The 288,358-nt window shown below is 40.0% G+C and overlaps 1 protein-coding gene and 1 pseudogene across 1 annotated transcript; one reads left to right on the top strand and one right to left on the bottom strand.

The window, feature by feature from the left end:
• Nucleotides 1-40,300: 40,300 nt before the first annotated feature.
• Nucleotides 40,301-154,102, bottom strand: LOC148028780 (uncharacterized; annotated as a pseudogene).
• A 64,529-nt stretch (nt 154,103-218,631) lies between these two features.
• LOC148028781 (uncharacterized) lies at nt 218,632-228,013 on the top strand. The gene is made up of 2 exons (XM_087687570.1): nt 218,632-219,288; nt 226,628-228,013. Exons 1-2 carry the CDS (start codon nt 219,052-219,054, stop codon nt 227,795-227,797), a joined length of 1,407 nt encoding a protein of 468 aa, XP_087543696.1. The 5' UTR covers nt 218,632-219,051; the 3' UTR covers nt 227,798-228,013.
• The last annotated feature ends 60,345 nt before the right edge of the window (nt 228,014-288,358 follow it).

The raw sequence follows: 288,358 nt of genomic DNA on the forward strand, positions 1-288,358 counted from the left end.
AGAGTGCTTCTACTACAAGAAGAAAGGGCATGCAATTGTAGATTATCATGTCAAGAAGGCAGATGAAAAGAATGGCACTATGAAGACTAAAGGAAGGAGACAACTAATACGGCTTAAGAGGAGTTGGAGTTATTCATTGGGAACCATTGAGAAAGTGTGTTCCTCACTGCAAGAAATATCTAACACTGACTAATGGGTATTAGATAGTGGCACCTCCCATCACATGACTAACAAGAAAGCTCTATATAGTTCTATGAAGCCTTTGTAAGAATCTATCAATCTGATGGTTGGGAACAATTCAAAATGCTCTACTGAGGGCACATGTACTATCTCTTTTGCTACTGCAAATAGTGAACTCAAGAATCTTTGTAATGTGCTGTATGTTCCAAAGATTAAGAGAAATATGCTATCACTTGCTTGTATAACTGATCTTGGCCATGAGGTGAGGTTCACTAAGACAGCACAAAAATTAACGATAGTGCTAGCAAAGTTCTCAGCAAAGGAGAAAGAAGGAACAACCCATATGAGCTAAGTGCTCTTACAGCCAACACTGGTATGGGCACAAGTAAATTTTGGCCAAAAGATTAAGGAACCATGTAAAGCTTGTATAATGGGCAAGCAACAGAGAACGGAATTTCCATAAGAAAACAAGAATAGAGAGAAGGCTCCTCTAGAGTTAGTGCATGCTTCAAGACTACAGTAGGAAGATGTGGGTGTACCTCCTTCATGATAAGGCTCAAGATTTTGGTAAGTTTAAAGAATGGCTAGGACTTATTGAGAATGAAACATGGAAAAGTATGAAGAATTTTAGAATAGATGGTGATGGTGAGTTCAACTCAAAGGATTTTGAAGTCTTTCCATCACGAGTGAGAAACCATTAACCGCACTTGCACCAAACGAGTACATGGCCCTCTTGGCCTTATGAAATCAACTAATACACTACAAAATAAACAACCCTCTTGGCCTAAGAAAATAAAGCTTTAAAGCACACCATTCAATAACCTATTGCTAAAAATAGACCCTTGGGTCCCACAAAAATTCTACTGAAATACAACACTAGACCAAGGGAATGGGCCGCTTAGGCCCACCCTACACTAAATGCATCAAATTATTGACTAGGCCTCTTGTATAAATGGCAAGGGGTGTCTAATGAATATGTCATTGAATGATCATATGTGTCCATGAAAGAATAGGAAGATGGTCAACCACTACTTGACTCATCACCCATACTAACCATCAGTGGCCATAACAAGATGTATTAACAAGTAGCCCCCATAGTAGTCCAGGGCTAATGAGATGAGGAAATTCTAATAACCCCTCAGGACCATAGTTGAGAATTACATCCTCAACAAGAGTATAATTTTTCAACAAATCCTCAAAGCGGTTCCACCAACGAGGAACCATCTGACAAGTCACTGTCTTAAAAATATGAAGCAGATCCAAAGCTATATGATGATATATCTGCAGAATGGAATCCCTCACATTGTAAATCCTATTCAATTGGTTGATCACTAAGTGTGAGATGCCTTTCACTAATAACCAGTGATGAATACCACCATGTCGAGCTATATTCAGCCCCATGATTAAGGCCTTGTACTCTGCCATATTCATACTTATGGTAGTCAAAGTTGAGTCGAGAGAGAGGATATACAATAGGTACAATCCCTCCTTCCTCAGTAAACTCAATATGGATGCTAATAAGAACCCTATGATAATGGTAGTAGTAGACCTTAATATCCCAAGTAAAAGATCTCCCTTGCCACTCAGTAATATGATAACTCTTACTCCACTAGATCACTTAACCTTGGTGATAACACTACTCTAAATATGGATGTTCAAGATAAGGAATGATTCTACCCATTCAATTGCCTTGGTACCCATTGCAAGTTTTAGTTGGATCCTAGAAGACTTGCAAAGGTACCAAGTCAAATGTCAGTCCTACACATAATAGGGCTTCAACTGATTAAAGTTTACTTTATTTTTTAACTCTATCCCTTGCAAATCCATTAAAAGGATTGTAGAGCCATACTTTCCTATATAGATGATCTTATAAGGGCCATCCCATTTGGGTTGTATTTGGGGTGCCTTGTGGTTTGCTATTGGGTCATGTTGTGAGTGCACTTGTGGTATTGCCACTGACCCTAAAAGGATGGTTATTATTGTGGTCCTAAGCCCGCCCACTTGCCCTCGGTAATTTCACAGTTTTATTTCATCAGTGGGGTACTATCATTGATTCATTAATGCATTGGTTGAATATTTGTTACCCTTGTTGAAAAATCTTTTATCTCATAGCCATACATTTGAATGGACAAAAGCATGCAAAGTGGCATTTGAAGATGTTAAAATTGAATTATCTAAAGAACCAATTTTAAAAGATCCAAAAAGGGGGTGATGTTTTCTATATATTCATGAATACGACAAGGTGCATTATTAGTTCTTGCCTATCCCAAATTTGAGAGGCATAGCTTTATCATCCTATATAATTTGCAAGACAAAAGTTTGGAATTTCACACCTTCATTACAGCTCTTTGGAGAAGGTTTTCTTGGCTATGGTGCTCGCGACCAAGAATTTCAAACACTATATTCTTTATGAAAAGGTGATATTCTTCACCAAGGCAGAGAGGATTGCTCTTATTATTGAACAAGCTTCAATCCCTTGATTGCCTAGCCAAGTGGTTGATCTCTTTGCAGGAGTTTGACTATGATATTAGGAGCATGCCACCAAAGTTGCAGGGTATTGTAGAGTGTCTAGTAGATTTTGATGAGCCTAGGAAGAGTGGGCTGATATTAGTGACTATTGCAAGGACTTATGAAAAATTAATGCAGACACTATTCCATCATGGTATGTGTCTATCACATATTATCTATCAATAGGGAATCCAACAGAAACTCTTTCTAAATTTGAGAAGAGAATGATTATGCAACAAGCACTTTGCTTTTCAATAATAGCAAGCATCTTATATAGGAAAGGTATGAATGAGATTTAACCTCATTGTGTGGTACTTGATAAGGTACCCTTTATTCTAGAGTAATGTCATGATTTAGTATATGGAGGCCATTTTGCTGGATAGCTCACCATTCAGAAAGCTTTACATGCTAGCTATTGGTGACCAATGGTTTTCCAATATGCTTTTGCATATGTTAAGCATTGTGATGTTTGTCATCCTATTCTTGTAAGTTTTCCCTTTAAGAAATGGGGCATCAATTTTGTTAGACTTGTGCATCCTTTATCTACTATGCGAAAGCGTTATATCATTTTGGCAATGGAATACTTTACAAAATGTTCTAAAGCTCGAGCTATCATAAATGACAATACAAAGGAGATAACTAGTTTTATTATTGAATAAATTCTCTATCATTTTGGTCCACCTAAAGATTTGGTATTCGACCGTGGGACACACATTCTAAATAAGGTCATAGAAGCCTTGATTAAAGCTATTAAAATTAAACATAATAAAATCACCCCATATAATCCCCAAGTGAATGGACAAGTAGAGAGTACCAACAACAAGGAGCTTATAAGGATTTTATCCAAAAATGTATCTAAGGGTAAGCGTGATTGGGACAAGAAACTTCATGCAATTGTCTGGGCTTATAATGCTATATTCAAGAGAGCAACATGCCACATCCTATTTAAGTTTGGTATATGGGAAAGAGTGTGTCTTGCCCTTGGAAATTGAGTTACCCACTATGAGGTTTGCATTGAACCATTATTTGGGTGAGATGAAGCATTGCAAGAAAGGTTGACCTCCCTAGCACATCTTGATGAGATCTGATTGCAGGCTTTATTACATCAAGAGGTAGGGAAGAAGAGGATGAAAGCGTTTCATGACCTTCATGTTAAAATATACAAATTTGTGAAGGGTCAGTTGGTCCTATATTATTGTGCATGTCATGAGTTATTTCCTAGCAAGTTAGAACCCAAATAGGATGGCCCTTATAAGTTTGTTCGCATAGGAAAGAATGGCTCTATAGTTCTTTAAGTGGATTTACAAGGGGTAGAGTTAAAAAATTTAGTAAACTTTAATAATTTGAAGCCTTATTATGTTGAGATATCGAGCTCCACTCGTGATATGCCAGGGTGACCGTTGTGCATTTATGTCACCGACTTGTCAGTTGCAGATGCGGTTGGTATACTGCCCATGAATAATAGCTAGATGACAACTATCCTTATCTACTCTAGTTCGTGGCTCAGTTAGTATGCCACCTTAGTTAGTTGAGTTTAGTTTGAGACCCATATATAGGGTTCTTCTATTTCTATGTACTTGAGTTCTTTTGGCTTACACAAACTAAGAAGAGGAAAATTGTTTTTCAGCCTTCACCTTTGTGTGTATTCCCCCATTGTGCAAGCAAGAAAGCTACAAGTGAGACTCCTTCCTTCTCTCCCACAATCTTGACATGGTATCAGAGCCTTGTTCGTGGTAAGGAGCTCAAGAAAGCAAGCCAAGTTCGCGGTGTTCTGGTAAGAGGACCAGTGTTGCTTTCATTTTTGTGTTTTGGGAGCAAGTCTCTACAGGTAGCACAGCCGGAAAGTGCAAGAGTGCATTGTCTCAGATTGAGACGCCCTTCACAGTGTAGCAAGAGGGCAGTATATGCTGTGGGAGAGGGCAGTATATTTCAGGGCCTATTTTGGAGGCGGAAGTTTTCTGCACGCACTCAGGAAAAGGCCCTGTTTTATGCTGTGCGACCACTGTTCTACAGGTCGGTGAAAAGTTAATGTAGAAATTGCATCGTATGCATGTGCACAGAGACATTGGGAGTTATAGAATCATCCTTGTTGCCTGTTGATGCAAAATCGTCACTAGGAAGTGACTTGTGGTCAAATACCAATTTCGTCAGTTTTGCAGATTTGCCCTTGTGAGGCTGAAGCTGTGTTCTTTGCAGTGACAGAATTTTTTTGCAGTGTTCTGTAATGGCGTCTGATTCTCTTTCACAGATTGTCACTGAAAAGCTTGACAAGAACAACTTCCAAGCATGGAAGTTTAGAATGACGAATTTTCTTATGGGAAAATGATATTGGGAATTCGTTGCAGGAAATGAAGAAGAACCAGTTCTTCCTGATGTTCCCAATCAACAGCAAATGCAGGCATTTAAAGCATGGCATGAAAGAGCCAGGAAAGTTATGTACTAGCTATCTATCAACATTTCAGACTCTATGATTGTGCATATTCAAGATGCAAGTACGCCAAAGGAGGCATGGGATACTTTGTCAAAAATGTATAGCACAAATACGCAAGCCAGGAAAATGCAGCTCAAGCAAGAGTTGCACAATGTGCAAAGAGAAAGTATGAGCATCAATGACTATCACATGAAGGTGAAGAAGATTGCAGATGCACTTGCTTCCATTGGGTTGCCAGTGGAAGATGATGATTTAGTTTCTGTGACCTTGAATGGTCTAGGAAAGGATTATGCACAGTTCCGAACATCCATTTCCGTCCGTGAAAGATTTCTTGATTTTGAGGAGTTGATTGCTCTTCTAATTTTTGAGGAGCAGAGAAATGGTGGTGCATCTTCTTCAGGAGGAACTTCAAAAGAAGCTGTCTTCTACTCAAATGCTGGAAGAGGTAGAGGCAGAGGTAGAGGAGGCCGATCTGGAGGCCGTGATAGAAATTAGAATATGCAGCAAACTCAAGAAAACCAGTCCTATGGAGGAGGATGTGGTAACTCTAGAGGCACGGGAGCCAAAGAGGTCGTGGTGGATGGCAAAGAGGCTAAAATGCAAACAACAATGTTGAATGCTACTACTGTGGTAAAATGGGTCATATGGCTAAAGATTGCTATAAAAAGCAGAATGACATCATGAATGGAAAATTGCAACAAGGGAATTATGCATCTTCTAGTAGACAGGGTGATGACAGAAATGAGCATTTGTTTATGGTGCAGCACATGACCAATTCTGTGACAAGTGCAGAAGAAAGAAACAATGTGTGGTATGTTGACTCAGGTGCATCAAACCACATGACAGGTCATGCAGAATGGATGCAGGATGCAAGGAAAATGGAAAAACCAAGATTTGTGGAGACTGGTGATGATACTGCACATCCTATTGTGCAGATTGGAAAAATTTCTTTGTCTAAGGGAAAAAGAAATACCTGTTGGATGCATTTCATGTCCCGAATATCACCAAGAACCTAGTTTCTGTTGGTCAAATGGTTGAGCAGGGCTTGCAGGTCAGATTTAATTCTCATGGATGCTTTGTTGAGGATATGAAAAATAAAGGTCGCTTGATAGCAAAAGGAAAGAAGAAGGGCAGAATGTTTACGTTGAATGCAGACATGCCTGAATTGAGTGTAGCAATGTTTGCACTTGGGACTGGTGTAGTTGCAGATATTGATATCTGGCATAAACGTATTGGTCATGTTAATATACAGCGACTTAAATCAATGCAAGCCCAAAATATTGTTGCAGGATTGCCTAAATTCAAGGTTGCAGAAATGCATAAGGTATGTGAAGCCTGTCAATTTGGAAAATAGGCAAGGAAACCATTTCCTAGACATGTTCAAGAGAGTAAGAAGCCATTTGGAATTAATCCACTCTGATGTGTGGACTACTAAAGCTGCATCTCTTGGAGGCTGTCATTATTTTGTCACTTTTATTGATGACTATAGCAGAAAAGTTTGGGTGTATTTTATGAAAAAGAAAAGTGAAGTTTTTGGGCATTTCAAAACTCTTAAAGCTATGGTTGAAAAAGAAATAGGTCTGCAAATAAAATGCCTAAGGTCAGATGGAGGGGGAGAGTACCTCTCAAATGAGTTTGCAAGGTTCCTGCAGGAGAATGGCATAAAGTAGCAATATTCATGCAGTCATACCCCACAACAAAATGGAATTGCAGAAAGAAAAAATAGGCATATTGGAGAGGTATCTCGTGCCATGCTCCATGAAAAAGACATGCCAAATTTTTACTGGGCTGAGGCAGTTGCTACAGCATTCTACATAATGAACAGGACTCCCACTGCAGCAATACATGGCATGACTCCAGAGGAGAGTTATACTGGTAGGAAACCAGATATTTCTCATTTGAAAATTTTTGGTTGCATTACCTATGTTCATGTGCCAGATGAGTTGAGATCCAAGTTGGATGCAAAAGCTGAGAAGTGCATCTTTATTGGTTATTCTTTGTAGCAAAAAGGGTATAGATGCTATAACCCTTCTACTCATAAGTTTACAGTGAGCAGAGATGTTGTTTTTTATGAGATGAGTAGCTGGTATAAACCAGTAAATGTGATTGATAATGTAGATGCACAAAATGGTAATGCTGCACAGAATTCACAACAGCAGTCACAAGATATTAGTGGACCTGGAGCGTCCTCTAGCAGTGGTTCACATTCTTCACCATGGACAGGTAGATTGAGATCAGGAGAATCTTCTCAAACCAATGCAGATAGTGGTATGCAGGTATCACGAAAAGGAAAAGAGAAGGTAGATCAGCCCATGTTTGATGTGAATGCAAGTCACTCTTATGTGGATGGTGAATCCAGTGGCTCAGAACAGAGCATTGATGATGAGTTGGGTATTCCTTCTATTGTTACACCTGGAGTAAGGAAGACCAGGGATGTTTTGAGAGTTCCTGGGAGTGAACCTACTTTATGCAGGTCTACCAGAGCTAGGTATCCTGTGGATAGGTTGAAATATGATGGATTTATAGCCATTCACTATGCATATATGGTCAAAGTGATACAGGAACCAGAACCCACTTCTTTTGAGTAAGCCATGGGAAAAAAAAAATGGGAGAAAGCTATGGATGAAGAAATGGATGCCTTGGAAGAAAATGTTACATGGGAATTGGTACCTTTGCCTAAAGATAAGAATGCAATTGGTTGTAAGTGGGTTTATAAGGTGAAGCAAAATGCAGATGGTTCTGTGAATAGATACAAGGCAAGATTAGTAGTCAAGGGGTATGCACAAACATATGGCATTGATTATGAAGAAACATTCAGTCCGGTTGCAAGGATGGCAACCGTAAGAGCAGTCATTGCTATGGCTGCATCAAAGGGATGGTCTTTACATCAGATGGATGTAAAGAATGCTTTCTTGCATGGTGATTTGCAAGAAGAGGTCTATATGGAGCAGCCACCAGGTTATGTGCATGCTGTTCATCCTGAGTTTGTTTGCAGGTTGAAGAAAGTCTTGTATGGCTTGAAGCAAGCACCTAGAGCATGGTCTGACAAGTTAGGAAAGTATCTTGTCACTATTGGCTTTCAGATTTCCAAGGCAGATTTCTCACTTTATGTGAGAAAAACAAAGAAATGTTTTATGCTGCTTGTCATTTATGTTGATGATTTGATTATCACAGGTGATAGTGATGAAGATATCCTTCATGTGAAAATTCTATTGAAGCAGAAGTTTGAGATGAAGGATTTGGGAGAACTGCGTTATTTCTCGAGCGTTGAGGTGATTAGATCACCAAGTGGGATACGGCTCTTGCAGAGGCAGTATGGATTGGACATGCTATCCAAATATGGGATGACAGGCTGTAAGCCTATTTCAGTTCCTTTGGAGCAGAATGTGAAGCTGAGTGCAGATGCATATGAGCTTTTGGAAGACCCTACTATGTACAAACGCATAGTAGGAAGTTTGATTTAAATGACTATTACCAGGTCAGATTTGAGCTATGCTGTTGGATTGCTAAGTCAGTTTATGCAAGCTCCAAGGAAACCACATTTGGATGCGGCTAGACGCATACTCAGGTATGTGAAGTCCACATTGTAGTATGGACTATTTTATGAGACTGGGGTTCAGATACAGTTGCATGGATACACTGATGCTGATTGGGCTGGTAGTATTTCTGATAGACGATCTACCAGTGGATATGTGTTCTCTTTTGGGAGTGCTACAGTCACTTGGAGCAGCAAGAAATAACCTACAGCTACCTTGTCGAGCATAGAGGCTGAGTACAGGGGTGTAGCAATGACTGCATGTGAGGTAGCTTGGTTGCATAAGCTACTTTATGATATGCATTAGTCTACAGATGGCCCAGTTGTCATTTATTGTGACAACATGAGTAGTATACACTTGGCAAATAACCCAGTCTATCATGCTAGAACAAAGCACATTGAGGTGCATTATCACTATGTGCAGGAGAGGGTTTTACTAGGTCTTATTGATCTAGTTTATGTCAGCACAGAGGATCAGGTAGTTGACATATTCACGAAGGCATTGGGCGCAGAGAAGCTGCGCAAGTTCAGAGACCTGCTTGGTATGCAGGAATTGGGATTGAGCTTGAGGGGGAGTGTTGAGATATCGAGCTCCACTCGTGATATGCCAGGGTGACCGTTGTGCATTTATGTCACCGACTTGTCAGTTGCAGATGCGGTTGGTACACCCCCCATGAATAATAGCTAGATGACAACTATCATTATCTACTCTAGTTCGTGGCTCAGTTAGTATGCCACCTTAGTTAGTTGAGGTGGTTTGAGACCCATATATAGGGTTCTTCTATTTCTATGTACTTGAGTTCTTTTGGCTTACACAAACTAAGAAGAGGAAAATTGTTTTTCAGCCTCCACCTTTGTGTGTATTCCCCCATTGTGCAAGCAAGAAAGCTACAAGTGAGACTCCTTCCTTCTCTCCCACAATCTTGACATATTATGTGTAGGTCTTCTAGGATCTAGCTTAAACTTGCAGTTATGGTGCCAAGGTAATCAGATGGGTAGAATCATTTCTTATCTTGAACATCTGTATTTACAGCTATGTTACTAGGAAGGTTGGTGATTTGGTGAAGTAATGGCTATCATATTATTGAGTGGCAAGATAGATCTCTCACGTGGGATATTAAGGTTAACTACCACCATTGTCATAGGGTTCTTACTACTAGTGTCCCTAGTGAGGATGGAGGGATCGTACCTCTCATACATCCTCTCTCTCGATTTGACTTTGACTACCATAAGTACAAGTAGGCTAATCGGTATGGCTTGGCTTATTAATGAAGAATGGATCTATAATTTGTATTTTGACAGAGCTTCATGAGGGGCCGCTAAGCATGAAAGTGTTGGTATGGTTATTAAAAACCCTTGACGTAGAGCCGTCATGAAAATGAGAGTTTATTTAGGCACCCTTTTACTAATAACATGGCAGAATACAAGGACTTAATCATGGGCCTCAATATAATCTGATGTGGTGGTATCCTCCAATTACTGGTGAAAGGCGACTTGCAACTACTACTAGTAATTAACCAATTGAACGGAACCTATAGTATGAGGGATCCCATTTTGTGGATGTATCATTGTGCAGACTTGGATATATTTTAGATTTTGGAGATAATGACTTATTAGCTGGTTCCTCATTAGTGGAATTGCTTTGTTAATTGGTTGGTAAATTATGCCTTTGTTGAGGATGTATCTCTCAATTGTGGTCCTAAGGGGTTATTTGAATTATCCCATCTTATTAGCCTTGAATGACTATGGGTGTTCCTTTGCTGACATGTCTTGTTATGGTCATTGATGGTTAATATGGGTGATGGTGGCCAAGCAATGATTGACCATCTTCCTATTCTTTCATGGACGCATAGGATCATTCAACAACATATTCACCAAACACCCCCATTGCTATTTATGCAAGGAGCCTAGCTAATAATTTGATGCATTTAGTGTAGGGCTTGAGCAACCCATCCCTTGGTCTAGTTTTGTACTCGAGTAGAGTTTATGAGGGGACCAAGTTTGTTTTTAGCAGTAGGATACTGAATGGTGTGCTATATGGTTGTATTTCATAAGGCCAAGAGGGTCATTCTTGTTGGATAATATGTTTGATTTCATTAGGCCAAGAGGGCCATTTATTTTGCAGTGACCTGGGTTATCTCATTAGGCCAAGAGGGCCATTTTTTTATTTGGTGTGGGTGCGGTTAATGGTTACTTGTCTTGGTGATGTACTAAGCAAATTCAATAGAGTACCTAGAGAGAGCCTCTTACTACAATAGCTTCTTGTGGCCAAGTCCAAGTGATTTTCTTCCTTTACAAGTCCTTTTCCTTTGTGCTATATATGCATATGTTTGTGGAAATTTTTCTTCTTTTAGGGACTGACAAGTCAAGGCATGAAGTCCTATAGTTTGGTTCAATATATTTGAGGGAGGTCTAAGAATTTTGGCTCCTCTTGTAAAGACATTATCAAGCACTCTAAGAGCTATTTGTTTGAGTAGCTCTAGTGACTCTATCTTGCTAGCTTGCTAGGTAGCCATTTTTAGGAGCTTCTATTAGTTGTGAGGCAAATAGAGAAGCCTTCCAAATTAAAAAAAGAGGAGAAAAATGGATATATCTATAAATATATGATACAGAGGTGTGTAAAAAGGGATTCTAACCCCTAAAATAAGAAAATAAAGAAAGAAAATTCCAAGAGCAAATGATCATTGCCTCTTGTAGAGGACTGGTAGGTTTGTGGAGATGAGTCAACCGAGGCCCATGCCTTGTCTTCCTAGGGGTGGCATTTAGTCAGAAAAAGAAATAAGGATGGTTGAAGTGAAAACTTTTAGAAGAAAAAGATTTAGTGTCGCCTCATGAGGGCTTGGTAAATCCTTGGGTGTTGAGACAAGACCCGAGACCAATGCCCTATTCTCCTTGGATCATACTATGCTCAGCTTCCTCCTTTTTATACGTTCAAGTATAAAATACTGAAGAGAGATGTGGTCAAATGGAAAATATATCAACCAAGCTATAAGAGTCCTCACCTAGTAGGAGTTCTTGGTCCAGTTTCCTAGGTCAGCCTACCAGATCGTCAAACCATCACTTAGGATGACTCCTTTGATTTTATTTTTTTTTGCCGACTTGTGTTGGAGCAGTTGTTCAATGACTAGCTCTAGATCTCTATGAGATTATGCTTAGCCTATCCCTCATGGACTTCATGCTTTGATTTTATTAGGGGGTAGGGCGAGAGCTATGTTTGTATTTTATTGTGTATTGTCTTTGTAGTAGCTTGATGCTCCTTATTGTTTCTGAATATGTAGATCACTTTGTGGATTTGACTAATTGAGTCACCCTGTCCCATGGTCACCCAATGAGAGTGGGATTTTAAGCCCAAAAAATAGCTAGAAATGTGAAAAGTTTTGTAAGTTTGAGGCAAAAATAGAAGCTCACTAGAAGCGGTGGGTCAGATTTCATGATTTTAAGTAGCCATGGAAGGAGGAATTTAAAAGCTCTTTTGAAGACATATCTTGCAATAATCTCAAAATTTTACTAATTTTTTCAAGTGCCAAAATGGAGTGGAAATTGGTCCAAGTTGTGTGGGACTCCGAGATGGTCATGCATAAAATTTTAGACTTCGATTCAGTTGCCAAAAACCGGAGTTGCAGGTGCCTGAGCAAAGGGGGTTAAAAAGAAGAATGTAAAGAAACTTTGGGGGGGGGGGGGGGGGTGACCCTTCGGGGCTCTCTAACCCTAATTTTTCATGCAATAGGGGGGCCATTTTTTTTCATGACGAAAAAAAACAAAGGTCCTTCTATACACAATGATGAGAAATGGAAGGGGGGGACTAGAGAGCCAAAGAACAATCATACTAACCAAATGCATTAGCCTTCTCTTGCATTTTTTTCTTCCAATTGCCACCTCTGCCTTTGCAAATGATGGACTAATCATGGAGATCCAAAATCAATATTTCTCTCTTCTCCCTCTCTCACCTCTTTCTAGGCTATTTTTGTGGGAGTTCTTATGAGAAGATCAGGATGGAGATTGGTTGTCCAACTTGAACTGGGTTGATGTGGGACCATGTTCATGCTGAGTAGTGATGACTAGTGCTATTTGTAGACCAATGGTTGGTTTGATTGTTGTTCATAAAATCAATTCTTGAGACCCAAAATATGAAAATGATAGTAAGCCTTTTTTTAAATGGAAATTTGGATTTTTTTTGTGATATATTAAAGGATTGTAAACCATAAATATAGAACCCGTGTCCATGCTTTTAAGTTATTAAATTTTAAAACCTCGAAATGTGTGTTCTAAGAGAAAAAATGATATTTTTATTGGTTTCGAGTGATCAAACCATATTCATATGGAATGATATTAAATGTGATGATAAAACAAGATTTGAATTAAATTTTGAATGTGAAAAAACAAAAAATAATGATATTCTATATAAAAAATAAAAAATACCAAAAAGGGATATTGGGACAAAGAAAATAAAGAACTATTTTTTATGTGCGAGAAAATTATGAAAAATTAGGATTATGTTTGTGCAAGTATAATGGAGGTAAGTCATGATAATTTGGCTTAGTTTATCTCCATTTTTATTTTTTAGTGTATATTTATTTTTTACATTATGAAGAAACATACATGAAAACATCTCTTAATCTACTCATCGCAAGCAAAAGCCTAAATAGTAGGGAGAGGGGGGTTTTATGTGTTGAATATGTTTTGAAATTTGATTTGATTGCTGCAATCTTCATATGGGTTTCAATCCTGCTTTAATTTTTAAGAGGTATAGTGTCATGGAGTAGTCCAACACTACCCTAACATCTCACTATGAAGTCGTTAGTGAAAGAAAAATATGAAAAGAATGTTTGAGCACATTCACAATGCTGATTTTTCTTAGTAAAATGGATGTGCAATCAAAGTCATCCACTTTGCATTGCAATTCATTGACATGGTATAAAGAGAACTATCTCCTAGATGCATAGCACTTGATTTCAAACTATTGGCCCACGATGAGTGTGAGGCTCCCTATGTTGTAGATTTAGTATAATCATTTCCTTCGGGACTAATTTGGTGAGTAATATACTATCTCTTAGAACAAATAATGTAAAGATTGGACTTTATGCATACGTGTTATATGTTGAGATAGTGCATCTTGGGGCCAATCCTTGGAATCTAGGAGAGCCATCCATAGTGGGGCAATAGCAATAAGTAGGGGGTGCTCCCTTTGTTGTGTTACAAGGTTCTAGCCACCTATATGTTTAGGTACTCCCTCTGCTTGGAGTTGAGGAAGGGCATCATGTTGGACTATAGACTAGAGATTGTATCTACAAACACATTCTTTTGATAAATTATTTCATAGTGTCTATATGCTCTTGGCCGCGAGGCCGTGGGGTTGTTTGGGTGAGTTTAGGAGGCCTTGCTAGAGCCCTAGAATGAGTATTGCGCATTTTTGGTCTCCATAGTATTAAAACCAAGGTTCAAAGTCATTAAAACTAGAGCCCTAGAACGAGTATTGGGCCCATTTTCGGTCCCCATAGTATTGAAACTAAGGTTCAAAGTCATTGAAATTCAATCAAAGATAAAATTTTTCAACTTCTATTTTCAACAAAGAAAAACCCAGAAATAGGGGATTGAGGAACAAGGGCCTTGAGAAGTTGTGACCTTTTGAGTTGCAAAGCATTTTTTCTTTTCACTTCACTTTCTCTTTTGGATCTTTACTTTTTTGCATTTTCACTTTTGTGGTTTTGCAAGCACTAGTGGATTGGAAAAGCACAAACACAAGGCAAGGTAGGCAAAGTGAAGCTGTGGATTAAAATCTTGTGTTAAGAAGGGAGGTAATAGAGATGGAAGGAATTGGATTGCAATACGGATTGAACTTACTCAATCTTCAATAGTTACAAATGTATGACCTTCAAGACCATGAGTAATTGATTGTTTTTCTCATTTCTTCGATAGTTGATTGCCAATTAACTTATTGACCACTTCATGAAAGTCCATACTTTGCAAGAGCTCAAGCCTTATCTCACCACCACACGGCTCACACACACACACACACACACTCACTCACACACACACAGAGCAAGTCGGACATTATTCTTTAATTGATTTTAAGAACAAAAAAATTAAATTGAAGCTGTGAAAGTCCTTTGGCTATGGTTTGTGCAATCTAATGAATGCCTAGGCCTTTAGGCCCCAAAGAATCAAGCAGGCCTTCATTGGTTGTGGATTTCCTTTAAGGCCCATAGGCCTTGATTGAATGGAAAAAAGCATTTAGGGTAATAAGCCTTGGGCACAATGATTGTCCATTCAATCACTTGGCTTCACCCTTACTCTCCCATGCTAATTTGGTTGCTAAGGCTTTGTATGTTTGGGCGAGTATTTACCATGTCATTTACTTGCATCAAACAACATATTCATGATTCAAATGCCAAGGCTATAATTCAAGTGTTTCCAGGTGACCAAGTGGCACCTACACGAGGAGATGAGCACCTTGAATGGTTCTCCCTTGTATGTAGGTTGACACGTTGAGTGCCTTAAATGATTCTCCATTAGCACAAGGCACCTTCCTAAGAGAAAATTACTTTTTATCTTGGGCAAAAGGTTGATGGGGACACCTATCCTTTTCGGACATGAGACTTGCAAGTGTGAACGTGGGTGATGCCAAAATATTTATATGTCAAGTGTTAATATCTATGTGATTTGATTATTTAATGAAATTCCAATGATAACTTGATTTCTTATGGCTAGCCATATTTATTTAGCTAATTATTTTTCTAACATGTTCTTTTGAATTTTTGATAGCTGATGTGTAGAGAGTAAGATGAATTGGATATATGTAGCACAAGTGTAATTTGTCAAGATTGTGGGAGAGAAGGAAGGAGTCTCACTTGTAGCTTTCTCACTTGCACAATGGGGGAATACACACACAGGTGGAGGCTGAAAACAGTTTTCCTATTCTTAGTTGTGTAAGCCAAAAAGAACTCCTCTTTGCCATCCACCATGACCTCTTTGGCTCCCCTTGCCTCTAGAGTTACCACGTCCTCCTCCATAGGACTGGTTTTCTTGAGTTTGTTGCATATTCTGATTTCTACCACGGCCTCCAGATCGGCCTCCTCTAGCTCTGCCTCTACCTCTTCCAGCATTTGAGTAGAAGACAGTTTCTTTTGAAGTTCCTCTTGAAGAAGATGCACCACCATTTCTCTGCTCCTCAAAAATTAGAAGAGCAATCAACTCCTCAAAATCAAGAAATCTTTCACAGACGGAAATGGATGTTCGGAATTGTGCATAATCCTTTCCTAGACCATTCAAGGTCACAGAAACTAAATCATCATCTTCCACTGGCGACCCAATGGAAGTAAGTGCATCTGCAATCTTCTTCACCTTCATGTGGTAGTCATTGATGCTCATACTTTCTCTTTGCACATTGTGCAACTCTTGCTTGAGCTGCATTTTCCTGGCTTGCGTATTTGTGCTATACATTTTTGACAAAGTATCCCATGCCTCCTTTGGCGTACTTGCATCCTGAATATGCACAATCATAGAGTTTGAAATACTGATAGACAGCTAGTACATAACTTTTTTGGCTCTCTCATGCCATCCTTTAAATGCCTGCATTTGTTGTTGATTGGGAACATAAGGAAGAACTGGTTATTCTTCATTTCCTGCAACAAATTCCCAATATCCTTTTTCCATAAGGAAATTCGTCATTCTAAACTTCCATGCTTGAAAGTTGTTCTTGTCAAGCTTTTCAGTGACAATCTGTGAAAGAGAATCAGACGCCATTACAGAACACTGCAAAAAATTTTGTCACTGCAAAAAACACAGCTTCAGCCTCACAAGGGCAAATCTACAAAACTGACGAAAGTGGTATTTGACCACACAGTCACTTCCTAGTGACGATTTTGCATTAACAGGCAACAAGGATGATTCTGTAACTCCCAATGTCTCTACACACAGGCATATGATGCAATTTCTATGGTAACTTTTCGCCGACCTGTAGAACAGTGGTCCCACAATAAAAAACAGGGCCTTTTCTTGAGTGCGTGCGGAAAACTTCCGCCTCCAAAACAAGCCCCGAAATGGCCTCGAATCAAAAAAATAGGGCAACCAAGGGCTAAATCCCTATCCCACAGCATATACTGCCCTCTTGCTACACCGCGAAGGGCGTCTCAATCTGAGACAATGTACTCTTGTACTTTTCGGCTGTGCTACCTGTAGAGACTTGCTCCCAAACTCGAAAAATGAAAGCAACACTGGTCCTCTTACCAGAACACCGCGAACTTGGTTTGCTTCCTTGAGTTCCTTATCACGAACCAGGCTCTGATTCCATGTCAAGATTGTGGGAGAGAAGGAAGGAGTCTCACTTGTAGCTTTCTCACTTGCACAATGGGGAAATACATACACAGGTGGAGGCTAAAAACAATTTTCCTCTTCTTAGTTGTGTAAGCCAAAAAGAACTCTTGTACAGAGAAATAGAAGAACCCTATATATGGGTCTCAAAAACCAAACTCAACTAACTAAGGTGGCATACAAACTGAGCCATGAACTAGAGTAGATAAGGATAGCTGTCATCTAGCTATTATTCTTGGGCGGTGTACCAACCGCATCTGCAGCTAACAAGTCGGTGACATAAATGCACAACGGTCACCCTGGCATATCACGAGTGAAGCTTGATATCTCAACATAATTTACTCCAAAGACTTCTTTATTCGATTGTTTAAATAAATGCACCACTCTTTATCCTAAGGTGTGCGCCCATCATCTTTGTAAATATTTATTGATACTTGATATTTTTTGAAGATATAATGAATATATTTTAGAAATATTTTATGGCTCTCAACAATTCTGAGTTGTGCAACTAATTGTAACTATTGATTTAGTTAACTCAAAATCTTTTGTGATAAGAGTGATTGTAAAGGGCTTATCTTTATCAAAGGAGAGAACTAAGAGGTGAGAGAAATAAGAGTAGAGAAGAGAGAAATAAGTGACGAGGAGAGAGAAAAATAAGAAAGAAGAGAGAGGAGCCATAGAAGCTATAAACAAGAAGGTAAGGTAAAAGACAGTAATGTATTAATGTTCCAAAAGATTTGAAAAATTACATGTCCCTCCCATTATTTATATATGCGTCAATATAACAAGGTATTATTATTAATTCTACACTAAACATATCTTTTTTCCAACTTCTTACAATCCATCTCGTTCCAAAGGTTTTTTCCCATTAAAAAAACTTACAAGAGTTGGAAAGGATGAATGAAACAAAGTATTACTCTATTTTGAGCTATACAAGTATGAAAATAAATGAAAGATTGAAGACATATGGACTAAAATGAAGACATGAAAGTAAGCCTCAGCTATATACATGGTTATGAGTGCTTCAAAAAAGTTTGGTGCCTTTAAGTATTCAAGAAATAGACTCAACCCTACTAAACCAAAATTTCCATAACTTCTAGTAGAAGTGTCCAAACAAAGCGTGCCACATATCAAAATATAGCTCAGAGTATTTGACCCTATGTAGATGGTATATTTTTGAAATTTTGGCAAAATAAAACTATTCTAAAATAGATTGATGTGAAAACCCTATCTACACACCATAATTGGCTTCATAGTAATAATGCTTCAACCACCAATGTATCTCGTAGATAAGGAAACTCATCTAATATAGATTCGGGCCTTCAAGGAGCTTCTTCAAGTGGTAAACCTCTCCATCTAATCAAATATTCAATAATAGAGTGAGAGTGAAGATTCTTCTTATGCTAACCTATGATAGTCTCAGGGATGTACTAAATAAGACCTTCTTCATCTATAGGTGGTAGTTCATCAACTGTATCTATAAGAGCATATATATTTTTGCATTAAATATCCTTCAAATTAGCTCATCCTCTAAGATGGGACCACCACTCTTCCAAAAGTGCCACATTAGCAACTCAAGATGGGTAGTTGGGACACTGTAGAGGTATTAGAATCGGTGCAAAAAGTGACTTTTTCTCTCCCCCTCAAACATGGTCTTTTCTATATATAATGGTCCATAACCATATTATATATGCATCAAAGAAGTTTTCATGCTTTCTTTTACTCTCTAGTACTTCTAGATCAATATTATATTAAAATATTAATCCACTTCATTTTCTCTCTTGCCTTGCATTTTCAAATGGAGCCACTTAGAGACATAAGCAATCATAAGAGGAAGGTGGCTTTGCATGTTTGTGTAGATGAAGAGTATGCTATTACAAAGTACCCTTATAGCAAGTATGGCCTAGTTGTAATAACTACTTCCTAATTGCATTTAGAGGGAAAGAAAAAGGTTGATACTTGGGTAGGTGATTCCCTGTATTTGTAAGAAGTTGGAACAAGATATTATTTTTAGATGGTTTATTAATAATAGTATGTCACATTGGCATAGCTATATAAGGTACCAAGACTTATCATTTCACACCAATTCATTAAGACAATTATATACTCTTTATCTTACATTCTCTCATAACTTTCATAGCTTCTTTCATCTTTTAGTCCACTTCTTAATAAGTGGTATCAGAGCATCGATGTTTGATCCATTTGGTCACAATCTAACTCAAGATTTCTCTCTTAGATAAGTTAAATTCCAATTACTCAAGGAAAAATGTCTAGCTCTTGAAGTGGATAGGTACAAAGACCAAGGAGCTTTCATGTGAAGAGAATTCTCAGGGTATGGAAACCAAGTTAAAGGCACAATGAACAAGATAATAGATCATCACTAAGAAACGAGGCATTTTGGAGATAATTTGGTCAAAGAAAGGGTCATAGGAGTTAGTCAGGGCTAGAACTTTAGTTACTTTTTGTGAAAGGGGCTTTCTTTCTCTTCTCCCTTTGAGAACTTTTGAAGGTTTCATGGTCATCAAAAAAAGAAACCTTCTTCTTAATTAGTAATCACTCCTTCTCTTCATCAAACTTTGGGGCAAATTATCCTTACATATTTCTCAATCTTTAGTACGCTTTGTCAAAGAGAGGAACTGGGAGAGAGAAAGAGGAGAGATAAGATTGCAAAGAAGAAGAAGAAGAAGAGAAGAAGAGAGAGAAAGACAATTACAAGGGGAGAGAAAGACTAGAAATAGAGAGAGAAAGACTAGAAGATAGGGAAGGAAGACATGGAAGCTTGGAGAGCAAGGTGAAGGAGAAAGAAGACTTGTATATTTATCTGATGATAAAAAATTAAGTCTCTCTCACCTTATATACCAGCCACCAGTGTAGCTCATATTTCCCCGTTATTAAATCCCCCTCTCTTACATTCCATCCCCACCCAAAGGTTTTTGTCCTCAAAAACAATTTGGGCATGTGTGGTAACTAGGAGGGGCCGATTAGAGTACTACTCTACAGCATTATTACAAGGGTATACTGATGAATGAAGATGTATTATTGTGTACAATGGGCCACAGGGTATGTATGATACATGGACCTTATTGGGGAGTTATAAACATGAGTCTTTGACCCAAATATCTGGAGAAAATGCGGGCTGCAGATAGTGGACAGCATGCTGTTTACTACAGGACCCTGCTATAGTAAATCTGTCATAACTTTCTGTGGGAGGCTCCAAATGGGGTGTGCTATACATCAAAACAGAGCTCTCGAGAAGTACTTTCAGCCCATGTATGGTGTGCATTGCTGTTCATAGTGCAGAATAAAATATGCTTTAAAACAGCGTGCTGTCTGCAGTCTGCTGTCTGGGGAAAAACAGGGCCATAGTTAGCTAGATTTCAGCCAAATTTGCTTCTAAAAGGTATGGGAACTCTTCCAAGTCTGAAGCTGGCCTCCAAGAAGCTTCCTCAAGTGGTAAACCTTGCCACTTAATCAATTATTCCATGATTGAGCGAGAGCGAAGCCTTTTTTCCCTTTGTCCTATGACTTTTTCGCGTATGTATTGTATGATGCCTTCTTCGTCTATCGGTGGGAGTTCCTCAACATAGTCCACTGCTGAGCCAATGAAGGGCTTCAAGTGACTCACATGGAAGACATTATGGATCTTCGTAGATGGGGGTAATGCCAATCGATATGCCAAGTCTCCTACTCTCTTGATAATGCGGTATGGTCCATAGAACCTGTGTGCCAACTTATTGTTGGACCCATCTTTAAGGGAGGCATATCTAGACTTAGGCACTTTCAAGAGCACCAAATCCCCTTCTTGGAACTCCACATCCTATCTTTTGTCATCAGCATAAAGTGTCATTTGATCTTGGGCTCTCTTCAAGTTAGCTTTACACTGGTAAAGTAAGGCCTGCATTCTCTCCAATTCTTCCTTGCTTTATGAATTTATTTTATCATTGAAGATAACCACAGGAAGAGTCACCTTGTAGCCATACAAGGCCTCGAAAGGTGAAACTCCAATGCTAGCATGTGTAGAGTTATTATAGGTAAACTCGGCCAAGTGCAACCATGAGTCCCAAGCATGCTGCACATCATGACAGAAATGCCTCAAGTAAGTTTCCAAAGATTTGTTAACCCTTTTTGTTTGACCATCTGTCTGTGGATGGTAAGCAGTGGAAGGGGCTAACTGAGTGTCCATAGAGCTAAAAACTGCCCGCCAAAAGTTACTCATAAACTTAGCATCTCGGTCATGCACAATGACCTGTGGTAAGCCATGTAATTTGAAAACATATTCCATGAATTGACTGGCTACTTGAGAAGCATTATACTGAGTCTTTGTGGGAATGAAATGGGCTGCCTTTGTGAGTCTGTCCACCACTATATAGATGCTATCTCAACCTTTCTTGGTCACCGGTAGGCCGGTAATGAAGTCCATAGTGATGTGTGTCCACTTGCCTTAAGGCATAGGCAATGGCTGAAGTAAACTAGCTAGTTTTAAGGTGCTGTCCTTGTTTTTCTGACAAGGCACGTAGCCCAAGACAAAGTCTTTCACATCTTTCCAAAGGCCCTTCCAGTAAAAGCTTTTAGTAATTTTGTCATAGGTCTTAAAGACTCCCAAATGACCAACTATAGGGACTGAATGCATCTCCTGCATGATTTTCTGCTTGAATGGGAAGGTATGAGGGATGGCAATTTGGCCATTATACCATAAAAGCCCATTTTTCAGCTGATACGAAGAGTTTTCCACACATTGTCCTTGCTGTAATTTCTGAAATACATTGCTGAAATCAGCATCTAGCAGGTAAGCCTCCTGAAGCTCATGTATCCAATCAATGTGTAACTCCATGATAGCAGAGACTTTACATGCCCACATCCTAGACATGGAATCAGCCACTACATTGTCCTTCCCACGAGTGTGGGTGATGTCAAAGTCATAGTTCTGTAAGGTGGCTACCCATCTCCTCTGCTTCGGAGTCAGATTGGATTGAGACAAGAAGTATTTCAGTACTCTATGGTCACTTTTCACTCTAAATTGGTTGTCATACAAATAGTGATGCCATTTCTTGATGGCATGAAGGATGGCCAGCATTTCTTGATCATAGACATTCATAACCCTCTCATTTTCAGCCAGCTTTCGGCTCTCAAAAGCTATGACCCCATGTTCTTGCAACAAGACTGCACCAATTCCTCTCCCACTAGCATCACACTGAATGGTGAATTCCCTAGAAAAATTAGGACATATCAAGATAGGGGCTAGAATAAGCAAATCTTTCAGGCAGCTGATTAAAGCTTCTATCTGCCAATGCAACCCAGAAAAATGCGTCTTTCTTCAGCCTATCAGTGAGAGGGGCTACAATAGTGGCATAGTGCCAAATGAATCTGCGATAAAATGAGGAGAGACCCAAGAATCCTCTCAAAGAGGTAGTATTTGCAGGTGTGGTCCAATCTCTGACACACTGCACTTTCTTTGGGTCAACTCTAATGCCTGCCTCACTGACAATGTGCCCCAAGTACTCAACCTTAGTCTGCATGAACAAACACTTTCTCTCCTTAGCAAAGAGTCTATGATGTCTAAGTATATCAAATATCTGCCTCATGTGCATAAGGTGAGCTTCCTTTGATCGACTATAAATGAGGATGTCATCGAAAAATACCAATACAAATTTGAATAAGTAAGGTTGAAGTATTTTGTTCATGAGGCTCTGAAACGTGGCTGGTGCATTAGTCAAGCCAAAGGGCGTGACTAAGAAGTGATAGAGCCCATGATCAGTCCTGAATGCAGTCTTTATCTCATCCCCTTTATACATGCATATCTGATGGTAGCCGGATCTCAAATCAATCTTTGTGAAATACTTAGCTCCCTTCAACTCATCTAACAGGTCATCCACCCTAGGAATAGGGTATCTATTCTTGATAGTGATCTTATTCAGATCTCTGTAATCAATGCACATCCTAAAAGTGCCATCTTTCTTTTTGACCAGCAAGACATGTGATGCAAAAGGGGATGAGCTAGGCTCAATGAATCCCATATCTACTAAATCTTTAACTTGCTTGGCCACTTCTTCTCTTTCACATTTGGACAACCTGTAAGGGGGTTTATTGAACGGCTTGGAATGGGGCTCCAAATCAATGGGATGATCAACCGCTCTCTTGGGAGGTAATGCTGTAGGTAACTGAAACAAGTCACCATACTCCGCAAGTAGAGGCTTAAGGGCTGAATTATCATGCATTTTTCGGGACTGATCTGCATTTTCCTTGTTTAATTGCAGCACAAAAATCTGGGAGCATTTCTTGAACTCTTTCTTGAGTTGTTTGGCTGTAATAAGCTGAAATTCACTGCTGTTTTTAATTCCTTGTAGGTGAACAAGCTATCTAGCCCTGAAAAACTACATGTACAACAATAAAAAATCCATGGAAATGATGCCCAAAGTTTTCAACCAATCGCAGCCCAACACAATGTCTATCGGCCCCATATTGAGTGCAATCAAATCCATTTCTGCTCATAATTTTCAGCAAGCTTAATAGGTACAGATGGGCATACATGAGTACTAATTTCCTCACTCCCATTGGCCACTTGCACCCTCATTGGTTGCTGTAAATCAGAGACAAAACATTTCAACCTGTCCATGACTGCTCTATTTATGAAATTGTGTATGCTACCACTATCTACCAAGACAAATGCATCTTTCCCGTGAATCTTGCCTTGAAGACGAAGAGTGTTGCGGCTCTTGGATCCTGTCCAAGCATCCAGGGAGATAGTACAAACAGTGGCAGAAGCATGTGAATCATTCTTATCACCCATATTTACATCTGCATAACCACCGGGGTCAAATGGGAAGGTGTCAGCCGAGTCAAAGAATTCTTCTTGCCCACATTTCTCTTCAACCTCATCATTTTCGGCCGTGATTGCAAAGGCACTAGCATCCACATGATCCTCATCAGATTCATCAAAGACTAACATGCTATGTACCCTTGCTTTTGCATTCCTATAAGCACATTTAGATGCATGCTCGGTTGTATACTTTTCCCCACATTTAAAGCAAAGTCCTTTTTCTTTCCTCTCTTTGTAGAGGTCCATCAGGATAGAGCGTTGACCACCAAAAACTGAAGCATTTTTCCCCTTGCTGTCCCCTTGCCTCTTTTCAGCTCTTCCTTGGTTTGCAGTCCTGAAATTACTGTTTTGCCTAGAGGCATTAAAGGTGGGGTATGTGGGGATCTTCGGGGTGCTGAATGACATATTTCCACAACCATAACTTGCTCCCAACTACCTAGGTCTTACAACACTTCTTTGCTGCCCAAAATGTGACTGCGTAGGTCCTCTTTGCTGCCCAAACAATGGCTGAGATGCCCCTCTTTGTTGTCCATGCTGAAATGAAGCGTTTCGGCAGTACTTATGAGATTACCTCTCAGCCAACTCAATAGCTTTGAATAAATCTAATGGGATTTGGGCTGAAACATCAACCGAGAGTTGGGGATCCAAACCATAAATGTACTTGTGGAGCTTTGCATCATCACTAATGGACTCAACATGCATTGTGAGATTGAGGAATTGGTTTGTGTAGTCACGCATCATCATCCCACGTTACTCTAATCCATACCATTGCCTTGCAAGATTCTCCTTCTCAATTGAAGATACAAAGACTTGAATCATAAGGGCTTTGAATGCATCCCAAGTTTCAACATGCTACTGATTTTCCCTCTTTATGTACCACCACCATGTGTAGGCAAAGCCCTCCAAGTGTATTGTGGCAAAGTGTATCTTTTGATCGTCATTTCTTGGCATTATGTCAAAGTAGTCTTCAAGCTTCGAGAGCCATTCTTCTAATTCAGCCGGGGAGGACGACTGGCCATTGAACTTTGAGAAAATGATATTGTCTCTCAACTCCCTTTCATGGTTGGGGGGCTACCCCATATACCCAAAGTGGGGCTGATCCATTGGGTTGCCAAGAAATGGCCCATTGTTTGAGTGATTCCTTCCAAAAGATGGCTGAGCACGCAAAGGTGGCATGGGTGTGGTTGGTGACTGAGAGTTACTTCTTATCCCATTATTTGTAGGATCCTCATGCCTTTGTGAGGACTCTCCTTGCTCAAAGCTAATGTTGGAAATGCCCATTCTTCCCAAAATACCTTGGGTACTTGCATAGGCTGTATTCACGGATGGGATGGTCACTCTTTTAGCTTGCATACTTAGTCTATCCTCTTTTTCCTTGCCTTTCATTTGGGACTCCATTGACATTGAGAACTTGGCTGCAAGTTCTTCCATGGTAGAGGTTGTTTGGCGCATCTTCGTCACCATTTGAGCTTGACCTTCCATTATTTCCCTATGCCTCTCCGCATGTCTAGTCTCGTGTGAATTGAGGATATGAGTGAGTGCACTAAGACTTCCCATGGAGTAAGAGAGGTTTTCCTCTTCAACCTCAAAGTTGGTGTCATCCCTTAGGGTGTGCGTATCCCTTATCTGTTTCTGAACATCTTCATTTGCTTTGTTTTTCCCCTTGTTACCTGCCATGTCTAGGTGCAGTCCCGTGAGACCACCTGTCACTGTTTTGGCTATAACTAGAGCTAGACAACTCCGATTGACTTAATTTTTTGTTCAAAACGGAGGCAGTGATACCCTCTTTAAGATGAGCATATGCACACATTCCCAGCTTTTATATATAAATTTTTGTAATCAGAAATGTGGGACTGTTCTGTGCAGTCCAGTACCTTGTCCACACCTAGGAAAGGCATGTTTTGGGCTGTAGGTATTTGGTATGCTCCAAGTGGGTATCCAAAACTAAACGAGGTTCTTGGCAAGGACTGAAGGTAATCTCCAAGGTCAGCACCTCAATTCTTGGGAGTGACAACACCTCTGCAAATGCAAGCAATTTCTCCAGCACTCTGAAACAGTCACAAGAGGGCTAAAATAGGATTCTCCTTCTATTGCACTGTGGGATTCATTGCTTACTTGGTATCATGCATCACTTGAGCACCCCTTAGCATGTTTGGCATCACTTCAGTATTACTGAGCACAAGAATAAGCATTCCCATGACCATATCAACAAGATAGGCTCTCATACATGTATAATCACTACCATTACTGCATATATGACTGCATAGGTGTATCCAATGATACATACATCCATCTTCAACCCAAGTAAGGCAATGCATTCCCATACGTCACTGCATACATAGCTGCATGTGTATCTAAAGATACATTTTCTTGGGTACATCCATACATCCCATGCACACAAGAGTGTGTCATATCATAGTCTTCAAAATTCCATCATGCCAAGTCAATTTCTCAATTTCCCAAGAAGTACCTACACCTGCAAACGAGTTTTGGGCTCCGGATCACTGGGAGGTGTGCAAAGTTCCCCCCAAGCCGGGTTGTGCATCCCTTCAAGGTTTTTGATGGCAAGGGGGGTTACCCCTCTTTTGTCTTGCCACCTCGCCTGGCATCAGGCTTTTCCTCACCTGGAGTATACATGGCAAACATTTATTAATTAAACACCCAGTATCAGATGCATTTTAGGAATGGAAATTTTGGGCTTTTCATGAAGTGCATGGAATTGGAATGGGGAATAGGGATAGAGAGCTTACCGGAAGTGGCCCACTGCCTACTCACCCTTATACAATGGATTTCTTAATCAATTCTTGGCTCAACCAATTCACAAGAAGCCAAACGGGCTATGGGTAAGCAAAATATAATCTCAATGAAGCTTCAGCATGAATAAAATCCATTCCAATGCCATAAGATCAAATGAGAATGGCTGAGATTAATATTCAGCATGCATACAATGTTTGGGACTCCTATTACCTACTTGGACTCATGCATCCTCTCAAACAAGTGGATAGGATTCAACAAGAGGCTTAATGGGAGAGAATGAGAGCCAAGAATCGGTTACCTTGAGTTGTTTGATGAAGAAGGCAGCCACTAATGCCACTTCAGTCCTTCATGAGAGCTCTAATTTGATCCTGCATGCTCCATAGCTCCAAAATGTTGTGCTCCGTCAAGAAAGGATGAAGTCAAGCTTGGGGAAGAAGGATTCTTCCATGGGGAAAGGGCATTGGTTGTATAGACTGATCAAGGGGAGGATTCCTTCCAAATGGGCACTCCATAATGCCTTCTTGCTTCCAAGAAGCCTTCAAATCTTGAGGATGAGCTCCAATGTGTTCAATGATCCAAGTACAACAGATGTTTTGCTCTTCCTGCATCCACAATCGGTTTCTTCTGCTACCATGAAGGAGTCTGGTGAGTTGGAGGCAGAGTCACTCTTGACAAGCACTGAAGTATACCTTCATGCCCGTGTATTGGAGCAATGCAGGTATTTTGCAACTGCCTTGTCAGAGTGCTGGCAGGAGTCCAAACAAATTTTTGAAGGCCCAAATCATGAGAAATGCATCCATATCAATATGACAATTCCTGCTTCCCGTGGAGCAGAACCCTACCTTCTGGTCTTGGAGCTATTTTGTTCAGAGGAACTTCTGAAATACAATAACTTATGGTGAGAAATTTTGGGGCTGCAATTGCACTGGCACCCCTGTCGACTGAGGAAGGCTATTGTTTTGGTGTGATTCTCAAGAGGATTCAACAAGAAACCACACTGTTAACAGGGTATGGCAGAGGGATTTTCCGAGAGGGTGCTTGGATTAATTATGCAAGATTTTGTTGTGATAACTCAAGGCAAAGCTTATGGAGTCGACTTCTCTTGCATTACATACAGATTTTTGGGGCCAGTCTTCAACAATTGGTGTCTCGTCAGCCAAGCAAGTAGATATTTCCTCTTCCCTTCCACCAAAGCAAGGAGGCCATTTCTACCCTCAAGGACAGAATAGGATCCAGCCATTAGTTTAGATCCAAGAGGGAAAGCTGAAGCAATTGTGGAAAGAGGAGCTCAAAAGGGCTTCAAATCTTTGAGATCTTCAACTCCAAGAATAGTAGGGTTTCCAAGAGAGATGGAAGGCTTGTAAGTGAAGAGGGGAACTTCACTGAGTGGCTAAATGTAGCCTAGTATCATGTGCAAAGCATAGAGGCTATGTGGCATCTTGGCACGGCTGAAATTTCGTGGGCAAAGAGGACTAGAAACCTGGCACAGGTCGCATGAGAGCATACTCCCGGCTTGCTACTCCATGAGAGGTCAAAGCCATCAAGTATGGCAGTCAGCCACTCCCCATGGCAAGTAGTGTTAGGGTAGAGATGCCTTTGGAGCCATAGAAGTGGGGGAGAAGAGATTCCTCCATAGATCTACCATGAATGCTCCATGGAAAGCTTGAAAGAGGGAGGGGAAAGACTCCTCCTAAAAAGTAATTGGGACTTAAGCCTTCTCCAACTCCTATGACTCTATTTTAAGAAAATTACCTTCAAAAATGGCTTGAAATGAGCAATGAGCTGCTAAATTTAGCCTTCCTTCCTCCACACTCTCCACGAAAGGCTGCCATGGTCTGTGTGGTCTTCAAGAAAGTTGCCATTAATGCTCCTGCCTGCAGTCCTTGTGGTCTAGAGATCTTTGGAAACTCCCCTACTGCTCCCTATACCTGTGTACCTGTGACTCAAAATTCCATGTAACTAGAAAGTTGTAACTGGGTAAAAATGAGGGACTAACTGGGACCAAGAACCTAGGCTCTGATGCCAATTGCCAAAGAGAGGAATTGGGAGAGAGAAAGAGGAGAGAGAATACTGCAGAGAAGAAGAAGAAGAGCAGAAGAGAGAGAAAGATAATTATGAGGAGAGAGAAAGACTAGAAGACAGGGACGGAAGACATGGAAGCTTGGAGAGCAAGGTGAAGGAGAAAGAAGACTTGTACATTTATCTGATGATGAAAAATTAAGTCTCTCTCACCTTATATACTAGCCAGTGTAGCTAGTATTTCCCCGTTATTAAATCCCCCTCTCTTACACGCTTGAGCTAGGATTAATAAGCCATTGTGACCAGCATCATTAGTGTTTTTTTGAAGCAAAGCACTAAATATTGTAGGCTTAATGTTCATCTGCAATAGTTATTAATCATTCTCATGCTTCTCAATGGCAATGTTAGTCATGAATGGAAAGTAGGGAAGCTTTTCCTTCAACCTCTGAGCATTCTCTTTCATCTCCACAAACATTGACCATGGAAAAAATAGAGCAGCAGCTTCTTTTATGAAAATTCATGAAGATTATGAAGGGATTTATCATCTTCTTGCTCTTTTGGCTTGCTTACTAGTCACAGGCTTCCATTTTTGCCAAGTATTGGGACCAAAAACATACCCAACACTCACCCAGCATTGGCTCTAGGGCTTTAGCCGAGCCTCCTAAACTCACTTAAACAACCCCACAATCTCGTGGCTAGGAGTGTATAGACACTATGAACTGATTTATCCAAAGAACATGTTTGTAGATACCACCTCTAAATTGTAGTCCAACGTGATGCCCTTCCCAACTCCAAACAGAGGGAGTATCCAAACAAATAGGTGGCTAGCACCTTGTAACACAAACAAAAGGAGTACCCCTCAGCTTATCGTTGTGGCCCCACAACGACGCTCTCCTAAACCCTAGGGATTGGCCCTAGGATGCACCGTCTCAACATATAATACATACATAATATAGTCCTCTCTTTTGATAAAACGTTCTAGGAGATAATATAATCCTTACCAAGTCAGTCCCCCAAGGAAACAATTAAAATATACCTACAACATCAGGAACCTCTCACTCATCTCATGGGTCAATAGTTCAAAATCTAGTGCTATGCATCCAAGAGATAGTATTCTTGATACCATGTATGAAAATAAGGATAAAAAGTGAATGGCATATATGCTTAAACAAGTAACCTGCAGTATTGCTTCGTTGCTAAGGTAGCACAAGAGTAACCCGTGTTACTACCCTTTTTAAGACTTAAATCAAACAAATTCTCTCTTTTCTATTCATCCTCTCTATACATATAGTTCACTATATGTATACCCTCTATATTATGTGCATTTAAGGCCTATTTATAAATATCCTTATCTTTGAATTTTTTCTTAACAAAACATAACCCTTTTCTATTCATCTTGTAAGTAATCCCTTTATATGAGACTCTTTTGTATGTAAAAAATGTGTAAAAATAGTATTTTAAAAATCCCTTATGTTGAACCCACGTGATACATACACATAATTATGACTGATCTCCTCGAAAAAATTCTATATGTTAGAATATGTATAAAATAAAAATTTGAATTATACTTAATTTCCACAATCCCCTTCCCCTTGCTATTTAGGATTTTGCAATCGATGAGTAGGTTAAAATGATATTTCATGTATGTTTTTTTATAGTAAAAATAATAAATATATAAATATAAATGGGGATAAACTAAGGTCTCTATCCTCATGTTTCCTCACCTCTATTATACTTGTATGAACATAATCCTTATTTCTTATAATTTTTTAAGAAAAAACTCTACTTTTTTCCATATTTTTTGTCCCAAAAAGGTATTTAAAAATATTTTTTTATATTTTCTCTATATAAAATGCTAAATTTCTTGATTTTTCGATTCAAGAAATCAATTCAAACTCTAATCCATCATTACATTTGATTTTATCCCATATGAACGTGATTTGATCACTCAAAACCAAGAAAAACATCATTTTCGCACTTAAAACATGCATTTTGAGGTTTCAAAAATTAATAACTCACATGCACAAATACGAGTTTTACATTTTATCATTCACAAACCTCAAACACATCACAACCAAGATTCAAACAATTTTTCATTGCATATCAATAGGATTTGCACCATGAAATGTAAAAAGAATCCAAATTTTGATTAAAAACGAGAGTTGCCACCATTTTTCGAGTTTCAAGTCTCAAGAATTGATTTTATGGACAATGATTGGACCTGCTATTTGTCTCCAAATAGTGCTCATCATCACTATTCAACATTGGCATGATCCCACATCAATTTGGTTTAAGCCCAATCGATCTCCATCTAGATCTTCTTTAAATAATTCCCGCATGAATCGCCCTCAAGATGAGAGAGAGGGAGGAGAGAGAAAGACTGAAATTGCATCTTTCTATTCAAACCATCAATGTGGAGCCAAGACTGGTAATATGAAGCAAAACATTTGAGCATCAAGCTGGAGCAATCGGATTATAGGCTTCTTTGTTGGCTCCATAGCCCCACCCTCAAATCCCTTTCCCTACAAGTCACTTTATACTTCATTTTGACCCTCCATGCTACCTCGCCTTTGGCAATTCTAGTTTTTGGCATTCGATTTAAAGTTCAAAAAATTTTGCACAATCATCGTGGAGTCCTACAATGCGTGGAGATTATAGCACTTCATTTTGGCACTTAGAAAAATTATTAAAAATTCAAGACCATTGCAATACCCATCTTCAGAAGTGATCTTTAATCCTACCTTCCACGATTGCTTAAAATTGTCAAAACTCCATCCGTTGCTTCAAAATTTTGGCTCGTTTCGTGTTGTAAGATCCTACTCTCATTGATGACCAATGGGATAGGGTGACTCATCCCATTGAATCCATGAACTAATTTTCATATACAAAAACCAAAGAGAGCATCAAGCTGCTTCAAAGGAGAATACACAACAAAATACGTACACAACACTCACCTTATTTCCTAATAAAATCACGGCATGAAGATCCACAAGGGATAGGCCAAGTATAGTCTAATGGAGATCTAAAGTCAATCCACCTACTCCAACACAAACTGGCTAAAAAGAACTATTAAAAAAGTCATCCTAAGTGGTGGTTTGACCTGCTGGCCAACAGACCTAGGACAACTAGACCAAGGACTCCTACTAAGCAAGGACTCTTATAGCCTGGTTTATTATTGTTAGATACTTTTGATTTATTACTTGTTCATACTTCAATATTTAATACTGAGGCATGTAAAAAGGAGGAAACTAAGCATATTGTGACCCAAAGAGAACATGGCATCGGCCTTAGGTCATGTCTCACCATCCAAGAATCTACCACGATCTTGTAGCTACACTAAATACTTTTCTTCTTTTACTTGCTTTTATTTTCACTCCAGTCATTCTTATTTATTTTTCCTTTTTGACTAAATATCACCCCTAGGAAGAGAAGGCATTAGCTCACCCTGGGTCTTGACTCGTGTCCCTAAGAACCTACTAGGTCTTTGGAAGGAAATGATTATCTACTCATAGTATGTTTCTTTCTTGATTTTCTTATTCGACGAGTTAAAACCCCCTTTTTACATACCTCTGTATACTAGATCTCCAAATATATTTATCATTTTCTATCTTTATTTTCGATAGGCTTCCCTAGCTACCTCAAAACTAACAAAAGCTCTTAAAAATAGCTACCTAATAGGCTAGCAGAATAGGGTCACTAGGACTACTCTCAAAACCAACTCTTAGAGTGCCTGATAATGCTTTTATAGGAGGTAGACAATTGATTAGACCTCCCCTAGATATACCGAACCAAACCTTGGGACTTCATCCCTTGACCTGTCGATCCCCAAAAGAAGAAAATTTCCCACAAACACATATACATTTAGATCAAGGGGTAAAAATCTTGAAAATGAAGAATGACACTTAGACTTGGCCATAAAAAGCTTATGTCTTGCTTCAAACTTCTCTGGTGCAACACTAAAACAGAAAACCATCAAACGTACCCTCACTAAAGTGACATCTGACCCTCTTGGCCTAAAGAGAATGGGTCATTTTAATTCATCAAACATATGGTTTACTTGGCATATACATTGCATCCTATATCAGACTAACCAAGATAAACAAAAAAGGACACAAAATGCAAGGGACTAGCCTCATGCCACATATGCAAGCTAGCTCACTACAATTTGATCATCAAAGTTTGAACTCGGGATTTTGTATATCCATAGGTTCAAACCTTCCCACTAATATAACCTCAATATGACTATCCCTTCTTAGGTATTATTAACTAAATGATTGAACTCATTGGTGTTAGAATATAGGCATGGGAATTCACCCTAAGCAAGGGTCTATGAGGGCAGATGGATGTGAATGACCTTAAGGGGCAGCGAAAACCCTAACCCTAGCTTGGCAGAGGCTATATAAATAGCCTATGGGTCACTATCAAGTTAGAGAGAGTGTACCCAAGTTGTACTCTAAGCAACTTAGTAAGCAAGATTTTGTTCTTGTACTTTGAGCTCTCTTCTCCCTCTCTTGTGCACATTCTTCTTGCTGCAAACTCTGATTTTCCACATGGTATCAGTGCCTCCTTTGATCCTTTTAGCTTCCTGTATCCTTAGCTTTACTAAGTGCACATGATTTTCCATCATCTTCATCTTTTTCTTCTTACCTCCATAGCCAAACCTTGACCCCCTGATTTTGGAGGACCTGGGGAAGCCAAACGAGGCCTCCTGACTTCTACTGAAGACTTCTTCCTCAACACAAGGCGACCTGGTGTGGCACATTAGAGGGCAAAATAATATGTTGCGGAAGCAGGGTCGAGCAAAAATCTCAGGTTGCTCTAAGATCTAGTGTGTGAGTAGATCATTGTATATTCTGCAGATTAGCCCTTCAGGGCTTTCCCTGTTCGCTTGCGGGACACGTCTTGGTAGCCCATCGGGAGGAGGGTCTAGAAGGCTCCACCTGACACTCGTAGGGAATGACACAGGATTTGCGATCTAGGTCTTCCTGAGTCTGCCCCGAGTGGAAGTGTCCAGCCGTTTCCACTTGGGTCAGGGTTCCTTTCCTACCAGCAAAGTCTCAACCTTTCTGCCGAATGGTATAGACCCATTCCTTTGCCCTAAAACAGAATAAACTAAAGATTCTACATCCACTGATACTAGGTTTTTATTATCTCAACATTTGAGAAAAGTTCCCAGCTAACCGGAACCACCCTTCCGTAGGACGGACCTAAGTCATGTTCATCGCACTTTCCTTAATTTGCTTTAGTCGTCTAATTACCTAATACATTACATTTTGACATGCAAATTCAGCTTTCTTAATTAAACAAATTAATCACGATTTCCTTCACGTAACTTAGGCACTGACACAAAAACAATGCCAAGCAAGTTCATTTTTCTTGAATAACTGCTCATTATTAAAAAGAAAAATCCTGGAGTACATCCAATATAATGCCCAAAGGCTAGCCCAGCAATCTATAGGATTGCTGCTCCAAGTTCCGCCCATTTGTACACATGCCTCGAGATCCCATCTCGAGTCACGTCGGCCTCTTGTATGGGATCCGAAGGCAAGGGATTTACAGCCAGAGCCTCCCGTGGCACCCAAGCGTCCTCCCGCTCCAAGCAGTACCCATAGAGAGACCTCTCACGGTGGGTTAGGTTCATATACCCGGCGCGGCTAACAACCCCCTTGGATAGGGCTAGGCAGACAGTCGGAGGTAACTATTCTCGCCTCTCCCTCTAGGCTTTCAACCTGAAGCATTAAGTGTTTTTCCTTGAATTAGTTCCTTGAGCAAAGAGATCTAATAATGCACCTAAGTACAAGCACGAACATTTCAGAAGTCGCTTAAGCGACCGACTGCTAAGGTGTGACTTTATTTTTTTCCCGAATGCTCCCAGCACCCCATCTTGGGTCTTTTCGCGACTTGGCGAGATTCCAATAATTTCAACAAGATTAAATGGTCTTGGTAAGTTGACTTATACTTGCCCTTTTCCTTGGGTTTTACCTTAGGGTATCTTAGTCCCTAACTCAAGCATTAGCTGATCGGTCAAGGCAACGGACATGCCTTATTCCCAACCCAACCTAGGGTCTTTTAATCTCTAATTCTAGCCAAGCTCAGTTAACACACATGGCAACACATGATTTCTTATTTAAACTTTCAAGATGCGGTTTAGATCCATGTGATCCTTCCAATTCTCTTAGTGCGGTTCTATGCAGGATTTCCCAACCATAATGCACGTTGTGTGTTTAGTATAGTTGTCCCCTAAACGGCTTTTATCTCTCTTTATTCCTGGTAATGAGTACTTATCTCTAATGCACCGGATCCTCTCCTTCTTCTACTTCTTATCCTCTCCTCCTTCTACTTCTCTCCTCCTTCTCCTTCACTTCTACTCCTTCACTCCTCCTTCTCTTCTCCCTCTCCCTCCTTCTTGCTCTTCCATCTCCTCCTTCTTTTCTCTCTTCTTCTCTTCTCTCTCTCTCACCTTCTTTCTCTTCTCCCACCCTCTTCTTCTTATCCTCTCCCTCTACTTTTTCTCTTCACGACCTAAACAAGGAGGTCGTTTATTTTGGAGGGCCCAGGGAGGGTCCCGCGTTGTCAAAGAGTTTATTATTCATAATATAAATCATGGGATTCTTATGAACACAGAAGAAATTCACTCGAAGTTATATAAGGAATTTGCATACAAAATTCAGTCTTTGTTACCCAATAACCAACTTAGTTACATAAGTTCTTTTGTATTTAGCATATAATTTTCAGTTGTACCATGTATATTGATGAAAAATAAGTCTATGGGAACCTACAACTTGGTCAGCTGGAAGTAATTAATAGTCTGCAGGATAAATCACATTGATTTAAGTGCAAAAATATGGTTAGAACTCAAGAAAAATGCCAAAATCCCACTAGGTTCACGGGGGACCTGAAGTAACAAACTAATGTGACCAGCAAGTGACCTGAGTAGGTCAAAAAGTGACCTGGGCTTGAGCAGGAAGCAGCCCGCATTTTTCGGTGCAAAATGTAGGCGGCACATCCTGACTACAACTGGAGAGAACTGAAGCCATGGTGCATGCTTTGGAGCATGCAAACTGGAGATTAACAGGAGCTGAAGATGAAGATGCAAACACAGTGAGATCTCTACTTATCTGTCCATTTGGTCTGATGAAAATGCATGGTATGACAGTCTATAAAAGGGGGAAATCTGAGAGAAAAGCACTCAGCCTGCTCTTATGTACGTCTTCTCTCATTTTGTCTACCTTATTCATGGTCCAATGAAGCCCAACTTGTACCACTTGTACCCAAGTACTTGAGTGACTTTGGGGCAAGCAAAGGGTGAGGATTTTGAAGGTGTATGGGCTGTTATGGGCTGAAATAACCAGTCATAAATAGGGCAGCCCACTGTTCTTGTCCTTTTTTATGAGCAAACAAGAGATTTATGTGGTTGTAATAGAAGAAAATGGCCTCCTTTCATCAGGACTTTACTCATTAATGATTAGAGGAGCTTATTCATGAGTTTATGTACTCTTTTTGAGCTTGATTAAGGGCTGGAATTTTCTGTTTTAAAACAGGACTGAAGTAAAGATTATGCTTCTTCAATGCATTTCATGTACCATTGGCCCAAATCTTGAATGTATTTGAAGTCTACCAACATAATACTTGTTCCCTAGAGTTCAAATCCATCAATGTACTTGAAATAAAAGCCATTAGAGCTTGTATTTGATAGTCATATTTGGATTAAGAATTTGAGTATATCCTTTATGTTATGGATTATGTATCCAAAGGCATTTGATGTAATCAAGATAGAGTTATTTATTCCATTCATGTATGCTTAATACATAGAAAAAGCTTGAATTCTTCTTCCACATCTAAATCATTTCTAAAACCCGGATCTTGTTAAACCCCAATCTTTTTCCCTTTCCTGAACTTTGAATCCCATAATCCTCTTCTGCACTATGCCCCGATGGTAGACCTTCAACCCTTTACACGACGACAGTGGTGAACCCGACATGAAGGTCCCCTGCGAAAGAAGAAGTCCAATGGGAGAGTCATCAAGTTCGGGAGGAGATGCCTTGCAACAGTTGGTTCATATGATGCAAGAAAGCCAACAACAACAATTGCAATTTCAGCAGCAGTTGCAATTGCAACAACAACGGAGACAAGAAGAAGAGCGGATTGATGCTGCTGCCATTAAAGCTTTGGAAGCAGTTGGGCAAGAGCTCAAGCAATTTAATGGGAAAAATGTGTTCTCTTTTATCCGCCTCTATACTGACAAGATGGTCTTCTTTGGAGTTCCTCAACGTGCCTGGAGCCATTATTTTGCCCGTCTGACTGTGCATGGTCTCCAGGACCGAATTCATGGTCTTTTCCAAAAAGACGCGGGATGGTCCGTGTTCAAGAAGGCTCTTCAAGAAGAATTTTTTCTTGAAGATTCTGGCCTTATGACAAAGAAAGTTTTCATTGAATGGGTCGAAAGGCCCAACAAGGGTCTAACTGCCACTACTCTTCATCGAGAATTTGAAAGCAAATTTGCTTAACTAGATCCTAATGATCAACAAGGTATGGAAAGCCAGAAGATTGAATTATTTCTAAAGGCTGCAGATCCTTTCCTTCAAGAGAAGCTAACTGATCGACTTGAAGATCCTAACTTTGAGACGGGATTGAAGACTGCTTGGAGTGATGTCACTGAAGCAATTAATATGATTGCTCGAAGAGAGCGGTTGCGCCTAAGATGGGGATCAACCCCCGCAATAACTGAATCCATGAAGGAGCCAATTCCTGTTTCTCGACCTCATGTCTCTATGGCCGAGCAACCAAGAAATTCTGTTGTTCTGTCTCTAAAGAAGGATGTCATGGATGAGTTAATTAAAAGTATGCGGGATCTCCATCTTAATCTAACAAAGATTAATTCCAAAGTGGAAAAGCTTGATGTGAAAGTGGAAGAAAGGGGACGGTCAACTGCCCAAAGGCCTGTACGAGAAGGCTTCAAAAGATGCTATATCTGGTGTGATGGCCTGCAGCATGACAACAGGGAGTGCGGTGCATTTCGTGAAGCTGAAGCACAAAAATTAGTCTTTTGGAAGGATGGTAAAATTCATGCAATTGAAACCGGGCTTCCTCTAGAGCCAAACTTTGGCAACGGTGGCATGAAGAAAAGATTGGAGGACTTGGCAACAAGAATAGCCTATGCAGTTGTTCATGCAGCAACCTATGGGCTGCAAATTGAGCCAACTAATGAAACTGTTAAAGCATGTAAAACTAATGCAAAATCTAAAGTGTGGATGCAGGCCTTGGATCGCATTGACTGGCCAAAGACCAAGCCACTTTTGACCACGTCGGCAAGCCAACTCCTAAAAGTTGTTGCACTAAATAGGTGATTTTTGCTACTAATTATACTAATTCAGTTTAACCTTCCATAATATTTACGACGTTTGTTTGTAGTATTCCAACTATAGATATCTAAACTCCAGTAAACATACTTAATCTCACACTTCATTGTTTTTAAACTTTTTAAGTTAGGTCTTTATATTGGGCACTAAAACGCTAAACCTAGGATAACTACAATTTCCCTCCATCTTTCAAGAGCGGCTCCTCATAAATTTCTCCTGCCATACTAGTGGTGGTTTATCCAGGAAGTTTTGATGTTTAACTTTAAGAAATTTGTTTCAAGGTATAGATCCCTTGGATCTATTCGAATATCTCCATTTAAATTCCTTTTTATATTTCTCTTCTCCAACTGATTAAAATTAATCCTTTTTATTTATTTAAGTGAAAGTAAACATTTAAAATACACTTTCTAACGTACCATAAACCCATAATTTTAATTCCTTGCAACATTTTCCCTCTCCGTATTGCAATTCGTCGTTGCTTTTTAGTGTTTAGATAATTAATTTGTTTTGCGAGAGTAACGTCCTTTCTTTCTTCTTCTTTACTAAATACCAATCAGGATAAAAACAGATACTCTCTACACTCCAGCGTAAACACATACATAGTTTATTTTAAATCCCCATATTTTCCTTTAATTTATTAGTTAGTCCTAGTGGCCCTCCACTCATAATTCTTGCAATCATCAGATTTTTGTAAATGTAAATAAAATATAGACATTTAATATAGACGTTGAGACTTCATCCCATGCCATCTAATCATTAAATTGTTAAATTTTATGTTGCTTATAATTTAAACCAAATATTGTAGCTGCAACCTGACATTATTAATTATTACAAAGTATTATTAAGCTTCTTATTCTTACCCTCCCATATTTCATAAATTTCCACACCACGGATAATCTCTATTTATCAAAACCAAAACACCATATCTTAACGCAAGCATTTCTTTAAGGAAAACATTATTAAATTGTTGTTTATTTTCTTTTAATCCTTACAAAAATTCACTAACAACTCAAAAACCATCTTTTCAGCCTTTCACTAGGAATCCATAATTTTCATTGATAAATAACACATTTTATTTAAATGAAAACTATGATTTTTCTTTAAAATATCAACTTTTGAATTTTTAAATATATTAAATAAGATTTAAATACTATGTAAAATTTTCAATAAAATTGTAAAAACATAGCCTTTGTTAAAAATAACGCTTACGTGTTAAACCACGAGTCGTCGTCACGTCCTTTGAGACCACATCCTTATGTTGTCCAATGTCTATCTTCTAGCTAGTCATATCAAATGCGAGCTCATCATTTTTTTTTGCTTCCCCACAGTTTCCCCAGATGCTATTCCCTTTATAGCAATAGGAATGATCCTTATAAACTATAGATTAAGCTTTTAGTTGAGAGCTTTAATACCATAGCTTCTCCCTTGAAGTAATGGCGACGTATGAAGAGGGAGGATACTATGCAATATCCCATCAATTTGGGCACCAAATTGTGCATGAGATGGAGCGAATGAAAGTCGAAGATACCTTCTACCAGCCTGTAGTCTCATTTTGGGTGGGTACATTGAAGCTCTGATTTGATGTTGAGGGGGAAAGCATAGCGACAATCTTCAATGACAAGAATTGGCTTCAATTTTCTTCTCTCACTATTCTTAATTTAATTTATTTGATCAATTTCTTGGCTCTATTAGTGTTTTGCAAACCTCCTCTCTCTCTCCTCCATGGCACACAGTAAGAGGATGTTTCCTCTCTTTCCATTCCTTGTAGACAAGATGATGGTGATAATAATTAGGAAGAGGAACCAATTTGTGGCCAACTGGTGACTAGTACAACTCTCAATACGACGGACTGTGCCTGGTGAGACATGGCTACATGCAGGATCAACCAATTTTGGTGAGGTTGGACGAATCTAGTAGCCATGGCATCAGAATTTCGGTGTAGCCGCTGTTGTGAAGGTCAACTCCTTCCTCCACTAGGGGCATGTGCGTCTCCTCTCTCTCCCTTCGCTGATAGCCTTCTTCCCCATCTCCCTCATCAATCAGCACCTCCTCTCTCTCTATAGACAATGGCCACCTTTTCTCTCCTTCTCTCGTGCGGATGATCTCATCTCTTCCCTCCTCTCGGCAGTTTGCATCCCCCCATTCCCACGCATAACTACCACTACCATATGAATAGTCCAATGCATTTAACTCTTCAAGTAAAATGAGATCTCCTTTGTGCATTTTAACTTGCAAAAGGTTGTGGTACACGGTAGTTGTGGCTATGCAATTGCTTTCCAAGCCATTTGCTAATCCCTCATGCATGGCTTACAAATACAATGGCCTGAGTTTGAAGCTTTGGAAGAAATTTGTTGACTTGATCCCCTTTGCCATGGGATGTAAACTCATGTTGCTAAAGAACCAACTGGCCTCCGCAAATCAATGTTTGAGTCCCATGACCTTGCTGCCCACTGTACTTCATGTGCAATTGCAGCTACGTCTCTGGATATATCCATTCCACTTGATGAATTCCCAATGACTACCACCACCACATTCACCACCTCGATCTCCTCCATGACCTTGACCATAACCTAAGCATTGCCCTAACAAGCAATGTAAAATCTATTCCAACTAATTGTTCCCACTTCGTGTGTCCATTTCCTGTCACTATATCCTTTTCACTTCATATGTTGTTTTCTAGCTATCCTTGACAGTACCTAGTTGGCATAAAGGCCCTTTGTAAATACTAGGTGGCTTGGTTGATATTGCCAGCTAGTGCTGCTACTATGCTTCATATAGTTGGCACACTTCGAGTTTTAGTGAGTTCTCTCTAGTTCTTCTAGGTTCTCTTGCCGTTATTCATATCCTTGGAAGCTAAGGGGATGGTCAGACATCTTATGAGTGGGAATCCACAATGATGGATCATCTTTGTGTAATGCTCTTGTACCTTTAGTGCCATCTCAATTTTCAATTGAGGGCTTTGACACAATTCTCCTTTGTTGTAACCTAGGCTCATCAAACTCAAAGGGAATTGCATAATCTTCCATGGATGACATGATTTCTAGTGGCTCTAAGGATGTGAATTGCATAAGCTCAAAGGACTTCATTTTGCAAAGTCCTATAGTCTCTAATTCTTGGTCTCCATAGCCTATGCCTTACAAATGAGATATAAGAGCTTTTCTTGTTTGTACACTAGCCAAAGGTTGAGTTTTGTACTGACATTTCCTGGCCGAACTTCAAGGACACGACCTCCAAAGACAGCAACAACGAACACCGCATCTGTAGTAAATTAAGATAAAAAGTTGGTAATAGGGTGTCACTTATATACAAATTTACCAAAAAATTATTGCAATAGATGGTATGTTTTTAGTTGTTGTCATTCTCCCCCACTTAATTGCGAAGTGTCCTCACGAGCACAGCTACATCAGGAACATTCAGCATCACGAACACAACTACCACGAGCATTGCTACGCAACTTCGAAAGAAAAAATATACTCTCCCCCAATTAATTGCGAAGTGTCCTCATGAGCACAACTACAAGATCTGCAAAACCACACATGGACAACGAGTAGACACTGGAAAAGTAGAAAAATACTTATGTGTGCCATATTGTAATGCAAACAATACAAATGTGTCAAGGAAATTATGTAAAACTTGTGCAAACTAACATTCCCCTTACTCACTCTGCCCATTAAAATGCATAATAGAGGTTCATCCATTGCATAGAATATATCAACTAGGAAGTTGTCTAGAGCCGCTAAACAACAATAATCCCTCTAGGCAATAAATTGCCACACTACTATCCTACTAGAAATATCGCTTCTGAAATAGCCTCACTAATAAGATCTTTACTTAACAAAGAACCCAAACAAGGCAAGCTAATACTACAACACCAAATAGGACTCCTAGGGTTTAGCTGCTAACCCTCCATGTTCTACTAGAACAACCAGCCAATGATCCTTTGCTTCCAAGTGTCCAAAGTTTTTCTTTTAATTTTAAGTTTTAATAGCATTCTTTTCAGTGTCAAAAGAGTATATACATTTATTCTCCTTCCAAAAGGTCCCACCCCAAAGAGATGCAAGGCATCGGACGCAAGGCACCCGTCAAGGAAATCCCTGCAGCCTACCAGGACCTTAGAGGTGATGGTTATCTTCTTTTGGTTTTTACTTTTTTTTTCCAAACCCTACAGTCTCAGGGCATTTTTTTTTCTTTTCTTTCATTTTTTAAAATTTTAAAAGAATAAATGTATAGACTCTTCTGAACTTTTAATATTTGGATTGGGTGTTAAGTAGGTTTTTTTATTATTTAAAAGATCAACTAGAGGGCTAAGAATACATCACTTAATTGAACGGTCAAACATTTCAGCTCAACAACTTTGCTCGAGGAATCTAATCTAGCGCATAATACTAGTCACTCTGCTTGGGCAAATGATAAGCAAAGAATACTCACCAGTTCAGCATCTCTCTTCCATGCTACTCCTAGTCAAAATTTTGTGGAGAGAACCTTGTTGCATAGCTACCCTACATATTGCTAGAAAAGAGACTAAAATATAGGGGAAAACTCTATAGGATTCCTAATCAGATATCCATACAATGAAATTCACTATGTTATACACACACAATCACCCCCTTTTTAATCTCATCCTAGTGCTAAGTCCCATCCCTTGTGTGAGTGGACTTCATATATACGGAATTAGATATGTGTCATTCATATTTGTTTGAAATATTTACTTATATTTCTTCTATAATTACTTATACTATTTAAATCTCCGAGTTAGCTCAATCAATTTCTATTGTTGTACTTTGCCTTTCAAATGAATGAATATAGATAAAGAGTATAGGTATGAAACAACCTGATTTGTACGTGGATATTGCAACTCTGAGAATCATCAATAGAAGCATGCAACAGTATATAACTCAAAATCATAGTCAAATCTGCACATGAAACATACACTAGCCAGTACAATGTTAAAGGGTTAGATAAATAAATAATAAAACTTTCCCCCAGACAAAAGAATTGTCATATGCTCATGTCACAATTTTGATCAACTAGGCTATCGTAATGCTCCCACTGCTTAGTTATTTAGAGTAGTATAGTTCTCCACTTGATAACCATTATTGCATATAGATCTGTCCATCTCGCTAACTTAAGTATCCCAAACTCCAGCACTGAAAGGAATACCCTAACCGTGCGTGCAAGCTAACTACCTAACTATGTGAAGAATGAAACTAGAGTGTACTAAAACCTAAAAAAGACATGAACTCGAAAAGTTTTTTTTAAAGATTATTTATTATTTATTTGTTTTTTCTCTTATTTTATAAATGTAGAATAGAGTAGAAACCTAAAAGACTAAGAAAACAAAAGATCTAAACTAAAATCTTCAAACTCCCTAAGATCTTCTAGTGCAAATAATAACCCTAATCCGAAATCAGCATCACTATCTAAGTCAAACCTATCAACTAAACTATCAGCTACAGGATGCTTAGGAATAACCTCTAGTATAGGCACATCAGAGGTCACAGATCCACTATCAGGTGCATCGCTAAGAACCTCCATCGCATCATGGAGCGGAGCCGAAGCTTCATCATCATAGTAGGGCATAGGGGCCACTGGTAAAGCATCTAAAGAATGCCCCTCGGTCGCATCCATATACCAACATATATAATCCCAACATGGACATGGAACTCTAGTCTGCAAATCATGGTAAGATGGAGTAAGGTGGTAGACAATGGAACGATATCTCACAAATTCTGCCTGCTCTCTACCTACCCTAGACTGACCAGCGCCATGCTCAGGAGAAAAAACACTAGTATAATTATGACCCTGGTAGGTATAACCAATCATATCCTGCATGGCAGTGGTACCATAGCGTCGAAAGTATGTGCGACACTGCCAACACAAGAGCTGATCATGCAGAAATAAATGCTGCTGACAAGACCTACAACCAAATGGTGGATGGTACTGTAAACAAAAAATAATCACAAAAGAAGAACCACAACAGGCCTCTCCCCTCCGTGCATATAAAAACCTATCATGTGTCTGAAAACGTGGAATATCGTAAGGCTCGGCATGAATAGGATCAGAACTATTAGCATCAAGACGAGGGTAAAGTGCATCCATCCACAAAAAAGCCATACCTGCATCCCATTTAAAAACCCTCCAAGAAAGAAAAGAAATCCAAAGATAGATTAGTCAAAATATTATTTTAACTACTAACCTAACTATACCTAGCTATCCTAAGTCACAAAATGTTTAAGGCGCAGGCCATTGACCCTAAATATCTCAGTTTCAACATTAATATCCTGCACATCAAGAGAACCATTATCATAAACCTAAACAACCTTAAAAGGTCCTAACCAATGAATTTTAAGCTTCCAAGGAAACTTGTAATAACGACTATCATAAAGTAAAACTAAATCATCTTCCTTAAACTCCCGTACTTTAATATTCTGGTCATGCCATGCTTTACGACGTTTTTGCATTGCTTCTAAACTTTGTAGAGCTAATAATCTCTCCTCATCCAACTTTACCAATTGTAAAACCCGTTGTTTCAAAGATTCAACCTCACCTAGTCGTAATGATAGAGCTACTCGTAAAGTGGGCAACTCTTGCTCAATAGGCAATATAACATTGGTTCCATAAACTAAATTGAAGGGTGTATTTTGCACTGTCACTTTATAAGTAGTTCTATAGGCCCATAACGCTTCATATAAACGTTCATCCCAATCTCGCTTGTGAGAAGCAATCGTTTTAGTTAAAATTCCACAAATAATGCGATTGGTTACTTCAACCTGACCGTTAGCTCTGGGATAATAAGGCGTTGATTTGCGATGCTTAATTTTGTAGATTTCCATTAGGTCGCTGATAAGACCATTCAAGAAATGGGAACCTCGGTCACTTACTAATTCTAGTGGGCAACCAAAACATGTAATAATATTCTCATACATAAACTTAGCCAAGTCAATGGCTTTATCTGTCTTCAGCACTTTCGCTTCCACCCACTTTGTAATATAGTCAGTACAGACCAAAATATAACGATTTGATTGATATCTTGTAGGCGGATCAATTGGGCCCACAAAATCAATTCCCCACTTCTCAAAAGGTGCTAATGCTAATATGGGTGTCAAAGGCATTGCAAAACTTTTAGAAGGACGACCAGTAACCTGACATATATCAAATTTTGGCAGTAATAATAAGCATATTTAAATAGGGTAGGCCACCAATAACCAACTAATAGAACTTTCCTTGCAGTCAATTCACCGGCAAAATGACCACCACACTACTCATCATGCAATGCCTTAAGAACCACTGGAACTTCATCTTTCCTTGCACATTGTCGATAGATACTCTCGCATGGAAAAAATTTATAAAGGTAACCCCCCAATAATCCATAGAAGCGTGCTTGCATTAATATCTGACGTTTTTGATGCTTATTAGCACCAGGTGGATATCGAGCAATACTCAAAAAATTTGCAATATCAGCATACCATGGAACTTGTGTCTCCACAGTAAAAAATGATGCATCCGACAAATCATCTTCCACTCCTTCCTCCTTGTCTGATATTAATAATCGTGAGAGATGATCTGCTAAGACATGAGCTCTACCAGGACGAGTACCTATTTGAAAATCAAATTCTTGGAATAACAACATCCAATGAATCACACGTCTTAAAAGTTTTGCTTTATTAAGCAAATACTTTAATGCCTCATGATCAACATATATGGTAAATTTATTCCCTAATAAATAATGACGAAAATTTTTCACCGCAAATACCATTGATAGGCATTCTTTCTCAATGGTGGTATAATTCCTTTCTGCATCACTTAAATTCCGACTCGCATAATAAATTGGATGATCCACCTTATTATCATCTGCTTGGCACAAAACAGCCCCTACAGCATACATAGATGCATTAGCATGAATATGAAATTCTTTTGTCCAATGTGGGGGTGCTAATACTGGTCCTTCAATTAACTTCTCTTTAAGAAATTCAAATGCTTTCTGGCAGACATCATCCCAAGTAAAAGGAGTATCCTTTCATAGCAGATTTGTCAAAGGTGATGCCACCTTAGCTAAATCTGAAATAAATCTCCGATAATAATTTAGATGTCCTAAAAAAACATGCAATTGCTTAAGATTTGTTGGAGGTGGAAGTGCAGAAATCTTTGCAATTTTAGCTGGATCCATAGCAATGCCCTCCTTAGAAACGATATGCCCCAATAAGGTTCCTTTTGGCACTCCAAAAACACATTTATCCGGGTTCAAGGAGATACCTATGTTGTCGCTACGCTCAAACACTTGCGTTAGTAACTCAGGCATTTCTTTTGCCGTCCCATAGACACAAAAATCGTCTAGAAAGACTTCCATCCATTGACGCAGAAAATCTTGATAAGCTGCAATCATAACCCTTTGTAATGTTGTAGGTGCATTGCACAAACCAAAAGGCATTACTTTATAAGAAAATGTACCCCATTCAGTAGTAAAGGTAGTTTTGGATTGATATTCAGGATGAAATAGTACTTGGTTGTAACCACTAAACCCATCCATGAAAGAATACAGCTCATGAATAACAACCTTATCAAGTACCTGATCAGTAAATGGCAGAGGAAAATGATCCTTACGTGTTTTTCTATTCAGCTTTCTATAATCGACACAAATACGAATCTTCTTACTATTCTTCTTGGGTACTACCACAATAGGAGACACCCATTCACTGTATACAACATGATATATAAACCCAACATCTAAAAGTTTAGTGATTTCAGCCTTCACTAACTCTGCATATACAGGGTTTGTCCGTCTTTGACGTTGACATACAGGTTTCGTGCCTGGCTCCAGATCAATATAATGCTGACATAATTCAGCTTTAATACCCTTAAGGTCCTTATATGACCAAGCAAAAGCATCAACATGAGCTCGTAAGACTTCTTCAAATCTTTCATGATGTGGCGATTCCAATTGGTCTCCTAAATTTAAATATTTTCCTTCTGCCATTTTAAGTTTAACTACTTCAATTTTAGGCTCTTCAATAAATAGAGAAGCTATTCTTCGTGGCTTAATTGTAGGCACATCTTCGAATATCTGCATCGATACATTTTCAAGCAGACTATGCCTAGTACTTGATTCTAGTGCTTCTTCCCTCACATTCACATAATGCACTAAGGGTAAAGCCCTATAAGGAATAATAGCAAGATTATCTTGAGTAGCACCATCAACTTCTACTTCGTAGACATTTGCTATCCCAGGAAAGGATTTTTCAGTATATCCCTTCCAATATTTATCTAAATAGCCATTATTGGCATTTAAGTCTTTATGAGATTTCATGATAACTGAGGTTTTTACAGAGTCAATTACGCTGGGTATCTGCTCTAAATTACGTGGATATTGAGCATGTAACCTACGGTGATATCGACGTAAGATTTTGTTATTCTTTTCTAAACATTCTTGATCATCTACACTCCAAGACCATTGATTATCTTTAAGCTTGAGAATAAACGAATGTAGATTCTCATCCTCCTCGTCCTGAATTCGACAACCCAAATAGTGTATGACTTGTTTCAGTTCCACAAAATTCCTAGGTGTTGTAGGTTCAAACCATCTAAGTTGTGGCTCCTGGCCAGCCCCATAGATAGTAAAATCCATTATGCTTTCTTTTGGATGAGGCAACACCACCTCTTGTATATTTTGCAATTTGACCTTGGTGGGTTCAGATTGGACTCGTTGATAACCAACTAGTGGTCCCCTAGAATGGCGATACATCTTCTACATAATTCCATTGGAAAGCTTAAAAGAATGCCACAACCAGGGAACACTCGTAGGGTTTTTCTCTTGAGTCTTTGGCTCAAAAGTACCCTTAGATTTATCTTTTTTCAAAAATCTATTAGTTTTTTCATATTCTTCCCAATAATTCATATCCATAGGTAAAGCTTGTTCCATCTGTAACTCCCTGCCACTGAATTTAGACTTCTGTTCTTCTAAATAAAATTCTAAAAGCGAGATTTCATCTAGATATCGCCTTTCTCTATACTCAAACTCTGCCTTTTCCTTTTGCAACTCAGTCATCTTCTTCATTGCTTCATTTACAGCAGTTAATGCTGCCTCACGCTCTACTTCCAATGCCTCGTTCAATTCTCTAATAATCCTAACGTAATTACCATGATGTTCATGAGAAGTCTGTGAAAACCTACTAAAAGCCAAAGATGAATCATCCTCATCCTCACGAGATAGTGGTCTTTGTAAGGGTTTGCACCCATGCCTACTTCTCCTTTCACTTTCCTTTCTTTCTAGTTGGTAATAATAAATCCTTTTGGCTCTATCTGGCAGTTGTCCAAATCCAAAGGGTAAAGCATTTTCCCCATAAGGAAGAGCTGCTAAAATCCTACTCTCAGGCATACTATTATTATTATCAGTAACATCATCTTCGTCCATACTTTTTGAAGAGGTTAATGAGATGTCAGCCACATTAGATGTCATTAACTCAGGCATCTCTTCCTCCTCTAATTCATCCATAGAAACCTCTTCTGACCTGCTGGATGCAAAAAATGCATTTTCTTGATTATTCTCTTCTTGATCCGTGGATAACTGAAAATGTGTTTCAAGCGAATCATCAAAGTATTCTGCTTCCTCTGCAGAAAGCATTAAGCAGTCTAGGGTTGTATCTTCGGATGTAGACAACCAGTGAGTAATATCACTATCTGAATCATTGTCAGATGAAAACGTTACAGCATATTCACCAATACCCATCTGTTTTACCTTGTGAGGCTGATATACTATGTTGACCTCTACTTTCTCTGCTCCTGCTAGGTGTGGTGTTTTAAATAACGAGGCATAAGGCCCTTCATGATCATCCTCTCCATTTCTAAATCATAAAACTCACTGTTGGATCCCTCATCCATTTCACTAATTGCCTCATCTCCTGACTCTTTCAAAAATCCTCTTGAAATAACTTGTATTTTAACCCTATCATTTCTAGGACCAATCACAATTGAACCTTTATACCAGTCTTGAATGCATCTTGCTTGGTATAACCAGGGTCTTCCCAGCAACATAGAATATGATGAAATGTTTGTTTGCAAACGAACGATCAAATAGTTCACATGAAATTCTAATCCAGCTACTACAGATTTCACATTTCGCAGTAGCCCCAAAGGAGTTACTTTTCTCTGATCAGCCACCCGTAAAACAATATGAGTAGGTTCTAGATCCTTCAACCCTAATTCTTGCATTGCTTGTTTTGTCATCAAATTAACTACTGAGCCACCATCCAACTGCACTTCATGTAGCAAGTGGCCATTAATAGTAGTATCGATGATTGGAGCTCCTGGATCCACAAACAAATCTACTATTTTTACATCCTTAGTTGTTTTTCTTTTAGAAGAATTTTCGCGTACTTTGGAAGCATTAATCTCAATCCTCTTCCTTCGACGCCGAACTAATTTACGATAAAGTTGCTTCCGACAAACAGGCGCTATTTCTAGTAATTGCCGAAGGTTAATGGTCAATGATATCTCTTCTAATGCAGCCCAAAGGTCATAGGTCTTATTTCCTACTTCTGATTGCTCTTTACTTTCTTCCTTAGGAGGAATTAATCTTTCAGGAAAAGGAGCTACTCCCACTTGAATCTTAGGATTTGCTAAGGGCACAGGTAATAATGGGTGGTCAGAGGAATGCTGTGGAGAATCCGATTCAGGTAGTTCTACATTAGGATCTATGTCCTTAGATTTATCCTTCACTGCTCCGTTTAATTGTGGACTCTCTTCCTCTAAACCTTGCTCCTTTTGTTGTTGCTTTTGTGTCCTAGTAATGACACCAATCATAGGGTCAGCCTTAAAGGTCACTTTACGAGGTATAAATTTTGACTTAACTCTAGTATCTTTCCTTATTGTTTCTACTTCAACTAAATTTGCAGCAGACGTTGAAGGTTCATTAAAGGCTTGTTTACCTTTGTCAATAATTTTGTTATCCTCTCTCTTAGGGCAATTCTCCTCATAATGTCCTTCACCACTGCACTTCCTGCAAAGAGGAGTATAGTCTTGATTTTTACATGCATTTGGACAATACGTAGCTACGTGACCTTCTTGTTGGCATCGATAACAAATTATTGGTCCCCTAGGCCGCTGTTGTCCACCCTGCCCCATTGGATTACAAAAATTTCCATTGTTTCTTCTAAAAGGAGAATTTCTCCCTTGATTGGTATCACTATTATAATTGTTTCGGGGTACTGGAGGTGTACCCTGGGTTGGCAATCCTCGTGGCCTAAAAGGTTGATTGGGTGGTCCAATCTCATAGTTGTATTATTACGATCCATATAATTATAATTCATTTGCATTGAACGAGCTTATTGTTGCTCTTGCCCTATCTTATGCCATCAATTGGTATCCAAATGCCCTGTCTTAAGGCAAAAAGTACAGAATGGTGGATGATCAGGCATTAATCTTGAAGGTGTTGGGCACTCTATAGCCACATGGCCATAACCATGACACTTACCACACCATATATTTGATCTAGGTGGGTTTGAAGTTGAATTTCCCGATGATTGTTGTGCATTAGGAACTTATGTTGTTACTGAATAAATTTTCTTCAAACGTGCTTGTATTGCACTCATAATTTCCTCCTTCAATTTTCCTAGGGATTTCGCAATAATATCTGCTACTTTTGCTTCATCAAGAGGAGACTGAGGTTGAGGCATAGAAGGCATTCCTGTCTGCATCATGTAGGCTAGAATCAAAGTGTACGGATTTAAAGGTACACTTGACACATTTGAATTTGTAGTTATCGATGGATTTAAAGGAACGGTTACATAAGACACATTCTTAGATAACCCACCTGAAGTGCTGGCAGGGTATTCCATCTGAGGTTCCTTGAATAGATCCCTCTGTCGTTGTTGACTAAGCTACACTTCTTCCCACCATCTAGCATGCGTTTTAGCATCTGCTAGCGTAGCTGGTCGTTGTAAACTAACATGCTGATAAACTTCAGGATTAAGCCCATCAATAAACTTACGTTTTTGCGTGGAATCATCAAGAGTGGGATTCATCTTTCGAATAATCGTCTCCATACACTCAATGTAATGTTCAACGCTTTCAGTTGCTCCTTGAGATAAATAATCTAGTTGAAGAGCTAATCTATCTTGAAAACCTGCTCTTGATAAGGCAGCATAGGTTCCTTTATGTTGAGCATCCAGGTCCCCATACCACCTCGCTGCCTCATCTTTTAATGTTGCAGGGAAGATATGAAGCTTTTGGATCTCGTCTATTATCTCGTTGGTGACACAGGTAACCTCAAATCGTTGCGAATGGGCATCGGGATCTTCATCCCACAGTCCCCCAAATTGCGTAAAGTCAACTGATCTGACTGGGTTTCGAGCCATTGTTTCCTTAAATAGTGTTCCTAGTCCAAAATCTGAAGTAGAGTCAGACCACACGGGTTCCTTGGATTCTCTGAATAAGGATCTTAATCCAAAGTCATATACGGCTCTTGATTGCTCTCTTTGATGGGGAATACGAAACAAAGAATGTAATCCCAAATCTGTCACTCGATCTATCCACAAGGGTTCTTTTGGTGCTTTAAATAAGTAGTTTAATCCAAAAGTAGATTCTAAATTCGAACTAAATGTAGATTCATTACTCCCTATTGTGGCATTAGCTTCACTCTCCATGCTCTTGCATACTCTTTACCTCAGTAGGACTATCAGTGCTGCTTGAAACCACTCGATCCCACTGGTATGAAGCCGCTTCACTTTGCTTTGATGGTGTTTTATCAAATGAGACATTAGGCTCTAAGGATTCTATGTTTGAGTTAGACACAGAGCCTATCCCCAAGTTCAGTAATGCGTTGACCCTCTCAAGCCTTTCTAATAACCAAGCCTCCTGTCGCGCCGCTCGTTCTGTAGCTCGTTGATCTCTAGCTTCGTTTTGCTGCCTCCGTCTCTCTTCTGAATTCATCCACGATTACTAAACTAGCTCTTACTGTCATACTCCAAAATTACGCACGTTTTATTTGAAGCTATAAAATTAGGTTTTTGCTTGTATGAGCGCTTAGAAGGTTCAAAATAGTCGGCAACTCTAGGTCTATTTCCCCATAAGGCAACTTTTCTTCTTGCTCAGGGATTAAGCCTAAGATTTCAGCAAGCTCTCTAACGTCTTTTGTGTCAAAAGTAATTTTTAGACCTTTGGATACACGTATCCAGGGCAGCACATCATCCCAGACCACTCTTCTAAAGGTTCGGTAAGAGCTACGATAATACCAATCAAAGTGGTACGATACACTAATTGTATTTATCTCTACTGCGTCTATTAGCCCAAAGTGTGTTGCTAGTAGAACTATGGTTTGCGCACAATCGTTATAACCCCAACTCCAAGAGGATAATTGCTCTACGTCCACAGTCAATTTAGGGCCAAAATATTCGCCTCCCTCTACTAATTCTGTGTCTCTTACCCAATCTAGCACTCTTCTTTGGCACTCTTGGGGCAAATTAGGAAAATAGTCCCTTAGAAAAGAAACTGCGTATTCACTCATAAATAACACCTAGGATTTAAATACCCTAGGAAAATTGATCACTCGTTCGAGCGCACTTGGCTCCCGGCAGACGCACCAAAAAATGACCTGGCCAAAGACCAAGCCACTTTTAACCAGGTCGGCAAGCCAACTCCTAAAAGTTGTTGCACTAAACAGGTGATTTTTGCTACTAATGATACTAATTCAGTTTAACCTTCCATAATATTTACGATGTTTGTTTGTAGTATTCCAACTATAGATATCTAAACTCCAGTAAATATACTTAATCTCACACTTCGTTGCTTTTAAACTTTTAAAGTTAGGTCTTTATATTGGGCACTAAAACGCTAAACCTAGGATAACTACAGTTTCCCTCCATCTTTCAAGAGCGGCTCCTCATAAATTTCTCCTTCCATACTAGTGGCGGTTTATCCAGGAAGTTTTGATATTTAACTTTAAGAAATTTGTTTCAAGGTATAGATCCCTTGGATCTATTCGAATATCTCCATTTAAGTTCCTTTTTATATTTCTCTTCTCCAACTGATTAAAATTAATTCTTTTTATTTATTTAAGTGATAGCAAACATTCAAAATACATTTTCTAACAAACCATAAACCCATAATTTTAATTCCTTGTAACATTTCCCCTCTCCGTATTGCAATTCGTCGTTGCTTTTTAGTGTTTAGATAATTAATTTGTTTTGCGAGAGTAACGTCATTTCTTTCTTCTTCTTTACTAAATACCAATCAGGATAAAAATAGATACTCTCTACACTCCAGCGTAAACACATACATAGTTTATTTTAAATCCCCATATTTTCCTTTAATTTATTAGTTAGTCCTAGTGGCCCTCGACTCATAATTCTTGCAATCATTAGATTTCTATAAATGTAAATAAAATGTAGACATTTAATATAGATGCTGAGACTTCATCCCATGCCATCTAATTATTAAATTGTTAATTTTTATGTTGCTTATAATTTAAACCAAATATTATAGCTGCAAACTGACATTATTAATTATTATAAAGTATTATTAAGCTTCTTATTCTTACCCTCCCATATTTCATAAATTTCCACACCACGGATAATCTCTATTTATCAAAACCAAAACACCATATCTTAACGCAAGTATTTCTTTAAGGAAAACATTATTAAATTGTTGTTTCTTTTCTTTTAATCCTTACAAAACTTCATTAACAACTCAGAAACTATCTTTTCAGCCTTTCACTAGGAATCCATAATTTTCATTGATAAATAACACATTTTATTTAAATGAAAACTATGATTTCTCTTTAAAAATAACCATTTTTGAATTTTTTAAATATATTAAATAACCTTTAAATATTATGAATTTTTTAGTAAATTAAAGACATAATATTTCTCAAAAAAATATCATAAGTCATATTGGATCAACCAAAAATTTTGTAAAAATTCATATATGTCAATTTTGAACCATTTTAGAGCATTTTTCACTATTTTTGATTTTTAGAAAATTATTTCAAGTGCACATAAATACAGAAAATCATTTAGCACAAGAAAACTAGTTTGAAGGCATTTTCTAAAAATATTAAACTAAACATTTACTCGTACTATATCATTTATTTTAGATAAATGAATTAAAACGCTTACGTGTTAAACCACAGGTCGTCGTCATGTCCTTGGAGACCGCATCCTTATGTTGTCCAGCCAATGTCTATCTTCTAGCCAGTCGTATCAAACGCGAGCTCATCATTTTTTTTTGCTTCCCCATAGTTTCCCCAGATGCTATTCCCTTTATAGCAATAGGAATGATCCTTATAAACTATAGATTAAGCTTTTAGTTGAGAGCTTTAATACCATAGCTTCTCCCTTGAAGTAATGGCGACGTATGAAGAGGGAGGATACTAATGCAATATCCTATCAATCTGGGCATCAAATTGCGCTTGAGATGGAGTGAATGAAAGTCGAAGATACCTTCTACCAGCCTGTAGTCTCATTTTGGGTGGGTACATTGAAGCTCTAATTTGATGTTGAGGAGGAAAGCATAGCGACAATCTTCAATGACAAGAATTGGCTTCAATTTTCTTCTCTCACTCTTCTTAATTTAATTTATTTGATCAATTTCTTGGCTCTATTAGTGTTTTGCAAACCTCCTCTCTCTCTCTCCTCCATGGCACACAACAAGAGGACGTTTCCTCTCTTTCCATGTAGACAAGATGATGGTGATAATAATTAGGAAGAGAAACCAATTTGTGGCCAACTGGTGACTAGTACTACTCTCAATACAACGGACTGTGCCTGGCGAGACATGGCTACATGCAGGATCAACCAATTTTGGTGAGGCTGGACGAATCTGGTAGCCATGGTATCAGAATTTCACTGCGGCCGCTGTTGTGAAGGTCAACTCCTTCCTCCACCAGGGGCATGCACGTCTCCTCTCTCTCCCTTTGCTGATAGCCTTCTTCCCCATCTCCCTCATCAATCGGCACCTCCTCTCTCTCTACAGACAATGACTGCCTTTTCTCTCCTTCTCTCGTGCGGATGATGGCATCTCTTCCCTCCTCTCGGCAGTTCGCATCCCCCCTTTCCCACGCATAACTACCACTACCATATGAATAGTCCAATGCATTTAACTCTTCAAGTAAAATGAGATCTCCTTTGTGCATTTTAACTTGCAAAAGGTTGTGGTACACAGTAGTTGTGGCTGTGCAATTGCTTTCCAAGCCATTTGCTAATCCCTCATGCATGGCTTACAAATACAATGGCCTGAGTTTGAAGCTTTGGAAGAAATTTGTTGACTTGATCCCCTTTTCCATGGGATGTAAACTCATGTTGCCTAAAGAACCAACTGGCCTCCGCAAATCAATGTTTGAGTCCCATGACCTTGCTGCCAGTGTACTTCATGTGCAACTGCAGCTACGTCTCTGGATATATCCATTCCACTTGATGAATTCCCAATGACTACCACCACCACATTCACCACCTCGATCTCCTCCATGACCTTGACCATAACCTAAGCATTGCCCTAACAAGCAATGTAAAATCTATTCCAACTAATTGTTCCCACTTCGTGTGTCCATTTCCTGTCACTATATCCTTTTCACTTCATATGTTGTTTTCTAGCTATCCTTGACACTACCTAGTTGGCAAAAAGGCCCTTTGTAAATACTAGGTGGCTTGGTTGATATTGCCAGCTAGTGCTGCTACTATGCTTCATATAGTTGGCACACTTTGAGTTTTAGTGAGTTTTCTCTAGTTCTTCTAGGTTCTCTTGCCGTTATTCATATCCTTGGAAGCTAAGGGGGTGGTCAGACATCTTATGAGTGGGAATCCACAATGATGGATCATCTTTGTGTGTAATGCTCTTGTACCTTTAGTGCCATCTCAATTTTCTATTGAGGGCTTTGACACAATTCTCCTTTGTTGTAACCTAGGCTCATCAAACTCAAAGGGAACTGCATAATCTTCCATGGATGACATGATTTCTAGTGGCTCTAAGGATGTGAATTGCATAAGCTCAAAGGACTTCATTTTGCAAAGTCCTATAGTCTCTAATTCTTAGTCTCCATAGCCTATGCCTTGCAAATGAGATATAAGAGTTTTTCTTGTTTGTACACAGGCCAAAGGTTGAGTTTTGTACCGACATTTCCTGGCCGAACTGCAAGGACATGGCCTCCAAAGACAGCAACAACGAACACCGCATCTATAGTAAATTAAGATAAAAAGTTGGTAATAGGGTGTCACTTATATACAAATTTGCCAAAAAATTGTTGCAATAGATGGCATGTTTTTAGGTGTTCACGCATGGAGCAAGGCAAGGCAACCAAAGATGATTTAACCACAGCCAGTCAATGCATCCGAGGAAGAACTGATTGGACCAAGCCTATTGATTCATTTTCAGCTTTTGCCCGATTAGCTGAAATTAATAATCATGAAGCCATGATAGAAGAAAAGAGAAGAAGAGATGAAGATGTTGCCGGTCCTTCTTCTTCAGAGCCAACTAAATGCGTGACAAGAAGTAAACCGGACCCGCAGAAGGCTACTAAAAATCCATCACCGCCGGAGCTTGATATGGGAGATGCTCCTCAAGCAAAGAAGACAGAAGGAAAAAGAAAAAGCAAACATCCCAGTTACAAGTTGCAGTCAAACATAGAGACCGCAATGGATCTAGAAGAAAGGATTCTTGGAAGTAGAATTGAATTTACATTAGGTGAAATTCTTGGAATTGCAAAACGAGGATTTCATGATGTAATAATTGATGTAATTAAATGAAAAAGACAATATGTTGGTGAGGAAACTCAAGAAGCTGTGCAAACTTTTTTGCAAGCACTTCATGTGTATTTGCAGGATGAAGAGAAGCTGAAAACTCAAGGGATTCGATTGGAGGCAATCAAAAAATTGATTGCACCCATAGAAGCCAAAGATGATGACATCTATGAAGCTGAAACTAAAGAAGCCATTATGGTGGGGACTTCTCAATCTAAAGTGCAGCCCATGCTTAAGAAAGAAGCTCATCTTCACAACATGCAAGAAGAAAGTGATGCTTAGTTTATTCCTAGTAGTCACTACTCCTGTACCCATTGGGCAAGGGCAAATACTGAAACTGTTGTTAAAATCGGTGAAAAAGAGACTCCATGCATTGCCCTTATAGACCATGGTTTGGAGATTAATGTTATGTCAAGAAGTCTCTATGAGAATGGCGGATGGCCCATTGATGTGGACCCAGGATGGCGCATGAAGGCAGCCAATAACTCTTCTGTCCATCTTTATGTAGCATGTCCTTATGTACAAGTTACTATTGGTAATGTAAAAGATGAATTTCATTTCTTTGTTCAAGATTCCTGTAGCTATCCTATCATTCTTGGACAACCGTTTATTTCTGAGTCTCGTTTAGAGACAAAGGCCCTTGATGATGGTTCATCATATGCTCGGATAAGAAGTAAGGATAATGACAAAGCTGTCCAATTATTGACTATATGTGTAAATCATCACCGGAATAGGGATTGGTTGAGAGATCATCCTATTCCTCCTAATGCCCGAGAATTTAAGGGTTTTCGGGTAGAGCTGCTATAAGTGGAGGATGGCAGTGCATCATGTCATAAAAATTTACCTCCACATATAAAGGAGGCAAGGCCAAAATCTAACTTGCAGATTTTTACAGCCAATAGTGTGGGCTATTATAAACAGTTTTCAGCCACCATGAATAGGGCTGAAAGAAAGTATTTGTGTCATATGGAACAAGAGCTGAAGCAAATTGATGTTTTATCTAAAGATGAAGAAATTTCAGGGCTATTTTATGGGCTGCTATTTTATGGGCTGAATTATAATGATACAATGGCTGAAATTTATACAGTCATTCATGCAGAAAACCAAGCTGAAAATTAGTCCATACAGGTATGTACATTGGATATGTATGATATAATCCAAGAATTTGCAGATTATGAAGCTTTTGGACAGCCAAACAAGGATGAAGTAAGAGTAGAAACAAAGTATAAAACAATTGACAAAAAGGTTAAGCCGGTGGCTACTCCTCTACCACCTGAAAGCGAAGGACTGGCAGAAAGGGTATCTAAACAGCCAAGCCTTTGAGATCCTAAAGATATTGGTCACCAATTTACAGCAGAAAGTCTACAAAAGCTGAAAATTGGTGAAGACTCTTTTCTCTTGCCAGCTGAAAAGCAAATTTTCATGCAGATGTTAAAAAATCATGGCAAATCTTTTTTATTTCAGCCACATGAAATTGGCTGTGTGGATCCAAGCATTGTGGCACCAATGGTGATTTTTACGGTCCCACATGTTCCTTGGAATCTTAAACCAATTCCGGTACCAAGGGCTCATTTGCCTAAGTTATTGGAACTTCTAAATGAAAAGATAAAAATGCAAATATTGGAGCCATCCTCAGCTCCATATTCCAACCGATGGTTTACCGTGCTTAAGAAGAATGGATCTTTGCAATTCATTCAAGATTTACAGCCTGTCAATAAAGTCACTATTAGAAATGTTGGATCAGGGCCAATTGTTGATGAATTTGCTGAAGCTTTTGCAGGTAGAGCAATCTATTCCATGGGAGATTTATATTCAGGCTATGACCAATTTCAGCTTGCTTTGGAAAGCTGAGACATTACCACAATGAAGACGCCTCTTGGCTTAGTCCGCATGTGTACTCTACCTCAAGGGGCTATGAATTTAGTAGCTCACATGATGAATGCCATGCATAAAGTATTGAGTGATTATATTCCTCAATTAACTCTTCCTTTCCTTGATGATGTTCCAATCAAAGGATGTGAAGTTCCTGAGAAGAATGAAGAACTCAATGAACTTGGATGTCACAAGTTTGTTTCCGATCATATTAATGATTGTGCTCAAATCTTGTCTAAATTAGAAGAAGTCCATCTTACTCTTTCAGGTGCAAAGTCTGTTTTTGGAGTTGAAGAAGTTCTTGTGGTAGGGCATATGTGTGGTCCATATGGCTGAAAGCCTTCTCCATCCAAGATTGATGCTATCAGCAAAATGCAGGAAATATGTACAAATGTTTTAGAGGTGAGAAGATTTCTTGGTGCATGTGCCTTCTACCATATTTGGATCCCACATTTTGCTCATGTTGCTGAAAATCTTTATCAACTGCTAAGAAAAGGCCAAAGGTTTATATGGACAAAAGAACATACTCAAGCTATTCGAAAACTGAAGAAGTTGCTGATTTCAGCCCCCACCTTAAAAAGGGCTAATTACTCTAATGGACAGCCTATTATACTCACAGTGGACACAAGTCCTATTGGTATAGGATGGGCAGTTGGTCAAGACGACCTTGAAGGCAACAGATATGCAATCCGCTTTGGAGTGAAGGTTCTTAATGAACAACAAAGAAGGTATGCTCAAATTAAAAGACAACTTTGGGGAGTAGTAACTGCATTGAAATGTGATAGGGAGTACTTCATGGGCGCACACGTAATAGTTGAAACAGATTGCCTTCCACTCTCGGGCATGATTGCCAACTATTCCACTCCCGATATAGCTATGCTAAGATGGATAGCCTATATTAAATCTTTAAATCCTGATTTGAAACATATTGTAGGAAGAGATAATCCAGTTGCTGACATGCTTTCGTGTGCCAGATATAAGGATGAAGAAGAATCAGAGTCTATAAATGATGCTGTAAATGTAGGTACAAATCTATAAACAGCAAGTACAACTGAATCTAATGATGATTTAGCAGTCAAAAATGCAGGTACAATAATAATTACAGCAAGTACAACAGGTTCAGCTGCTAAAACCAATTTTACATCAGCAAGGAAGGATGAAACAACCAAAGAAGGACAGTGGGCAGCTAGTAGACAGCATGCTCAATGTTTTGTTATGGTTTGTTCACACTTTAAAGAAGAATATTATGCAAATGATTGGCTAAAAATTGGCCAATTTTTAAGCACTATGACAAAGAAGGAAGATTGGTCTAATGAAGAGTTCAAGAGCATTAAGAGAAAAGCCTATGGCTTTTTTCTTAAAGATGGTTACCTTTGGAGGCATGCGAAAAAGAAAGGAAGGGCGTTTGTTCGTGTCTTAGGAGACAAAAAGACTCAAAGACAGGTCATGCAAGAATTTCATGAAAGCCTATTGGCTGGTCATAGAGGCATATGGGGCACTTTTACCAAAATAAAAGAGAAATTTTGGTGGCAAAACATGTATAAAGACATTGAGCATTTTGTTGAGTCTTGTCATGTTTGTCAAATGTACTCTATGGTTAAGCATAGAGATGGACTTCAGCCTACCTATCCTTTATCCATTCACTATAGATGGATTATTGATTTAGTAACCATGCCTACAGGAATTTGGTACATGAGATATCTAGTACTTGCTAGAGAAGATCTCACAAATCAAGTGGAAGGAAAAGTCTTGACAACAAAGTCTACTCACGCTGTTTGTAGATTTTTACTTGAAGAAGTCTTTTGCAAGCGTGGCTGTGTTGCCAAAGTAACTGCTGATAGAGGAGAATTGGATGCTGATGCGGCTCGCCATTTCTTTGCTCAATTGGGAATTAAGCTATCTCTTACTTCAGCATACAACCCTGAAGGCAATGGTAAGAGCGAAAGAGGACATCAACCAATTCTTAAAGCTTTAGCAAAATCTTGCAAAGGAAAGATAAGGGAATGACCTAGAATGCTACCATTCGCATTATGGGCTGATAGAACTACCCATAGTGCAGTAACAGGTTATATGCCGGCTGAACTAATATATGGATAGCCACCTATTATGCCTATTGAGGAGTCCATTGTCAGATGGAGTATCTTACCTTGGGATGAAGGCATGAATAGAGAAGAATTGCTGACTCTGTGCATAAGGCAACTTGAAAGAAGGCCAGAAGATGTCAAGACAGCCATTGAAAGGCTGAAAACAACAAGATTAAAGAATAAGAAGAGGTTTGAAAAGCATCATCGACTCCGTCCAAGAGCTATTCAAGAGAATGATTGGGTAGTTGTCTATGATAGCAGCCTGGACAATCAATATAGTGCTCATAGAAAGTTAGCCAAGTGATGGTTTGGACCATATGTTATAAAAGTAGTACATAATAATGTTACTTACTCTTTGGCTGAAATGGATGGGACCATGATAAAAATACCAATAGCCAAGAAATGAATCAAGCTCTTCAAACGAAGATAATCTTCAACTTATGAGCTTGATGACTTAGATATGAGCCCTCTACTTGAAGACAAGTAGGAAGAAAAAGACTTAGAGGATGAAGATGAAGATATATTAGAAGAAGACCCTCCTTAACCTGTAATCTTATGAAATGGCACATGCCAGAGGATGTGCAGGTTAGGAGGGGGTGAATGCCAAAGAGTTTATTGTTCATAATATAAATCATGGGATTCTTATGAACACAGAAGAACTTCACTGGAAGTTAGATAAGGAATTTGCATACAAAATTCAGTCATTGTTACCCAATAACCAACTTAGTTACATACGTTCTTTTGTATTTAGCATATAATTTTCAGTTGTACCATGTATATTGATGAAAAATAGGTCTATGGGAACCTACAACTTGGTTAGTTGGAAGTAATTGATAGTCTGCAAGATAAATCACATTGATTCAAGTGCAAAAATATGGTTAGAACTCAATAAAAATGCCAAAAGTCCACTAGGTTCATGGGGGACCTGAAGTAACAAACTAATGTGACCAACAAGTGACCTAAGTAGGTCAAAAAGCGACCTGGGCCTGAGTAGGAAGTAGCCTGCATTTTTCAGCGCAAAATGCAGGCTGCACAGCCTGACTAACTGGAGAGAAATGAAGCCATGGTGCATGCTTTGGAGCATGCAAACTGGAGATTAACAAGAGCTGAAGATGAAGATGCATACACGGTGAGAGCTCCACTTATCTGTCCATTTGGTCTGACGAAAATGCATGGTATGACAGTCTATAAAAGGGGAAAATTTGAGAGAAAAGCATTCAACCTGCTCTTATGTACATCTTCTCTCATTTTGTCTACCTTATTCATGGTCCAATGAAGCCTGACTTGTACCCAAGTACTTGAGTGACTTTGGGGCTAGCAAAGGGTGAGGATTTTGAAGGTGTATGGGCTGTTATGGGCTGAAATAACCAGTCATAAATAGGGCAGCCCACTGTTCTTGTCCTTTTTTATGAGCAAACAAGAGATTTATGTGGTTGTAATAGAAGAAAATGGCCTCCTTTCATCAGGACTTTACTCATTAATGATTAGAGGAGCTTATTCATGAGTTTATGCACTCTTTTTGAGCTTGATTAAGGGCTGGAATTTTCTGTTTTAAAACAGGACTGAAGTAAAGATTATGCTTCTTCAATGCATTTCATGTACCATCGGCCCAAATCTTGAATGTATTTGAAGTCTACCAACATAATACTTGTTCCCTAGAGTTGAAATCCATTAATGTACTTGAAATAAAAGCCATTAGAGCTTGCATTTGATATTCATATTTGGATTAAGAATTTGAGCATATCCTTTATGTTATGGATTATGTATCCAAAGGCATTTGATGTAATCAAGATAGAGTTATTTATTCCATTCATGTATGCTTAATACATAGAAAAAGCTTGAGTTCTTCTTCCACATCTAAATCATTTCTAAAACCCGGATCTTGTTAAACCCCAATCGTTTTCCTTTTCCTAAACTTTGAATCCCATACTCCTCTTCTGCACTAAGCCCCGGTGGGTAGACCTTCAACCCTTTACACGACGACAGTGTCTTCAGTCAAAAAGGGGGGTGATGTAAGGAGGGCCGTAGCCTCCGTCGGCCGCTAGCTGACATGGGGGGGGGGGGGGGGGGTTTGGCTATCATCGTTGGCCCCAGGGCCATTTTCGCAGACAGGGGAAAAAAGTGTCACGTGGGAAGCTTGGTGGCGGAGCGACCGTCGACAGAGGTTGCTGTTGTAGTCAATCGTGGGGGGGGGGGGGGGGGGGGGAGAGGCCTCATTTGGTAAGGCCCAGGGAGGTGGCACAGCACCTATTGTCCAGGCGATGGGGGTGGCTATGGACGAGGGCCCAGGGAGGTTGGGGCAGTCACTGCTAGACGGGAAGGGGGGGAACGGCTTTTAGCAGAGGCCCAAGGGCCCTGTACGGCAGCTGGGGAGAAAGGTTGGCGTTGTCTCGACGGGCATAGCTTCTCTGTATCCTCTTTCACCCCCATCTCGAGAGGGGAGAAGCCTCCCCTTAAATAGGGGACGGGAGGAGGTAGGTGGCATGGCCACCCCTCCACCTGGAGACTGCATGCCTCCCCTCCCAATCCACCAGTCCCACTCTCTCCCCCCTTCCCTCGACTACTGTCGGCAGGGAGAGAGGGGGGGTAAAAAAATTTGAGCTTAATGAAAGAAAAAAATTTCATTTTCTTTTAATTTTTTAGGGGAGGGTTCCTATGGCCCATTACATTCTCTCCCCCTTAGAGGAATCGAGATGTCCTCATCTCGAGAGGACCTGGGGGTATTGTTGGTTGTCCATCAAGGTGACATCCTCTTTGGGATAATCTTTCCATTGGAGGAGGTATTCTTTCAAGGTCCTTGACCTCAAATGCCTCTCCTTGACATCTAGGACTCTATCAGGCCGTAGGTCAAGGACTCCTTGGCTAGGCATTACAACTTGCTGATCATCAAGTACATGATTTGGATTAGGTAGATACTTTTTCAATAGGCTAACATGGAATACATTATGAACCTTTAGGGTTGCGTGTAGCTGTAGTTTGTAAGCATTAGGTCCTAGGCACTTAGTGATCTTATAAGGTCCATAATACCTTGGACTTAGCTTCTTGAACTCTCCCAAGGATAGTGAACTCTTTTTGGGGTATACGCAGATGAAGACCATATCACCTTCAACGAAGGATCTGTCTTGCCTTTTCAAGTCCGCGTAAGCCTTCTGTCTATCCTTGGCGGCTTGGATGTCTTGTCTTATTCATTTGATTTGATCATCCATGTCTTCCAACATCTGCCTTGAAGCTTCTAGCCTCATGGTTGGATCCGAGAAGCTTAAAGGAGTACGACAATCGTGTCCATACTATGCTTGAAAAGGGGTCATCTGAATGGTAAGAAGCATTGTAGGCAAACTCAACCAGTGGCAAATATTGAATCCACCTTTTGGGTTCGTGACAGCAGTATGCCCTAAGCATATCTTCAATGACTTGGTTGGCTCGTTTCGTTTGACCATCAGTTTGGGGATGGTAAGCTGTACTGAAACAGAGTTGAGTCCCAATGGCCTCAAAGATAGCCCTCCAGAAGTGTGATGTGAAGAGAGAGTCACGATCACTAATGATTCTTCTGGGTAACCCATGTAGTTTGAATATTTCCTTGATGAATAATCTTGCGATGTCTGAGGCTTTATAGTTTGTTTTGACAGGGATGAGATGTGCAACCTTGGTGAGCATATCTACTACAACCATAATAGAGTTGTATCCTCCCTCAACTTGAGGTAGGCCAATAACAAAGTCCATACTAATGAATTCCCATTTCATTTGGGAAATGTCAAGTGGTTGCAATTTCCCTGGCATTTTGACATGTTCTGCCTTAATGCGTTGACAAGACAAACATTCCCTGACATATTTGAGAACGTCACCCTTGAGCCTATCCCAATAATAGCTCTTCCTGATCACATTAAGGGTCTTGGCATAGCCAGGATGTCCTGAGAAAGGGGAGTCATGGCCTTCCCAAAGTATCTTCTGCTTGAGAGATTGGCTTGCGGGGATACATAATCTTGTCCTAAAGTAGACAAGTCCACTACTAACAGAGAATTATTGATACTTCATCTTTAACTTTGATTCTTGATTCTTGACGGGGATCTCCCTTAGCAATTTCTGGTAGATTAGGTCATGACATGCCTCTTCTCTAGCTAGCTCAAGAATTGGGTTGTTTGGCATTGATACCTTTGTGGCTAGAGATCTTGCTGTTGATGTTAGAGAATTTAGAAATGCCTTGCGACTGAGTGCATCGGCAACTACATTCTCTTTTCCAGGCCTATATTTGATTTCAAAATCATATTCTTCCAGCACTTTGATCCATTGACGTTGCCTCATATTGAGCTCATTCTGGGTGAAAATCCATTTAAGACTCTTGTGGTCCGTCACTAAGGCAAATTTGTTACCCAGCAAGTAATGTCTCCAAAGTTTGAGAGCATGGATGACAGCCAACAACTCCATATCGTGGGTAGCATAATTCCTTTCATGGCTCTTCAATTTCCTTGAAGAATATGCTACAGGATGATCTTCTTGGCATCAGCATCCATCCTGAAACTTCCTAATCTTAGTAAGGAGTTTGAAGTGGTAACTGATGCTAGCACACTTGCCTTAGGAAGAAGGAGGGAAGAAAAAGGAGGGAGAGAAGAGGAAAGAAGAAGTGGGTAGAGAATAAGAAGGAGGTAGAAGAGCAAGAAGGAGGGAGAGAGAGAAGAGAAGTAGAAGGAGTGAAGGAGAAGGAGTGAAGGAGAAGGAGGGAGGAAAAGAAGGTAGAGGAAGAGGGAAGTAGAGGGAGAGTAGTAGAAGAAGAGAAGGAGTAGGAGGGAAGTAGAGGAAGAGAAAAAAAAAGGAGAGAAGGAGGAGAGGAGAAGAAGAAGGAAAATGAGAGAAGTAGAGGAAGAAGAATAAGAGGTAGAAGAAGAGAGGTGAGAAGTGGTAGAGGAAGGAGCAGAAGGAGAAAGAAGTGGGAGAAGGACAAGAAGAGAGGTAGAGGAAGAAGAGAGAAAAAGGGGGTAACCGCTATGAGTCACCCAAACCACTCTCCTGGCAACGAACCACATCCGATGGTCTTCCCAACCGATCGTGTCTAATCGAAACTGTTAAGGTCCGAACTGCCCAATCTCCGCAAGGCAAATGGCTCCCAAGAAGAAAGTTGTGGGAAGCATAGGCGCCCAAGCCATCAGTAATGCTGGAGGCACAAGCGGAAGAACCAACCCAGCACACACGAATCAAGACCAGGTTCTAAGTGTTAAAAAAATTAATTTAGGACTTACTTCTCATGGAAGGGATAATGTCATGCATAAGGTTTTGTTTATTCTAAGAACTAAGTTGCAAGCGCGAAACGGTAAAGGTTGATTTCCCATAAGATTTTACGCACGTAAAATGATAAGGTTAATGCCTTATCTCACAAGAAATGATAGCTTTTACTCACATAAAATGACAAGGTTATCGCCTTATTTCACATAAAATGATAGCTTTTTAACAAGTTCAGTGCATGAATAGTCATTTAGAATTCACGTTTCGCAATCATGGTTAAAAGAAACACATGAAATGTTAATTTCTGTTCATAAGATACACTTGTATCGTTAGGAAAAAAAAAAAAACCTAAACTTCCATAGACGCAAGTCACATGTGATCCGGTGCATTAGAGATAAGTACTCATTACCAGGAATAAAGAGAGATAAAAGCCGTTTAGGGGACAACTATACTAAATGCACAATGTGCATTATGGTTGGGAAATTCTACATAGAACCGCACTAAGAGAATTGGAAGGATTGCATGCATCTAAACCACATCTTGAAAGTCTAAATGAGAAATCATGTGTTGCCATGTTTGTTAATTGAGCTTGGCTAGAATGAGAGATTAAAATACCATAGGTTGGGTTGCGAATAAGGAATGTCCATTGCCTTTATTGACTAGCTAATTCTTGAGTTAGAGACTAAGATACCCTAAAAAAAAAACAAGGAAAAGGGCAACTATAAGTCAACTTACCAAGACCATTTGATCTTATTGAAATTATTGGAATCTTGCCAAGTTGCAAAAAGACCCAAGATCAGGTGTTGGGAGCATTCGGGAAAAAAAGAGAATCACACCTTAGCAGTCGGTCACTCAAGCGACTTCTGAAATGTTCGTGTTTGTACTTAGGTGCATTATTTGATCTCTTTGCTCAAGGAACTAATTCAAGGAAAAAAACTTAATGCTTCAGGTTGAAAGCCTGGAGGGAGAGGCAGGAACAGTTACCTCTGACTGTCTGCCTGGCCTTATCCAAGGGGGTTGTTAGCTGCGCAGGGTATACGGACCTAACCCGCCGCAAGAGGTCTCTCCCTGGGTACTGCTTGGAGCGAGAGGACGCTTGGGTGCCAGGGGAGGCTCTGGCTATAAATCCCTTACCTCCGGATCCCATACAAGAGGCCGACATGACTTGAGATGGGATCTCAAGGCCCGTGTACTAGTCAAACAGGCAGAACTTGGAGCAGCAATCCTGTAGATTATTGGGCTAGCCTTCGGGCATTATATTAGATGTACTCCAAGATTTTTCTTTTTAATAAAGAGAAGTTATTCAAGAAAAAGAAACTTTATTGGCATTGTTTTTGTGTCAGTGCCTAAGTTACGTGAAGGAAATCGTGATTAATTTGTTTAATTAAGGAAGCTGATTTTGCATGTCAAAACGTAATGTATTAGGTAACTAGACAACTAAAGCAAATTGAGGAAAGTGTGGCGGAAGTGACTTAGGTCTGTCCTACAGAAGGGTGGTCTCGGTTAGCTGGGAACTTTTCTCAAATCTTGAGATAATAAAGACCTAGTATCAGTGGATGTAGAATCTTTGATTTATTCTGTTTTAGGGCAAAGGAATGGGTCTATGCCATTCGGCAGAAAGGTTGAGACTTTGCTGGTAGAAAAGGAACCCTGACCTCAAGTCAATCCCAAGTGGAAATAGTTGGACACTTTCGCTTGGGGCAGACTGAGAAAGACCTAGATCGCAAATCATGTGTCATTCCCTGCAAGTGCTTGGCAGAGCGTTCTAGATCCTCCTTCCAATGGGCTGTATTGACCAAAAGTGGGCGCACAAGTTACAGATTACGAATCTGTAATTTTTGAGGTGTTTGCGGTGTTTGCGAGAAGCAAACATAAGGTTTATCTGCAAACAGGTTGCAAATTACATCATATACTATTGAGCAATTAGTGAAAAAGATTTCTTGGTGTATTGTTACACACATGTTATGAAAGATTGCAGAAGACTAGCTTGCTGTGTTATATCCTTGTTTGTGATAATGGTAGAGAATAGTGGAAATCCCATTATTGAGAAGCTCGACAAGAACAACTATCCTTCATGGAAGTTCTGTGTGACAAACTTCCTCATTGGAAAGGGCCTTTATGAATTTGTTTCAGGTGAAGAAAAGGAGCCAGAGCTGGGTATCCCTCCAACTGCAGATGAGTTAAAAGCATGGAAAGAGTGGAATGCGAAAGACAAAAAGGTGATGTATTGGCTATTTGCAATCATTGATAATACTATGCTGGGACATATCAGGAATGCAGAAACTTCACATGCAACTTGGACAATTTTTGAGAGCATGTTTTCAGTAACTACGAAGGCATGAAAGATTCAACTCAAGAAAGAGTTGAATGCCTTGAAGAAAGGGAAAATGTCTATCAATGAGTACGTGTTGAAGGTGAGGAGCATTGCAGATGCTTTAGCAGTGATTGATGCGATGCCGGATGATGATGATTTGGTTTCATCCACTCTGAGTGGCCTTAATAATGAGAAGGCATGGAAATCATTTGTTACTTCAGTATATGTAGGGAAGCCATTTCCAGATTTTGATGAGCTGATCTCTCTCATGATTACTAAAGAGATCAATATGCAGGGTGATTCGTCTGAAAGAAATGGTGAACAGGTCCAGGCATTTTACTCGAGTTCAGGAAGGGGACGTGGTAGATCTTCTTTGAGAGGCCATGGTATGGGACGTGCTGGCGATAACCAGCAAAACAGGTTCAATCAGCAATTTGATGAAATGCAGGTTTCAAGAGGCTAAGGAAACTTTAGAGGCAAGGGGAGCTCTAGAGAAAGAGGTGGATGGTAGAATAGAGGTTCTGCTATTGTTTGCCATTATTGTGGAAAAACAAGCCATATTACTGTCCATTGCTATGCAAAGAAGGATGATATTCGTAGTGGTAAATTGCAGCAAGGAAACTATGCATCAGCTTCACGGTAGAATCAAGACAAAAATGAGTGTCTATTTGCTATGCACCATATGATGAATGCAATTACAGGAAAGGGAACACATGATGATGTATGGTATGTTGATTCAGGTGCATCTAATTACATGGCCAGTCATGTTGAATGGTTTGGAGGGATGCAAGACTTACAAAATCAAGGTTATATGTAGACGGGTGATGATTCATGCCACCCAATTTCACACATTGGAAAGGTTCCCTTGTCCTTGTATGATGGCCAAACAAAGAGTCTGACAGATGTATTACATGTGCCATCAATCACAAAGAATCTAGTGTCTGTTAGTCAAATGGTAGAGCAAGGGTTGCAGGTCCGATTCAATGCAAAAGGTTGTTTTGTAGAAGACTTTAATGATAAGTGTAGATTGGTCGCAAAATGAAGTAGAGTTGGCGGCATGTGCACTTTAGATGTTGGAATTCCTGCAATGGATGTTGCTATGTATGCTAAAGGAAAAGGAGTAGTTGCAGATATTGAAATATGGCATAAACGTATTGGACATGCAAATGTGCAAAGGTTGAAATTAATGCAGTCCAGAGGATTGGTTACAGGGTTGCCTTCATTTAGAGTTACAGAATTGCATAAAGTCTGTGAAGCATGCCAGTTTGGTAAGCAAGCAAGACAATCCTTCAAGCATGACAGAGAAGTGAGTAGAAAAATACTTGATGTAGTGCATACAGATGTTTGGGGGCCTACAGAGAATGTATCTCTTGGTGGCAGCAAATACTTTGTCACATTTATTGATGACTGTTCAAGGAAGCTATGGATATACTTCATGAAGGAAAAGAGTGATGTGTTTGAGAACTTCAAATATTTTAAGGTAGTTGTTGAAACAGAAACAGGCTTAAAAGTGAAGTGCTTGAGATTAGATGTAGGGGGAGAGTACCTCTCTAATTATTTCAGTGGCTTCTTGAGGACTCATTGGACAAAGAGGCAATTTACTTGCAGGTATACCCCACAGCAAAATGGTGTTGTAGAAAGAAAAAACAGGCATATTGCAGAAGTTGCACGGGCATTAATGGTTGAAAATAATATGGCCAAACATTTTTGGTCTAAGGTTGTCCATACTGTTGTCTACATTATGAACAGAACTCCCACAACTGCAGTTCATGGGATGACTCCTGAAGAATTCTTTACCGGCAAGAAGCCTGATGTATCACATTTGAAAGTCTTTGGCTGTGTTGCATACGTTCATGTGCCAGATGAGCTACAGAAGAAGCTTGATCCAAAGGCAGTAAAATCTATTTTTATTGGATACTCTTTAGAGTAGAAAGGGTATCTCTATTATAACCTTGTCACAGGTGAGTTCAGAGTAATCAGGAATGTTATCTTTGATGAGATGGAAAGTTGGTATATACATGCTGGTGATGTTTTGGATAATGATAATGATCAGGACAGCTATGTGCAAAAAGATAAACAAGAATCACGGAGTCTTATTGGACTAGAAACATCATCTGGTGTGTACTACACCTACAGTGAGCCCTTGGTTTAGAGACTAAGGAGTAGCCCCACATCTTCAAGTGGATCTATAAGTGTTGCAGGGAAGGAAAAAGGAAAGAAGAAAGTGTTGGATGGTAATGATGCATCTACTAGTCATTTGGGATTTGATGGAGATTCTAGTGGTTTGGAGAGTTTGGATAATGAGCTTGGCATTCCTTCAGTCAGGACGCCAAGTGTACAGAGAGCTCATAGTAATGTAAAGGCTCCATTGAGTGATCCGGTGGTACACAGATCTAGCAGGGTTAGATACCCTATTAAAGGATTTGGTTTTGAAGGTTATGCAGCTCACCATTATGCTTATATGGTGAAACTAGTTGAGGATGCTGAGCCCACTTGTTTTGAGGATGCTGTTGGTCATGCTCATTGGGATGCAACAATGGATGAGGAGATGGCTGCATTGGAAGCCAATAAGACTTGGGATTTGGTACCCTTACCTAAGGGTAAGAAAGCTATTGGTTGTAAGTGGGTTTACAAAGTAAAGCATAATGTAGATGGTTCAGTTAGTAGGTATAAGTCTAGGCTAGTTGCAAAAGGCTATTCTCAAACATATGGCATAGATTATGAAGAGACATTCAGTCCAGTTGCTAGGATGGAAACTGTTAGATATGTGATTGCCTTGGTAGCAACCAAAGGTTAGAGTTTGCAGCAAATGGATGCTAAGAATGCCTTTTGGCATGGTGAATTGCAAGAAGAAGTGTATATGGAGTAGCCAACAGGTTATGAGGATTTAGAGCATCCCACATATGTGTGTAGGTTAAAGAAGGCACTCTATGGCTTGAAGCAAACACCTAGAGCATGGTCTGACAAGATTGGAGAGTATCTTGTCAATATTGGATTTTGTATTTCTGATGTTGATCACTCACTTTATGTGAGAAAGGGAGATGCAAGTTTGGTCATCATAGTCATCTATGTGGATGACTTGATTATTATAGGTGACAGTGACAATGGGATTATTGAAGTTAAGGACTTCTTGAAGAAGAAGTTTGAGATGAAAGATTTGGGTGAGCTAAGATACTTTCTTGGTATTGAGGTGATAAGATGTGATGATGGTATATGGCTGTCCCAAAGGCAGCATGGCTTGGATATGTTATCCAAGTATGGTATTGTTGAGAACCAGCAATCACACTCACTCAAACAGCCTCTTTGTATGGAGCTTCAGGGTCAAGGATATGCAGGCTAACTTATCCCATATGCACAATGGTGCCTACTGCAGTTTCCTACTTTCCTATAAAGCATTGTACTTACTTCCTTTTCTTAATGCAATGATAGTACTCTTTTCTTTTCAGTGAAGTGTCAATGTCATTGTCCACATACACAAGATTGTGTTTATGAGTCCAAGTCTCAATCTTGGAACCTAATTCACTTGTGTAACAAACAATGTCTTTTCCATCATGAGTCCACACTTCTCCTTCCATCCTCCATAGCTTCCGCCTTTGCCATGCTCTAGATCCCGCATTTCTCACATGGTATCAGAGCCCAGTTGGGCATGGCATTGCTTCTTCAGCCTCTCTTGATTCCTCTCAACCTCAATCTAGCTCAATGTCAGCTCATGACTTCATCTCCCAACTCTACTCTCACTGAAGCTTCCATGGCAGCCATAGCCAGCAGTACCCTATCAGATTGAGCTGCTTATATCTCATTCCACAGGTCAAATCTCTTGGAGCTTCCTTCTGGAAAAGTATTCCCCAACTCACAAAGCTTCCCTGTATCACCATCAATCCAGGAGATTTGACCATCTATAGCTCAGCATTGCTTAAACTGTCAATCTCTGCTCTGTGTCTGCCATAGCCAGACAGGACATACAACACTTGGAGCTTCTATATCTTACTTTACAGGCCATCTTAGCCCACGATTTCTTCTAGGGAGTTGTTCCTCTACTCAAGGCGCTTCATCCTGGCATGAAAATCGACTACATTACTGTGCCCTAACTCCAGCATTGCGGAAATCGCGAAAATCTGTCCTGAACTGCGCCGAATTCGTTCGAGCTGCCTGCGTGCTGCATACAGTCCACGATCTTAACGATTATCATGGGGCTTTGATAGCCCATGAAGTCATCTTCCTAGGCATGTAAATTTTTTTGAAAATGATCAAGTATAGCTCTTGCAATGTTGAAAAAACCAGGCCCCTGTCTCAGAAACCCTAATTCCACCATAGCCAAAATTTCTCAAGTTTTTTTTTCTCAATATTTTCTTTCTCCTGACACTCAACCCAAGTCTCTGTCACTCTAATCCATTGACCCAGCATCAAATCAAGGAGGGGAAGGATCTGAGAAGATTGAAGAACGACCAAAAGAATCCCGAACAAGAAGAATCAAGCTCAACATCAACACTGACATAGTGTGTTTTCACACTGTCACTAACTGTGTCTCTTGACACACTGCATTCTACTCTTCTACTGATAAAATCTCAGAATTCTAGTGTTGATTTGCTACTGATCTTGCAACCTCAACATGGGAAAAGACTCTCCAAATGCTCGATTCAAAGGAGTCGGGTTTCACACCTGGCAAACCCGCATCAAGCTCATCTTGATGAAAAAGGGTCTCTGGGCCATCACAAATGGCAAAGAGAAGAAACCTCGGGACGCGGACCTTGCAACTACTTGGCAAAAGAATGATGACAGAGCCCAGGCCATTATCAAACTGGAGCTACACGACAGTTATATCCACCATGTGGATAACTGTGAGACCTCACAGGATACATGGAAAAGACTTGACACCCTGTTCGGTGCACAATCTAAATCATCAAACTATGGCCTCCCAATTGAGTTCTTCAGGCTTGAAATGAAGTCCAGCACATCACTTGCCACACATCTCAATTACATGAAAGGACTCCTAACCCAACTTGCAGGAATCAACATTAAAATGGATGAAGATGTTTGTATCGGTGTTCTACTTAAGAGTTTGCCTCCTGAATATAGTAATGTATCAACAACTTTAATCAACATGCCAAATCCTGAACTTGTTGATATCCAGGCATCATTGTTAGAAGAAGAAAAGAAACTTAAAAGCAAAGAAGAGCCCAGCACTTCAAAGGATGAACAAATGCTATATGTAAACAACATGTACAAAGGCAAGAAGGATCAGCTCTTCTGTGACTTCTGCAAAAGGACCGGACACACCGAGAAGTTCTGCCACGCAAGGAAGAGGTCCCAAAAGGCATATCTTGCAGCTGTAAAAGAAGAAGAAGACCATGGACCAAAAGATGAAGATGAAGATGAAGATGAAGACCACCAGGATCGGAAGGACAAGACTCATCAGTCCTTCTACTCTCATAACTCTGATAGACTATTTTAAAAGCCTTGTATTTCCTTGCCCTAATGCTTCCTTCCATAAGCTTTGTAAACTCCTTATGTAACTTGGCATTACAGTCCTTGTACACTTTGTGAGGCCCTTGCTACAGCCTCTGGATGTCCATCATGTTTTGGTGCCCACACTTAGCCTTTTCTGCGACAGCCTCTGGTGTCTACCATGTTTGTGGTGTGCCCACACTTTGCAGGTGGTTCTCATTACAGCCTCTACACACTTTGTGCCTTTCTAGTTGTGATTGAGGAGGGGTGTTGAGAATCAGCAATCACACTCACTCAAACAGTCTCTTTGGATGGAGCTTCAGGGTCAAGGATATGTAGGCTAACTTATCCCATATGCACAATGGTGCCTACTGCAGTTTCCTACTTTCCTATAAAGTATTGTACTTGCTTCCTTTTCTTAATGCAATGATAGTACTCTTTTCTTTTTAGTGAAGTGTCAATGTCATTGTCCACATACACAAGATTGTGTTTATGAGTCCAAGTCTCAATCTTGGAACCTAATTCACTTGTATAACAAACAATGTCTTTTCCATCATGAGTCCACACTTCTCCTTCCATCCTCCATAGCTTCCGCCTTTGCCATGCTCTAGATCCCGCATTTCTCACAGGTATGACAACATGTAAGCCTCTTTCAGTACCATTGGAGCAAAATGTGAAGTTGAGTGCCAATGTTGGGGATGAGATAGAAGACCCTACTATGTTTAGGAGGATAGTAGGGAGTTTGATTTACATGACTATCACAAGGCCAGACTTGAGCTATGCTATTGGCCTTGTCAGTCAGTTTATGTAGATGCCTAGAAAGCCTCATTTGGATGCAGTTAGACGTATATTGAGGTATGTGAAGTCCACTTTACATTATCGACTTTTTTATGAGGCAGGTAAGGACATACAGGTTTTTGGATACATAGATGCAGATTGGGTTGGTAGCATATCAGATAGAAGATCTACAAGCGGATTCATATTTTCCCTTGGTAGTGCAGTAGTTACATGAAGCAGCAAAAAGCAACCTATAGTTGCTTTATCGAGTACAGAGGTTGAGTATAGAGGTGTTGCTATGGCAGCATGTGAGGTGGTATGGCTGCAAAAGTTATTAGGTGATTTGGATGTGCAGGGACATGGTCCAGTTGTCATTCATTGTGACAACATGAGCAGCATATAGCTAGCTTGGAATCCACTGTTCCATGCTAGGACAAAACACATTGAGGTGCACTGTCACTTTGTGAGAGAGAAGGTACTTGCAAGAGAGATTGACTTGGTATATGTTAGCACGCAAGATCAGATAGTTGACATTTTCACAAAGGCATTAGGTGCAGAGAAGCTTCGAAAGTTCCGAAGCTTACTTGGAGTTGCAGAGATAGAATTGAGCTTGAGGGGGAGTGTTGAGATGGCAAGCTCAACACGTGCGGACATTGATGATGGACCGCCTGGCTAGATGAGTCCGCACGTCTACACTTAGAACATTGGTGGTCATTATGATACTCACATGGCCACTGACTTATCACTTATTATATTTAGTTTGTTACACCTACCTACAGCTGGCAAAGATATAACGCCAGTCGATTAGTGTAGTCAGTTATACATTGTTTGACTTAGAAGGCCACTTTCCTTTATGTTGTATCTTATCTATACTTTGTGTACATTGTATAGTGTGTGGAAGAAGAAGAAAAATCAGCAAGAAAACGTTTTGGCCTCCATCTCTCTTCTTGTGCTCTTGAGTGAGCTTCCTCTTGTGTATACAGTGTGTGTTTGGCTCGGCAGCTCAAGCAAATCCCCCCATCACGCGATTCTTGACACACGTCGTTGAAACCTAGGAAAACAGTAAAGCTTAAATCAAGAGTTGTTTGAAGAACTAGACCTCCTAAATCCTATCTTGAGATATTGCATATGTATGATTTCCAACCATTTTCAACTCTACAACTTTAAAAGTTGGCTATCAATTCTGCTATTTGGCTATACTTGGCCACTTGTAAAGGACTAGACACTACCATTTCTTAAGGCAATAGGTAAGAAATTCTTATAATGGCCATGGCCTATATAGATGTAAGGCCTCAAATTCGCAAGTTCAATGGAAAAGATTTCCATCCTTGGAAAGTCCTAGTAAAATACAAAATGATGGAAAGAGGCTACTAGTCCTTCATAAAAGGGACGAAAGTTATTGATCCAATCCCCTTGGTGCAGAAGATGATGAAAGGGCTCAAGCCATCATCATGCTTCATTTAGATGAATCTTTAATTCATCATATTGACCAACTCTCCACTACTAAGGAGAAGTGGGATGAGCTTAAAAGGCTGGTGCTGCAAGGAAGAACTCCAATATATTTCTCAAGATTGAGTTTTTTAGCCTGGAGTACAAACAGGGAGAAGATCTAAGCAAGTTTATTTCACATATGAAGGGGCTTATGGCACAGGTTGCCTCTGTTCAAGCACCCATCCATGATAAAGATGCCATTGCCATCCTTCTGAAGTTTGCAAAGAAGGTTTTTCCAACCCTTGTGACTACCCTAACTAATATCCCGAACCCAACCTTGGCAAGTACCATCTAGTCTTGCCTGGATGAAGAGAAGAGAAACCATACTGAAGGGATTTTAGCATTTACTTCTCGCGAGCAAGTGTTAGTCCATACTACTTCTACTAAGTGCTCCTTCTATCACAAAAAGGACAGATTGTAAGCAATTGCTGGAAGAAATATCCTAACAAAATGAAGTGCAATAAATGCAAAAAGATCAGGCATTTCACCAGTAAGTGTTCCAGTGTTCCACAAGTACCTAAGGAATTGGAAGCCAACTTTGCCTCCCCCCAATCCACAGATGACCAACTCTTTTGAGTTTTGTAGCATCCTCTACCTATGAATATCCTTGTAGCCTGATTTATAAAGGCATCCCATTTGATTGAGGGGGGAACTTTAACATGTCTTGTGATGCAATGCCACCCTGGCATTGAGGGGGGATGTTAGAATACATGCATGGGAATTCACCCTAAGAAAGGGTCTATGAGGGCAGATGGATGTGAATGACCTTAAGGGGTAGGGGAAACCCTAACTCTAGCTTGGGAGAGGCTATATAAACAACCTCTATGGGTCATTATCAAGTTAGAGAGAGTGTACCCAAGTTGTACTCTAAACAACTTAGTAAGCAAGATTTTGTTCTTGTAATTTGAGCTCTCTTCTCCCTCTTGTGCACATTCTTCTTGCTGCAAACTTTGGTTTTCCACAATTGGGTGCAAGTGTCTTTATCATTTAAATAGACTAGTTGTTCGAGCTTCCCAAAGACCCCTTCTATAGAGAGATCCATGGATCTAGGCTCATTCAAACCTTCCCTATTTGGATTATTGCATGTGTCATTGTTACAACCCAAATTAGGTACCATTTTAATCCTAGGCCAATCACCTAGATGCATCCTAGAGTGTTGCGCATTGCTATATGTATCATTATGACCTTTGGTCACATCCACTTGGGAATTGACCACGGTATTTCGACTTGTAACTCTTTCCCTTTCATCTAATCCACTAGTGTCAAGGCGAGGACTTGGAGGGAGAAAGAGGAGAGAGAAGACTGAAAAAGAGAGAGAAGAAGAGAAGTAGAAGAGAGAGAAAGAGAGTGACAAGGAGAGAGAAATACTAGAAGAAGAGAGAGAAACATTAAAAAGAAAGAAAGGAATACATGAAAGCTGGAGAGAGGGAGAGAACATGAAGGAGACTTGTTATTATAATTTGATGAAAAAAATGTCAAGTCCCTTACATCTTATATACCCATGAGTGTAGTAGGTAGGTTTCCTCCATTATTTTATTCTCATATTTTCCCTTGTATTACCCATCTCTTACATTTCATTCCCACCCAAAGGTTTTTTCCCTAAAAAACAAAATGGTGACTTATTACAAAATAGGGCAAGGAGGGCAATCTAGAGTACTACTGCACTCCATGATTACAAGGGGTTATTCAATAAATCATGTGGGGGTTATGTATGTATGTTGGGTCATACATACAATATGATGTATGGGCATGATTGGGAAATAAGAAAAATCCAATTTTGACCCATATTAAGTGAGGAATTGAGTGCTGTAGATAGTGGACAACATGTTGTCTACTATAGGACCATGCTGTAGTAAATCTATAATAACTTTTGATAGGTAACTCCGATTGGAGAGTTTGCTATATAGAAATAGAGATTACTTTGAATAATTTCAGGCCATGTATGGCAAAAAACACTATCCATAATTCAGAATCAAATCTAGTTGAAAACAGAGAGTTGTCTGCAAAGCTATCTAAACTGGGACAAGCTACTTGTTGACTACATTTCAACCAAGTTAGTATATAAGATGAGGGAACTCTTTCATGATTGAATCTGGTCATCACCAAGAGGGCTCCAAGGGGCAATCCTTTCCATTTGATCAAGTATTCCATGATTGCTCTTGTGAGTGCAACTTCTTTTCCCTTTGACCTATGACCACCTCTTGAATGTATTGGATGATACTCTCTTCATCCATAGGAGAAAGCTCTTTGAAGTAATCCACTGATGATCCAATGAAAGGTTTGAGTTAAATCACATGAAAAACATTGTACATTTTGGTGGAAGGGGGTAATTCCAATTGATAAGCCAAGTTACCCACCTACTTGATAACTCAATGGGACCCATAGAACCTATGAGCTAACTTGTTGTTGGATCCATTCTTAAGAGTGGCATGCCTAGACTTAGGTACTTTCAGCAAAACCAAATCTCCTTCTTGGAACTCAATGTCTCGTCTTTTCTCATCAGCATAAAGCTTCATTTGATCTTGAGCTCTATTTAAGTTCAACTTACATTGCTGAAGTAGGGCTTGCATCTTGTCTAATTCTTTCTTACTTTGAGGATTGATCTTGTCATTGAAGATGAGCGTCGGGAGAGGAACCTTATATACCCATATAGAGCCTTGAAAGGTGAGACTCCAATGCTAGCATGGGTGGAGTTATTGTAGGCAAACTTAGCCAAATGTAACCATGCATTGCAAGCATACTAAACATCATGACAAAAGTGTCTCAAATAAGTTTCCAACCATTTGTTGACCCTCTCTGTTTGACCATCATTTTGGGGGTGATAAGCTATAGAGGGAGCCAACTTAGTGCCCATAGAATTGAATACCACTTGCAAAAAAGTGCTCATAAATTTTGTATCCCGATCATGCACAATGATCTGTAGTAAATCATGCAATTTGAATACATGTTCCATGAATTGGTTGGCTACTTGTGATGTAGTAAATTGGGCTTTAGTGGGGATAGAATGAGTTGAATTTGTGAGCCTATCCACCATTACATAGATGCTATTCCACCCTTTCTTGCTGAGAGGCAGACCTATAATAAAATACATGGTTATATGAGTCCCCTTGCCCTCAGGAATAGGCAATGGCTGTAGCAACCCACCCAGATTTAATGTGTTGTCCTTGTTTTGCCGACAAGGCACACAGCTCAAGACAAATTCTTTAACATCTCTCCAAAGAACCCTTCTAATGAAAACTCTAAGAAATTTTGTCATAGGTTTTGAACACTCCCATATGACCACCTACAGGTGTTGAATGCATTTCCTCCATGATCTTCTGCTTGAATGGGGAAGTGTGAGGGATAGCAATCCGCCATTAAGCCATAAAAGCCCATTTTTTAGCTGAAATGAAAAGTTTTCTATACATTGACCTTGTTGTAATTTTTGAAATATATTGCTGAAATTAGCATCCAATAGGTAGGCCTCCTAAAGCTCGTGTATCCAATCACTATGCAGTTCCATGATGGCAGAGACTTTGCATACCCACATTCTAGACAAGGAATCAACCACTACATTGTCTTTTCCATGAGTATGAGTAACGTCAAAGTAATAAATTTGCAATGTGGCCACCCATCTACATTGCTTAGGAGTAAGGTTGGACTAAGATAAGAAATATTTGAGGACTCTATGGTCACTCTTGACTCTAAACCTATTGCCATACAAGTAATGGTGCCATTTCTATTTTGCCAATTCTAAACATTTCTTGTTTAAGGTTTCCACCTCCCACCATCCATTGAGGATGCATACTCTTTGGCCACCATGGTTCATTGGGTTGCATACCATGCCCCTCCCATAAATACTTTGGCTATGGATTTCTTGGCATTATTGTGTATTTCTTGTATTTTTAATATTTTAGTCTCATGTGGAAATTAGCTTCTTTATAATGGTACTAAAGCCTTGAATTTGATTCTTGGCAAGGTCGTGTTCAAGTCTAGATCTATTTACTAGTACCACCCAAGGTAACTGGAGTTCAAGATTTGTTTACAAGACTTTATACAATTCAAATTATGACTAGTCGGGGCTTCCTACAATTAGTATTGACCAATTTTAGAGCTCATGGAGAAGATTTGAAGAAGATATGGTAGGTTCTTGGTCATTTAGCATCTCGTCAAGAAGAGGCCCATTTTGGAGGTTATTGGTGTGATTGGGATTAGGGAAGATTAGAAAGGAATTAAATAGAATTACTTTCTACAAATTAAGAGTTTTACTCTTCTCTCTCAACCTGTCCCAAGCTTCCATAGCTCAAATCTTGCTAAGATCTTTCATTCCTATCATAATCTTCATCAATTGAGTACACCATCTCATTCTTCACTTCATCTAAAGCATTTGGAGCAGCCTGTTAATTAGTTGTGGAGTAGTTCAACCATGGATTTGGGAGCAACAAATTTAGCATGAATTCCATCGAAAATTTCACACAGCCTTATGCTTATCTTCTATAGCTCTAATCTTATCCCTAGTGACTAATGATTGTCCTCTAGCACTTCTTGAAGCTTCTTTGACACAGGTAGATGAGATTTTTCCATGAATTCTTCAAGATTCAAGGTTAGTCATGGATTCTATCTCCTATTCTTGCTAAGTATTTAGGACAATAATGAATTTCTTTAATATTCCATAGATCTTTCACTTCTTAAAGCTCTTGGAAGCATTCTCGTGCTTAATCCTTCAAAGATTGAATCATTTTCTTCTCTTTAAGCTTCTTCCAAATCCTAGCTATGGTAGATTTCGGACAATAAGAAAATCTTGGCAATTTCTTGAATATGCCAGTGGATTTTGGTACTCCTTGGCTTCAAGAAGGAGAAGACAAGCATCTCCATTCATCATGACTTGACATTGGAGCTTCTTAGCATGATATGAGGCAATTTCTTCATTCAAATTTCCAAAAAAAAAGGACAACCATGAATTTCTTTAAATTTTTTCTTAAATGAGGCTCAAATAATGGAGGCTTATGATGTATATAGCTCAAGGAAGGTGAGACTAAAGTTACACCACCAAGATTTGGCTAATATTGAGGCATATCATCAAGAGCGTTTGGAATTTTCACTCTCTTGCTTGAATGTATGGAATCTTCATACATTCTTGATATCTATAAAAAATTAGTATTTTTTCATTGCTTATAGGCTCTTCACCAATTGTGATTGAAGACTTTTACTCAAGCATGGAGCTCTCATGATCCATTGGAGCATTCTTGATTGCTAGAAGGTGAAGCTATGTTGGGGCAAGCATTATGGGACTAATTTTTCCTTGAAGCTCAAACCTATGGCACTCAATCTTTATTGGCTTGGAAATGGATTATGTGGAGGATTGATCACTTGAAGTCCACATTCATTACTCTTCATCAACAACAAGAGGTATTCCTATCACTTAATGCTTTTAATCTGTCTTATTATCCTATTGTTGAGTTAATATCATTGTTGAGAAAGGGAGATTAGGAGTAATCGATCATCAAACTTGATAGTAAAATACGTATAGAGCCTAACATCGGGTTGATTATGATTGTTTCATATTTCTCTATCCCATCCACTCATGATTACTGTCAAAATTGATTGCAAAGCATCGATTCATTACCTACAATTTGTACCTAACATAGAATTTGATTTGTTGGCTGATCATTGATGCTACATGACTAAAAACATTAGGAAATGGGATCCATGTAATGCTGTGACTTACTGTAAAGGGTAATACCCCTATCCTTATCTCATTCTAATTTAGTCAATTTCTATTTGCTACTTGCATTTCACTAAAGGATTCAAATATTTTTTTAGTCAATGCATAGCATCACTATTTTTTTAACCAAGTAGCATGTACTTGCCATGTTCATTCTTGCAAGGATAAAGCAGATGCCATTTGAGTCAGAATGACAATAAAGAGGTGACCCTTCCTGATTATGACCTTGAAGGGGTGCACCAACCTACTGACTTAAGAAAGGACTTGACACACCCCTTAAGTTTCAAAACCCACACAAATTTTAAGTTTAGGAGCATGTATATCATCTTTGGCAATGGTCGACAATGGTATAATAGTATCTTAGCCCATTTAGAGAGTTATAGGTGCTTGAAGTTTCATTGGAACAAATAGTGGAAGAGGTGTAGGGTATTTTTTGTTTTATTGATACCTATAAGTTGCTATAGGTCTCATAGGTTTTTACACTAGGTGCCCAATATTTTATAAGTCCACCTTGAGCCCCATAGGTACCCAATAACCCTTTAATACCATATTAGAGAATTTGGGAATCTCGTAAGTCTCACTTTCAAATAATAGATAAAGATTTGGTCATGTTGCTAAATCTTAACCCATGCTTCAAAGTGGGACTTGGAAAGACAACTGATATAATAATTAGGGAAAACTCCACTTTCAAGGGGACAAGATTTTATCATGTGACCAAATATTAACTATATTGGGAATTCCCAAACTATATGAGAATTTCCAAATTCCCTAATATAGTGTTCTTTCCAAGTTCCTATTGGTATAGGGTTTTTTGCTACTCATAGAACTCTTACATCTCTAAATAGGCCATCTAGAGGTAGTAAACAAGGTGTAGTAAACTTTTGTATAGCAATAAAAATCTTATTACAAAAAATTATATATTAATCCATAATTGGAGCTTAATAGCTCAATACGTAGAGAGGATACAAAGATCCATTTTGAATAAAAAGTCTCATCGATATAATATTGAGAGCTCAAGATATTTTAGTTTTACTAATAGTGAGTATAACTAAACAATACCTAGATAACATATCAGGGTAACATTGTTTGTCATTATTTCACCTAAAGCCTCCATTTCAACTTGAAACCTCTTTAAATTTAGTATATTCTCACCTCATTAGCTTCATATTGTGCTATAGAGCACTTTTATTAGAGCTATTTCCAATTATTAGAGCCTAATCTAACTTTAACTATAATTATCACTAATTCATTCTTTTTAAAAAATAATTATCATTCGATAAAGAAAAAAATCACCAAAATGCTAATATTAAAAATCAATTTTGATCATTAATTTATTGAGATTTTCTACTTTTAAGTAATAATCTAATACATGCTTTCAAAAATAAAATGACTTTTATTATTTTTAAATAAAATAAATTTTTTAAAATTTATTTTAGAACCTAGTTTTGGCTAGGATTATTCGTAGCGCCCCGCATTAAGTGTCGATGTTGGCGGCGTAGCCACATTTGGGGGTAATGCCACACCTTGTCTTCTTCATGGCATGATGATGATATTTTTGGATTTTAGAGAAAGAAGAAAATTAGGAGAAGATTTTGATAGCCTAAGGGTGTTGTTGTCACTTCTTTGATCGCCCTTCCTCATAGTAGAGTTTGTTTAGCTCCACACTCATCCTCTCACAATGGATGGGAGGGGTCTTATTTATAGGAGAGGGAGGGGGGGGGGGATGTGGGATGCTGCCTGCATAAGTAGCATCTGAGGTGTCACATGGTGGCACAATGAAAATGATGGGTGATGGGTTGATTAACTGGGTGTCAGATTGTTAAAAATTTATAAATTCTTTTTAACATGAAAATGCCATGTGTAGGATATTTCTAGTGAGGTGGCAGCTTTAGATTTTTTTTAAGAAAAACTCATTTTTTGATTTTAAGAGAAATTTAGAAAGAGAGTATGAGGTGTCTTGATGAGGTTGAAAGTTGCTACAAATATTCTAATTTTTTAAAATGAAAATTGGGAAAATTGGAGGAGTACTAATGTGGCAACTTAGAAATTTTGAATTAATAAAAAAGAATCTCGTTTTTAATTTTTTCATAAAAAATAAGGATATGATAAATGAGGTGTCTTGTGGAGGTTACAAAGTACTAGGATTTTTCTAAAAAAATTTATATGATAATTGGAAAATAAGGAAATGAGTACTTATGTGGCAAGAGATGGGAGGAAAAGTACACACTCTTTCTAATCATTGCTTATCTCTCTCTCACCATGTGTCATTCTCTTGTAAAGTTCTGCTTACAATTGAACTCTTTCTCTCTTTTAGTTAACTACTCTTTGGCTTTTAGTTAGAATTAGACTAACTGGATGATTTTTCTTTTCTTCCCATTTTTCCTTTTCATGCATGCATAATTTCTTACATGTTTTCTCAACAACTAAGGTGGAGTTTTCATGATAAGGAATAACATACATACATTATTGAAAATAATTAGCCCGTGTTTGAATTGCAAAAACTATTCGTTTTGCACGTGTTCGCGTGCTTTTAAGTAAATGCACATAACCATACATCAAGAATGAGTTCACAAGCGTAAATTATATCTTTATTTATGAAATATGCATGTGCGTGTTCATGTGTATACATGTGCAAATGTGCTTAAGGAGAAGTTCACATGGATAACTTATCCCCACCAATTCGGTACTTTTAAGGCTTAAGTCCTTTGGCTAGTGGGAGGGGGGGGGGGGGTTCATACAAGGATCAACGATTTTGCTCCTGTATATGATGAAGAAAATTTCCATGGGAGATTTCTTAATTTTTTTCTGTGTACATTTTGTGTTGTCAAGGCGGTTTGTTACATCCTCTTCCCCTTAGAGAAATCGAGATGTCGTCATCTCGAGAGAAACACTGGGTGGTTTTATTCAGAGAATGGACCCCTCGATCCATGTGGCATCTTCTTCAAGGAAGTCCTTCCATTGTACAAGGTACTCACGAAGAGTACAATTTCTGAGAGGCTTCTCTATAACGTCTAGAATTCTCTCAGGTTGGACTTTTAAGATTCCATGAGTTGGCATTACAATCTGTCCATCATCTAAGATGTGACTAGGACTTGGGACATATTGTTTTAGAATATTTACATGGAAAGCATTATGAACTTTGAGATGAGGGGGAAGTTCTAATTTGTAGGCATCCCTACCAAGACATTTGATAATTTTGTAGGGGCTGCAATATCTAGGGCTTAGCTTCTTGAATTTTCCAAGAGATAGAGAACTTTTCTTAGGTCAAACCCTTAAGAAGACCATCTCGCCCTCCTTTAATGTGCGAGAAGTTTTCTTGGTGTCTGCATAAGTCTTTTTCCTGTCTTAAGTAGCCTTAATGTCTTGGCAGACCGCTTTGGTCTGCTCTTCCATTTCTTCCAGCATTTTCCTAGATGCTTCAACTCTTAAGATCGGATCTAAAAAAATTAGAGGAGACAAGCACTCTTGCCCATATAATGCCTGAAAGGGAGTCATACCAATGCTTTGCTAGTATGAGGCATTATAGGTGAATTCCACTAAGGAAAGATATTGGATCCACTTCTTAAGCTCTCTGCTACAGTAAGCCCTTAAAATATCCTCCAACACTTGATTGACCCATTCAGTTTGCCCATATGTTTGTGGATGATAGGCAGTATTGAAGCACAATTGGGTTCCAATATCCTAGAAGAGACAAGCCCAGAATTTGGACGTGATCAGTGAGTCTCTATCATACTGACTATCCTCTTTGGCAGTCCGTGTAGTCGAAAGATCTCCTTGAGAAACAACCTAGCAATGTCAAATGCTCTGAAGGTAGTCTTTACTAAGATGATATAAGTAACCTTTGTCAGCAAATCCACAACTATTAGGATAGAATCATAACCTCCCTGCACTGTAGGAAAGCCAACCACAAAGTCCATATTGATACATTCACATTTCATTTGTGGAATGTCAAGTAGATGTAACTCTCTAGGAAGTTTGATCCTTTCTATCTTGATTCGTTGGCAACTCAAGAATTGAGTCATGTACCTCAGAACATCAGCTTTTATTCCTACCCAGTGATAGCTTTTCCTAACAATGTTGACAGTCTTAGCATAGCCGAGGTATCTAGCTACAGGACTATCATGGGCCTCCTAGAGAACCTTATTTTTGAGGTCCCAATTGTTAGGCACACATAGCCTATGCTGATAGTACAACAGCTTGTTGAGATATCGAGCTCCACTCGTGATACGCCAGGGTGACCGTTGAGTATTTATGTCACCGACTTGTCAGTTGCAGACGCGGTTGGTACACCGCCGACAAATAATAGCTACATGATAGCTATCCTTATCTACTCTAGTTCGTGGCTCAGTTAGTATGCCACCTTAGTTAGTTGAGTTTGGTTTGAGACCCATATATAGGGTTCTTCTATTTCTTTGTACTAGAGTTCTTTTTGGCTTATACAACTAAGAAGAGGAAAACTGTTTTCAGCCTCCACCCTTGTGTGTATTCCCCCATTGTGCAAGCAAGAAAGCTTCAAGTGAGACTCCTTCCTTCTCTCCCACAATCTTGACATGGTATCAGAGCCTTGTTCGTGGTAAGGAGCTCAAGAAAGCAAGCCAAGCTCGCGGTGTTCTGGTAAGAGGAGCAGTGTTGCTTTCATTTTCTGTTTTGGAAGCACATCTCTACAGGTAGCACAGCCGGAAAGTGCAGGAGTGCATTGTCTCAGGTTGAGACGCCCTTCGCGGTGAAGCAAGAGGGAAGTATATGCTGCGGGGCCATTTCGGGGCCTGTTTTGGAGGCGGAAGTTTTGTGCACGTACTCAGGAAAAAGCCCTGTTTTATGCTGTGCGACCACTGTTCTACAGATCGGTGAAAAGTTACCACAGAAATTGCATCGTATGCTTGTGTGCAGAGACATAAGGAGTTTCAGAATCATCCTTGGTTCTTGTTTATGCAAAATCGTCACTAGGAAGTGACTGTGTGGTCAAATACCACTTTCGCCAGTTTTGCAGATTTGCCCTTGTGAGGGTGAAGCTGTGTTTTTTGCAGTGACAGAATTTTTTGCAGTATTCTGTAATGGCGTCTGATTCTCTTTCACAGATTGTCACTGAAAAGCTTGACAAGAACAACTTCCAGGCATGGAAGTTTAGAATGATGAATTTCCTTATGGGAAAAGGATATTGGGAATTTGTTGCAGGAAATGAAGAAGAACTAGTTCTTCCTAATGTTCCCAATCAACAATAAATGCAGGCATTTAAATCATGGCATGAGAGAGCCAGAAAAGTTATGTACTGGCTATCTATCAGCATTTCAGACTCTATGATTGTGCATATTCAGGATGCAAGTACGCCAAAGGAGGCATGGGATACTTTGTCAAAAATGTATAGCACAAATACTCAAGCCAGCAAAATGCAGCTCAAGCAAGAGTTGCACAATGTGCAAAGAGAAAGTATGAGCATCAATGACTACCACATGAAGGTGAAGAAGATTGCAGATGCACTTGCTTCCATTGGGTCGCCAGTGGAAGATGATGATTTAGTTTTTGTGACCTTGAATGGTCTAGGAAAGGATTATGCACAGTTCCGAACATCCATTTCCGTCCGTGAAAGATTTCCTGATTTTGAGGAGTTGATTGCTCTTCTAATTTCTGAGGAGCAGAGAAATGGTGGTGCATCTTCTTCAGGAGGAACTTCAAAAGAAGCTGTCTTCTACTCAAATACTGGAAGAGGTAGAGGCAGAGGTAGAGGAGGCCGATTTGGAGGCCGTGGTAGAAATCAAAATATGCAGCAGACTCAAGAAAACCAGTCCTATGGAGGAGGACGTGGTAAATCTAGAGGCAGGGGGAGCCAAAGAGGTCGTGGTGGATGGCAAAGAGGCCAAAATGCAAACAGTAATGTTGAATGCTACTACTGTGGGAAAATGGGTCATATGGCTAAAGACTGCTATAAAAAGCAGAATGACATCATGAATGAAAAACTGCAACAAGGAAATTATGCATCTTCTAGTAGACAGGGTGATGACAGAAATGAGCATTTGTTTATGGTGCAGCACATGAGCAATTCTGTAACAAGTGCAGAAGAAAGAAACGATGTATGGTATGTTGACTCAGGTGCATCAAACCACATGACAGGTCATGCAGAATGGATGGAGGATGCAAGGAAAATGGAAAAACCAGGATTTGTGGAGACTGGTGATGATACTGCACATCCTATTGTGCAGATTGGAAAAATTCCTTTGTCTATGCAGGATGGGAAAAAGAAATACCTGTCCGATGTATTTCATGTCCCGAATATCACCAAGAATATAGTTTCTGTTGGTCAAATGGTTGAACAGGGCTTGCAGGTTAGATTTAATCCTCATGGATGCTTTGTTGAGGATATGAAAAATAAAGGTCGCTTGATAGCAAAAGGAAAGAAGAAGGGCAGAATGTTTACATTTGATGCAGACATGTGTGAATTGAGTGCAGCAATGTTTGCACATGGGACCGGTGTAGTTGTAGATATTGATATCTGGCATAAATGCATTGGTCATGTTAATGTACAGCGACTTAAATCAATGCAGGCCCAAAATATTGTTGCAGGTTTGCCTAAATTCAAGGTTGCAGAAATGCATAAGGTATGTGAAGCCTGTCAGTTTGGAAAACAGGCAAGGAAATCATTTCCTAGACATGTTCAAGAGAGTGAGAAGCCATTGGAATTAATCCACTCTGATGTGTGGACTACTAAAGCTGCATCTCTTGGAGGCTGTCATTATTTTGTCGCTTTTATTGATGACTATAACAGAAAAGTATGGGTGTATTTTATGAAAAAGAAAAGTGAAGTTTTTGGGCATTTCAAAACTCTTAAAGCTATGGTTGAAAAAGAAACAGGCCTGCAGATAAAATGCCTAAGGTCAGATGGAGGGGGAGAGTACCTCTCAAATGAGTTTGCAGGGTTCCTGCAGGAGCATGGCATAAAGCAGCAATATTCATGCAGTCATACCCCACAACAAAATGGAATTGCAGAAAGGAAAAACAGGCATATTGGAGAGGTATCTCGTGCCATGCTCAATGAAAAAGACTTGCCAGATTTTTATTGGGCTGAAGCAGTTGCTACAGCAGTCTACATAATGAACAGGACTCCCACTGCAGCAATACATGGAATGACTCCAGAGGAGAGGTATACTGGTAGGAAACCAGATATTTCTCATTTGAAAATTTTTGGTTGCATTGCCTATGTACATGTGCCAGATGAGTTGAGATCCAAGTTGGATCCAAAAGTTGAGAAGTGCATCTTTATTGGTTACTCTCTGCAGCAAAAAAGGTATAGATGCTATAACCCTTCTACTCGTAAGTTTACAGTGAGCAGAGATGTTGTTTTTGATGAGATGAGTAGCTGGTATAAACCAGTAAATGTGATTGATGATGTAGATGCACAAAATGGTAATGCTGCACAGAATTCACAGCAGCAGTCACAAAATATTAGTGGACCTGGAGCGTCCTCTAGCAGTGGTTCACATTCTTCGCCATGGACAGGCAGATTGAGATCAGGAGAATCTTCTCAAAGCAATGCAGATAGTGGTATGCAGGTATCACGAAAAGGAAAAGAGAAGGTTGATCAGCCCATGTTTGATGTGAATGCAGGTCACTCTTATGTGGATGGTGAATCTAGTGGCTCAAAACAGAGCATTGATGATGAGTTGGGTATTCCTTCTATTGTTACACCTGGAGTAAGGAAGACCAGGGATGTTTTGAGAGTACCTGGGAGTGAACCTACTTTGCGCAGGTCTACGAGAGCTAGGTATCCTGTGGATAGGCTGAAATATGATGGATTTACAGCCATTCACTATGCATATATGGTCAAAGTGATACAGGAACCAGAACCCACTTCTTTTGAGCAAGCCATGGGAAAAGAAAAATGGGAGAAAGCCATGGATGAAGAAATGGATGCCTTGGAAGCAAATGCTACATGGGAATTGGTACCTTTGCCTAAAGGTAAGAATGCAATTGGCTGTAAGTGGGTTTATAAGGTGAAGCACAATGCTGATGGTTCTGTGAACAGATACAAGGCAAGATTAGTAGTCAAGGGGTATGCACAAACATATGGCATTGACTATGAAGAAACATTCAGTCTGGTTGCAAGGATGGCAACCGTAAGAGCAGTCATTGCTATGGCTGCATCAAAGGGATGGTCTTTACATCAGATGGATGTAAAGAATGCCTTCTTGCATGGTGATTTGCAAGAAGAGGTCTATATGGAGCAGCCACTAGGTTATGTGCATGTTGTTCATCCTGAGTTTGTTTGCAGGTTGAAGAAAGCCTTGTATGGCTTGAAGCAAGCACCTAGAGCATGGTCTGACAAGATAGGACAGTATCTTGTCACTATTGGCTTTCAGATTTCCAAGGCGGATTTCTCACTTTATGTGAGAAAAACAGAGAAAGGTATTATGCTACTTGTCATTTATGTTGATGATTTGATTATGACAGGTGACAGTGATGAAGATATCCTTCATGTAAAAATGCTATTGAAGCAGAAGTTTGAGATGAAGGATTTGGGAGAGCTGCGTTATTTCTTGGGCATTGAGGTGATTAGATCACCAAGTGGGATACAGCTCTTGCAAAGGTAGTATGGATTGGACATGCTGTCCAAATATGGGATGACAGGCTGTAAGCCTATTTCAGTTCCTTTGGAGCAGAATGTGAAGCTGAGCGTAGATGCAGGTGAGCTTCTAGAAGACCCTACTATGTACAGACGCATAGTAGGAAGTTTGATTTATATGACTATTACCAGGCCAGATTTGAGCTATGCTGTTGGATTGGTAAGTCAGTTTATGCAGGCTCCAAGGAAACCACATTTGGATGCGGCTAGATGCATACTCAGGTATGTGAAGTCCACATTGCAGTATGAACTATTTTATGAGACTAGGGTTCAGATACAGCTGCATGGATACACTGATGCTGATTGGGCTAGTAGTATTTCTGACAGACGATCTACCAGTGGATATGTGTTCTCTTTTGGGAGTGCTGCAGTCACTTGGAGCAGCAAGAAACAGCCTACAGTTGCCTTGTCGAGCACAGAGGCCGAGTACAGGGGTGCAGCAATGGCTGCATGTGAGGTAGCTTGGTTGCATAAGCTACTTTATGATATGCATCAGCCTACAGATGGGCCGGTTGTCATTTATTGTGACAACATGAGCAGTATACACTTGGCAAATAACCCAGTCTATCATGCTAGAACAAAGCACATTGAGGTGCATTATCACTATGTGCGGGAGAGGGTTTTACTAGGTCTTATTGATCTAGTTTATGTCAGCACAGAGGATCAGGTAGCTGATATATTCACGAAGGCATTGGGCACAGAGAAGCTGCGCAAGTTCAGAGACCTGCTTGGTGTGCAGGAATTGGGATTGAGCTCGAGGGGGAGTGTTGAGATATCGAGCTCCACTCGTGATACGCCAGGGTGACCGTTGAGTATTTATGTCACCAACTTGTCAGTTGCAGATGCGGTTGGTACACCGCCAATGAATAATAGCTACATGATAGCTATCCTTATCTACTCTAGTTCGTGGCTCAGTTAGTATGCCACCTTAGTTAGTTGAGTTTGGTTTGAGACCCATATATAGGGTTCTTCTATTTCTTTGTACTAGAGTTCTTTTTGGCTTACACAACTAAGAAGAGGAAAACTGTTTTCAGCCTCCACCCTTGTGTGTATTCCCCCATTGTGCAAGCAAGAAAGCTTCAAGTGAGACTCCTTCCTTCTCTCCCACAATCTTGACACAGCTCTCCTTCAAGGTGATAATATTTGTATATGGGTTCTAATTTTGAACCATCACCTCCTACTTTGATGGTCTCTCTTAACTCTAGATAATCTGTGCCATTGGGAATCTCAGCAGCCACTGCTTCCAAGATGGGATTTCTTGGCATGGAAATTAGGCTAGCGAGAAATCCTTTGTTGCTAGGATATTCTAAGAATAAACCATTAAGGAATGATTTCCTGCTCAAGGCATTAGCTACCAGATTTTCATTTCCAGGGCGGAACTTGATCTCAAAATATAATTCCTGAAGTGTAAACTTTTTGCCCACTAGATAATTGTGCCAAAGTTTCACTGCATGGATGGCCTTCTTGCCAGTGGTTCAGCTCCAAGCATTAATTTTATTTCATGGTATACTTCCCACTCAGGAGGTAGTTTAGTTAACTCCTCAGGGAAGACATCGGCCCATTTTCCCATCAACCATGAAGGTTCTTCTTCATCTTTGTTATCCTCCACTTTGTTTAATTTTATCATATAAATAGGGAGTCCTTTCCTAATACCCTTTAGGATCCGACTGGCTTTAGCTAGCTAGATTTTGGCTTGCATGACTGTCCTTGTGCTTAGAATGTTTCACCTAGGAGATTCCTAAATGTACCTCATCCTTCTCCACAATGAATATTTTCCTGATTGGGACTCAATCAATCCATTCATACAGATAGTTATATACCCCTAAAGGCATAACTCGAAAATTTGTTTTTGTGGTTTCCCCATCTAACTCAAACTGTATGTTGTTTGGCATGAGTTGAGACTATTTCTCTACCATTTTCTAGCTCTACCATCAGTTTTCTAGCATGCTCAAGATTTAACTTCAGCCTCTTAGCACATTTTGGGGAAATAAAGGAATGAATTACACCACAATCAATGAGGATTTTAAAAGGAATACCTTGATATTTTGCCGATGTTTGGATGACAAAAAATTTCCGTCTAGCACCCTGATTATTCATGGACACATGAATGGATCCTCTCTCGACTTCTTCCATAGTTGGATCCACTTCTTCAAGTGTGGTGGCACATGCAAGGATTCTAGCTCCAAGACCTGCTCCTTGCCCCATTCCACGACCAACTCCTCACCCTGGTCCTCGCCTAGGTATGTTTGTCCACGTCCTCTATTATTCAAATTCTCATTTCTTTGAGGACATTGCGAGACGTTGGCATTGGCGTTGGTCCCTTATTTGGGAATTCATAGCAAAAATGACTTGGCCGTGTGGCTCATTATTCCAATTTCTATGTGTGTTGTTATCTTCGCTACAATTTTGAGGAGCACTAGTTGCATTAGCTTGTCCTTCATTGTAACACCTTTGTTGTTGATATCCTACATGTGTTGTTTTGGAGTAGGGAGATCTATTATTGAACCTATTATTTGACTTAGAGTAAGCCTTCACCAAAGGATGTGCCCTTAGTAGTACATCTTCCAAGTTCGTATGCCTCATTGCTTCCAGCTATTCATTAAGGGGAAAATTTAGACCTTGGCAGAAACACGCTACTTGTTGCTTCATTGACAAGTGAGGAGCGTACTTTTGCAGGGTCATAAACTAAGAATAGTACCCTTCCAAGGTCATTCCTAGCTGCTTGAGGTCAAAGAACTCGTTCATCTTGAGTGTTTGATAGGCAGGGGGTAAGTAGCAATTTTGGATAGCCTCCTTAATCTGAATCTAGGTAAGAGTAGGCTAAGAGACTGACTTGTCTCGACGCCACTATTTCCACCACAGTTTGGCTTCACCTGTAAGCCTCAACCTTACTATCATTGCCTGATTAGCAACACTTGCGCCAACAATGAAGAAATAATCCTCCATCTTCTCTATCCAGGTTTCGGCATTAATGGTGACTTTTGCTCCTTTGCCATTAAATTTTGGCAGCTTTACTTGTTTGCAAGAAATTTCTTTCTTTCTCCTTAGCACACTGATTCCGTGAGACTGGAAAAACAACCACCATTGGTGTAGGATTGGAAGGAACCTGAAATTTGATAATTTCTTAGCATTGAGAAATTCACGATTTATAATCCTTAGGGATGATAAGTCTTCTTTATCTCAAACCAAGATGTTTTTTCAACCATAACAGAATCTTTAAAAAAAAGAGAGAGTATATTATATATTTTTAACAAGCACCATAGGCTTTACAATTTTTTTTGTTTTCATGGGCTTAACTTGCGAACTACTAAAGCTCCATACATATTTTTCGACTTCTTGTATTTAAGAAAATTTACAAATTTGTCCATGGAGTCTGGATAAAGACAAGGAGTAATAAGTAGGAGGTTCTTTGGACGTATCCAACACCAAATAGCTATTGGAAAGATTTGGCAGTTCCTCCACCTCATAATTATCTTAATGAGTACGATAGGCTACCATCACTCGATTTGATTGGATGATATTGAAAATGGAACCACATATTGAGTCTCAAGGCCGATCGGATCGCGATTTGTAATGGAGTACTGCAAAGAAAACAAAATACTAACTGTTAGAAACATGATTGTCAGTACAAAGGATATTGCAAAAAAGTAAGCAAGCAAAACAAAAGAAAAACTTACAAAGTCCTCCAGATAGTCCTGTGGTCGCCACTCCCAAGATGATGGACCACTTTGGCCTCTAGTCGTGCCCTTGCCACCTCGTGCTGCTGACTCCAACGTCTTGGAGAATCTATAGCATCCTCCCTCAGTCAGTGCCAGTCGTCCACGTTTAGCCACTCAGGCTTTGTAGCCCCACTCTTGAGTGCCTTGCTTGCATCCAATTGTCTATGTGACATATATATACGCATGCAGTCCATCATTTAGCCCCCGTAGAAAATCTATCTACTGTGGTTGGAACCGGAAACTCCTCATGAAAGGATGCTACTATGTAGTCCTTGCTCCCCTCTGGTATGTTTTTCCAATGATCTAAGACGTTGTGCCGAAAAACTTGTTGGCACAACTCTCTCATGTGAGCCATCATCCTCCTCCCCTCATCATTCATGATGATGGCTCCTGACCTATCATCGACAAGATAGGCATATCCCTCTAGGGTCCCTCTAGGGTATGCCTAAGATGGGTCCTCTCCTACTTGCGACTATGCTCCTGGACATATCCAAGAGACCCCTGTATATTTGGTATACTGACCGGGATAGTATCTATCGGTGTAGCACCCATAGAGGTGCCACCTGCTGCAAAAGGCTGAGCAAAAGCCAGAGTCACTGGAGTAGACATCTCCACAGGTGTGACAAATCCTGGAGGTGATACAACTCTAGTAGAACGACGAGACGAAGACACCGCATCCGTGCCTCCACAGCAACCACCCGAGCCACGCTCCCTAGAACTGCCACGAGAGTGAGGAGTAGCACCTAAATCCCGTGCCGACCACGAGCTCACTGTCTCTGTATCTCTACAGCATCCCCCTGACCTTGAAGCACTCCTTCCCCTCTGGCCCAAGTCTGGAGCGTCGACCTCATCTACTCGAAGAGTTGAAGCATCTGATCGCGTGGAAGTAGATCTAATACAGCAGCCTGACGATGTCTGAGACAGCTCTTGATCCGCCATGTCTCTGAATCTTGCCATCTGATCTGGAGACATGCACGTGAAGATATCCTACAACTCCTCATCACTCATCCCTCGACTCATCTTGATGATCTAAGTATCCAAAAAGGTTAGGTGCACAGATAAAAAATGATGTTAGCATAATCAATTTAAATCATACAAAGCATGGTAATATAAATTCTTAAAAAATGATCTCACTTAAAATGCATATCTTATGTACCTTATAAGCGATTAGTCAATAAATTGAGTAAGTGGATGTTCCAAGTATGAAATATCCTATGGTCCCATGTCAATCTCCTAATACAACTCCGCATACACTGAAAGGTCGATAGACATGTCACCACAAAAGGATGAGTCCACCTCGTTCTCAACTCCTATATTTCCATCATTGTTAGCCGATGTTGGCTCCTCTACATGCTCCAAGCTTTCGGTGGCCTCCACCCCTTGCAATATCGACCCCTCTATTTGCATATTGTCCTCATCTATGCTCGAAACATCTCTTTGATCATATACTCTCGCACTTCGAGGAGCTGAAGGTATAACATACCACCATCGAGGTTGTCGGGGGTTTGGATAGAAGATTACATGTTCACAAACACGTACAAGAGAGATTAAACTATTGTGACATGTACCATGTCATAATACAATTAACAAAAAAATGAGTTCATGCACTTGTTCACAACGGGCTGTCAACACAAAGGTGTCGTGCAAATCCATCTATTTTTTTTTGAAATCTATTTCGAGAAATCTAGATGGACCTCATTGAACTGTTGCTCCAACTCCTTCAAGTACCACTTTGAACCACTGCACATCTAATAGTATCACGGAGGAGCTACCGTAATCCACCGTAACAATACTTTGCAAGTTCCTAAAATACTCTATCTCATCTATAACCGTGTTTGGATCCATTGCTCGTTGTCGGCTCTCTTGCTCGAACCTTGCCATGATACCACAGTCCATTGTGGAGCGCATTTTGTCAATACGCTCCACGTGAAAATGCAATCCACGTGACTAGCTGCACTACATATTTTGTACTGTACATTGAAACACTCAATTTAGTTGTCGCATATAAAATATAGATACGACAAATCCTAAACACGCCATCACCTTTGGACTACATCCGCTCGAAAATTCTCACTCCTTAATTGAGACCTCTGCCCCTTCGCGAGATGCTGTGGTCAAAGCTCCATGCAACCATCGCGTTGACATGAACCACGACATCTCCTCCATGCCCTCAGGATATCAAATTGGTTGATGGGGCGTACTATGTCAAAATTTAGACCACGCTTCCTCTCAATCTTGCCTAGCTTGCTGGTACCTAGCAAGCCACGTCTCCATAGAGGCATGGTGCAACTTACAAAAGCGATTCACCTTCTCCTCCATTACAGTATCCATTCTTTTTTCTACCCCATTTCTAACCACCACATCTCCAGTCAGTCTATCATCGTCCTTCAACGACCATAGCATTTTGTTGTCTGGATCCACTGTTGGTAGCCATTGTGAAATATGCACTAGCGTCTCAGACACCAACCAACCTTCAGCCATGCTACCTTCTAGCTGAGCTCGTTGTCGCACAAAGCCTTTTAGGGTTTTCATGAAGCACTCCAAGAAGAACATCCATCGCATATGGACAGATCCAACAATCTCCACTTCACCTACAAGATGCATAAGAAGGTGGATTTGTATCGTGAGCATGCTGGTAGGCAGAAAGAGACAGACTCTCTTTTCTGATCCCCGCCTCATGGATTCAATAGAGGACGTCTTAATCTCCTTCTACGAGATCCATTGTACTAAAGTTGACAAATTGTAAATGGCCCTGCGTATTTCTGGAGTAAGGCATCCTACGATCACGATCGGTAGTAGAAACTGCCACAAATGAGAAAGCATTATGAACAATGGCTACACTCCAAATAGCAAAATGTGCACGCCAATTACAATCCATTCGTATTACAAACCTGACATATATTATGCCAGTCATGGGATTTTAGCCTTGATAATTGGTCATCTTTAGAAAATGCAGACATGAGAGAATGCATCATACCCATCGGAGTGTGGAAAGACTTGACTATTTACTTCACAATGCACTCTTCTTTAGAGGACAAAACCCAAGGAGCGCGACGTAGCTGCATGTGACCATTAGCACTCAACTACGGCCAAAGCGCCTCCATCTTGCCTACCTCCTTCGAATCCATTTGTGTGCCTATAGTGTCTCTCTTTACTGTGATGTGGTCCCATAGCAAGCTGCCCACATTCTTGAAAATATGCATGAGATCCAACAAGTGGTTGATCTGTAAGTGGGTCCAATATGGCAACTCGTAGAAAACTGAGAATTGTCGCATTCCGTTTGGATATAACTCCGCATGGACCATTTTCAACTCGTACCAGCTTGTGGTATTCATACGTGTTGGAGGTCGTTCAAGAAAACCTTCCCTGAGTTCATGACCCTCTGGCAAGAAGACGGCGTGTCCTTGATATACCATCTTCTTCATGGTTCGTGACCTTTGGGAGTCTAACTATGGCCCGCACAATGGACAATATGCATGATAACCTGAGGTAACTAGACCTATTCCAATACCTCTATCCAGTAAATACAAACTTGAATAAGATAAAATATAGATATTACCAACGAGAAAGGAAGCCTATTTACCTGAGCACTCTTTGAATCTCGGAAAGTCATGAATCATCCACATGAGAATGGCTCAAATATTGGCAGACCATTGCGCTTGCTCATATCTTGCACGGTGACCCCCTCCTCCCAGTAAATCTTAAGCTCATCGACTGATGGACGAAGATACACGTCTATATTTTTGACTTTGTAGCAGTCGAGGACGAGTAAGCTAAGGATGAGATATCCTTTCTTCGTAGAAAGCCATGGAGGGATATTGTAGTTGACAAGGACTATAGGCCACACACTGTAAGAAGTTGAGCACTGACCGAATGGGTTCACTCCTTCCTTTGCAAGATTGAGCCAAAGATTCCCTAGCTTTCAGGCAAAGCTTGCGAAGGTAGAGTCAATGTGGCTTCATGCACGTGAATCCATTGATATTCGTTGAACTCCATCTGTGGACCTATTCTGCGCATGCCACGTTGTCAAGCTCGCCATGCCGGACATACAAAACATGTGGGTTATGGGGGGGATAAGTGAAAAGTGTCTAAGAACTTTTTGAGGGATGGTTTGCCCTTGCAAGTCCTGTCGATACGTGTGAGCACCACACTTTGGACATGTCTCCATAGTCTCATATTCTCCTTGAAACAGTATGCAATTGTTGATACATGCATGGATACTATTGTAGTCCATGCCAAGCTTTCATAAAATATGTCGTGCATCATCACAAGACTTGCAATGGGAGTCGTGTTCAAGATATACATGGCTATCATAACAGCCTCAACCCAATAATAGAGCGGCATCTTCTTCTCATTCATCATTGCACATGTAGCTTCCATTAACACCATGTTCTTCCATTTAGCTATCCCATTGTGCTACGGAGTATAGTGGTATCATAAGTTTGATGCCTTTATGCAGTCATAGGGCTACAGCAAGAGTGTTATGGATCCGTGTCTTTACACGAAGAAAGCCCGTGATGGTTCTTTATTGATTTTGGTACTCTATGTGGATGATATGCTAATAGCAAGGAAAGCTCATGATGAGCTAGATGCTCTTAAGGCTCAACTCAAGAAGAGCTTTGAGATGAAAGATCTGGGATAGGCCGCTCATATACTTGGTATGCACATTAGACATGACAGGCATCAAGGACTCCTCTACTTATCACAGAGGGAGTACATTCATAAAGTCCTTGAGCGCTTCCGCATGCAAGACGTAAAGCCTATTGGCTATCCATTGCCTTCTTATGTGAAGGTAACATAGGCTAATTGTCCAAACAGATGAGCAGAGGGCCAAGATGGCCAATATTCCCTATGCATCTGCAGTGGGCAGTCTTATGTATGTCATGATAGCCACTCGTCCAGATATTGCCTTTGCAGTTGGTGTTGTGGCATGCTATATGGCTACACCTGGCAAGAAGCATTGGGATGCCGTGAAGGGTATCATGAGGTACCTGAAGGGCACTGCAGATATGTGCATATGCTATGGCAGCCAGGATACAGGAGTCATGGGGTACACTGACTCTGATTATACAGGACATGCAGATAGTAGAAAGTCCACTTCCGGCTATGTATTCACATATGCTGGAGGTGCTGTTTCTTGGATGTCCAGGGTGTAGAAATGCATGGCCCTTTCTACTACAGAGGCTAAGTATATTACAGCCTCTAAGGCTTGCAAGGAGGCCATTTGGTTGGGTCGTTTGGTTACTGACCTTGGTATTGATGCTATCCCTACACTGCATTCGAATTCTATGAGTGCTCTTCAATTTCGGTCTTCCATGCGAAGACAAAACACATTGAGGTAAGGTATCAGTTCATACGTGGGGTTGTTGAGGACAAGTCTGTTGATCTTGTCAAGATCTCGATTGACCAAAATCTTGCAGATATGCTCACGAAGAGCCTCTCTACAGAGCGTTTTGCCTTCCTCAGGAGGTTGATGGGCGTGGGATGAGATAACGTCTTTCCTCATCCTGTTGTACATGTGTACATGTTGTACTGTCTTTTTCTTTTTCTTTTCACTCCTCACTAGGGAAGATTTGCCTTTAAGTGGGAGGTTGTTGGGGGTTAAGGCACCTCCGCCTAGCCGCCCGTCTATTACTACACTGACAGTCACTGCCACTGCACACTGCAGGTGGTGGGCGTCCATCATCGTCACTTTATTATTTATTCTTTTACTAATAGTTTGAATAAAGGAAGACCCAGCCACACATTCTAATGGTTGGAGTTTCCATTTCTTGCCTCTCTCTTTCTTGCTCTTGCTTTCCTGCCATAGCTATCAAGTGCAAGCTTCGATCCTTCTCACCTTTCAAAATCACATTATCAAGCAATAACAAAATACTTTAGACACACAAGACATGGAGGTGGAAGATACAAAGAAAATAGTTTATTAGAGGTCTTTCAATGGTTCTACATACAAATTTGGCACAAATTCAAGCTCAAAGACACAATCACATCATGTAATACATCATCTTTGGCAAGGACTATATCCACTATTACCCAAAGAAGAAAAGAGGGATATTTAAACTCTTGTGCAAAGCAAAGATATTCTGAATGGTTACAAACTAGACAAAGAGATGGAAAAAGATGGGTTTCAAAAAACCGTTAACATCTTTTAGTCTCACTCTATCGAGAAGAGTCTTTAATTACAAGGAATTCACTGGGTCCTCTAAGGGAATATTTTGTTTCATCCTACTCGATGAGACCTCTACATTTTAGGAACTCTTGTTTCCTATAGCTTGGAAGGAGCTTCAAATTCTTGGCATCTCTTACATGGGAGAGCAAATAAGAGGCAAGAACTCCAAAGTATCCTGCCCTATATCCACTGTATCTAGGCATGAAGACAAAAACTCTTACAGCTTCTTCCTTCACCACCAAAATTATATTGTCTGAACCTCTATTGAAAGCTTGGGATCTAATCACCTTGGAGATAGCTTTCAAAGCCATTATTGGTAAGCAACCTACTATGATAAATTGCAATTGTTTGATTATTTAAGCTTCCAATATAATGACCAAGGCCTTGACTTTTGCCAAGCTTTAATGGCCTTAAGCTCTTGTCTCTTCCAAGAAAGTTGTATACATCTTCAATTTCTATATGCACAATAAACCACAATAGTATAAGATGTCAATAGATAATTATCCAAAAATATTTGTGTATAATGCATAATATACTCTAATATAAATCACAATGGATATCTTAAAATTATCTTTCATACCTTAGGGTCTTCATCTTCTTCAAGAATACTATCATCATATAGATTTATTGAACTTTTTGGTTTCTCCTCTAATGGAGACTTCAGTTTCTCTTCATACCCCATGTTATCAATACCAAGTCTCTATTAAATTTGTAAGTACTCTTCCTCTGAAGGTATCCCCGCTTTTTCATATTCCAGGATTTGATAAATACAATAATACAAGTCTACAGAGCTATCTTGAAAATTCTCTCCCTCAATATCAAGAGTTGCTAGCAATTCCTCTTCATAACCTATAAAATTCTTATCATTTTGACCCCATGCAGTAAGGATTGCCAAGCAGTAATCTTCTCTAAGATCAAAAAAGTGTTGAATATCATTTACCAATACATATCTCTTTTTGTTGATGAGATAATTGGGAAATGTTGGGACACATTCAAGAGGACCTGTTTCAATCTCTACACTCAACTCTATCTCCTTTTCTTGCACTTTTGTAATGTTCTCACTTTTAAACAAAGCAACATCAAATCCCTGCATTAACTGGTTCTCAATATCCTCTTGAAAATTTCACCCTTCTCTTCAACTTCTTTGTCGTTGCATGCAATATCCTCCATCTTCTTCTCTTGTATTGTATCTGAAGAACAACTATCAATATATTGAAGATATACAAGAAATGCAACATCCTTCTATACAAGAAGACATTGTTGCTGATTCTGATGGAAAGGGCAATATGCTTTCCACTTCTTGAATTCTTCATCAATAAGGCTAAACCTTGTTTGCAAAGTTGATCTAGCAACATTAAAAGCTTCCATTACATCACTATAATGAACAAATCCCTCAATCTCTAGGCCTTCCACATGTCTATCATAAAACACCTTAAAATCCTTCAATTTATCTTCAAGATCCTTCAAAAGCTCTTGCAAATCAAAGGGAACATTGAGCATATCTCTGATGTAAATAAATCTAGATGAATTTCCAATTGCATGAAGAAAATCAAATAGCCTTTCATCACAGGTGACCTCCATATCCTCCTCCTCCATTCCCTCTAATGAAAACTTCCTTTTACTCACAAAAGAAAATATTGCGTTTTACTTTTGCTTCACCCTCGATTTTTCTACATTCAAATTAAATGAAACTACTAATAACTAAATCTACAAACTACTAAATGTTACTAAAATTACTTTTGAGACTCAAAAAATCTCAAATTATTCTACTAAAATTTCTACTTTAAAATCACACACTACAGTCACCCACACACACACACACACACACCTACCACTCAAACCACCCACACTCAATCCACACACACACACAATCACCAATCATCATCAATCTCAATCATCAACACCAAATTTTACACATCCAAAAAATTTGAACAAAACAATGCCTCAAGAAAGCAAAACCCCATTGTTTTACATGTTTGCCAAACCAAGATGAAAGAAATGAATTAAAACTTTATGCAGTAGAGAAAGCATGAAATTCCAAGTCTCATCGATCAAACTTTGTTTAACATTTTTTACTCATAAAACGCGAAAACAATGATTCAGACTGCCTCACAGTTCACAAAATCGTGTTTCACATGTCACTTATAAAAAAAACTTGACAAATTCGTGTTTTATACATTTGGAAAATTTGAACAAAACAATGCCTCAAGAACATCAAAACCCCATCATTTTACATGTTTATTAGACCAATATTTCTAGAAAAATAAAGTAAAACCAATACAAAATTTCTAAGTCCCTGATATATCTTTCTCCTTTTAAACCAACTAACATATTCAATGTCTCAAAATTCAAGATTGTAGAGAAAAATATTAAGAAAAGTGTGATACCTAATATTTGCAAGCCTTGCTCCTAAGAATAAATGGTTTCTTGTAAGCATATACTTGGTTTGGCTTGTGATGCTTACGAGATAAAAAGATGGTTGAAGACAAGACAAGATACGTGAGAGAAATAGTAACCAAGATCTGAACCTAAGTGTTCATATATATATGCCAACGGTCACTGCACATTTGATCAAAAAGTACGTTGCACTAATTTGAAGGATTTCCACTTTAAATGAAAAAGAAAAAGGAAAAAACTTAAAAATCGAAGCTATAAAAGTGCTATCATGCCGAAATAGTAAGTGACATATGGCACAACTTCCCAGGCAAAATAGTCTTCAGCTACACGTGTGAAATTAACTACGCATTACAGCAGCCACACGTGTGCCAAGATTGTGGGAGAGAAGGAAGGAGTCTCACTTGTAGCTTTCTTGCTTGCACAATGGGGGAATACACACAAGGGTGGAGGCTGAAAACAGTTTTCCTCTTCTTTGTTGTGGAAGCCAAAAGAACTCTAGTACAAAGAAATAGAAGAACCCTATATATGGGTCTCAAACCAAACTCAACTAAGTAAGGTGGCATACTAACTAAGCCACGAACTAGAGTAGATAAGGATAGCTATTCATGGGCGGTGTACCAACCGCGTCTGCAACTGACAAGTCGGTGACAAAAATACACAACGGTCACCCTGGCGTATCACGAGTGGAGCTCGATATCTCAACACTCCCCCTCGAGCTCAATCCCAATTCCTGCACACCAAGCAGGTCTCTGAACTTGCGCAGCTTCTTTGCGCCCAATGCCTTCGTGAATATGTCAGCTACCTGATCCTCTGTGCTGACATAAACTAGATCAATAAGACCTAGTAAAACCCTCTCTCGCACATAGTGATAATGCACCTCAATGTGCTTTGTTCTAGCATGATAGACTGGGTTATTTGCCAAGTGTATACTACTCATGTTGTCACAATAAATGACAACTGGCCCATCTGTAGACTGATGCATATCATAAAGTAGCTTATACAACCAAGCTACCTCACATGCAGCCATTGCTGCACCCCTGTACTCAGCCTCTGTGCTCGACAAGGCAACTGTAGGCTGTTTCTTGCTGCTCCAAGTGACTGCAGCACTCCCAAAAGAGAACACATATCCACTGGTAGATCGTCTATCAGAAATACTACTAGCCCAATCAGCATCAGTGTATCCATGCAGCTGTATCTGAATCCCAGTCTCATAAAATAGTCCATACTGCAATGTGGACTTCACATACCTGAGTATGCGTCTAGCCGCATCCAAATGTGGTTTCCTTGGAGCCTGCATAAACTGACTTACCAATCCAACAGCATAGCTCAAATTTGGCCTGGTAATAGTCATATAAATCAAACTTCCTACTATGCGTCTGTACATAGTAGGATCTTCTAGAAGCTCACCTGTATCTGTGCTCAGCTTCACATTCTGCTCCAAAGGAACTGAAATAGGCTTACAGCCTGTCATCCCATATTTGGACAGCATGTCCAATCCACACTGCCTCTGCAAGAGCTGTATCCCACTTGGTGATCTAATCACCTCAATGCCCAAGAAATATCGCAACTCTCCCAAATCCTTCATCTCAAACTTCTGCTTCAATAGCATTTTCACATGAAGGATATCTTCATCACTGTCACCTGTCATAATCAAATCATCAACATAAATGACAAGTAGCATAATACCTTTCTCTGTTTTTCTCACATAAAGTGAGAAATCTGCCTTGGAAATCTGAAAGCCAATAGTGACAAGATACTGTCCTATCTTGTTAGACCATGCTCTAGGTGCTTGCTTCAAGCCATACAAAGCTTTCTTCAACCTGCAAACAAACTCAGGATGAACATCATGCACATAACCTGGTGGCTGCTCCATATAGACCTCTTCTTCCAAATCACCATGCAAGAAGGCATTCTTTACATCCATCTGATGTAAAGACCATCCCTTTGACGCAGCCATAGCAATGACTGCTCTTACGGTTGCCATCCTTGCAACCGGACTGAATGTTTCTTCATAGTCAATGCCATATGTTTGTGCATACCCCTTGACTACTAATCTTGCCTTGTATCTGTTCACAGAACCATCAGCATTGTGCTTCACCTTATAAACCCACTTACAGCCAATTGCATTCTTACCTTTAGGCAAAGGTACCAATTCCCATGTAGCATTTGCTTCCAAGGCATCCATTTCTTCATCCATGACTTTCTCCCATTTTTCTTTTCCCATGGCTTCCTAAAAAGAAGTGGGTTCTGGTTCCTGTATCACTTTAACCATATATGCATAGTGAATGGCTGTAAATCCATCATATTTCAGCCTATCCACAGGATACCTAGCTCTCGTAGACCTGCGCAAAGTAGGTTCACTCCCAGGTGCTCTCAAAACATCTCTGGTCTTCCTTACTCCAGGTGTAACAATAGAAGGAATGCCCAACTCATCATCAATGCTCTGTTCTGAGCCACTGGATTCACCATCCACATAAGAGTGACCTGCATTCACATCAAACATGGGCTGATCAACCTTCTCTTTTCCTTTTCATGATACTTGCATACCACTATCTACATTGCTTTGAGAAGATTCTCCTGATCTCAATCTGCCTGTCCATGGCGAAGAATGTGAACCACTGCTAGAGGATGCTCCAGGTCCACTAATATTTTGTGACTGCTGCTGTGAATTCTGTGCAGCATTACCATTTTGTGCATCTACATCATCAATCACATTTACTGGTTTATACCAGCTACTCATCTCATCAAAAACAACATCTCTGCTCATTGTAAACTTACGAGTAGAAGGGTTATAGCATCTATACCCTTTTTGCTGCAGAGAGTAACCAATAAAGATGCACTTCTCAGCTTTTGGATCCAACTTGGATCTCAGCTCATCTGGCACATGTACATAGGCAATGCAACCAAAAATTTTCAAATGAGAAATATCTGGTTTCCTACCAGTATACCTCTCCTCTGGAGTCATTCCATGTATTGCTGCAGTGGGAGTCCTGTTCATTATGTAGACTGCTGTAGCAACTGCTTCAGCCCAATAAAAATCTGGCAAGTCTTTTTCATTGAGCATGGCACGAGATACCTCTCCAATATGCCTGTTTTTCCTTTCTGCAATTCCATTTTGTTGTGGGGTATAACTGCATGAATATTGCTGCTTTATGCCATGCTCCTGCAAGAACTTTGCAAACTCATTTGAGAGTGTCAAGATTGTGGGAGAGAAGGAAGGAGTCTCGCTTGAAGCTTTCTTGCTTGCACAATGGGGGAAGACACACAAGGGTGGAGGCTGAAAACAGTTTTCCTCTTCTTAGTTGTGTAAGCCAAAAGAACTCAAGTACAAAGAAATAGAAGAACCCTAGATATGGGTCTCAAACCAAACTCCACTAATTAAGGTGGCATACTAACTGAGCCACAAACTAGAGTAGATAAGGATAGCTATCATGTAGCTATTATTCATGGGCGGTGTACCAACCGCATCTGCAACTAACACGTCGGTGACATAAATGCACAACGGTCACCCTGGCGTATCACGAGTGGAGCTCGATATCTCAACACTTCCCCTCGAGCTCAATCCCAATTCCTGCACACCAAGTAGGTCTCTGAACTTGCGCAGCTTCTCTGCGCCCAATGCCTTCGTGAATATGTCAGCTACCTGATCCTCTGTGCTGACATAAACTAGATCAATAAGACCTAGTAAAACCCTCTCTCGCACATAGTGATAATGCACCTCAATGTGCTTTGTTCTAGCATGATAGACTGGGTTATTTCCCAAGTGTATACTACTCATGTTGTCACAATAAATGACAATTGGCCCATCTGTAGACTGATGCATATCATAAAGTAGCTTATGCAACCAAGCTACCTCACATGCAGCCATTGCTGCACCCCTGTACTCAGCCTCTGTGCTCGACAAGGCAACTGTAGGCTGTTTCTTGCTGCTCCAAGTGACTGTAGCACTCCCAAAAGAGAACACATATCCACTGGTAGATCGTCTATCAGAAATACTACCAGCCCAATCAGCATCAGTGTATCCATGCAACTGTATCTGAACCCCAGTCTCATAAAATAGTCCATACTGCAATGTGGACTTCACATACCTGAGTATGCATCTAGCCGCATCCAAATGTGGTTTCCTTGGAGCCTGCATAAACTGACTTACCAATCCAACAGCATAGCTCAAATCTGGCCTGGTAATAGTCATATAAATCAAACTTCCTACTATGCATCTGTACATAGTAGGGTCTTCCAGAAGCTCACCTGCATCTGCGCTCAGCTTCACATTCTGCTCCAAAGGAACTGAAATAGGCTTACAGCCTGTCATCCCATATTTGGACAGCATGTCCAATCCATACTGCCTCTGCAAGAGCTGTATCCCACTTGGTGATCTAATCACCTCAATGCCCAAGAAATAACGCAGCTCTCCCAAATCCTTCATCTCAAACTTCTGCTTCAATAGCATTTTCACATGAAGGATATCTTCATCACTGTCACCTGTCATAATCAAATCATCAACATAAATGACAAGTAGCATAATACCTTTCTCTGTTTTTCTCACATAAAGTGAGAAATCTGCCTTGGAAATCTGAAAGCCAATAGTGACAAGATACTGTCCTATCTTGTCAGACCATGCTCTAGGTGCTTGCTTCAAGCCATACAATGCTTTCTTCAACCTACAAACAAACTCAGGATGAACAGCATGCACATAACCTGGTGGCTGCTCCATATAGACCTCTTCTTGCAAATCACCATGCAAGAAGGCATTCTTTACATCCATTTGATGTAAAGACCATCCCTTTGATGCAGCCATAGCAATGACTGCTCTTACGGTTGCCATCCTTGCAACCGGACTGAATGTTTCTTCATAGTCAATGCCATATGTTTGTGCATACCCCTTGACTACTAATCTTGCCTTGTATCTGTTCACAGAACCATCTGCATTGTGCTTCACCTTATAAACCCACTTACAGCCAATTGCATTCTTACCTTTAGGCAAAGGTACTAACTCCCATGTAGCATTTTCTTCCAAGGCACCCATTTCTTCATCCATGGCTTTCTCCCATTTTTCTTTTCCCATGGCTTGCTCAAAAGATGTGGGTTCTGGTTCCTGTATCACTTTGACCATATATGCATAGTGAATGGCTGTAAATCCATCATATTTCAGCCTATCCACAGGATACCTAGCTCTGGTAGACCTGCGCAAAGTAGGTTCACTCCCAGGTGCTCTCAAAACATCCGTGGTCTTCCTTACTCCAGGTGTAACAATAGAAGGAATACCCAACTCATCATCAATGCTCTGTTCTGAGCCACTGGATTCACCATCCACATAAGAGTGACCTGCATTCACATCAAACATGGGCTGATCAACCTTCTCTTTTCCTTTTCGTGATACCTGCATACCACTATCTGCATTGCTTTGAGAAGAATCTCCTGATCTCAATCTGCCTGTCCATGGCGAAGAATGTGAACCAGTGCCGGCATTTTATTTGCAGACCTGTTTCTTTTTGAGCCATAGCTTTAAGGGTTTTGAAATGCCCAAAAACTTCACTTTTCTTTTTCATAAAATACACCCAAACTTTTCTGCTATAGTCATCAATAAAAGTGACAAAATAATGACAGCCTCCAAGAGATGCAGCTTTAGTAGTCCACACATCAGAGTGGATTAATTCCAATGGCTTCTCACTCTCTTGAACATGTCTAGGAAATGGTTTCCTTGCCTGTTTTCCAAACTGACAGGCTTCAGATACCTTATGCATTTCTGCAACCTTGAATTTTGGCAATCCTGCAACAATATTTTGGGCCTGCATTGATTTAAGTCGCTGTACATTAACATGACCAATGCGTTTATGCCAGATATCAATATCTGCAACTACACCGGTCCCATGTGCAAACATTGCTGCACTCAATTCAGACATGTCTGCATCCAACGTAAAAATTCTGCCCTTCTTCTTTCCTTTTGCTATCAAGCGACCTTTATTTTTCATATCCTCAACGAAGCATCCATGAGGATTAAATCTGACCTGCAAGCCCTGCTCAACCATTTGACCGACAGAAACCAGATTCTTGGTGATATTCGGGACATGAAATACATCGGACAGGTATTTCTTTTTCCCATCCTGCATAGACAAGGGAATTTTTCCAATCTGCACAATAGGATGTGCAGTATCATCACCAGTCTCCACAAATCCTGGTTTTTCCATTTTCCTTGCATCCTCCATCCATTCTGCATGACCTGTCATGTGGTTTGATGCACCTGAGTCAACATACCATACATCATTGCTTTCTTCTGCACTTGTCATAGAATTGTTCATGTGCTGCACCATGAACAAATGCTCATTTCTGTCATCACCCTGTCTGTTAGAAGATGCATAATTCCCTTGTTGCAGTTTTCCATTCATGATATCATTCTGCTTTTTATAGCAGTCTTTAGCCATATGACCCATTTTACCACAATAGTAGCATTCAACATTATTGTTTGCATTTTGGCCTCTTTGCCATCCACCACGACCTCTTTGGCTCCCCCTGCCTCTAGAGTTACCACGTCCTCCTCCATAGGACTGGTTTTCTTGAGTTTGCTGCATATTCTGATTTCTACCACGGCCTCCAAATCGACCTCCTCTACCTCTGCCTCTACCTCTTCCAGCATTTGAGTAGAAGACAGCTTCTTTTGAAGTTCCTCCTGAAGAAGATGCACCACCATTTCTCTGCTCCTCAGAAATTAGAAGAGCAATCAACTCCTCAAAGTCAAGAAATCTTTTACGAACGGAAATGGATGTTCGAAACTGTGCATAATCCTTTCCTAGACCATTCAAGGTCACGGAAACTAAATCATCATCTTCCACTGGCGACCCAATGGAAGCAAGTGCATCTGCAATCTTCTTCACCTTCATGTGGTAGTCATTGATGCTCATATTTTCTCTTTGCACATTATGCAACTCTTGCTTGAGCTGCATTTTCCTGGCTTGAGTATTTGTGCTGTACATTTTTGACAAAGTATCCCATGCCTCCTTTGGCGTACTTGCATCCTGAATATGCACAATCATAGAGTCTGAAATACTGATAGACAGCCAGTACATAACTTTCCTGGCTCTCTCATGCCATGCTTTGAATGCCTGCATTTGCTGTTGATTGGGAACATCAGGAAGAACTGGTTCTTCTTCATTTCCTGCAACAAATTCCCAATATCCTTTTCCCATAAGGAAATTCGTCATTCTAAACTTCCATGCCTGGAAGTTGTTCTTGTCAAGCTTTTCAATGACAATCTGTGAAAGAGAGTCAGACGCCATTACAGAATACTGCAAAAAATTCTGTCACTGCAAAAACACAGCTTCACCCTCACAAGGGCAAATCTGCAAAACTGGCAAAAGTGGTATTTGACCACACAGTCACTTCCTAGTGACGATTTTGCATAAACAGGAATCAAGGATGATTCTGTAACTCCCAATGTCTCTGCACATAAGTATACGATGCAATTTCTGTGGTAACTTTTCACCGACCTGTAGAACAGAGGCTGAACAGCATAAAACTGAGCCTTTTCCTGAGTGCGTGCAGAAAACTTCCGCCTCCAAAACAGGCCCCGAAATGGCCTCAAATCAAAAAAACAGGGTCGCCCTCTTGCTTCACCGCGAAGGGCGTCTCAACCTGAGACAATGCACTCCTGCAATTTCCGGCTGTGCTACCTGCAGAGATCTGCTCCCAAAACAGAAAATGAAAGCAACACTGCTCCTCTTACCAGAACACCGCGAGCTTGGCTTGCTTTCTTGAGCTCCTTACCACGAACAAGGCTCTGATACCATGTCAAGATTGTGGGAGAGAAGGAAGGAGTCTCGCTTGAAGCTTTCTTGCTTGCACAATGGGGGAAGACACACAAGGGTGGAGGCTGAAAACAGTTTTCCTCTTCTTAGTTGTGTAAGCCAAAAGAACTCAAGTACAAAGAAATAGAAGAACCCTAGATATGGGTCTCAAACCAAACTCCACTAATTAAGGTGGCATACTAACTGAGCCATGAACTAGAGTAGATAAGGATAGCTATCATGTAGCTATTATTCATGGGCGGTGTACCAACCGCATCTGCAACTAACACGTCGGTGACATAAATGCACAATGGTCACCCTGGCGTATCACGAGTGGAGCTCGATATCTCAACAGAGAGGTACTCTCCCCCTTCATCTGACCTTAGGCATTTTATTTGCAGGCCTGTTTCTTTTTCAACCATCGCTTTAAGAGTTTTGAAATGCCCAAAAACTTCACTTTTCTTTTTCATAAAGTACACCCAAACTTTTCTGCTATAGTCATCAATAAAACTGACAAAATAATGATAGCCTCCAAGAGATGCAGCTTTAGTTGTCCACACATCAGAGTGGATTAATTCCAATGGCTTCTCACTCTCTTGAACATGTCTAGGAAATGGTTTCCTTGTCTGTTTTCCAAACTGACAGGCTTCACATACCTTATGCATTTCTGCAACCTTGAATTTTGACAATCCTGCAACAATATTTTGGGCATGCATTGATTTAAGTCGTTGTACATTAACATGACCAATGCGTTTATGCCAGATATCAATATCTGCAACTACACCAGTCCCATGTGCAAACATTGCTGCACTCAATTCAGACATGTCTGCATCCAACATAAACATTATGCCCTTCTTCTTTCCTTTTGCTATCAAGCGACCTTTATTTTTCATATCCTCAACAAAGCATCCATGAGGATTAAATCTGACCTGCAAGCCCTGTTCAACCATTTGACCAACAGAAACCAGATTCTTGGTGATATTCGGGACATGAAATACATCGGACAGGTATTTCTTTTTCCCATCCTGCATAGACAAGGGAATTTTTCCAATCTGCACAATAGGATGTGCAGTATCATCACCAGTCTCCACAAATCCTGGTTTTTCCATTTTCCTTGCATCCTCCATCCATTCTGCATGACCTGTCATGTGGTTTGATGCACCTGAGTCAACATACCATACATCATTGATTTCTTCTGCACTTGTCACAGAATTGTTCATGTGCTGCACCATGAACAAATTCTCATTTCTGTCATCACCCTGTCTGCTAGAAGATGCATAATTCCCTTGTTGCAGTTTTCCATTCATGATGTCATTCTGCTTTTTATAGCAGTCTTTAGCCATATGACCCATTTTACCACAGTAGTAGCATTCAATATTACTGTTTGCATTTTGACCTCTTTGCCATCCACCACGACCTCTTTGGCTCCCCCTGCCTCTAGAGTTACCACGTCCTCCTCCATAGGACTGGTTTTCTTGAGTTTGCTGCATATTCTGATTTCTGCCACGGCCTCCAAATCGGCCTCCTCTACCTCTGCCTCTACCTCTTCCAGCATTTGAGTAGAAGACAGCTTCTTTTGAAGTTCCTCCTGAAGAAGATGCACCACCATTTCTCTGCTCCTCAGAAATTAGAAGAGCAATCAACTCCTCAAAATCAGAAAATCTTTCACGGACGGAAATGGATGTTCGGAACTGTGCATAATCCTTTCCTAGACCATTCAAGGTCACGGAAACTAAATCATCATCTTCCACTGGCGACCCAATGGAAGCAAGTGCATCTGCAATCTTCTTCACCTTCATGTGGTAGTCGTTGATGCTCATACTTTCTCTTTGCACATTATGCAACTCTTGCTTGAGCTGCATTTTCCTGGCTTGCGTATTTGTGCTATACATTTTTGACAAAGTATCCCATGCCTTCTTTGGCGTACTTGCATCCTGAATATGCACAATCATAGAGTCTGAAATACTGATAGACAGCCAATACATAACTTTCCTGGCTCTCTCATGCCATGTTTTGAATGCCTGCATTTGCTGTTGATTGGGAACATCAGGAAGAACTGGTTCTTCTTCATTTCCTGCAACAAATTCCCAATATCCTTTTTCCATAAGAAAATTTGTCATTCTAAACTTCCATGCTTGGAAGTTGTTCTTGTCAAGCTTTTCAGTGACAATCTGTGAAAGAGAATCAGATGCCATTACAGAAGACTGGAAAAAATTCTGTCATTGCAAAAACCACAGCTTCACCCTCACACGGGAAAATCTGCAAAACTGGTGAAAGTGGTATTTGACCACACAGTCACTTCCTAGTGACGATTTTGCATCAACAGGCAACAGGGATGATTCTGTAACTCCCAATGTCTCTGCGCACAAGCATATAATCCAATTTTTACAGTAATTTTTCACCGACCTGTAGAACAATGGCTGCCCTGCATAAAACTGGGCCTTTTCCTGTGTGCGTGCAGAAAACTTCCGCTTCCAAAACAGGAAATGAAAGCAACACTGCTCCTCTTACCAGACCACCGCGAGCTTGGCTTGCTTTCTTGAGCTCCTTACCACGAACAAGGCTCTGATACCATGTCAAGATTGTGGGCGAGAAGGAAGGAGTCTCACTTGTAGCTTTCTTGCTTGCACAATGGGGGAATACACACAAGGGTGGAGGCTGAAAACAGTTTTCCTCTTCTTTGTTGTGGAAGCCAAAAGAACTCTAGTACAAAGAAATAGAAGAACCCTATATATGGGTCTCAAACCAAACTCAACTAACTAAGGTGGCATACTAACTAAGCCACGAACTAGAGTAGATAAGGATAGCTATTCATGGGCGGTGTACCAACCGCGTCTGCAACTGACAAGTCGGTGACATAAATACACAACGGTCACCCTGGCGTATCACGAGTGGAGCTCGATATCTCAACAACGTGTAAACCAACATCGTTATAAACCCAATTTCTGAACTGCAAAAGAGTTTTTTCAATGACAAAATGCTCTCTATGCTTAACCACACCAACACAACGCTAATTTGATCACAGTACAAAATTATTATTCCACGCAAGGGTACCGAAGAAGGTTTCATTGACAGCATATGCACTCAGCACTCAAGAATGTAAGTTTTTTTTCTAAAATATGAGTAAGTTCTGAATCACTTGAACACTCCTACTAAATCATCCCCAAAAATGCCAAACATATGAAACGCAATGGGTGCTAAGTTTCTCTTGTCCACATGAGGCTTCCTTGCATTTGATACGGCTAAGGCCTACAAGGTTATGTTGTAACATGGGTGCTAGGTTTCTTTTGTCCATTAAAAGCCATACTCGTGTTTCATGCATTTAACTTGATGCAGGTTATAGAACTTTGAAGGATAAATTTTGACTATGTAGTAAATTGAAAGCATAGAATGTGCCTATTGAAAGCTATGAATGAGAAAAAGGAGGTGGATCCCCTAAATGGCTATGGATATGCCTATTAAGAGCTGTGAATGAGAATAGGCGGTAGATCCCATAATTAGCTATGGCTATGCATGCTAGGGTTTGAGTTGCAATGGAGGAGAGATTGATGATAATCAGAGGCAAGGATATTCTAATGGCTCTAAATGCAATGATAATAGAATTCTTCATTCTTCATTAATGTCATGCCTCTTAAATAGCCATATACATGATAGGTAGGATCATTAGCATGTCTTAATGGACAACCCTAGGGCATGGATACCTTTCTCTAAAAGTGGGGAGTGACTTCATGAACTACTCCACCTCCTTAACACTTCCACAATCCCAATGGACTAGGGATCTTTAGTTTACATCAATAATCCTATCCAAAGATGATATCTAGAAACAATGATTGGGATTAATTTAATAATAGATTATGATGCTAATATAATGCACTATACCGTTGCTTCTCAATCTACAAAATTGTAAATTCCATACCAAGAAAAAGATCCAACTCACCTTCATGAATCAAGTTTGTTTCATTGTATACTAATGAGTAAGAGTGCATAGCCAAACAATATCTAATGTTAGCTTGAGTTAAGGATAAATTTTGACTGATGTGCAATGGTAGATGAGTTGAACACGACTAGGATTGCCATGTTCATCATGTGATGTATGAAACACGAATGGTGTTATGTTCTTTTTTTTGAGTAAGGCCATATCGTGTTTCATCCATTTTGAGCCTGCATTGTTCCACTTGTGCGTGTGAAACACAATATGATGTTGAGTTCTCTCTGTCTTCAAGGCCTACTCGCGTTTCATATGTCTTCGTGCCATTTTATTGAGATTGTATTTAGACTTTGTGATTTTTTTTGCATGCTGCTTCGTGATTGAAGATATATTGATATGAGAGATTAGAAGATCTTTCCTAATTTGTTAGTATTATTTGTTTTTTCGGATGTTCTAGATGGCTAGAACTAAGTCCACTGCAAGGAAGCAAAAAGTTAATCCTAGAGATCTTGCTTCAAAGATACATCAGTTCTCCAAGCCTTCCAAACTTTCAAGGAAATCAAAGCCAAGAAGAAGGTTCTCACAACATGTGAGGTGCCTTAAGGAGATTAGAAGTGCAATGAAGGCTCTCAATAATGCAATTCCAAAGCTGTCTTTTCAGAGGCTTGTCAGAGAAATCTGTGACAAGCATAGTTTATAGAGTTTTAGATGGACTAGGGCGGAAAGTCCCAACTATATTCAAGAGGCTACATAGGATTTTTTGATTGAGTTTTCCAAGATTCTTATATCTATGTGGCTCATGCACATAGGCTTATGCTTATGGATAAAGACATGATTATTCTCAGGAGATTGAGATACAGGTTTTCAAAGGTCCTTGAGCCAGTCCCTCTTTCTGATGTTAAGGCTTTCAATCTTCTAAATGTGCCTCCATATAGAAAGAACAAAAATGATACTGGTTTGAAGGTTGAAGATGTTACGCATGGAAAGGACACAAGATAGTATGAGAAAGAGGAAAAGGCCACAGTAGAGCAGGGCGATAAATCGAGGGAGTTTAAAAGAAAGAAGGAAGAAGAAAAGAAAGCAGCAAAACTCCCATCTTTTGAAGAGGAGTTATCTACCCTTCTTGAAAGGTTTGACCCTAAGGGCTTCAATGTTTCTTGCATTTTACCTGATGTTATTAACAAGAGATTTGATATGATATTTTTGGACTCTGATTGTGTTCAAATTATCCAAAATAAAGTGAGAAGTAAATGACTCAATTCTTCTTGCTGGGATGAGGTACAGTTTACCAAAATTTGTTTAAACTCACCATATTTTTATAGAAATAGACTTCCATGTTGATTCTTACTATCTCCATTCCTTTGCTAGGTGTGTAATGCATGAGCTCCCCTTCGATATACAACAAAAGATTGAGGTTCTCGATCCATCCATCTCATACTATATGAGGAGTGAGCTTGATACAAATGCTTTTGACCATTGATTCAATTCAATTGACTTTGAATCTTTGGAGCTTCTTCTAATTCCATACAATGAAAAGCAAGTAATTTGATATTTTTTAAGATTGATAAGAAATTTTTTTGCTAGATTATTGAAATATTTTTGTTTTCAGTTCTCATTGGAGCCTAATTGGAATAGACTGTGTGGAGAGGAAATGTTTCCTCATCAATTCTATAAAAGGAGGCAATGTTTCCTCATCAATTTTACAAATGCATGACTATTTACAAGGGATTACTATACAAGTGATCACGTTTGGTATATAAGAGCAAAGCTCTTGAAGTACATAATGACCAATTGTATACAATCGACAAGAAGTTGGGGCTTGGACATTGAGGAAGGAGAGGAGGTGCATGTAGCTATAACAAGTGAAGCTATGCCTTCAAAAACCAAAGCATCAAAGATAGGCAAAAGGACTCCAGAAAGGATGTTCCTTCTCAAAAAAAGTAGTTTTGCCTCAGATTGTAAGCCCTTGTGTATAAGTCATGGAGATGGCTAACAAAAATTTATACATGTATTTTATATTGATAGTAGTAAAGAGATCTTTTCTTCAATATCCTTGCATTGTATATTCTTCTCTCTCCTCGTTGATATCTGTAAAAAAAGATATATTACAAATGTTTATTAATCAGGAAGTGAAATCAGATATACACCTGAATTAATATAATATGAAATAAAAACTTACTCATTTGTTATTAAGTTAGAACACAAATGAGTATGGTAGTTCAATATCTTCATTCTGTAAATCCATCCTCACTTGATGTAGCGTACATGATGATCTAACCTTTAGGATTGCAATAATGTCCTCATTGTACAAAACATCAACATCCACTATAGGATCTTTGCTAAAATTATCAAGATTTTGGTCTAAAGCAACCAAACTACTACCAACATAATGCCATCTACTGTAAAAAAAGATAAAGATGAAATTTTGAGTAGCAATCATGTATTTACAAGCTATAGAGTCTTGATCTATCTTACATATAATTTTCCATTTTGTCCTAGTGTCCCATCCCTCATCAACAAATTGTATAACATGATCATGTGTTAGTCTCTTCACTGAAAGCATAGCCTTTGATTTTCTTATCTCAGCATGAGAAAATAATTCAAAAAATATATTAATAAGCATGAACAAAGTAACTTTTCTTAGCCAACTTGAGATACTAAGGTTTAATGCTCTCTGTATCTCAGAAAATAGTTTACATCTATAGTCCTCACTAGTAGCTGGACTTGGCAAAGGCCACTCAAAGCTTGAAAAATCTAGCAAAGAAAGGGGGAATATTGATCCCCATTGGCTACGCTGCATGGGGACAATATAAGAAAGGTCATAGAAGAATATTCCATTCTTTGCAAGCTATGTCTTCTTTCTACCTTTGTACATCTCTTCTCCAATCAAGCCATACATCAAATCAATCACATCAACAATAGACTCAATCGGTTGCCATTCCTCAAGATTAGAGGGATAGACATCTACAAGACAAATGAACAAATATTATAATGGAACCCCATTGGCTACGCTGCATGGGGACAATATAAGAAAGGTCATAGAAGAATATTCCATTCTTTGCAAGCTATGTCTTCTTTCTACCTTTGTACATCTCTTCTCCAATCAAGCCATACATCAAATCAATCACATCAACAATAGACTCAATCGGTTTCCATTCCTCAAGATTAGAGGGATAGACATCTACAAGACAAATGAACAAATGTTATAATGGAAAACCTTAAACCAAGTTCAAGAAAAGAAATAATTTAAGAATTAAATCCTTACAATTTGGTTTATGCATTGGAAGATTTGAACTTCCATGTTCCAAATGTAGCTCTCTATGCATAGACACATGTTGCACCAAAACCTCTTTTATGCTATTCTTATTTACTCCAAGCTTAAAAACCTAGATTCTACCCTTCCAAGCAGAGATGAACGAGCTCTCATATCTTCACATTTTCCCACATTTTTCCTGTTGCATGGTAATCCAACTGCCTTTGCTAATGATTGTAGAAATCTATCTTCCATATTTTTTGAATGAGTTAAATACTAATATGCATGTGATTTGGGAGCTTGGATGCCAAGGTCAAATTTCGGTATCCATAGTAGAGAGAGAGAGAGAGAGAGAGAGAGAGAGAGAGAGAGAGAGAGAGAGAGAGAGAGAGAGAGAGAGAGAGAGAGAGAAGACTAGGCTACCACAAGAAGAACAAAAGAAAGGAGGGAAAAACATGAGAGGGACAAAAGAAAGGAGGGAAAAAAATATGTGCCTAGCTTTTTACTAATTTTAATTTAGAGTAAACATGTCATTATCCTTAATTAAGACATATCGTTAAATAAAAGAGGCTGGGATTGTATATCATTAATGCAAAGAATGTCATAATCATGAATATAAGAGGCTAAAAATAGATATTGATAATACAAATTTGTAATATTATTATATATGTATCTTTTTGTAAAATAATTTTTTATATTTTTTAAAATAGAAGTTCCGTTATGGAGGCTTTGCTCCTATTGTTCTAGATCACTTTCTTTCTATCTCCTAAAATGCATTTTCGAGACCTAAAAACTCCCCTAATGTCTTGAAATCTGCTCCTACATTGAGAAACATTGATTATTCACATGGAAAGTCTATCATTATTACTGTTGATACAAGCCTAATTGGGATTGGATGGGAAATTGGGCAAGATGATGAGGAAGGGCAAAGATATGTAATTCTCTTTGGTGCTAAAGTATTGATGAAGGACAAAGAAGGTATCCACAAGTAAAAAGAGAATTATGGGAAATTGTGACAGCCCTTAAATATGATAATGAGTATTTTATGGGTGATCATGTAGTCATTGAAATTGATTTTTTGCCAGTATTGAGTATGATTACTAGTTGTACTACCCCAAACATTGCTATGCTGTGGTGGATTGCATACATAAAATCTTTGAACCTTGATTTTCAGCATATTGCAAGAGATAACTCAATGGTGTGGCAGACATGTCATCTTAGGTACACTATGAGAATGAAGATGGGATAATGGATGAGGAAGAATATGACTTTCTTGCAACTGAAAATGTTGTAAGAGTGAATTTAGCAATGCAAGGAGTTGCTACAACACTAATAGAAGCTTGGACAACAAAGAGAAGACACTTTAGATGTTATACATCTTGTGTAGAAGTGTTTTTAGAAGACAAATATGCAAGAGAGTGGCTAAGAATTGTTCAATGCCTCAGTATATTAACAAAGAGAGATGAGTGGTCAGATGAGGAGTTTAAGAAGATCAAGAGAAAAGCCTATGGTTTTTTGTTAAAAAATGGATACTTGTGGAAACAGGCTAAAAAGAAACATGGCATGCCATTGTGAGTTTTGGGTAACAGAGCTTCACAAGTAAACGTTATGCAAGAATTTCATGAAAGCTTAAGGGCTGGCCATAAAGGTGTTTGGGGTACTTTTACAAAGATCAATGAAAGACATTGGTGGGCAAGGTATGTATAAGGATGTTTCTTACTTTGTGGAAACATGTACGACATGCCAAATGTATTCATCTGTGAGAGATCGGGATGGATTGCAGTCCACATATCCATTGTCTCTTTATTTTAATTGGGTGGTGGATTTAGCCATGATGCCTACGTGTTTTTGGAAAATGAGATATCTTGTACTTGCTCGTGAAGACTTGACTAAACAAGTGGAATGGAGAGCTCTACAAACTAAGACAACAAATGCAGTGGGTACTTTTCTCTTAGAAGAGATCTTTTGTCAGTATGGCTGTGTGGGAAAAATTACAGCAGATAGGGTTGAGCTAGATGCAGATGAAGCTCATGATTTCTTTGCATGGTTGGGGATAAAGCTTACTTTAAATTCAGCTTATAACCCTAAAGGAAATGACAAAAGTGAAAGAGGTTATCCACCTATTGTGAAGGCATTAGCAAAAGCATGTGGAGAGAAGGTAAAAGAGTGGCCAGGATTGCTCCCTTATGCTTTGTGGGTTGAAAGAACAACTCATAGTGCTGTTACAAGATATATGCCTACTGAATTGATGTATGGTCAAAAATTTATCATGTCAATAGCAGAGATGATAGTCACATGGATTGTGCCACATTGGGAAGAGGAGTTGAATCGAGAGGAATTGTTAGCCTTACGTATTAGACAGTTGGAAAGAAAGTCAGAAGACATAGAGGCAACTTGCAAAGTTAAGGGCGGCAAGGATAATGAACAAGAAATGGTTTGACAAAAGGCATGGATTGAGACCAAGAACCATACAAGATGGGGATGGGGTATTGGTTTATGATAGCAGTTTAGACAACCAGCATAGTGCCATGTGTAAAGTTTCCAAAAGATGGTTTGGAGTCTATGTGGTAAGAGAGGTGTTTGATAATGCTACTTATGCATTAAATGAGCGGGATTGGATATCCATAAAACTTCCGGTAGTAAGAAAAAGAATCAAATTATTCAAGAGGTGGGAATCTACTGCCTGTGAGTTGCCAGAATTGGAAGAAAGTAGTGGCCATGATACAAGGGCTAGCCAGGAAGATATGGAAGATCAAGAAGCAAAGGATATGGTCGTAGAGATGAGGAGGACTCAGAATCTGGTGACAACTAGGACTTTGGCACATATTCGAGGATGTGCAAGTTCAGAGGGGTGGATATCATGTCACTATGTGGACACAGTGTGAAAAACTCTAGAGTGCATCCTCAGCTGGCTTTCTTATTGATCTAGAGAGAGTCAATGTCATCTTAGTCATTAGTGCTAGTGTCCATGGTATGGACTGTTCAAAAATACTAGATTTTTGGACAAATTTAGCCTATTTTGGATATTATTTCTTTTAAATATCTTATAAAACTATGAAAACTTCTAGAATAGGATGGCACACAAGAATTAAGTTACTTTTTCAGCTAGTTTTGAAGATTTTGTTAAAAAAGAAGGATTGGCGAAATTGCGCACGTCGCGATTGCAGTTTACAAGCAACAAATAATACTTTGAACTGGGAGAAAGAGTGATCTAGAAGAATTCTGACCAGCGTCTTAAGGTTTTACCCCCCTTTCAGAGCCAATGGAACCATCAGATTGGGGGTCTAAGCAGTAGAGAAGAAGCTATTGTTTGATGCATGTTTTTGGTCTACAAGGGAACTCCATGAGATCTAATGCTTGGAGATTTCTTCTGAGTAGTGCTAGACAAGGAATTTCAGGTTCCATCAATACATAGTGCTTTGATTCATTAAGCTTTGTCTTTATCGTGTGTACCTCTTGTTTATTCTTTTTCTTATCTTCCATCTCCTATTCTCTACTTCCTTCTATCTTTGATCCCTGGTGGATACGACCTTTCGACTAAAATCCCTTTGACACTGTGCATTTGTATTTACTGAAAACATGTTCTCAAAGACAATCCAAGCTATATGTGAAGTTTTTGCATTTTCGATACTCCCCAATATAGCATTATCAATGATTGCAAATAGCCAATAAGTCATCTTTTTGTCTTTTGCATTCCATTCTTTCCACACCTTTAATTCATCTGTAGTTGCAAGGTCACTAAGCTTTGGCTTTGTTTCTTTACATGAAACAAACTTGAAGAGGTATTTACCAATAAGGAAGTTCATCACATGAAACTTCCATGACGTTCATCACACAGAACTTCCATGATAGATAGTTATTCTTGTCTAGCTTCTTAATGATGGGGTTTTCACTATTCTCTGCCATTACTACAAAATTGATACAAAATGGCAAGCAAGTATTCTATAACATTTCACAAAAAGTGCACAATAATACACTAAGTAGACTTTTTCAATGATTGTTCAATATAGTACATGTAATTTGTAACCTATTTACAAATAAAACTTTGGGTTTCTTCCTGGCAAACACCTCATAACTTAGAGATTCAAAATTTGTAACCTATGAATCTACTTTTGGTCAACATAATCAAAATTGCAATATACCCTAAAACTATTGTCTGCAACCTTGTGGGTTTAAAACGGGCCCCAAAATAGTCTTAGATGACCAAAAAAGCAATGGCAATTCCTAAAGGGTATTTTTGTAGAATATACAATGCTCTACTTGTACACCAAATCTCATAGCAATCTAAGATTTTTGTTCTACTTGCTTTTAGTGCCTCCACAAGCTTTATCCAAGAGAAAGAGTGGTAGCATAGGAGAGCTTCTTACCCATTGTTTACTTTCTCAAATCCTTACTTATTCTCATTGGTTTACTTGTTAAGCTTTTTCACCCAGACCTCACAATGGCATACCCTGTTTCTTCCTAGCATGTTTTCACAAGTACCCATCTTTTAAGAAAAACCCATAGGCTTTCCTCTTGATCTTCTTAAACTCCTCATCTGACTACTCTTCTCCCTTTGTTGCTATGTTGAGGTATTGACCAATTCTTAGCCACTTCCCTATATTTTTTTTTTCCAAAAACACTTCTGCAAAAGATATGTAGCATCTAAAGTGTTTTCTCTTTGTTTTCTAAGCTTCTATTAGTGCTATAGAAACTCCTTACATTGTTGAATTCATTATTACACCATTTGAACTTGACAAACTAGCTACTATACTCAATGCATTTAATATTGTCATTGCATTACTGAGAGTTATACATATAGTTACAAAAGCTACTAATTCTGTTTCACCAATCAAAACATCATATTTAGTAGCAAGAAAGTCATCTTCTTCCTCCTCATCCATCATCCCATCTTCATTCTCATAGCGTGCCTAAGATGACATGTCTACCACTGGGTTATCTATTCTTGCAATATGCTAAAATTTAGGGTTCAAAGATTTGATGTATGTAATGCTTGGGGTAGCACAACTAGTAATCATACCCAATACTGGCAAACAATCAGTCTCAATGACTACACAAGCACCCATAAAATACTCCTTATCACATTTAAGGGCTAATGCAATTCCCCATAGTTCTCTTTTCACCTATGGATGCCTTCTCTGTCGTTTGGTTAATACTTTAGCACCAAACCAAATTTCATATATTTGCCCTTCCTCATCATCTTGCTTGATTTCCCATACAATCTCGATTGGGCTAGTGTTTGTAGTAATAATGATAGTCTTTCCATGTGAATAATCAACCTTTCTCAATTTAGGAGCAGATTTCTAGAGCCACTTCAATTTCTTATTGTTTTATTATGTTTCCTTTGCCAGTGAAACCTCTTATCTTTCCTCCAGAGCTAATATAGAGCATTAGCTACATGTGCAAAGTGAGAGATCCATATCAAATAGAACACACATGCACCCAAGAATCTATGCACCTCAGATACATTTGTACATACATCTTCCATTTTATCAATCCCATCTATTTTTGTTGGTGATTATATTCTCACATAGGGCACACACATCATGAGAGGATAGTTCTACTCAAATTTCCTGCTAATCATCTAGTGTTTTTGTTTTTCTAATTGGCATCCTAGGTATCCACAAGAATCTAGACTACCTAGTAGCCTATGATTTTATTTACATTACCTTAACAAGATTTTCTTCTTACTATATTTTTAACAAGACCACTGCAAAAATATGAAGGAATAGATTGGACTTGGGGTTGCACAATGGGTGCATTTCTTTCACGTGCTACTTTGTATCTAGCTCTCATACTTCTTCACTTAGGGGCCATCTTTGTTAACTCATTCCTTGATTTTTTTCTTTGGCCTTTTTTAGGACTTCAGCCTTAAAGCAAGGTTCGCCAAAGTGGGAGAATAAGTACAAAGGAAGTATAGGTAGGGTTTAAGTAGCAAGAAATTTACCTTAAAGAGTAGGCTTGGTTATGAGGTTATGATGGATTTTTGGAAGGGTTTTAGATGTATTCCTCAAATAGAGAATAAGGAAAAAAACAAGAGGAAGATGAAGATGATAGGAAATGGAGAGGATAACAATATCAGTTGGCTTTCAGAGTAGGCAGATGGGGGAATGAAGAGAGTCAAAAGGATATCTTGTAGGAGAAGAGTCTAGGCAAAGCTAATGACATTGGTCCTTCTCCTCTTTATCAATTTCTCTCTATCTCTTTCTCTCTCACTATCCCTATCTCTAGTTCTCTCTCTCTCTTACTCCCTCTCCTCTTCTCCCACTATCCTTCTCATCATCATCATCATCTCCTCCTCCTCCTCCGCCTCCTCCTCCCTCCCTCCCTCCCTCTCTCCCTCTCTCTCTCTCTCTCTCTCTCTCTCTCTCTCTCTCTCTCTCTCTCTCTCTCTCTCTCTCTCTCTGTGTTTACCCAAAGAGCAACACTCAAAAAATAATAGAAAATAGTAAAGTAGCCCCTATGGCATATGGAGGACTAAGGCTTTTATAGCACATGATATACTCAACAATCCACCTGTTGAGTATGGAAATGATATGCTTTTTGGCTGATTTTTGTTGTTTTTGAGAGCTAAATGGTTGATTTTATGAGATAATTGATTGGTTTGGAAGTGGTTTTAGAGTGTTTTGGATGATATTGATTATGTTTTGGAAGTTCATGATGATTATTAGTGGAGATATGAAGTTCTGATAAGTTCTAATAAGTTCTGATAGGTTTTGATTGGTTTTGTATACCTTCTGTTTTGTTCTGATTGTTTTCTGTATGAGGGATGAATTGAGGATTAATGAAGATTGAGATATTGTAAAAGCTTATTGAATATTTTTTGAGAGTTTGGAATGGTTTGAGTATGAGTTATGTGGTTTTGATGACCTTCTGTAACCTTCTGTAGGTCTTCTGTAGAGCTTCTGTCTCTGTACTGTAGCTGTTTTGGTACTGTACTGTGACTATTCTGTATGCTTCTGTATGTGTTCTGTTGAATGAGAGTGTAGCTTGGGAAAGTTTTCTAGCCTTGGAAAGAGGTGAATACAAGTGCAAAAGAGCTAAAATAAGTGAAAGAAGTAGCTGCTGAAGACTCAAGTAAAGACTGGAGTGAAGTGACAGTAGTGAGCTATGAAAGGACACTGTAGTGGCTCTGGTGACTCTTCATATCAGACATACCTCTTGGGAGGGGTATCCACGACCTAAGAAGGATTATTGTGAGTAATTATGAGAGATTTTAGTGAGGATATGATGTATTATTGATAGAGAGAGAGAGAGAGAGAGAGAGAGTCAGAGATAGCCAATTCTATTGAAACAGAGTGATTGTATATGAGAGAATGAGAGAGAAGACTATGAAGATATTGAAGATGAACACTATGTGATGTATTTCCATTCAAAGATGGTGTATTCCTTTGCTTTCTTTGTTATATTGATGGATTTTGTGAAGATATTGAAGAATATGGTTGATTCTATCAAATCCGTGGGAGATCTACATGATGCTGCATGAAGATTTGTTGTGCCTGGTGTTCTTTTCTTCATTATGATTATATAAACCCTAATAGAAAATCTTGTCGATGTTACAAGATAGATTTTCTTGCAAGAGAAGTCCCTTTTCCTTGGTGTTCCTCTTGGGGCTCCATGTTTTTGGTGCGCAGCTGGGGAAACTTGCCATCAACAAGTGCCAGAAGAGGCTGAAAAGGAAGAAAATGGCATTGCCAAGAAAAGAAAAATTCAATGGATGTTTGTAAAGTTCCTTCTTCCACTGAAGAGTTGGAATTTCTCATAATCAAAGCCACTTTCCACAAGAAGTTCATCCCACAATGGCGGAAACACATCACCATCATGATGCATGCTCTATGTGATGGACAGTGTCCTCTTTCTGTTGAAGCAACAGAAACTTGCATCTTGGTGGCAAACTATTTGGGAACAAACTAAAGAGTAGAAACAGAGAGAATGACCATCTATGGAAGATTTGGATTTCATTGAGAAGTTTCCAGACATCATCAAGTGGGAGATTGTGAAGAAGCTTCAGGAGTCTTGGTCTATGGAGGTTCACAGAGACAAGAAGGAAAAGAGTTGGAATTTGTTCGTGGATGCTCAACAGCAAGATACGTAGAATGCTTGGTGTACTGATAATCTTCTATTTGTTCAATTGGCAACTCATTGGAAGTTGGTAGACAGAGTGTTCTTTACAACATACACTGTTGAAACCATCAGAAGCTGGCATTACTATGATGATGGCACCACCACAATGCTTAGACGTATGCATTTTGACACCTTCAGAACCGAATACCTTCCTCTGTGTAGTGGCATGAAAGCAGAATTCAGAGACGTTGAAAAGGAAGAAGTAGAAGAAATGTTAGCAAGATAGTCCTCCAGAGACTGAAGCCTTCTGTTAACCCTCTGTGCAGTGGCATGAAAGCAGAATTCAGAGACGTTGAAAAGGAAAAAGTAGAAGAAATGTTAGCAAGATAGTCCTCCAGAGACTGAAGCCTTCTGTTAACCCTCTATGGAGCACTAATACCATAGTGGAGCCAACCCCTTGATGAATGACGCAATAAAGAGGCAAGCGTTAGAATGAGTCCAGAGGTACGTGAGAAGAGAGAAAGCAAAAATCAAAGCTGAGAACGAGCTCGCAGCAGAAGCCGCCTTTGACGCCCTTGCGGAACTCTTTACAGAAGTCCCAATGGCACATCAAGCCCTTTCTCCTCCTGCTGGAGGTCCACTTCCAAGCCAGATCCGTCCTGGAAATATTGATGACAGGCCAGCGAATGTAGTCCCGTTGCCAGTTTTTAAGGGAGAGTACAATGAAGACCCCGATCTTCATGTAGCAGAGTTTATGGTAGCATGTGTGGCTAACAATGCTAGAACCCCTGAGCATTGGTTAGCAATATTCCCTGCCACTTTCAAGGGCGCGGCGTTTCCGTGGTATGAGAGACAAGCAGCAGGAACTTTTGGCACATGGGACGACCTGAAGTTGGCCTTCCTCACTAAATTCAGGCGTGAAGGTTTTGAAGAGCAGATGCGAGAGGTATTTATGAACCTAAGTCAGTCCTCTGGAGAAAGAGTAAAAGCTTATGTCTCACGAATGGAATCCATCCTAAAGAGATGGACTAACCATAATCTAGATGATGGCATTCAGAAGGGGGTGTTTCTCAGAGGATTACAACTCGAAGTCCGTAAGTTTGTGGAGCTGCAAAGACCAGCCACACTGCAAGCTGCAACTGAAGGTGCAAGTCTATACGATGAAGTGGAAACTAGATTGGCGATGAATCCAGGAAGAGGAGTCCTACCTCCTCTGATGCCAGGAATGATGTACCCAACAAATGCCCTACCCCTACCCCTACCCATAGATGCCCCCAGTATCACAGTACAGTGCACCAAATCCACAGTTTTGGCCACAATCCATGCCTCAAATGATGGTTCAACCACAACAACAATGGTCCCAACCAATTTCCCCAATGCCAAATCAGCAGCAACAGTGGAACCCTACCAACTGGAGCCAACAGCCAATAGTTCAAACAGGAGCTCTGAATCAGAACCAGAACAGAGATCCCTCTGCGCCAGCCCAACTTATTTATGCAGTAATTACAGAGACTCCTCAAAACCCTACAGCCAGTACCTCAAGAGGAGAAAGCTTGAAGGATTATTTATCCAACTCAGTTGCAAATATCAAGAAGGAGTTGATGGATGTGATTACAGAGCAGCTACAAACGCTAAAAGTGAATACCGCTAGCATATCCAATGTTGCAGGAGCAGGAAGAGATGTGATGCGGTCAAATACTTGGTGTGGTAAGTGTCATCAAGCAGGCAATTTAGCCACTGAATGTACACGAAAACCAACCATTCCTAGAGCCTTCTGTTCCTACTGTTTGCGGAAGAACCATACAGAGGATATTTGCTCTCTGAAGGAGATGCATGATAGGAGAAGAAAGGAAGAAGACGCAAGATTCAACTTGTTGGAATCCAAAATGACAACACAGGATATTGGACCCAAGCCTAGAAAGTTTGGTCCTAATTTCGGACCCAGGAGGTTTCCCTCTCAAAGTTACAGAGGAAGACAGTCTGGCGATGGTCAGAGATCAGAAGTGGAGTGTTACAGATGCGGAGAAAAGGGACACATTTCACCAAATTACCCAAATCCCAGAAGGTCAATGGATTACAAGCCCTTATGCAGTCGATGCAAAGGAGAAGGCCACACTGCAAAAGATTGTCCAAGCCCAGCCCCAGTGAAAAATAGTGCTACTGATAATCCGGCCAAGGCCCAAGAGCCTACCTCCAATTTAGTGGAATTGGAAGTTGCTGCCATCACGCATGCAAAGAAGAAGGAACCACCTATCCAGAAAGAAAATAATCCTCCTGCCGGAACAGTGAAGTTCAATCTTCCACCAGAAGAACAGAACAGAACAGAGCCTGACAGTGCCGTACAGAGCACTACAGTGCCACAGAGAGTTACAGAGACAATTCCAAAGACAGGACCAGAGGTCCAGGAGATAGAAGAGGAGGAGGTGCCACAAGGGGCAGAAGAAGTTCCCATGATTCCCTTGTTGGAAGAAACAAGGAAAATGAAAATGGGTGTTACCCCATTCCCTAACCGGTTAGAGAAGCCAGTGGATCCTATTAAGAAATACGATCTGGTCAGAGATCTAGATACCTTTAAACCAAACCTCACATTCTGACAATTATTGATGTTGTCTTCCAGTTACCGAAAAAGGTTCAAAAGTATACTGACAAGAAGACGTGGATTACGGATTTCTCTCTCAATAGCAACAAAGTCCAACAAAGCTCTAGAGTCTATAAAAGAAGTGGATGTGGCTAACGCCTTCCTAGATCCGGGTACCCCAGAGACTGGCATGTGGATTGAAGGCTGCTTCATTGCAAATGCACTGATTGATGGTGGTTCATTAGTGAACATTATGACGGATGTCACAATGAAGGATCTAGGCCTACAAGGTGTGCAACCCATCCAATGGCTCATTAGGCTGGCGGATTAGAGTAGAATCAAGCCTTTGGGCATTCTCCCATATGTGAAGACTACAGTTGCCGGAAAAGAGTATTGGCTAACCTATCCGGTGGTGAAGCCAAACTCTTATGGTACATCCTTTACTGGGCAGACCATGGCTTTTTGAAGCTAGCAGAGCAAGGACGGATTGGTTCAAAGGAACCTTGACCTTGGGTAGAGGACCCAACAAAGTGGTGCTGAAGCTATATGGTGCTAAAAAAGGGCATGGATCCACCTCCTTGGAGTTATTTTCTGACTCCCCTAATGAGGCTACAGATGGAACATCAGTAGACGAAGATGCTGTCAAACAGATCCTTCCCAAGAAAATAGTGGCACATTCCTTAACAGTGGATACTGTAAGCCAACTCCCAAAAGATGCAAAGCCATTATCAATGGGTGAATACTTCCTGCCTGAACCAAGAATGATTTTCGAAATCACTTCTGACAGTGAGATAGAAGCATGGATGTACTGCTCTCCCTGTTACATGGCCATATCAGAGCCAGAGACAGAGGCTGAAGATGAAACAAAGAACCTGTTCTTCTCTTACAGAGCTCCTACAGAGACTGAGACAGAGACAGAGATAGAGACAGAGACAGAAGAGGATGGAGATAATATGGAAGAAGAAGGTTATGAAAGCGAGACAGAAGAGTCTATCCCACCTGAAGAGGATATATATGAAGAAGAAGTTCCAGAAGCATCAGAAGCAGACGAGCTCATGTTGTGGGACAGAATGGTGATGGTACCATTTGGTCTGGTAAATGGATCTTCTCATATGCAAAATCTTTATAAGAAATGGATTAAGAAGACTAAGCCGTCTTTCAGCAGTGGCTCTTGCCGTCCTCACCCATCCTTGCCAAGAAAAGATAATGATGATGCACCGTGCCAACAAGCACCAGTCTCATGATTCCAACAGGCATCAGAGGGTCCATGTTCCCTTAGAAAAGTTTCGCCACTATCTCCTGTCTACCCACTTTAAATTTTATGTGGATCATGAGGCCTGTCCTTCCTGATGAACAAAGCAGATGTGAAAGGACGAATGATGAGATGGCTCCTTCTATTTTAGGAGTTCGACTTTGAGGTAATTACTAAACCTGGTCATTCCCATGTTCTGGCTGATCATCTATCGCGTATCCCACAAACTGCAGACGAGGAGCAGGATAATCCAGACCTCCGATTTCTTACATGCTCGACAAATGGCAACCTTGATTGTTTACCAAATTGACAAGCATCATAAACATGACCAATATCCATGTAAGCAAACTTGAAGCTATTTTTTTGCATCATTTGCAGCCGTTGAAGATTAACATGCCCCACTCTTTTATGCCATATTTCTAAATCTCTAACTGTGCCAAAGCCATGGGCAAACATGGCTGATTTCAACTATGGAAAAATGGTATCAAGAGTAAACATCTTGCCATTCCTATGACCACAAGCAATCAATTTGTAGCCATTACTAAACTCCTCAATGAAACAACCAGGCTTATTAAACCTAACTTGCAAATTCTGCTCAATCATTTGGCCCACAGACAATAGATTTTTAGTAATTGACAGGACATGCAGTACATCATGTAAGTTTTTCTTCTTTCCATCATGGATTACCAAAGGCACTTTGCCTTTATGTTCAATGCTATGTTGCGTGTCATCCCCGGTGCATACATAGCCATTCCTCTCAGGCACCATGTCAATAAACCAATCACCATGAGGCGTCATATGATTTGATGCCCCCAAATCAATATACCAAACAACATCCTAAGTAGACTTCTCAGCAGCCTTGTCTTTCACATGGCAAACAATCTATCCCCAAAAGCATCATCTGTTTGATTGGATGATGCATAATGTCCATGCTGCTTGCCCTTTTGATTGCTCTACTTCTTCTAGTAGTCCTTGGCAATATGACCATACTTTCCACAATAATGACAATCCTTATCCTTATTAGGATTGTCAGATGAATGCTACTGCTACACCAGGAGCCTCTTCCTCTAGGGCTAGATCTCCCCCTGCCTCTGAAATTTCCACATCCTCTTGCATTGGAACCTTGCTTGTTATTATTTCCATAAGATACATTTTGCTGGCCTCCTTTGCTAGAACCATAACCTCTACCATGGTTGCCATGGCTGCATTGATTTGAGTAGAAGAAATCATTCTTGCTCTTGGAACTGCTAGAGCCTGTAGCCAATCCCTGTTTAACCTCTCCATGCATGAGCAATGTAGCAAGCTCATTGAAGTCCAGCATTTTAGCCTGCACAGAGATGGAAGTATCAAATGGCTTATATTTAGATCCCAAACCATTTAATGTCACTAGAACCATGTCTTCATCCTCAACCTGTGTGCCAATGGATGCCAGTTGATCCGCAATAGTCTTAATCTTTGTGACATAATCATGTATAGATCTGCCTTTTCTCTCCATGTTGTTGAATTTCTACTTTAACTATATCTTTTTGGCACTGGTAGTTGTGCCACAATACCTTATCAATATGTTTCATGCATCTGTTGGGGTGACTTGCAGTTCATGATTTGCATTACCATAGCATCCAAGATACACAAAGATAACCAGTGTAGCACCCTATGAGCTCTTTCCAACCAAGATCGGTGAACCCATCTTTGATCAGATGTAGGATACCTCTTTGGGATTTCAAGTTCAGCTTCAACACCTATCACCAAGTCCCAATATCTTTTACCTATCAAGATTCCTTGCGGAACTTCCATATGGCATAATTATTGCTATCAAGCTTTTCCCCAACTATTTGGGTTATGTTATTGGTTCTATCTACATTTGCCATGTTGCAAACAATGCCTACTTCCTGCAAGCCAACAAGTCTAATTGACCAAATATAGTCTTTGACTATTTATGACAGTTTTCAGCAACAAAATGTCTATTGTAATTAGGGTATTTCAGCCCATTAACATCTCAAAACCATCCACAAACATGTGTCATAACCTATAGATACATCAGTCAAACACATAGACCACGTAGTTGGTTGAAACTCTGTACCATGCAACCTTATTGCAGTCAACCAAACATGCAGTCTAAAATCTACAGACTCTCAATTACCAGTACCTCTTCAAAGGCTAAAACTGAGATGTATACATGTTATACATGCCCCAAAAACTCTCAGACATCTGCTAGTACATGTAGGAATCCATACATGATCATGCGGGCATAGTTCAGTGCATATACATCACGTGCAAGTGTTAAATACCTTGCTTGCAGGTTGCAATCAGCCAATACTCTATCAAACTAGATATATCCAACTCCAAAATGTCCTCAAATTACTTCATACATGTTCTATCAAATGTAGGGGTCAATACATGACCATACAGACAACCATAGACACTCTGTCTTTGATAGAAAATGTCATAGAATGCATTCCTTATTTGTAACCAGTCAAAACAATGTCAATGCATTTATTTCTAGCTTCAATCTTTAGCTTTCATGAGCATTCAATACTCATCTCAGTCCTCCAGACATTTAGTAGACATATTCCATGTCATACATTTGACAAAAGCTAACCAATGTTACGTAATGCTCCAGGACCAATGAGTGCTTACTTGTCCACAGTTTTATGAAAGTTTTTAGCCTATCATATACTTCTAGATCTAAGTATTTTCTTCAAGAATTGCAACTCAAATGCATAAGCCACAATACATATGTCTTCCAGGATATATCTACACTTCAATGGAGACAAGAATGCATGTCAAATAGCTTCAATGCTTCAACCAAGATCCAGTGTATGCTATATATTCAATGTTTACAATAGTTCATTCTTTGTTCTAGGTCTGTGTACCTATAGATCAGTTCATATCTCATCTCCAAGTCAAGCATTTTCATATCAAAACCTTCAAGTATCTTCCAAAGTGTGTATGCAAGATGTAGATCACTTCAGCAGTGATTACTTTATTGATTTGCAGTCATGGGGAATAGTTTAGACAGCAAGCACGATCGTGTGATGTATTCTGGGGATGTATTCAGCAAATATTCAACACACTAATGATCAGTGCTCTCTCTAGTATGCTCATTGAAGCCTCCAAATTCTCCAGACATGACCAAACAACCTCTCCTTCAAGCAAGATGAAATACCTTCAGCACATACCTTGTAAAACAACAATGGCAGGCAGCTTCCTATTCACAAAAATCCTTGGCCTTCAGTCTTCAAGTCTTCTTCCAAAATGCTATCCACCATAGAGCCCATTCATGGCTCTAATACCATGTTGAGAGAGAGAGACAAAAGGATTGGAGATAATAGAGAGAAGTCATATGCTCACAATCCTCATTTCTTTTCTATTATTCCATATCACATATATCTAAAGTGAACACAACACTCTAAGGTCTATCAAACCATTCACACATAGTCTAAAGTCATTGACTTATTTAATGTCCCACACTTGTTGATACAGCTTGACAGAGCTCTAAGACATTGTTGGTCACACAAAAGAGATTGAATTCTCAACACTGGAAGAGACCCTTTACTTCTCTTTTCATCATATCTACCTTCATAAAAAACATGGTGCAATTACATCCTCAGGAATAGATGCTCTATAGCTTATCACAACGTATCAACCTCTCTTATGAAATAGTACAATTTCTCCTTAGCACAATGATAGACTACTTCTCTTCTTGGCGTTCTCAAAGAGTTTATTGTTCATAATATAAATCATGGGATTCTTATGAACACAGAAGAACTTTACTAGGATTTATATGAGGAATCTGCATACATAATTCAGTCACTGTTACCCAACAACCAACTTAGTTACATAAGTTATTTTGTATTTATCATACAATTTTCAGTTGTACCATGTATATTGATAAAAAAATAAGTCTATGGGAACCTAGAACTTGGTCAGCTAGAAGTAATTGACAGTCTGCAAGATAAATCACATTCATTCAAGTGGAAAATATGGTTAGAAATCATGAAAAATGCCAAAAGTCCACTAGGTTCATGGGGGACTTGAAGTAATGAACCAAAGTGACCTGTAAGTGACCTAAGTAGGTCAAAAAGTAAAGTGGAGCTGAGCAAGATGCAGCCTGCATTTTTCGACGCAAAATGCGGGCCTGCACAACCTACAGCATCTGGAGAAAACTGGAAGCTATGGTGCATGCTTTGGAGCATGCAAATTGAAGATAAACTAGAGCTGAAGATGAAGATACAAACAAGGAAGGTGAGAGCTCCTCTTACTCGTCTATTTGGTCTGATGAAAATGCATGGTATGACAGTCTATAAAAGGGGAAAATCTGAGAGAAAAGTATTCAGCCTGCTCTTATGTACGTCTTCTCTCATTTTATTTACCTCATTCATGGTCCAATGAAGCCCGACTTGTACTCAAGTACTTGAATGACTTTGGGGAAAGCAAAGGGGGAGGATTTTGAAGGTGTATGGGCTGTTATGGGCTGAAAAAACCAGTCATAAATAGGGCAGCCCACTGTTCTTGTCCATTTTGATGAGCAAACAAGTTATTCATGTGATTGAAATAGAAGAAATTGACCTCGTAACATCAGGGCTTTACCCATTAATGATTAGAGGAGCTTATTCTTGAATTTATGTACACTTTTTGAGCATGATTATGGGCTGTAAATTTCTATTTTAAAACAGGGCTGAAGTTAAATTTATGCTCCATCAATGCACTTCTTGTACTATTGTTCCATGTCTTGAATGTACTTGAGTCTACCGTCAAAATACTTGTTTCTTGGAGTTGTAATCCGTCTATGTACATGAGATAAAAGCCATTTGAGCTTGCATTTGGTATATGCATTTGGATTAAAAATTTGAGAATATCCTTTTATGTAATGGCTTATTTTTCCAAATGCATTTGATGTAATCAATATAGTGACATTCATTCCATTCATGTATGCTAAATACATAGAAAAAGCTTGATATCTTCTTCTTCAACTAAGTCTTTTCTAAAAACCGAATCTTGTCAAACTCCATTCTTTTTCCCTTCTCCAAACCTTGAATCCCACACTCTTCTTTAGCTCTAAGCCCCGGTGGTAGACCTTCAACCCCTAACACGACGAGAGTGGTGAACCCGACATGAAGGTCCGCTGCAGAAGAGAAAGTACAATGGGAGAATCATCAAGTTCAGGAGGTGATGCCTTGCAATAGTTGGTTCGTCTGATACAAGAAATCCAACAATAACAATTGCAATTTCAATAGCAGTTGCAATTGCAACAACAACGGAGACAAGAAGAAGAGCGGAATGATGTCGCCGCCATTAAAGCTTTGGAAGCAGTTGGGCAAGAGCTCAAGCAATTTAATGGACAAAATGTGTCCTCTTTTATCCGCCTCTATACTAACAAGATGGTTTTCTTTGGAGTTCCTCATCATGCCTGGAGCCGCCGTTTGGGCGTGCATGGTCTCCAAGACCGAATTCATGGTCTTTTCCAAAAAGACGCAGGATGGTCCACGTTCAAGAAGGCTCTTCGAGAAGAATTTTTTCTTGAAGATTTTGGCCTTATGATAAAGAAAGTTTTCATTGAATGGGTCGAAAGGCCCAATAAGGGTCTAATCGCCACTGCTCTTCATTGTGAATTTGAAAGCAAATTTTCTCAACTAGATCCTGACGATCAGTAAGGTATGGAAAGCCAGAAGATTGAATTATTTCTAAAGGCTGTAGATCCTTTCCTTCAAGAAAAGCTAACTAATCGACTTGAAGATCCTAACTCTGAGACGAGATTGAAGATTTCTTGGAGTGATGTCACTGAAGCAGTTAATATGATTGCTCGAAGAGAGCGGTTGCGCCTAATATGGGGATCAACCCCTGCACCAACTGAATCCATGAAGGAGCCTGTTCCTATTTCTCGACCTCCTATCTCTATGGCCGAGCAACCAAGAAATTCTACTGTTCCATCTCCAAAGAAGGATGTCATGGACGAGTTAATTAAAAGCATGTGGGATCTCCATCTTAATCTAACAGAGATTAATTCCAAAGTGGAAAGGCTTGATGTGAAAGTGGAAGAAAGGGGACGGTCAATTGCCCAAAGACCTGTATGAGAAGGCTTCAAAAGACGCTGTATCTAGTGTGATAGCCTACAGCATGATAAGAGGGAGTGTGGTGAATTCCATGAAGCTGAAGCACAAAATTGAGTCTTTTGGAAGGATGGTAAAATTCATGCAACCGAAACCAGGCTTCCTCTTGAGCCAAATTTCGGCAACAGTGGCATGAAGAAAAGATTGGAGGATTTGGCAACAAGAACAGCCTATGGAGCTGTTGATGCAGCAACCTATGGGTTGCAAATTGAGCCAACTAATGAAATTGTTAAAGCATGTAAACCTAATGCAAAATCTAAAGTTTGGATGCAGGCCTTAGATCGCATGGAGCAAGGCAACCAAAGATGATTTAACTACTGCCAGTCAATGCATCCGAGGAAGAACTGGATGGGCCAAGCCAATTGATTCATTTTCAGCTTTTGCTCGGTTAGCTGAAATTAATAATCATGAAGCTATGATAGAAGAAAAGAGAAGAAGAGATGAAGATGTTGCCGGTCCTTCTTCTTCAGGACCAACTAAACGCGTGACAAGAAGTAAACCAGACCAGCAGAAGGCTGCTGAAAATCCATCACCGCCAAAGCTTGATATGGGAGATGCCCCTCAAGCAAAGAAGACAGAAGGAAAAAGAAAAAGCAAACATCCCAGTTACAAGTTGCAGTCTGACATAGAGACCGCAACGGATCTTAAGCAGATCCTAGAAGAAAGGATTCTTGGAAGTAGAATTGAATTTACATTAGGTGAAATTCTCGGAATTGCAAAATGAGGATTTCATGATGTAATAATTGATGTAATTAAACGAAAAAGACAATATGTTGGTGAGAAAACTGAAGAATCTGTGCATGCTTTTTTGTAAGCACTTCATGTGTATTTGCAGGATGAAGAGAAGCTAAAAACTCAAGGTATTTGATTGGAGGCAATCAAAGAATTGATTGTAGCCATAGAAGCCAAAGATGAAGACATCTATGAAGCAGAAACTAAAGAAGCTATTATGGTGGGGACTTCTCAATCTAAAGTGCAGCCCATGATTAAGAAAGAAGCTCATCTTCACAACATGCAAGAAGAAAGTGATGCTCACTTTATTCCTAGTAGTCACTACTCCCGTATCGATTGGGCAAGGGCGACCACTGAAACAGTTGTTAAGATTGGAGAAAAAGAAACTCCATGCATTGCCCTTATAGACCATGGCTCGGAGATTAATGTCATGCCAGCAAGTCTCTATGAGAATGGCGGATGGCCCATTGATGTGGACCCAAGATGGTGCATGAAAGCAGCCAATAACTCCTCTGGTGATCTTTATGCAGCATGCCCTTATGTACAAGTTACTATTGGTAATGTAAAAGATGAATTTCATTTCTTTGTTCAAGATTCCTACAGCTATCCTATCATTCTTGGACAATCTTTTATTTATGAGTCTCGTTTAGAGACAAAGGCCCTTGATGATGATGGTTCATCATATGCTCGGATAAGAAGTAAGGATAATGACAAAGCTGTCCAATTCTTGACTGTATGTGTAAATCATCACCGGAATAAATATCGATTGAGAGATCATCCTGTTCCTCCTAATGCCTAAGAATTTAAGGGTTTTCAAGTAGCACTGCTATAAGTGGAGGCTATGGCAGTGCATCATGTTATAAAAAATTGCCTTCATATATAAAGGGGGCAAGGCCAAAAGCTGACTTGCAGGTTTTTATGGCCAATAGTGTGGGCTATTATAAACAATTTTCAGCCATGAATAGGGCTAAAAGAAAGCATCTATGTCATGTGGAACAAGGACTGAAGCAAATGGATGTTTTTCCTAAAGATGAAAAAATTTTAGGGCTATTTTATGGGCTGATTTATAATGATACAATGGCTGAAATATATGCAGCTGTTCATGCAGAAAAGCAAGCTGAAAATCAATCCATACAGGTATGCACATTGGATATGTATGACATAATTCAAGAATTTGCAGATCATGAAGCTTTTGGACATCCAAACAAGGAAGAGGTAAGAGTAGAAATAAAGTATAAGACTGTTGATAAAAAGGTCAAGCCAGTGGCTACTCCTCTACCACCCGAAAGTGAAGGACTAGCAGAAAGGGTATCCAAACATCCAAGCCTTTGTGATCCCAAAGATATTGGTCACCAATTTATAGTAGACAGTTTACAAGAGCTGAAAATTAGTGAAGACTCTTTTCTCTTGCCAACTGAAAAGCAAATCTTCATGCAGATGTTAAAGAATCATGGTAAAGCTTTTTCATTTCAGCCACATGAAATTGGCTGTGTGGATCCAAGCGTTGTGGCACCAATGGTGATTTTTACGATCCCACACATTCCTTGGAATCTTAAACCAGTTCTGGTACCAAGGGCTCATTTGCCTAAGTTATTGGAGCTTCTAAATGAAAAGATAAAAATGCGAATATTGGAGCCATCTTCAGCTCCATATTCCAACCGATGGTTTACCATGCCTAAGAAGAATGGATCTTTGCAATTCATTCAAGATTTACATCCTGTCAATAAAGTCACTATTAGAAATGTTGGTTCGGGGCCAATTGTTGATGAATTTGCTGAAGCTTTTGTAGGCAGAGCAATTTTTTCCATGGGAGATTTATATTCAGGCTATGACCAAATTCAGCTTGCTTTGGAAAGCCAAGACATTACCACAATGAAGATGCCTCTTGGCTTAGTCTGCATGTGTACTCTACCTCAAGGGGCTACGAATTCAGTAGCTCACATGATGAATGCCATGCATAAAGTGTTGAGAGATTATATTCCTCAATTAACCCTTCCTTTCCTTGATGATGTACCAATCAAAGGATGTGAAGTTTATGAGAAGAATGATGAACTCAATGAACTTGGATGCCGCAATTTTGTTTTTGATCATATTAATGATTGTGCTCAAATCTTGTCTAAATTAGAAGAAGTCCATCTTACTCTTTCAAGTGCTAAATCTGTTTTTGGAGCCGAAGAAGTTCTTGTGGCAGGGCATATATATGGTCCATATGGTCGAAAGCCTTCTCCATCCAAGATTGATGCTATCAGCAAAATGCAGGAAATATGCACAAATGTTTCAGAGGTGAGAAGATTTCTTGGTGCATGTGTCTTCTACCTTATTTGGATCCCACATTTTGCTCATGTTGCTGAAAATCTTTATCAACTGCTAAGGAAAGGCCAAAGCTTTATATGGGAAAAAGAACATACTCAAGCTATTCGGAAACTAAAGAAATTGCTGATTTCAGCCCCCACCTTAAAGAGGGCTAATTACTCTAATGGACAGCCTATTATACTCACAATAGACACAAGTCCTATTGGAATAGGATGGGCAGTCGGTCAAGACGACCTTGAATGCAACAGATATGCAATTCGCTTTGGAGCGAAGGTTCTTAATGAACGACAAAGAAGGTATGCTCAAATTAAAAGAGAACTTTGGGGAGTAGTAACTGCATTGAAATGTGACCGGGAGTACTTCATGGGCACACATATAATAGTTGAAACAGATTGCCTTCCACTCTTGGGCATGATTGCCAACTGTTCCACTCCCGACATAGCTATGCTTAGGTGGATAGACTATATTAAATCCTTAAATCCTGATTTGAAACATATTGCAAGAAGAGATAATCCAGTTACTGACATGCTTTCGCATGCCAGATATAAGGATGAAGAAGAAATGATGGATGAGGAAGAATCAGAGTCTATATTTGCTAAAAATGATGCTGTAAATGTAGGTTCAAATCTGAAAACAGCAAGTACAGCTATACCTAATGATGGTTCAGCTGAAAAAAATGTAAATACGATAATAATTACAGCAACTACAACAGGTTCAGCTGCTAAAACAAATTTTACATTAGCAAGGAAGGTAGAACAACCAAAGAAGGAGAGTGGGCAGCTGATAGACAGCATGCTCAAAGTTTTGTTATGGTTTGTTCATACTTTAAAGAAGAATATTATGCAGATGATTGGCTAAAAATTGGCTAATTTTTGAGCACTATGACAAAGAAGGAAGATTGGACTAATGAAGAGTTCAAGAGAATCAAGAGAAAAGTTTATGGCTTTTTTCTTAAAGATGGCTACCTTTGGAGGCATGCGAAAAAGAAAGGAAGGCCATCTGTTCGTGTCTTAGGAAACAAAAAGACTCAAAGACAGGTCATGCAAGAATTTCATGAAAGCCTATTGGCTAGCAATAGAGGCATATGGGGCACTTTTGCCAAAATAAAAGAGAAATTTTGGTGGCAAAACATGTATAAAGACATTGAGCATTTTGTTGAATCTTGTCATGTTTGTCAAATGCGCTCTATGGTTAAGCATAGACATGGGCTTCAGCCTACCTTTCCTTTATCCATTCACTATAGATGGGTTATTGATTTAGTAACCATGCCTACAGGAATTTGGAACATGAGATATCTAGTACTTGCTAGGGAAGATCTCACAAATCAAGTGGAAGGAAAAGCCTTGACAACAAAGTCTACTCAAGTTGTTTGTAGATTTTTACTTGAAGAAGTATTTTGCAGGTATGGCCGTGTTGCCAAAGTAACTATTGATAGAGGAGAATTAGATGCTAATGAGGCTCGCCATTTCTTTGCTCAATTGGGAATCAAGCTATCTCTTACATCAGCCTACAACCCTGAAGGCAATGGTAAGAGCGAAAGAGGTCATCAACCAATTCTTAAAGCTTTAGCAAAATCTTGCAAAGGAAAGATGAGGGAATGGCCTAGAATGCTACCATTTGCATTATGGGCCGATAAAACTACCCATAGTGCAATAACAGGTTATATGCCGGCTGAACTAATATATGGACAGCCACCTATTATGCCTATTGAAGAGTCCATTGTCACATGGAGTATCTTACCTTGGGATCAAGGCATGAATAGAGAAGAATTGCTGACTTTGTGCATAAGACAACTTGAAAGAAGGCTAGAAGATATCAAGATAGCCATTGAAAGGCTGAAAACAGCAAGATTAAAGAATAAGAAGAGGTTTGACAAGCATCATCGACTCTGTCCAAGAGCTATTCAAGAGAATGATTGGGTACTTGTCTATGATAGCATCCTGGACAATCAATATAGTGCTCATAGAAAGTTAGCCAAGCGACCATATGTAGTAAAAGTAGTACATAATAATGCTACTTACTCTTTGGCTGAAATGGATGGAACCATGGTAAAAGTACCAATAGCCGGGAAATGTATCAAGCTCTTCAAACGAAAAGAATCTTCAACTTATGAACTTGATGACTTGGATATGAGCCATCTGCTTGAAGACAAGCCGGAAGAAAAAGACTTAGAAGATGAAGATGAAGATATATCAGAAGAAGACCCTCCTTAAACCTGAAATCTTGTGAAATGGCACATGCCGGAGGATGTGCAGGTTAGGAGGGGGTGAATGTCAAAGAGTTTATTGCTCATAATATAAATAATGGGATTCTTATGAACACAGAAAAACTTGACTAGGATTTATATGAGGAATTTGCATACATAATTCAGTCACTATTACCCAACCAACTTAGTTACATAAGTTCTTTTGTATTTAGCATACAATTTTCAGTTGTACCATGTATATTGATAAAAAAATAAGTCTATGGGAACCTACAACTTGGTCAGCTCTGGAAGTAATTGACAGTCTGCAGGATAAATCACATTGATTCAAGTGGAAAATATGGTTAGAAATCATGAGAAATGCCAAAAGTCCACTAGGTTCATGGGGGACCTGAAGTAATGAACCAAAGTGACCTGTAAGTGACCTAAGTAGGTCAAAAAGTAAAGTGAACCTGAGCAAGATGCAACCCGCATTTTTCGACGCAAAATGCAGGCCTGCACAACCTGCAGCATCTGGAGAAAACTGGAAGCTATGGTGCATGCTTTGGAGCATGAAAACTGAAGATAATCTAGAGCTGAAGATAAAGATACAAACAAGGAAGGTGAGAGCTCCTCTTACCCGTCTATTTGGTCTGACGAAAATGCATGGTATGACAGTCTATAAAAGGGGGAAATCTGAGAGAAAAGTATTCAGCCTGCTCTTATGTACGTCTTCTCTCATTTTATTTACCTCATTCATGGTCCAATGAAGCTCGATTTGTACCCAAGTACTTGAGTGACTTTGGGGCAAGCAAAGGGGGAGGATTTTGAAGGTGTATGGGCTGTTATGGGCTGAAAAAACTAGTCGTAAACAGGGCAGCCCACTGTTCTTGTCCATTTTGATGAGCAAACAAGTGATTCATGTGATTGAAATAGAAGAAATTGACCTCTTAACATCAGGGCTTTACCCATTAATGATTAAAGGAGCTTATTCTTGAATTTATATACACTTTTTGAGCATGATTATGGGCTGAAAATTTATGTTTTAAAACAGAGCTGAAGTTAAATTTATGCTCCATCAATGCATTTCTTGTACTATTGTTCCATGTCTTGAATGTACTTGAGTTTACCATCAAAATACTTATTTCTTGGAGTTGTAATCCGTCTATGTACATGAGATAAAAGCCATTTGAGCTTGCATTTGGTTTAAAAATCTAAGGATATCCTTTTATGTATGGCTTATTTTTCCATATGCATTTGATGTAATCAAGATAGTGACATTCATTCCATTCACGTATGCTAAATACACAGAAAAAGCTTGATATCTTCTTCTTCAACTAAGTCTTTTCTAAAAACTGAATCTTGTCAAACTCCATTCTTTTTCCCTTCTCCAAACCTTGAATCCCACACTCTTCTTCAACTCTAAGCCCTGGTGGTAGACCTTCAACCCCTAACACGACGACAGCGTATTGGCTCTTTCTTGGTCCCTAGTCAAATATTTTTTGCTTGCTATTCCTATCATTTTTTACCAGGTGCATTGATGGCAAGGACAAAGTAGATATTAAGGAAAGTTTACATAGAGAGCAAGGATAGTGGATAAGAGGCTAGGCTATTAGAGGTTTTAGAAGCTGTTACTCCATAGATCCCTCCTACCTTGGTTTTCTCAAGTCTCCTATTATGAAATCAAAGCAATCAAATGTAAATACTATGTCGTCTTCTCCTCTCAAGGTCAGGTCCATGTCATTAATGATCAAACATTTGATCTTGGTGGACAATCCTCTCCAATTGCCAAGGTTTTAACCCGCCCTAAAGCATCTAATCAGTCAATAGATCAAGGTAGACCCTCTTCTACTCAAGGAAGTGAGCCTTCCAAGCTAAGGAGAAAGAGAAGGTCTAGGTTTTACTATATGCAAAAGTGTTTTAGTGACATAAGGAAGGCCCAGAGAGCCACATAGTATGTCATTCCAAAGATAGCTTTTATTAGAGTTGTCAAGGATATTTCTAATAAATTGTCAAGAGTGTCCTCTCAATCTAGCTTTGTCTTTAGGAGGTGGTTGAAGATTTTTTAATTGACTTTATGAATGATTCTTACATTGATGTTGCTCATACTCATGGATCACCTTGATGAACAAAGGTTTTAGCATGGTCAATAAAATCACGTACATGTTTGATAAGGTATTGAGGCCCTTACGTACTATTGATTAAAATCCTTTGAGATGCTTAACATTCCCCCAAAATGGTCCAAGCAAGATAAGGGGACAAAGATTAATGATGTGATACACCGATATATAGTAAGAAACACATCACAACAGGAGCTTGTCCAAGAAGAAAAAACACAAGGTCATAGAAACCGAGGATGAGGTTTGCAAGAGAAAAATCACATTGCTTGGCTTTGTTAATAATAAGAGGATGGGTGAGGTGTATGGCCAAATTGTTGTCAATGTTTCTTGCACATTTGAAGAAAAAAACTATCTAAGCATATCTCTTGAGGACAAGTCCATGCTAGTGAAAAAGAATATTTAATTATCAAGCTCTATAGTTTATTGTTGCATAAGGTAAGGCATTTTGATTCTCAAAATTTAACTATTTAGAATGACTATGCTATTGGTTGCAAATAACACTCATTTTTTCTATTGTCTTTAGAGAATTGATTGCTTCTATTAGCCAATATATCTCTAAAAGTATATTTATTTTTGATCCACTATTATCAATGGAATTGTTTTTGAGATCTGGTTCAAACATACCAATGTTCTTTAAATCTTTTGATTCCATCACAAACTACCATATATTTTTTCCTAATGTTGAAAGGTATGCAATTTTCCAAAGGGCTAACGTATGCTTCTTTATTGTTGTATTTATTTCTTACTAACGTGTTGCTTTGTAGAGGACATTGGAGTCATATATATCAATGTACACCACACAATTTATCCTCATGAAATCTCTAACTGGTATTCATGGCCAAGCAAAAATCTATGTTGAATGAAATGTTTCTTGATTTTCAGTTAATTGTTTATTTTATTTGATTTTGTATTTCAATTACAAGTTTCCATTTGTAGTGTTGGAAAGCTTGTGACTACCTTCTTGGACACCATATATGAGAATATTGCTAATCCTGGAAAACCATACAATTTTTCTCCAACAAGAAGTATCGTTGCAAAGTGATGCCCATATTAGTGGATGGAGTGTGATTTAAAATGTGAGCAGGACAATAGGTTCAAATATACTTAACATAGATGGGGTGAATGTAAGTCTCTTTTAGATTGTTCATTTTTAGAGGGACCCTTACAAGTATACTAGCTTGTTGCATTTATTTTTGCAGTGCCGATATTACCTTGACTCATATATGTCGTGAACAAGGGAGCGGTGTATCAAGTTGATTCTAGATAGGGCAATCATACCAATAGATCCTGACTTCCCTCCATAGAAATCTTCAACTAAGGACAAGTGGAATGGTAAGGAAAAGTCATCTACAAAGACTAGTAATGTAAACTCCAAAAAGAAAGGAATGCCAACACTTTCTCATATTAAGTTTCATCCATCTCCTCTTAAGCTTGAAGAAAAGAGAGTACCTATCAAAGTGAAATTATTTTAGCAACAACCAAAGAAAAAAGCCCATGTGATAAGACTAAATATCTTTACAGAAAGTGATGAAGAAGTTACAATTCCAAAGAATGAGAAGGTGTCGGTCGGAGAGACAAAAGAAACATAGATGAAAACAAGAACTTGGAGGATACTTTATTATTTTGCATCCTTATACATTTTCACTTCCATTTGGTAACTCATGATGAAATGAAAAGCTTTTTATCTTATGTAGATGTAATAATTTTATTTTTATAGATTAAGAAACCAATTACTTGCTTCTCTATGGCTTATACGTTTGTATTGAATGATATCTTTTTAACAATTTCACCCAACAAGATGAGATATCGCAATGTTTTCATTTTTATGGCTTAAAACTTAAAATTATAGGAGAAAAATAACCCATACAAGAGATACTGAGGATGTATTGTCTAGCAGCTCTCAAAGGTATCCCTTATATCCTTTAGACTCCAATTGGAAGTAGCATTTACCTCCTCTTCTTTTTCATGTGCTATAACTTGCACCTTAAGTTTAAAAGGCATGCAATTTGTATCACAATCTAAGGGAATTCAATTTATTAGTTTAAGGTTGTATCTCCTATAATCAAAGACCAAAGTAAGATTTTATTGAATGATATTTTAAGACCAAGCCAGGGAGCATACAATATATCTCACAATATCGCCCTTATGGTAATACTCTTTAGATTTTCAAAGCCTTCCTATAATGTTGTCTAGTTTCTCTCTGCAAAATTTCTACTTAGCTAAGATACCTTTGTCCTTTGTAAATTTTCTATTTTGAAGCACGTCACAAAGATATATAGGGGTGTAAACCATGATAGGCATATTCTTCTTGAGATTCTTCCAACTATCGTGGACTTTTGAATATCCTGACATATTTTGAATTTTAAAATTGTGCATATGTACCTACACTAGAGGGAACCACATACTACGCGTAATATATAAAAACCTTACCCTCACTAAAAAAATCCACAGTTTGATCAGCATGGATAATGTCTGCGAGCACCTTATGAATCACATGGAAAGTTCCACTTATACTTTCCATAGGTTCTCATTCACTACTTGTTAACAGAAATATGTCTATAACTAGGAATTCATTATTAATACCTGCTTAAATGAAAAAACTATTATGTACATTATCAGCCCTACTAGAGACTTACAATGTGTTTTTTTGGGAAATATGTTTATTCGGAGCAAGCACTACAAGGATATGAGGGTATAGCGATAACCATTTGCGATGAGAAATAGCGGCATTGCTATTAGCGTCGCATTTGCAACGCTAATAGGGGCGCAAATAGCGACACAAATAGCGACGGTACTCAGATGAAAAAAACGCAGGCCGAAACCCGAGCATCATTTTGCACGCATTCACGAAAGAGAGCGAAAGGGAGAGCGAGAAGGAGAGCGAACATCTTGCATTTGAGAGGGAGAGGAAGAGAGAAAGAGGGAGAAAGAAGGCTTCTCACCGCCACTGCCGCCGCCGCTCGCGAAGAAGAGGAGGAGGTGTACAGAGGGCAAAGAGGAGCCGCCGTCGTGAAGAGGAGCCGCCAACTCTTCTTCAAGCCTTTACGATGAGTGCATTGTCCATTCTTGCTTTGCTTTTGTGTTTTTTCTCTCTCTTTTACTTGTTTTTTGTATAATTCGTGTGTATTGAAAGAGGGAGAGGAAATGAGAGAGAAAGAGAGGGAGAGGGAGAGGGAGGGAGAGAGGGAGGGAGAGGGAGAGGGAGAGAGAGGAAATGAGAGAGGGAGAGGAAGAGGGAGAGGGAGGGAGAGGAAAGTGAGGGAAACATTCAACATAATAGGGAAAGAGAGAGGGAGAGAAAGAGAGAAAAAACATTAAACATAATAGGGAAAGAGAGAAAGAGAGGGAGAGGGAGGGAGAAGAAATGAGAGAGGGAGAGGAAGAGAGAAAAGGAAATGAGAGAGGGAGAGGAGAGAGAAAAAAACATTAAACATAATAGGGAAAGAGAGAAAGAGAGGGAGAGAGCGAGGGAGGGAGAGGAAATGGAAGAGGGGAAGGAGAGAGAAAAAACATTAAACATAATAGGGAAAGAGAAAAAGAGAGGGAGAGGAAATGAGAGAGGAAAAGGAAGAGAGAAAATGAAATGAGAGAGAGAGAGGAGAGAGAAAAATCATTAAACATAATAGGGAAAGAGAGAAAGAGAGGGTGAGGGTGAGGGAGGGAGAGGAAGAGAACAAAAGGAAATGAGAGAGGGAGAGGAGAGAGAAAAAAATGAGAGAAGGAGAGGAGAGAGAAAAAGAGAGAAAAAACATTAAACATAATAGGGAAAGAGAGAAAGAGAGGATGAGGGTGAGGGAGGGAGAAGAAATGAGAGAGGGAGAGGAAGAGAGCAAAAGGAAATGAGAGAGGGAGATGAGATAGAAAAAAATGAGAGAATGAGAGGAGAGAGAAAAAGAGAGAAAATACATTAAACATAATAGGAAAAGAGAGAAAGAGAGGGTGAGGGTGAGGGTGAGGGAGGAAGAGAAAATGAGAGAGGGAGAGGAAGAGAGAAAAGGAAATGAGAGAGAGAGAGGAGAGAGAAAAAACATTAAACCTAATAGGGAAAGAGAGAAAGAGAGGGAGAGGGTGAGGGAGGGAGAGGAAATGAGAGAGGGGGAGAAAAAGAGAAAAGAAAATGAGATAGGGAGAGGAGAGAGAAAAAAATAAGAGAGGGAGAGGAGAGAGAAAAAACATTAAACCTAATAGGGAAAGAGAGAAAGAGAGGGTGACCGTGAGGGAGGGAGGGAGAGGAAATGAGAGAGGGAGAGAAAGAGAGAAAAGAAAATGGGAGAGGAGAGAGGAGAGAGAAAAAATAGGAGAGAGAGAGGAGAGAGAAAAAGAGAAAAAATATTAAACTTGATAGGGAAAGAGAGAAAGAGGGGGAGAGAGTGAGGGAGGGAGAGGAAACGAGAGAGAGAGAGAGAGAGAGAGAAAGAGAGAAAAGAAAATGAGAGCGGGAGAGGAGAGAGAAAAAGAGAGGGAGAGGGTGAGGGAGGGAGAGGAAATGAGAGAGGGAGAGAAAGAGAGAAAAGGAAATGAGGGAGGGAGGAGAGAGAAAAAATGAGAGGGAGAGGAGAGAGAAAAAGAGAGAAAAAACATTAAACCTAATAGAGAAAGAGAGGGAGAGGGTGAGGTAGGGAGACGAAATGAGAGAGGGAGAGGAAGAGAGAAAAAGAAATGAGAGAGGGAGAGGAGAGAGCAAAAACATTAAACATAATAGGGAAAGAGAGAAAGACAGGGAGAGGGTAAGGGAGGGAGAGGAAATGAGAGAGGGAGAGGAGAGAGAAAAAGATAGAAAAAACATTAAACCTGATAGGCAAAGAGAGAAAGAGAGGGAGAGGATGAGGGAGGGAGAGGAAGAGAGAAAAGGAAATTAATTGTTGTTGTTTGTTGTTGTAGAAGTAGTAGTAGTAGTATTTTCTTTTCTTTTCTTATTTATTGTTGTTTAGTTTTCTTATTTTTTTAGTAGTAGTAGTAGTAGTAGTAGTAGTAGTAGTAGTAGTTTTTTCTTCTTTTTTTATTTATTATTGTTGTAGTAGTAGTAGTTGTTGTTGTTTTTTTTTTTTCCCTTCTTTTCTTGTTTATAATGGTAGTGGTAGTGGTAGTCATAGTCGTGGTTGTGGTTGTGGTCATGGTCATTGTTTTTTCTTCTTTTCAACGCTTTATTATAGTGGTAGTGGTAATGGTAGTGGTAGTCGTGGTCGTGGTCGTGGTCGTGGTCATGGTCATGGTCGTAGTCATAGTCGTAGTCGTAGTCTTGGTTGTCGTCGTCATCATCATCGTAGTCGTGGTCGTGGTCGTGGTCGTGATCGTGGTCGTGGTCGTGGTCGTGGTCATAGTCATAGTCGTAGTCGTAGTTGTAGTCGTGGTCGTGGTCGTGGTCATGGTCATGGTAGTCATAGTCGTAGTCATAGTGGTAGACATAGTCGTGGTTATGGTCGTGGTCATTGTTTTGTCTTCTTTCCTTGTTTATTATATTGGTAGTGGTAGTGGTAGTGGTAGTGGTGGTCGTGGTCGTGGTCATGGTTGTAGTTGTAGTCTGGTCATCATCGTGGTAGTGGTAGTGGTAGTGGTAGTGGTAGTGGTAGTGGTAGTGGTAGTGGTAGTGGTAGTGGTCATAGTCATGGTCATAGTCGTGGTAGTGGTAGTGGTAGTGGTAGTGGTAGTGGTAGTGGTAGTGGTAGTGGTAGTGGTAGTGGTAGTGGTAGTGGTAGTGGTAGTGGTGGTGATAGTGGTAGTGGTTGTGGTAGTGGTAGTGGTAGTCGTGGTTGTGGTCGTGGTCATAGTTGTGGTCCTGGTCGTCGTAATCGTAGTCGTAGTCGTAGTTGTAGTCGTGGTCATGGTCATAGTCGTAGTCGTGGCCATGGTCTTCATCGTAGTCGTGATCGTTAAAGAAAATGAGAGAGGGGGAGGAAGAGAAAAAAGAAGAAGGAATGAGAGAGAAGGAATAAACATACAACATAATAAAGAAAGAGAAAAAGAGAGAGAGATGGAAGGAGAGGAGATAATGAATGGAACAAAGAGAGAGTGGTGGTGAGGTCTGGTACAATACCACAAGATGGGAAACACTCCGACATATATACATTAATTTATGGGTGGGTGGGTGGAGACTTTACATACGTTAATTTTTGCTGAGCTATAAGAGAAGAAATCCCTTCTCAAACAATTTAAGAAAGAAAAAAAGAATGATCACAAAAACAAATTGTTTGTCATAACATAGATAAAATGGAAAACGATGAAGGTCTTGTTGTTCAAGATCACGAAGCGTATCTTAATCAGCGTGTCCCATGTCCTTACTCTCAATGCAAGGTGGAAATTAGACGAAAACGTCGATTGTCTATAGAACACGTACAACGCTTCGGCGAGTTTCAATCTAAGATCATTGATTAGGTGATCTTGGACTTTTAGCAAACGGTAAGAAAAGTTAATATCAATCATGCATTGTACTCACAAGCTAATTGAATACCATATACAAGAAGGTTGGGTGTGGCTGGAAAATTTTCTATCCAAGAGGTGATGTCTCATCCCAAGGAGGAGTGCACCCTTTGCAGCCAATTAGAAGATTTTCTGGGCATACGATGGATGGAGTGCCTGAGCCAATCTACCACTTGGAAGGTACTACCCAATCTATATCGTCAATACCAGAGGAGACAGGCAGCCTTCCAGACCTACCTACAATCTTGGAGCCTGAGATGGAGGCAATGATCGATGCATTGATTCCCACGGATGTCGAGACTTCTGATCCGCTTAGAGAGGAAGCATCCATGCCATTATATGATGGGTGCCGAGTATCTCACCTAAAGACACTGCTTGTACTCCTAAGTGTGCAAGAAAAATACGGGTGGAGCAATACGAGTGTGATCGAGTTGTTCAGGTACCTTGTACATACGCTTCGTTGATTTCATTTTGGCACTATCATTAAAAACATTTGTGATTTTTCAAGGTGTTTTATGATTTTTTTCAGATTACTGAAATATTATATATTACCACCTACACTATTCACAGGAGAAGAAGGCATATAAATGCTATGATCCCTCTACTTGGGAGACACTAGTTACCAGAGATGTTATATTTGATGAGATGGCATATCGGTATGCATCATCGACTGCATTACCATCGGATATGCCTTCTACACATGTTTCTATAGTTGATTCATAGAGTAGAGTACTATATTGATAGGCCCTAGTGGTATGATGGTATCTCCATGGACATGGAGATTGCGGAGCTCTGGTTCACCATCCACTGACACCACTATGTTAGTGAGGGGGAGGTATGATGTGATGGATAGCAAAGGGAAAGAAAAAGTCCTTGAGGATACATCTAGTGTGATGACACCTGGCAGGATGACTTCAGGCTATGACTCAACTGACAGTCTAGACAGTGAGCTTGGTATTCTGACTATGTATACACCTAGCACTAGGTAGAATAGGTACATTCTGCCTCATGAGAGAGGGGAATCTAGTAGTGCACCACAGCTTGGACACTCTAGAGATTCAGGTACCCTGTGGATAGGTATAAAGCCATGCTGGTTGCTAAGGGTTATACCCATTAGTATGGGTTAGACTATGAGAAAACATTCAGCCTTGTTGCCAAGATGGAAACCATATGAATAGTGATCACATTGGCTACTACTAAAGGCTGGAAATTGGACTAGATGGATGTTATGAATGCATTTCTCAATGGTGATTTAGCATAGGATGTTTATATGGATTAGCTTGAAGGGTATGTACACCCTAATTTTCAGCATTATGTATGCAAACTGAAAAAATCATTGTATGAGTTGAAGAAGGCTCTGAGAACCTAGCATGCAAGGATCAATAATTACTTGGAGAGTTTGGGATTCACTGTTGGCAGGGCTAATCATAGTTTGTTTACGAAAAGACTTCGTAGTACTTGTTATCTATGTTGATGATTTGATAATCACAGGTGATGATGACTTGGGGATACAACATATTATGCGGATGTTGAAATCTGAATTTGATATGAAGGACTTAGGTCAGCTAAAGTACTTCTTGGGTATTGAGGTGATTAAGGCTAAAAATGGTTTATGGCTGATGCAGAAACACTATGCCATGGAAATGCTAAAGAAATATGGCATGATTGAATGTAAACCACTGGATACACCTCTTGATCAGAATGTCAAGTTGGACATTAGTATTGTAGCTGAAATTGATGATGTGACTATGTATAGGCAGATGGTTGGAAGTATGATCTACTTGACCATCAGCAGGCCTGACTTGAGTTATGTTGTCAAGATCATGAGTCAATTCATGCAAAATCCCAAAAAGTCACACTTAGATGATGTTAGCCATATTATGAGATATGTAAAGTCCACTGTTAGATTATGGGCTCTTTTTTGTAAAAGATAAGCCCTTGACACTAGTTGGATACACGGATGCGCATTGGGTAAGATACTCATATGATCGTCGATCTACAAGTGGTCATGCCTTTGGATTTGGAAGTGGGATGATCAGTTGGAGTAGCAAGAAGCAACCTACGGTTGCATTGTCTAGCACTGAGGCAGAGTATAGGGGTGTTGCATTGGTAGCATGTGAGATTGCATGGTTGCTCAAGCTTATGGCTGATTTGGACATATAGGTGGATACTCCATTGACACTGTTATGTAACAACCTCAGTAGTGTACTATTGGCAACAAATCTAGTTTATCATGCTAGGACTAAACACATTGAGGTACACTACCATTTTATCAGAGAGATGGTTCTTGCAAGGAAAGTAGATCTTATGCATGTGAAGACTGATGAACAGGTTGCAAATATCTTTACCAAGTATTTTAAAAAATATTAGTGAGTTTGAAAATCTCCCAATTCCCATGTTTTAAATACTAAAAATGTGGCACCCATATAACATGCCCATAAGTTTCTCAAAACCATATGATGTGACCTATCATTGGAAAGTGCTTAAAAAATGGAATCTATTGAGCTATAGAGCGCTTGATTTGGAGTTATAGTGTTTAAGTTATGACAAATTCAAAGATTTGACCACGTGTCCCAAACTTATGGGAAATTCCCATATTCCCCAATATGGTGTTATCTCGGTAAAGATAAGTTTAGTCAATTCCGACAACTACTTGGTGTACAGGTTTTATCTTGAGCTTGAGGGGGAGTGTTGAGACTTTAAGGTCTTGTGTGTGACTGATAGTGTCTTAGAGCTGTGTCCAGCTATATCAACAAGTGTGGAACATTAAATAAGTCGTTGAATTTAGATTGTGTGTGAATGGTCTGATAGACCTTAGAGTGTTGTGTTCACTTTCGATATATGTGATATGAAAAGAAGATACATGATGCCAAAGGTCCACTTGTGCTTGATGGAAGTCATAAGAATGTGAGGCTATTCGGTTATAACAATAAGCCCACATTGAGTCCATTAGACTAATGTGGAAAATCGAGAATGTATAAGCATATAAAGAGAAATTTAAGATGGGTTCGGAGGCCAAAAACCCCTAAAAACACTATTGGTGCATTAGGTTCTACCATTAATGCATGTAATGATCCAAATAAGGAAGGGTTGAACGATCATAAATCTATGATTATCCTTGTAGGTAGAGTTTCTAGAAAGTTGGGACGACCGATGCGTTTTAATGATGACCAAGGTGGGATATCTCGGCCCAATGAGTTCATTCATTCAATTCATAGTACCCAAGAAGGGATGAACTCCATATTTGGGATTTTGGGAATTTCCCATCAATATGGGAAACCAAATCAAAATAGATTTCATGAATTTTGGAAATTTCATTAATTTGGAACTTGGTGGAATAAAACATATTACTACTTATGGTTGTTTCCAAGAGATTGAAAAAAACTCAAAAAGGTGGTGTTAATAAACACCTTATTTTTAATATCCTTGAAAATATTGAAGGAAAATCTTCAATTGATGGATTCTTGTAGACTTTCTTTAGCCTTCAATACAACCTTTGGGGGAATTTTAAAAATTTTGGGAGATTTTGTACCTTTCTTCATCCAAGAGAAGACAATGCTATCTATTGTTTCCCATCTTTCAAGATCTTTTTTGTTGTACATCTCCAATATTTATCCCAACAATTAAAATATACCTCTGCATCTATATCATTTTGACGACTACAAACTGGTGCCCAATATTGTATACGTACCTTGTTGAAGTTTTTGGAATTTCTATTTGTATCGACATCACTTTGTGCAACACCAAGCCACATCGGATATATTGGATTTGAAGGTCTAAGCACAAAGTCATCTTTCTTGACATCAAGCATTGGTTCAAATGCATGTTTGGGTCATTTGCTCAGAGGACCACAATAGTGATCATTCAACTCTTCCAATCCAATGAAGTCATCTGCATTATCTATATCTATATTGGTTACATCACTTTGTGTTCTTGGCCAAAATCTATGAAAAATAAATCTTCTTGGACATTTGGAGTTTGAAGAGCGTAGATCATATGTTCGCAATAATCAATCACTGGAGTTAAAAACTTTGTGAACTCTACTTCAGGTCCTTGTACATTTGACCATCTTTCCCAATACTTCAAATAATCTTTAACTCTACTTACTACTTCTTGATGATCCTTAACGTACTCAAACATGGGCAGCAACATTGGAACACCCTTTGGAAGAGTAGGCTTTCCTGCAAGGTCTCTCTTCCATAATTCAATGCCACCTTCTCTTGGTAACCAGTCTGGGGACTTTGGATGCATCTTGTATTGCATGACAGGTATATCTCCTTGCATATAAAACCAAAATTGAAGAGGTTTTGAGTGACCAACAAGTGTATCTTTCAAATCACACAAGTATCCCTTAATGTATCTCTTAAAGTCAGGCACATGTGTCAATAAGAAAGGTGTAGGACTTGTCATCTGGCATGATTGAAAATGTTGCATAAGATGAGGAAAAGTGAAGGCCATGCTCATCCTTAACTTCTCTGAAAATTTTCTGAACATTGCATCGATGTCTTCATGTTTATGACCTACCATGAGAAACCCAAGCTGGATCATCTTGAATGTTCATCGTGCAACAAGCAATGATAGATATGCAAAGAGATAGCGATTTTTGTTTTCTGATCCACAATTATCAAGTTGAAGTAGTAAGTTCTCTAGCAATCGTTTGAAATGATGATGGTCATCCTATGGTGTATTATCTTCCATGCATGATTTATTTTGGGCAACACCTTGATGGTGGTCTAGTGATTTTTTCGAGTTGAGGGCATTTAGTAGCACAGAGGTTGATCTTGGCATTCCATCTACTTGTAGATCACCATTTGCATGCATGTGTAGTTGCTCCAAGTTCCTAAAGCACAATGAAAATGAGGCAATTGTGAAGTTAGGATCATGAGGCCATAGATTGAGTGAGAAATATCCATATCTACCTTCTCCATGTCCATGTGTAATCATGCCTATTAAAGAAATTGGTAGTTGAGTAGATCTTTCAGTCTCTTTTGATCAAAGCCTTAACCTAGGGGTAGCTGTCTTTTGTTGGTCCATTTTATCATGTATGATGCACAAGTTTTTATCTGGATCTAATGTTGAGGCCAACCGCCAACTATAGTATATGTTCTGACAACTTTGTTGCTATAGCATGTGACATTGACGCTCCTTTAGAAGCACATTTCGCTCTTGAAGACACTTTGTTGCTGCAAGTTGCTCTTTGATCTCTGAGCAAATACTACATTTGGAGAACTCACTTGTCTTTGCTAAGGTTACATGCTTGAACTCTGTGTTCCAAATACGATTGAAGGTGGACAAGAACATTTGCTTACATCCAATACCACTAAATGTTGTATTTACTTCTGCCCATATATCTACCTACTTGTAAACATCTAGGATGACCAATTGTATCTCCCTTGATACATCTTGCATTGCTTTACTCTTGTATGGCATTTGCTCTGCATTCTTCTTAACAAAGTCTCTAAGGATGGCTCTTCCCATCTCTATGTGACCCCAAGTTGCTCTTACTACCCCCTTGTTTCCATGCATTGCCCTCCTCACGCCATGCTCAAATTGTATTTCGTACCTGTAAAAAGATGTCTTTGGGATTCCATGAATCTCATACCATGCCCTTTCATATACCACTTGTCCATTGAAGATAAAGATGTACTTCCTTGTTCCCAAGTAATCAATCCTGCATGATGATTCAAACTTATCATAAATATAGTTTGTGCAGTCTTCAAATTGCAATCCCCAAAAGTATTTACGTAATTGTTGCATTACTTCTCTATCAGCAAACTAACAACACTTTTCTTGGCAACAATCAATCATGGAAACCTGTGAAATGGAGTTCATAGAAGTCCTCAAGTTTGCACCTTTAGGGGCAGTAATTTGAGGCTTTCTATTGACCATACAATATGATCTCTTCTGAACAAAAATTGATTTTTGTGCAAAAACATAATCTTCATTGGTATCTTCCGTGTTTTTGGCACAAGCATTTGTAGAGACAAATTACATGTATGATTATTGTTGTAGCATTGATGTTCCAGCATCAAAGGTGACTTGTTTAATAGGCCATCTTTCCAAAGTGACACAGTGGAGGTTGTCATCTATGTATGTTCCTGTGGTTTGATCAAGGGCTTTATCTACCACTAGAGAGAAGAAATATCTTCTTTGAAAATTCAATTAGCAGAGGCTCAGTCAGAGGTCACTATAGTTTCATAAGAGAAAGAGACAATGTCCAAAGAAGCTCAAGAGTTTAAGACTCTTTTAGATACGAAACTCTCAACTTTGCAGACTGCTCACCATACATTGGAATCCCAAGCTTCCCAAATTAAGCAGTTGCTGCAGGACCAACTGGCCCAGTCACGGTCCATTCCTCCAAGTCCCAATGTTCCTATGATTCCTTCTATATCTTAGCAGGACTTGGCAGTTCTCCAAAGACATGCCACATTATGTCTGTTGTTTCAAGATAAAGTGGAAAGATTGCAGTTCAAGATGGATTTATTATGGTCTACATTTGAGCAATTTCAGGAGTATGTTCCTCTCGACCATTCCTTTTTTTTCCACTATCAGCTGGCAGAAGTTGGCCTTCTATATTAATCTCTCAATGATCGATCTTCCTCTTCCAGAGGATGGTTAGGGTGGGGCTTGGTCTTTTGATTTTCTAACAGAAGTTGTCCGTATGGTCTTTGAAGATTCTGTAACGACGGAAACCATGTTGCTGTCTTATATGTATCTACAAGGTGATTTGTTAATTTCAGATAATGTAGATCTAGTTTGGTATGTGGGGGATGTGGTCTTACAAGCTCCCGTATATGTCAATCATTTAAAGTTGAGGATAGATGACATGTTCTAGTGCTATTCTTCTAAAGTAGCTACTTGCCCTGACACTTCATGGCATTCAATGATTGATTTTGTAGTCCTCAACCAACGCCAGAATACATCTTCTACTTATGTGCAAAGCACTAACAACTAAGGGCAGATCTCTTAGCTTATCTTTCTAAGAACCATCCATTTGATTCATCCTTCTTTGATGCCTACCATCGACGATCTGTTTTAGGTCCCTCTGTTCCTAGCTTATTGTACTATCTACAAATGGCCCATTGCTATGATGCTTATTTTTTCCTTTATAAATCCAACTCAGTAGCTATCTTACCTCTCCTTTTCCAACCTCAGGGCTTTCCTCAAATCCCAATCTTTACCTATTGTTCTTTCATTGAAGATTGATTCTTTTCCCCTTCTCTGCCATACCCTTCTCCATCTATCCATATACCTTTTACTTTTCTTGCTTATCAATTGACACCTTTCCTAACTAATTCGCTTAAATTTTCAGCCACTCCTTCTTTAGCTTATTCCTCATTTTATTATTTTTCCTACCCATCTCTTCATCCTCTTTTAGTTATTCCACTTCCATCTCCTGCCACTTTTATTTCTCAATCCCCTCAGTTGGTTAGTGGGTACAAAGGATTTGATCAGTAGATTTCGGCCGAGAAGAAGAGGATGGTCGAGCTCAACTGATTCTCTCATGGGACCACAGATTAATTGGCCATTAATTCTAGGGGACTGGACAACTGCTAGTCAAGGATACCAAAATTACCTCCATTTTTCTCAATAATATTCACAATCTCTAGATCCTTCAGTGAGATTGACAACCCATTTTTCTTGGTACTTAGCACATATGCATAGGCATTCCCATAATGATCAAAATGCCATTCTAAATCTTTGTATGAATGTCAATGTGAACATTGATTCCCAACAGTTGGATGTCCTATATTTTCATGCCCTTTGTCTACCTAGTAGATAGCTTGTTTTGCTAGAACGAATGTGTTGCCTTCAATTCTTTCAGAATCCTCCAAAATCTTTTGTAGATGTGTCTTTATCCCTAGATCGCTTTCGAAATCATCAAGCCTTCAAGAGGGATCATCTTCATTGATACCCCTGGATGTATCTTTTGTGCTTCTTAATGAGACATTTTTTGGAGGTGCCATTTAGATGGTTGTGTTTGTGTGTGTATTGTAATAATTTGTATGTGATGAGCTCGTGCTAGTTGAATAATTTTGTTCGAGAGCTCTCTTTTCAAATATTGATGGTGATGGTGGATGGAAAGCTGAAGAACCTCTTATATCCTTTACAAATTTGTTATGACTTTTTATTGTTTATCAGATGTGTTAATGAATAACGAAGTTTTCCTTTAGTAGTATTCTTTTCTAGAGATACAAGTGATAAGTTGGGGTCGTGGTGGAGTGATTATTGAAGAAACTAAAGAAGATCAAATTGAGATCTTTAGTGAAATTAAATTCTTCTTTTCCTTAGGTCGCGAGGACGCTTCCTTTCTTAGTGTGGAGATATGTTGAGAGTGAAAAAAGACTGAATTTTTAATTGATTTTTGTTGTTTTTTAGGTCTGAGTGATTGATTTTTGATGGATTTTAGAGTGATGTATGATTGTTAATGGAAGTTTTTGAGAGTGTTTTGGATTATATTGATTATATTTTGGAAGTTCATAATGATTCTTAGTAGAAATATGAAGCTCTGTGATGTTCTGATAGGTTCTGTTGAGGTTCTGATTGGTTATGATACCTTCTGTATAGCTTCTGTTTTGTTCTGATATTCTTCTGTAAGAAGCATGGATTGATGATTGATGAAGGTTGAAATATTTTGAAAGCTTATTGAATAGTTTTTTTATCGTTTGGAATGGTTTTAGTATGAGTTATGAGGATTTGATGTTCTCTGATAACCTTCTGTAACCCTCTCTAAACCTTCTGTAGAGCCTTTGTCTCTGTTCTGTCTCTGCTCTATTCATGTTCTGTTCTGTTATGTTCTATAGATCTTTTGTAAGTGTTTTATAGAATGTATGTGTGACTTTGGAAAATTTTTCTAACTTTTGGAAAGGATGAATCTAAGTTCAAAAGAGCTAAAACAAATGGAAGAAGCAGCTACTGAAGAATGAAGAGAAGACTGGAGAGACAGTGACAATAGTGAGCTATGAAGAGACACTGTAGTGGCTCTGGTGCCTCTTCGCATCAGACATACCTCTTGGGAGGTTTATCCATGACCTAAGAAGGGTTATTGAGAGTCATTATGGAGTATTGTAGTGAGGAGATGATATACTATTGAGAGAGAGAGAGAGAGAGAGAGAGAGAGAGCTAGAGATAGCCAATTCTATCAAAATAGTGTATCTGTATATGAGAGATTGAGAAAGAGAACTATGAAGACATTGAAGATGAATACTATGTGATTGATTTCCATTCAAAAATGTTGTATTATTTTTATTTCATTGTTCTATTGATGGATTTTATGGAGATGTTGAAGATTATGGTTGATTCTATCAAATCCGTGGGAGATATCTACTATGATGTTGCGTGAAGAATTGTTGTTTTCTTTGTTGTAGTTATCAAAACAATGAAATAAAAGCTTGTTGATGTTACAAGATATATTTTCTTACAGTAGAATCCCCTTTTCCTTGGTGTTCCTCTTGGGGCTCCATGGTTTATCTATATAGGGATGCTACTAATCAGTAGACAGCAACATGTGAAAAAGAGAATAAAGTGGTTAAAAATGTGTTGTCTTGTAGCAATATGCATGGTGGAGTAAGGAAGATGCAAAAATATGGGGAAGAGACTCTAGGATTTATTCCTCAAATTCATTGCACAAGAAATGAATGGGGTAGAGCTACCACTGAAACAGTAGTTAAAATAGGGGAGTGTGAAACTCCTTGTGCTGCTTTGCTTGACTATGGGTCTGAGATTAATGTCATTGAGCATGGATTGTATGAGAATGGTGCATGGCCTATGGACACTAATCATGGTTGGCATATGAAGGCTACAAATAATTCTTCCGGGGAGCTCTATATTGCATGCCATAATGTAAAAGTGATGATTGGTTATGTACAAGACGAGCAACACCTCTTTGTGCAAGATAGTTCCTCATATGCAATGATTTTGGAATAGCCCTATATTACAAGAGTGCATATAGAAAAAAAGGTGCCTGATGATGGTTCTGCTTATGTAAGAGTCAGAAGTAAAGATGGGAGGAAAGCAGTCTAATTTCTTACTATTTGTGTTAATCATCCTAGGAATCAGGATACGCTTGGAGACTCTCCTTTGCCTCCAAATGCAAGGGAATTCAAAGACCTAAATTTTCATTAAGCAATGCTGTAATGGTAGGGCTACAGTAGTGCTATTTAGAGGATGTACTTGCCTCTTGATGAAATGAAGCATATATTTACTATTGATTATTCTTAGTTTATAGCAAACAACTCATGTTGGTTTAAGCCTATGGAAGCTATGTGCAAGGCTAAACACATATCTATGAAATTGGCTACTAAGGAACTGAGAGCACTAGGATTGTTATCTGAAAATGAAGGCATTTTAGGCATCGTTTATGGGCTGAATATTAATGATACTATGGCTGAAATTTCTACAATTATACATGAAAAAAATCAAGCTAAAAATAGAGTGTTGTCCGTATGTTCTTTGGATATGTATGATGTTATAGCATTGTTTGTTCAACAAGAAGGATTACAATGGGCTGAAGCACTTGTGGAGACAAAGTATAAGACAATTGATGAAAAGGTGAAACCAGTTGCTTTGTTGCTTCCACCAAAAAGTGAGGGTTTGTCTGAAAAAGTGTCAATGCAACCAAACTTATGGAATCCTAAAGATATAGGTCATCAGTTTACAACTGATACATTACAGGAATTGAAAGTTGGTGTAAAAGGGTTTCTTTTGCCTTCTGAAAGAGACTATTTTATGAAGATTTGGCTAGGCATGGAAAAGCATTTGCATTTCAGCCAACTAAAATAGGTTGTGTGGATCCGAATGTTGTCTCTCCTATGATAATATTTATCGTGCTACACGTACCATGGAACTTGAGGCCTATTCCAGTGCCTAAAGCTTACTTTGCCAAAGCTAATGGATTTGCTAAATGAAAAGATTCACATGAAGATCTTGCAGCTCTCTTTAACCCCATACTCAAAATTTTGATTTACTATGCCATAAAATAATGGGGCTTTGAGATTTATTCAAGACATGCAACCTGTCAATAAAGTGACCATAAGAAATGTGGGTGCAAGTCCTGTGGTTGATGAATTTGAAAAGGCTTTTGTAGGCACAATGATCTATTCTTTGGGTGATCTTTATTTGAGGTATGATCAATTTCAGCTTGCAATTGAGAGTAGGGATATCACAACCATGAAGACTCCCTTGGGGTTAGTACAGATGTGTACTCTACTGTAGGGTGCAACAAAATCAATGGCACACATGACAAATGCTATGAATAGAGTACTCATGGATTTTATACCACGATTGAAAATGCCCTTCTTGGATGATGTTCCAATCAAAGGGTGTGTAGTGGATAAAAAGAACAAAGAGATGGATGCTCATGGGTGCAGACGGTTTGTTGCAGACCATATTGTTGATTATGAAAGGATTTTGATGCATCTAGAAGAGGTGCATTTAACTCTTTCTTGAAAAAATTCAATCTTTGGAGTTAAAGATGTTTTGATTGTTGGGCATATGTGTGGGCCCTATGGGCGAAGACCATCATCACAAAAAATAGATGGGATTGATAGAATGCAAGATGTATGCATGAATGTATCAAATGTGCATAGATTTTTCAATGTATGTGTGCTCTATTTGATATGGATTCCTCACTTTGTACATGTAGCTAATGCTCTATATCAACTCTTGAGGAAAGGTCAGAGATTTCATTGGGAAATGAAGCATCATAAAGCAATGAAGAAATTGAAGCAGCCATTAGGGGAGATTTGAGGTTTCGAAAATGCCCTGTAAGCGATCCTAGAGAGAAAAAATATTTTAGGAAATAAAATCATTCTTTTAATTTTTTAAAACTTTTATATTTTCGTAAGTAAATATATCACAAACTTTTAATAAGTCATTGTCGTGATATTCTTGTGGCCACATCAGACCTAGAAATCTAGGCTGCCATAAAGGTGACAAAGATTGTCATAATCAAGATCTTACTCATCCTCATTAAAGTGAAAACTAATATTCAATTTGACTTTTTTTCGATGTTTTATTACTTCCCTCCATTCTCACTCTCTTCTTTCTTTCCCATCCTTACTAGATTCTTCTTCATTTTCCTTCTTGTTTCTAATTCTCATACTTTTTCAATCCAATCTTCTAATCACATCCTTAGCTATGGATCAGTCATCCAATTATCTTTGCAGCTCTAGTAAAAGGCCTCTCTATCATCTTCACATTGAGTTGGATAGTGATTATGAACCAATAAGGAAGAGAACAAAACCCATTACCGTTATAGAGTCTATGAAACATATACTCAGGTTTGAAGGAAAGAAGAATCTTGATCTTTGGCTAGATGGCATGTTATATCCCAAAGATCCTAGCAAAAATAGCACTCCGCCTTTCTATAATATCTCTTCATTGTTGAGGTTCATTGGTGATGGTTATAATGGGTTCTAGGCTATACTCTTAACTTGGTTGCAGAAAAGGATGTCCTCAAATTGGAGAACCATCTTTTATCAAAATATAACAACGAGTTACTGCAGATGCTAGAAGGCTATCAACAGAGGATTCATTTGTTGGAGAAACACATCAAATCTTACCAATGAAAGCAAACTATTTTAGGACTTCGAAATCGACAAAAGGCTCTTAGAAATATTGAGAGTCTCATATCAGGAGAAGGTGGTTGTAGTAAAAGAATCCAAGCAGCAAGGTACATTTTTGTTCCACCTTAAAAATATGAAATATGACTTTGTTTATAATTATTATATTGATTTGTGATGTTGATTTTGTTTAGGTCTCTTCTTCAACCAAATGCAAGCGAAAGAGATTCTTTCAAAGCATCTCAATTTTATTATAATCTTCTTCCTTCAATAGTTTCAAAAGATAAAAAATTTTAAAAGGAAAAGAAACAATGCTTGGAGTCATTTATAAAGGATCTCTCTTTGGATGCTAAGTTAGTATAAAAGACACTAGATAATATTGGTATCAGTCAAGATGCTTATATACAACTTTTCCAGATTTTACAGACAAATATGGAGCAAGGAAAAGTACGTAATTGCATACTTCCAAGGCCATCTGTGATTAGAACTATTAGACAGAGAGTGAATAACAAGGTAATGGAGATTTTGGGTGAGCCTTTCTATATCAAGGATGTCTTCAAGGGCAAGAAAAAGGAAGTTGTATTCAATGAATTTAACAATATTTTCCTTTACTTGCCCACCCTACAATGCTTAATGATTAGATTCTATGACTTGTCACTAGAAGAGGCACAAGGAGTGGTTAGATTTGTGGTTAAACTTGATGAAAGTGAGATTCTAAAATGTACAAAACTAGAGAGGGTCTCTATTACCTTGATGAATAGAGCATTTTCATCAGATCATTACAATCACTCAATGTCATTTAGTGTTCAATCGGAACACAACATCTGGTGGCTAGGAGCATTTGAAGTAGATACAGAGGATTTTGATATATTGTATTTGGTTTTTCATCGAACATCAATACTTGATATTATTAAGAGACAACAAGCAGGAGAAGAGTTATTTGTTGAAGGATTTGGAAACTATAAGATTGAGTGGCACATAGCTGGTGACTTAAAGACACTTAAATGTATATACAATGTATCCAAGGGATCCAACGCTAGATCTCCTTGCCTATATTGCATGTCCCCAGCTAGAGAGTTGAACTCAAGCAATTGGAATAGAGCTCCCTCTAGGCACAACAAGGATCCACAATTTAAGCCAGTCCTAGATATTCCTTTAGTGAATGTCCATATATGTACACTTCATGTACTTTGTAGGATAACTGAAAAGCTTGTTCACCTTTATATAGGATTTACATGGAAGCTGAAGCCATTATCAGCTAGCACAAATGCTATAACAAAGATTGAAAAAGTCTTATCTGCAATTGGTTTGCATGGTGGTAATGTTATTATTGAACCAGATCTTTGAATGTTTAAGGATGGAAATTGTGTCCCCAAAAAGCCATCTACTGGTGAAGTGAAGGCTAGAAGGTTCCTAGACTTTCATGGGAGATTTGGTAAGATAAACTCTAGGAATGGTGGCTCAACTATTGGATACAATCAATGGAAGTGCCTATATAATGCAGTTAAGGATCATACTAATAATGGACAAGCTCAGAATAGAGAAGCCAATGTTTGGGAAACACCAGACAAAGTATTCTTTTATTGTGATAAAACAGAGTGGAATGATGATGATCTCAAAGACTTCAAAAACCAATTGAACCTTTTTAAAAAGGCAATGATAGAATCTTGGGGTAATCAACACTTCACTCACTATATGGTAAGAAGTTTGCATATGTATGTCTATTTATTGTTTGACTCATATAGGGTTTTCTAATTGAATTTCTTTATTTGTTAACTATGCAACATATTTAATACAACCATGCTCTATATTTTATCAAGAAATATGGATCTCTATCTATTTGGTCAACCCAAGGTATGGAAAAATCTGTTGGGGGTGAAGGCGCCTCCACCTAGCCGCCCGTGTATTACTACACTGACAGTCACCGCCACTACACACTGCAAGTGGCGGGCGCCCATCACCATCACTTTATTCTTTATTCTTTTAGTGATAGTTTGAATAAAGGATGGCCTGATCACACATTGTGATGGTTGGAGTTCCCATTTCTTGCCTCTCTCTTTCTTGGTCTTGCTCTCCCGCCAAAGCGCTCGAGTGCAAGCTTCGATCCTTCTCACCTTTCAATTGGTATCAGAGCTTGGCTTCCCGACTCTTGAGCTTGGTTCGTGGCATTCTCAACTTCCCATTGACTCCCCACTCGCATTGGGCCTCCTTCCCGGCAGCCATATCCGACTCCTTCGAGCTCCCGTCACTCCCCAGCTTCTCAAGCACCTTCTCGGCCCCTTTGGGCACCCTCAAGGCGTTCACACAAAGGTATAGCTTCACTCTTTACAGGGTTTACCTCAGTTTTCAGCCCTCTTGAAATAGGGCAGCTATTACACTCCCAGCTCTCATTTCATATGTGGGCTGCTCTCCCCTTGCTAGAGCTTGTTTGAGGCCTTCCTTGGCTTTAACCGGACCCCTTTGAAGCTTGGCCACCATTTTTTGCAGCCCCAGGACCAGCATTTACAGTTGGTGCAATCACGCAGCCCTCCCATATGTGTCTTTAGCATTGACAGTCACAACAGCAGCTCTCCCCCTTCATTGGCACTTGGAAAGGCTCCATTTTGGGCATATGAACATGCTTTGATTCTTGGTTTTGATGGTTGATGTGTTAGCATAGCATTTGGACTGATTTAACACTATTTTGGGACTGTCATAACGGTCCACAGGCAGTTTATGACTGTGCTACACTGACATTTGATGCTACAGCTTGTTTGGCATTGTCATTTGATGCCCGGTTGGTCCCGTTTGATGCCCGAATGTTAGGGGAATGTATGCCTATTGTATGAAAACCATTTGGAGCTGATTTTGGTGCTGAAATTCTTAGTTTTGAATAGTCAATCACTACTGTACACAGTTGGGCTGAAGTCATTTTACTCATTATGCTTATGCCTATGCTTTTCGGGCTATGTTTCGGGCATATATGGTGATGTATTGACACTTGGGACTCAACATAGAGCTTGGTTTTGATTTGGGATCGTTGGTTGGGCTTGAGCTCGCTTTGCAAAGCATTTGGATGCTCCGTCTTGGATGTACTTATGGCACGTATGTTGCTTATGTCTGACCGGTCTTGACATGCTTAGCCTATGCCATTACTATATGCTACTTACATTGTTTGGAGCCTATTTCTACTGGAGCTCGGTCTTGGCTTGACCTTGGATTCCTAAAGCTTACTTGAGCTATTTATTGGCTTGCCAAAGTTGTATCTTGGGATGTACTTGATGTCTTACATGCTTATGGATGCTACATACGGATGCACTACCGCCTATGTACCATTGATGCTTGATCTTGGACACTTGTCACTGGTGCTTGTACATGCTTTGTTCGAGCTTTGTTGCTTGATCTTTACAGCTTTTGTGCTAGTGGGGAGCATCTTTGGAAGCTTGACAACCATTGAGCAGGCGGTCTATGCTCTTTGAGCTTTTGAGACTATTTGGGATCTTTTACCCTTCAGGATGATGCATGGTTCATATGTCTTGGTTCCTCTGATGCTTATGAGCCGACTCTTTGCTTTGGGTCCCTCTCTTTGTGAGCTGACACCTACTTGTGTCAAGTCTTGGTAGTGGCAGTAACACTTTGCCCCATTGAGTAGGGGGTGTGCCTACTCATCACTGGCAGATGTTTGTATGACATGTTTGGGTGTTGGATTCATGCTTATCGACAGTCATATGCCTATGTTATGCCCGCATGATACCGGCTTTGGTCTTGGCAGTATCTGATTGACTTGGGATCCGATTTTGGCACTGTTAGCTCTCATTTATTGAAATCTGTAATTTATTATAGCAAGCATATATGTATGGACTGACATGGATTTTTCATTTTAAAATGTTCTAAAATGATGTACTTTCACTATTACTTGGTGGGAAGTAGCTTTGGTTACACTTTTCTCGCCATTTTCTCTCGATTTTGGTGATTTTTTTGTAATTTTCTACAGTAAACAGCAAGCAATTTTGAACTGTCTACAGTCTTCCAGCCTGCATTATGGCAAGTTTGTCCACTAAACATGCTATTTTCAACATCACTAAGCTTGATGGTACGAATTACTCTTATTAGAAGAGCCAAATTTGGCAGGTTTGGCAGGTGTTGGTGCAGAAATCGCAGATCAAACCTTTGAGGTTGAGCGGGCATCTGCCTACAACTATGCCAGATGAGAAATGGCTTGATCTTGATGAGTTGTGCAAGTCCACTATTGTATTATCTCTCACAGAATAGGTTCATTACAATTTCTTTGAGGAAGAACAGAGTGCATGGCAGTTGTGGGATAAAATCAAGAATCTTTATGACAATAAAAGTCCAGTGAGTCAGATGTATTGGCTGAAGCAGCTTATGGATCTGCGCATGAAGGAGAATGTGACTATATATGCTCACTTGAGCCAGTTCCATGTACTTTTGCAGAGGATGTCACTCCTCTTTTCTTGCTTGGTACTCTTAATGAGTCATGGGATGTATTCCGCACTGCATTATGTGCCTCTACTACTACCTTGAAATTATCTGATGTTGAGAGTACTCTTCTGCAAGAAGAGGTTAACCGTAAGAATTTGGATGCCTCTCGTATGTCGCATGCTATCACAGTTAGAGGCAGGAATGATGGATATGGAAATCATGGCAGTGGTAGTGGCAGTGGCCATGGATAGGATTCTCAGAAATCTTGGTCCAAGTCTCGTGGGAAGCCACATAGCAAATCCTGTGGCAGGAATGCAGATGTTACTTGTCACCATTGTGGGAAAAAGGGCCATATTAGGTCACAATGCCATGAACTGCACAATGAAAGACCCAAAGATAAGGAGAAAGACAAAGTGCAAGATAAGTCTTCTGATCGTAGCATAGAGCTTGCAAAGTCCAGTGTTAAAATTGAAGAGATCAATGTTATGCAGCCTGAGGATGTTGATGATGATGATTATATCCTTGCGGCTTCTTCTAATGCTTCCCAGATGACAGAGATACACTCTATGTATGCACAGTGTTGGCTCTTGGACTCAGGTGCATCCTTTCATGTGACACCTTGCTGAGAGTGGTTTCATTCATACCGTACTGTTTCGGGCTCTGTACGCTTGGGTAATGATAGCTCTCTTGATATTGTGGGCATTGGTGTTGTTAGGCTGTAGTTTCTTTTGGCAGCAGTTTTGTTATGTAAGATGTACGTCATGTACCTTCTTTGACATGCAATCTCATGTCAGTTGGACAACTTGATGACGCAGGTTATCATGTATCTTTTGGAGACTCTGTATGGAAGATCACTTGTGGTAGACTTGTGATTGCGAGAGGTGCCAAGGCGCTGGAAGCCTCTATCCCTTGATTATATTAGCTTCTTCCCTTGATTATGTTTTGACTGTGGGTTCTATCCCACATGTATCTCTTTGGCATGCCCGTTTGGGCCATATGTCTTTGAAGGGAATGAAAATGCTTTCTGGTTTGTAGTACACTTACCGCCCCTTGATTATGCATGTTTTGATTCATGTGAGCATTGTCTTTATGGCACGTAGTTTAGGTCTATGCATAAAAGTTCTGGTAGGCCACGCATGAGTGAGCCCTTGGCATTGGTACATTCAAATGTCTGTGGTCCCTTGCCTTGTCAGTCTATGGGTGGTGCCAAGTATTTTGTTACTTTCATAGATGATTTTTCACGGAAAGTTTGGGCTAATCCCATTAAGCTGAAATCTAATGTCTTGGCTGTATTTCAAAGATGGCTTGCATTGGTTGAGAATCAGTTTGGGTATAGGCTAAAATGCCTAAGGACAAATAATGGGGGTGAGTATGTCTCACATGCTTTTGAGCAGTTCTATGATGAGAGGGGTATTAAGCGTCAATTGACCACCCCCTACACTCCCCCTAGAATGGTTTGGCTGAGCAAATGAATAGAACCATCCAGGAGCGTGTACGTAGTATGCTTAGCCACACAGGCCTACCACAGAGCTTTTGGGCTGAGGCAGTTAGTACAGCTATGCATGTCATAAACTGATCACCTTCTAGTGGCTTGGATTTCCAGGTTGTAGAGGAGGTATGGACTGAAAAACCTCCATCTTATGCACATCTCTGTCTCTTTGGATGTGAGGCATTTTTCCATGTGCCTAGGGACAAGAGAAGTAAGCTGGATCCTAAGAGTATTAGATGCATTTCCTTGGTTATGGGGATGCAAGCAAGATGGGTTACTGTCTCTGTGATCTGCAGGCACGGAAAGTCATCCGCAGTCATGATGTAGTCTTCCATGAAGACAAGATGCATAGGCAACTTGAGAGAGTTGTTGAGATCTGCTGGGTCATATTTCAAGAGGATCCGAGAGCTCCCACACAACCAGTTGGACAGGCTACAGTTGCAACAGATGCTCATGGTCTCAGGGTGTTGGATAGGCAGCTAGGTAGGCAGCAGAGCCTGCCGTGAGATGGTCTACTAGAGACAGACGGTTTTTAAGCAGGAGCATGGTGTGGACTTTGATGAGGTCTTTTCTCCTGTGGTCAAGATGACCACCTTGCGCTTAGTCTTGGCTTTGGTTTCTCAACTTGACTTGGATTTATACCAGATGGATGTCAAGACGGCTTTCTTACATGGGGACTTGCATGATGAGATTTATATGGAGCAGCCTAAGGGCTTTGCAGAACCTGGCAGGGAGCACCTAGTGTGCAAATTGAAGAAAAGTATTTATGGCTTGAAATAGGCACCTAGGGCTTCCCTATTCTTGGTAGAAACTGTAACTCCCTGGTATGCAGACATTGCCAATCTGCTAGCATCCCAGCAATACCCTCCTGGTATTTCTAGTCAAGAAAGGAAGAAGCTTATGTTGGAATTAGCCCCCTACACCCTGCTAGGTGGCGCACTGTACAAGAAAGGCAAAGATGAAGTGCTCAGAAGATGTATTGCAGGAGATGAGATTGGGATTGTTCTGAAGGCTTGCCATGACAAGCCATGTGGACGTCACTTTGCAGGAGAAGCTACAGCCAGGAAGGCTCTGCTAGTAGGATACTGGTGGGGCCAACCCTCTATAAGGATGCTTATGATTACTGTAAAATTTGTGATGCTTGTCAGAGAATGGGGAAACCCACGAAGACAAGTGCCATGCCACTAAAACATATCCTTCCTTTAAAGCCGTTTGAGAAGTGGGGCATCGACTTCATAGGTCCAATCGATCCTCCCACCAGAAGGAAACAGAACAGATACATCTTGGTATGTACGGATTATGTCACAAAGTGGTGTGAAGCTAAAGCCCTAAAGTGGGACATGTTGAGATATCGAGCTCCACTCGTGATATGCCAGGGTGACCGTTGTCCATTTATGTCACCGACGTGTTAGTTGCAGATGCGGTTGATACACTGCCCATGAATAATAGCTAAATGACAGCTATCCTTATCTACTCTAGTTCGTGGCTCAGTTAGTATGCCACCTTAGTTAGTTGAGTTTGGTTTGAGACCCATATATAGGGTTCTTCTATTTCTTTGTATTAGAGTTCTTTTGGCTTACACAACTAAGAAGAGAAAAATTGTTTTTAGCCTCCACCTTTGTGTGTATTCCCCCATTGTGCAAGCAAGAAAGCTACAAGTGAGACTCCTTCCTTCTCTCCCACAATCTTGACATGGTATTAGAGCCTTGTTCGTGGTAAGGAGCTCAAGAAAGCAAGCCAAGCTCGCGGTGTTCTTGTAAGAGGAGCAGTGTTGCTTTCATTTTCTGTTTTGTGAGCAGATCTCTGCAGGTAGCACAGCCGGAAATTGCAAGAGTGCATTGTCTCAGGTTGAGATGCCCTTTGCAGTGAAGCAAGAGGGTAGTATATCCTGCGGGAAAAGGCCTTTAGCCCTTGGTGACCTTGTTTTTTTTATTTGAGGCCATTTAGGGCCCTGTTTTGGAGGCGGAAGTTTTCTGTACACACTCAGGAAAAGGCCCAGTTTTATGCTGTGCAGCCACTGTTCTAGAGGTCGGTGAAAAGTTACTGTATAAATTGCATCGTATGCCTGTGCACAGAGACATTGGGAGTTACAAAATCATCCTTGTTGCTTGTTGATGCAAAATCGTCACTAGGAAGTGTCTGTGTGGTCAAATACCACTTTCATCAGTTTTGCAGATTTGCCCTTGTGAGGCTGAAGCTGTGTTCTTTGCAGTGACAGAATTTTTTGCAGTGTTCTGTAATGGCATCTGATTCTCTCTCACAGATTGTCACTGAAAAGCTTGACAAGAACAACTTCCAAGCATGGAAGTTTAGAATGACGAATTTCCTTATGGGAAAAGGATATTGGGAATTTGTTGCAGGAAATGAAGGAGAACCAGATCTTCCTGATGTTCCCAATCAACAGCAAATGCAGGCATTTAAAGCATGGCATGAGAGAGCTAGGAAAGTTATATACTGGCTGTCTATCAGCATTTCAGACTCTATGATTGTGCATATTCAGGATGCAAGTACGCCAAAGGAGGCATGGGATACTCTGTCAAAAATGTATAGCACAAATACACAAGCCAGGAAAATGCAGCTCAAGCAAGAGTTGCACAATGTGCAAAGAGAAAATATGAGCATCAATGACTACCACATGAAGGTGAAGAAGATTGCAGATACACTTGCTTCCATTGGGTCGCCAGTGGAAGATGATGATTTAGTTTCTGTGACCTTGAATGGTCTAGGAAAGGATTATGCACAGTTCCGAACATCCATTTCCATCCATGAAAGATTTCCTGATTTTGAGGAGTTGATTGCTCTTCTAATTTCTGAAGAGCAGAGAAATGGTGGTGCATCTTCTTCAGGAGGAACTTCAAAAGAAGCTGTCTTCTACTCAAATGCTGGAAGAGGTAGAGGCAGAGGTAGAGGAGGCCGATCTGGAGGCCGTGGTAGAAATCAGAATATGCAGCAAACTCAAAAAAACTAGTCCTATGGAGGAGGACGTGGTAACTCTAGAGGCAGGGGGAGCCAAAGAGGTCGTGGTGGATGGCAAAGAGGCCAAAATGCAAACAGTAATGTTGAATGCTACTACTGTGGTAAAATGGGTCATATGGCTAAAGACTGCTATAAAAAGCAGAATGACATAATGAATGGAAAACTGCAACAAGGGAATTATGCATCTTCTAGTAGACAGGGTGATGACAGAAATGAGCATTTGTTTATGGTGCAGCACATAAACAATTCTGTGACAAGTGTAGAAGAAAGCAACGATGTATGGTATGTTGACTCAGGTGCATCAAACCACATGACAGGTCATGCAGAATGGATGGAGGATGCATGGAAAATGGAAAAACCAGGATTTGTGGAGACTGGTGATGATACTGCACATCCTATTGTGCAGATTGGAAAAATTCATTTGTCTATGCAGGATGGGAAAAACAAATACATGTCCGATGTATTTCATGTCCCGAATATCACCAAGAATCTGGTTTCTGTTGGTCAAATGGTTGAACAGGGCTTGCAGGTCAGATTTAATCCTCATGGATGCTTTGTTAAGGATATGAAAAATAAAGGTCGCTTGATAGTAAAAGGAAAGAAGAAGGGCAGAATGTTTACATTGGATGCAGACATGTCTGAATTGAGTGCAGCAATGTTTGCACATGGGACCAGTGTAGTTGCAGATATTGATATCTGGCATAAACACATTGGTCATGTTAATGTACAGCGACTTAAATCAATGCAGGCCCAAAGTATTGTTGCAGGATTGCTAAATTTAAGGTTGTAGAAATGCATAAGGTATGTGAAGCCTGCCAATTTGGAAAACAGGCAAGGAAACCATTTCCTAGACATGTTCAAGAGAGTGAGAAGCCATTGGAATTAATCCACTCTGATGTGTGGACTACTAAAGCTGCATCTGTTGGAGGCTATCATTATTTTGTCACTTTTATTGATGACTATAGCAGAAAAGTTTGGGTGTATTTTATGAAAAAGAAAAGTGAAGTTTTTGGGCATTTCAAAACTCTTAAAGCTATGGTTGAAAAAGAAACAGGCCTGCAAATAAAATGCCTAAGGTCAGATGGAGGGGGAGAGTACCTCTCAAATGAGTTTGCAAGGTTCTTGCAGGAGCATGGCATAAAGCAACAATATTCATGTAGTCATACCCCACAACAAAATGGAATTGTAGAAAGGAAAAACAGGCATATTGGAGAGGTATCTCGTGCCATGCTCAACGAAAAAGACTTGCCATATTTTTACTGGGCTGAAGCAGTTGCTACAGCAGTCTACATAATGAACAAGACTCCCACTGCAGCAATACATGGGATGACTCCAGAGGAGAGGTATACTGGTAGGAAACCAGATATTTCTCATTTGAAGATTTTTGGTTGCATTACCTATGTTCATGTGCTAGATGAGTTGAGATCCAAGTTGGATCCAAAAGTTGAGAAGTGCATCTTTATTGGTTACTCTCTGCAGTAGAAAGGGTATAGATGCTATAACCCTTCTACTCGTAAGTTTACAGTGAGCAGAGATGTTGTTTTTTATTAGATGAGTAGCTGGTATAAACCAGTAAATGTGATTGATGATGCAGATGCACAAAATGGTAATGCTGCACAGAATTCACAGCAGCAGTCACAAAATATTAGTGGACCTGGAGTGTCCTCTAGCAGTGGTTCATATTCTTCGCCATGGACAGGCAGATTGAGATCAGGAGAATCTCCTCAAAACAATGAAGATAGTGGTATGCAGGTTTCACGAAAAGGAAAAGAGAAGGTAGATCAGTCCATGTTTGATGTGAATGCAGGTCACTCTTATGTGGATGGTGAATCCAGTGGCTCAGAACAGAGCATTGATGATGAGTTGGGTATTCCTTCTATTGTTACACCTGGAGTAAGGAAGACCAGGGATGTTTTGAGAGCACCTGGGAGTGAATCTACTTTGCGCAGGTCTACCAGAGCTAGGTATCCTGTGGATAGGCTGAAATATGATGGATTTACAGCCATTCACTATGCATATATGGTCAAAGTGATACAGGAACCAGAACCCACTTCTTTTGAGCAAGCCATGGGAAAAGAAAAATGGGAGAAAGCCATGGATGAAGAAATGGATGCCTTGGAAGAAAATGCTACATGGGAGTTGGTACCTTTGCCTAAAGGTAAGAATGCAATTGGCTGTAAGTGGGTTTATAAGGTGAAGCACAATGCAGATGGTTCTGTGAACAGATACAAGGCAAGATTAGTAGTCAAGGGGTATGCACAAACATATGGCATTGACTATGAAGAAACATTCAGTCCGGTTGCAAGGATGGCAACCGTAAGAGCAATCATTGCTATGGCTGCATCAAAGGGATGGTCTTTACATCAGATGGATGTAAAGAATACCTTCTTGCATGGTGATTTGCAAGAAGAGGTCTATATGGAGCAGCCACCAGGTTATGTGCATGCTGTTCATCCTGAGTTTGTTTGCAGGTTGAAGAAAGCCTTGTATGGCTTGAAGCAAGCACCTAGAGCATGGTCTGACAAGATAGGACAGTATCTTGTCACCATTGGCTTTCAGATTTCCAAGGCAGATTTCTCACTTTATGTAAGAAAAACAGAGAAAGGTATTATGCTACTTGTCATTTATGTTGATGATTTGATTGTGACAGGTGACAGTGATGAAGATATCCTTCATGTGAAAATGCTATTGAAGCACAAGTTTGAGATGAAGGATTTGGGAGAGCTGCCTTATTTCTTGGGCATTGAGGTGATTAGATCAGCAAGTGGGATACAGCTCTTGCAGAGACAGTATGGATTGGACATGCTTTCCAAATATGGGATGATAGACTGTAAGCCTATTTCAGTTCCTTTGGAGCAGAATGTGAAGCTGAGCGCAGATGCAGGTGAGCTTCTGGAAGACCCTACTATGTACAGACGCATAGTAGGAAGCTTGATTTATATGACTATTACCAGGCCAGATTTGAGCTATGTTGTTGGATTGGTAAGTTAGTTTATGCAAGCTCCAAGGAAACCGCATTTGGATGCGGCTAGACGCATACTCAGGTATGTGAAGTCCACATTGCAGTATAGACTATTTTATGAGACTGGGGTTCAGATACAGTTGCATGGATACACTGATGCTGATTGGGTTGGTAGCATTTCTGATAGACGATCTACCAGTGGATATGTGTTCTCTTTTGGGAGCGCTGCAGTCACTTGGAGCAGCAAGAAACAGCCTACAGTTGCCTTATCCAGCACAGAGGCTGAGTACAGGGGCACAGCAATGGCTACATGTGAGGTAGCTTGGTTGCATAAGCTACTTTATGATATGCATCAACCTATAGATGGGCCAGTTGTCATTTATTGTGACAACATGAGTAGTATACACTTGGCAAATAACCCAGTCTATCATGCTAGAACAAAGCACATTGAGGTGCATTATCACTATGTGCGGGAGAGGGTTTTACTAGGTCTTATTGATCTAGTTTATTTCAGCACAGAGGATCAGGTAGCTGACATATTTACGAAGGCATTGGGCGCAGAGAAGCTGCGCAAGTTCAGAGACCTGCTTGGTGTGCAGGAATTGGGATTGAGCTCGAGGGGGAGTGTTGAGATATCGAGCTCCACTCGTGATATGCCAAGGTGACCGTTGTCCATTTATGTCACCGATGTGTCAGTTGCAGATGCGGTTGGTACACCGCCCATGAATAATAGCTAGATGATAGCTATCCTTATCTACTCTAGTTTGTGGCTCAATTAGTATGCCACCTTAGTTAGTTGAGTTTGGTTTGAGACCCATATATACGGTTCTTCTATTTCTTTGTATTAGAGTTCTTTTGGCTTACACAACTAAGAAGAGAAAAACTGTTTTTAGCCTCCACCTTTGTGTGTATTCCCCCATTGTGCAAGCAAGAAAGCTACAAGTGAGACTCCTTCCTTCTCTCCCACAATCTTGACAGGACGATGGTAACAGCGTGGCCCTGTTCATGTACGAGAATATCATCACCCGTTTTGGCAATCCCTTAGAGTTGGTAAGTGACAGAGGCACTCATTTCATTAATAAAGGCATGGAAGAGTTGACAGAGCTGTATAAGATCCGCCATCGCAAGTCCACTCCTTATTACCCCAAAGCCAACGGCCAAGTCGAAGTAACCAATCGCATCCTCTGCTCGATCCTGACAAGGACGATTGCCGCACATCGTCATGACTGGGATGATCGACTTACAAAGGCCCTCTGGGCGTACAGAACCTCCCATAAAGCAGCAACAGGACAGACACCCTTCCAGCTGGTGTATGGTACAGGAGCAGTTTTCCCTGTTGAATTGGAATTACCCTCTTTGAGAGTGGCCATCAAAGAGCGTTTGGGGGACGATGATTCACTGCAACACCGTCTCCTGCACCTGGAATGTTTGGACAAAACTCGCAGGAAGGCTCTACAATGCATGGAAGCCATGCAAGCTCGACGCAAGGCTTACCATGACAGCTTCATCAAGCACAAGGAGTTCAAAGAAGGTGATTTGGTCCTAGCCTATGATTCACAATTTGGCAAGTTTCCTAGCAAGCTCCAACAGCGGTGGATGGGCCCATATAAGGTACTTGCCGTCAACCCTAATGGCTCTGTCCAAGTGCAGACCGTTGATGCCTCTGATGATCCCTTCCTGATCAATGGATATAGCCTGAAGAAGTACTTCCCTCCTTAGGGATCTTGACAATCATGGTCACCTGATCCTTTCCCTCGTTGGCGTGGCACTATCATTCTTATGATGCTACTTCTGATAGCCGTTCTTCAACCACTCCTGATGAGGTGGACGCAACCCTCTGTCCCCTCAACCCCACCTTCCCGCCGTGATCTCTTATCCTCTATTTTCCACCTGCGACAGTGGCGAGGTGGGTTTTGACAAATGGTATTTCTAACATTCCCTTGCTTAATTCGCAAAAACAAAAAGAAAAAAATATACATATCGGTCATGGGAGAAAAGGACTTAGGTCCCTGTCATGCCGACCTATTCTTCGAGAAAAGGTGGAAACACCCTCGGGAATAGGGGAAAACAAGAAAAAAAAGAAAAAAACCAAAACAAGATAAGAAAAATGAAAAAAAAAAATCTGTTATGGGAGAAAAGGAAGCAATTCCCTGTCATAGCAGGCCTCGCTCGAAGAAAAGGTGGTAAACACCCTTGGGCGAGAAGCTGGCTGTGGAAAATGTGGCAACACCCAGCAGTCCAGAAAGTGGATTCATCAATTGATAATCCCCAGGATCCAATTCCGAAGCTGCCTCCCTTGGTATGCTGTGTCCTAGATCTCTCTGCAGAGTGTCTAGCTATCCTCTAGCAGACGCCATGTTCCTATCCAACACAACGTTCGATTTGTTGGTTGCCTCCCTGGGTATGCCTCTTCAACAAACTAACGATGCGATCTTCATCGACAAACAATTGAGTGATGTGAGCTTTCATCCTAACCGGATGGGGAAGTGAGTATGGTTGCCCTCTGTAACTATCAAACGAGTGTGAGACAGAGGGTGGGGCGAGAAACCAGTCTTTTCTCTTCAAATCAAATGAGAGGTGAGCAGTGTGAATGGAGTGTTGCACGCACGGGATGGGCCTCTCAATGCACAAAGCACGATCTATTTCTGTGCACTGCACCATAAGGCTCCGTGGCCTTCCTTCTCGCACCATATGCCAGCACAGGGCGGGATGCACAGTTGCACCATCAAATGCGTACAAGGCATACAACCTTTGCACAAGTGACCATGAGGATTACATCAATGGATTTCAGGAAATGGTTGCCCTCCTGTGTCTATCAACAGAGTGTGGGACAGAGGGTGGGTTGAGTGTGACTGGAGTTTCTTCAATCAATTACCGAGAGGTGAGATTGAGGGACGTTACGACACTTGGAGTCAGGTATGTTCATGTTTCCCTATGCACCCACGGGGTGGGTCTTTACCGTCATCACGGGACACGTCACCCTATTCTGTACACTGCACTGTAAGGCTCCCTTGCCTTCCTCCTTGCACTTATGCCAGATGGGTTGGACGCACTGATGCACCATCAACTGTGCACCTTGGCATACTCCCTCTGCACCATCCCCCTGTCAATTCCTAAACCGGGTATGAGATATGGGTTTCAATCATTCTTCCTTGAGTGATATTAGTCATGGGGCGAGTGACAGTTCTTTCATTCCATATGAGTGACAGTGAGTTGAGTGCAATATTCCTCGACATCGACTCGATGTGATTCCTTCAACCAGCTACCTCCCTAGGTGTTGCCGCGTGGTCCCTACCACAATGGACGTGTGATGTAAAGATGCCTTGGTACCTCCTACAGCCGACAATAACACAGGACCTGCCATCGACAATCAACCTTGATTCTCAACAACATGGGCCAAGTTTTTCTAACCCTACACCTTCTGTTTCTCAGTGACGTTCATGTTTTAAGTGTGGGGATGTTAGCGTTTAGTCTATTGCGTGGTCCTAGGTCCCTGTTGCTCGGTTCACCCTGTCCATTAAGGTCTTAAGTGTGGGGATGCGTCCCCGCGCGTCTACATTGCATACCCCTCTGCATATGCCTCCACCTGCTCATGCATCTATGCCATGCCTTTCTTTTACCCTGATGGGGTCCCTTTCCACCCACCTATTTATGTTCCACCCACCCTTGGGGCTGTTCCCTTGCAGTTTTCCTTCATTCCCTGATTTTGTTGTCCTGCCATGTGAGCACATCCTACGTTCACCGAAGTCCACATCCAACCTTATCCCCCTGTTCATCCCTTTGAACTGACTATTTTTCCTTTTTACCTACCCCTGTTCCGATGCACCGTTTTCGAGTTATTAATTTTTAAAGCATTTTGCGCACATTAGCCGGTTTTCCATGTGAACGCACTTTGCTTGCTTCAGAACCGTGATCTGACATTATAGCCCTGACAAATACTTTCTCCCTGACATTTTTCCTTTTTACTCCGTGTCATTTCGATGCACAGTTTGTCCAATATTAATTTTCCGGTTTTTCAAGACTTTTTCGTGCATCTTTTTGACATTTTTCCATGTGAACCTATCCTGTTTGCATCGAAATTCACATTTGATTTGACAGTCCTGTCCCCCGTGGTTTCCCCCACCTTTTTCCTTTTTCCTCCACCCTCTTTCGACTTTCAAATTTTTAATTATTAATTTTTAAATGTGTTATCGGGTGTATTTTTGGTGTTTTTTGCATGTGAACCCTCCTACTTCCACCGGAACTACATTTTAACATGACAACCCTGTGCCACCCCTTCCTGCAGACATTTTTCCTTCTTACTGCCTACCATTCCGGCGAGCGGTTCATCCAATATTAATTTTTGATTTTTTTTGGTCTATTTTTTGAATTTTTCCCATGTGCACACATCTTATCTCAGTCGAAACCATGTTTTGGTGTGATAGGATTGGCGGGCACGTCTTTCTGCACATTTTTCCTTTTTCCTGCACCTCATTTCGATGCACGGATCTTCCGATATTAATTTTTAATTGTGTTTTTTGATCCGTTTTTGGGGTTTTTTGCATGTGAACGCCCTGTCTTTCCCCCGGGACCCCCGTTGCACATTTTCCCTGTCTTCCCCCTATCGTCTTGCCCACTTTTTGTTTTTACGACATTTCATTTTGACGATCGGATTGTGAGATATTAATTTTTCTTTATTTTTATGTGTTTTCGCACGCCTCATCCCACGCGTGAACGCGCCCGTTTTCGATTTTACGCGTCTTAACGCGCCCCGGTCGCGTCCGCGTGCTCCGTCCCGACGTTTCGGCGCTCTGTCAATCCCGTCACGGCAAATTTTTTTACCTCGCCCCGCACACGGGTGCGGGACGGGGGTACGCCTTTTTCTCATGGGCCCCCCGTCCATTCTTTCCCCTGGACTCACCCTGGGCACCTCTAGGTACCCTACCCCTACCCTTTCCCCTTGGGCCCCTCCCGCCCATTACCCCACCCCCACCTTTCCCTATCTCCCCCCCTACCCCGACCCCTCCCCACCCTAACCGCCTCCCTCCCTTCCTCTTTCCCTCTCCCTGCGTGTACCCCCCTCCCCTCCTTCTCCATTCCCTCCTCCTCCCCTACTCCTCCTCTGCTCCCCTCCTCTCCTTCCCTTCCTTCCCCTCCCTCTCCTTCCTCCTCACTGCAGGTCGCCCCCTCCTCGCCGTTGTGGCCCCCGCTGGCCGCCTCGACAGCGCCTGCACGTCGTCGCGCCGCCTCGATAGCGCCCCGCCTCCAGGCCCGTGGTCACCCTGGCCGCCGACGATGCCCTATGGCGCGTGCGTCCCGCCTCCCTCCTCGCCAAGCTCCCCGCCGCCCTCCTCTGCAGCACCTTCGCCTGCGCCCTCTACAGCCCCGCCACGTTGCACCCGCCATGTGCCCTCAAACGACGCCCCTACCTTGCCTGACGCCCGGTTGCGCCCTCTTGCGCTGCTTCGCCATGCACCTTCGTCGCCGACGCCCGCTCGTGCGGTCCTTCAACCTCCCTGCGCCTCCTGCGGCTGCTAATTTCGACTGTACGCCGCCTCGACAGCGCCCTCTGCCCGCCTCCCTGCCCGGCAGCCGTTGACCTTCCTCTTCTCCCCTCTACCACGTGTGCCTGCACACCTAACCCACCTCCTACACCCCCCTCTCAGCCCCCAGTCACACACACACTTACCCCCACCTAAACCCCCCTTCCCCCCACACACACACTTACCCCCACCTAAACCCCTCTTCCCCCCACACACACACTTACCCCCCCCTACGCACTCCTTCACCCTAAACACACACACTTAACCCATCTAAAACCCCCTTCCCACCCTCAACACACATTGCCCCATCTAACCCCCCTTTCCTCCCCCAAGGCCCCACCACACGCTACCCCCCCACAGGCACACCCGCAGCTCACACACACACCACCCCCTGTAAGCCCCCTGTCTTACGCTGCAGACCCGCAGCAGCTCACCACACCCCCTCCATCAACCCCCGTCCCACCCGCAGACACCCTCGAGACGCAGACACACGCGCAGGTGTGTATGTGCGTGTGGGTGGTTGCGATTATTCGTGCGAGTGTGATTGCTCGTGTGCGGGATCGGGTGCAGGTGATTGTTCGTTGGTTGCTGCCACGCAGCTGCCCCACAGCCTATTTCTGGGTATTTTCCCAGATTTTTAATTCAAACCCCCCAAACCTTTTTTTTTTTAAATCATTGAAAATTAACAAAAAAACATTCAACAACCCTTAACATTCTGAAAAAAATTCCAAAAAAAACTAGAAAATTTCCTACTATTTCTGCAACAAATTGCTTATTTTTTCTAACTTGTAAATTTCAAGAAAATAATTCAAACCATTTTAAAAAAATTAAAATTCTTTTAAAAATACTCCAAAAAAAGAAAAATTCATTAAAAATGCTTAAAAAATTCCAAATTAATTTCCAAAAATTTCCTAAAAATTCTATTCACATTTTTACTTATTGTGGAATACTTTCTAAGCTATAAAAAATACTTCATGAAACACCTAACTTCATCAAAAATAACAAAAAAAAAATCTTTTTTCATTCAAACCACAACCTTAAAAATATCGAAAAAAATCCAGATATTTTTGGATTGAGGAGAGCGCATTCTTTGCATTCACATACATCCACTACCAGGTATTTTCCCTTTTATTTATTCTTTTTTTTCAACTCTCCCAAAACTCACGCTTAATTTCTTTTATAAAAAAAATGAACCCTAAACACCACCATGGCACGCGCATTCGCGCTAAACACACCACTTTTTTAATAAAAATAAACCTGACGTTCACTTAGCACGCGCTATGTGCGCTTACGAGGCACTTTAATCTTTTTAATTAAAATGAACCAACCATCACAAAAGCACGCACTGGCAAAAAAGCGCTCCACATCACCTTAATTTGTAATAAATGAACTTGCATTTAGAGACCCAGTCTGGGTATCGAAGTTCGGGTTGTGTTAATGCACCGCTTTAACCTAATAATTGGTAATTAAAATTTTAAAAAGGAATCGCCGTTTTCTTGATAAGGTTTATCACTTAATAAAAATTCACCCATTTTTTAATAATTTATTAAAATGCACCCTTCATTAACTTAATTCCCCCTCGCTGCACTTAATTCCCCCTTTTTCATGAACCCGGTTTCGTAGGATGGGTATGCGAAGTTTTTGGAGTTATCTCCATGGTCAAACACCGGTTTATCAAAGTTGTGGTCTTGATATGTGTGGGTTGTGGTGATGTTTTGGTTCAGTGTCTTTGTTGCGGTTCAGGGTACGGTGTGTAGTTTTTTTTTCTTTATTGCATGATACGGGGATTTGGGTGTTTGCATGTTGCATAGCATGAAGCTTTCGGTCGCATATGCCTAGAGGTCATGTCGAATTTTTTCTAGGCTGTGGTTTGCTTGGGGATAGTTGGTTGAGTCACGTTTTACCGTTTTGGTTGATATCTTATCCTTGTTTTTTTTTGTCTGTTGCTTTGTAGGCATTCTTCTTGATTGTCTGTGTTTGTGGTGTGTGTGTAACCATCTGAATGGCGCCTTCTCACGCTCCTTCCCCTATCCAGTATGTCCCACTAGTCAGTAGGGATTACTCTTCCCTACTCACTTTTGAGCCTCTCACGAAGGCTGGACTCGTTGCTTTTGTGGCTGCCTCCTTTCCATTGCTTCCAGAGGATCCATCGATGTGTGATGAGTTTCTGGCCTCCTACAGCAAGAAGTCGGGACTGGTCTAGGGTATTTCTATGACTTTGATACCTCGAGGCCTAGAGAAGGCTCTGTCTCTTCCCTCCAAAGGTGAACCCTTTGTTACCACTCGCCAGCTTTTCTCTAATGAAGAGATTTTGAAGCTGTTACAAAAACAGACAAGGGAAATGCTGGATGTTAAGAAGGTGATCAACTCTTCAGGAGTTTCCTTTTCCATGATCACTAATCCTGTGTGGAAGTTGGTCTGTCAGTTTCTCCAAGACAGGTTTATGCCTGCAAAAACGCCATTCCATTACTTGTCCAAAGAGCTTTTTACAGCTTCAAGGATGGTGTTGAAAGGAGTAGCTATTGATGGGAGCACTTACCTACTCACCAAGATGGATCAACATTTCGTCAAAGTCACCAGGGGCAATGTTGCCAATGTCACCTATGGCTCGTACTTGTTTGCCTTCTTGACCTACTCAGGTTTACAAAAGAGTGTGCCTCCACCTCCTCCATCTGATCCAGTACCTCCTCCTCCACCTTCCAATAAGTCAAAACCCATTGATATAGAGGATGATGATTCTCCGCCTCCCCTAGTCATATAGCGCAAACGCTTGAAGCAGGTAGCGGATAAAGCTCCTTCAATTCTTCCTTCAATGCCCATTCCTACTACCTCTGGCAGTGATCTCCCTGGTTATCTCACATGTAATAACCTGTTCAGAGCACATCGAGAAGGTTCGTTGGATATATCAATCCCCTCACTGAACAGTCTAGTCTCGGGAGATGCTATTCCTTTCCTCTGTAAAGACATTCAAAGTTCCATTGAATTGTCAGTGACAGCCTGTGTTCAACAGCTGTACGCTTCCTTTTATGAAGAACTGATGTAGTCTAAGGACTAGTTGCATAAGGCAACATCCGAGTTAGCCTCTGCTAAGGATACCCTAGCATATTTGTTTAAGCAGATGGAGCAACAAACCCAACTGGTTGCAACCCAACGAGATGAGCTATCTTCTTTGAAGATTCACTTACTAGAGGCTCAATCAACGGTTACTAGCCTTTCAGAGGAGAAGGAGAGGATGTCCAAAGAAGCGCAGGAGTTCCAAACTCTTTTAGATGTCAAACTTTCAGCCTTACAGACTACTAATGACACAGTGGAATCACAAGCTTCCCAAATCAAGCAGTTGCAAGATCAACTGGCAAAGTCACGGTCTGTTCCTCCAAGCCCTAACGTTCCCTTGATCCCTTCTCTCTCACAGCAGGACTTGGTGGCTCTTCAGAGACAGGCTACCTTGTGTCCTCTCTTCTAAGATAAAGTGGAAAGATTGCAATCCAGAATGGATTTGCTATGGTCTACATTTGAGCACTTTCAGGAATATGTTCCTTCAAACCATTCTTTCTTTGTCCATTACCAATTACAGAAGTTGACCTTCTACATGAAGCTTTCCACGATGGATTTACCTCTTCCCGAGGATGGTTGGAGTGGGGCTTGGTCTGTTGACTTGCTGACAGAGGTGGTAAGGATGGTGTTTGAAGATTTTGTCACGACAGATACCATGTTGATATCATACATGTATCTACGAGGAGACTTGTTGATTCCAGATGAAGTGGATATGGCTCGGTATGTGGGAGACATGGTTCTACAAGTTGTTTTGTATGTCAACCATTTGGAGTTGCGCATAGATGACATGTTTTAGAGTTACTCCTCCAAAGTGGCTAATTGCCCTGATAATTCCTGGCATACCATGATTGATTCTGTGGTCCTGAATCAAAGACAGAACACAGCCCCTACCTATGCCCAGAGCACTAATCAACTAAGGGTGGATCTCTTAGCTTATCTTTCCAAACATAATCCGTTTGATTCTCCCTTTTTTAATGCCTATCATAGAAGATCTATCTTAGGACCTTCTATTCCTACCCTCCTGTATTACCAACAAATGGCTCACTGATATCATATATATCTTTCCCTTTGTCAATCCAATTCCACAACTATCTTACCCCTTCTTTTCCAACCTCAATCTTTTCCTCAAATTACCATATTTACATATTGTTCTTTTATTGAGGATAGAGTATTTTCCCCTTCTCCACCATGTCCTTCTCCATCCATTCATGTACCTTCTACCTTTTCTATTTATCAGTTAACACCCTTCTTAAGTGATTCCCTACAATTTTCAACCACTCCTTCTTTAAACTATTCTTCCTTTTACCACTTTTCCTTATTCCACTTCCCTCTCCTGCCACTTCTATATCTCAACCACCTCAGTTGGTTAGTGACTATGACGGGTTTGATCATTAGATTTTCAGAAGAAGGGGATGGAGCTCGAATGATTCCCTTACAGGACCTCAAATAAACTGGCCAGTAATTCCAGGAGAATGGACAGCTGCCAGTCAAGCATATCAGAACTATATTCATTTTGCTTAGCAGTATTCACAATCTGCAGATCCTTTAGTGAGATTAATTGCTCACTTTGCTTGGTATCTGGCATATATGCATAGGCATTCTCATAATGATTCAAAGCCTATTCCAAAGTTGTGCATGAATGTCAATGTGAGCATTGATTCCCAGCAGTTGGATATATTGTATTTTCATGCCCTTTGTTTGCCTAGCAGATACCTTGTCCTGTTGGAAAGGATGTGCTGTCTTCAGTTTTTTCAAAATCCTCCCAAAACATTTGTAGATGAATCCTTGTCTATGGATCGTTTCCGAAATCATCAATCTTTCAAGAGAGATCATATTCATTGATGCCTTTTCCAATGTATGGTGAATGCTTTTTAATGAAAATCTCTTTTTTGGAGGAGTCATTCAGATGGTTGTGTTGTGTGTAGTGTTTGTGTTGTGGGTTACTTTATGTAATAAGATCCTGGTGGTTTCCTATTGGATTGGCTTTCGTGCGAGCTACATTTTTGGAGAATTGTGGTGATGGGGTCGTGGTTGGAGAGTTGAAGATGCTGATGCAGAAGAAGAAGAAGAAGAAACCTCTTATATCCTTTACAAGTTTCTTGTGATTTCTAGTTTGATAAGAAGTGTTAATGTATAAAGGGTTTTCCTTTCGTTGTATTTTTATATCAGATACAGGTTATAAGTTGGGGTCGTGGTTGGATGGACTGTTTTTGAAGAGATATTGAAGATCAAAGTTGAGCTTTGGACTGAACTTGTATTCCATTTTTCTTGGGTCGCGAGGACGTTTCCTTATTAAGTGTGGGGATATGTTGAATGTGGAAATGATTGATTTTTTGGCTAATTTTTGTTGTTTTGAGAGCTGAATGGTTGATTTTATGAGATGATTGATTGGTTTGGAAGTGGTTTGAGAGTGTTTTGGATGATATTGATTATGTTTTGGAAGTTCATGATGATTATTAGTGGAGATATGAAGTTCTGATAAGTTCTGATAGGTTTTGATTGGTTCTGTATACCTTCTGTTTTGTTTTGATTGTTTTTTGTATGAGGGATGAATTGATGATTAATGAAGATTGAGATATTGTAAAAGCTTATTGAATAGTTTTTGAGAGTTTGGAATGGTTTGAGTATGAGTTATGTGGTTTTGATGACCTTCTGTAACCTTCTGTAGGTCTTCTGTAGAGCTTCTGTCTCTGTACTGTCTCTGTACTGTAGCTGTTCTGGTATTGTACTGTGACTGTTCTGTATGCTTCTGTATGTGTTCTGTTGGATGAGAGTGTAGCTTGGGAAAGTTTTCTAGCCTTGGAAAGAGGTGAATACAAGTGCAAAAGAGCTAAAAGAAGTGAAAGAAGTAGCTGCTGAAGACTCAAGTAAAGACTGGAGTGAAGTGACAGTAGTGAGCTATGAAAGGACACTGTAGTGGCTCTGGTGACTCTTTATATCAGACATACCTCTTGGGAGGGGTATCCACGACCTAAGAAGGATTATTGTGAGTAATTATGAGAGATTTTAGTGAGGATTTGATGTATTATTGATGGAGAGAGAGAGAGAGAGTCAGAGATAGCCAATTCTATTGAAACAGAGTGATTGTATATGAGAGAATGAGAGAGAAGACTATGAAGATATTGAAGATGAATACTATGTGATGTATTTCCATTCAAAGATGGTGTATTCCTTTGCTTTCTTTGTTATATTGATGGATTTTGTGAAGATATTGAATAATATGGTTGATTCTATCAAATCCATGGGAGATCTACATGATGCAGCATGAAGATTTGTTATCCCTGGTGTTCTTTTCTTCATTATGATTATATAAACCCTAATAGAAAAGCTTGTTGATGTTACAAGATAGATTTTCTTGCAAGAGAAGTCCCTTTTCCTTGGTGTTCCTCTTGGGGCTCCACCACCCTCTCATCTTCACCAAGTGTATTTGTGTTTGATCTTTTTGTGATGGATTTGATTTCTCTTCGTTTGATCGTAGTCACACAAGGCATTGAAATTTTTTTGTGATGAAGCAACATTTGATGATGTGGTGTTGGTGATGATGATGATAATGGTGGTGGTGATGAAGACAAGGAGGCACTAAAAAATCTCATAGTGATATATTGTCTTATAGCTTGAATTTTTTAGTCCATTTCCTCCAACATCTACTTGAAGGATTCTATTCATGGTGTTGGTGGATCTGAGAAGTTGAGTGGAGTAAGATAGCCTTGTTCGTATAGGGCATGGAATGGAGTCATCTTAATGCTTTGGTGGTAATAGGCATTGTAGGAAAGTTCTATTGAGGGTAGATATTGCATCCAACACTTATATTCTTTGCAACAATATGCCCTTAGAATATCCTCTATGACCTAATTGACTTGTGGGTGATATTACATACTAAAACATAGTTGTGTGCCAATAGCTTCAAATAAGCTCTTTTAAAACCAAGAAGAAAAGTGAGAATCTTGATCATCAACAATTCTTTTGGTAGATCATGAAGTCTAAAAATTTCCTTGACAAACAATATTGCAATGTCAAAAGGCTTATAGTTTGTCTTGATTGGAATAAGGTGAGCAACATTTGTGAGCATGCCTACAATCACCATGATGAAGTTGTATCCTCCTTGAACTGAAGCATCCCCACTACGAAATCCATGCTAATGAATTTTCCCTTCATCCGAGGAATATCAAGAGGTTTAAGCTTGCATGGCATTTTAACATGCTTCACTTTCACTCTTTGGTAGCTTAAGCATTCTATCACATACTTTAGTAATTTGCCTCTTAATTTCTCCTAGTGATAGCTCTTTCTTATTGCATTTAGCGTAGCCAAGATGTCATGAAAATGAAGAATCATGTACTTTCCACAGTATTCAAATCATGGCTAGGAGGAACACATATTATTTTCTTGAAGCATAAAACTCTTCCTCAACAGAGAAATCTCATTACTTAAATTGTGATTTAGGATCTTGATCCTTTAGTTGTACTTCCTTCCTTAGTTATTGGTACTTAAGCATGTCCTTTGTAGCTTCTTCTTTTGCCTTTTGAATGATGGGGTTACTTGATATCAATAGTACATTATCTAATGATTTTGGTCGTGAGGATTCTTCCATAATGAGAATATTAAGGTATGCCTTTTGTAGCTTGCATCTGCAAACTACATTCTCTTTGGCTAGCCTATATTTTATTTCAAAGTCATAGTCCTGTAAGACTTCAAATTCTTGATGTAGGTTTGGAAGCTTCAAGATAGGAGTTGTTACTAGCCTCTGCTTGAGTTTCTCAAAACTAGACTACTTAATTAGACTCCACACAATAGAAACTTGCTTCTTGAGTAGATTTGTAAGGGTGTGGCTATCAAGGCATAGTTCTTCAAAATACCATGTATCATCTTGTTAAGCCTAGGAAGTTTCATATTTTCTTGACTATATTTGAAGGCAGCCACTCCTACAAATTCCTTGACTTTGGTTGGATCCACTACAATAGATTCTATTTGCATTTTAAAGAATGCACACTTGCTCTTTTTAGCATAGAGCTTGTGTATTCTTAAGGTTTCTAACACAATTTTGAGTTGTGCCTCATGGTCTTATTCTTCTTTGAAGTAAGTTAAGATATCATCAAAGAAAACTATAATGAATCCATCACGATAGGGTGTGAAAATATATTGCACCAACTTATTGAAAGTGACTAGGGCATTAGTCAACCAAAAATACATTACATTGAATTCATAATGTCCATACCTTGTGTTGAAGGTATTCTTTGCTATGTCTTCCCCCTTGATTCTAATTTGGTAGTAGCCTTGCCTTATGTCAATTTTGGAGAAGATATTCACTTGTCAAGAATCTGATCAATCCTAAGGATTAGATATTTGTTTTTTACCATCACTTGGCTTAGACCATGGCATTCTATGCAAAGAAAAAGGGTGCCATCCTTCTTCTTATGAAATATAAATGAGGCTCCCCATGGTGAATTACTTGGTCTAATGTTATTAAGATATCTATTTGAGCATATAAAAGGGTGGTGCCATCTTTGTATGCGAATGTTATATGAACTAGTCTTTAAACTACGAAGAGATGAGGAGGATGAGTTGAAAGGATACAAGGTTGCAAGTCAAACTTGACCCAATGCAATGTATCCAATGTACTCATGAACCTATTTAAAGAGCCAACCTCAATGCAATGATAGAAGTGTGTTTTTCTTTTCTTCTCAAATTCATAGCTATCTTTATTAATGAACCCCCTTGAATCTATATCTTCTTCAATTGTGGTGTTACAGCCAATTATACTCTTCTTTCTCCTCTCTTCCATTCTCTCCTTCAATTTTGTGTATATGCATATTTCTATGTTTATCTTTGTGCCTATGCCCACATAGTCTGCGTGCTTTTCTCATCAAGCAACTCCTCTCTTCCATTCTCTCCTTCAATTTTGTGTATTTGTATATTTCTATGTTTATCTTTGTGTCTATGCCCACATAGTATGCATGCTTTTCTCATCAAGCAATCTTAAGATTTCCCAATTTATGCATTCTTCATAACCATGGATCATTGTCATTAGCATCAAAATCCTATCTCTTTTATTTCCCATAGGGCCACCATCATTGCCAAGCACTTGGTCCCTCCCTTCCCCATCCTTGTAGGCTACCTTGGAGCACGAGTCTTTCCTCCATTACTTTCCTCTTGAGATCAACTCAAAAGCACCTACTTTCAACTTTCATCATATGGCAATATCAATATCAAAATATTGCCCATTATCATCTTATAAGCTCTTTAAGCTTATACTTTTCAAGGTTAGTAGGAGAAAAAGTCCAATAACAAGTGGAGCTAGAGCCTATGCAATGAGAAGCAATCAATCAGCAAGGTCCATGCCTCCTCTTGAATTGGAAAAGACATACGAAAGTTTGAGCAAGCTTTTAATTTCTCTCATAAGAGCAAAAGGAGAGGGCCTTGCTAATGTAGTTGCTAATTCTTCATCACTTTAATTGGAAGATTTTGAGTTTGGCCTTGGCATTTCCTATGGTGATTCCACCTTATAACCCTTGGTGAAAGAAAAGTCTGTAACATCAACAAACTGTAGGTAAAAAAACAAAGCAAGTGGGAGAAATATATTTCAAATGAGTACTATGTAGTGTATCCTTGTAGAAGAAAACACAATCCTTATGTTGTAAAAGAGGTGGGTAGAAAGTTTCAATTGCAGGGGGTTGATAAATCTAGTCTATCATATTCAACCATGAAAGTACACACCAAATTTTTAGGTCAATTCTCTAATGAATTTGTGAACATGATTTTAGAAGGTTGGGAATATTTTTTGTACTCTTATAAAATAGAAAGACAAGCCAAATCTGGATTGGATATTTAGAATCCTTCAATAAGGCAAATTGAGGGCATCAAAATAAACCAAAAGTTGGAATCTTGTGCATAGAAAGTACCTCAAAAAAGTATTTTTAGAATAAATTTTGAGAAAAATAGTGAACACATATCAAAGAGGTCTTTTGTCATGTTAGAATTCTTGGATTCTGAAACTGCACTATCAGACACACAAAGACAAGGTAAAGACAAGGTAAAGACAATGAAAGAAAAGAAGTCCAAGAAGACTAAGAAGGTCAAGAAGAGCAAGGATTCCATGAAACCTACCAAAGTATATCAAAGACTAAGAAAGGAAGCCAAAAGAGAAAGGGTAAAGAAAAATGAAGATCAAAAGTAGAGCCAATGTAGCAAAAGACTAAGCCTCGCCACAATACTAGTAGTAGCCATAGAATACACCTCTAGTGAGGGGGGACAATCAATCCTTTAAAAGTCAATCATGTAACCACCTTGTATTAGCCAAATAACCATCTAAATACCTAAACACTTGAAAATCAATCCTTGAAAAATTAATCATGTAACCACCTGACCACCTTGCAATAGTCAAATAAGGCAGCATGGGGGGTGTTAAAACATTTGTTTGAGAGTACATAAGGGTGCCGACTTCTTTGTATGAAAATGTAATATAAACTAGTATTTGGAGCATGGAGAGATGAGGATGATGACGTGGAAGGATAAGGATCCAAGTTGGCAAGTCAAACCTAGCCCAATGCAATGTATCCAATGCACACATGAGCCTATTTAAAGAGGCAACCTAAATACAATGATGGAAGTGTGGTTTTCTTTGCTTCTCAAATTCATGGCTATCACTTTATCTAATATAGACCCCCTTGAATCTCTATCTTTTGCAAATGTATCCCTAGTCTAATAGCTGCTTGGGTTGATCCTTTAATTCTATGGATTTGGGGATTGACATTCAATAAGGCTACTTTGTGCGACTGGTCTAGGTCCTCCGGCAAGCTCACTCTCACAATTGACTTCCATTTTTGGAGAAAGCTCTATCACTTCAGCTAGGAAGACATCAGTACATTCTTTTAACCAAGAAGGTTTTTGTTCCACTTCTTTTCCTTGATCAACCTTGTAATCCTTTTGTGTTTTGTAATATGACTTGGCCTTTCCCAAAATGGATCGGGCATCATCAGGAGTTAGCGAGTCCATTCTGAGAAGGCACCCATGGGCAGCTGAATTTATGACATGAAACCTTATGTTTGTAGGCTTATTGCCTAGATCAAACTCTACATTTCTAGTTTGGTATGATGATACAACTTATTTACCAATAGCTAATTCTACCAAGAGTTTAGATGCTTGTGTAATTTCTATATCTAGTTTTTACACAAACTAAGTCTTTGAAGAAATAAAAGAGTGAGGACTTTCAAAATCTATCAAAACTTGGAATGGTTGATGTTGGTAGTTCATCATTGTCTCAATCAACAAGTCTTAAGGATTTGGTATCTTTTTATTAAAAGTGGAATAAATCTTCCCTCTTTCCATTTTGGTCTACATTTCAAGTTCCTCTTTGTCCTCTCCTACAATAGTTACTATGTATGCTCTTTCTCTTTCTCTTGACCCTCTATTTTGGCCATGAAACTATCCTTGTCAAGGTGACTAGTTTAGTCTAGGGCACTATCTTTTGTCATGGTCCACTTTGTTGCAATGGAAATACCTTTGGGCACCATTGTTTTGATAGATGGAAATGAATGTGCCAATCGTATTAACTCTTATCTTTTTTCTTGCATCGAACTATTGTTGCCCTTATTCCCTCTTTATGAATGCATGAGGTCCTCTATTGGGTGATTCTCAATCCAATATCTGATTGTGCTTGAAGACTAAGAAACTTTGCTCTTATTAAGGCATCTTATAGATTTGTGGGGTGTGCATGGCTTCCAATTGAGTATCCAAAGGAGGATTGAGGGCATTGGCAAAACTTGGCCACTCGTTGGGTGATATCCATAGCCAAAGTGTACTTTTGAAGAGTTAAACATTGGGAGTAATAGGCTTCTTAGCTCAATCCTAGTTAGTGAAGCTTAAAGAACTCATTTATTTTCAAGGCATGATAGGAAGGTAGAAAACACCTTCCACACACTTATTTTATGAGTTCCCATGTGGCAGTAGCTTTTGAGACTCTAGTTTCTATGTATCATTGTTTCCATCAAAGATGTACTTCCCATGTTACTTTTATATTAGCTAACATGGCATCATTAGAGATACTTGCCTCTACATCTTGGGAATAGTCTTCCATAAACTCTATCTATATTTTTGCATTATTTTTCATGTCTTTTCCTTTTCGATTGAAATTTGGAGGTTTGATATGCTTGAGAAGGGAACTCTTTGAACTATGAATATATAAAAAATTTCAAAACTTATTCTATCTCACATACATTATTGCCAATCGTATTCTTCAATATATACTCACAAGCATTGAAAAGAACTTGTGTGAGAAAGATTGAAAAACTCTATTATATGCAAGTTACAAAATTGAAGTACAAATGTACAAAGGCAATGTAATTGTGGTGCATTTAGACCCATCTAACTAAGCGGTCCATCATCAATGTATGTATGTGTTGAGCTTGCCATCTCAACACTCCCTTGAAGATCAACTGTACTTTTGCAACTCCAAGTAAGCTTTGAAATTTTTGAAGCTTTTTTGCACCCAATGCCTTTGTAATAATGTCAACTATCTGATCTTGTGTGTTAACATATACCAAGTCAATCTCTCTTGTAAGTATCTTCTCTTTCACAAAGTGGCAATACACCTTGATGTGTTTTGTCCTACTATGGAAAAATGGGTTTGTAGCTAACTATATGATGGTCATGTTGTGATAGTGAATGAGAACTGGACCATCTCCCTGCAACATCCAAATCACTCCATAACTTTTACAGCCATACCACCTCACATACTGCAATAATAGCACCTCTACACTCAGCCTATGTACTTGATAAATCAATTGTAGGTTACTTTTTATTGCTCCGCATAATTGTTGAACTACTAGTAGAAAACATGAATCTGCTGGTAGATCTTCTGTCAGACATTCTACCAACCCAATCTACATCTATATATCCAAACAGATGTATACCCTTACCTATCTCGTAAACAAATCCATAATGCAAAGTGGAATTTACATACATCAATATGCATCTAACTGCATCCAAATGAGGCTTCTTAGACATCTGCATAAATTGATTGATAAGGCCAATAGCATAACTCAAATTTGGACTTGTGATAGTCGTGTAAGTTAGACTCCCTACTATCCTCCTAACATAATAGGGTCTTCTATCTCACCCCCTAATATCATCACTCAACTTTACATTTTTCTCCAATGGACGCACCAAAAGTGACTTACACGCTATCATACCAGACTTTGATAACATATCCAATCCATATTAGCTTTTGGATAGCCATATACCATCATCACATCATAGTTGAGCTTGAAATTTCTTTCATTAAGACCATGGGACACTTACTTCATGTACATGCTCTCTTGTATTAACCCAACTTTATTAGGGTAGATATTAATATGTACCTTATAGGGCTAAAAACATAGGGATTGATCCTCTAGGAATAAACATTGATCCCCAAGTTCAAGTATCAATGTTTCCTAGAAGCAATTAACTTCTCAAGAGACCCAAAAGTCATAACTTGAAACTACGAAACTTATGCTTATAATCTTAAGGCCTGTAGGAGCACTTATGCACAGGGGAATTTGCTTATTGCATTGAAAGAATCTTTGAAAGAATGCTTGTGATTTCTATAAAAGGAATACTTAAATATATATTAAACCTATGATTAAGTGTACTAGGGCTTCCCTAAGGATAGTTGAACTGGCTCTAGACCAAGGGAGTTGGTTTATGGATCTAGATTGCTAGGGCTAAAGATCCGGTGTAAGAGGTCTTGTTGTAGGGACTTGTTATACATGAAAGATCTCTTCATAGGGACTTTTTGTAGCCTAGTATTTTCCAAGGAGCTATGGGGGACTCTATTAGTAATTTATTGGGACATTCTCACTCTCTTTGTGTAGGGACTCCTCGTTTTGTAAGGAGTCTGGGGAGATTTGGCTATAGTTTGTTGGGCATTCTAAAACTAGCCTCTCCCCTGCAAGCCCAAGTGGATCTCTTGAAAAGCCTCGATGCTAGCTACAAGAGTACTTGGTGGTTTATTTTTCCCTTCAAAACGAGTCTAGACACATACTAGAACACTTATTGAAATAAAGACAATAAGCATTGAATACATATTTTCTTTTTGAAATATTGTTTTTCTTTGTATTCATGTTTGTGCCTAATTTACATGAATGAATATTTTTTTAAAGGGATAATTTATTATGCTTATTTCTATATATCTAACTAAATGGTTCTAGACTACTTAGAAAACTAAAGAAAAACCCCTGAGAGAAGTGGGTGGTTAGATACTTAATGAGTCTTGTCAATGGCAAGGTGGACTTGATTCCCCAAGAGGCTTCCATCACAACTCAAACATTAGACTAGGCAAGTCTAGGAAGGGTCAAACATCGACTATCCTAGTGTTTCATCATTTTAGAATCAAAACAATGTCCTTTTTAGGGGGCTAGATTTAAGACTCTACCCTCTAGGTAGAGAAGTTGATGCACATTTCTCCATGTCATTTCCCATTCTCTTTAAACCAAGTTTTGCAATGGTTTGCTTTGGCTTGAGGGATGATAGCATCATGGCACCTTAAAGTTAATACTAGATGGTTGATAGGAGACTATAGTATGTAAATTGGGCTTCCACTTTCAAGTTGATCCTTGTGCGGTTCAGGTAGAACTTCCCATCCAAGGTAGACTGAAGTAGCTCAATATTACGAATGTTCAATTATTCTAATGAGTTCAACATGGTAGTAGTCTTGATTACTTCTTGATGGATTACTAAAATATGTGTTATTGTTGTTTGTTTTAGGTATAAACATTACATTTTATATACTTGATGCACTTGTAATGTAACAAATAGCATTCTTTGGAAGCTTCCAATCATTTTGCTATATGATTCAAGCCAAATATTTAGTTTTCAAATATTTTTTATACCCTTGTATTTTATAAATATTATCCAACAAGGTCCACCATTAGGCATTCTCAATTCTTCTTATGTTCTTGGAGTATACATGTCCTCTTTCTTGCTTATCTTTTATTTTGAATCTCTTAAATTTGGTAAAAGTAATGCTTACACTATAGCACAGGGGAGGGAGGGACTAGGGAGCTACCAAATCCAGCTTTGTTTTGTAGGTTTTAGAACTCTACAATAGTACTAGAACTAGCTACTCAGTGTATTTTTTTGCATTAAAATATGCCTCAAAATTGTAGGAAAACCACGTTTAATTACATGTAAAAGTTGAGGAAAATTTATAGACGGAACATAACTACCAATGCATAAATTATCACACTTCTTATCATCACTATGTGCATTTGGATGCGGGTCTCTTGACATCCCCTTGTCTAGTTGGTTAGATGTGCTTGTATATATTTTTTACAATGTGAAAGTTGTCTTAAATGAGGCCATCTATGAGCCTAATCCCTTGTAATGAATGAGTATTTCAACTTATAATATGATTGGGTATCTTTTAATAAAATGAAATCTCTCTTTATGAAAATTTTTAAAAAAATTGGAAAAAAAGTAAGTTCGACTTGCTAATATGGTGCTTTTGGAAGGGTGATGGATACTAACTTGGAGAATGAAAATGGATAGTTACAAGGGTAAAAAGAAATAGAGACCCCCTTCTTTATGGATGGGGTGCACCATACAAATAGGGTGTAGCCTAGCAATGTAGGGGGACAAAACATAAAAAAGTATGCAATGATGACCATAGAAGAGAGAAGTTTGGCATTTTCCACCCTTTCCATGGTAGAGATCTTATTATTTGACTAAAAAGTGGATAGAATTATGTAGTTTACTTCATATATAATATATTATGGAGGGTGTAACTCTAGAACTCTTGAGATGAAGAGTAAGGATCTTAGTATAAAAATAAACAACATAAATTCCATTTAAAGTATATGTTAATCAAGGGTGGCTCATGCACAAGAAAAATAATTATATTCTATGTGGCTTAGAGACAAGAGTGATGAGAGAGAAAGGAGAGAGGAGAGAGAGAGAGAGGAGAAGATAGAGACAAGGGGGAGAAAGAAAAGAGTAGAGGGTAGAGAGAGAAAGAGCAGACAGAGTAGAGGATAGAGAGAGGAAAATAGAAAGAGCAGAGGATAGAGAGAGAGAGAGAGAGGAGAGGAGAAAGAAAAGATCTGGGGATAGAGAGAGAGAGAGAGAGAGAGAGAGAGAGAGAAGATAATAGATGGTACAAAGAAAAGAGTGGAGGGTAGAATAAGAGAGAAAGAGTAGAGAGGGGAGAGAGAGGAGATAAAAAGAAGTTGAGAGAGAGAGAGAAGGTAGAGAGTGTAGGTTGAGAGTAGACAAGGTAGAGAACATAGAGGACACTAACAAAAGAATGTGCGCATAGACTCATAAGATGTGGGGTCTCTATGAAGAGATTTAGGAAAGAGGAGAGAGAGATGTAAAACTAACTAAAAAAGACAAGAAGCTTTGCTTATTATGCTCAACAATAGGAAAACAATAACTATGAATCAAAATCACATTGTTCTTGTCAAAATTTCTTGGATGTTAGCACTTCACTACTTCCAAGGACTTCCACAGCTCAAGAGTGATCAAAACTAAATCTAAACGTTGCTTAATCCTCCACTTCATCTAAGCATGATGTAGATTAGGAGTGGTCAAAGCTAAGCCCCTAACAATAGCCCTTGTAAAGACACATCAAAGCTTGATTCAAATCAAAGGGGATGAAGCCTTCTTCATGATGAGCTATAAGATTCGCTCCTAGATGCAATACAAACTTTACTACAACAAGCTTTCTGTGATTGTTCTTGAGTGCTTGCGACTAAAATATTGCCTATCCATGCATTGTATCAGTGGATTTCTACGACTTTACAGCAGCAAGCTTTCTATGACTATTCTTAAAAGTGCATGTAACTAAAACACTGCCTGTCCCAATTCGAACATGCACTGTATGAGTGGCTCATGGGATGAGGAGCCTAAGCATCATAGTAAGAAATATCCTTAGCATATTGAGCATGATCCCTAAACTACATTTAATCATCAATTGGCTATGCCACCATCACTACATAAGAAAGCCTCATTGCCATACATCTTGCATTGATTGTATACATATCAAGTGCCATACATGGGTGTCTTGATCATTGAAAGTGTGTCATACCAAATGGGTATCTCATAAGAAATGGGCCAATCATGGAGTGTACCTACACCTTCAATATAAGTGTCTGTCTCCGAATCATCGGAAGGTGGACAAAGTTCCCCCTAGACTGGGTTATGCATCCCTTTGGGGTCTGAAGTGATAATAAGAGAGGGCCACCTCTCTTTTGGCTTATCACCTTGCCTAGCATGGAACCTTTTCCTTAGCCATAGTACACATGGTAGACATTTTTAATTATTTAACCAACATGAGATACATTTAAAAATAGACATTGGGCCTTTTCATGAGATACAAGGATTTGGGTAGGGCTTACCTTTGCAGTCTAATGACTCTTTGGCTACCACTTATCCTTTCACAATGGCTTATTATCCACTTGGGATCAATTCAACACACATGATCAGATAAGTGTTAGAGCTAGTAATAATTAATGAGGAAGAGTTAACATGATGCATTGGGAAGCAAATGCAGAGCAAATAGGCTACTAATTCCATGTGGGTAGTATGCATGCAATGAAGGACTCTATTAATGAGGCAATGTGCATTCTTAATCTCTCCAAAAAAGGGACTAATCTTACCAAGTGGATTGAAAAGAGAGATTAGGATTTAATTGACATACCTCTTCAGTGTTTGAAGTAGATAGATGAAACTTAATCCCACAATTATCCAAGTCCTTCATTAAGTTAGCTCGGGGAAGCAAAGCACTCCAATGGGCACAATCTTCAATAATTTGGTACTTTCGCTAATGGTGGATGCTCCTATGCTTGCTCTTCAAGAATTGAAAGCTTCAAGTGGATCTTTCATGGTTGTCCATAAGAATTCTTTGCATATTGAGCTCCATGTATTCAATTCGGGTAAGTGAGGCCAATAATAGCTGAAACCGGCTCTTAGGGGCTGAGATTAAAGAGGATTTGGATTGATTTGAGAGCTTAGGTTGAGTTTCAATGACTTCCCAAAAGAGTTCACTACTGTGCACAAGCTTGTGGTAGCTCCAATGCTGAAAGAAGAGATTCAAACCTTTATCAAGAGAATGAAGAGAGGCTGCATGAGCTCAATAGAAGAACCAAAGAGGATGGGTAGAGCTAGAAATGGATCAAGGAAGCTAGGAGCAATAGCACACGATGCACCACAATTTTTGGGCTGCTTCCTAACTACTATTCTTGGAAGGATCTTCACCAATATGGTGCTCTACCTAATGCTCAAGATGCAACGAGTCAAGCATTGATGGTTGTTAATATTCTAGAGAAAAAGGAATGAAGATCTTGAGGGTTCTTGGAACTCAATATTAGTGAGTTTGGGAATCTCCCAATTCCCATTTTTTGAATACTAAAAAGGAGGCACCTGGATAGCATGCCCATAAGTTTCTCAAAACCATATGATGTGACCTATCATTGGAAAGTGCTTGAAAAATGGAATCTATTGAGCTATACAGTGCTCAATTTGGAGTTATAGTGTTCAAGTTATGACAAATCCAAAGATTTGACCACGTGTCCCAAACTTATGGGAAATTCCCATATTCCCCAATATGGTGTTCTGGGTGTGGCAAACATGGTAGCTTGCAAGAGAAGAAAGAGAAGGGACTGGAGCCAAAAGTAATTGAGGTTTTTGCCCTCCTCTAACTCATGCTCCTCCAACTTTGTTGTGGAACCCCTATAAGTTGTATAGAAAAGAGTGATGACCTACTAAGTTAACCATTTTATCTCCAAATATATCACAAGCTCCAGTCATAACTCCTCCTTACTTCAAGAAATTTGTCACTAATTGTAGTCCTCTTGTTCTACATGTGCCTGCAAAGTAGCTAGGATTTTTAGATTTGAAAAGAGAAATAGATAGAGAAAGCAGAAAGGGGAAAATGACCAAAGCCTTAAGCTTTGGAACCACTCATAATGAATGAGGATGAGAGGAGAGAGAAGAATGAGCAAAAAAGAGAGAAAAAGAGGAAGAAGAGAAAGAAAGACAAGAAAGAGGGGAGGAGGAAAGAAGCCATGGAAGCTAAATGAAAAGGTGAAGAGTCAATTCTTGATTATGTTTGGATACCCTAAGCCAGGTCTCTTACACCTTTTATACCCTAGTCAATGTGACTAGGTATCTAACACCTAGTTCTTGTATATCCCACTTGTTTTACAAGATAAGAAATTGCTATTCAATTTGGTCTTCTAATTGTAATATTGGTTTGGAAATATTAGGAGAACAAACTAAAGCATGAAAAATGATTAGTTGAACAATAATCTAGTTAGGAACCTTTAGAGATCATGTAACGTGCCCGCTCTTCAAATCGCGGGACACGTCTTAGCAGTCCATCGAGAGATATATCTAGAAGACGCCACTCGGCACTCCCAAGGAATGACATAGGGTTTTCCAACTAGGGTCTCTCGAGTCTGCCCCACAACGGAACTTATCCGGCCATTCTCACTAGGATCGACTTGAAGTCCGGTTCCTAGTCAATATTGTCTAAGGTCATAGACCGACTCTTTCCTAACATTTCCTGTTAACATCTCCTTTGAGGAAAGCTCTCGGCTAAACGAGACCACCCTTCCGTAGGATAGACCCATTGGTCACATTCACCACGCTTCCCTCGAGGGTCGTTTTAGTTATCTAATTACCTACCACATTATTCTTGACACATAATAACAACTTCCTTAATTAACCCGTTAGTCACAGGTTCCTTTACGTAATTTAGGCCATAGACATGAAGACATGATAAAACAAGATCAAACACTTCCTTAACTTATCTTTGGATTAATGTTTGTCTCCCATCCATACAGGAGAATTAAGTGTTTCTTTCTACCTCTGCAGAAAAATCCTTCCGTCTCCCGGCAATAAAACCTGAAGGTTTATCCTTCCAAGATTCTGTCTTGTAACTAGTATCAAGGCCTCGAGATCCCATCTCGAGTAATGTAGAACACTTGTGTAGGGCTCGAAGGCATTGGGATTTATGGCCAGAGCCCCCATTGGCACCCAAGTGTCCTCCTACGCCAAGTAATTTCCACGGGGAGACCTCTCGCGGCGGGTTCAGTCCACATTGGCGGTTTGCGGGGGGTAGCTAGCGCCATCCTTCCTTAATTGTCCCTTTAGGAAATCAACCACAACTGAAGCAACCAACCCAATAACATTTACTAGGGAAAACATCCCTTTCATTTCCAATCAAGAGAATATCATTTTCTACATCAAGCAGTCACTTTGCTTATAAACCACTTGTCCTTAGTAGGATCTCCTCTTACCAAGGCAACCAGCCAATTCACTTAGAAATATCATTTTCAAAACAGCCAAGCATAAGCCTTGATCAACATTCCATTTAGAGGTAGGTTACTAGCCTAGCTTAAACTAGGAGGATATCCACTTCCAATAATCTGAGACAAGATCATTAAAAACAACTCACAAGCACGTGTGTTTAATCACTCAACTTCTTTTGAATCTCTCTTCCCCTTGGGTTTTATCCTAGGGTTCCAAGTTGTGAATCCTCGATTTCTTGCATGTCTTTTAACATACTTGGTAATCTTTAAAACACATTAAATATATTGCAAGACTTGTCATACATTCTTTCCATACTCTCTTAGTGCGCTGCTATGTAGAATTTCACCATCAAACTCATCTCCCGTACACAAGGGTCATTTAATAAACTGACACAATCTACGATCCTTAACTCCCTTCACATTTAGTCGATGACTTTTTTTTAAATCCTAACATGCATGCATGAAGCCTAATTTTCCTGGGATATAATCACATTTAACTATGTATCAAAATAGGAGACTTATGCACTTGTTTCCACAAAAGCAATCATTTCAAGGTTTTTCATTTCTCTAATCCATTCTCCATGAGACATCATTGTGGACGAGATAGAAGACCTTACTATGTTCATGAGGATAATAGGGATTTTAATTTACACAACTATCATAAGGGCAGACTTGAGCTATGTTGTCGGCCGCCTTGTCGCAGCCAGTTTATGTAAATGCCTACAAATCCTCACTTGGATGTAGTTATATGCATATTGAGATATGTGAAGTCCACTTTGCATTATGGAAAATTTTTATAAGATAGGTAAGGATATAGAGGTATTTGGATACACAAATGTAGATTGGATTGGTAGCATGTCTGACAAAATATGTAAGTAGATTTATATTTCCCCTTGGTAGTACAACGGTTACATGGAGTGGCAAAAACCAACCTATATTTTCTTTATCAAGTATAGAGGTTGAGAATAGAGGTGCTACTATGGCAACATGTGAAGTGGTATGGATACAAAAGGTATTCACTACAAGATATAGGCCTTATACCGATGTTAAAAGCGACGAAAATGTTCATAAAGAAATTTACCCTCGTCATCGTAAAAAGCGTCATTATTGGCGATGCCATAGAACAGTCGGTATCAGTGTCGTTATCAGTGTCGCTATTTGCATCGGTATCAGCAATGCTGATAATGACGCAAATAACGATGTCATTATCTGCGACGTTGATAATGATGCAAATAGCGATACTGATAAACAACACTTTGCGATGCGTTTTACGATGCTAATAGTGACGTGTGTAGGTAAATTTGCGATGCTAATAGCGACGGTAATAGGGAAAATTAAATTATTTGGGCCATAAAAAATAGTTTCAGCAATGTATACAATGCTCGTGTAAATAAAGGCAAAGTATACTTAAATCACAACACTGATACATGAAATAAATACATGATTGCATAATGAAAGTGATCGGTACAATCATGGCAAGATACTACTACTACATAGAAAATGTCTACACATATCACGTGACCAAAAAAGAAGGGTATGTGAGCTCCAGGGATCCAAGGGCGAGCTATAGATCATCGCCATCTGAAACCTCATCTTGCCGCAAAGGAGCATCGAACGGACTCTGCAAAAAAAGAAACAACTACACATCAGTCCACCATACAATAATGCATTCTAATTAAACATGGTAACTACAAACAAGAAAGATGAGTGACTTATAGGGCCACCACATCCATACAATCGATTGATCAATGCAGTGAGACCATGCCTCTTTATATATCGAGTCTCAAGGCCGGTGGGATCGCAATTTGTAATGGAGTGCTGCAAAGAAAACAAAATAAAACTGTTAGAAATATGATTGTCATTACAAAGAATATTGCAAAAAAATAAGCAAGCAAAACAAAAGAAAAGCTTACAAAGTCCTCAAAATATGTCTTGTGGTTGCCACTCCCAAGATGATGGACCACTCCGACCTCTAGTCATGCCCTTCCTGCCTCGGGCTACTATCTCCAATGTCCTAGAGAATCTATAGTCTCCTCCCTGAGTCGGCGCCACTCGTCTGCATCTAGCCACTTGGGCTTTGAAGCCCCAATCTTGAGTGCCTTGCGTGCATTTAATCGTTTGTGTGACTCCTCTAGTATGTTCTTCCAATGATTCAAGACGTTGTGCCGAAAAACTTGTTGGCACAACTCTCTCATGTGAGCCATCACCCTCCTCCCCTCATCATTCATGATGATGGATCCTGGCCTATCCTCTATAAGGTGGGTATGCCTAAGATGGGTCCTCTCCCACCTGCGACCATGCACCTGGGTATATCCAAGAGACCCATGTACATCTCGTGTACCTACCGGGGTAGTATCTATCAGAGTAGCACCCATAGGGGTGCCACCTGCAAAAAACTAAGAAAAAGCCAGAGTGAGTAGAGTAGATGTCCCCACAGGTGTGACAAATCTCGGAGGTGAGGCAACTCCAGTAGAACAACAAGATGGAGACACTGCGTCCGTACCTCCATAGCAACCACCTGAGCCACGCTCTCTCAAACTGCCATGAGAGCGAGGAGTAGCACCTATATCCCGAGCCGATCATGGTCTCACTGCATCTGGATCTCTGCTACATCCCCTTGAACCACTCTCTTCGTCTAGCCCAAGTATGGAGCGTTAACCTCGTCTGCTAGAAACTAAAGCATCAGAGCACGCCGAAGTAGATCTAATAGAGCGGCCTGACGGTGTCTGAGACAGCTCCTGGTCCCCCATATCTTTGAATCTCGCCATCTGATCTGGAGACATACGTGTGAAGATCTCCTGCAGCTCCTCGTCGCTCATCCCTCGACTCATCCTGATGATCTAAATATCCACAAAGGTCACCTACACATACAAAAAATGATGTTAGCATAATCAATATAAATCATACAAAGCACGGCAATATAAATCTTTAAAAAATGATCTTACTTAAAATTCATATCTTATGTATCCTTAGAAGTGATTCATCAACGAATTGAGTAGTTGGATGCTCCAAGTATGAAGTATCCTATGGTCCCATGTCAATCTCTTAACACAACTCCGCATACACTGGAAGGTCGATAGACATGTCACCACAAAAGGATGAGTCCACCTCATTCGCAAAGAATTCTAGGACTCCTGTATTTTCATCATTGTTACCCGCCAATGTTGGCTCCTTGACATGCTCCAAGCTTTTGGTGGCCGCCACCCCTTGCAATATTGACCCCTCTATTTGCATATTGTTCTCATCTATGCTCGAAACATCACTTTGATCATATACTCTTGCACTTCGAGGAGCTGAAGGTATAACATACTACCATTGAGGTTGTCAGGGGTTTGGATAGAAAATTGCATGTTCACAATCACGTACAAGAGAGATTTAACTATTGTGACATGTACCATGTCATAATACAATTAAAAAACACATGAGTTCATGCACATGTTCACAATGGGCCGGCAACACAAAGGTGTCGCGCAAATCCATCCATTTTTTTCAGAATCTATTTCGCGAAATCCAGATGGACTTCATCGAACTATTGCTCTAGCTCCTTCAAGTACCACTTTGAACCACCGCACATCAAATAGTATCATGGAGAAGCTACGGTAATCCACTGTAACAATACTTTGCAAGTTCCCAAAATACTCCATCTCATCTATAATCATGTTTGGATCTGTTGCTCATCGTTGGCTCTCTTGCCATGATACCACAATCTGTTGTGGAGCGCATTTTGTCAATATGCTCCATGCGAAAATACTGTCCACGCGACCACGCTGCACTATATATTTTGTATTGTACATTGAAACACAATTAGTTGTCGCATATAAAGTATAGATACGGCAAACCCTAAACACGTCATCACCTTTGGACTATATCCCATTGAGAATTGCCACTCCTCGGTTGAGACCTCTGTCCCTTCGCAAGTCGCTGCGGTCAAAGCTCCATGTAACCATCGCGTTGACATAAACCGCGACATCTCCTCCATGCCCTTGGGATATCGAATTGGTTGATGGCACATACTATGCCAAAATTCAGATCGTGCTTCCTCTCGATCTTGCCTAGCTTGCTGGTACCTTACGAGCCATGTCTCCATAGAGGCATGGTGCAACATACAAAAGCGATTCACTTTCTCCTCCATTGCAATATCCATTCTTTTTTCTACCCCATTTCCAACCACCACATCTCCAGTTAGTCTATCATTGTCCTTCAGCGACCATATCATACTATTGTCTGGATCCACCATTGGTAGCCATTGTGAAATATGCATTAGCGCCTTAGACACCAACCAACCTTCAGCCATGCTACCTTCTGGCCGAGCTCGTTGTCGCACAAAGCCTTTCAGGGTTTTCATAAAGCGCTCCAAGAAGAACATCCATCGCGTATGGACAGGTCTAGTAATCTCCACTTCACCGACAAGATGCACAAGAAGGTGGATTTGTATCGTAATCATGCTGGTAGGCAGGTATTTCTCAAAGAGACAGACCGTCTCCACTACTCCCCCCCTCGCGGATTCAATAGATGACGTCTTAATCTCCTTCTGTGAGATCCATTGCACTAAATTTGATACCTTGTATATTGCCCCGCGTATTTCGATCGCGATCGGTAGTACAAACTACCACAAATGAGAAAGCATTATAAACAATGATTACACTCCAAATAGCAAAATATGCAGGCCACTTCTTACAATCCATTCATAGTACAAACCTGACATATCTTATGCCAATCATGGAATTTTAGCCCTGATAATTGGTCGTCTTTAGAAAACGCAGACCTGAGAGAATGCATCATACCCGTTAGAGTGCAGATAGACTTGACTATTTGCTTCACAATATGCTCTTCTTTAGTGGACAAAACCCAAGGAGTGTGAGGTGGCTGCAAGCGACCATCAGCACTCGACTGCGGCTAAAGTGCCTCCATCTTGCCTACCTCCTTCAAATCCATTCGTGCTTCTATAGTGTCTCTCTTTCCTGTGATGTGGTCCCATAGCAAGCTACCCACATTCTTGAAAATATGCATGGGATCCAACAAGTGGTTGATCTGTAAGTGGGTCCAATATGGCAACTCGTAGAAAACTAAGAACCGTTGCATTCTGTTTGGATGTGACTCCTTGTGGACCATTTTCAGCTCGTACCAGTTTTGGGCATTCATAAGTGCTGGAGGTCGTCCAAGAAAACCTTCCTTGAGTTCATGACGCTCTAGCAAGAAAGCCGTGTGTCCTTGATATACCATCTTCTTCATGGTTCGTGACCTTCGAGATGTTGAACAGTGCGCGAGGGAGACGAGGAATGGAGGAAGAGAGAGAAGAAGAGAGACACAAGACACCGGAAGTGGAACCCCAAAAGTGCATCAAGTAAGCACACATAGTTGGAATATATAGAGGGGACCAAGGATGCTATATATAGATAAACTATATATAGCTAATACCCCCGCTCAAATAAAGGTCCCTAACTGTGGATGAAAAAACACTTGGGGGCTCAAGGGAAAAACCCAAAGCTCTATATATAGCCCTATTGCTATATTAATATTGAAAAGATATATTACAAAGTTGAAAGGAGCTAAATCACTCTTGAATATACAAGTGCCTCTTTGTAGGCATCGAAGGAGCTACATCAATCTTGAATTACAATAGATGAAGGAATCGAAGGAGATAAAGGGCCATGAATTTGCTTTATCTTGAGTGTGGATATAATTGGCTATGCAGCATAATCTGTGACATAAAAAACTTAATAGAAAATGTTATATCAACATTAGAACACAATCACAATCTCGTAAATCAACTCAGTAGCTAGAATATATGATAAAAATTTCATCACCTCATCAGCTAGAATATACGAAATAGCAGCTGGCATACCACCAACAAATGGAAAGAAGAATGGACGAGATGAGCATTATCAAGATGAAAACATTTGCTGCAACATCAGCTCCTTAGCTAGAATAGATAAAATATCAAGCAGAATAAACATAAGCTTGAAAAGATGAATCAGCTAAAAATAGACAAACAGCAGCTAGAAACAATGAAACATCAGCTAGAATAGACGAACATACTGGAAACAACGAAACATCAGCTCGTATATCATAAGCTAGAATAGACAAACATTAGAATAGAAAACAAAAAGAATGAAGCATTAGCTGGAACAACTCAAGATCTAGAATAAAGAAGAATAAAGTATGAAACATGGTTTGGAACAACTCAACAACCAGCTACAATAAAGAACGAAACATCAGCTGGAACAACTCAACAGCTGGAATAATAAGGAACGAAACATGAGCTGGAATAACTCAACAGCTAGAATAAGGAATGAAACATCAGCTGGAACATTTCAACAGCTGAAATAAGAATGAAATGAAATATCATCCCATCAGCTCAAAACATTTCTTATAAACAAAGCATGGAATAATTTCAATGCATTAGCTATAATATAGATGAAATGATATGAAACGTAGCATGAAGAGCCAAAAATTAGCTGGAAGAAGCATTGGATTACTTATGCACAATGTCCAAGACATGCAAAAGCATAACTGAAGTTACAATGATCTTCATTTAATATTGGCCATTGGCACACCTTGAGCCTGAAGATTGTAGCAGAGTTTCTCAAAAGATATAACCAATCTGTGCTGCCTTTGAATAATTTGTTGTCAATAGGCTTATGGATGTATGGTACGTTCCAAACTCTGGATGAGGTTGCACAGCTCAGCAATCTAGAGGCGATCAACATATACAGTAGGAACTGCATCCTTCTTGCTCTGCAGCTTCGCACCATCCGATTGCACATAAGAAAGTGAATGACCTTGCTTACATATCTTCTGCGCAATTTTTGGTGTGAATCAATGTCCCCTCTTCTATGCTTATTAGAGACCTCCAATGCCTCCAGGGATCCGCAGTACCTTTTCCTTGATCCACTACTGTGCCTAAGGGAATCACGCTTTGTGCTAGAGTTGTATCTGTCTTCACCATGCCAAATATGCATTGATAGCAGTCATAGACCTCAGAGTTTCCTAAAGGAAACGGTCTAACTACAATCCTAAAGTTCCAAACAAACACTACTGTGGCTCTTGAGGCATGCATTCTCACCGTTCTGTGAAACCATACGTCTCAACTGCCAGGCAAGATGGGTTCTGCAGGTGCCTTGCGAATGTAACAAATGGTGCTGGTTCTCTCATGTAAAGCTGATCCTCTTCCTGTGCAGTATCCATTGAACTTGAGTCCTTCCATGTTGACGATTTCAGAATACATAAAGGGTGGCCATGCAAATTATAGTACCCTTCTCCAACAAAATCCCCTTGTCTTCCTTTAATATCTTTTGTTTCAAACATGACTATTCTGGGCTTCCCATTGACAGCTTGCAAGGCTTCACAAAATGACCTCAAGCTATTCACCTCTGAGCAATCTACAATCACACTTAGCTTAAGCGGTGATTGACAATAATTAAAATCATGCAGAGCCAATTTCAGATATTCTGGCATAGGATGGTGCCTTATGCACCACATCAATCCAGTCATTACAGCTCTGTATGCAGCATCATATACACCTGGAAGATCGACCATGTTGATATGGCAAACTCCTAAATACAGCCACTCCAAGATGCCTATTAGGACAGAAGCTATCCATGTCAGCTTTCTGATGACAAACACTTTACTACGTTTTTCTTTTTCCTCAGATTCCTCCATGACAATAACCTCTGTATGTCTTCTTTTGATGAGGGGTCTGGCAAAGTACTTCAACCTTAATGTATCTAAATACTTTGGATCAACCAGAGTATTAACACTGTATTCCAGAGATGTTATCTTGCCCTCAGCTTCAACACTTGCCATGGCATTGTGATCAACTACCTGTTGTTCATTTGCCAAGGGGATGACCGCTGTAGGTAGCACACTAGATCTGATTGATTTCTGCCTACTGCACTAGTGAAAGAGCAGAGGCTATGGGCATGTGCATCGAGATCCATACCAAATTCGGGCAAGGTATACATACGGACAACCTCTAGGCACACGTCCTCTTGTCTCCATTGAATCATTGGTCGTACGGTCTGTAGGACACACAGAGTGATGGTCTGTACGTGAAACCAAGATGATATGTGCTGTGGGGGAGTGATGATGATCCTGGCACATACGGTTTTGACCAAAATCCACACATGTTTAAGAGGGCGTTACTCATAATGCCATCTGACTCAAAGCCACAATCCATTATTCGAGCATGCATTTGCTTCGCATCAAGCAGCGATGCCTCACCATCATAAGCATCAAGAAGGCTGAAAAATGTGTCTTTATTTGGCATCACACCTTGCTGCTACATTTCCTCAAATAGTCGTAGTGCCTCATTAGCCAGCCCACTTTGGGTATAAGCTCCAATCACAGCCTTTACTAGGACTGCTTGACAAGCACATGTCTCGAGTAAGCAAACAAAAGTGATAGTGTTTAGCTGAATTCCTTCTAGCTGCATTGTGTCAAATAGCTTGAGTGCCTCTGCACTCATTCCATGAAACAGAGGGCTTGCGATCTGACTGTGATGAAAATGAGGATTTACGGGTCCCTGATACTGTCTTCCCAATCTTGCCCTTGTCTGTGATGGCATCTTCATCTTCTAAGGAGGACTTTCTACTGTTGCCTGGTGAACAAATGAACGGCATTTCATCCAAAGACACTCTGTGAATGTCTCGTAATGGGCTGGACGATTTGCTCTCTAAACTTGATTGGTCTGGCTGGGTTAACTCGCTCTGATTCTTGTCTACAGCCATCCAAGCATGATCCTCATTCTCCTCTGCCTTGTCCTACAAGGGAAATTCCCCATCCCCAATGCTTTTGTCCATTTGTGGTACATAGATCGGACGCCCTATGCGTGCGTAGTGAGCGTCAGAAGGTCCCCAAGAACAAAAGAACTCTACTTTTTACATAGAAACCAATGAAGAAAGCTTGCACGACATGAACAAGAGACCAATTGGGTGCAATCTCCCCCCATGCCATGTGTGAGCGCTCCACAAAGCATATATTTAATATATTATTCATCTTCAAGCTCAAATAATAGCCCAATTTACAAAATAGCAAACTTTTGCTTTTGAGTTTGCTTTTGTGCCACTAAAGAATTAAAGCTATTGGGCGCCCAAGAGGTCAGGCGGTACCCAAATACAATGTCCAATACAAATATTTAAATAGTGCGCCCATGCGCATACAAAAATAATAAATAAATATCAAGCGCTTTAATAAATAAGCGTGACAAAATATAGGCACCATGCCTAAGATACGCACCCATAAAAAATTGATGATAATTTGAATACACGCTATCCTCCAATGCTTCCCAATTCCACCGCTGCTCGCTCTACACATCAAGTGAAGCATTCACAATTGTTAGAAAAATAATACAATTAAACCGACAAAAGTGAATACCTAGCAGTCTTCAGCTATATAAATAAATTGGTTAGAAATCAATCCTAACCTTAATTTATTACGAGTGCACACTCAAAACTCATAAACGTTTATTAATTTAAATATGTATTTTGCGGAACCACCCGCTATGGAATCACCCATGTACACATAAAATTAACAAAATGCTCAAAAAGGATAGGCGTCCCCATCGACTTTATCCACTTTGTGTATGAGCCCCGGTAATAAAATTTTACAGAATCCACCGCAAAACCTCACAAAATCCACCGTGGAATATGCCTCCTGGCATCATACCCCCAGGGTGGGATAGCAATTGTCCTCAATTGCTATTAGCTCAATGTGGAGCTAACAGAGTGGGGAAAGCATTTAGGTCTCTAGTGTGCATCCATTGGGCCTCTTCAACAGGATGGTTTTTAAACTTGACCAAATATCTAGAATATCTACGGCCAGTTCTAGTGGTCATAAAGTCAGTATCTATAATAGTTTCAGGCTCAAGTATTTCAGTTTCATCATCTAGCAAAGGAGGGTTTTCATAAACAGGGTGTACAGGTAATTGGCCTCTAAAAGGTCATAATAAACTGATATAGAAGGTGTTGTGGATTTTTCAATGTTGTGGTAATTCTAGTTTAAATGCATTGTCATTGATTTTGTGTATGATCTTGAATGGTCCATAAAATCTAGGTGCTAATTTCACAACTGGGTGCTTATCTACACTTTGTAATCTTCGTTTTTCTATTCGTAACCAAACATAATCATCAACTTTAAAAGTCATAGCCTGTCTTTTCTTATTTACTTGTTATGTGTATGATTGCTAGGCTTTGGCAATCATATCTTTAATTTCATCAAAAATAGTGGCATGCATGTTAGCAATATCATCGACTGTTTGACTTTTGTTTGATAATAGTGCAACAAGTGTAGGAATCGATATCCATAAATAACTTCAAATGGTGCTTTCTTTGTAGCTGTATGTGGTGTATTATTATATGCAAACTGAAGTAAATGTAGATGTGTATCCCATGCATGTGGTTTTGAAATAGTGTAAGCACGTAAAATATCTAAAATAGTACTGTTAGTAGCTTCTGTTTGACCGTTTATTTTAGGATGAAATGTAGATGAAAAATCAATCTTTGTTCCTAAGTTAGCAAACAAAGTAATCCAAAAATTATTGCAAAATCTAGAATCACGATCAGAAATCCATGGTCGTGATGGAATAGATAATGGTATTACTAAACCATATTGTTTACCATGGTGTCTTTTTACTCGTTGACAAACTAAACATTCAGATACAAAGTTAGATACATCAGTGTCCATATGTGGCCAATAAAAATCTTCAGTCAATGTACGCAAAGTAGATATAATTCCTCTATGACCTTGATATGGAGGACAATGAATTTCATGCAAAACAAATGATCGAAATGGAACAGTCACACATAATCTTTTCTCATAAAACATGAATCCATTAGTATAAGACAGTGCATCAATAGAAATCCAATTATTTGCAACTAGTTTATTCCAATCAGCTTGAAAGGTAGGATCCTAATGATAAGTATCTTTCATAGGAATAAGGGAATCAAATGATATCACATAAATATTGTGAATTGTTGATCTTCTACTCAAAGCATCGGCAACAACATTTTCTTTTCCAGGTTGATTGTATAAGGGGATGAAAACTTTGAATAAAAGCGGCCCATTTAATGTGTCGGTCATATATTTGTGGTTGACTAAGAAGATGTCTAATGCTTTGTTGGTCAGTTTTGATCATAAATTCAGATCCCATTAAATAATGTTTCCATTTACGTAAGGCTTGTACTACAGCTAGCAATTCCTTGTCATAGGTAGAATATTTAAGTTCAGATGGTTTGAGTTTACAGAGCTAGAGTAGGCTATAGGATGAGAATCTTGCATAAGGACGGCTCCTATTCCAGATCCACTAGCATCAGTAACTACTAAAAAGAATGGTCTATTGAAGTCAGGTAGTTTTAATACAGGAGCATGAGTTAAAGCATATTTCAATAAATCAAAGGATTTTTGTTGATTGTCAAACCAGTTATACACAATACCCTTAGTTAAAAGTTTTGTCAAAGGTAATGCAAGTAATGAGAAATTCCTCACAAATTTTCTGTAAAAACTAGCAAGACCTAAAAAAGAACGTAATTCATGCACATTTTTGGGTATGGGACAATTTAAAATTGCTTCTATCTTTTTAGGGTCAACTTTAATACCTTCTAATAAAATAATATGTCCTAGATATTCAATTTCTGTTTGGAAGAAATCACTCTTTTCTGGATTAGCATATAATTGATTATCTTTTAACAACTTAAAAACTAAAGACAAATGTTCATAATGCTCATTCTCATTTTTACTGAATACTAATATGTCATCAAAGAAAACTATGACACAATGCTGATGTTTCAGAAATATGCGATTCATCATGTGACTGAATGTGGCTGGTGCATTAGTTAAACTGAAAGGCATAACTAGAAATTCATAGTGTCCAAATTGTGTTCTAAATGTAGTTTTGAATATATCAGATTTTTTCAATCTTACCTGATGATATCCAGATTTAAGATCTATCTTACTGAATATAGCAGATCCTTGTAGCTTATCCATAAGATCATCTACCCTAGGAATCGGATATATATTCTTAACAGTAATTTTATTTAGGGCACGATAATCAATGCACATGCGATAAGTATTATTTTTCTTTTTCACTAATAAGATAGGTGCACCAAATGGAGAACTACTAGGTCGAATTAATCCTCTGTTAAGCAATTCTTCTATTTGATTTTGAATTTCTTTTTGTTCAATTTGGTTATGTCTATATGGTGCTTTACATGGTGGTTGTGTTCTAGGAATTAAATCTATCTTATGATCTTCAGGAGACGTGAAGGTGGCAATCCAGGTGGTAAATCAGCAGCAAATTGGGCAAGAAATTGTGTATGCCTAGGATGCATCTGTTTTTCTTTAGCTTGAATTTCATTCACCCATATTAAATAAGATTTGCTACTTTTACGTAATGCAAGTTCAGCCTGAGTATGAGTAAGCAGTGGAAAATTATTGAAAGCGTGCATACCATGCAATGTGATTTGTTTTTCTTGAAAATAAATTTTAATTGAATGCGTAGAATAATCTATATCAGGATTGTATTGATGACGCCAAGGCATTCCTAAGATAATGTCACTAGACTGCAAAGGTACAACTAAGAATTTTTTTCGTTTAGTATATTCACCAATTTTAATTTCTAAATCATGCACATTTTGTATTCCATTATATCTCATACCTAGGAATGCAACCTTGATGCGATAATGTGTAGAAACAGTTTGTAAATTCAATTCTTTGACTAATTTTACAAAAATAAAGTCATGTGTGCTCCCATCATCATGTAAAATAATCTTTTCTTTACCATGCACAAAACATTTCATTGTTAATAAAGAATGGGGAGTTGGCATACCTGGCAAAGTATCCGAAGTAGTACCAATGTCGTCATCATCTTCCGTAAAGTCAAGCATTTTCTCACGTTCTTCTTCTTCTATTGCTCCCAGATAATTGATATGGACGGAAGGCTTTTTGGATTGACAATTGGCTGCTAGATGTCCAGGTTGATGGCATTTAAAACAAACTATGGGTTTGGCTTTGGATACATTATTGGTAATGGCAGGATGTTTAGAAATGTTGGGATTTGATTGTGGAGATGGCTTAGGGTTTGGATTGGTGTTTGATGGCAAGGCAGGTGGTCGTGTCCAAGATTTACGGAATGAAGATGGAAGAAAACAACTTTGATTGAATCTTCAAAAATTTGAATTGAATTGTTTGGAATCAAAGTTACCATTAGTTGGAAATTGTTGTGGTCACTTGTCTCGTCCGCGAATCTTGTTTTCAAAGTCATGGGCCAAGGAAATTGCATCTTCAAGTGTTGTTGGCTTGAACATATTGACATCCGCATAGAAATGTCCAAGTAGGCCAAATATAAAATTGTGTTTATGAGTTGCTTCAGGTACATCTTTGAGCATTCATAGTTGCAGTAGGGAATTCCAGAAACGTTCGGTGTATTGGGAAATAGGTTCGCGATCCCTTTGTTGTGGAAGATCCCATTGCTTGATGGCTTTTTCATGGAATTGAGGAGGAAGGAAATTCTGCAAAAATTTCTTTTGGAAAGTCTCCCATGTAGTGGGGCAATCAACGCTCTTGCGGACCACAGTCCACCATAAGGATGCTTGGTCAACTAAATGGTTAGTGACACATTTAATTTTGTCTTTCTCAACATATGTTTCTTCATGGAAGTAATCATCAAATTGACTGATAAAAGTAAGAACAGTCTTTCCATCGCGTGATCCATTGAAAGTACGGAATTTGAAGTTTCTTTTACTTATCTTTGTTTCTTTGCGAATGGATTGGGCTTCTAAAGTGTTGCATCGATGGTACGTCGCATAAGATCTTTGGGTTGCAATCCATCTTGGTCGGTGGTAGATCGTTGCAAATTGGCCAATTGAACTTGCAAAGCTTGTCGGGCTCTTCGTTCTTCTTCAAGCTGTATCATAATCAAATCCAACTTTTGCTCCATCGTTGGTTCGGGTAAATCTCCTTCAGCCCATAAGAGCATCCATGTTTTGTTCAGTCATCCTGCAAAATTCCAAAAGATCTCACACTCTCGAAATCTTATTAGCGGGATGAGCGTAGCTCAAAGGCAGGTTTACAAGGCTTGTATATTTTGTTTGGCTTTTGTAGTCTTTCTCCTTTACGATTGTGGAATTTGTTGTCACAACCGTCTTTCAAGAGAGTAGTGTTGCGTAGAAACTGCGTATAGTCTGTGTGTGAACTTCTGCTTTTGCTGAAACTGATTTAGCAAGACTGTAAGTGTGAATAGGGGTTTCTTGAGAGTAGTAAAGTGATTTGTGTATTGCTGGATACGAACTGCCTTTATGATAGTTACTGAAGATGATTTGTAGGACTTTAGTAGCTTAGATAACTTGGAGGACTTGAAGCTTTAAGCTTTTTTGATTAAGCGTGGATTTAAAGGACATGAGTATGTCCTCGCCAGCGTCGACGACAAGCAGTACATACTGCCGTCGCAGGTGCAGTAATTCAATTTATGAAGCTTTTTTTATTAAGCTTCTTGTAAAGTAAAGCTTAATAAGCTTTTTACTTAAGCTTGAAAGGCGTGAAGCTATGGAGGAGAATCTCTTATCTATTCTTCCACGACTTGATGAAGAAGCTTTGCTGCCAGTCCTTCGCCTACAGAGGCTGGTCTCTTGCGACGATCAGAGGGTGCAGAAGGGAGTTCTTAACTGCCAAGAACACGCTGGTATCGACAGTTCGTGACGAGACTGACTATAGAGCTCGATCATTCCAGGAGCTTCGCCTTTGCGGGAGATGGTAAGAGATTGAAAGCTCTCGATCTCAGCTTCACTTTGATATCAGTGGTCCACAGATTGGACGCTGTATGCACGCGTAGTGAGTATCAGAAGGTCCCCAAGAACAAAAGAACTCTACTTTTTACACAAAAACTGATGAAGAAAGCTTGCACGACATGAACAAGAGACCAATTGGGTGCAATCTCTCCCCATGCCTTATGTGAGCACTCTACAAAGTATGTATTAAATATATTATTCATCTTCAAGCTCAAATAATAGCCCAATTTACAAAATAGCATGCTTTTGCTTTTGTGCCACTAAAAAATTAAAGCTATTGGGCGCCCAAGAAGTTAGGCGGTACCCAAATACAATCTCCAATACAAATATTTAAATCATGCGCCCATGCACATACAAAAATAATAAATAAATATCAAGCGCTTTAATAAATAAGCGCGACAAAATATAGGCGCCATGCCTAAGATACGCGCCCATAAAAAATTGATGATAATTTGAATACACGCTATCCTCCAATGCTTCCCAATGCCGCCGCTGCTCGCTCTACACATCAGCTGAAGCATTCACAATTGTTAGAAAAACAATACAATTAAACCGACAAAAGTGAATACCTAGCAGTCTTCAGCTATATAAATAAATTGGTTAGAAATCAATCCTAACCTTAATTTATTACGAGTGCGCACTCAAAACTCATAAACGTTTATTAATTTAAATATGTATTTTGCGGAATCACCCACTATGGAATCACCCATGTACACATAAAATTAACAAAACGCCCGAAAAGGATAGGCGTCCCCATCGACTTTTCGCACAAAGAATACACTTTGTGTATGAGCCCCGGTAATAAAATTTTATAGAATCCACCGCAAAACCTCACAAAATCCACCGTGGCACGGAATCCACCGTGGAATATGCCTCCTGGCATCATTTTGACTGACTAAATTCCGCTGCTGAACATCCTTTGCGACTTCAAGTTGAGAGAGAATCTCCTTGGCCCGTACAGAGGACAGACATTGAGGCCTCGGCCCATCGTTATACACGCATTCATATCGATCGTCCTCAGTGCTTTTGTCAAATTGACTGCTTGTATTCCCCTGCTGAGCATCCTCTGCAACTTTAAGTTGAGAGAGAATCTCTGCGGCCTGTGCGTCGTGCAGAGATTGAGACCTCAGCTCATCGCCATATGCATATTCGTGTCGATCGAGTTCGCTTTGGAAGATCTCACAGAAGTAGTCAGACTCTCGCTTGAGGACGCATGAATGTGCGAGCACGCGGACGATATTGGGGCAGTCGACGGAGGCTTGGACGTGGAAAACGACATCAGGGGGTTCACCCGAGGGGACAATGGCGATGGGGAGATGGAGATGCCGAGGACCGAGAGGCGCCACTGCAGGATGTCTGTGATGAGCTCTGGGTCTTGCTGTTGCTGCTGCTGCGAGGGGGGAGCAGAAGTGCACGCGTTGGGGGGGTTCACCATAGCCGTGCATGGAAAGGAAGGAAGGAGAGGTCAATCAATGCACACTGCACAAATGATGCTCTGATACCATGTTGAATAGTGCGTGAGGGAGACGAGGAATGGAGGAAGAGAGAGAAGAAGAGAGACACGAGACACCGGAAGTGGAACCCCAGAAGTGCATCAAGTGAGTACACATAGTTGGAATATATAGAGGGGACCAGGGATGCTATATATATACAAACTATATATAGCTTATACGAGAGTCTAACAATGGCCCCCACAATGGATATGCATGATAACTTGAGGTAACCAGACGTGTCCCAATATCTCTATCCAGTGAATATAAACTTGAATGATCTATGATAAATATTACCAACGAGAATGGAAGCCTACTTACCTGAGCACTCTCCGAATCCCGGAAAGTCATGCATCATCCACATGAGAATGGCTGGAATATTGGTGGATTGTCGACCATCGCGCTTGCTCATATCTTGCACGGTGACCCCCTCCTCCCACAAAATCTTAAGCTCATCGACTAATGGACGAAAATACACGTCCATATTTTTTACTTTGTAGCGGTCGAGAACGAGTAAGCTAAGGATGAGATGTCCTTTCTTTGTAGAAAGCCATGGAGGGATATTGTAGTTGACAATAGTCCACACACTGTAAGAAGTTAAGCGCAGATCGAATGGGTTCATGCCATCCATAGCAAGACCAAGCCGAAAATTCCTTGGCTCGCGGGCAAAGCTATGTGGCTCCTTGCATGTGAATCCATTGATATTCATTGAACTCCATCTGTGGACCTATTCTATGCATGCCATGTTGTCAAGCTCGCCATGCTAGATGTACGAAACATGTGGTTTATGTGGGGGATAAGCAGAAAGTGTCTAAGAACTTTTTGAGGGATGGTTTGCCCTTGCAAGTCCTATCGATACATGTGAGCACCACACTTTGGCATGTCTCCATAGTCTCGTATTCTCCTCGAAACAGTATGCAATCATTGATACATGCATGGATGCCGTTATAGTCCATGCCAAGCTTTCGTAAAACATGTCGTGCATCATCACGAGACTCGGGCATGGTATTTGCAAGTGGTAATATATGATACTTCAGTAACCTGAAAAAAATCATAAAACACCTTGAAAAAGCACAAATGTTTTTAATGATAGTGCCAATAAGAAATCAATGAAGCGTACGTACAAGGTACTTGAACAACTCAGTCACACTCGCATCGCTCTACCCGTATTTTTCTTGCACACTTAGGAGTGCAAGTAGTGTCCTCATGCGAGATACTCGGCACCCATCATATAATAGTATGGATGCTTCCTCTCTAAGTGGATCAAAAGTCTCGACATCCATGGGCATCAATGCATCGATCATTGCCTCCATCTCAGGCTCCAAGATTGTAGGTAAGTTTGGAAGGTTGCCTGTCTTCTCTGGTATTGACAATATAGATTGGGTAGTACCTTCCAAGTGGTGGATTGGCTCATGGAAAATATTTGAAATTATTTAAAATATTTTCTCAAAATTGCCCCAAAATCAGAATTGGTTTTAAAAATCGTCGGTCTTTTAGTCACGTGCTTTTCAAAATAACACAAAAACTCCTAAAATTTTCAAATTGGGAAATCTAGAAATTTGAACAAAGTAGGCATTTTAAGCTACTCCAATAATATAAAATAATAAAAAATATTTTCAAATTGTAGATATTTGGTGAGAAAGTTTGATAATGATGGTAGTCACACTTTTTTGTGAGACACATTAAGGTTTGTTCCTAATTAAAAGGCATGGTGGCTCCTTTTGGAAAAAAAGCATTATATGATAATAGAAACACCAATTGCTAGTTATTCAAATTGCAAGCATAGGTTGTCAACGAAGTGATTACTATTCAACAATGAAGTTTGCACTGATTTCAGCATAGAAATCCATATATAAACAAGTCAAGAACCTTGGACTATTGTGTTTCATGATGTAAGCATCTTATGATGCTCCTATTGCATTTATTGTAATAGGTAATTTCGGTCACTTTACATTTAATGATCATGTTTTAATTGTGTGATTTTAATCATTCATTTATTTTTAATGCATACATATTGAATGACCAAAGTTTGAAGAAGATAACATGGTGAGGAAAAATCTTGTATATGAAGATATTTCTTACAACCTCCTTACCACCAACTTAATTGGGACTACTAGATAATGCACCTAGCTTTGCTTGGTGGATGAGATTTTTGGTCAAACTCATCTTTAGCTTTGTCGAGGCTTTCAAATGTGATACTAGTGAAGGGTTAAGGATTGATTGCTTCTAAAAGCCAAGCATGTCAACTTTTTGCATGTAACATGGTCTCGAATGTGTTTTAGAAACCTATATTCTTGATTAGCTTTTTTGATGCTCTCATATGTGATACTTGTTAAGCGTTATGGATGGATTGATTCTAGAAGCCAAGTGTGTGAACTCTTTGGACAAAAAATGGTCTCAAATGTGATCTTAGAGACCAAGTTTATAAGGAACTTTCTTTTCCTTGCAAACAATGGATAAACCATTGGAGCATTTTTGCTTTCTTGATTTAACCAAAGTAGTTGTCTTCGATTGGGCAACCGAAATATACGGTGGCAAAGGAGGATGGATTTGTAGGTTGTTGCTCCCAGGTAGGTCGACAACATAAATATATTCATCTCGAGGCGAGGTGATCTTGCTGAGCTTAACTTGGATTGTGGCTCTTGCAAAAAGGTTACCTTTACGACCGAAAACCTTGCTTGAATCATGGAGGTCACATAAAATCTGCAAAGGGTTAGAGTCTAGACCTAAGGATTACATTTAAGAAAAAGGGGCCTTGGGGGTGCACTTATGGTGCTCATTTTAGGTTGTACGAGACCCTTGAAAATGTAACATCGGATCGGTGGGCAGGCAGGACGGGATTGGGTGAAAGGTAGTTTTCAGGAGCATCACCTAGTCCTCGCCATGGATGGGAAGAACCACTTGAGAGAGAGAGAGGGAGAGCTGGAAAGGGCTTGTACCCCTTCACTGCCCTGGTTAGCTTCTCACTCCACTGTCTAATCCATCACCACTGTGTTTCACCTCGCCTTCCACAGCCATCGCAACTACTCCCCTTCTTCTTCTTTCTTCTTCATCCTTATCATTACAGTCATCTTCCATCCTTCACTCTTTGTCTGATACTCGACCCCATGCGCTCTCTCTCTCCAAGCTCGAATCCGACCTGCGCCCATGGCGGCCACTAATTCTGCTTACATCAAAAGCCTCCATCATTCATTTCATCATCATCATAATCATCATCATCATCATCCTCAACAAAAAAAAATGCGACGAGGGCGCTGCGTCTTCTCCCTGTTCGGATAATGCTGTCGCTGCAGTTTCTTCTTCTTCTCTTTCTTCTTCTTCTTCTTGTGATCCAGCTCCCATGGCAGCTGTCGCTCCTGATCATCGTCAGATGATGTCGGGCGCCCCCCCGCCGGCGCCCTTCCTGAGCAAGACGTATGAGATGGTGGACGACCCCCTCACAGACCGTGTGGTGTCGTGGAACGGTGCAGGGAATGGGTTCATCGTGTGGGATGTGTACGAGTTCTCTGCCCTGCTCCTTCCATCCTTCTTCAAGCACAACAACTTCTCAAGCTTTGTGCGCCAGCTCAACACTTACGTGAGGCCCCTCACTCTCTCCCCCATATACATACACACACAGTACACTCTCGAGTCTCTCCCCCACATACGTACACACACATGTATAATGTGTATATCTATGTGCGCGCGCGCACGTGCATACAAAACACATGCACATGTTTGCGTGTGGTGTTTTTTAGAACCATGAAAATTAAATTACCCCATATCCTGAAGGTGGTACCATATCCCAAGTGTTAGAATTTCCCTTGTGTTATAAGAAGGGGTCCCGACTTCCCACAATGAGCTGGAAAAGGGACCAAACAAAGCTAAATTTGGAAGCACCGTCCAGCAATGTTTTAGGTGTCATTGGGGTCATCACTAAAAATGGTAATTTGTTGTGTAGAGGGGGGAAACTAAGGCTAGGTTCAGACGAGTGACATCAGAGATATATCAAAGGGGCGTGCTTTTGACATGGTATCTTCCAAATGGCTAAGACTTCCCTCCTCTTTCTATTGGACCTACCCTCTTTCTACCGATCCCTCTCCCTTCAAAGAGCCTTGGCACTAAGAAAAAACCTCTCTTTACCTTCTTGTAGCACAATGAGCCTCCGACTTCATTGTTGACACAAAGGAGGTAGAAGGTTGGTTACGGTTTGTAGTGCTACCGCCTCTATTTGAACCCCGCCTAAAAGGAGTCCCTGACCCACTATTGCAAATGATAAGGGCAAAAAAGATTCCTAGACTCAATGGGAAAGCCACACTCTCAAACAAATTCGCACACACTTTCAATATCCTAACCTCACCATGAGAAAGCCCTCTATTTCATTTTGCCTAATTAAGACATATTGCTTTCTCACCATGGGGAAAGCACTCTAATTTAATTTCTTTGATTATGTCATATTACTTTCTCTGATCCTTAGTCTATTAATCTATTCAATGATCACACACATTACTTCTTTGGTGGTGCCATAGCGTAACTACCAAAGTACTTATATCCTACATGTATGTAAACTGAAATTTTCAATCTAACTAATCTATGAGTCTCTTATCTCTATATATGTGAGTGTTTGTATGCATGTATGGACATGGGTGTATGCATGTATAATTATTCTATATAGATACCAATCCACATCACATAACTATGAGGTGCATAATATAGTGATATAAATTCAAGACCAATTTTTGACAATTTCATTTATTCCCAAGTCTTCATTATAAGTACTTCCAATGTCATTAGTTAAATAAGGTTGCAAATTTTACGTCCTCGTAGGGGCTCTTCTTTGAGGATTCTATTGGTAAAAACTTAGAGAGACAAAGTGCATGTCTCTTTCATAACACATGTTATGCTTACATTTTGGTTGGAAACTTAGGGGATTTGAAAGAAATACCTATTTTCTCATCCTCATTAATTGTTAGTGACAACATAAATATATTGTTGATCTCATAGGTATATCTTATGTCTGCTAGAAAACAAGTCCAATCTCAAGTATGAGAGTATGCCTATTATCTTGCCAAGGCTTGAATTTTCCTTCAGAGAAAGAGAGAAATTTAGTTCCATTGTCTTTGAAGATTGCAGGAACTTGGTTCCAATATTGTCTTTTACATTTGGAGGGCCGAGATATGCTAGTGGAGTGAGTCATAAATCTTGTGTGTGTGCACGCGTACATATCTATTGACACTCAATAAAAAATATCTCACATGAACCCCTTTCTTTAAGAAAAAAAAAGAGATAGGTTTTGGTAAATATGTACAGTATCTTAAGTCAATTGTAGTTGTAGCAATTAATGTAATTGGTAAAAAAGAGTCCACTTTTAGAGTGGCTAAATGTTTGCTTATAAAAGCCCTTCTTTTTTATGATTTGGAAACCTATTAAGCAACACCATATTTACATCAACCCATGCTATATCTGGGGGGAGGTGATATAGTTTCAACTATTCTTTCCTCAAAAACTTATGTACGGCCTTAAGAAGGGAGTCTCCATGTCCTTGCCTATCATGCAGACGACACCCCCATCACTCTCCCATCATGAGCCGGGCATGGTGGTTTCTATACAAAGGGCATTTGGAAAAGTAGTGGGTAACCCTCTGTTTAATGGATTCCCCGCTCAGCATGCAGGTCTCGGACCTATTGGGCAGCATGCAGAACAACACACAGGCAGAAGAGGAGATGGACTATCCTCAGGATTTGGATCCGTCCACCTGGGAGGCGTTGTAGAACAACTGGCAGCAGGTGGCAGTTTTGGAAGCCCCGCATTCCAAAGGGCGAGTTTCCAAGAAACTGAAGGAGTTGATGACCTCGCAACTCCTCGAAGTCAGCCACGTCTTCCTCAACGAAGCGAATATCAGGCTCAAGCAAGAATGCAAAAAGGGCAGCAAGACGCTGCCGCCCCCTCCAAAGCGCCTCTGGAACCTGGCCAATCGTCCAATCAAACAGGTATGTCAGGTACGCAATACTGTCTCTCTGTCCCTGCTATTGAGTTAAAAAAGTTCACCGTCTCTTATGAGTCAAGAGCGTTGATTGGACTATGTCATGGGGCACGTCCCCCCATGGATTTTCTACGCAATTGGGTTAAGCAAAACTGGGAACCTATTGGGGGGAAGCCCATTGCCATCCAATACCTCCCAAACAACCACTTCTTCTTTCTGTTTGAAAATGAGCACTCAGCCCTTACCCTCCTTAGCCATGGGCAATGGATGCTTAGAAGCTCTCCATTGTCCCTTTTCAAGTGGTCACCAGAGTTCGACCCCTCTGGTCCCAAGCCGACCTGCGTCCCGATTTGGGTCAAATTCCCGAACCTGCCGTTACACTTATACCCCTTTTTGAAAACCTTAGCCGCCCCCCTGAATAGACTGTTAGGGCAAAGACCCTACACAGACATTAACCCGCGATGGCACCCCCAGCTCCTAATAGAAATAGATCTGAGTAAAACCCTAATTAATTCTTTGTTGATTACTGACACAGAGGGCAACTTTGTGAAGAACCAACCTGTCCTGTACAAGAATCTCCCTAATGCTTGTTTCAAGTGCCTCAAAACGGGGCATTTCATTAGAGACTGCCCTGAATGGAAGGATAGAGTGAGTCTAGAACCCAACAAGGTTAATCCCCATCCTAAAATTGGTGACCCTCAAGATGATGGGTTCCAATCGGTCAATAGGAAGGGTAAGAGCAAACATCAGTCATCCCAGAAACAAACACTAATAGTAAGAGTAAAAACACTAATAACAACAGATACTCCCCTCTTCTCATGAACTTAGAGGATACATTAGAAGGGAATAGTGAAAAGGGGGTAACTGGGGCAAAGGGTGAGGATACTACAATAGAGCTAGTCTCTGATGAGGTAATAGTGGAAGAAACTCAGGGAGAAAACAAGGGGCAGACCACCATGTCTGATGACAATGTCATACATCCAGAAAACCTAAACTTTGACCTCAACGAACAGAATGAAGATGTCGAGTTTTTGCAGGCGGAGGAAGAGGAACTTCCAATGGGAAGAGAACTCCCTCTCAGCCCTATCCCTGCTGAAAGCCCAACCAAAGAGGTAGGTAATAGTCAAAATGCCAAAAGAAGATTCTCAAGTGTAGGACAAAGTGCTAGTAACCCATTTGGGCAAACAAAGGGACCTCAGAAGAAAGGGAAACCAAAAAAACCATAAATCTGGATAATGAATAAATTAAAAATTGTTTCTTATAACATCAAGGGGTTGATTGACCCCAAAAGGGCAACTATACTCAGGGAATGGCTCAAAGTTAGTGCCATCCTCCCCGACGTTATTTGCCTACAAGAAATTAAAGTGTCAGGCCCCCCTCTTCTTAAGAATCTACAGTCAGTGTCTAAGGAATATGTATGGTTCATAACAAACCACACCAATAGGAGAGGAGGGACATGCATAGGTGTCTCCGTCAAAATTAAGGATCTAATTTGTAAGACAATGATAGATACGAAGAATCACTGGGTGGCAGTCCTTTTTAAGAACCAGGATGAATTTGCTGTTGTCTCAGTGTATGCCCCTAATACTTCTTCTGAAAGATGCAGGCTGTGGGAGTCATTTCAGGTTATCAATTGCCCCATGATTATCGCAAGTGACTTCAATATGGTTGAAACATGTAAAGACAGTATTTGGAAAAAGGTACATGTCTTGCAGGAACGGAAAGGAGTAAGTGGTTGGTAACTAAAGCCTATCATGGGCTCATGGATGTTAGTGAACAACTAGGATTTACTTGGAGTAATAATCAAAGTGGATCCTCTTTACGTAAGGCTAGACTTGATAGATTTTATGTTGTTGCAGGTTTGCTGGCCTCCTATGCCAATCTCAAAGTTAAAGTTCTAGACAACTTAGTTATGTCTGACCATAAGCCTATACAACTGACTCTCTCTAACTCATCCCAAATAATTAGGGCTGGCTGGTTTCATACAGACCCCAGATTATTCCAAAACAAAATAGTTAGGGATTCCATCAAAGAAATCTGGACATTGGCCTTCCGGCAAACAGTCTCCCCAGCTCACTCATGGACTAGAGCCATTAGACACACTCAACTATTCTTGAGGGATGTCAAAATAAAAAAGGTTCAGTAGGTTAGGGAACATAGAGCTAGACAATACTCAGCATATAAATCCTTGGAGATCAGGATAGAAGCTGGGGAGATCCAATTGCAACCTGACCTACAAAGAATCAAGCAGGAACTAAGATCTACTGAAGAAAAAGAAGCTATGGACATACAACTCTTCACTAGGCAATGGTGGGTTGGCAAATCAGATAAACCCACCAAAGACATGTTCCAAGTCCTTTAAAAAGAAAAGAATAGAGACTCCATCCCTATGCTGAGAAAGAAAGATGGTACACATGCACAAAACAATGGTGAGAATCTCCTTATAGCCAAGGAATTCTTCTCTAAAATGTTTAGCTCCCCTAGAGAGAGCTCACCAGAAGAGACAACTACTAAAGCTAAGATAGCAATGGTCAGGAGGAAAGTTATCCCTCTAGGCTTGGCTAAGGTTCTAGATGGGGAGCTCTCAGCTATTGAGATCAGTGATGCCATTGACTCTCTAGCATCAGGGAAAAGCCCAGGGATTGATGGCCTTCCGAATGAATTCTTCAAAGAATTCAAAGACTTTCTTATTCTGCCCCTTCTCATGGTATGGAGGGAATCCCTAAAATTTGGAGCCTTGCCTCACACAATCAATGAAGGGGTAGTCAAACTAATCCATAAGAGGGATAACAAAGAGCTCCTAGCTAATTGGAGACCCATCACTTGTCTCACATCAGCATATAAGGTCTTTGCTAAAGTCATAGCTAGAAGGCTATCTGATCAACTTGACCACTGGATAAGAAAAGAACAAAAGGGGTTCATTAAAGGGAGATACATCCTAGACTCAATAATTGCCCTATGGGAAGGCACCGAATAAGCCCAAAGAACCAACCAAGATTTTGTGTTCTTCAAGATTGATTTTGACAAAGCTTATGATAGGTTAGAATGGGATTTTATCCTGCAGTCCCTCCATGATATGGGGCTAGGGAGGAAGTTCATCAAATATGTTAGTACCCTATTTGGTAATGCTTCCACCAGAATAGCCATTAATGGAGAGACGACTGACTCTTTTCCCTTGAGGAGATCCATTAGGCAGGGCTGCCCTCTCGCTCCCTTGCTATTTGCCATTGCAGCTGATGCACTAGGGTGGCTCATTCAAGCTGAGATTGATAAGGGCAATATTAAAGGTATCAAACTCCCCAACAACAAAGACATGGTTCTCAACCAATTTGCTGATGATACAAATAGTACGGTCAATAATATTCCAGTCTCATTAGTGGCCTTTTGGCAGCCAAATGGATAGCAAGAAGCATCATAAGGGAAGAAGAGGACTGGATTACTTTAATCAAGGCAGCCACACTGGCAAATTTCAAGTAAAGGGCTGCTCGAAATGGAAAGGCCTAGACCCACTAACAATAACTATTTGTCCTGCCAATCTGAAACCTAAAGATTGCTCACCCCTGGCCAAAGGACTTTGGGAGGCCTGGTTCAAGTATAAAAACCTGTTAATCCCCTCTCCCCACCCTAACCTCACTCTGCCCTGGTGTTCCAAAGACTCCATCTAGTTCAGCTTCCATAAGGGAGCGATCCCAGACAACTAGTTAAACTTAGCCTACAAGCTCTTCAAGAAAGGAATTAGAAGCTGGAGGGACATTTGGGATCCAGCCCTTAAAAAGTGGATGATTGGGACACAACTAAAACAGACATTCAAACTAAAAAGACAAGAACTAGACCTGATAACTGAAAGGGTACTCTTGTGGGATTCTAACATGCCGGTTATGAGCAATCTCAACCACCACTTCAATCACTGGGGGATCAGGTTATTGGGGGACAAACCGCTACTACCCCTGCCTGACTTGATAAACAGCAATGCTCCACTCTGCAATAAACTGAATAACATATGGCATATTAATTGGGCAGTAGCATAGTGGAACTATAGGTTTAATAACATTTGGGCTCCCTCTATTCAACCAAAGATGTCTTGTCTGATGTGGCTTATTACCCTCAAAAGTCTGTGGACTAATGAGAGAGCACTCAAAGCTGGTTTGGGGAATGGTCTGTGTACAAGGTGTGGCCAGCAGGTAGAATCAATTTCACATATTTTCCTTAACTGTACTAAAAATGCTAACATCTGGTGTTTTCTGCAGGTCATTGTCTTCAAGTATCACTCCACTAAACTTACCTGGAAGGAAGTGTTACTAGGGGAAATTTATGGTCTCCCTCCCCCAATTTGGAATTGGATCAGAAGCTATTACTTGTGGCAAATTTGGTTAAGCAGGAACAAGAAACTGTTTGAAAACATTGATATGGATCCTATACATGGCCTGAAATCTGACCTCTTTTTGCAGGTTGAGAAAGACACAGCTACCATTCTCAAGCAGCATGAAGACAGCTTAAAGGAGGGATTGGAGACTGCAGCCTCCAATGTGGATTTGGCAGCAATTCTTCTGGATATCAAGAAGAAGGCTGAACATTGAATAAGGACTATTAGGTTTTTCAGTTCTGATGCTTAAGACCTGTTATGGTCTGTTGGGCCTATTTTTGTATAGCTGAATATGTGTCCACCTAAGTAACGGTAGCTTCCCAGGGTTGAAGCAGCACTTAAATCAATCAGCTGTAAAACTTTCTTTTCAATACTAATACATCTTTATAGCTTCCTGCAAAAAAAAAAAAAAAGAAAAGGGCCGGGGCGGGGGGTGGGGTTTGCTAGGGTAGGTATAGGGAGGCTCCCTTGTAAAAGCTCATGATATTGTCGTTTTTCACAATGTAAGAATAGAGAGAGAGAGAGAGAGAATTCACACGAACTTTGTTACTAATGCATATTGCATATCTTTTTAATTTTTAATTTTGGCAGGGATTCAGGAAAGTCGATCCGGATCGCTGGGAGTTTGCGAGCGAGAAGTTCCTGCGGGGACAGAAGCCCCTCCTCGCCCTCATCACCCGCCGCAAATCTCACCACAACCAGCACAACAGCAATAATCACAACAATAATCCTTCATCAGCAGCACCACCCACCACGGCCAATTCAGCAGCTGCAGCAGCAGACCACAGTGAATATCATCGTATGGAAGGGTCGACACCATCGCCAGCAGCAGCAGCAGCAGCAGCTGCTGCTGCTCATACCCTTCCACTGAATGACCTTCCTCCTCATCAATTAGCTAAGGATCACAGCCATCACCATGCGAAATCCCACCTAGATTTGGAGATGGAGCTTAGGCGCCTCGCCAAGGACAAAACCACCATCATGCTCGAAGTGGTAAGGCTCCACAACCAAAACCAGAAATCCAAACAGGACTTGCTCTCTTTGGGCCAGCGCCTCCTCGCCGTCGAAAAGACCCAGCAGAAGATGGTTTCCTTCTTCGCTAGAGTCCTCCACTCTCCCATGAGTTATCAAAGTGAATCATTTGCCAACCCGGACCTCCTCATGACCCGAGACAAGAGACGACTATACGGGCTTAGTGTCTCCAATGCTAGTAGAAAGTGGAACGCGTTACTCTCACCTCATAATCCGATCAAACTAGAGGATTCTCTACCACACCCTAAGGCCAAGTTGCTTCAGTACCTCAATGCTGAGATTGACATGTCTCCTCTCGAGCTTGAGACCATCATTGATGAAATTGGAGTAGGTTACCCTCAATTGTTTGCAGCTGATCACATTGAGTTCGATAATGAAGAAGCCTCTTTTGAAGTTGAAGAAGAAGATGATGAAAAGCAAGGTGGATTCATGGAACAACATGACCTCATAGACTTTGGGCTTCTCAAGCATGCACAACTTCAAATGGAAGAGCTTGCGATGCCTTCAACCTTGTATTCTCAAGTCAAAATGGACAAAGTAGATCCTTCACAAGATCCTCAAGCTCATGCTACTCTAATGCCTATCTATGTGAAAGGTTCCCTCACTACCTATGAGAAATTTGATAATACTTATTCTCCAAGTCTTCCCGAGAATCTTGGGGAAATGCTTGATCATGTAGAAGGAATTTCTAGACTACAAGTGGAACAAAATAGTTTGTATGATATGTAAGGGGCACTAGATCGCCAAAGTGAAGTCCTATTGGTAGACTTTACTATCGAAGCAAGTTGGTCATGCTAAATACCTTGCTAGCCATAGGACCAACCTACATATGATGCTCTTAACCTTTGTTTTAAAACAAAACCATGTATATATGTGTATAATTAGATACTTGTAGGTGGTGTTCTCTCAAGTAAAACCACATTACCTAACATATTGAATTGTCAATCTAATTGATAATAGATTCCTTACATCCACTTCATAATGTGATTGGTAAAACACAATACCTTTTTTTTAATGTATCGACGCAGCTAGTTTAAGTATGGATGTATACATCATCAACATGAACCATTTATTTAAATTAAAGACCCAAAGTATATTGCCTTATTACCCATAGAACATCAATAGAAAATTTGGTTTCAAACAATGATGAAGTTCGTAGTGGGTTGAATTGAGGGTTCCTTCATATAACACTTCTAACTATATCAATGTTGATATCATCATATGGTCATTGCATTTTATCCTTCAAAGAAGGGCTCTTGAAAATTAGAACAGATTAGGTTCCAAGTCCATTTAAAATTTTTCTTTATAAATTTATGGGGTAGTAAACTCAACTTTTAGCCAAAATCCATACACTTGCACAATTGATATTAAATCTAAATTTCAAAGATCCTATTCATATGCTTGCCCGTTATCTCATGGGTTGCTAAAGAAACTAGCATATATTTGTGAAGTTATTATTTGTTAGGCTTAAAAGTGTTTTCTTGGAAATAATTGGATTTATCTTCACACCTTGCATATGAAAGGATCTCTTCCCGTACTCTTGTTGTGCAAGTTAGACCTATTTTGAGGAGAGTACTGCTAGATCTCTAGAAAATATTGCAACTAATAATCTCTACTTTAAGCCCCATTGTCCAAATTTGGATGAAGTTTCCTAAATACAACTCCACTCACAGTTTGTTGATTAGCAACTGTACTAGACATAAAAATATGTGTAATGACTAATAAAATTGCATATTTCGACCCACATTCAATCCCTCTAATAAAGAGGAAGATGCCTATTCTCTCACTTGGACTCTTGCCATGTTTTATACATAGATACTAACCCTAGACTCTCTCGATTATGAGAAACACTGTGAGTGGTTAACTCCAAAGATGAATGGTCACATTTAATGTATAATTATTGTTAGGAGAAATATGGGCTCAAAAAGAGTCTTGTAATAAGGAATTGATTAGGAAATATTAAACTTCAATTATTCCCTTCTCCATGGTCACCACTACATGCCCTTTTGTTCCTTTGCTCCTTTTCACCTTGGTAACTATCATTTTCATTCTCCAAATGGAATCCATTAGAGGAGAGACAATTGTATAGGTACTTGATGCTCCACTACTTCTCCCAAGTGCACAATAATAGAATAGGATGATTTTAGCCCTAGAGTTTGACTTTTTTCCCTTCCTCCAATAATGTGGTGTTCTTGATCTGTAACATTACCCCCCCCCCTTTTTATTCTCTCTAAATTTTTTAAAAAAAAATTCCCTCTCCTCCCCCCCGACAGTACGTCGAGGAGAGAGAGAGAGGGAGTGAACTAGGAAGGGGAGGGGCATGCCGCCTAGATGGCGGCATTGAGCTGTGCACCCCTCCCCCTTAAAAAGGACCCCATTGCCATCATCTGGGGAATCTCTCCCCCTCCATTGTAGCCCAGCAGCCCGCCCTCCAACCTGACATACCGGCAGCCCCCCCTTCCCCCTGCAGCCGTGACTGACAGAATGCCCGCCCCCCCCCCCCCCCCCGCCCCCCGCCCTTGATCGCCAGCCCACTGGGGCTCCATAAGGAGATAAGAGGGAGAAGAGGAGAAGAAGAGAAGGAGAGAGAGAAGAGGAAGAGGAGAGGAAGAGAAGAGAGGGAAGGAGAGGAAGAGGAGAGAGAGAGAGAGAAGAAGAAGACAAGAAGAAGAAGGAGAAGAGGAGGGAGAGGAAAAAGGAGAGAAGAGAGAAGAGAGAAGAGAGAGGAGATAAGAAGAAAGAGAAGGAGGAGAAGAAGAAGAAGAAGAAGAAGAAGGAGAAGAGGAGGGAGAGAAAGAAGGAGAGAAGAGAGAAGAGAGAGGAGAGAAGAAGAAAGAGAAGGAGAAGAGAAGAAGAAGAAGAAGGAGAAGAAGAGGGAGAGAGAGAAGGAGAGAAGAGGGAGAGAGAGAAGAAGAGAAGAAGAGAAGAAAAGAAGAAGAAGGGAAGAAGGAGAGAAGAGGGAGACAAGTGGGAGAAGAGAGAAGGAGAAGAAGAAGAGGGAGAGAAGGAGAAGAAGAAGAAGGAGAAGAGGGAAGAGAGAGAGTAGTGGAAGAGAAGGAGAGAAGAGAAAGAAGGAAGAGAGAGAAGAGGAGGGAGAGAGAGAGAGAAGAGGAGGAGAGAGAGAGAGAGAAGAGGAGGAGAGAAAGAGAAGGAGAAGGAAGAAGAAGAAGAAGAAGAAGAAGAAGAAGGAGAAGAAGAGGGAGAGAGAGAAGGAGAGAAGAGGGAGAGAGAGAAGAAGAGAAGAAAAGAAGGAGGAGGGTAGAAGAAGAAGAGAGAGAGAGAAAGAAGGAGAGGAAAAAAAGAAGAAGAAGAGAGAGAAAGAGAGTAACTGCCACAAGTCACCCAACGAACCCCGTCCAGCGGTCTTTCCCAACCAAACATATCTACCCAAAACCCGTCAAGGTCTGGACTACCCAATCTCCGCAAGGCGAATGGCTCCCAAGAAGAAAGTTGCAGGAAGCGTAGGCGCCCAAGCCACCGGTAATGCTGGAGGGCCAAGCAGAGCAGCCAACACAGCACACACGAATCAAGCCCAGGTTTACACACATGAAATGATAGGTTTTTTACAATATTTCACATAAAATAATAGGCTTCCACCCAAATCTAGTACATGAACAGTTATCTAGGATTCATGGATCGCGCCCGTGATTTCAATAAACACATGAAATGATAGCTCCCGTTCTTAGCATGCAAATGCATAGAATATGTAAGATACCACATGAGCTCAAAAGAAAGGGTATTTTATTTAGTAAAATTGATAAAAATTATATTTATAAATGGTTTTTTATTTCAATTTAGAAAGAACTTGTAATTTTGGTCAATTAAAAGGGGTTCATTTTATGGCCTTATAGCATGTAAAGAAAGGGAATTCCTTAACACATGTTGAACGCATATTATGTAGACGGTTTCTTATAGGTGCATCCCCCCTCCCCCCTTCAAGGATTATATTAGCTACTCATTTATATATTGCCCTATCAAACAAATGAAAATATTGAGCTCTATGAGCACTTAATAGGATATGGACAAATATATTATTCTTTTCAAGAGTTTGGACTAATATACTATAAAATATGGCATGTATATTGATGAATTCAAGATTAAAATATGACGTTAATTGTTTCCAAATGTGAGAACCCACTGGAATCAGCATTGGTAGAAGCCTTGCTCTAAATATACCAGTATATGTATCACAATGAGTGAAAGAAAGTGTGTTAAAATAAATGATGATATAGACAATTGATTATCTCAATGACTATAGAACAATGTCACTAGTGTATACATTGATGGTTGTTGTATGATGGGACCTGAAATGGGCCAGCACTGGCTATAGCACTAGCTGGATCTCATGCTCATGACACACAAACAACCTCACGGCCTCGCGGACCAGGAGCGTCAATCTAATGCTAAAGGACAAGCTGTCCTAAAGCTTAGTTCATGCGTTTATTGTTTATAGTCCAACGTTTCCCTAAAACTCCTCAAAGGAGAACCCAAAGTACATAGGCATAACGCCTCGTCACACCCACATAGGAGACACTCCACCGACTAATAGTCGGAGCCCCACTGCAACTCTCCTTCATCGCAGGGATTGGCCCTTTGATGCGCTGCTAAATATATAACACAAACGAGCACAAACTCCTCTCAAGGTACTAATATTTTACGTTCCAGGATGTACCATTCCTCACTACACTTTCCTCTTAGGACCCAACGCCTAACCTAAAGCTTAGAGCATCCTCTCACGCTCATCGTTGGTCACAACCTAAGGAAGACAGGTGCCATGCATCCAAGAGGTTTTTCTAATAGCTTTTAATTATTATGCTTAATGCAAATCGTGTATGGCTATGTGCTCAAACAAAAGAAAAAAATCAACATCGTGAATGGTGCATAAAGCATTATTTCCATGAATTTTACTAGTGTGTGCTGCGTTGAAAGGGGGCACCGAGCCATATGCTCATGCTACCATCCTCTTTATTTAAACCGTTTCCTATATGCCAAGTGCAATGCATAAATCAAATCCTTTCTTTATCCTTCAGCATTTCAACCCCTCTTCATCCAACTCTTAGCATTTTGTATCATTGATCGGTTAGATAGGGTTTCTATGCATTTCTCCCTTTTAAAAGAATGATAAATACACACAAAACATAGAAACGGGGAACAAACTGAGGCCAACCTCATGCTTTGCCATCGTTATACATTGCACAAACATAGATATAATTTTTCCTAATTTTCCTCAGCCCGTTTTCCATTTTTTTCCTAATTTTAAACCCAATTTTTTTATTTTTGGGCATTTTTCCCTATTTTTCTTTAATAAATAATGATTGAAAATGAAATTTGATTGTGGGCTGTGGTCCTTAGGTTCATTGATAGAAAAAAACTCAGATTTAGTTGGTGTGACATATCATATTTCTCATTTATATAGCAAAACCCCCATTTTTACTCTTAAAACGCGTGTTTTTCATGTATTTTGACACTAATTCCGGCCATGTAGCCTTATATTTTCTGATTTCAGGTTACAAACAGTTGAAACTCATGGAAGATAATATCATAATGAACTTTCATCCCATATGAACAAGGTTTCATAAAGCAAATAGCATAAAAAGATCATTTTTCTTTATTAAAATAGCATTACTGCTTATTTTCAGGTCTCGGTTTCTTGGTCTTGATTACGAGACTGATTTCCAGCATGCATTTAATGCTCAGCATGACCCCGCATTGCTGTCTCCAGTCCCTTTTCATCCATGGAGCAATCCGATCTTCGTCGGACGAGCATCCACCATTCCTTCTTCTTCTTTCTTCTTCCCGCGTGCACCACCCCTTAGAGGAGAGAGAGAAAGGAGAGAGAAAGACTGATTTTCTCTCTCTGTCTCTATAGTCCATCATTCCATGTGCGAGAGGTGGCGATTTGAAGCAAAGAATCAATGTGTTTTGCTGCTGCCTTCATTGCTATGGCTTCTTCATAGCCATCACATCTCGATTTTGGGGGGGGGGGGGGGGGGGGGGGGCGCCATTTTTTCGTCGCGCTGATCAGCGCGATGACATACTCCTATATCTCACGAAAAAATTGAGAGGGGGGTCCCAAGAGGCACCCCCTTTGGTCCTCCTCCTTGGCCACCTCTTCATTTTTGGCCTTCTTTCCGGCCTTTCCCGCGTCCGGTGTCTGAATCGTAATCCGAAAAATTTTAGGCATCCGTCTCGGCATCCTGGACTGGCCGGCAGCTCCCCTGACTCGCATAAGTGCACAAAAAAATTCCTAAAAATCTGAAAGTGTCACACAAGCGCCCGTCAAAGGCTGTCTTTCACTTGACGCTTAAAATCGTCCTAGGTCGAGGCACCGCCTTCGTGATTGAACATTTTTATGCTAAATTCCACATTTTTCCCCAAATTTTAGGCCCATTTTCCGCCCTAAAATCCAGCTTTCATTGTAGAAGAGAAAAATAATTTAGGAAGGACCTAGCCCTTTTACTACAAAGGATTTGGGCCATGGATGGCCGAATTGTTGCATTTTGAACTAGGAAAAAGACTTACGGGCATGTCTACAATCATAAACAAGAATCTATCAATAGACCCACATCCACAATTACATGTATTTCACATAATATAAGTACAATATTTTGCACTTTTATAAACACATTTGTTTGTAAATTTTAGGATAAGTTAAATATGTAAATAAAGGTGCTAAATATTGGTTTTAAAAAATAGGGGACTGTAAAACATATAGAAGTTCTACAACTAGTAGCCCCCTAGTTTTTGGTCCCTTTTTGCTAAAATCCTTAAGCTTGGGCTAGTAAATAAGTTTACAAAGCTAGGGAAAATTTGCGGTGTTTTTACAAATACCTCAACCATAATGAGCCTAAATAATATGGATTATACTCTAGAAATACATGGATTGTTTCCTCATCACTTGACATATGAAGAAAAAGTATCACTAAATTGATTGCTTATTAAGCATTCTGTGTTTAGTAAATTTATGTCAATAAATTAATGACTCACTTTTCTTTAAGTGTTGATGATGATCTAGCATGGCCATGACACCACTTAGAGACCAGTATTCCTAGTGCATCACTTAATGGGGTGATCAAAGCACTGTGATGGGGATATCTAGTACATACAGTACAAGTTATGGGGGGAAGGAAGTGTCTACCAAGTGTGAGAGTGTACACAAGAACCAAGGAGTTACACATAAATGAAGATGGATTGAGTTCTAAAAAGAGGAAGTGCATTAGCATTGTGTATATGTATTTATGTGTGTATCTAGAGATGCCTAGGAATGTTTACTTGTGTGTAATGAGCATTGCATTCATTTGGGGTCATCCTCTTCCTTACAAGTCAAGGTTTAAGGTGTTTTCTCTCTTAATAAATTAAGAAGAGAAGTAATTCTTTCACTAAGAAAAACGAGAGAGGTAATTCTCTCACTAAGAACGACGAGAGACGTGATCCTATGGAAGTAAGGAGAGAAGTGATTTTCTCTGTCTAAGGTCTAAGATGACACAAGATTTTGCAAAAAGTCAATCTTAAGGTTGAGGCCCAAGGCAATCTAATGAACTCGCCTTATCTATGGCTCAAGGTGGTTGCATGGACCATAAGTTAAGAGTAGAGTTTAAAAAGCTACTTTTCTTAAAAAAAGGCATCGTGAATCCATTTTAAAATATCTAGCATTATTGGAAACAGTGAGATCTACAACTTTTGTGTTGGACGTTTTTCCATGTGAGCAACGCACAGAGAGATATCTCAAAATTTGTGTTGTAGAAGAGTAGGTCCTGGAACAATCACATCTTGCATGAAGATCAACCTTTCCAATCTTGGCACTCTAGTCTCTCTCCAAGAAGAGAAGCTCATGAAGCTTATAAAAGAGGAGGCTCTCCTTGGGTGTAGGGGAGATGAAGGAAGCATCACTTTGGATGCATCCAAGAGGAGAAGAGAAGGAGCAAGTGCTGCAGAAGCTCTGCTCAAATCAAGTTCCAAGAGGAGAAGAGAAACTGCAAGTGCTGTGGAAGCTCTACTAAAATCAAGCTCCAAGAGGAGATTATTTTACATATTGTGTAGGAGAGAAGGTGCAAGTGCAACAGAAGATCTATTGAAATCAAGCTCCAAGAGGAGATTCCTACACATATTGTGTAGGAGAGAAGATGCAAGTGCTACAGAAGCTCTACTGAAATCAAGCTCCAAGAGGAGAGACCTACACATATTGTGTAGGACAGAAGGAGAGACTCAAGAAGGATCAAAAGGTGCCAACTTCCAAGTTGTCGGTTGTATACTGTGCAAGGAACCATGATCTTGTTCCCAAGATCTCCAAGTTAAGAACTGGTTTATGTGTAATGGAGGAGCTTGCTCCTTGTCAATAATATAACTCCACAAGGGGGGGACTGGCCCATCTTCCAATCCCTAGTGTGTTGTCAATCTCTCTCTCTCTCTCTCTCTCTCTCTCTCTCTCTCTCTCTCTCTCTCTCTCTCTCTCTCTCTCTCTCTCTCTCTCTCTCTCTCTCTCTCTCTACATATTTCTTTTCTCTCATCTGTTCTCTCTGTGCACCAGCATAATATTCACCATATATCTTTTAAGTATATAAGAAGGTTGAGCGTGTATCTCGGATCTTATAATAGTGGTATCAAAGCAAGTCTCTTGGATTTTGTCAAAGTAAAGGTGATCCTTGCAAGAAGAAGGTAAAGATGTCAATTGCTGAAGTGCCTACAAGTGACCAATTACATGCTCAATTGGCAGAGTATCATAGCTTGTACATTAATTGATTGACAGCTTAAGGGCAAGGGAAGAAGCTACTTATGAAGGACTGAATCCTCCAAAAGAAGGTGATACTGGAGGAAACACCATTGCACCAATTGATGGTGAAGGTGCAAAGCATCCAATTGCTGAGAAGCTTCCTAGAAAGAAGGACTTTGGGGTCAAGAAGAGTAAAAAGACCTCACCTTGAGTGAGGCAGATAAGGAGAATGTCATCTCCCTCAGCAACCAGCTACTCCCCTGATTACTCAAGTTTCTCCTCCTTCTCATCATCTTCTAGTTTCTACTCTCTTAGTTCTAAGTCTCGTGCAATCTACACAAACAAAGAGGGACCATAAGAGGAGCAAGCTTAAGAAGACTAAGACTTTCAAGTCTGGGGATAAGGACATAAATCTTGACTCTTACTCTGGTAACAAAGATCCTGCTAATGCGTTAGCCTTTGTTAGGAAATTTGAAGTTGCTTTTTCTGATGGTAATTTCTTAGAAAAGTCCAAGCTCAGGCATGTAGGCACGCACTTGAAAGACACTGCTAGCAATTGGTGGTTGACTCTCATTTTGGAGGGAAGGAAACCTACGCCTTGGGAAAATTTCAAGAAGAAGGTTTATGCTCAATTCTTGCCTCTTGATTTTGAGACTGATGTCAAGAAGGAGTGGGATTGGATAGGCTAGAAAGAGCATGAGAAGGTCAGTAATTATGCAGACAAGTTTTGGTCTACTCTTCTCAAGGTTACTCCTTTCATGGAGATCAGTGATGAAGAGAAGAAAAGGAAGTTTGAAGCTAGCCTACTCCCTCATTTACACAGAACCATGAAGGTGTATCCACATGAAACCTTATCTCGCATGATGGAGTCTGCCATCATAGCTGAAAGTTTGTATACACTTGGTATATCTCGAAAGTTGGAGACGAGTTCTTATAGAGCTAGACAAGAGCAATTCTATGATCAACCAAGAGACAAGACTAATCGAAGAAGACCTACCTTTACCCATGACCAATATTCAAAGCTAGAGGGTAACAAGAAGAAACACAAGTATCTCTCACCCTCTGAGATACAAAAGTACAAAGAGGAAGGAAGGTGTTTTCTTTGTGGTGAGTTAGGGCATATGAAGCCCGATTGTCCTCACAAAAGGAAGGAAGCAAATGTGATTAGAGATCCTCCTCCGCCATCCTCAAATTATATTCCGGATGTGCAAGCTAACACATTCTAATGAGAAGAAGAGGCAACTCTTAAAGGGTTGGGGGACACTCAACAATCAACGAGTTTTGATACTCTTTGATCTAGGGTCCATAGATAATTTTGTGTCAACAGATACTGCTGAAAGGCTACAAATTCCATCGGATTGATTGGGAACACCAATTGGATCAGTTTCGGCATTTGAAGGACTTACAACCAATTCTACTCCTATCCAGGGGAAGTTGAATCTTAGAATTGGGGATTATCGCGACCAAGAATCTTTTCTACTTGCACCCATTGGTAACTGTGATGTTATCTTAGGTATGCATTGGCATTATCGCGACCAAGAATCTTTTCTACTTGCACCCATTGGTAACTGTGATGTTATCTTAGGTATGCATTGGCATTACAAGATTAGACCTCTTCTCGATTTTGTTAAGAATACCCCTACATTTCAATTCAAGGGTTGGAACATAGTATGCATTACTCATGCTGGAGATTGGCATGTGCCAATGGTTAGTCATGTTGGCATTTCTAAAGAAATGAAGAAAGTTATTTCTACGTACATGATTTTTGTGAGAGAGTCAAAAGAAGCTAATGATTCAAGGGCACTTGATGCCTCTAATGAACACACAATACCAAATAATGTGTCTAAGTCTCAGACTTTAAAAGAACCCCTCTCTTTAATTGATCAAGCTAGACATGATTTTGTTAAACAATATGAAGATTGTTTTAGTGATTCACTCCCAGGTGAGTTACCCCCTAAGCACCCAGAAGATCACACAATTGATCTTATCCTAGGCAGCTCACCACCTAACTAACCGCCTTACCGAGTAAGTGTAAGTCAGCAAGACGAGATCCTAAAACAAGTAAACAAACTGTTGGAAGAAGGGTTAGTTCAACCTAGCCCGTCTCCATACTGCTCCCCAAACTTATTTGTTCAAAAGAAAAACGGTTCTTTCCGTATGTGCATAGACTACAGATCTTTGAACAAGATCACAATCAATAATCGTTTTCCAATCCCTAGGATAGATGATATCTTAGATAAGTTGCAAGGGGCTAGTATCTTTAGTCGCATTGATCTCAAGAGCAGCTATCACTAGATACGGATAGCACCTAAAGATGTTCATAAGATAGCTTTTCGTACAACGTTCGGACTATACGAGTTCTTAGTCATGCCATTTGGTTTGACTAATGCACCCGCCACATTCAATCGAATGATGGAGATACTTTTTAGACCTCACTCAAAGTTCACAGGTGTCTTCTTTGATGACATTCTAATATTTTCACGGTCTGAAGAAGAGCATAGAAAACATTTATCTATTGTTTTTCAAGAGCTTTGCAAGCATAGAATACAAGTCAATGCTAAGAAGAGCGAAATTTTCCTTTCGGAAATTCATTACTTGGGCCATATTGTTTCTCACAATCTGGCGAGAATGGATCCTAAGAAGATTCGAGCCATTGTTGAATGGCCTACACCTACTTCTAAATATGAATTTAGAAGTTTCTTGGTCCTATGTTCAGACTACAAGAGGTTCATACGAGGTTTTGCGTATGTTGCATCTTCTCTACATGACCTTACTAAGAAGCAAATGCATTTTCATTAGGGATCAAGGCAACTACAAGCCTTAAATTGAAAGAATTAAGTTTCTTGTGACTCAAGAACCAGTTCTCATAGTTTCGGATCTTCAAAAACCTTTTGAATTTCACTGCAATGCTTCTGGGGATTGCATTGGAACTGTGCTTAACCAAGAGCATCATGCAGTAGCATTTGAGAGCCGACGCCTCAAGGATTATGAGCTACATGCTCCAGTATATGAGAAAGAGCTTATGGTGGTGGTACATTCTCTTCAAGTATGGAAACACTATTTACTTGGTGCAAATTTTGTTATTAAAATAGATCACCAAGGTCTAAGATACTTCCTCACTCAGAAGAAGCTCTCAGAGAAATAAATGGATTGGGCAAATTTATTATCTATGTTTCACTTTCAAATCCTTCACACATCTGGAACTAAGAATATGGTAGCAGATGCTCTATCACGATATGAAGGCCATGAGGATTCTTTCAGTTCAATGCCTTGTGGACAGAACATGCTTCCGCCATGTCATTGCCTGTAAATATATATTGTAAAAGTGATCTTGAGGAGGTTGCAAGTTGTTTCACAAGGTGAGAGTTCATCAATCTCATGATCTTGTGCAAAGGGCCCATTAGCCATATTGAGTGTATATGGTGCTATTGGGTCTCTACAACATTCTTCTTGAATATGTATACTCTCTAAATTTGATGAGAGGCATTAAGATCAGACATAAAAACTTTCAAGGAAGGGATCCTGCTTGCATAAGCTAGGTGCATGCGATATTAAACTCTAAAAGGTTTCCTTGCCTATGTGACACAACGGATTGCTTGACATACCCATGTACTTGGATTGGAAACTATTATGGAATTCGTCATCTAAGGATAGAAAACAAAAAGGGGTGCTATTTGGCTCTTGATCATGGCTTAATCATGAGCAATGGTCACAAGCAATTAGGACAATGTTAAATATTCTATATGAAACAGTCAGAAATGAGAATAGATCATAAGGTGTGAACTTGTTACAAGTCAAACAACACGATGAGATTGATGACAAAAGAGACGACGTAGGTTGACAGAAAAAGTGGCATATTAACAAAAATATAAGCTTTTTTAAATCAAGAGCTTTATTGTGTTAAAGCAAGCGCCATTAATGAGTTTTTTTAGTTTAAAAAGGCTATTATGGGGGCCAACAGAGAGGAAAAAATAGGGAGGCTGCTAGCGAAGCTCCACAAAGGCTACGCAAGAAGTCGAAGAAGAAGCTGAATGCGAGGAGGACGTGGATAATGTGGAGCCCTCGCATATACAGGAGTGTGTGAAAGAGCTCGGCTTCACTATATCTTGCGAAGCCTCTTGCAAGTTGCCATCATGAATAAATCTGATCGTGATTTAACAAAAGAAGCTGAATATACTATTAAGAAGAATCTGTAGGTGTGACGACAAAAAAGCTGCTGCCACACTTGATCGCAGTTGGTGCTGCGAGCCCTGCGAGTTTTATGTCCGAAAGGTTTCCTCTCCCCTATTACGGAGCTTCTTTGATGATTATTGTTGATAAGTGACTGTGGCCATTCGAATTTCCAAGCTAGGCATCATTGGTCTTTTCCATTGGTCTTCTAGCTCTTGTTTACCACCAAATACTAAAATCAACCTTAATATCTGCCTACCAAATCCACAAATAATACATTTCCTCAATTGTGTCTCGAGGTTTGTATACTCCAACTTGAAAAAGCCCTTCCATTTAGCCGTACAATACTTGAAGGTTCAATTCTTGTGCTCCTTTAGCAACTTCCCTTGATTCAAATTTATCCCTTATTACTTGGAAGTTCCTTCTTCATCAATACCAAAAATACTTCAATTATCTTGAGTAAATCTTGATTTATTATTCCCATCTCGCTTAGCGTCCCTACGGTGAGTGACTTCACGACCCCCCCCATGCGAATTCTGTGTGACAATAGTCTCGCAGGCCAAGAGTGTCTGTAATACACCGATGTACACTAAATAGACTTAATTATGCATTTGTAGCTGATATGTAGTCCAACGTTTACCTTCCCTTCTCCTTAGAGGGAGATCCCATAACATATAGGCATAGTGCCTAGCCACACAAACATGAGGAAGCTCCCCTCGGTCGATTGCCGCAGTTCCACTGCAACTCTCCTACAACTCGGGGATTGGCCCCAAGATGCATCGCTCCAACATATAAGACATAACACACAAAATCCACTCTTTTCTTGTTTTGTACGATCTAGGAAAATATCAATCCTCACCAAACAATCCCAAGGAAAGCATACAACTGACCTACAGCAATGGCTCATTTCCACTCAACGTATAAGTCATATCCCAGGAAGACAATTGCTATGCAATCCAGGACTGATACCATGCCACGAGTCATGCATATTGCATATGATCCTAGTGCACAAAAAATATTTATCAAATTAGAATTTTATGATGTAGGAAAAATAGCCCTTTCATGATTTTCACTGAACGTATGCTTCGATGTATGGAGATTAGCACCGATTTCTCATGCTACTAGCCCCTTAGACTCAATTATTGCAATTCTAAATGGAATGTGCAATCAAATGTTTCAAAAATTCAAACCCTCTCAGCCCTTTTAATCTCTTAACCTCACCCTTTCCCTCCAACGTTTAGGTTATGCTACGTTGCATAGGTGTAGGGTATTATTTTGTATGTATTTTTCGCATAAAACGAAAAAAACATGAACTATAACACATAAACAAAGCCGAACTGAAGCCAAACTTCATGCCATAGCTTTGTTGTGCATAAAAATAGGTTATTTTTTTATTTGTGATTAATGACTGATTATGACAGCTGAAAGATGTTTTGTCTCAGAATTTTATCCCATGCGCATCTCTTTTCCCCACCTAAAACCAATAAAACCTTCATTTTTACACTAAAAATGCGCTTTTCGAGCCATAATTTAATTATTGTAACTATTTATTATTACAGGTCTATAATTTTTTTATGTATAACCCTCAATCATAGTGCAAACAAGATCCAAACAAATTTTTTTCCATATGAATTTCATTTAGACCATCAGACATCAACAAGAAGCAAATTTCTTTTGTAAAAATGAGGCATACCGCTTATTTGTGTGTTGTGAGTTTTGTAATTCATTTTTTCGGGTTGCCAATGGACCAACCAACAACAAATCTTCAATGCTGAACATCCCTCCTAAGCCTCCTCTTGATCTTGGAGTAATTTGATTCATGCCCAACAAGCATCCTTCAATCAATCTTCATTCTTCTTCATGGGCATGAACTGCCCCTTAAGGGGAGAGGGAGGGAGGAGAGAGAAATACTAAAAATGGAACTCAACAACCGGTAGCCAGTTCATGAGCTGGGAGTGGTGATAGGGAGCAAATGAAGTAAGAAGATTAGTCGTCTAATCAATTGGTAGGGGTACATTGAGGTGGAAGAAGCCTTGTAGTCCCCCCCTCCCCTCTCCCCCCATTTTGCACCTGCGCTGCCGCCATCTCCATTCTTTCTTTTTTCACAAAGAAAAAATGCTCCCCTCCCCCCCAATCATCAAATTTGGGGGTCCAAGGGGCCCCCAAAGGCTCACACCCCTTCCATTCTCAAATGGTTGACCAATTTTTGGCACTCCTCTTGCGTTTTCCATCCGAATCAGCTTCCAAAAATTCTTGGGTGTCCGTCTCAAAGTCCCCCACTATCGGACATCTCCCAAAGTCTCATTTGACATGCCGAGAAATTATAAAAATTCCCCAATCGTCACTCGGTGGGTCTTTAAAGCACTTTTAGGCCTTTGCCGCTTAAAATCGTATTGAATTCAGCTACTGCCTTCAAAAATCATATGTCGAAATGCTATACCTAGATTAAGAAGCAAGTCTTAGTATGGATATTATATATGTGGTTATGGAGATGTAGGTTAAGCCTCTAGAGGTGGATCACCTAGAGGACACTTGTTTGCTATGGAGCATGTACGATGGGATTTTTAAAAATCTTGGAGATGTATTACATACGCCTATAATAACAAAAAATATTGCTTCTCTTGGACACATGATTGACCCCAATACTTGTAATTTAGGTTTAATAAGTAGACTTGGAAATTTAATTATAAGAGGACAAAAGAAAGGAAGATTATTTGCATTAGATTTTGGGACTCTCGTTGTGTAGAGCTCTATTGTTTGCATTAAATTTTTGAACTGTCGTTATGTAGAGCTCTATGCATGTAGGAACTATGGGACTCTTGTTGTATAGAGCTCTAAGTATGTAGATATAGGACATGGACAAGATAAAGATGTAAAACTATGGCATAGATAGATTGGACATGTAAATTTGCAAAGGTTGAAGAAAATGTAGCCTAGATAGATAGTACATGGTCTTTTACATTTTGGATATGTGAATTATGAGCATGTGTGTGAGGCATCTTAGTTTGGAAATCAGGCTAGACTTCCATTTCCAAAGAGGGAAAAAATCAATGTATAGCCTTTGGAAATTTTACATATTAATATATGCATCCCATACCAAAACAAGTCATTGAGTGAAATGTAAATTTTACATTACTTTTATTGATGATTTCTACAAAATGACGGATTTATTTCTTACAGCACAAAATTAGAGTATTTAAAAAGTTCCTAGATTTTAGTGCAATGGCAAAAAATTAGTTTGGGCCATACATAAAGTATTAGAGTATTTAAAAAGTTCCTAGATTTTAGTGCAATGGCAAAAAATTAGTTTGGGCCATACATAAAGTATATTTGATTAGATAATGGGGGTGAGTATATATCTAATTTCTTTTCTAATTCCTTGAGATATCATGGGATCAAAAGCTAGGTTAGATGTCAATATACATTGAAGTAAAATGATGTAGCAAAAAGGAAGAACTCCATTATTTGTAAAAGTTTATAGAGCCATAATGAATCAAATGCATACACCATTGCCATATTGGTATGAAGTAATACATCACGTAGTTCACATAATGAACAAGATACTTGCAACACTTACACATCATATGCCACCCTATGAGAAGATATATGGGAGGAAATCTATAGTCGCTTACTTCATGGTGTTTGATTATATAATTTATGTGCATGATATAAGTGCTATGATCCTATCATTAAAGAGGTTTAAATAAGCAGGGATGTAAGGTTTAGTGAGTCATGCTACAAACCTAAGGTTGCATTTGGCATGGATGTTTATGATGGCAATGATGAGTATGTCTATGTGATGAAAATTGTATCAAATGATACTCATGGAAATTAGCATGTCGTGGGTGCGTCTAGGCCACAAAACAATGCAAAAAGTAGTGAAAGTGTTAGTGTTAGCCCATGGAGTGGGAGATGAGGAATACAAAAAAGAGGGCTAAAATTGCAATAGGGAAAATGCTAGTTAGTGAAAGTTCAAAAAATAACTCATTAGATGATGAGTTTTGGATACCTCACGTTAAAACTTTAGGTATAAGAAGTGTAGAAAAATATGTACCATTGCATGCTAGAGTGGCTAAGATGCCATTAAGTGCACCTTTGTTTTTGAGAAGATTAGAAAGAGTAAGGCATTCAATTTTGATAGCCTAACTTAAAATGGGTACATGAAAATGCATTATGTATACATGGTTTCTTATGTATAGCATTCATAACCTATATGCTTTGATGAGGCATTTGAGAGTAAATATTAGAGAAATGCAATGAATGAATAAATGAATGCTTTGGAGAGGAATAAGACTTGGGATCTAGTTGAGCTACCTTATGGAAGGAAATCCATTGGATACAAGATAAAGTGAAATGCAAGTTAAATGGCTTATTCAAAGGTATAAAGCAAGACTTGTTACAAAAGGGTATGCTCAAACTTATTGATTAGACTATGAGTAAAGATTCAGTCCAATTGAATAAATGAACACCATTAGATTAGTTATTTCTTTGGATTCCATTTATGTTTGAAATCTGTATAAGAAGAATGTTAGAAGTACTTTGTTGAATGATAGTTTGGAGATGAGGTGTACATGGATCAACTAGAAGGGTCTATACATTTTAAGTTTTGGCATTATGTATGCAAGTTAAAGAAGGCATTGTATGGGTTGAAGAAAGCGTATAGAGCTTGTGAGAGGATTAGTAGGTTTTTATACAAAACTAATGATTGTATGGTGGTTATGGTCATCTATGTTGACAATCCCATCATAACATGTAACCTTGAGAAAGATATTGTAGAAGTTAAGCATGGCTTACACAAGGAGTTTGACATTAAGGACCTTGGACTATTGAGATACTTCTTGGGCATTGAAGTGATAGACACACCATATGGAACTTAGTTGATACAAAAGTAATACTCTTTGGAGATGTTGGAAAGTATGGAATGTAGCTAACATTTTTACCGAAGATTTGGGTAAATATAAGTTTGAGTATTTTAGGATTGCATTTGGATTATTAATTCTACAAGCTCATTCTGAGCTTGAGGGGGAGTGTTGAGAAATATATTTTATAGTCATATCCTATGTATGCATTGTGAAATATGCGAGATCCAGAGCATGGCAGATGCAGAAGCTATGGAGGTTGAAAGAGGAAAAAGAAACTCATGAAGACATTGACCCTGACTAGGACAAATTGTTACACAAGTGAATTAGGTTCCAAGATTGAGACTTGGACTCATAAACAAAATCTTGTGTATTGATAGTGACATGACACTTTACTAGAAAGAAAAGAGTACTATCATTGCATTAGAAAAAGAGTGCAAGTACAATGCTTCATAGGATTTGAGTGGTGGTACTTTCTCCTACTATGCATATGGGATTCTGGTCCTGAGCCCTCACTGTTCCTCACAAAGGGACTAAAGTAGGTGTGATTGTAAATATCTCAACACCCCTCCTCAATCACAACCAAAAATACAAAGTGTGTAGATGCTTTAGTGAAAGCAACACCTGCAAAGTGTGGGCACACCAGAAACATAGCAAAACACTAGCGGCTATCGTAGAAAAGGCTAAGTGTGGGTACCACAAACATGATGGAAATCCAGAGGCTGTAGCGGGGGCCTCACAAAGTCTACAGAGGCTGTAGTACAAGGATAACTGAGGAGTTTACATGTCTGAGGCATTAGGGATAGGAAATATAGAGCTAAAAAAGCATGTCTGAATAGAAGGACTGATGAGGTTTGTCCTTCTCTTGGTGGTCTTCTTCTTCTTCTTCTTCCTTTTCTCCATTTTCTTCTTCTTTGTTAACCCTCAAACGAACAAAGGTGGAAAATTCGGAAAAGCTAAAGCAGAAGACAAAGACTAAGGAAAAGTGAAACGGAAGACAAAGACGCACAAGGAGAAAAGTCCTAAATAAGGGAGAAAGGCGCACAAGGAAAAGCGCAAGTCAATACTTTTGTAAAAGAGCGCAAGCGCATCATGGTTTAATTCAAAGAGCGACGGACTCTCACCCGTGCAATTTGTAAATGTAGATGGGTGGTGGAAAGGAAGCTAGGAAGATAGAAGGACAACGGCAAAAAGGGCCTAGGCCACGGCCAGCCATGTAAAAAAGGGGATAAGGGGATGACCCCCCAAAAGGGATTTAGGGTTTTGTATATAAAGTTGAAAAGTGAATGAGAAGCTCATTCTTGTGTGTGGCCAAAAGTGGGTCTCCTCTTCTTCTTCTTCTTCTTCTTCTTCTTATTCTTGCTTGCTTGAGCTTGTGCTTGAGAGAGGGAGTGTGCGAGTGTGAGGGAGTGTGTGTGAGGGTGAGGGACCGGGGAGGAGAAGCTCTCCATCTTCTCCTCTCTTCTTCTCTTCTCTTCTCTTCTCTTCTCTTCTCTTCTCTTCTCTTCTCTTCTCTTCTCTTGCTCGTGGCTATGGAGCTTGAGGATGGAGCTTGCTTGAAGCTTGCACTTGGATCGTGGAGCTACCGGAGTGCGCGGGAGAGGAGGTAACTCGATCGGCATGGAGGTAAGCTCACTACACCCATAGATATGGATGGCGCGTCGGCTATGTGAGAGGTAGCCATTAGTGCTCAGCTTGGAATGCTTGAAACAATAAGCGGTCCGTGGGTCTTGGCGATTGAGGGAAAGCTCCCACATTTTAGTTCTGTTGTGCTGGGACCAAGGGATTCAAGCCTTGAGTGCTTGCGTGCCTTAAATCGAGCATTGAAGTAGGGTTTTCCCCGAACTGCTAATTGAGGTAGATAGGTAGGAAGCGAGGGGGTTTGAAGAGGTATTCGATCTCCTTAGCAAGTAGGTTTTTGTTGTTTTGGACTTGGGAAAGCATGATGGAGTAGTGTAGGTATTTTTCTTATAAATTTTTCTTGCATTTAGGAAGGATAGGAGCAAAACATTGGAGCAAACAGTAGGGTTTTTTGTTGTTGTATAATAGGCTAAAACAAGGAAAAGAAGGGCAAGAAATGAAATTTTGGGTTAAATGTTAGTAAGGGAAGCAATATTGAGGTGAGTGCAGGCCTGGACAAGGTGACAAGGGGCCAAGAGTGGCAAGAAAGGCCACATTGTGCATTGCAAGGTTTCATGAGAGCAAGAGAGAGGAAGAAAGCTTCGTTGAGTGGATCTGCTTCGATCTTTCCATCTGGGAGATATTTTCCTAGCCTAGCTAATTCTATACCTTCCCCTACAAGAGTAGGTTGGATCTGGAGCTGCTTGACCAAGGGGAAGGCCTCCAACGCTCGACGCGACGATTTTTGTGAAGTCCGGTGAAAAAATGCGCCGCGCTTGACGTGTCCAAGTGACGGCGATTCTAGGTCGAGTCCCAGAATCGGCCCTCGGACCACTCGACTCGGCCCTCGGCCACTCGGCCCCCGAACCATGCAACCCACTACCACTCAGATACCCACTGCTCGAACCGTCCGAATCGACCAATTAGACCAACTTTGAAATTCGGCCTTCGGCCCTACCGATTCAGCCCACTTGACTCGGCCCATTACCACTCGGACGACCAGGCCAAATTTGACATTCGGACTAGTTAGATTCGGCCCTTCTACTTGGCCCCCGGAGGGGCCGAATCAGGCATTCGGCCCCTGCAATTTGGACTTGTTGGGCCGAATTTAGATTTTTTAAAATTTTAACCTGAAGACAATGAAACTGACCGAGAGACCATATAGAGCCGAAACCATATCATAGATCGATCATCACTGGGCTAAAACTTAAAGCAAGTAGTTCAAAACTTGGCTATAAACGGTCTTCAAATCATGTATGGCATTTACCCTAATGGCCCTGCGGGCCGGGGGGGACTGCCCCCCAAACCCCCGCAGACGGGGCTCTGCCCCCTCTGCACCTCCCCCAAGTAGGTTGGAGAGAAAACACGCGCCATGACAGGTCCTCCAAATTAGACCCTAGTGTAATAATGGCTCTATACGATCATGGATTCTCACTTACAAAGAGCAACCAAAAGCCCATACCCGAATAGAGACAAACAGAGACCCTAGAACCTCGATGGGCTAATCTAGCTAACAAGGGCAAAAAGGCCACACTGCAAAAACACATATGTGTTGTATTCGGATTGCATCTAGTCAAAGGGGAAAGCAACAACATCAAGCTACAACAGTGGGAATGACTAGATATGACAGTCCTGACGATAGATGCTCCTTGAATAGCATTGCACTGACGATCCAAGACATCAATGGAGAATCCACATCTGGTCGTGTAGTTGGGGACTCAAGGGCATTTGTCAGAAGGCTTAAATTTACAAGCCAAGACCCGAAAGAGGAAGACATAGTACCACCTGCTTATCTTAGGGTCAAACTCATCGCGAAAAGAGAGCATACTATTGATGCTCTAATTGATGAAGGAGCAGATTTCAATATCTTGACCTATGAAGCATGGACCCTACTAGGCCAACCAGAGCTCACACCGACTAATGCAACTCTTAGCCCTTATGGGGGACACCCACAAGCACTCATAGGGAAGTGCAAAATCCTTGCGACAATTGAAACTGAAAGCTTGCCTATCCTATTTCATGTTCCTCCAAATAGTGCTAATTGGGGGAAGGAAACCCTCCCAGGAAGACCCTTCCAAAGGGCGACCAAGTGTGAGGCCGACTATACACCTGACACTACCAGGTGTAAGGATAGTCACGACCTTTAGCAAGGGTGACCTCATCAAACCTCGAGGAAAAGGCAAGGAAGGTGCTGACATAACAGTCAAGCCTACTAAGGAAGGTGCTGACATAACAGTCAAACCTAGAGGGAAAGGCAAGGAAGGTGCTGACATAATGAGAGCAAGGACTTGTTGGAAGAGTTGATACAAGCACAAGTCGAACAACGAGAACTAGTGAGTGAGGCCATGCTTGAAACAAGAAGGTCAAGAGACAATGCCAAGGACAGTCTTTGGACTTACAAATATCGTAGAAGACCCCAAAAGAAGCCCAAGCCTTATAGACAAAGGCATTGATGGAGAGCCAATACAACACCGAGATGGATTTCCAAAGCGTTGCTACGTGCTCAAGGGTATTATGCAGGTAACCGATGGATTTGGGTACCAAAACCCCCTACTAAACCACCTCTATCAGCTGAAGGCCAAATATCATCAAAAGCAACAAAGCACAAGAGGAAATCTAAGAGAAACTCCAAGTCTCGAGGCAAGAAACCAAACATGAGTGTTCGAAAGAAAGAGCCTCAGTCTAGCATGCTTAATAAGAAGATGCCATATGTAACCATTGAGCGTGCACAAAGACCACTAGTGCTCAAGGAGCTTTTGACTTCCCAAGAGGATAATGAGCACTAGAGGCACAATTTTGCTCGTGAGAAGGCTGATTGCTCAACAAAGAAAATGGCACAATCGTCTAATAGCCTCGAGCAAATCATTCAGCCAGTGCCACATCCACCCAAGAGTCCTAGATCTCCTACACCCTCTTTTCCCAAATGGACACAGGAAGCATAACAGTAGTCGTCAAGGGCGGCTGCTCAATCCCAATCTCTATCTCCATCTAAGCTTCCAAATGTCCAAGAGGCAGGACATGACACCACCCTTAGCTCTCAACCTAAGGAGATGCCTGTGAGACCTAATGAGACTAGATCAACTCATGCTCAATCTACACAAGTGAATGCTCAAAGAGCAACAAAAGACACGACCACTTCTGATCGCCCTAGGGACTTGACATCGCAACTCACCAAGAGTAGCCAGCCCACTAAACTAGCTGCTACTACTTCCAATCAAGGATCACAGCAGTCACAACCCTTGGCTTTAGCTACACCCCTGGCAAAGCATATCCTTAGTAGTTCACCTGTGGAGAAGGTGTCGCAACCAACTTCCTTGATAACTCTAGCACTTTCAAAGTGCCTAAAGCCTAGGCTGGAGGATTTAAACAGAAGGGAATTGGCTGAAGAGCTAGACTCTCCAAAAAGGGAGGCAGTTGTACCCTCACAACCTAGCAAGGCTATTTAGCAGGCTACGACTATGTCCCATGAGGATACACTAGAGAAAGATAATGCTGAGGCCCAACCAAGCACGTCAACAGTTGACCTAGTCCAGGGTCTTGAGTCGTTGAGAGCTGCACCTTTACTGACCAAGAAAAAGAGGAGAAAACAGTGAAAATAACAGCAATTATAGGTGGTTGTGGACACCAAGAACATTGAGACCAAGAGCGCTAGAGAGCTGAGAAATAAAGCATCGAGTCCATCCACCAATGAGCCCACTGATGTCTCTCCTAATAGCGGTGAAACCTCAGACACATCCGTGTGCTCTGAAAAATCAAAGCAGTCGTTACCATCAATGGTTGCTTTTAACACTCAATCCACTGTCAATAGAACTCGCATTGACCAATCAAGAGTGGATACAATGCTGTCACAACAGGGTGACAAATTTATACCAGTCACATCCAAGGAGAACCATGACGCAATAATAAAGCCTCAGGAGAAACATGGAAACCTCGAGAGCATAAGAAATCCTAGCGTTGACCAATCTTGCTCATTTAGGCCTGAGCCCCTAGCTATGCTAAAGCCTAGGCAAACTCCTAGAACCTTGCATGAGATAGCAACCGAGCAAGCCCTCGTTGAACATAGAAGTGTTGCAGAATGCTTAACTGAGTTGGATGCTAAGCTCAAGGTGTTCGCACATGTCTACGTCCTTGCGGACATGGGTGCATTCCCTAAGGAGCAGCTTGGAGAATACTTGCCATTTTCCCTATCTTGGGAAGAGCAAGAACATCTTAACGAGCACTATGACAGGCTCTTGCATGAACTCATGCGACTCATCTCTGACGAGGAAGCCGACGAATTACGCTTAACAGTAACATTCAATGATGTGCTCTGCCAACCAAATCTCTTAGAGATAGAGCAGCTAAAGCGATAATTAGAGGGTCAAAGTCAATTTGAAAAATGATGGTTTGAAAGCTGCATTGCAATGGCCGAGCTAGAAGCCCAGATTATGATAGTCTCAGAGGAGCGATTGGCCAAATGGCGGTCTCAAAGAGACCCAACCTATGTGACACCAACTTCCTTTCGAGTGATGACTGCCATTCGGGATACTGACTTAGCTGGAACTAGCCAAGAGAACTCTCTGGCTGATAAGGTTCTCACTGAGGAGGAGCTACATGTTGCAAGTAGACTCGGACAAGGTTCCATGCTACTCGATGTTGCAAAATATCTATCAGTATTGAGTAAGTTACCATGAGTACTAGATGGGTGTGCCACACTTCAGTACAATCCGGAGTTGTACAATTGGCTTTTATCCTCGTGAAGTGACATGGATTCATAAATATGTATATAAATAAATAATGATTTTTGTGTGACCCTGTATAGACAATATCAACACACACAAGCAATGATAGTTAAGCACAGGGAGAAGAGTTGGGTTCAACAGGCTAAGCTCCTCAGATCCTCCTCATCACACATTTAGAAGTCGTGTGACCATTTCCACCTCCAAGTGAAGGGCATGCAACCCTCATTACCGCCATAGGAAGCCTTGACCAACACCTCTGATGGTGTAGACGGGGTATCGTCCCTTTCTATACACCTCTCCCCATTTCCAGTCTATCCTTCCGAGGATGAGCCCTGCCCCACTCCAAGACAACCAGTCCACACAACTTAACATAAGCCAAGATCTACTAATGGCTGGAGGCAAAACGAACATCATCATAGGGGCCATCCCTCTATTACAACCATTGCATGCCTCACATCTCCCCTCCTCGTCATATGCGCTTAATAACCCACTGTATAATCCCTTCCATGAAATGCTTTTATCCTGTCTCAAGGCCTAATCCTTGGTTCACATTTTACAGGTCCCCCTACGTGGTAGACATGGAGCACCCAGTGTAGCTGGCTTGCAAAGATGCTCTCTGTTGTTGAAGGGAGCATGCTGCACAAGCTCCTCCACCGGAACGCTACGTGCCTAGCCTCAAAACGTGTGCAAAGAAACGAGGCCCCAAGCGACACTGCCCCGAACGTAGGCCAAAAAATCCCCAGGCCAGGGGGATAGAAGCTCAAGGGAGCACACAAGGTGTGGCAACATCGGTTGTGCGGGCCCCCAACAGACGCTCGGGCACTAGCTGCTCGAAAGCGGAGAGGGCAGCTCGAGACAAGGAAGAATTTGATGCATTATTCACAAGCATTTTGGAAACGGTTGTGGCCAGGGACTACACCATTTAGGTCCCAACCGACATCTTCCTTGCCCAACCTCACAGGAGCCCCTCACCAGCAGAGCCTCAGTCGCCTGACCACCCGGAGTCACCCCGCCTCGTGCAAATTGAGTAGCCCCTATGATATATAAGCAACTTAACAAAGGCCATCCTGCCATAACTTTTTGTCTATAAATGGTTAAAGGAGCAGGCTCCCCACTTGTACACACTTCCATTACCTATCGCTAATATATTCCATGTCTTTAATAAGCACCGGAATAGGCATCGCAATCAGCATCATAGGATTTTGAAAAAGTAATATATTGACATGATTGCATTTTTTCGTTGTGCTTGACGCATGCGACTTGCATATACTCTCATGAAGTGACAAGTGGATGCAGGATGACACATGTCTTTGTGCGAATGTGTTCAATGCCCAAGTCACCGCAAGACCACCAACCTCACAAAGAACCGCGAGAAAGCCATGTTGCCGAACACGAAAAATCACCCTTACGTGTGCCCATATCACATGAACCAAAGCATAGTCATGGGCTACGCTCTCTTTCTGGGTCAAGCTCTATAGTTGGCTCACGATAGTTATTACCTCAATTGTACCGACATCGCGTGTCGCAAAGAGGTTTGCAATATCTTAAGTGTATCTCCCCATCTCAACAACTGCTTCTCTAACAACGAGGCTATGGCACAATCATCACTGTAATATCCATTTCCTGAGCCTTCGAAGCTTGACATTTCCCAACCCCTTGAAAGGCTGATAGCCTCAACATATTGCAATGGTTGTACTCAGGCAAGTCAAAAAAAAAAAGGAGCAAAGAGAAGTGAAAGAAAGAAAGAAAGAAAGAAAAAAGCATAAGAAAAAGAAACAAAAAAGGAGAAAAGAAAAGAAAAGAACAAAAAGATAGGAAGCACCCACGATCACAGCACAACACCTAGGGGTCCTCAAATTAGGTGCGTCTAGTGACCTTGGTCGGCTGGCTCCGTCCCTAGTCGCCTAGCCCCTTAGCATCACCCACAATTGTTTAGGGCACATCAAGGGTAGGACATACCTAGGGAGCTTGTCTCGCCTATGGTTAGACATGTCACCCTGACCCATTCACACAATTCCCTCTTGCACTCTGCCTTAATACCATTGCAATCAATTGTGGTAAGCACCGCACGAATGGCCATGAAAAGTACATTGTCCTCATCACGCAAGTCCAATAGCTACCAGCTACCGATAGTGCAATGTCCCTGTGTTCAATTATGTTACGTCGTGCAGTCACAATGCAAAGGATGTCTCATACACCTTCATGTGTGCTTCTTCTCAACATGGACAACTTTGCTTCATCCACACATTGTTATGAGAAACTAGCCCGCTCTCCTAACTACATAATATCTACGTATGCATGAGCACACATAATATCTGCACCAAAATATATACACAGTTTGGGTCCTCAAGTGCAGGACACTACTCTTAGCTTGCTTATAGTTCGACCTATCTCCCAAACTAATTAAACTATGTCTTGTGCATGATAGAGAAGACTAGCATTACCCCTAGGGAGAGACCACCTATGAGAGGTTTTCAATTGCAGGTATTGAAGACTCCAACGAAAATGTCATTCACTCTTCATCGTCACCCAACTCTAAATTCTTATCCTTTATCATCCTGCAAGCCTGCCAAGAATGGTCATGTACAGAATCCCCAACAACCCAACACTTGTACTGGCCATTAGTGCAATCCCCAACAAAGAACAACCCTACTACTTGTGCTGGCCATTAGTGCAATCCCCAACAAAGAACAGTCCTACCACCAACTCCAACAACCCTACCACCAGCCACCTAGGCTACCAACGTGCCCCCAATGACCTTTCTCCACACCACCACCAATACTCCTCCACGGCAACCACCAAGGTCCCTTCCACCCACGCCTTCAGTACATGCCAAAGCCTACTACCTATGCCGGTGAGTGTCATGGGACTGGCACTCGTCTAGGAGGGGGGTAATGTTAACCCTCAAACGAACGAAGGTGGAAAATCCAAAAAATCTAAAGTAGAAGACAAAGGCCAAGGCAAAGTGAAACAGAAGACAAAGACGCACAAGGAGAAAAGTCCTAAATAAGGGAGAAAGACGCACAAGGAAAAGCACAAGTCAACACTTTTGTAAAAGTGCACAAGCGCATCATGGTTTAATTCAAGGAGCGTCGGGCTCTCACCTGTGCAATTTGTAAATTTTGATGGGCGGTGGAAAGGAAGCTAGGAAGATAGAAGGACAATGGGAAAAAGGGCCTACCGGCCATGTAAAAAAGGGGATAAGGGGATGACCACCCAAAAGGGATTTAGGGTTTTGTATATAAAGTTGAAAAGTGAATGAGAAGCTCATTCTTGTGTGTGGCCAAAAGTGGGTCTCCTCTTCTTCTTCTTCTTCTTCTTCTTCTTGCTTGCTTGAGCTTGTGCTTGAGAGAGGGAGTGTGAGAGTGTGAGGGAGTGAGTGTGTGAGGGTGAGAGACTAGGGAAGAGAAGCTCTCCATCTTCTCCTCTCTTCTTCTCTTCTCTTCTCTTCTCTTCTCTTCTCTTCTCTTCTCTTGCTCGTGGCTATGGAGCTTGGAGCATGGAGCTTGAGGATGGAGCTTGCTTGAAGCTTGCACTTGGATCGTGGAGCTATTGGAGTGCACAAGAGAGGAGGTAACTCGATCAGCATGGAGGTAAGCTCACTACACCCGTAAATATGGATGGCGCGTCGGCTATGTGAGAGGTAGCCATTAAAGCTCAGCTTGGAACGCTTGAAACAATAAGAGGTCCATGGATCTTGGAGGTTGAGCAAAAGCTCCCACATTCTTCTTTGACTGCAACTAGATAGGCCTTTTGGGACCTCTTTCTGGCGTGGCAGAACTTCTCGGTGTGTTCGGTCCTTTTGCAAAAATCACAGAAGAGATGATCCTTCTTGCCTTTGTACATGTTGCCAACATATAATGGATGCTCATCTCTAGGGGTACTTGGTTCTTCCTTATTTTTTAGCTTCTTATCCTCCTATAACAGTGATGATTGGATATCAACAAGTTCAGGGTTTGGCATATTAATTAGAGTTGTTGATACATTATTATATTCAGGAGGCAAACTCTTAAGTAGGACATCGATGCAAACATCTTCTTCCATTTTAATGTTGATTCCTACAAGTTGGGCTAGAAGTCCTTCCATGTAATTTAGATGTGTGGCAAGTGATGTGTTGGACTTCATTTCAAGCTTGAAAAACTCAATCAAGAGACCATACTTTGATGATTTAGATTATGCACTGAACAAAGTGTCAAGTCTCTTCCATGTATCCTATGAAGTCTCACAGTTATCCACATGGTGGATATAGCTATCGTCTAGCTCTAGTTTGATAATGGCCTAAGCCTTATCATCATTCTTTTGCCAAGTGATAGCAAGATCCGCATCATGAGGCTTATTTTCTTTTCAAGTGGTAATGGCCCAAAGGCCCTTCTTCATCAAGATCAGTTTGATGCGGGTCTGCCAGGTATGAAATCCGACTCCTTTGAAATGGATAGTTGGAGAATCTTTGCCCATGTTTGACTTGAGGGACCATCAGCAAATCAACTTCAGACTTATCAAATTTAAGCAGCAGAAGAGTTGGTTGAGATGTGTCAAGAGACACAAGTGTTTAGATCACTAAAAATGAGTGCCAATAGACACCATGTTTCTTCCCCGAGTCTTTCAAACTTGAAAAAATCCTTCAAGTTCTTTCAGATCCAGATCTTCCCCTTCTTGATTTGATGTTGGGACCTTTAGGTTTGAGTGGCAATGGGTTGTTCCAGTGGCAGAAGAGAGAAAATGATGAGATTTTTGAGCTTGGTGAAGTTTGGCTATGGATGTTCTATCAAAACAGGGACCAGCGACTGGTAAATGAGCTCCCACGAGCTCCACATGTTGAATCTTCTCAAACCCTTTAAGATAGAGGACCCTCACTAATGGTTCTAACTCCCCCTAAGAGGGTTTGTACTCCTTTTTCCCGAGTTGAGGGATCTAAGCCTTCAAAGTGGTCACTGTCAAAATTGAGCCCACATTTGGGAAAATGCAAACATCGAGCATGATGTGCATCAATCTCCTTAATTTTTGTACCAAAAAGTTGCGGCTTGACTTGAAGAACAACTCTCAAGAAGAAAGCTCGAAGATATATGGCCTGATTGATGAGATATGGTTCCTCCAATAGAGGTAGGTAGGTGTTGTCCACAAACACAATTATGGCAGCGACTCTGAAAAGAGGCAATGCTGAAGCTTTAGTTTCCCAATATCAATGATTGAGGTGCCAGGAGGAGCTCTGTAGAGAAACACTTTTCCCGAAGGAATTTTAGAGAGATTTGGCCTATGGAGAGAGATATGAAAGCTTCAAGCTGGCATGGTGCTGTTGGCTATGGCTGCCATGGAAGCTTCATTGAAGGTAGGAATACAAATGAAGTTGGAGATAGGGTCCAATACTCAAACTGAGCTAAGTAGAGATGGAAAGGAGCTGAGAGGAGTGAAAGGAGAGTTGGGGGCCATTCTCAGCTGAACTCTGATAACGAGTGAAATACGCGGGATCTTGAGCATGGCAGATGCGGAAGCTATGGAGGTTGAAAGAGGAAAAAGAAAGTCATGAAGACATTGACCCTAACTAGGACAAATTGTTACACAAGTGAATTAGGTTCCAAGATTGAGACTTGGACTCAAAAAACACAATCTTGTGTATTGGCAGTGACATGACACTTTGTTGGAAAGAAAAGAGTACTATCATTGCATTAGAAAAAGAGTGCAAGTACAATGCTTTATAGGATTTGAGTGCTGGTACTTTCTCCTACTGTGCATATGGGATTCTGGTCGTGAGCCCTCATTGCTCCTCACAAAGGGACTGAAGTAGGTGTGTTTGCAAATATCTCAACATGCATGAAGAAAATAAGATTATGTGTAAAGTGACTTAAGGTTCAAAAGAATATCTATCCACTGAGATACTTAGTATATGTGTGGAGAATGGAAGAAAGATAAGAATGAAGAGTGAAGAAGAAGAAGATGGATTAAGCCTCAACTCTATTGCTTGCCTCCCTTTCCTTATGCATCTACATTGATTCTTTTTAATGTTAGCTTTGAGAATACGCTTAAAGATTGCAAACTAATAACATTTTTTGATTTGCTTGATTAACCTCATGCATATATGTAACAAGGACCTATAGAACCATGCCCCATGGCTCAATCTATCTACCTCATGTATGGGATACTAGAGCCTTGACCTTTTCTTTGATAGGTCTTTACTTAGCTTTCCTATTCAAAAAGTTTCTCATTTAGTGTAAGTTTTCCTTGCATGCAAATAGGGCACACGTTTGCCACTAATCATGGTTTAAGGACTCTTTCTAATTCTTATCGCTACCTTAATCTATCAACATTGATCCTTATTTTATTTTTTTAATCACAAATTTCAAAAAGGCATTTCTATAATAATATTATCATGTAATATGCATCAATGGATACATTGTATAAGGAAACCTCCAATTAAAAGCCTAGCCAAATAAAGTTGCATCTCCCTCCCTCCCTCCCTCCCTCCCCCCCCTCTCTCTCTCTCTCTCTCTCTCTCTCTCTCTCCACCTAGATTCTCTTAGTCCTTCACACTGGGAGAATGGTTGATACTTCATCCTAGTTTTTGCCCAATTCTTTGCACTGATGTTAGTAACAGTTAGGGCACTTCACATCCTAAGGCATGCTTCAATATGTAACAAGAGTCTCTCTCTCTCTCTCTCTCTCTCTCTCTCTCTCTCTCTCTCTCTCTCTCTCTCTCTCTCTCTCTCTCTCTCTCTCTCTCTCTCTCTCTCTCTCTCTCTCTCTCTCTCTCTCTCTCTCTCTCTCTCTCTCTCTCTCTCTCTCATATCTATATAATAATCAACACAAGTATCTATATATAGTTCATTATTATTATCATTACTTAAAATTAACATATATATTAGAGATCAATAATGAATTCCTAATAGTTAATAGGTGTGTGTGTGTATAGTAAGTATCACACACACACTCACTCACTCACTCACTCACTCACACATGTATACAATTATTATAATTTTTTAAAAAGTATATATATAACTACATCATTAACACTATAACTATATTTGAGATTTATGTACTAATAACAAATAACTCATATAGTAGGTAACATACACACATAATAATACTTTGTACATAATTGGTAATTTATAATTAAAATTATAGTTATAATTATAATTATAATTAGTATTTATTTATGTAATTGATAAATATATATTATTATATAGAATAATTTATAAATATATTGCAATATAATTATTATATTGAATTAACATATAAAGGTAGATATACTTATAGGCATATATAATAACATATATTATATATCATTACATATATAGTAAGGTATGTTAACAATAGCTATAAGTAATCAATAATCGATAATTGATAATAATTCGTACACATCAAATTAATGTATTAACTTAATATATAAAGTCATAATTATGTATATTATAGATCATTAGTATTAATAATTAATTAATATACCTTATTATATACATAATTATAATATACCCATTGTGTGTGTGTGTGTGTGTGTGTGTGTGAAAGAATGATGATATATATGATAGTATTAATATATTAGATAATATTAAATATGTCATATTACATATGCGGCTCAACAAAGATCCACACACATGGTGGTCATTGTCGAGGCGTGTAAGGTAAAAGGCATTGCCTCTTGAGTTTTATGTGAGTGGATGTGTAGCACCACAACATGTAGGGGTTTAGGATAGAAGAGAGAGAGAGAGAGAGAGAGAGAGAGAGAGAGAGAGAGAGAGAGAGAGAGAGAGAGAGAGAGAGAGAATGAAAAGAAATACAATTTATGAATTATTAGAGCCCAAACATACTAATTGAAGACAAATTAGAACCTTTTGATTGATGTCTTGTACAATATGTTAAGACCAATGCATGCACCATAAGTAGTAGTACAAATCCTTATGATGGGATGATTGCCCAAACCCTCTGGGTTAATAGCTCAGATAATACCCTCACATAGATCAAATCCATGTTGTACATAAGTTCTAACCATCAACATAGGCTTCAAAATTCATCTTTTATTCATGTATTTATGTGGCATGGGGTAGCTCTTACCGTTCTGGACACTACACCAAGTAGTAGGGAGCATTGAACCCTGTCAAACCCCTATGTGGGTACCAAAATACCACTTCGGCCCTAAATTCATTGTTTATTATAGCACTAAATGATGACTCATGCTACTCCAAATCCTCCTAAAACTTGATCTCAAATAATGACAAAGAGTTTTCCAATGATAATGAGTGATATGCATCCAAGAGTCAACCCTAGAATCACTCTTAGAGCTAAAAAACTCTTTGAAAAGTAAGATGCCTTGTTCTTTTCATTGCTATAGCATACTATTTAGAGCCTAAAGAAGCTTCAAATCCCTCCTGTGATAGCCAAAACTCATCCCTAAAGGATAGGGAACATTCAACCTTAATCTTGAGTAATAAAGCAAGGAATTCCTTGTGAAGATTGAAGAAGAATAGCTACATCACTCATGCCATGTTCTTAACTACCTAAAAACCCTTCAAATAGTCCTAAAAGTCCTCCATTCAACCCACATATCATGCATAAAGGTGTGAAGGAGATTAAACCATGAGATATCATTCAAGAAGCTTGATTATCCAAAAGCCATAACCCCCCCTCCCCCTCTTAATCATGAGCCCCCTATCCTTATATTTTCTTACACTAGATTTTCCACATCAATAGCCTCTCTCAACATATGATTCCCTTCATCCCCTCCAAAGGCTCCTAAAGATAGTCATTGAAGTCTCTCTTTCACACCTAACTCAAGCCACATGCAAAGCTCCACTTACCCATTTGGGACGCTACCAATCAAGAAACTTAGAAGTCTAGTTTTGGCCTGTTGGAAAGCTATTATGTCTGCCAAGTATAATCTTCTATTCTTACCCAAAGCTTTCACTTGGTATCATCAAAAGGATCCCGAGAGAGGGGGTGGTGGAAGGGGGAGTGCACCTCCATGATCCTCTCAAAGGAGGATCTGAGCAATAGCCATGTGACAGCCCTCTCGTGTGTTCAGCATTCCCACCCCACTTGAGTTGCAAATGAATTATTTAGAGAGAAAGAAGGTGTTCCTTTCCCTCCCATGTATGTCTTCTAGGCATAACTTATGTTGCAATGAGACTAAGAGCATCTAGGGAGAAAGAAGGGCACTATAAAAAAAAGGGTAGAGACATGGAGAATTTCATGTCTTCCTCAGCTTTTTAACTACGATCAAGTTTAATGTCCTCTATGTGACCCATTGGGTTGCAAACATGCATATATTTGGTTTGCCTTTACATACATACATACATACATGTATATGCAAATCCAATATAAGTATTTAAAATTGAATATATTATTAATATATTATATATTATATATATCACGTATAATACATATTATCATACGTTTTCACATATATATGTAATAAGAGTATAATAATATATACATATATACATAATATGTGTGTGTGTGTGTATGTGTGTGTGTGTGTACGTTATATTCTTAATAATAGTATATTATATATAAATACTTTCATATTATTTACATATATGTTGCTATTATATTGTTAAATAATTATATAATGTTATGTAATAATAATGTTATATGTACATAATAAGAATATACATTTTAATATATGTATATATGTATAATAATACTTATATATACTTCAAAAGACATCTCCTTGAGTTTTGATGCCCTCTCCCCTGTACCACCACAACTTAAGTCACGACACCCTAACCAGCCAAATCCAAATCCTAGCTCTCCCCAAAATGGTAATTCCTCTCTCAAACTTAGCTATTCCATCCAATAATCATTCTCATGGTAGAAATATCTAAGTCAACAAACATTGGTGCGCAGATCGGTCGCAGGTAGCTCACGTAGTGAATCCCTGAAGGTCCCCAAGAACAATGAACTCTACCTTTTTGCACAAAAAACAATGTAAAAGCATGCACGACAAGAGACAAGAGACAAATTGGGTTCAATCTCCCCCATGCCTTGTGTGAGCGCTTCACAAAGCATGTATTTAATGTATATTTCCAATCTTCATGCTCAATAATAGCCCAATTACAAAAATATGACAAGCTTTTTAGCTTTTGAGTTTGCTTTCTACAAAAATAGGAAAATAAAGCTAATGGACGGTGCCCATAGAGTCTGGCACGCCCAATCTCAATGTCCAAATAGAAATAACATATCCGTGCCCATAGGCGCATACAAAATAATAATAAATAATCGATGTCTCAATAGACATAACAAAATATAGGCGTGGCGCCTATCAAAATATAGTCCAAAGGTCGAATACTCGCTAAACTCCAATGCTTTCCTCCACCACTGCTGCTATCTCTACACATCAACTGAAGCATTCACAATCGTTAGTAAAATAATACAATTAAACCGACAAAAGTGAATACCTAGCAGTCTTCAGCTACATAAATAAATCAACTGGTTAGAAATAAATCCTAACCTTAATTTATTACGAGTGCGCACTCTAAACTCATAAACGTTTATTAATTTAATATGCATTTTGCGGAATCACCCGCTATGGAATCACCCATGTACACACTAAATTAATGAAACTCCCGAAAAGGACAGGCGTCCCCATCAACTTCTCGCACAAAGAATCCTCTTTGTGTATGAGCCCCGGTCATCTAAGTTTACGGAATCCACCGTAAAACCTCACGGAATCCACCGTGGCACGGAATCCACCGTGGAATATGCCTCCTGGCATCATACCCCCGGGGTGGGATAGCAATTGACCTCAATTGCTATTAGCTCAATGTGGAGCTAACAGAGTGGGGAAAGCATTTAAGTCTCTAGCGTGCATCCATTGTGCTTCCTCTACAGGATGGTTCTTAAATTTTACTAGATATCTAGAATACCTTCGGCCAGTTCTAGTGGTCATGTAGTCAGTGTCTATGATGGCTTCTGGTTCAAGTATTTCAGTTTCTTCCTCTAATAAAGGTGGGTTTTCATAGGCAGGGTGGATAGGTAATTGGCCTCTAAATGGTCTCAATAAACTAATATGAAATGTATTATGAATTTTCCAATGAGATGGAAATTCTAACTTGAATGCATTGTCATTAATCTTATGAATGATTCTAAATGGTCCATAGAATCTAGGAGCTAATTTGACAACTGGATGTCTATCTACACTTTGCAGTCTACACTTTTTTATTCTAAGCCAAACATAATCATCAACTTTGAAATTCATAGCTTGTCTTTTCTTGTTGGCTTGTTTGGTATATGATTGTTGGGCTTTAGCAATCATATCCTTGACCTCATCAAAAATACTATTATGCATAGCAGCAATATCATCAGCACTCTGAATTCTATTAGACAAAGATGCAACAGGTGTAGATAATCTATATCCATAAATGACTTCAAAAGGTGCTTTCTTTGTAGATGTGTGCGGTGTATTGTTATATACAAACTGTAATAAATGTAAATGAGTATCCCATGTCTGAGATTTAGAGATAGTATATGCACGTAAAAGATCTAAAATGGTACTATTTGTGGCTTCTGTTTGTCCATTTGTTTCTGGATGAAATGCAGATGAGAAATCAATCTTTGTGCCTAGATTTGCAAACAGTGTAATCCAAAAATTATTACAAAATCTAGAATCTCGATCGGAAATAATCACTTTTGGCAATCCATGGTTAGTAAAAACAGTTTTCAAAAATAACTGTGCTGCTTGTGATGCTGTTAAAGTTTTCTTACATGCAATGAAATATGCTTGCTTACTAAATCTATCTACAATTGTCCAAATCATATCATGGTTAGATTTAGTATTTGGTAAACCAGTAATGAAATCCATAGAAATATGTTCCCAAGGTTTAGATGGAATAGATAAAGGCATTAATAATCCATACTATTTACCATGATGTCTCTTTATTCTTTGACAAATCAAACATTCAGAAACTAAATTAGATACATCTGCATCCATATGCGGCCAATAAAAATCTTCAATTAACATGCGTAATGTAGATATGATACCTCTATGACCTTGATATGGGGGACAATGAATTTCATTCAAAACAAAAGATCGGAATGGAATAGTAACACACAGTCTCTTTTCAAAAAACATAAATCCATCATTATATGACAATGAATCAACAGGAATGAAATTATTTTGAACTAATTTTTGCCAATTAGAATGAAAAGTAATATCCTGGTGATATGTGTCTTCCATAGCAATCAAAGAATCAAAAGATATGATAGAAATATTATGAATTGCAGGTCTTCTACTCAATGCATCAGCAACTACATTTTCTTTTCCAGGTTGGTATTGAATGATAGGATGAAAACTTTGAATGAAGGAAGCCCATTTGATATGACGGTCAGAAATTTGGGGTTGGCTAAGTAGATGTCTAATGCTTTGCTTGTCAGTCTTTATCATAAATTCTGAACCCATTAAATAATGCTTCCATTGTTTTAATGCTTGTACAACTGCTAACAGTTCTTTGTCATAAGTGGAATATTTGAGCTCAGAGGGTTTCAGCTTAGAACTAGAATATGCTATTGGATGGTTGTCTTGCATTAGTACTGCTCCTATTCCTGATCCGCTAGCATCGGTCACAACTAGAAAGAATGGTCTGTTAAAGTCAGGCAATTGTAGAACAGGGGCATTAGTTAATGCACGTTTCAGTAAATCAAAGGATTTCTGCTGAGTTTCAGTCCATTGATAAACAATTCCTTTCTTAAGAAGTTTGGTTAATGGTAAAGCAAGTAATGAAAAACTACGTACAAACTTCCTATAGAAACTAGCAAGACCAAGGAATGAGCGTAATTCATGCACATTTTTAGGAACATGCCAATGCAATATTGCATCAATTTTCTTAGGATCAACTTTAATTCCTTCTTTTGATACAATATGACCTAGATATTCTATTTTTGTCTTAAAGAATTCACTCTTTTCAGGATTTGCAAACAATTGATTTTCTTTCAATAATTGAAAAACTAATGATAAATGCTCATAATGTTCTTTTTCACTTTGACTAAACACTAAAATATCATCAAAGAAAACAATCACACAATATTGATATTTCAGAAAGATACGGTTCATCATTCTACTGAAAGTAGCAGGTGCATTAGTTAATCCGAATGGCATGACTAAGAATTCGTAATGGCCAAATTGTGTCCTGAATGCGGTCTTAAATATGTCGGATTTATCTAGCCTCACCTGATGATATCCAGACTTAAGGTCAATTTTACTAAATATAGAAGATCCTTGCAGTTTGTCCATAAGGTCATCAACTCTAGGTATAGGATACCTATTCTTTACAGTGATCTTATTTAATGCTCGGTAGTCAATACACATACGATAGGTATTATTCTTTTTCTTGACTAAGAGTACAGGTGCACCGAATGGAGAACTGCTAGGTCGAATTAAGCCTCTATTTAGTAATTCTTCAACTTGATTCTGGATTTCTTTTTGCTCTATTTGATTGTGCCTATATGGTGCTTTGCAAGGTGGTTGTGTGCCAGGTATTAAATCAATCTTATGGTCTTCTGGACGTGAAGGTGGTAAACCTGGTGGTAGGTCTTCTGCAAAACAGTCCTTAAAATATGCAAGAAATTCCTTATGCCTAGGGTGCATATGAGTTTCCTTTGCGTGCAATTCATTCACCCAAACGAGATATGATTTAGTATTCTTGCGTAGTGCACGTTTTGCTTGAGTATGCGAAAGCAGTGGAAAAATATGAGATGCATGCATACCATATAATGTAATAGATTTTCCTTGAAAATTAATATTCATTGTGTGTGTGGAATAATCTATATTTGGATTATGCTGGTGTCTCCATGGCATTCCTAAAATAATGTCGCTTGACTGTAATGGGATAACTAAGAAATTTCTTCTTTCAATGTATGCACCAATTTGAATTTCTAAATCTTGTACTTCTTGTGTGCCATTGTACCTAGTGCCTAAAAATGCAGCTTTTATGCGATAATGCGTAGGTACAGTATGCAATTTCAATTCCTTTACCAATTTTGCTGAAATAAAGTCATGGGTACTACCATCATCATGCAATATAGTTCTTTCTTTTCCATACACCATACATTTCATAGTCAACAATGAATGTGAAGTAGGCATACCTGGTAAAGTGTCGGAAGTAGTAGTAATATCATCCTCTTCTTCAGTGAAATCTGGCATATCCTCATGCTCGTCTTCGTCCATAGCTCCAAGGTAGTTGATATGTGCTGGTGGCTTCTTTGAATGACAATTTGCTGCGAGATGCCCTGGCTGGTGACACTTGTAGCATACTATTGGCTTGGCTTTGGTTACATTATTTGCAATGGCTGGAAGTCTATGTACATTTGGATTTGCTTGTGGAATAGGCTTTGGATTTGGATTGACAGTGGATGGTAATGCAGGTGGTTTAGGCCAATTCTTGCGGAAAGATGGTGATGAGAAACGTCCTGGATTAAACCTTCTAAAATTGGAATTGAATTGTTTAGATCCATAATTACCGTTGGCTTGGAATTGCTGTGGTCGTCTATCTCTTCCGCGTAACTTATCTTCAGTGTCGTGAGCTAGTGAGATGGCGTCTTCAAGGGTAGCAGGCTTGAACATGTTCACTTCAGCGTAGTAATGTCCAAGAAGTCCAGACATATACTTCCGCTTATGTATCGTCTCTGGTACGTCTTCAAGCATGCGTAGCTGTAGGAATGCATTCCAAAAACGCTCTGTATACTGTGGAATAGGCTCACGATCTCACTGTTGAAGTAAATCCCATTGCTTGATAGCCTTCTCATGAAATTGCGGTGGAAGGAAATTCTGCATGAACTTCTTCTTGAAATCTTCCCATGTAGCAGGACATTCTATGCTCTTGCGGACTACAGTCCACCAAAGTGATGCTCTGTCTATCAGATGATTAGTAACACACTTGATTTTATCTTTTTCGGGATAAGTTTCCTCATGGAAATAGTCATCAAACTGGCTAATGAATGATAAAACAGTCTTTCCTTCTCATATGCCATTGAAAGTGCGAAACTTGAAACTTCGTTTACTTATCTTGGATTCCTTGCGAATGGTTTGTGCTTCAAGAGTGGCGTCGATGGTACGTCGAATCAAATCTTCAGCTTGAGGTTCTTCTTTATCGGTGGACGCTCTTTGTAGTTTTGTCAATTGCGCTTGCAGTGCTTGCCTAGCCCTTCGCTCTTCTTCCAATTGTAGCATGATTAGATCCAGCTTTTGTTCCATGGTAGGCTCAGGTAGGTCGTCTTCAGTCATAGGATCATCCATATGTGGGGTAGTCATCCTGTAAAACTCAATAAACCTTTCTCACTCAAAATCAGGTTAGCGGGATGAGCGTAGCTCAAATTTGGGGTTACAAGGCTATGTATTTTTGGGTATTTCTTCTTCAATTTTCAGAAATTTTGCAATATTTCTGTCTCCGTTTGCTGAAAGTACTTCAACGAACTTGTAGATAGGTAGAACAGCTTGCTGCGAACAACTTTCCAGTTCAGAGTTTTTGCATACGAACAAGTCTTCTAGGAGTTTTAAGCACTAGTCAGTTCTGATTTAGTCTGACTTGCAGAGTTGCAGACTTAGCAGACTTGCAGAGTTGTTTACTTGCTGAACTTAGGCCGACTTGCAGAACTTAGAACTTGATGTCAATTGACTTGCTGAACTTGACTTCAGAAGTGCGAGACCAGGAGTATATCGACTTGTCTACCCTGTGTAACTTGCAGAAAACCTTACGCTTTAGTGATTAAGCTTAAGCTTTAATAGCTTAATAGAGGACTAGCAGGCGGCGTCAATTTTCGTGGGGGGGCCGTTTTTTTGCCGTGCGGAAATTTCGGGGGGGTCTTCTGATACGTCGAGGTGAGATTTTGAAGCCCTAAGCTTCCTTTAAGCTTATAAAGCTTTATAATTAAGCTTTTGATTAAGGAGATTAAGAATTTTTCTCACAGTTTTCTACGACTTGATGAAGGAGATGTATGCGTGGTCCTCCGCCTGCAAAGCCTGGTCCTTCGCGATCTGACAGTGGAAACAGGGGTTCTTGATCGCCAGAAGTCTGCTTGTATCGACGGTTCGCGATGAGATTGACTGTAGAGCCCGTTTGTTCCTAGAGCTCCGCCTTCGCCCGAGATTGGTAGCGATTGGAAGCTCTTGATCTCTGCTCTGCTCTGATACCACTGGTGCGCAGATTGGTCGCAGATAGCTCACGTAGTGAATCCCTGAAGGTCCCCAAGAACAATGAACTCTACCTTTTTGCACAAAAAACAATGTAAAAGCATGCACAACAAGAGACAAGAGACAAATTGGGTTCAATCTCCCCCATGCCTTGTGTGAGCGCTTCACAAAGCATGTATTTAATGTATATTTCCAATCTTCATGCTCAATAATAGCCCAATTACAAAAATATGACAAGCTTTTTAGCTTTTGAGTTTGCTTTCTACAAAAATAGGAAAATAAAGCTAATGGACGGTGCCCATAGAGTCTGGCACGCCCAATCTCAATGTCCAAATAGAAATAACATATCCGTGCCCATAGGCGCATACAAAATAATAATAAATAATCGATGTCTCAATAGACATAACAAAATATAGGCGTGGCGCCTATCAAAATATAGTCCAAAGGTCGAATACTCGCTAAACTCCCTCAATGAAATACCACATGCTCATATGTTACATTTTCAAGCATTCAACACTGCATTGGTCTAAGGTTTCAAAACTTTTAAAGCGGACATGATGGGTAAATGGAAATAATTGCATGGATATTGCCCACTTCGCAAGGTTTGAAGAAAGTGCGATTCATTTGTTTTGTTATTGCCACATGGTGTGTAGATTTCAATCCAAGCTTGAGGACTAGTTGGTCTGAGCTCGGCTATATGACGTTCTTACTTGGAAGATGGCTTTATTGGTGGGGGAAAAAAGGCTAGATGACTCCCATCTATTCCATGTTTGGTAAGTTATTAGAGGCTCTAATTTGTTGAAATTTGGGGAGGTAGAAATGCTCTATTGTTCAAAGGGAAACCTTGCCTTATGTCTAATATGTTAGAGAACTTTGCAAACTTTTGGTTGGGGGTAAAGGCGCCTCTGCCTAGCCGCCCGTGTATTACTACACTGACAGTCACCGCTACTGCACACTGCAGGTGGTGGGCACCCGTCACCATCACTTTAATTCTCTATTCTTTTAGTGACAGTTTGAATAAAGGAAGGCCCAGTCACACATTGTGACTGTTGGAGTTCCCATTTCTAGTCTCTCCCTTTCTTGCTCTTGCTCTCCCGCCATAGCTCTCGAGTCCAACCTTCGATCCATCGCTCCCTTTCAACTGGTATTTGAGCTTTGCTTTCCGACTCTTGAGCTTGGTTCGTGGCATTCTCAGCATCCCATCGACTCCCTACTTGCATTGGGTCTCCTTCCCAGCAGCCATATCCGACTCCTTCGAGCTCCCGTCACTCCCTGGCTTCTCGCGAGCACCTTCCCGGCATTGTTGGGCACCTTCAGGGCATTACGTCAAAGGTATTTGATAATTTTCTTCAGGGTTTACTTCAGTTCTCAGGTCTCACAGGATGTAAACAAGATTGGGGAAGCCACCATTGAAGCTCTCTTGCTTCATATCTCACTTGCCTTTGAACAAGACTTGCTGGAGCTTATTTGAGGCCTTCCTTGGCTTTAATCGGACCCCTCCGAAGCTTGGCCACCATTTTTTGCAGTCCCAGGACCAACATTTACAGTTGGCGGAATCATGCAGCCCTCCCATATGTGTCTTCAGCATTGATACTCATAACAACAGCTCTCCCCCTCCATTGGCACTTGGAAAGGCTCCATTTCGGGCATATGAACATGCTTTGATGTTTGGTTTTGATGGTTGATGTGTTGGCATAGCATTTGGACTGATTTAACATTGTTTTTGGGACTGTCATAACAGTCCACATGTAGTTTATGACAGTGTTACATTGACATTTGATGCTACAACTTGTTTGCCATTGTCATTTGATGCCTAGTTGGTCCCGTTTGATGCCCGGATGTTAGGGGAATGTATGCCTATTGTTTTGGCAACCATTTGGAGCTGATTTTGGTGCTGAAATTCTCAGTTTTGAATAGTAAATCACTACTATACACAGTTGGGCTGAAGTCATTTTACTAATATATACTTATGCCTATGCTTTTCAGGCTATGTTTCGGGCATATATGGTGATGTATTAACACTTGGGGCTCGACATAGAGCTTGGTTTTGATTTGGGATCATCGGTTGAGCTTGAGCTCGCTTTGCAAAGCATTTGGATGCTCCGTCTTGGATGTACTTATGGCATGTATGTTGCTTATGTTTGACCGGTCTTAACATGCTTAGCCTATGCCATTACTACATGCTAGTTACATTGTTTGGAGCCTATTGCTACTCGAGCTGATTTTGGTGCTGAAATTCTCAGTTTTGAATAGTAAATCACTGCTATACACAGTTGGGCTGAAGTCATTTTACTCATATATACTTATGCCTATGCTTTTCGGGCTATGTTTCGGGCATATATGGTGATGTATTGACACTTGGGGCTCGACATAGAGCTTGGTTTTGATTTGGGATCATTGGTTGAGCTTGAGCTCGCTTTGCAAAGCATTTGGATGCTCCGTCTTGGATGCACTTATGGCATGTATGTTGCTTATGTTTGACCGGTCTTGACATGCTTAGCCTATGCCATTACTATATGCTAGTTACATTGTTTGGAGCCTATTGCTACTGGAGCTCGTTGACCTTGGATTCTCGGAGCTTACTTGAGCTATTTATTGGCTTGCCAGAGTTATATCTTGGGATGTACTTGATGTCTTACATGCTTATGGATGCTACATACAGATGCTCTTCCACCTACATGTTTGGGATGTACTATTGATGTATTGTCTTGGACTTATGTCATTGGCACTGTGTCTTGCCTTGGCTTGAGCTCTTAAGCTCGTACATACAGCTTTTGTGCCAATGGGAGCATTCTTGAATGCTTATCAGACATTGAGCAGGTGGTACTTTTATGCATTGAGCAGTTACTGATACTTGAGACTTTGGGACTTCTTACCTTTTGGGATGATACATCATATGTCTTGGTTTACTATATGCTTATGAGCTAAGTCTCAGTTTTGGATCCGTATCTTTGTGAACTGACACCTACTTGTGGTAGGAACACTTTGCCCCGTTGACTGGGGGGGTGTGCCTTCTCACTGGCAGATGTTTGTATGACATACTTGGGTGTTGGATTCATGCTTATCGACCATCATATGCTTATGCTATGCCCGCATGATGCCGGCTTTGGTCTTGGTAGTATCTGATTGCCTTGGGATCCAATTTTGGCACTGTTAGCTCCCTTTTGCTGAAATCTGAAATTTATTACAGTAAGCATATATGTATGGACTGACATGGATTTTTCATGCTGAAACACTTTAAAATGATGTGCTTTCACTAGTACTTGGTGGGCAGCTCTAGAAAGCATGGGGCTTGCCCACCCAATCTTCTCTTAGTGTTGTAGGAAGGGACTTTAGTTTACACACCAAAATGCCATTAAGTTGAAAATCGCTCCAATTGAACTCTAGCCTGAATTTAGGGGAGTATGGCATGTGTTCTCTAGCTTTCAAAGAAATCCTAATAAAGCCAATTCAATTATCTATTACTTAGGGAGAATCTTTGTCACACTTCATTAATTGGGAGCCAATTGAAACTGGAAACGTCCCATATATCATTCCAAGTTATTAAGCCATTGTATCGAAGATTTAGTGCTTTCTTTAGACCCTAGCGACATGTCACTTTATTATCCATGGTTGCTGGAGTGAACCACGTGGACATAATCTACAGGACACCATGAGATTTGTGTGGCGTAGGCTGCCACGTAGGCGAAGAAAAAGCGGGCCAGGCCACCCTTCAGGCTGCCACGTAGGCAAAGAAAAAGAGAGTCATCCACGTCGACATACACGTACAATTTTCAAAGCTGCCATCTTGAGATATTATCTGACATAATAACCACGCTAGCAATTCGCATCGGGGCTTTTAGGCTTTCAAGCCACCTCCACGCGCACCACGTGTCATCTCCTCGATGCCACGTGGGCACGGAAAAAGAGAGAGTCACCCATCATGATTGAGCCTTGGACGGGAAGTTTGCCACGTTGGCACGGAAAAAGAGGACAGGTGGAAGCTGACCACCACGTGTCCTCTCCTCCATGCTATTCACATCCCAAATCTTGCCACGTGTCATCTCCTCGATGGCATCCCAGCAGCTTGCCACGCTTGGCATCCCACTCTCGTATCTCCACGTGGCACCGCATCAAATCCTTTTTCGATGTCAAGCCCTTTCAAATGCTATCTTCCATTTTTTCACATCAAATCACAACAACAGAAGTGATGCAAAGCCCTTTTCACTTAAACAATACAAAACTTAATATCCAAATATATTTTCACCATCCTTAAGATGCATATATGTTGCCTTTTCTCCGCATTAGGGCATATGCTATTATAAATGGTACGGTCGCAACATGACTCTTTTTTACAAGCTCACTTCTAATTAACTTGAATTAAGTGGCCTACTTTTTAGGAAAATATGTGAATAACAAAAGGACAGTGCTCTCGCACACACGTGCACCCTTGATTTGTTCTTTTTCAGATTCTTTTTTCTTTTATTTATCTAGGTATATTGACTCCTTTTCCTTTTCCATGAACTAATGTCAAAGTTGTAGGTAACAATATAAAGATAACCTTTTGCCTCGATCCACTTCCTACTTGGGATTCCTTATGACAATAGCTTAATGCTATGACAGCACAAAATTGCTCAATTAGTTCCTCATAATAAAAGCTTAGTGCTATATCAACACGAGATTTCTCAATTAGGTAAGATCATGCAATGGCAAAGGGCCACCTAATTGAGCAAGATCTATGAGCATGAAAGCCTTGGGATATGATTACTAACTAATAATCAATATCATTATGTGGAATCTTTCAAAAGCCCTCAAATATGATTAATGTACTAACTAATAATCAATATCATCATGTGGAAACTTTCAACACAACTTCGTCTTTAAAAGGCAAAGAGTATGCATGTAACCTTTATTTTTCTAATCTAATGTAGAAATATTCATGCGCATAGTATGCCATCTCATGGAGATGGACACATGCATTAAGCTAGGAGGATTATGTACAAATCTACTAGCTTATAAATAAAGTAAGGACATTGCTCTTTCAACAAAACATGAGTGATACCTCGCAAAAGTTTTCTTCTTCAATGGGGTACTCCTAGCAACTTCTTTGAACCTTGTACTTGTTGTGGTAGAAAATAAATGTAGTTACTAGACTTAGGGATACTTTAATTAAGATCTACGTATGGCATGACCCAAATTGAACGAAGTTCTTTGAGAAGAAAGTCAATATCCCCAATTGTTCTCTTTAGAGCTCGACAAGAAATTTCATGCTCCATCACAAAGTTTTTTGGCCTTATGTTTAGCTTGCCTTACAAGTAAGCATATAAAAGTGAGGTAAAGTGTGGAAGCTTAAAACTTGTAAATTGCTTGAATGTCAAGAAGTGAACTGGAGAGAGAGAAAAGAGGAGAGAGAATATTGTAGAAGAGAGAGATGAAGAAGTGCACAAGCGAGGGAAAGTCTAGTCAAGGAGAGAGAAAGACTAGAGATGGAGAGAGAAAGACAAGAAAGTAGGAAAGAGATGGCTGGCAGCCATGAAAGGACAGAAAGAGAAAGTTAAAGCAAGAGAAGACACGTGTACTAATGTCAAAACTGGTTACAAAATGATTGGTACCTTCACCTTTTATACCTGCCCCTATGTATCCTATTGTCCATCTCTTACATTCCATCTCCACTCAAAGAAGTTATTTTGTCCTCAAAAATATTGGTGGACTGTTTACAATGGCTGAATGTAAAGGGGATTAGAGTACTACTTTGGTACAAGTGGCTACAAAAATAGGAAAAGCACTAATATGTACTAAGTAATGGATGGAATCAGAAGTGGAAAAGTAAATAGACCACATGGACATCCATTTGATATGATAAAACTAAAAACTAAACCACCATAACTCCAAGAAAAGACACTTGCAAACAATAGGCAACTTGTCCTCTACTACAGACCCTGATGTAGTAAAATTGAGATAGCTTTTGATAGGCACATCCAAATCAAGTGTGATATGAGTCAAAAGAAAGCTCATCGGACATACTTTCAGCCCATATAGGTATCTCTCCTCTGTAATGAGATTAGAATTGAAAGTGAGCCAAAACAATAAGCTATCTACAATAGAACAATAGATAAAATGACTAATTTTTAGACAAATAAACCTCTTAAAGATAAAGATTTGGACACCAATATGGATGTTGGCCTAGTGAAGGTGCAAAATCCTACCCATAGCCTCCTAGATCAAAAGGTATACCATCATAATAATGATCAAGAAGAGAAAAATTATCATCAAGCTTATAATCTTGACCACCCGAGTCAAATTGGTAGCAAGAAAGATCCCCATAATCATCACCATAAGCATATCCATCATCTATCTTATTATAGCATCATGAATCTCATGTACATCCTCATTATCAACATACCATTCATCAAAATCATTATCCAAGTTTTCATAACCATGAACATATGCATCCAACTCCTCTTCTAGTTGATGTAGTTCTTGATTGAGTGTGAGCTAATGCATATCCTCAACTAATCCATCATGAGCATGATCAAGAACTTCAGAGTTTTCATTTTCATCATGAGCGTACACTTCCTCAAATGGTCCAAAAGGTTGATCACTTACCAAGTGATCTTCATATACATTGTCTTCTACTAGAGGATCGACTTGTTGATCAGCTTGGTCTTCTTCATATGGTTGATCTTCATCTTGGTCATTAGCCTATTCATGCTCTTCCTCTTGCCCATCATAGAGCCCATTGTCCACTTCAGCATCATCATTACCTTGAAGGAACAAATAATTCAGCACTGCAGTTGGTTGATTCCCATTGATTTGCTATCCAAGATCTATGGAATAATCCTCTTCATGCTGGCTTTGTACAAAGTATGCTTATTGTCTATGATTTACTTTTGCGGATTTAAATATAAGACTAGCATCAAAATATTCCAAAGAAGTAATCACATCTTGTAGAGTAGGCTGAGCACTATCCTTGAAGTGATTGCACCAAGTAGCAAATAATGCAAGCATTTTCTTTTTCCATGAAGCATGTTTCGGTAAAAGATTAATAGCCATCTCTACACAATGGCGAATATCCTCATGGTGAGTACAAAGAAGAATCAAGATGAAGGTAGAAAATTCCTCTATCTTAGTAGAACATTTCCCAAGAAGTTTGACCAATGAAAGCATTCCAACATCCAAGATTGCCCATGCTAGTTGTCCTTCTAATGAAGCCTATGATCGCCTACTAACCAATGGAGGTGTTTAAACCATCATAGCCCACTGATTAGCATAATCTCAGCAAAGAGAGTAGAAAGAAATACCAATGCATATTCAAACTACTGATGAAATGATTGATTAAGCAATTATACCAACCAATGTAATGCATCCCTGCCTTGAAAATACTATAAAAGAGCAGTACCATTGTTGCAAAAATACTTCATTGATGTTCACAAATTAGCTTGAAGCTCCAATTTTTCCATGGTTAGTAATTCCAACAACTTGCATTTAGCTTCAACATTACATATACATCCTTGTAAGATATTGTTATCATAGAGATTGATAAGAGCCTGCATTACACCTTGCTGAACCAAGTGAGAAGTATCATGGTTGCAACTAATGGACAAGTACTTGCTCAACCAAACTCACATCTATTACTTTCAATGCCATTTGAGAGTCATCATAAGCCATAAAATCATGTGGCAAAGTACCCATAATGTCTACTGAAGGAATATCCAACCTATTAGAACCACCATCTCTAATTAGACCCATAATACTTTGTTTTTCTACATGTGGAAAGTGTAGTCCTCTAATACCTACAGGTACTAAATTAGCCATAACTTTTGAAGGAAAGCTCTGATCAACAAACTTTTTGATTCAAATCGAAGGCAACACTTTCCTCTTTGAAAGCACTTAACATTAAATTTTAGAGCAGGTCAAAAAAAGATATGATAGCCCAAAGTTGATTGACTGAAACTGTCTACAACCTGCCCTGTTTGAATGAGTCTATAAGAGGTCTATAAATCCAACTTTTACCTGGTTGAACCTTGTATACTCACAAATAGAATTGAAGGCGCTGTGGAGGGCACCAAGACATCAAATCATGTTCAATTAAAAGTAATCAAAGTCCTAGACCACCCATTTTAATGATTGCAATGAAGGAGTAATGTCATGTAATCACTATATGAATGGAATCACTGTCAAGATTAATCAACCAATGCCAAGTTAAGCACTTGCAATGCCAACATAAGTATCATCTTATCACCAATGCTGCCAACAATAGCAAGATATTGTTGTAGAAAAATCAACATAAGCATTTAATAGGCTAATAGAAAATCCCATACCAACACAAACATGTCATCATCATAACCCATGTAACAAGTATCAAAATGTCGAATCTAGAGCATGGTAAGAGATTTGGAGGTTGGAAGATGAAGACAAAATTCATGGTGACATGGACAATGAGTAGACAACTGTTACACAAGTGAATTAGGTTCCAAGGTGGAATCTTGGACCCATAAAGAAAAGTGATAGTCAAGTGCAATGCTTTATAGAGTTGGGTTGTTCCACTCTTCTCACTGTGCATATGGGATTCATGACATCTCTTCCTAGAGTATACATCATTTGTCATTTCTCAACAACCCCCCTCAAATGATAAGTTTCTACACTTTCTAGCTTTTGCTCCCCCTACATGATGACATGGCATGGGAGACTAGCTCATAAGCAATCTAGTCAAGTTAAAGCTTGAAACTTTACATCTTCGGTAAGGTTTTTAACAAAGGAAATCCACTAAAGGAAAAATAGAGATCCACTATGGGAAAAACATATGAAAGATACAATGAAATTTCTTTAGAATAATCTGTTAGATTTGTTGATGGTAGTGGAAGCATCTTCTTCTTCTTACTCATTCATGAACTAGTTCTACTAGTGATCGTTTTGCATCTGTTACGCTCTTTTCTTGTGGAAACATTCACTGGTTGTATGGCTAGTCTTGCCACAGTAATGTCATATAATATGATCCTTTTTGTTGTTGGTGTTGAGTCCTCGACTACGGCCTCTTGCTCCATAAGTGCCCTTGGTGTACAAGAGACTGTTTTTGGTGGTGTGTTCCTTTGCATCCTTGCTTTTAGCTTTTCTTTCTCCATCAAGTAGTGAGTGCTCAATATCTTTAAGTGAGAGACTTAGAACATTACTTAGGGTGGACACAAGATTCTCATATGGATCCTTATTTACACTTACAAGTAGTATGGCTATTGCTTCATCTTCATCAATATTCTTCTTAAGAGTTGCAAGCTAGATTTTTAGGCTCTTGAACTTGTTAATGTGTATGGTCAAGGAGTTACTATCTTTTATATCCAGTTTATAAAACTACACGATTAATTTTACCTTTGAATTCTTTGATTGGGTACCAAAGATCCTATCAAGTTCCTCCCAAGAAGTTCTAGCATCTTTGATGCCAGAGATATGATGTAACACATCATCACTTAGCCCCATGCAATGATGCCTAGTGCCTTGTTATTCATCTTCTTCCATTCTTTGGTTTTTGGTGGAGCTACTGTAAGGATCCCGCTTTCAGAATCTTCCCTCTATCTACATCACCTTCATCATCTTCAAAGAGATCCCAGAGGTATTTCCTCATGAGGTGGTACATGGTCTTTTCCTTCCATGCATGGAAGCCTTCTCCATTGAACTTGCTATTTGTTCGAGCTCTGCCATTTTTTATTAGCAGCAAAATCAGTCAGCAATAGAGTTGTATTTCAATGTGTCAAGAGACACAAGATAATTAGTGAATTTAACAACATTGCATAAGTATTAAAAAGATACTATCTTGGAGTTCAATGTTGGATGTTGATGCTTGACCTTCTTCTTGCTTGACCTTCTTCTTGCTTGATGATTTTGTGTGATGCTTTGTTGGAAATTAAGTGCTCAGTAAGACTAGAGTAAGACCAGAGTGATAGAGTCTTCAGTGGACTGAGAGGAGTAAGAAAATGAAAGGTTTTATGACCTTGAAGGTCAATGGCTATGGCTACCCACACAGATGACAATTAGGGTTTCTTAGATTATTGTGATCAATAGAGAGAGTATTTTGGGGAACCCTCTTAGGTGAGGCTAGCCCACTTGGGGGGCTACCAAATCCCTATGGTGGTAACACAAATTGTGTAGTGTGGAGATGATGGTAGTCGTATGACCAGCAGGGGCACAGTTCAGGACAAGGAGAAAGAATTTTGACACTGCCACCTTCTGCAGTATGAAATGTCGACATGTAAAGTGATATGATGGTGCGCCCTGAGTAGAGGGAAAAGTCTCTAGAAGAAATTGTGTGAAGATATTGAATGTGGAGAGAGATTTAGGTGCTACAAAAAGACATGGTACTGCTGTCCATGATGGTAGCCATTAAAGCTCTAGTGAAGGTGAAGATGAAGCTGGAGTAGGAAATGAAGCCTTGAGCTAATACGAAGTTGGGCAGAAGTGAAAGGGAGCTGGAGAAGCAGAGTGAGGAGCTGATCATGCTCAACTGAGCTTTGATACCATGTTAAAATGTCGGTTCGAGAGCATGGCAGAAGCTATGGAGGTTGGAAGATGAAGACTAAATTCATGTCGACATGGACAATGAGTAGACAACTGTTACACAAGTGAATTAGGTCCCAAGTTGGAAGCTTGGACTCATAAATACAATCTTGTGTATTGGATTGACGATGACACTAATTGAAAGAGGAAAGCATCATGATATTGTATTTATCATTATGAAAGTGATAGTCAAGTACAATGCTTTATAGAAGTTGGATTGTTCCACTCTCCTCACTGTGTGTAGAGGCAAGGTCAAGCTCAACCACCAGGACCCATAGACCACTTATTGTTTCAAGCATTTCAAGCGAGCACTAATGGCTATCTCTCGCATAGCCAATGCGCTATATCTCTTTACGAGTGTAGTGAGATTACCTCCATGCCCAATCGAGTTGCCTCCTCTCCCAAGCACTCAGCCAAGAGAAGAGAAGAGAAGAGAAGAAAAGAGGAGAAGATGGAGAGCTTCTCCACCATGGTCCCTCACCCTCACACACACACTCCCTCACACTCTCACACTCCCTCTCTCAAGCACAAGCTCAAGCAAGTAAGAAGAAGAAGAAGAAGAAGAAGAAGAAGGAGAAGAAGGAGAAGAAGAGAGCTACTTTTGGTCACACACAAGAATGAGCTTCTCATTCACTTTTCAACTATATATACAAAACCCTAAATCTGTTTTGGGCGAACATCCCCTTATCCCCTTTTTTACATGGGCGGTCGTGGCCTAGGCCCTTTTTCCCATTGTCCTCCTATTATCCTAGCTTCCTTCCTACCGTCCATCTACCTTTACAATTTGCATGGTCAGTGCTCTTAAAATAAATCATGATGCACCTTACGCTCTTTTACAAAAGTATTGACTTGCACTTTTTCTTTTTCTACTTGATTTAGGACTTTTCTGCACTTCTTGTGTTTTCATATTTTTCTTTACACGCCTTCATCTTTCGTTTCACTTTTTCCTTGGCCTTGTCTTCTACTTTAGATTTTCCAGATTTTTCACCTTATTTGTCTGAGGGTTAACACGACCCCCCTCCTAGATGAGTATAGTCCCATGGCACTTGTTGTTGTAGGGTAGCGGGTTTGGCATGCACCAAAAATGTGGGTAGAAGGGATTGTTGTGGTTTGCATTGGAGGAGTTTTGGTGGTAGTGCGGATGAAGGTCGTTGGTTGGGGCCACATTGTTGGCCTGGTTGGTTGGTGATAGGGTTCTTTGTTGGAAATTGTACTCATGATTGGTACATGCATTGGCTTTTGGGGATTTTGCGTGTGACAATTCTTTAGTGGGCTTGCATGATGATAAAGGACAAGAATTCAAAGTTGAGTGTTGATGAAGAGTTAACTTTACTTTCGTTGGAGTTTTCAATACCTGCAATTGAAAACCTCTCACATGGTCTCTCCCTAGGGGATAGTGCTAGTATTCTTATCATGCACAAGACGTAGTTTGATGAGTTTGGGAGATAGGTCAATGAACTCTAAACAAGAAGAGAGTATTGTCTTATAGTTGAGGACCCAAACTATGTATAGATTGTGGTGCAGATATTATGTGAGTGAATGTGCATACTTAGATAGTACGAAGTTAGTAGACTGCTGGTCAGGTTCCTCATATAGCAATGTGTGGATAAAGCAAGGGTTCAATGGAGTGGAAAAAATTGCCAATGTTGAGGAGAAGCATACTCAAAGGCTTCATGATACATTAATTGTGCTTTTGACAACATGATGTAGCATAATTGAGCTCATTAACGCGAGATTATATTACGGAGGTCAAGATTAGATTTGATCGGGTAGTGGGGGCCTTCAATGTCGGTGGTGGTTGATCGCCATTATTGAGTATACCTAGAAAAAGAAAAAGGAAGTGCACTACCTAGCGGTGCATCTACCTCACTGTGCGTAGTGTTGCGTGGTGTCTGTGCTAGTAAAATTGGGAGTTGGGTCGAACCTCAGGGAAGCATGTGGTATTGATGGGACCTAAAATGGGTCGGCACTGGCTATGGTACTAGCCCGACCTCATGCATACGACAGACAACCCCACCACATGGCCTCGCGGGCCAAGAGCGTCTAAAACTCACTTTGCACTAAATGCTTATGATGATTTTGCGTTTGTATCCAATATGTAGTCCAACGTTCACCTTTCCTTCTCCTCAGAGGGAGATCCCATAACATATAGACATAATGTCTCATAATACGCACATAGGGAAGCACCTCTCGACTAATTGCCGCGGCTCCATTGTGACTCTCCTACACCTCGGGGATTGGCCCCAAGATGCGTCACTCCAACATATATAACATTCGCACAAACTCCATTCTTTCATAATTCAGTGTTCCAGGAGATTTTGATTTGCCTCATAAAACTTTCCCCAACGGAAGCACCCGTCTAAGTGACGACTTAGGTTTCCAGTCCTCTCAGTAATGGTCAAAGTTTATCAATCAATTGCAATGCATTCCAAGAGATACCACGTGACATGCTTGATGCAAGGTGTATGACGATTGTGCACAACCATTTTATGATTAAAAAAACTAGCCATGTGAGGTGCGGAAAACAACCCTTTCATGAATTTAACCTAAGCGTTACGTGCTGCACGGCTTTAGGGACTAGCATCGGAACTTCCGTGCTACTAGTCGCCTATATTTAATTATGGAACGATCCCTAAATGCTATACACAAAGAGGAAAATCAGAATTTTTATCTTTTTAGAAATTAGATCGTTGCACAAACTTCCTGCTCCCCTCACCGTTTAGGTGTTACTGCGTTGCATAGGTGTAAATGGTTGTCTTGTGTCATTTTTGTATGTAAAAAATAATAAACACATACTATAACACAAAGGACAAGGCAAAAGTGACATTTTGCCTCACGCTTTAACCTCGTCAAACATTCACATACATAAATCTTATTTTTCCATATTTTTTGAGCTCGAAAATCTCAAATTTCTCTATTTTTGCTATTTTTAAATTTATTATTCATGAAAATAGGTATTTTTTGATTTATTTGTGTTGGCTTATTATTTTGACTGAAACTTAACATTTTCTCTGATTTTATCCCATTTTCACCCCCTTTCCCCAACTCAAAATCGGAAAAACCACTAATTTCCATTGAAAAATGATATTTTGTGGGTTTTAAAGAATTAATAACAGCTCCAAATCATTACAGGTTCTGCATTTCTATAGCTACAGCCCTCAAACATGATGCAAACAAGATTTGAACAAACATTCATCGCATATGAACAGCATTTGGACCATGAAACAACAAAAACAATCAAATTTCTTTGTAAAATTGGAGCATACTGTGTGACTTGCGTGTTGCGAGTTTTTTAATAATTATTTTGGGCAGCCCACAGACTCGACCAGGAACCATTCTTCAGTGCTAAACCTCTTTCCTCAGCCTCCTCTTCATCTTGAAGCAATCCGATGGACAAGCATCCTTCAGCCCCTCTTCTTCTTGACTTATTGCATGCAAACCACCACTTAGAGGAGAGAGATGGAGGAGAGAGAAAGACTAGATCTGCATCTCCACAACAGGGCAGCCATTGGAGGAGCGGATTGGAGTGATTGAGAGAGCAAAGATAGGAAGAAGAAGAGGCCCAAGATCAGTTGGGGGGTTGTTCTCTGCCCCCATAACCCATCTCTCCTCCATATGGATTCATAGCGCCTTCTTTCTTGCCTGCATGAAAAAAAACGAACCCCCTTCCCCCCCCCCCCCCCCCCCCCCCCCCACACGTTTTTTGATTTTTGGGGGAGGGGATCCCCAAAGGGTCATATCCTTTGGGCTCTCCTAAAGTATTTTCCCACTTGGTATTTTTGGCCTTTGGTCTTTCGGGCACTCCCTCTTCCATGTCCGGTACCCGAATCATGGTCTGAAAAATCCTGGGCATCCATCTTGAAGTCTTCCACTATCGGGCATCTCCTAAGGTCTTGTCTGTCATGCCAAAAAATTATAAAAATTCTCCGACCGTCGTCTAGTGGCTCTTTTAAGCACTTTTCGGGCATTGCCGCTTAAAATCGTACTGATTGCCACCGCCGCCTTCGACGAAATCTATTTTTCCCTTGAAATTCATAATTTTTGGCTATTTTTAAGCACTTCTCGGCATCAAAAGTCATCTGTCATTGGCGACCATGGGATAGGGCGACTCAGCCCGTCGAATCCCACCAATAGATCTGCACATAGACAACAAAAAGGAGCATCAAAGTGATACAAAAAATACGCAACACAACACATCACAACTCATACCCTACCCCCTGATAAGACCAAGGCATGAAATCCACAAGGAGTAGGCCCAGCATAATCTAAGAGAAGGCCCGAAGCTAGTCACTAACTGACTGCTCCAACACGACCAAACTAAAAAGAACTATCAAAGAGGTCGCCCTAAGTGGTGGTCTGACCTACCTTCCTAACTAAGGAAAACTCAACCAGGAGCTCCTACTAGGCGAGGGCTCCTATAGCCTGATCAAGAAATAGTTTCTTTTAACACATATCTTCTTTTAGGTTTTTATTTTTCCATATTTGGGCGTGTAAAAAGGAGAGAGCTGAGCGTAGTGACCCAAGGAGAACAGGGCATCGGCCTCAGGTCCTGGATCGGTACCCAAGAACCTACCAAGCCCTCGCAAGGCAACACTTAATCCCTTTCTAACGCTCACTTTTATTTTCGCTCCAACCTTCTTTTATTTTATTTTATTTTTTTTAATGGCAAGCTGTCACCCCAAGGAAGGGCAAGGCATCGGCCTCGGGTCTAACTCGTCCCCAGGAACCTACCAGGCCTTCGCAAGGCGATAAACAACAACTCAAGGATTTTTCTTTCTTTCCTTTTCTATTTTTATAGGGGTCAAACCCCTTTTTACACACCTCCGTATATTCATATATTGTCTTTCAGATCTTTAGGGTTTTGTCTCTTTCCATCATTATTTTAGTAGACTTTTCTAACTGCCTCACAACTAGTAGGAACTCCTAGAACGGCCGCCTAGCAGGTCAGCAGAACAGGGTGACTAGAACTCCCATCTAAAACAGGTCTTTCAATGTCTGATAATGCCTTGCAGGAGGCAATGACTACTCAGACCTCCCCCAGATATACAAAACCTAAACCTGGGACTTCATGCCTTGATTGCCGGTCCCCAACAAGAAAGAAAACCCTCACATGCACATATATCATTAATTGCTTAAGGAAAAAGCTCGAAAAGGGGATGAAACCACCTGGAATGGCCACAAGAAGCTCCTTTGCAGCAAAGCCTCCCTTCAACGACTTCGTCAACCTGTATGGTGCAATCACTAAAACAACAAAGCATTAAACGTACCTGCACCAAATAGAGATAGGGCCCTCTTGGCCTAAAGAAATAACACATTTCACTACAAACTAATTGGCCCTCTTGGCCTAAAGAGATAGATTATTAAAACCTAAAAACAACTGGCCCTGTTGGCCTAATGAAACAAACAAACTAGCTCATAGAAATTCCTCCTTGGAAGAAGGCAGATATACACAAATACACTCCATTCCAAGGAGAAAAATATGGCTCTCAGCTCTAAACTAAATGCATCAAGTTATGGCCCATATCTCCTGCATATATAGCAAGAGGCATACGCATAACATGTCGTCTGATCAACCTATGGGTCCAAGATAATAGTGGTAGATGAGTCTCGGCCACTCTTTGCATTACCCATAACAACCATCACCGGCCATATAACACGTGGTCTGATAACATCCCCCACAAACGACTAGGTCCTGTCTCATTATTAATATCAATGTTCGGACTAGGACCACAGTTGAAAAAGAGGTCCTCTTCATAAGCAAAATTAGCTAAGGATTCCGTAAACTGATTCAAATAACGTGGAGTTAGCTGAAGAGATATGCTCTCAAATTCATCAAGTAGGGTTATAACAGTTCGATGAAATATACGAAGGAGAGGATTCCGGACTGTATATGTCCCATTGAGTTGATTTAAGATCAACTGGGAATCCCCTTTTATTAACAACCGCCTAATACCACCTTTCTTAGCAATATTCAATCCCATAATCAGAGCTTTATACTCCGCCATGTTGTTAGTAAATCCTACCCCGAGATAAGCAGCTAATTTCATTGCAACTCTATGTCGAGGATCTCGGATAACTACCCCAACACTTCCTTTTCTATTAGGGCCCCTAGACGCTCCATCAAAATATAATGTATACATCCATAATGGGTTTACACTACCAGCCATCAAGAACTCCCCTATTCATAATTATGATAGTCAAAGTTCAACATATTTAGAGGATGAACTGACGGCTCCATCGCACCTTCTTCATTAAACTCAATAGGGATGCTTGTCAAGATTTGTAAGCAGTGTTGGTAGAAAACTTTAATTTCCCACACAAAGGTACCATCCTTTTGCTCAATCACTTTATATCCCTTGCTCCACCAGATAAGCCTCCCCTGATGATATCTTTGCTCGAGATATGGGTGCTCCAAATAAGGAATTAATCGCCCCATCAACCAATTTAAGCTCTCCTGCAGGTCTCAAATCAGCCCCAGCGTAGACCTACAATGCATTTAGCGTGTTAGCATATTTAGAAATAATAAGGTTTAATCTTATTAATATTAACCTTATTCTTAAATTCTACTCCTTGGAGATCAGCTAATAGAAATGTGGACTTATTTTTACATATCCGAACTATCTTGTAAGGGCCATCCCATCGAGGTTCCAACTTTCCTGAAACGGCTCCCTACGCGCATCATAATATAAAACTAACTACCCCTTTTTAAAAGTATATTTCTTCACTTTCAGATCATGCAACCGTTTCATCCGATGTTTAGCTACCTCCTAGTGCAATAAACTCTGCAATTTGAGCTCGTCTAAGTAGGCTATAGTTGTAAAGTGCCCAAATAGGGCATCTTCATTACCCAGAGAATGATTGATTGAGAATCTAATGGTCGGCAACTCAATTTCTAAGGGCAAGACACACTCCTCCCCATAAACTAATTTGAATGGGGTGTGGCCAGTGGCTCATTTAAACATCGTATTATACGCCCAAATCGCCACATATAATTTTGTATCCTAGTCCCGCTTCTTTTCAGAGATTATCTTGGATAGGATACCCACAAGCTGCTTATTGATACTTTCGACTTGTCCATTTGCTTGTGGATTATAGGGGGTCATCTTGTTATGCGTAATTTTCCATGCTTCAGCCAGGCTTCTAATTACCTTATTTAAAAAATGGATTCCACAGTCTGATACTATTTCTTTTGGCGGACCAAAACAGTAGATAATTTGCTCAAGTAGGGAACTGGCAGTCTCTTTTGCATTGTCCTGCCTCGTCGCCCATGCTTCTGACCACTTTGTAACGTAATCAGTTGCTACTATAATATACCTCTTCTGAGTAGTAGACGATGGGGTGATAGGACCCACAAAGTCAATGCCCCACTTCTCAAATGGAAGGATAGCCATGATAGGCGTAAGTGGGCATTTCCTATTCTCTCTGTTGTCATGCCTTTGACAGGTATCACATCTCTTAACATACTCAAAGGAATCTTGGAAGATGGACGGCCACCAATATCCAGCTCTTAAAGATTTCTGTGCCGTTAACCACCCAGCAAAGTGCCCTCCACCAGCGTAGTCATGGCACTCTTCCAAAATAAAGGTAACCTCGTCAGACATCACACATCGGCGATAGATATCATCAACACCCTGCCAATATAATGTGCTTGCGATCAAGGAAAATTTCAATGCCTGCTGTTTAATTTTCCTCTTCTCCGATTTTGATAAAGTAGCTCTAGTCTCTCCCGTAGAAAGGTAGTGTGTTATAGCAGTATACCAGGAGGGAATAGATGAAGTATCAACCTTGAACAAAGTTTCCATGCCACTTCCTTCATCCAAGACCTCTTTTGGCTCCCCGAAATCCACAAGGCATTCCACAATACCCTGCAGCTTCGGCGGCTTGCTCTTAATCTCATAATCAAATTCCTGCAAAAGTGATTAACCACTTTACTAAATGGTCAAGCGGCTGTAACTTATTCAACAACAAATAAAACCCTTCTGCCTTCGTATAAAAAACCACCCTCTCATAAAGAATGTAGTGCCTGAACTTTTTGGTCGCAAATACCATCACAAGGCACAACTTCTCCATATAGGTGTAGTTAATTTTCGATACACCCAACTTCCAACTAGCAAAAGCTATCGGATGGTACCACTTTTCCTCCTAAATTTGGGCCAAACAACAGCTGATACTATACATGATTGCTGCTGAAAATATATAGAACATTTTGCCCCTTTTTGGTGCTTTTAAAACAGGTGCTTTGGCAAGCTCTTGCTTCACATCGTCAAAAGACACTTTGCAAGCATCACTCCATATAAACTGACTGTTAAAGTACAATAGGTTCATTAGAGACAACATTCTTTCTGCCAAGGCATTGATAAACCTCCGATAATACCCTACTGATGACATAAAGCTATGCACTTCCTTTGGAGTATGTGGCGGACTCATGGCAACTATGACCTTGATCTTTTCAAGACCAGTCGCAATCCCTATGGAACTAACCACATGGTCTAACAAGAGCCTATAAGGGACTCCAAAAATGCATGTCCATGGGTTAAGAGCTATGCAAAATTGTCTGCAACGCTAAAAACACTTGCGCAAAATGATCAACTGTCTATCCCTTACGGTGGCTGCCCCCAACTCGTCAATGAATACTTTCAACTCCTCTAGGGAGATGTCACCAAAGGTCTTGTCGGTTGTTCTTTGCCACGAACTTGGTGCATTACACAACCCAAATGCCATCACATGGTACGCAAAGGTACCAAAGACTGCAATAAATGTCATTTTTAGCTTGTCTTGCTCAGTAATGGCCATTTGGTTATACCCTGCAAAGTAGTCCATAAATGAATATATTTCCCTACCCGCTAGTTGATCCAAAAATTTGGTCAATAAACGGCAACGGGTAGTAATCTTTAACAGCTTTCTTATTCAACTCTCTAAAGTCTATACAAAGCCAGATTTGATTATTATTCTTCTTCCTGATCACAACTAGTGAGCACCATTCTGTATGTTGAATAGGGAGATCAAACCTGCTTTACGCAACCTCTGTAGTTCCTCGTACAATCCATCCCTTAATTCAAAAGGCATACACCTTACTTTCTGATATACAGGGCGGGTACCTTCCTTTACAGGAATAGTATGCATAGCTAGACTGGGAGGAATACGCCAAAGTTTGTCATAACTCCAAGCAAAGATATCGCGGAACTCTCGAATTAAGGACACGTAATCCTCTCTTTCTTCCGAATTGAGCATGGACCCTAATTTAATTGGCCGCGAATCATTTAGCGTACCAATATCTAGCTCAATAACGTCCGCGTCTCTTATTCGATCATGAGGCTGTATCGTCTCATTCAAGGTTATTTGATAAATATCCTCTGTAGTGGACCCTTCCTTAGATCCATTGCTCGATGACGTCTCACTACCAGATGGATCATCTACTGTTTTAAGTTCAGTGGAGGATAGTGGAGCTCTCTCACTCCTGAGGAGACTTAGGGTAAGCATCCACTATTACATGATGGGCACCTCGACCTAGAATCACTCGACTAGTGGGTATATCGATTTGACAGTTTGTCCGTAGAATCCATGGCCTACCTAGCAAAACTCGATAGCTAGGCTGTCCTGTAAACCTTATCACACTAAATTCCAGATAGCATTTCACGCTCGCAACTGTAACGTGGACCTTAGTAATGCAACCTTCTGGTTGTCTTAGACTATCATCAGACATCCTAAGAAGTGTGGAACTGTCTTTTTGGATCTCTAGACCTAACTTCTCCATCAAGTCTGAGCTTATGATATTGACGGAGGATCCAGTGTCCACGATAGCGTGCTCCACTAATATTCCATCCACATATGTTGGAACCCTAGGGCAATGCTTTTCAGCATGATCAAACCAATCTTCCCCCACTCTAGCTATGCCCAAAGGTTCTACTATATACTCTATATGCAGGATTTTCTTGAATTCCTTGCGTACTCCTGGAGAAAGTTTAATCAATTGTAGGAGATTCATGTATGGTTTGACTTCGTAAAGGGAACTTGCTAGATCAAAGTCGTGGTAATTAGCCAAAGTTCTCTTCTCGCGCCAAACCATTCTCTCCTTTGGTCTTTCAATCAGCTTTGGTGCCTCTTTTCTAGCCTTTACCTTATTTCTTGGCAATCCTTTATCCTCCTCGGGATCGACTTTACTACCAACAGATCTTAATGGTCCACCTTCCTTATCAAGATTCAAGACTCGCTTTTCCCTAGCATCTTACTTAGGGCTTCCCTCAACAGGTTTTACAATTCCTTTGTCACCCTCTTTAATCTTTTGACCTCTTGTTACGGCTCGTAGATTAGAAGTTTCAGCATCATTGACACCTACAGCCTCAATAAGGCTGACTCCACTACCATGAGGTAACTCCTCTACAACAGCCTTTCCTCTTTGTAGTATTTGCCTTGGTCCATCTTCTTGTTAGAGATTATTCCCTTATGCACGATGGTTAACTGGACCTGGTTGTTTACTCCCTTGTTGGAGAGAACTGATTTTACTCCAATAGGTAGCAGCTAAGTGGCCAGACTTTCTGCAAATATCACATTTGACATTCGGGCAATTGCTAGGGAAAT

Source organism: Lygodium microphyllum, chromosome 11 (genome assembly GCF_053477565.2).
Source record: "Lygodium microphyllum isolate KBCC chromosome 11, Lygodium_microphyllum_v1.1.10, whole genome shotgun sequence".
In the NCBI taxonomy this organism is placed as follows: domain Eukaryota; kingdom Viridiplantae; phylum Streptophyta; class Polypodiopsida; order Schizaeales; family Lygodiaceae; genus Lygodium; species Lygodium microphyllum.

Coding starts and splice junctions, on each gene's coding strand:
- LOC148028781 (XM_087687570.1), top strand. CDS start 219,052: ATGGCAGCTGTCGCTCCTGATCATCGTCAGATGATGTCGGGCGCCCCC. Junction 219,289..226,627: donor TGCGCCAGCTCAACACTTAC/GTGAGGCCCCTC, acceptor TAATTTTGGCAG/GGATTCAGGAAAGTCGATCC.